This window comes from Poeciliopsis prolifica, unplaced genomic scaffold (genome assembly GCF_027474105.1).
Source record: "Poeciliopsis prolifica strain line A6 unplaced genomic scaffold, Auburn_PproV2 SCAFFOLD027, whole genome shotgun sequence".
Taxonomy (NCBI): Eukaryota; Metazoa; Chordata; class Actinopteri; order Cyprinodontiformes; family Poeciliidae; genus Poeciliopsis; species Poeciliopsis prolifica.
The window spans coordinates 461,042-749,054 of record NW_026562402.1 but is presented as its reverse complement, the minus strand read 5'-3'; the positions used below and the strand labels follow the sequence as shown (position 1 = coordinate 749,054).

Sequence of the window (288,013 nt, the reverse complement as noted above, 5' to 3'; positions counted from 1 at the left end):
TTCTTTCATGTGTGATATTTAACGTTTTCGTGTGGGATGAACAGTACTTAATGATTTTATGATATTACATGTTTAATGTGTTTCAGGCCTGAAAGAGCCTAACATATGACTTAGATTACCACAGTTTGCCTAATTTGGAGAAATTACACATGGTTACAATTTTCTTCCATTAACTCCAACACTTGTGGGACCCAATAAAAAGGCTCATTCTGGTGCACTTAGCAAATCCACTTCACTTTGGCATCAGATGGTGCCGGTCTATCTGTACCAAGTAATGTAGATACTGTATGTCCATAACATTCTGGACATACAGTATCTACATTTCAAGGTATGTTAATCAAACAGCAGAGCAAAATACAATTCATATGTAGACCAAAATGATCAACTTAACATTTATCTTGATGGGATTTGTGGCTCTTTGAAGGGATCTGAGCCTTCAGGTTCATGTCAAAGAGCCGTTCAAATGATCCATTTCTAAAAATACATTTTTGGAACATTCTGGAACAATCTATATTGTTCCAAATATAAATTATTTTAATTGCTTTTGTGATTGAGATTCACTAAAAAGTTGAATCCTCAGTATTAAAGGGGCACTATTAAAAGTTTTCAGGCACATGGTGCCATTTTGTAGCATAATTAAGTCACTATGTAATTTTTAGTTGTTATGAAAATGCTACATACATGATATATGACTGAAACAAATGTGACTTTCTAATTTAACGCCTTGAAATTTCTTCATTTCTATCTCTTTAAGAAGCTTTTTCTCTTTCTGAAACTCAGCCTTTGTGGTGAAATACTAACTCCATACCTTGCCCTGAACACAACACTTCCACCACAAAGCATGGTAATGGAGACATCATGCTGTGGGAGTGTTTTTCAGTTGGAAGATGGATGGAGCTAAATACAGGGTAATCCTGGAAGAAAACACATCAGAGACTGGGAAAAGATTTCAAAGCTAGGAGGAAGTTCATCTTTCAGCAGGACAGCAACCTGAAACCAGAGTTTACAATCATGTGGTTTATATCAAAAAAACATGCATGTGTTAAAATGCCAGTCACCTGCACATCGGAGTCTTTCTCTTTTTCTCTCATACACACACACACACACACACACACACACACCCACACACACACACACCCCACACACACACACCCACGCGCACTCACCTACACACAACCAGGGGGCTGTTAATGTAAATGTTGGTAATTTTACTTGCTCATTAAAGAGTCACCTTAAAGTAATGAAGCAGTTGGATAGAATCATCAGTGGAGGTGGGGTTTATTGGAACTGTCCCTGGGAGTCAGGGGCTCTCTGGCAGGTTCCTGTGCTGCTCCCATTCATACTTAGCTTTTGGGGAACATTTTCTGGGGGAAATATAAAACTAATATCTCGAACATGATCATTTATATCTCTGATCACAGGACATGTTTCACTGCAGAGTTGTGTTTTTGTAAAAGAAAAGTTTAGCCTGCAGGATCTGGTAATAAAATACCAGATCCTGGGCCAGCAGACTGGGCCAGTCTGTTGTCCTTCAGACTGGCCCAGTCTGAAGGACAACAGACTGGGCCAGCCCAATTACAGTTTTAATGTTGATTCAGTGTGTTAGAGAAGCTCACTATGTTGTTGTTTTTTTTTTTTTTTTTTTTTTTTTTTTTCTGCATTCACTGAATTGGAATGTTCTTGGGCTCTTTAAAACAAAAAAAAACAATGTAATATTTCTGATTGGCTGCTTTGGCTTACTTATCTTTTTCCAGTTCCTAGTCCTAACTCATAAAACATTGAAGAAAGACAATCCAGCAGGATTTTACCACAAAATATCAAAAAGATCTGCTGTACCATAAAACGTCATGCTGTAACTAGGCTGAGAGTTGCTTTTCAATCATATTAAATGGACCAACATATTTAATGTATTCTGATGAATTTGATGATGACACTTGACAAAACGAAATGTCTGTTATTGGCTTTCATAACTGTTGACTCTATGACGTATTTCCGATGTTTCCCTTTGTTTTCATGATATAAAGCACTACAAACTGCCATGTTGCTGAAATGTGCTACACAAATCAACTTGATTGATTGATTGCAATAACATTTTTATGAGATAGATAATTTGTTTTTCTAATTTAATCTAGTAGTTTTATATTAAAGGTTTTCCTTGTGGCTGCCATAGCAGACGTACCAGCAAAAGGCTAGTCACTGATTGGCCTGATCTGTTTTCTCAAAACAGAGCAAGTTCCATTGAGAATATTATTGATTTGTTGGAGATGAAGGTATTCTCATCTGGTTTATCTGAAATGGAAGCACAGGTGAAAGATGAGGCCAGCAGGAAGAAAGTAGGAGAGGAAAAGTTGGGGTCCGAGCTCACAGCCCTGAGGAACGCTGTGGGATGGAGTTGGCAAGAAGGAGGTGCAGCTGTTGAACTGCCATCTGTCTGGAATGTGGGATCAGAACACACATGGCACAGAGTCAGTGATGTGAAGGAAGACTCCAGGAGGGTGAGTTGAGTAGGCTGGTTGATAGTGATGAAGGTGAGAAGAGGTGGGGGTTAAGCTAACTTGGTAAGGAAGAATACGTTCTTCAGATTGAGTTGTCAATACACTAACATTTAAAGAGACAAGTCGATTATATAGCATTATGTGGTAGCATAGCAGTGAAGAAACAGGAGTTATTAGAGAAAATAAGAGGGTGGTGAAGGTTCACTGCAGCTGAGGATGTCAGGCCAGCTTTGGCTTGCTTTCGTCTGCCGCTGTCTCCTTTTTGGAAGTCAGTCGGGGTTACCCTCAGCAGAGCCTTGAAGGTGCGAAGCAGGGATTCTTGATGACTTGATCAGACATGACAGAGCAGCAGTGAAGGAGCCATCCGTGCCAAGTAAGGAAGAATACAGAGGAGAAGAAGAGGACAGAGGAGAAAGTCAGTCACAGCCCATGGGCTGACGAACAAGAGAATATATCTATTGTATGTATATTGTTTATATATCTGGTTTACTGGAGATTATTGTGACATAAAAGAAAATTTTGCAAGATTCCCTGGATGCGCTTAGCAATGGGGAAGACATCTGGAAGACATAATTAGTAAGAGAGAACAGGTTCAAAATAAGATCAAGGGAGATTATATGTCCAAGGTGTGAAGAGAGCAGATGTTGAAGGGTGCTAATCTGAAGCCAAGTGCACTACTTAGATGATCCCCTGTTACCAGGCTGGTTGAAGTCAGGTTGCTGGGTCCAGTCAAAGCATATGATATGATAAACACAGACAGAGCCTTGCATGAAGCTCCCTGGCCCAAAGCACCAATCTGGAGCATATGACACGTACCAAGGGACTCAGATCAACAACAGTGTTGGCTCATAGACGCTTTGCTTTTATTTTTATCTTTTTGTGATGACATGAAAAGATGCAGATGTAGGTTATAATAATGTAAAAAAAATAAATTAGAGAAAAGCATTTGTGAACTCTGCAAAAAGGTTAGATAGTAAAAAGAAGCAGCTAAAATTGTTTGTTTTTATTTTTGATCTTGATATAATTAATTTTTTTTTTCTTACAATATAAGAAGGATTTTTTTTTTACTTTTCATGTTAATATGCTTAAACCATTATTCTTGTTTGAAAATAGATAATTTTTTAAAAGTATTTACAATAACCTTAAGGAAAAAAACCCTCACTTTTCTATTCAATGCCAATATGTCTTTATAAGCTTCACTAAATCTCCCATTTTTAAAAGAAAAACAATTTCAAAAACAAACTTTGCTTTGTTGGCAAACTCCAAGGTCTTTGTCATCATCACTGATTGGCTGCATTTTTCTTTTGTCTATATATAGGAACAAAATCTCAGCTAGGTTTGAAACAATTAATCGAATTAATTGATTATTAAGATAATCAACTAGTTTAGTAATTGATTAATCATTAACTGGACAAACTCAGAAATTGCTATTTGCTAAATAAACAACACCTTGCAATTATGTCAAAACTGTAGAAAAAATATGTTACATTTAAAATATATTTAAAATAAATGTATTTAAAATAATAAAAACCTTCTTTGTCACTTTTGTTACTTCGCCTTACTCAATTTCTATAATTAATTAATTGTTCATTTTTAATCAGTAATGCAAAAATGAGTCAATCAATCTATTAATAATTAAGCACATTTAGCAAAGAAATGCTGCTATTGAATTTTAGTCAGTAAAATGTTTATTTTCTTATAATAAGAATAAAATTTAATCATTTATTTGCATTTTTTAATTTATTTCTAATATTGTATGAAGTAAACTGAAGTGGTTAAATTAAACATCTGCTGAAAGGCCAATTTTCTTATCCAATTAATCAGTTAAGCATCAGAATAATTGATGAGCAAAATAATTGCAGCCCGTCTCAAATATTACAGATAGCAAATATAAGTTAACAATAACTAATGGACACGGGAAACATAGTTTCCTATGTGTGACACTACAGCTGCGTTTCCTCTTTCCTGCATCACCTGCACTACCAGCAGCACTGCCGGCACACAACAACCATCAAACATCCTCAATCTCAATGTGAGTCATCTTCCCAGGAATGGGACTGTGTGCATCCAAACTGTCTGAAATAAAAACATCAGGAAATCTCATGAAGCACACCTGGACGCTGACATGGGGGTGCAATGAAGAGGTAATCTCTCCAAGCTGTAATGTAACTTCATATGGGGCAGATTTTTTTTAATGCGTGGAGCACACCTCGCTAAGCTCAGCTTTGCCTCTTTCCTTATTTTTCTCTGTGACTTATTTAAAAACTTCTTCTGTAACCTGATAGGTCCAGGTTCTCCTAAGGTCAGTCCAAATGCCGTCCCAGTGAGACAGTACTGCAAAAACAGACTCTGCGAGCTGCCATTTTTAACTTTACCGACTATTACGTATCAGTGAACACTTCTATTTAAGAATTGGTCAAATTATCCAGTTTCAATAAAGCTAGAAGCTGAAAAATAATTATTTCAAGGTCGACGAAAACAATTCAAAGGCTTTTCGGTGTGTCCAGTGTCTGATTTCACCACCAAAATAAAGCGTTCGGCCTATAACAAACACTATCAGGTGGGAACGGCGGACCTGTCCCCTGTAATTCTCATTCCACTGAAACCAAACCCAACCTACCGCATTTAGACAGCTCAAGCCTCGCAAGGACTGTGATGGAAATCTTGTGACATGTTTAGCTTTTGCAGGAGGCGGACTCAGGAGACTCCAATCAACTGTGCAAAACATGCTGCAACAGTGCAAGGGTGTTCTAGTTCCTGAAGTCTTTTTTTTCACTTTAGGTTGCCTTTCTGTTTAGGCAAGCCAAATGAACACATGACATCACTAAAGGGTGGAAATATAAAAAGGAAGAAAAAGTATGTAAACTATGCCAAATCTGTCATGCTAAATTCAAGGGAACTCATTGGTCCTCTTAGACTCCACAAATAAGATGAAATAGATTACAAGTATTTATTTAATCCTATACTGTTAATGAAACCTACTTCATTACACTGCTAAGGACTGACTTGATGTCATTAAAGGGAGTGTTATGTAAAATCTACTTTTTTGAGTTTAACATAATAAGATTATTCCCTCATGAAAAAAACATACCTGGAGTGTCGCCTTGACTTTTTGCATGCATGTTTGAGGAATTCTTTAATTTTTTGTGGCAACCATTTGGATTATGTAAGGGCTTGCTCTGACCTCCTCAGAGCTGCAATCTCAAGCCAAGCTTCTTCAGTACAGAGCACCTCTCTCCCGCAAATCCCCCACTCAGCTCCTCCAGACTAGAGGTAGCAGCAGTTAGCAAACACCTGCTGCTACTGTGCATCTGCTGACCTCAGCAGAGGAACTACTTCTCAGTGCAACACTCCTGAGAATGGATGTTAAAGAGTTAATGGAGAAACACTGCTGCAATGACTTCCTCAAGGCGGAGTTTCAGAAATACCAGGAGCTTCTTAAAGAGACTGAGGCCCAATTTCAAAATGTTGAATTGCAAAGTCAAATTTCTTTTAAGTCACATTTGATATATATAGCATTTATATACCAAATGAAAGTAGCAGAGTTTCTTGATTGTGCTATTAAAATGTCACTAAGTAGCTGGAAAATATATAGTATAGATCTGCCCCTTTTGGATAAGTCAAGGCCAAATTTTGGTACAGAAGCAATCATTTAGATGAAAATTCAAGACTAGAGTCATGTAATTAAAATATCAGGACAGTTTAGGGTTTTAAATAGTCAGGATTTTACTTATACTAAAACCGCATAGCGTATCAAACACCACATATTTTTATTCTGCTCTTTAAATTCCATTTTATCAATTTTCTTTACCAGCTCAATCCTGCTGGGTCAGGATTGAGCTGTGCCACAAGAGTTAGTGCCACATGGGGTAAAAGCTCAGCAGATTGTCAGTCAGTCATGCGGCAACTCAAGTGACACACAACATGAAAGACTATCTATACACACACATCAAATGACAACATAAGTCAACCAATTAACCCACTAATACATATTTTTGGCTTTAGGGAGCAAGCAAAAAAGTGATTTTTTATTTTATTAATTTTTTTTACTAAATTCATCTTTTGGAAGGTTGGTAAGAAAAGATTGTGGGGTCCTGTGGTAGTGCAGAGGTAAAGTACAACCCATGCCTCAACTGGGATGTCATAGGTTCTAGTCCCAGTCTGATGACCTTTGCCTGCATGTCTTACCTCATTCTTCTCATTACCCACTTCCCTGTCTAACCACGCTCAAACAAAGCCTGCTAGAGACAATAAAACCTCTAACAAGAGGTGTGTTTTCTTTTCATTATTTTACCATTATTTTAAGAAGGTGACAATATTTAATACACAGCATGAAAGCACACATGGGAAATGATCACCAAAACATCAGATGTTCAGTGAACATTGGCAGGGAGAGCAGCCTTTTAAACCCATATACCAAGCCTGGTTTGAGAAAGTTCTCATTCCAGGCTACTGTTTTAAATCTGATATAAATATAATACTCTACTCAACCAAGTAGAGTTAGGGTTTTCTTTCCTTTGAATTATTGACTCATTTGATAGCGATTAAACTTTTTAGTCTATGATGAAGGCAGAGAAAATAAATTTGTCATCTGAGATGTCATTTCAGAATTTCTTCTTTTGAAAACTCAGGACCATCTGCACAGTGTTTTCTCAGCTGCTCAGCATGAACATGCTCTACACGGCTCCTTCACGTCTCCATGAGTCTTTCTGCTCTTCTTGATTATGAGTTAAACCTTCATGAAGCCCAAACCCTCCTGATAGTGATAATCAATGACCTTTCCAAGATCCTGCCTTGTTTTCTTTTGGAAACAAATCATTTGCCTACAAAGTCAACGTCTCTGAAAGTGAAAATGCTTCTTGGAGCTTTACATTGCTAAAGGGGAAAACAAACAAATTCTCCCTGAGAAAGGCTCTAGTTGAGCTGACTCAGAGTCATTGGCCTGGAAGCTAGGTAATAACCTTCAAACTAGGAAGCCTTGTTCCTGTTTTCACTGGCAGAATTACATTCATAATGACTTAAATCACCTCGAACTTAGAAAGCTGAACAAAAGAACGGTTAATAACCTCTTTTTTTTAAGCGCTCAGTAATGACTCACTTAATGCATTTAACAAACCTCTTAAATGTTTGGTCTTCACCTTCTCCTTTGAATACTGCTGTGAAGGACAGCTGAAGTCAAGTAGACCCATTATCCTAACTTTCCCTCCTACAGTCTTACATTTTCTTTTGAAATTTTCTTTCTTTGAATTACTTGATCAGTCTATGCACAAGATTTATACAAGTTTGAATCTTTTTTATACATACTTCATATAGTTTTTACGTTATGACTCTCAACATGTATACAGTTGAAACCAGATGTTCACAAATGCTTTATAAAAACTCCAATAACTAATTATTTCTTATTTTGTATCACTGAACAAGAATAATTGTAACCTGTTTTACATCTGTGAACCAAAACCATTTGTAGCTGTTAAATGTTGATGAATGTTGACACCTTCAGATGTAAAGAGATTGAACCAGACTTTCTTTTGATGCGCAGATCTGACTGCAAGGTATAGTGTTAACCAGTTTGTAGATCAGAAGTAGGTACGACATGGAGTCATGATTGGGTGAATAATTAATACAATTGATGCCAAAAAAGGTTTGTTAATACTGCTATTTATTGCAGTGGCAATAATAATAATAGTAATAATAATAATAATAATAATAATAATAATAATAATAATAATAATAATGATAATACCAAAACAAAAAAATAAATAAATAAAGTTCTCAAAAAACAGGAAAAGAGAAAACAAACAAAGCACTTGTCAGTGACACTTCAAAACCTAATAGAGTCCACAAGAGGTCCAAAAATGAAGGGAGAATAGTTATTTTCCCTTTTTTTGATACTCCTTAGAGTCTGTTCAGTTCCTATATGGAAAGTGTAGTTCTGTTTCCTACCACCAGATGGTGGGTGGGTAGCTCGCCATTTTCCGTCATCCAATGTATCCATGCAGGAGTCCGGAAGAAAAAAAAACCTGACCTAAAAGGCCAGCAAACACACATTAAGTTCATATATAAATTTTACATTTATACAAGTAAAAAAACAAATACATACGTGCTATGTTTTGATAATTTCATTATAAGGGAAAAATCCTTTTAAAAAGTGCACTTCATAATTCAAGTTCAAAGTTTCTTAATTGACATAATTAGCAGTCATTGCAAACAACTAATATTGAATCAAAATCAATCAATTTAAAAATGTGATTGATCAAAGTAGCTACAACAAATCATGTTGGATACCAGACTTCATTGCTGCACCAGCATAGAAAACAACACCAACAAAGAAATCATGAAAAATAATCAAATCTAAAGTTAAAAGGGAAACCTTTAAGTATTAAAGGGGTAGTCTTTAATTCGGCTGAAACAGTGTGACTTGTCATTAAGTAAATAATTCATAAATAGACTAAATGATGTGGCCCCTGATTGTCGAGTTGGTAGCTAATGCTAACTGGCGGAGCGTAGCAAAAGTAACGGCCTACTGTAAATGACTGTTATTTACTCACCGTCGAGTAACGGATTGTCTGAGGAGGTGGATGCAATGGTAACTTGTTCAATTCAGGAAGGTTCCAGCTGTTAATGGGCGAATATTGCAATGGGAGGGAATGTTAGCGGCGCTATTATTGCAGATACAATACGTCAAGTCAGATCGTATTTAACAACTCACCAGTAATATTCAAAGTTGAGTTTAGATTAAATGAGTGATGAGTCGATTTATAACTTCAAGTTGTTTTATCAACAACGGACGCGACAACCAACAGTGAGCAGCAGCCAACCCGGAACACACATGACAATGAACTTAAAGGGATGGGCTTAAAGGGAAGGTGATTGGGTCATGTCGGTCACATGGGTTACATTTTCCTGGTTTCTCTAAATTCTCTTCGTAATATGACAAAAGCAGTAACGCTTGTGGTTCAGACGATATGGGCTGCTTCCCAGGGCGACTTCTCCTCTAGGGTGGCATGAGCTGCTACACCATTAAACAGTGTGCAGTTCCATTTGTAGTCTTTATTGCTTGAAAATTAGTTCTTTAACCAAAATATCAGTTTTTTACACCAGTTTTGCAATTTAATTTGTATTTCTTGAAGTGTAATAGTGTAAACTGTCTAATACAGTTAGAAGTTAATTGACAGTTGTGCAGTGACATTTGTCTTGATACAAAATGTAACTACCGTATTTTCCGGACTTTAATTCACTCCGGAGTACAAGTCACACCAGCCATAGAATACATAATAAAGCATATATAAGTCACACTGAAGGATAAGTGGCATTTTTGGGGGAATTTTTTTTGATAAAATCCAACACCAAGAACAGACATGTCATGTTGAAAGGCAATTTAAAATAAAAATGGAATAGAGGCAACAACAGGCTGAGTAGTATGGTATACTAACATTACATGACGCATGACAAACTGAGAACGTCTTACGCTAACATAACATATTAAGAGTTATTCAGATAACTATAGCATAAATAACATGCTAACAAGTTTACCAAACTTGTTAGTGTCACTTGTTTGTGTCACTCCAAATCACTAAAACTTCATCTTCGGTGTCGCTTGTAAACAACTCCTGTAACTCCAGAGGTAGCTTCTACCACACACATTATCAACACAGGCCTAGAGCGCCCTCTTGCTGTTTAGTGTGAAAATGACATGTGATATGATATAATAATGTGTTAATAACTTCACACATAAATGGCTTCAAAGTATAAGTCGCACCCCCGGCTAAACTATGAAAAAAACTGCGACTTATAGTCAGGAAAATTCGATAGTAAGACATAATTTTATATATTTTGACCATTGGTGCAATTTATTTTAATTGTTTTTTTTAATTTAATTTTATTTTATTTTGCATTTGCATTGTCTACTTTATGAGAGTTTGTAGTATTATTCTAGTTACTTTCACATTTTTTCAAATAAAAGTAATTTTGAGTGTGTTCATGATGATACATGAGGACCTAAAATGATGAAAGAATCTCTCCAACTACTTTAAGCAAAATTAAATATTTTGGGTAATTCTGACTGAACAGGAAAGGTTTAATGTAATTTAAAGTCAGGTAGTGAAGAAGAAAATTAATTTCCTTTTCCACAAAGTGTGAAAAAATCTAACTTCATCATTTGGGTAACTCCAGCTTTGACATGATGCATGATGATTCTTCTTCTCAAAGTCCAGCACATTATTGATTTCCCTCTGTGCTGATTAAACATGACTACATGCGTGTTCTCACAAACTCTCACCGTCTTCTTAATTATATGTGCATGTGCATGCACTGTTTGCTGGCCCAAGGGGGCGTCAGGTCATGTGGGAGGGGTCTTCTCACGTGTCAGGGATTGTGATGACACAGACGAGAGTGTGGGCGCTTTAAGCTGTTAGTACAGGCTAAGCTGTGGGACATTAGGTTAATGTGTCCTTGCAGCTCCTCTGAGTTAAACAATAGCTGAATGGAGCCGTAGAGCCAGGCCTGTCTGCAGCTACAGTCTGGGATTATTCACCGGAGCATGAAGAGTCACACTTCTTGGAGTGCACTGCAGAAAAGAAAGTAGATATTTAGCTTTAATTTATTAATATGTGCTGCAGTATGAACACTAACTATACAAAAATACCTAAAAGGAAGCACCTCATAACTTAAAAGCATAAGTGAGTATTTTCACATCAAATAATAATCAGGTTCTAAAATTATTCAAATTTTAGAAAACACACTCAATGTATTTTACACTGTCCATTATTCATTACTCAACAATTAAGGTAAAAATGGCCTATTTCCATGTGGAAACAACAAAGTGCATCCTTGCAGCTTTCACAGGATTTAAGAGGGAAATTAAAGCAGGAAGGAACTGCTAACTAAAGCGCACCTGTGTGCATGAATCTAATTAAGTCAATTAAGTCCATTATCCTATGGAGTCTGTCCTAAAACAGACTCCTGACAAAGGGAAAATATAATAGAGTTCTCAATCTACCAAGGAGTTTGTCCAAACAAACACACCCAAAATGGTTGCATGAGTTAGATTTGCAAAGCAGCATTAAAGGTTTATCAGAACATCCAGAGTTGACCGTAAACTTCTCTATGTATCAAAGAGTTCGAATGTGAAGCGATCTGAAATTTGACTTCTACAGAATGGAAGAATGCATTGTGATAAAAATGGAATACGCAGGAAACTACAACCTTTAATGAAACAAAGAGATGTTGGTAGTGCAGTGAGTCAAAAATCTGCATTAGAATTTAAGAGACTGATTAAGTTATAGAGAGCATAACTTCTGAGAGGTACTGCTGCTGAAGATGGTTCTACAAGGCTTTTAATTAAACTGTGTAAAAAAACTCTTGATTTCTGACCTATCTTTGTTTCATGAATAATGACAATAATGTGACAATGTTTTTCTCTGTTTGTAGCCCTCAAAAATGAGAATAAAACTATTAGAGGATTTTGAGGAACAGATTATTGCCATCACTTCCTGCTACCTTTATAGAAAAACTTTTATTTTCAGTATATTACTGTAGCTTTGGTAAATATATTCTTGACATGTTTTCATGATATTTTCCACAACAGTTTTATACAATATTCAAACACACTTAAAAGTTCATCAACACCAAAAGTACCCGTGATACTCCACTTCATACTGTAAGGGCCTCAAATCACACAGCCATTCTGAGCGTCAAAATTTTACATCTTTAATTTAATGCACACTAATATAAAAGCATCTGCTGCCCCCTGGAGGTAAATAGTGTAACTGCATTAACACGAGCAAGTCCTTCGCAACTTCCACAAAATGGTGACAACCGATACACTGAGCTAAGTCGCTGTATGCAGAACATTGCTGAAGGTATATTTTAAGTAGCCAAATGGACCTTTGTTTCCCTTTATGATTAACCTACAATGCGCTTTTGGTGTTCGACTGAAGCTAGGGACACCACTGCCACCGGAGTCAAATGCTGAAATAAAAAACAATTAAAAACGTCGATCATTCATACTTTTTCTACTGGTGCTTCGAAAAAGTGTTAGAGGTTTAAGAGCAGGTATCTTAAGCAATTTGTCTCTAAATTCTGAGTACACGAAGCAGATAGAGAAGTATCGCTGTAGAAATCGTAGCATTACTTACTGTTAGCTGAGCTGCTTTAAGGATACGTGGCATTATGTGACGTGTACCGTCAAAATACCAGTCATGCGGTGTGATGTCTTCGTAAATTGATTTACTATTTCAATATATCAGACATATAGTCTTTTAACACATATATGTTTGGGTGTATATGGTGTTAAAAGTCGAGGAAGTATAATCATCTGGTCCCATGGTGTAATGGTTAGCACTCTGGACTTTGAATCCAGCGATCCGAGTTCAAATCTCGGTGGGACCTCAACCTTTTGCTCTGCCTTGAAGTTGCGTTTTAATTTGAAATTAATACAAAACTTTCAGTAGACACAAAATCGTCCTTAATCTGTGTCCTCTTCATTTCCCATATCTAAACTCTATAGGAAATTTTATTTTAAATTTAGAACTTTATTTCCACACATTAATGACAGTTTTAAAATATAAACATCAAGCAACATGATATTGACCTTTTGGATATTATATTTTATTTTGGAATGTTTCTCAAATCTGTTTCTCGGCTGACCAGCATTTTTTGCATCATCTGGCTTACAATGACAGAAAACGTGTTAAAACTTCTGTAGTTTTACAATAAAATTTTGTAAAGAGTAGTAGTATTGCAAGTGTATATACAACATGAAACATGAAAAATGTATGAAAATAAAACTCCACGGGTGTCACAAAATTGTATATTTTTTGAATTTGTAGAAAAATATTTTGCAGCAAACATAGTAGTATCAACATTTAAAGGCATCTGAAATATAAAACATATACACAAACCTTGCAGTGCTGATGTAAAAATTGAAAAAGAAAAAACTATACTGACAAAAAGTCTGTGAGGTTTATTATTAGAATAAAAGTCTTGCATCAAATTCAGATTTTTTACAGCAATACAAAAACACTTATGACATAATATAAACTGTAGGTGTTGGCAAATCAAGCAAGTATTATGGGTTTGCACTTAAACCCAAGCTATGGTGTTACTGGATATGTTATGAATAAGACTTATTGTGTTGACAACAGAGCCTACTTGTAAACACATTCAGTTAAAAGTTCAACTTGACTCGCATACCAAATCAAGACTGAACTGCCTTAGTTTATGGTGAAAATTGGCTTGTGTTACTCAGTTTGCTGTCCAAGTTAATGGCTTCAGGTAAAAAATATCTATTTTACAACAAAGCAGATATGAGAAAAGCTGTGCTAAGCTTTTGGGAAAAAATGACCTAAAGTCCAGGAAGCTGGTTAGAGTTAGTATCCAGTTAAAAACAACTTTCACTCAACTGTTTCAATAAGACATAAAGAGGAGAGCTGAAACATCTCATTCCAGGTTTAGAGTTTTCAACCGATAACCTAAGACTAAACCTACACAGTGCCTTATTGGGTACTTTACAGTGACAATTTGGGATTAGAAGGGCAGAGAGAAATTTTCTGATGACCAGAATTGTCTAAATTCCTGCTTTTTTTTTTTGTTTTCAATCAGTGAACACACCAGGCTTACCATCACCAGGCTTGTGCTAATAACACTGTGATGTGGACACTGAAGCTAAGCGATTAGCTATTTTCATTATCAGAGGGGTGTTTACCATGAAGCCAAAGGAAACAGAGAGATCTATATAAGTTATTTGAAATAAAACTCTATTTTCAAAAACCAGTCTAGAAAGATTTGAAGTTAGGTCAGGTTGTGGAGGGCAAGATTTAAAGCTGATAACAGGAAGGCTGAACTGAGTACAGCATTGGCATTTTATCTTTTTGAGCTTTCAAAATGTGAGCAACAAGCTGATTTAAGACTTAGATCTTTATTTCCACACATTAATGACAGTTTTAAAATATAAACATCAAGCAACATGATATTGACTTTTCTTTGGATATTATTTTTTATTTTGGAATGTTTCTCAAATCTTACCAGCATTTTTTTGCTGGTCAGCCGAGAATTTAAGAAATCTTAAGGCGAAGTTAAGGCAAGAATCCAAATTCTCTAAAGACTGTGATTTTAGCAATGCTCACTGTGCTAATCACCAACATTCGCATGCAGTAGCCTCACTAATATAAGTAGCTGATGGGGCATGCTGTGGTGGCGCACCCACTAGCACCACAAAAACTTTTTGGAGAAAAAAATGCTAAAAAAAAATAGATAAATAAAAAATAAGTAGCTGATAATTGCTTCTGGCAGCAAGATGAAGCTATTACCATATATTAATGTATTACCCATTTTTAAAAGGAAATTGTGAAAAGCTAAATTGATGTAGACAATTTCACAAAATGAAATTCGAACCAGCCACCAATTTCTGATCTGTGCAACTCTTGTCTCTTTGAAAGACATATGAATTTGTGTGTGTGTGTGTGTGTGTGTGTGTGTGTGTGTGTGTGTGTGTGTGTGTGTGTGTGTGTGTGTGTGTGTGTGTGTGTGTGTTGTGGCAGTTAGTGAGGTCTCTAACATTTTTGTGGGTTGCGGGTCGGAGCTGGACATTTCCAAGTTGCAATCCATGTTTTTTTTTTTTTTTTTAAATAACGGAAAGTAAAGCAGAACATTGTTTGAAGTGAAAATACCTGCAGATAAAAATGTGACTTTTGAATTCCCTTGAACCTTTTCACATTTTCTCATGCTGCAACTGCACAGTTTGATGTGTTTTATACACAAGTGAGGACTACTTTGTGCTGATCCGTCACATAAAATTCACTGAGGATTTGGGTTGTAAAATAGAAAAATGTGAATAGTTCAAAATACTTACACCAGACAATGTAAAAGCTCCGAAAGGCTACAGAACGCACAATCTGCATAATGCACAATTTTGTAGTAGCATTTTCAAGTGTAGTATAAAGAAACTTTAGTTAAAAACAAGAAGAAAAATAATGCACTGCCTATTAAAATGCACAGTAACAATACAATGGCACAATGATAAATGTCTTCCTACAAGTTCTTGACTGGTGTAAAAATATCAGGTTGTTCATATAATATCATTTATGTACATACAAAGCAATCACTTTCCATTTACTTTGTAAATAAGTTTTAGTTTCTTTTTTTCAGATGTTGAGTGCTTTAGTTGTTGGACACCACAGCAACTGACCTGTGACCTGCTTCGGAGGTCACAGCTCAGGTCTTGGTTTGTACATCCTTATCCTGTCTTTTGCTGCCCCACAGGCACGAGGTGACAGGGGTCCGTCTGTTGGTGAGACTGCGCCGCGGCAGGCACCTCGGCAGGCACCTCGGCGGGCACCTCGGTGCTGCCAGTGGCACGGCTGGTCTCCATGATGGAGGAGGTAGTGTGACAGTTGAAGTGATGGCTGACAAACGGAGTTTCTCCCAAACCCGTTTTCCCCCAGGCGATCTTCCACTGAACCCACTTCCTGCGCATCGCTGTTTGTGCCTGCACATGAAATTCAAGCACATGTTTCTGGATTGCAGTTTTAGACAGCCATGATGTAAAACTTAAAAAATGTAGTTTGGGAAACCCTCTGAATTTGATGACATCCAGCTTTGTGGAAGTGTGCTTGGGAACTCTTGAGTGGTAAAAGATGTGTAAACTAAGTGAGAGTATGTAAAACATGAACTCAAATTAATTCAATTCCAGTAAGAAAGCAACAAGGGTTGCCATGGCAAAATGCATTAAATATGATTTTTGTCTTGAAAACCATTTTTTAAAATCTTGAGCAACGTGCAGATATACAGAAATACACATAAAGAATAAAAGTAAATTAAGTAAAACGATTATAGGTAATTTGATTCTTATTTTCTATTCGATAAAGTTGAATAATTTTTTCATAGAATTGAATAAGGTTGAAATAGAAAGATCAACATACCTCTGCATTGCAGAAACAGAGAATAATTGACACAAGGAGTCCCTACAAAATAAGAGACAGTTTATTAAACAATTCATAATAGATACGAATAAGATCATATTAATGCAAAAACACATGAAAAAGCTAATTAATTACTAAAAAATTAAGTACTTAGTACTCATTACATAAACCACATTAAACATGTTTGGTGTAATTTTCTGCAAATTAACAAGTTCAGGGAAATATATTTGTTTGCTCCTTTTCAATTATTTCAGAGGTCTGTGCTTGAAGAAAGTTAATGATACATTTATTTTGTTTAACAAAGTTAAATGATTACATGTGCAATACAAATAAATGGAGGATTTTAGCATAGACGTTTTGAAAGTCTTATGCATATTTTGACTACAATGGCTTGTATTATTGCCTCAAATTTTAACATATTTTCTTTGGATTTATGGATATTTGTATTTAGCCTCCTTTTAGGAATGTCTCCACCAGACAGATCTGGTTTCTGATAAAAGTCCAATTCTGTTCTCATTTGTCTGTTTATTCCTGCAGTTATGTTTCAAAATCCTTTTTGCTGCAAGGCAATGAGCGATGGCACAAAAAGTGAATATGCATGATGTGCCATAGGGGGGCTGCGTAAGAGGGGGTGCAAAAACAATGGTATAAAAACATCACTAAATACAGAAATAGTGGGTATTTCTGTATTTCACAGCTGTTTGCTAATGCCTAAATGATGCAATCCCCACTAGAGTCAAGTCCATGATGTGTCTGCATATAACTGATCTCAGAAAGGTCAGACTTGTCACTGCGTATCCCTATTTTGAAAATCATTTATCGTTTTCCATCCATTTTATAAAGATGCATTGCTTTTCTTGGTTTATCATATACAGCCTCCTTTGTGTTTTATTAAATTTACAAAAAAAACATTATTTTATTGTTTTTATAAATTTTTGGTCAAAATTTGCTATTTTGACCAAAAAATTACATAAAGCCCCTTTGTACAAACTAATGACAATTAAATAAAAACCATTTGACATAAAATAAGTGATTGGGGAATAAATATTCACCTTCTTCAAATCAGTGTTTAGTTGATGTACCTTTGGTACGGAGTCTGTGTGGATCTGTCTTGATCAGCCCTGCAAATCTGGAATTGTTTTTTTTTTTGTTTTTTTCCCCCCAGAAATTAGTTTTCACTTTGACATTAAAAGCTTTTTGTTTCTTGTTTTTTTTTTGTTTTGTTTTTTTGTAATTTGTTTGTCAAACCCCAAATTTTATTGACCTTAATTGATTTATTGACATCCAGAGGGGCGAATCCTGCAAAATTCCTCATGAGACACTAAAGTTTGCAAATATACAGCAATAAAATATGAAAAGCTTGATGTTAATACTTGTGCAAGAGATTGTAACTCTGAAAAGTAGCTTAAAAAATATCACGTATGTACCTGGAAGTTGGAAAGGACAGTCACAAAGACGTAAATGACTTGGTGTTCATTTATGTCTGGCATCCAGGCCATGAGGATGTGCTGAATTCCCAGCAGAGGGATCAGGATGAGCGTGGCTCTCACCGCCTTCATGTAGGCGGTAGACTCAGTGCAGTGAGTCTTTCTCAGCTTGGTAATGAGAACTCGGATGACGTTCAGGAGAAAGAAAAGGTTTACCTGATTGGGTGGATGGAAGACAATTCAAGTGAATTGACAAAAAGATACAAGAGGAACTGCAGGCATTCATTGTAGAGGAACAGCCTCTGTTGGATTACTTCCAACAGAGGTTGGACATAATTTGAAGAAATTTCTCCCAAATCAACATCTGTTGATTGAAAAAATAGTGGAGCAGAAGGTTGACACACCAGCCAATGGATAAGAACACTTTGTACAGCTCTGGTGTCAGAAATAGTACAGAAGCCCTTGTTGTTTTCAACTCCTTCAGCAGTCAACCTTTCCAGAGGTTAATACAAGGCCCTAGGCTTACATAGTGAATATTAATCCATCAAAACACAATATTGCTTCAGTAAAAGTCAAGATGCATTGAGACCACTGGTCCAGATGATGTCTGGCCTTTGTTTCATTGGATTGTTTTGATTTGAAAAAATAGAACGACTACTGAAATGCCCAAATCATTTCCCATCAATTTCAAACAAAGGTCATGTAGCTCCAATACTTCTAATCAGTGTTTATATGATAAAACAATGCTTGATAATATGTAGAAAAAACACTGATAACTACTTACAAAGAGTGCAGCATGAATGGGCCCATGAATTATGTAGAGGAGCTGGGAGTGTGAACTGATCCAACACCTGGAGAAAACATAGCTGGCATTTTAGGTAAAGCTCTGCAGCTTTGATACGTTAACAGAAAAGACCGTTCCGTCAGCTCAGATGACAGCTGTAGAACTCAATTAATACAAATACAAAAGTACTTAGTTGCTCTCAAAAGGAGATTAATGTTGTTGTAACTCTTATTACACTAAACGAAAATATAAATGCCCCATGTCAAATATAAACATCTGGGTTACGCAATATATTGAAAAAACTTAAACTATTAGTGATCTTCATATCAGTATTGATAACATGGTGGTTCGGTCATTTGTTGTGGATTGACAGTCCTTTGAACATGATAAATTCCTCAGGTTGAAGAATTTGCCAAACATGCAGGTTGGCTTCTTGTTACGGACAGTCTGAGGAGTGATGCGTCTGTTGTGCAGATCAGTAGAATCATCATCTGTGTGTGTCGCTGGTCTTAGCCGATCCGGCAGATGGACGAGCCGGATGTGGCGATCTTTTGCTGGAGTGGTCGCATGTGGCCGACGACGAGGAGGTCGATTTGCAGTAGTGCCAGTCTGTTGGAAAAGAACTCTTCAGCGGCCAATGGTCCAATAATGGACATAGAGACGTGCAGCTACTGCTCTGGTCCCTGCAATGTCAATGGCACGCTCCCGCATAACTTGTGACATCTGAGGCATTATGACTTGTGATAAAATATGACATTTTGGGGTGGCTTTGATCATAATTCAGTTAATAAAATGAAACAGGGCACAGGAAGAAAAAGACACTCACCAGTCATTATAGTAGAATACACGAGCAACAGCATATGTCATGGCAGGAATGATGGGAAAAACTATGAACACAGAAAAAATCCCACAAACATTAGAAATACATCATCCCACCAATTCCTGTTGAAGCTGGTGGAAGTTATAATAACTCAGGTTAGTTGCTCAGTAGCTTAATGTAGATTAAAAAGTGAAGAGGAAACACTGAATCTTTCAAAACATTCACTTTACTGTTCTATAAATTAGTGTCTCAGTTTCTATTTTGGCAATTGTTGATTTAAACAATTGTTTAGACTGAGTTATATCAATCTTCCATTTAAATAAATTTGATAGATGAAGCTGATTTCCATGTGTATTGATTCCAAAAGCTGGTTAAAAGGAGAAACACACAGTGCTTTTTATTCAGCTCAGTAACATCGCCCCAACAGTCATGTGAAGGAAAAACTGGAACCAGAGAGCCTCATCTGAAGAGACACTTATACAAGGAGAAGCATACTCGACCACCAAGGTCACATCTTTGTGCTGAATGATGCTGAATGTATGCTCTTGATGCACTAAAGGTAGTCCAGGTCTTTATGTGTAATAACTGCTAATGTAAATGTAGAGCTGGTGTGAAGTATCAGGTTTGGGAGGTATCAAACATTTATATAGTCCATGTTTACTTGTATCCATCTTCATAGCTCCCGCGATGAGAAGTCTGTTCCTGCCACTGCTTTAACCTTTCACTACTGTCAGTCAAGCAGGTTGAAAAAACTGAACCTCCTTACAAATGTGATGTTAAATAAATGTTTCAATGAAATTTTCTTTTGAGATTCTCTTCTATGATTCTTCATCATATCCTGCCGAGATCTGAGGGTAAATGCTAAACTTTCCCTTAAGTTTAACTAAACGATGTTACTAAATCTTTACAGGCTGACATTAAGATGGTTCTCTGAACTGTTTCAGGAGAGTTTAACTTATTTAACTTATTTAAGTCTTCAATCAAGTGTGAACTTCAGTGTTTAGTTTTTTTCATCACAGTTGTGAATTGAGGTCTGAAAAGTCTTGAGGAGGATTTGAACAGTAATTCTGTATGCTGGAACTCTGTATGCTGGATGCTACCTCCTCCAGGGTGTTCTGCTTTTGTTTTGTTGGTTTTTTGATAGAATATTTCTGCTCTTGGCATCATGGATGATCCCAAACAACTTTTATTTTTCCTGATTCTCCTGAATTAGGTGTGCTAAGGCACAAACAAATGTACTGTAAGACTTACCAAGTGTTCTGGAGTATGTGACAGAAGCGCAAGATGGCAGCTTCTTCTGCTTTATCATTCTTATTATAAACATGAGATGGAAAACTTACAATGACTGCTGGTAAACTTAAAAACCCAAGAGGATTTGATTGCCAAGCAGTGATGTTCAAACACCTCGCAACATTTCAATGGACTTCATGTGTATTAAAGCTTGTTTTGCTTTAACCAGAAGACAAAACAAGAAGGTAAAGTTGTCCGCTTTTTATCATTTGAGATATGAAGGCTGGTGTAAAAATGGGAACCTCAGACAGTTATTCATGCTGTTATTTCCTCTCGACAAGTCTAATACAACACACTTTTCACATGAATAAACAAAAAGAAGCTCTTGATCACCTTTGTTTGGCCCAAAACTCTGCAGCACTGTTTTAACTGGATCAAACAGAAAAGCTCACATCACTATTTACAGTGATGTGAGTGATTCATTTTTATGTCCCTGCATGGTCAAGATACGTCCTTTAAAACAGAATGATAACAGCCACATGAGCGTTTATCATGAGCAATCTGGTTGTCAAATTCAAAATGTACACATAGTTCCTCGAAGCTGATGTAAAACTTTTCGAATATGGAAAAGCTGAACTATTTAACTTCGACTATGGAAATAGCTTTATTTTTATGTAGGTTGTCTTTAGAGTCTGAAGTAACTTAAAAAGCAGCTAAATGCATTCCTATTCAAAGACATTTTGCCTTAAAATTCTTTGGAATGGAAACTGCAGTGTAAAAACTACCACAGTCAAGTCCGATGCACAAATTAGAAACATGCAATTCTTCTGTCCTTCTTAAAGCCTTGATCAATCAATTATTTAAGGTAGTTTTCTGTGAAAATCTTACATTTAATGCAAAGAAGTGGATCTGAAACAGCTTTAGATAACCAGAAGGTCCAGACTTACCCCATCCCAGGACATAGTACCAAAACAGCTGCTGTTCCCCCACAAAGACGGCCACTATGATGAGCGTGTGGAGATAGATGCCCTCACACAGCATCCAGAAGAAGTTGCAGGTATACGTATACTGAACCAAAATAGCCAGAATCTTGCAGCTGACCTGATGATAGGAAATTCAAACATTTTTCACTGATAGAAAACACAAACCCACTAAAATCAGTCCAAGTACAACAGAAATCTACGAATTAGCACCTCTTCTATAAACACCAATAAGTCCAGCTTACATAATGTATGCAACTATGTTTTTTTCAAATCAATTTAAGTCAAATTTGTAGGTGTAATGAAATAAAGCAATTCATCAACTCACAGGGTAGGCACGTATGATTTGACTACTACCGGAGTGAATTGAAAGCCACCACATGGTAAACACAGAGTTGAAGATGAAAGAGATGAACATGTTTTTGTGGAGAGAGATCCTCTGACAGCTAAGACTTTTAAAAAAGAAAAACAATACAGAGAAGATGAAAGCAATCAGATTAATTATATTTTTAAAAACATAGAATCTGATTTTTTCTCTGTGACATTTATTTAGTCATTAAAACAAATACACACAACAAATAGATGTTGAATTGGATCAGACAATTTAGACTCACTTTAAATAGGAGAAGATTATCAAACTGACGATTAAAGAAACGATGGATATGCCATGACCAACCATTGTCAGGTAATAGAGACTGAATGCAAACTGCAAGACAAAATAAAGGTTTGCTCAAAGTTAATCTACACAGCTGCACAACATAACTTTTAGCCGAGCAACAAGACAAAAAAAACATGGATTTAGCTGGGAGAGTTTTGCAGTCTCTATTATGACATGTTAGGAAAAGGAGGGCCATCAAAATTACACAGTGTCTCATCTGGAGTCATGAATGTAGATAGATTAATATAGTTTCAACTGCCCAGGGCACAAAGGGCATTACCTTGACTTTGTCTTTCTTTACTGAACACAGTGTGTAGTTGGTCCAGACTCTTTTGCTTTCTGGATGCTGGAACCACTGGCCATCAGGACTACAAATTTTGGTAGCTGTTTCTGTTGTAAAAAATGAGGAAAAACTCACACAGTCAACAGCAATGTGTACTCAAAGTGTAGTTATTGCTTTTCCAGGAAGCATGATACCCATATAACTAAGATAAATGCAAAGCAAAACAAGCTTTAATACACATGTATGCAAAGTTTATGAAGGCCTTACCTCCGGGGTCAAAGTCTATAAAGTATGAAGGACACATCTGCCTAGAAGTCCCCGGCACCGAGTCATCCCAACACAACCAACCGTCCCACGTACGGTTACAGAAAGGACCTGCAGAGAACAAGACATCGAGAACTGAAACGACAGCAGTGTAGACGTGAGTCAGAACAGTGGCTTTTTTAATAAAAATAACAACATTGTATGTATTTATGTTATTGAAAACAACATAAATACATGGAAAACACAACATAAAGTGAAGAGAACAGTAACTGACAGACAGATCATAGACTCAAAACCATTGCAGAAATGCATCACTGTAGATACTGTAGTACAGTGAAGACAGTCAATGTTTATTTGTCCAGGCATTTTTAAGGTAATTTATTATTTTCTACATATTTGGAATAAGAACTAGAGTTGAGAGACCAGTCTTGGTTAATATTTTCCAAACTTTCCCTTTTGAGGCATAATTTCAAATGGGATGTATGGCACAAGAACCAAACAAAACAAACAAACAAGAAAATGATGCTGATGGCAGCGTTACTTTCCATCACGTGAAGCTAGAATTTATTATTTTTTTTTATGAGTGAAGGTTGAATTAAATAAGAAAAAAATCCAAATAACATTTTCACCCAAAACCTTTATATATTCAGAACAAAATTCATATTAAATGTGAAATGGATTAGCTGGTGTGTAGAGTCTCAAGGCACACTTAATGTAAAAGACAGAAAGGGGTTGATGTCATGTTTGAAAATGTTTTGTCCTGGTTTTGGTTGAAGGTGGCCAAATTCAAATCTTAACTGTAGAGTATTGAAGTGACATGTTCTCCTTTCAGAGCCAGGGTGATTCAAACAAACTGAGCACTGAAAAACTTGAAGCTAATATTGGACTAACCTGGAAATGACAAGAATGGTTAGATTTACAACTATGCCAAAAGGGCAGGCACATCAAAAATGAACAGGAAAAGTAATATAAATGCTCTCTTTAACAATGGTGTGGTAAAGATCCTCGCTCACTTAAAGCTTGTCAACAATGGACGGAAACCTGCCAGTGCAAAGTTGCACAGAGGCATGTTGGGAAACACTGCACAACATAACATTTGAAAGGCAATGAACAGGAGAAGAGGGCAACGAGAAAGAGACAAAAGGCAAGTTTCCTTTTGGTCAGAGCAGATTTCCCAGCAGCCTCTATTTCTTTGTCTTCTCTGCTTGACTTTACATGGTAAAAGGTTGACAGGATGACAAGTAATGGATGGAAATCTGCATGTAAAGAAACAGTCTGATACACATTAAAATGTGTAAATGCATTAAATGCTGCAGGATTTCTCAGATGGTTATGAAATGTTTCATTCTTGGCCATTCTTATTTGTCAAAATAAAAAATAAAAATCTAATCATTTTAAAAAGATTCTACTCATCCCCTTTTGACACTAAAAATGTAAAACACTTTGTATTTAAATTTTATTGTTTGTATTTTAAAACAAAAATAACTTTAATACCTTTTTCTAATAGAAAACCAAATGACCAAGATAGACCATTACTCATCCTGTCCTGTTAACTGACTGAATGAGAAAGGACACCATGGTTGTCTAATAAGTAGGAAATCATACATCCAAGGCTGGGTTTTGAAGGATGTAGGCCTCTGGGCTGGAAATAGTTATGGGGCGCATTTCACCAAGGAGAAAATTATTTAATGCAAATTACAGTATAGTAGATGGCCCTTCACATAAGAACTGAAGCATATTAGCTACACGTCTAACAAGACCTGTAACTGATAACTCCATGTTGTTTCTAAAGAAATTGACTACATCTTTATAATTTTCAGATACTTTAGTATTTTTCAAATGAATAAAAATCATAAAATAATACAAATGACAAGATTGAGGGTCATGAGTTTTATATAAAAACACACATTCATTAAAAAAATTGAAAGAAAAAAGTATTTGAGCCCCTTCACCCTTCCAAAATAGTTGTGGCCCTGGGCTACAGCTCCGGTCAGCCCTTTCTAGGGCATGGGGAAGTGAAAGTGAGAGTCTTTCTCGTAATTATTTGGTTTTAATATTGTCCTGTAAACACAGGACACAGGACATTTTGGTATTTTGTCTTACACCCAGGTTTCTGTTTTTATTTTATTTTTTTCCTTTCTCTTGAGTCGAGTTTTTATTTGTTGGTTTCACTTTCTGCTCCCTGGTTTCCTTATCAGTAATCATTACACCCTCAGTTTATGGTCTTGCAAATTTTCAAAAAGATCTTTAACATTAAGCACTTAGATGTGGGTCTGTATGACTCTCATCTAGATTTTGTTACAGTTCCTCTTGTTTTAGCATCATCTCATGCTTTAACCAAATTAAAGTTGATGTAATCAAAATTTTATTTAAAAAAATATATATTATGCATCTGTTTCTGGAGTTTGTGGTGCATCTGTGTGTGTTCAGGTTCTTTACCAACCTACATCTGTCTTTAGATTAAACAAGCCAAAAAATTTTCAACTATTCAAAGATCAGATTGATATTTTTCCAAACTAAATAACTTTGTCAGAAGCCTTATAAAATCATGCACAACAAATTATTTTAGGAAAGTAAAAGAATAGGTATGAAACACAAATGACCTTGACAGATGGCATTTTCTACAACTTAAATCTTATCTTCAACATCTGTAGCTTTTTTACTACATGTGACCATCTTTCGCTTTATTTCATCCAAACAATATTGTACATTTTACTCCATCAAAATAAAAGAGAGTCCAGAACTTTGCAAGTGGAGTTTTGTTAGAAAGACTGAAACCAATTATATTAAATAAAGACACCAAGAAGATAACTCTCTTGGTGCCTTTATTTGGCACCCAAACCTGAGCCATTATTGAAGAAATGAAATACTCCCAACCAAAAACAACCAATCAGAACAAGGAGGAGGGGATTAGCGCTATCAATCAACATCATATCCTTGCTGCTAAATGTGCGAATGCTAGAGAAACAATTTATTGTTACAAGAAAACCGTTTAGCCGCCGTCCTCGGTGGCTAAGATGACTAGCCTAGCATTCACAACAAGATCTGTTGATAGTGAAAAGCTGTATCGGCATCAGAGAGTGGAGGGTAGGGAGGTGAGCAGAATCACACAAGATTGTTATTGACAGCACTAAGACCCGTCTCCTGGCTCTGACTGGTTGTTTCCAGTTAGCATTGGGAGCACTGCACTGGGAGAAGGCAGAGGAGCTAAACTTTTTCACAGATTGCCTGTCTCATTGTATATGGTCATGGCATGAAAAAAGTAACTCCCAAATTTTTTAAAAAGTAACATACTGAAGCTTTAAAGCACAGATAAAAATTTATATATTAAAACCTATCACTTATTTCATAAAATTAATATGTTTCTTTTATTTTTCTCTGCCTTTAAGCAGATTTTTCTGTTTGATATGGCCCAGATTTGCAAGGACAAATTGGCCAAATGACAACCTCACCTTCATCTGTGCGAAGTGGCTCGTGAATTATCTTCAGGTAACATTCATACTGAGCCAACAAGATCTGAGGTCTGGAAGGTCCATATGGGGAAGATAAATCATCATAGCTGGAATTTGCCTTCTCTGCTGGATTTTCAGATGGATCCAGTGAGCCCACATCCTGAGGGACGGAGACCTGGATATAGTGTAACCAAAAACATTATATTTACCATTAAACACAGCTGTGAAGTCCCATGTTCAGTCATAAAAGCATTTTCGTGAGCTGTACTCACCTCTGTGCACAGCGCCAAGGCAGCCATGAGTGAGAGAGTGAGGCTCATCCACATGTCTCTAAAGGAGGGAGAAGCAACACTTCACGTTGAGAACCTAGTCGGAAAATTGAGCAATAATTGTTTCAACTACAAGATAAACTTGATTTTCTTTTCTAATAAAGGAAAAATGTATATAATTTGAGTGGACTTATTAACTGTAAAGTAATCCCTGGACATATTGTGGTGCTTTTAGTTTAAAGATAACACTGCACTTTTATTTACATGACATGCATTTTCTCATCTATGAGGACAGGAAGTTCATGCTCTTGCAGTCATTCATCTCTGCTGTCCCCTCAGGGTCACAGAAACAGATGTGTGTTTATTATTATTACTGGGCAGAAGGGCAGCAAATTCCCGTAAACGGTTTCAGCATTAATGAACTCCCCCCTCCGCCTCTCCGCCAGAGTCTACAAACCGATGTGCAACTTCAGACGGGTAAACAGAATTTCCCAGCCACTGCGAATTTTGATATAGGAGTGATTAGAGAACAATTTTGCATCAATTATGACAACATGAAAATCAGAGCTGTTCTCACTCAACTCCTTCACACTAGCCACCAGAAATTAGCAAATAGCAAGTGGAACTGCTGAGCTCATTATTGGAGCTGCTGCTCAGAGCAGCACTGGTAAAAACATTGTTAAAGGTTAATAGAGGAGCCATGTTATGATGATTTTCTGGAGGTGGAGCAACAGAAAGAACAGGAGTTTTCAAAGAGAAAGAAGCCCAGTTTCAAGGCATTAAAATACAAAGTAAAATTTTGTTTCAGTCATGTTTGAAATGTAAAGTATTTTTTTTAACCACTGAAATTAACATGGTTAGTTGACTGTGCTGTAAAATGGCACTGTGTGGATGGAAAACTTTAATAAATCTTTGTTGTGGTTTGGACAAAATGTCTAATAAATCAATATGCATCCAACTTTGAGAGACGTTTTTGTTAATCTTCCAATTAATAAGAGACTTAAGTTAAAAGGAAGAATATTTAAGCGATACAAACAATAAAACAGAAGATTAAAACTAAATGAAGTGAGGCAGCTGAGCAGAAGCAGTAACGGCTGCCAAGCCATTCAACACAAGACTCAATGCTTTTGGGAGGAGGCATTGCATCAACAACTGTACAATAATGTGTTTTCCCCATGAACTAAGTTCAACTCTCCTTCACTCTGATTGTGACACACACAGTAATACAAACATTATGATTTGCAAGTCCATTCATCAAGAAGCAAACAATGAGCGCCCTTCATGCTCCGATTGTTAAGACATCACAAACCAAAGCACCAACGCTGTAACGATTGTTTCAATTTGGCAGCTGCCACTCTGACTGAATGTCACCAATAAACGCTGCGTGCAATCAATCTGTAAACCAGGTAGTTATTTGGGTTTTCGCGTTAGTTTGAAAAGCTTTTGTTTTATGCTAGGTTAAAAGCAAAAATATCCACTATTAACTCTGTTATCAAATAAAACCCTCTAAAGGCAGCTTGCAATACACCTGTTGCAATAAGCAATAAATCAATTAATCACATGATAAATTAAAACCAAGACATTAATAAATAGACAGAAAAAAAATTATGTATTAAAATTTGAATGTGTTTGGACCAAGATAGGTTTTTCAAAAATACAATTTTATTCACGTGTTGAGCTGAATAGTGAAAACCCGTAACTCTACATTATTAAAAATTTAATGAATAAATTATAATGCATGAGTTGTTATTTTCTATAAAATAACTACTCGAAAAGTGTGAGAAAATACTTGAACCGACCGGTATCTGCCATATCTCCCTCTGCTTCCAGCATTGGTGCTGATTTTAGCTCAGGGATGTGTCACAAATTCATGTTGCATAGACCAGCATGTTGTGTGTATATCTGTGTAACCAATCAGACCTGTGATCCTCAGAACAACGTGAAGAAGGAAGGGTCAAAGGTGAGTTAACAAGGAGAGGCATTAGCAGGAAACAACAATCAGCTCAATCTGCCCTTTGTTGTACCTGAAATATTCTCTTCCAGTATTTCTGAATAAAATCCTTTCAGTTTTCTGGTTGTAAATTTTCATTTCAAACTGGTGTGCTAACTGTCCAGTGTCAGAGTCATATTCTCAGGCCAAAAATGCACAAAAAATCAAATACAGGTGCTTAAATCCACAATCAAACCCAGAAAGTTATCCAGAACTTGAGGCAACACAGCAACTGGAGACCATCACATTACCAGCATTGTGTTAAACTGTTATGATATTCTATTTGTGAATAAATGTGTTGGGTGAGTACCTTTAAAACTGTCTTTATCTTAATAGTTCAAAGGATATTTTTCCAGATATCTTGGGTATCAAGATATTTTTTGGCTGATTAGTTTAGTTTTAGTTTTTATTAGCTTGGCCATAGCCTTAAAGTGCAATTTAGCTCGATTTTCATCTCCCTTCACTCACTCTGGGCTTCCTCCTGTTGTCTTGAATTCCTTCTGTAGATCTTCTACTGGGCCAATCAGTGAACAGGAGAAGTTGCAAACACTGACGTTGATCTGCTGCTCTGTTTCAGAGTTGTAGTCTGTCTGTAGTTTTAGCAATGGCAGCAGAGGAAGTAAAGGAAGCTGTTCAGTCCTTGATGGGCAAGCTCCCAAAAATGAAATCAACAGCCATCTTGTTCGGATCAGTACTTCTCTCTTGGTTACTTACAGCACAAGCAATTTCCAGCAAGCTTCACAATGTCGATTGGGTAAAATTTAAAAGTTCAACAGTTTCCACACCCTTACCAAGCAATTGCTTCTCAGTAGCAGAAGATCCAGACCCTCTGGACAGTAAGCAGCCTCAGACGTCTCCTATGATGCACTTTTTGTTTCTTTCTTACTTCTAAAGCTTCAGAGTTGAGCATGTAGCCTTTCACAGAGTGTTAGAGTTCAAACACTTCAGGATAGATCACAGATCAGAACACAACGTGCTCGTTTATGAGCTTTTTTGCCAAATTGTGCTGAATTTTAGTGATTTCCCAAGTCCACGACCTTTAAGAAACCAGTGACAGCGCAGCTACTTTTTAACAGCAATGTTTAAGAAAATTATTTTAATAGAAGCTTCTGTAAGCAATGTGCCAATAGGCGCTACAGCAACTAAAACTGAATAAGACGCAGTTGATGTATTTGTCACTACGTCGTCATGCTGCTTTGGTTATGAATAAATTGCTTTGTGAAAATTTGCTTTAAGCAGATACTGCTCCTTCATGTTTGTTGGTATCTCAGTTTATTAAAAAATATGATTTTGCTGCCACTTCCTCTATAAAGACCATTCTTTTAAACTGAGTTCAGCAACGACAACACCACGACTGCTACGGATTAAACAAGATATATCTTTACCCTCCCAACATTTACTGGCTGGGTCAACACAAGCAAACAAAATGTCTGCCTATTTCTAAGTAGTACCAAAGCAAATGATTTATAAATGCTATTGTTGGTATCCATGTTGATGATTCCTGCGAAGTGGAACATTTTCCTTTAAAGGAGTACTGACTTCTTTCTGTGAAGTGATGTTTAGATGAGCTGGAGGCAGTTACTGTCAAACTGGAATGCAAATCTGGAACTGAAAACAAAAATCCTGCATCAATTTGCCACATGGAATCACACATAGAGAATAAAACACCATAGCAGAAAAGCATCAGCAATGTGCAGACTGCTGAATTAAGACTGAAAAATTCAGTCTTGTGTTAATTCCTAAGTGAAGCTAAGTTTTTCAATGTTTTTTGTTTTAGTCAGATCCTGAATCACAGTGGATTCTTTCACTGGATTCATTTCTAATCCAGTGAAAGAAATTAAAAGCCAAATTCTGAAAAATGTGCCTGAATAGCTTTCCTAATATTGTTAAACTTCACTTCCTTTGAAGTGAAAAAAATCTTTCTACCAACATTTGCAAAAATGAGGCAATGCAGAAAATGAAACAACTTCAATCTTTCAAGTTTGTGAAAAACAATGTTATTAAATAATCCAGAGCATTTAAATAACTTTTTGATACTTTGATTTCTCAAATAAATGACTGGGTAGAGTTTTCTAACTAATAAAACTGCTTTACTAAATCTGTACATACAAGGCTGTAATAATGGTGAAGTGTGGATAGGAACTGTTCAGAATGAACAATGACTTTCTCTGGATCTTGACCTTTCCAGAATATTCTAAGTAAGTTACTCAGCTTGTGTTTTTTGCTATTTTTACCTGCTAAATAGGAAGCCGTGTTAAAAAGGACGCACTGCTGTTTGGAACTGACTGAATATTAACCAGAACAACAGCTGAAAAGATTCAGTGAAAGTGAAAATTCAGAGAAACATTTTATGAAACATTTAAGTTATTTGACTACAAGGACAAAAATTATGTTTGAAAGAATAAAGGCTTTTAAATCTGAGAACAATGTCGTAATAAACATAGATCAAGAAATGAAATAGAAGAACATATTCCACAGGTTCATAATCCCAAATATGAATCAGAAATGGCTTCAGACTGCAAAAAACAGGATAATATCCTGGAATAATCTATGCATATACCAAGCACTCTTCTTTACTAAATCTAATAAAGATGGTTTTTGGTTTCTGAAACTAAGAAACCATGACAGAACCTGTAATCGAACAAAATAGTTTGCAATAAACAGTAAGTCAATTAATCGCAAGATAAACTAAAATGAGTTAAATAATTTCCATTTGCATGATTTATGCAAATGGAAATTTTTCTTTTCTACTAAAAGCTGGATGTCAGTCTGCTGCTTTGGTCACAATTAGCCCTTTTCTGAAAGACAATTTTGCTTACAGAGATTTCATAAGGGGTTTTATTTGTTGTTTCTGTTGTTTTATTTATTTTAGATATTTAAAATATCAGACTTTAAAGTTTATTGATCTTTGAGAATGTGTTGCTTGCATTACTATGCCATTACCATTATATTACTTGAAAATGGTCTGAAAATAACAATAATATTGTTTATTCCAATAACTTCTGGGACAATTTATTGTTGTGACAGGCCTGTGTCTGATGCAATATTGTGGTTATATTCAAATTTATTGAAATGATCCGTACATACACACTGTATATGCATATGCCATTTTTCCTAAAAGCTTAGCTGAAGATTTGTTTTGGAGCACTGAGCAAGCTCTGCAAAACTTTGTTTGGTTTCCTATTAAAGCCAATGAACCAGACCAGAAACCACTGAAAACCTTCCAGACACACACACACACACACACACACACACACACACACACACACACACATAAGACAAAGGAGAACCATGACATGACTCATATTCTTCATGACAAAAACAGCTTCCTCCCTTCAGGATACACATATGAGTTTCTGGAATTCAAAATAAGCCGGGTCAAATTTATTCTCAGCCTCCCTCTGCATTCTGAACCCCTGAACTGAATCTGGTGAGGAAATAAGTCAGTCTGCTACCTCGACCCCTGCAACTGGAGGAACTCATTAAATGTATTGATTTTAAATGAATTAAGCTTTTAAATCTAACTGGGCTCATTATTAATTCAAGTTACATTTGTATCTTTGGTTTTGTTGAAAATGATTCAGAAAGCCAGAAAAAAACTTCTTTTTTAAATCAAAATCAAGTTAGTCATTTTTGCCCACTTATTTTCAAGCTGCCTCTCCTTCCAAATTAAATATGATCCTCAATAGTTCCCAGAATGCATCGTAAATGTCTGTCAAATAATGATCATTTCATGTACACAGTGTAGGTGTGGGTGGGGGCAAATTTAATCAGCAGAACATATGACAGGACTGCTAGATGGGGGAGGAGACAGCCGAGCATTGACTCACTGCATTCCTGTATTTTGAGGTAACGCTTGTAAGGAAACTGGCTGTAGCGTATTCATATTTTATGAGTCGACTGGATTTTCATTTCTAATCCAGAGTAATTTTCCTTTTCGCTGCATTAGTATCAGCTAAAACAGAACAAAGATAACGCTGTACAGTTATGCTCAATGAGAAGACAGAAACAGTGAGGCAAAAGTTGATAAGGAGGTAATTAATAATAAGATACGAAACATAATCCTCCAATGAACAGTTTATGGATCGTCAGTAACAACATAAATTAACAATCAAACTTTAACATTGTTGATGTACTTCAGAGTAATAAACTCCCCCAGCCTGAGGAGACGGGACACAGCCTACAGAACCTCGGTCAATCAGATGATAATCACCACTTAGGGAGTTTCACATGGTGGTCCCGTAGACTCGGTTTGACTTGGGAGCAAAATCTGCTACATTTTCAGCTGGCTCAGTTCTGGCCAGCTGAATCTCTTAGGAAGAGATTAGTACTGGTGTTTAAATAGTTTTTCAAACACAAAATAAAGGCTAAGCAGTCAGCAGCAATGGGTATATACTGTTAAATACTTCAGCAACCATATCTGACAGATCACTTCAGGTGCATCAGCTCTGAATGGCACCAAAATTACACTAGAAGTAGTACAGCAGGTTTCCTTTTTCGTTTTTCTAGTACAGAGGGGACCCATTATGCTAACCAGGAAAAATATCACATGACCTCTTGGGTCCTGCAGACATGTGCATAATTTGACCAGAACCTGAATACGAATCCCATCTGATAAAAGTAATACCTGGCCTGGGGCCTTTCTGCATGGAATATTCATGTTCTCCATTCATGTTCCTCCCACAGCTCAAACACATAACTAGTGGGTCAAATGATTACACTGAATTACCCTGCGTGTGTGTGCGCATGATAGTGTATGTGCATGTGTGCGGACATGTGGGTGCGTGTGTGTAGTGGTTCATCTACCCTATTGAGTAGCATGTCTTTCTTCTATTTTTTTATCATATTTACTAGCCTTCTGAAGACCGATGGGTCTTCAGACCAAAGCCTGGTCCTGATACAGTGGAGCCCCTTGTTCAAGGTCAAAGATGAGGTTTACAAGTACAGAGTGAATTAGGTTTTGGCTGAGGTTAGGAAGAAATTAGTACTGGTTAGGATTAGAGAAAATGTATGGGTACGTATATGTCATAATGTGTGGTTGACCCAAAAGCACCAGGCAAAAGCATAGAATGGCCTTGAATGTTTAATGGAACAATATCAGAATCTAACTGCAAAGGAACATCCAAAGGAGCACAACAAAATCCAAAGCAAAATCCAAAACAGCAAACATGTGGAGGACCAGAGGAACACAAGGGGAGAGATGACCAAAGTGACCAACATAGTAACCAGACAGACTGGCGAGTTGTGACTGATTTATTTAGGATTACTAAAGGAAGATGGGTATGGATGCAGACACATAACCTAAAGTAGCCAGATAAGAAAAGCTGGAAACACTACAGGGGGAAGCTAGTTTATAACTTAACTAGAACTACTAAAGAAAGGTATACCTAAACTCAGACATGCAAGAATAACTGAACCTAGGATGATGAAATAAACATTACTAGAAACACTACAGGGAACCTGAAATAAGGAATAACTAGAAGGATTAAATTAATCTAACGATAATCTCTAAAGAAAGCTAGACATATAAGAATAACAGAACCTAAAGAATGATGATAAATAAGATACAAAAAAAAAAATCAGAGTCCTGACAGTATAAATACAACTACTAAAATGAATGGAAGTCAACACAAAGTCCTAATATGGGCAGAAATATAATCTTGTGTATGTGTAGGTGTGTGGGTGCGTGTGTGTGTGTGCGTTTGAACTGTGTGTCTCCTCCAATAACCATTGGAGGGAAGAAGGTAAGTAGATGGATGAAAGTATAACAGTTCTTCGCTGGATACCCTGAATATGACCCACTAGCTTGACAATTCATGAAAAACTTACTAAACATATTGACAGTGTATTATCTGATTTATAGAGACATATTTCCACATGTCTATATCTAAAACTAAAGGGTTACTGTTTGGGGTGACGAGAAACCCAAACATTGTTATGTTGCTATTCCAGAATTAGCTTTGCTGTCCCTGGTGCCCTGCAGTAAAATTGACTGCAGATGCTTGCCTCTGAGACTTGAGGTCCTGGGAAAGAGAGAGCTCAATCTCTTCCAAGTCTATTATTTTATACATCATAGCAAAATAAAAAAAATGACTTGATCAAAACACGCAACTGATTTCTGACAGTCATCTTTTAACATTAGTCTCCAATTTTAATTAAAATGGACTAAATATTTTTGTATTGTCACCACCATTTGAAATGGGGAAATGAGGGATCACAGTGATTGCAAGGAGGCTTTCCAACCTCCAACATTTGTGGATCATCATGAAAGATAAGTCAATGTAAACATGCAAAGAGCTTTTTGGCAAGCAAATATTGTACTATCATTATCATCAAAGGTGTAAATAATTTTAGATACATAATTAAGTATGAATTAAAACTAAATAAAATAATTATTTCAACATTAAAACTGTTTTCATGTTACTTTTGTCATCTTTAGATATATGCCTGTCTTCATTTCCTGTCAAACAAATGTCTTGGTTGATTGAAATTAGTTTAAAACTAAATGCAAATCTGTACAAAGTTTTGGACTTAACTTTATCTACACATCACATATTTACATGCATCCAGTTTCCAGATCATTTTTATTACCTTGCTATTGGAGAGAGTGTGGCAGATACACTTATTATTAATAAATCAGTTAAGTAATACTGTGCAGTCGAGGTTTTGTCTCACTTTCCTCCTTTATAAAGTAAGCTGATGTCACATTGCAAGGCCCCTGCACAGGAAACACACATCTGCGCACAACTGTTTGTCCATAAGTTGTTGCCAAGAGTTATTAATAAAATTAGTTTTTCCAGATGATCAGAGAATCAATCTGGCACAATTTAATTTTGATGGAGTTTGAAAATGTTTTTTTTTATTTTTTTTATGGCTAATAAGCATGCGTTTGAAACTGGGCTCACCGTCCCTTATATAAACATGTAAAATAAGTGATTTCCTCTCATTTCCCATATAAGTGAAACTATAAACCTACAAATTTTCTGACATGAATTGATTTTGCTGATTTCTGCCAAGATCTCCTTGACCTTTTATGCATGTGTTTTAGCATTTCTCACCCAGTAAGACTAATTTTTATTAAAAAAACATTGTGAGGACCCATCACTCCCCATGGGGCCCACAGTCTGGGCCCTATTAAAAGAAGAGCTGTTTTGGGATTAGCAGTTAGGACTAAGGTGTGAATCAAATTTATGTTAGATTTATGGTCAGACATATCTCAGTAATGGTTAGGTTAAGTTTAAGATTCAGAGTTAGCTGATAGAAATGAATGAAATATTAAAGGAAGTCAAAGCAAAGTTATTGTGAAGATAGAAAGATGCAATATGTTTGTGCTTTAGTTTTTGGCTGTATGGATCCTGTAGAGCACTACTATTACATATTTTATTTCCATTTTATCATTTTCAGAATATCAATTCACACAATCTCCTTATGTGAGGAAAGGCAGGGGAAGGATGAAGGTTGAGAAAACCACTTCCTGCCACTTCTCAGCTCTCCACTTCTAAAGAATCCAGTCAGTTAAAAATAAGCCATTGTTACATACACACAAAGGAACAATGAAAAAGTTGTGAAATAGGGAAGGTGAAGCCAACGTGGAGATCTGAGATAAAAAATAAAATAAAACATATACGCACACATTGGGTTCATTTGACAATGGTTTTTCAATCAAGTTATTAAATGATAAAAGCAGTGACTGTTGGGAATAATTCTCCTGAATTAATAAATGGAAATGAGAAGATGTTACACCAGATTTTTAATCAGATATTTTGCACATGTAACACAGTCCAATATATTCCAAATATATTTCAATTGGTTGTCCTTTTTATCTTGCTGGCTCCACATTGTGTTTTTATCTAATTTTAGCTTTTAATGCAGCCAGCAAAGCATTATTGTGTCAGTTTTGATTTTTTTTGGTTAACTTAAGGAAGTTTAATTTAACTTCCTTAATTTAACCTTAATGAAGTTTAATTTAACTTTAAGTAAGTTAACTTAAACTTCATACAAATTTTCCCTTTTTACAAATCACAACAATTACATCCCGACTACAAAAACACATATTGTAGACTCACATCAAATGACTTCAACCTTACGAATGTCACAACAATGAGTAACAGCAGCGGAGAGGAGCCGCCATCCAATATCACTGAACCACATGTAGCAACTGCTGCATTTCTCTGTCCAATTTACACAATCAGTGCAGCCTCACTGCCTCATTCACAAATAATGATAATGGCGCAAACATGGTCACCCCATTTTCCTTCAGATGCAGTTGTTCTAGTTTCATGACTGAAATTGACAGTCAGTTATAAAAACTGCAGTATTACAAGCCAAAGAGATTGTTGTTGCGATTTTAGAAATAAAAAAACGCCTATTAAACTATTGTATCAATTAGTGGACACTTTAAAATCAGTAATATTAGTTATACGTTTCACTTTTAATACACAATCCTAAACGAAGGTTATTTAGTAGTTTTCCCTAAAATAATTGTCAAAGTTCAAATGCATTAGACTGCATATTTATTATATTAATATTCACTGTATTAATTTCCCATACACTGTTTGTTATTCATATATTTTAGTCACAAAAATGTTTATTGCATTCTGTTATTTTAAATAAATAAATTATAAAAAATTATTCAGCTTTTAGGGCAATTTTTTAACCGGGATGTACTAGTATTTACTGTATAACCATAATCTGTTGGAAAGATGGAATCTTTTTTCCATAAGTAATGTATTTTTTAAAGAAGAATAGTTCCAGTCTTTAATGGTGTCAGAATCAATGTCTTTGAGATTAGCAACATATTTTGGGTACATTAAAGAATGTTTCATTATATTCCTGCGCTTTTGGTTACTTTTCCGTAAGCACTTTCTGGTTTTAACAACCATTTCCCTTCATTTACCCACTGGTGCAACATTAAATAATCAAAGGTCCAGATACTCCATGTCAGATTCCCCTGCTGTTTCTGGATAGCTCTGTGAGTCACTATGCGCAACATCAACCATGGCACATCCATACATAATGCGTAACTAAAATGCAGGGAAATTTGTTTGCCAGCAAAAAGTGAAGAGTAGCTGTTTCTTTGAGGGGTTTTGTGACTTAGATACAAACTCCGGTTGTCCCACATGGGCAGTTCTTTCAGATTCAAGCTGTGAAACCCAACAGAAATTATTTCATTCATCTATTTAAAAAGACACAATCATTGCAAACATGTTGGAGGTCAGTGTAAGCTTTGACACAAAGCAATGTGAAATATTACATTCCCTATCTCTATTGGCTGTCAATCCAAGCATCTAGCAGCATAATTGAAGAGTTTTCTTTGCTCTTGCTGAGCTGCAGCTCAGATGTAATTATGTAGGAAAAAGAGAAAAGCTTTTGAACAGCAGACTTTTGGCATGTTAACTCTTTTTTTTAATAGAACGTAAACTTAACAGTAATTGGAAATAGTTCAGTTTTCACCCTAAAATCTTTCAACGAGCTCACAAAGGGAAAGTGACTCTGGCAGGAGTTATCAATAACATATCTACAGGTTCTGTTGAGTCAACCCATATCTGAAATGGCCAATAATTCAGACATGAGTCATCAATATTAATAGCTATGACAATTTTTTTTTCTTCATAACAACAACAATCAGTTTTTTAATATCTATTGTATTATTCTGCAATAATTCCTAACATAACCTTTGGTGTTGTCTTCAGCTCAGTTTCAGATGTTTCATTTACAGCTCCTTTAATCTGTAAATGAAGAATTGACAGAAGTGACTGGCACCCCCCGTCACATAACTGGTGGGGAGTGCCAGTTATGTGAGTAAGGTAAGTAGATTAGCCAGTGGTATTTTTCCTGAACAAGGCTACCTGCTGCTGAGCCAATCATGGGCTTAGAATGAAAACATCAAGATGATCTAAATACTAACCGAGCTTGGGGTTAGTTTTCAGTGTGCCACAATAACTGATTCTGTGTATTTTACAGATATTTGTACTTATTTCACGTTTTGTATTGGGGTTGGAGGTGAGGCGACTTGAATGTGTTATTCCTTCAACATCAAACTAGGGCTGCAGGTATTGATCATTTGATAAATCGATCAATCTGTTCTGAATGGAGCATATTTACAGAAAAAGAATGCTTTTTTTATTTTAAATGCAAATAACATCCTTTCAGCAAATGGCTTGTTTTTAGTCTTTTTACACATAAACAATTAATTGATTACCAAATTTTTTGACTATTATTTCAATAATCGATTCTCACAGTCATAATTAACATGACTAATCGTTTCAGCCCTGCATTAAACGGTCCCACAAAAATTGGATGCACATTGATGTTAGTGGAAATAGCTAACATCAAAGTTACTTTATCTTCTTTGAAGAAGATAAATCAACATAAGTTGGTTGTTAGTGGCTGGATGTGAAATTTGCAACATAAGCAAACTGAAAGGTTCAGCACGAAAAATATTCAAGTGGACTAAAGAGACATCAGAGTTAGGACAATAGTCACAGAAACATGCTTTGAATATAGAAAATGCACAAAACATTAAAGACAAAGAGGTAAAACAGGAGACAGTCTTTGTGGTCATACTGTAAGAAATCAACTCAGATTTACATTGAGTAAATCTCAGTCATGTTAATGACTAGAACAGGTTGTTGCTTGTGTTATGAAAACTGGACAGCAAGTTTGGAAGCGGGGGGATAGTTGGAACCAAAGTGGCCAAAACACCTATTAATACACTGATAGCTTCCTGGCAAGAGCAGGCTGTTCCAGTCAAAGGGACACTCGACGGGTGAGGGGGTGGAAGTTTCCCACGAGCGTGTGCGGAGTCAGCCTGTATCATCCAGGGAAGAGGGGGAGGTGTTTAAAAGTCAAGCTGCTCTCAGATCAATGTCTTGAATTTGAGTATTAAACAGGAAACAACTCCTGCTGGTGGTAGGGACAAAAAAACTGCTTTAAAGATGACCAACTGTAGCTCCTCGATAGGTCAGGATAGGTCTATGGGCTACCCAGACATGTTCATTACATTTTTACAAAAATCATTCTAAGATAATAAGATTTCAGTTTTTTTGAGCTCCTCTGAGGATGAACTGTCTTAGGACCTCTGTCACTTTAAATCCAAATAAGATGCTCCTGTCAACACCCAACAACTCAACATTTATAGCCACGCATGCAGAATTATTATAACAACAATCATGCAAAATTGCATAATTGTTGGTATAATTAATGGCACTGAAACAAATAATAAAAATGTGCCAACAATAAATTAGTCAAACATTGCCTTATGTCCTTTACGGTACCACACACCTTTCTGTAAGATCGGTTTTGCATACATTTTTCTACCCTTTGAACCTTTCCACATTGTATCATATACACATGCAGCACAAACAAGAAAGTATTTTCTTGTGGTTTTCTCTGAAAATCCAACCTATCCATGATTGTGAAGACTAAGAAAAATGACATAGTTTTGATTTTGATTTTTTTCTTTTTATTTTCATGTTTTCAATCAAATTCCTTCTTTAACAGTGAAGTTTTTTGCCCACATAAATGTTTTTCTGTGGGGAACACATGGATTTCAGGGAAGCCTGGAAGCAGAACACATGGAAGTTGTTTGTGAAGAAGACCGAAGTTTGGATGGAAAGGGTCAGATTAACTAAAAAGATCCTCTGTGATAATTTCAAGACCAGCTATTGAAAGAAAATCACACTGTCTGATAGATGTGTTTATTATCATTTATCAACCAAACATCCCTCTGTAGTGGAGCCTGTACCATCAGCTTCGCCATCAGTCATGACTTGGGTGCCATTAAAGTCAAACTCTGGCTTAAATGAATAAAGTTAACTCCCTTTGCTCAAATTGCTTCAGGTTCCGTGTTGAAATCTATCAGCATACCTAGAAATGTTGCTTTCAGGTTTGGCTTGTGCCAATGGTGACATCCATACTATTTTCTTTTTAGGTCTGACCGACTTAGATTATGACCGACTCATGCTTTTTTTTTTTTATTTGAGAAAAAAACCCCTAATGGTTAAGGTTCTTTGGTACAGGAAGTAATTTTGAGTCCAACAAAACATGAAAGAATTACCCTATTTTTGAATCATAAAACATGCCATATATGCCCCTAATTGTTTTTTATAAATAAACATAAAAAATGCAACCAAAGCATCTCTGTTTGAATGGTGTGTTTACAGACCAAAAATGAAGGGAGTTTATAGTTTTGATGCACTTAATATACATAAAAAACAGTCCGATTTTTAGTATTTGATCTGGAGACCATCGATTTGGCCAGTTTCTGATGAGCTAATTGGTGCGTCTCTACACTATTCTCATGCTAGCAGAGCGGTTCAATTGCTAGAACTCTCGTGATGTCATCAATCTAAAGCAGATGACCTTCTCTTTCCCCTCCTGTGAACTTTTGACAAACTTCATATTTTGTGAATAACCACAGGGAAAATTCATACTTCATAACGAATCTTTTTTGTGTTGGTGTATATTTTAGAGTGACAAGAAAATGCACTACTGGGAATTACCTTTAAAGCAAAACCAGCCAGTCTGCATGTGGTGCTGTAGTGATTGCTGACATCCATGAAAATAACCCAGGAGAAATGCAAATTATTTGAGGGAAAAACAACAAAAGCTTTTGCAAGCTCTTCTAGGCTGCTGGGAGCAATTGAAATTATTCTGGTTTGCATCTGGCTGTTCTCCTTTTACACTGTTAGTAGATTTAATGTGAAAAAATGCAACTTTCTTTAACTACAATGTTATGGGGGAATTTTTTTGCCATAATCCAAGAGCACACATGAAGTCCTGCTTTCAAAATAAAAATGTAAGCAAAAGTATTAAAAATTTTGAGAACAAAAGAGACAAAATCCTGTTTTCAGACTGAAAATGTGTGCTGTTAGATTATGACAGAAAAAATCCCCCAGATAATGTCTTAAATCTATCTTTAAAAAAACCAAAGCCTATGTACAGTGGCAAGGATAAAATTTTCACATACAGATTTATTTTTTATTTATTTCCTTTTTTCCATGAACATTAAATCCAAAATGAAATTTCAAATGATCAAGAACCAGTGAAAAGTCTTTAAAACCAGAGGGGTTTGAGCTCTTCTGTTTCCAGTTAAGAGACTTGAGAATAATATCCAAACCATCCTTATGAAAAACATAATATAATCCCAGCAAGAACCAGGATGTTAGGGAATAATAAATTCTGCTCTCTATCTGAAAATTGTAATGGAAAAAGTTCCTGCACCATTCATGAATCTCACTCAGATAATCTTCTCCTGGTGAAAGAAGATTCTCTTTCATGACTAACCAGGCAGCGCATGCTTGAACATCCTTCAATAGACATGAATTAACTCTGCATAAACAAAGAGATGTAACAAACCCATATTCGGTTCTTGCTGATGTGTCACAACCAGTTTTAAGGTACAATTACTTTTTTCACATCATGCCAACCTGGTGCGGATGGCTGTTTTAGTTTAAAAAACAAACAAACTATTCATCTCTGTCTGTTTCTAAACAGATATTCCTCGGTAATAAAACAAAGCCAAAACAGAATAAATATGTTAGGATGCACAGATGCATCTTATCTTCAGGTGTTTGCTCATTACTGATATTATTTAAACATAAACCCTTCTGAGCCCAAATGAACAAGATTACAAATAATCCTACTAAATGTCGGTAAAGGGCATTTTGAGATCAGCTGTAACACAGACTGCTATTATATGTGGAATCCTTCATACACAATGACTATCTTGGATGATAATGAGTCACCTCAGCATTTTCCTTTGAGGTTAGTAAAGTATTTTTGATGTCCATTAATGTGAAGCAGTGTAGATGAAGGGCGAGTCCTCGGTCAGCACTAGCAAGCTCAGAGTAATCCTGACATGACATTTGATAACAAGGATGGCAGTGATTTAATAGAGCTTCAGTGTTTCCTCTCCTTACTTAGATAAAGCAATCTACCGCTGCAACAACAGCTGTTTAAGCAACAGTAAAAGCAGACAAAAACACTTGCATCAACCTTCGGATCCTTTATGACAAGAGAAGCAGTTACAATAACTGACTTAATGTGATTGCGTCTTAAACACACTGCTATTAGGTTTCAAATAGGAACTTAGAATGTGCATCGTATTATTTGTTTGATTGATATTAAATGCTTAGTTGCTGCATAATGCTGCATTTGCCACAATATATTTTGATTTTAAATGCGTTGCCAGCTTTTTCTGTTTAATATAAAAAAAGACAAGTATTCCTCCTTGAGCTGTGTAAGAGTATTACTTTTTAATAGCACTACTGCACTTTCACTTGATGCCTCATTCAGTCATAAAACAGAAGTAATTCCGTAAAACCTACCTAAAGTTAAAATTTTGTGACTTACCCTTTTTTGATTGAGATGTCAAACTTTACTTTCCTCCAGTGCTCGCATGACCCGAGGTGGAAAGCGTCTCATTCCCTCTCTCACAACTCTGACCAAGCCCACAGGATGAGCTGCAGCTGTCAAGTCAGCCGACATCACGTGCCCCCCGTCCTGTCGGTACTTTCAAAATAAAACAAATTGTGATTTAAATTTTTGTTTAAAACTTTGGCAGTCTTAACATCTGATTCTAATTTATTTTAGGAGATAAATATGGACTTCACTATAAAACAAACAATTTTAACTATAGCACACGTACCGGAGAGGCATTCATAAAGAGAACTATTATGGAGTCTTGTTGCTTCATGACCAGCAAAACAGCGTCATCTGCTGGTTAAAGTTGGATGGTCAGATGTCATATTGCTGGACTTGTTCCTTAACAGCTCACCGGCGTATGACCCGGTCAGAAGCGGAACGAGTTTTTCCTCTTAAATCAGCATAATTGCCGGTCAGAAATTACCTGCAAGTGTGTGTGTGTGTGTGTGTGTGTGTGTGTGTGTGTGTGTGTGTGTGTGTGTGTGTGTGTGTGTGTGTGTGTGTGTGTGTGTGTGTGTGTGTGTGTGTGTGTGTGTGCGCGTGCATTTACAAAGTTATATTAATACAAACGATATTATTAAATTAAATAATGTATATGTATGTATTGTTTTGTTGAAGGAACTCATTATCTTTATTCTGATTCTAATCTAAGTAATTGTTTAGCTTGTGTATAATTATATTACGATTTTTTTTTAATTTTATTACCGTTACTAATATGAGCTGTAATGTTAACTGGCTATTATTTTTTCTTATATTGTGAATTTACCCTTATATTACAGTCTCTGGTTCTTATTTTTCTCTTTCTGTATTTCTTACCTTAATTTGAACATGTATGGTACACTTGTATTTGCCCATTGTAGGTCAAGAAAATATATTCTTCTATTTTATTCTGGTAGTATTTTTGGAAACTGATGGCATATTCTCTTTGGGCAGATGATAGCACCAGGCAGACCCTTCTTGGACGAGTTGAGTGGATCATCATATTCATGCGCTCTTTGAAAGGTGTGCAAACTCCGCTTGGCCGGGACGTCGCTCTGCTTTCTTGGTGACAAAATGGTGCGTACTCAAGGAATTCTAGAATAATTTAGAGAACAAAAACTTGATTCAATGTAATTAAATGAAGTGTTAACGTGTTCACTTTTTTTTAGGTGAAAATAATTAGATTAAAAACTGCATTAAACAGGTCGTGATTAACGTTGTTTAGTGTGAACTTTTTACCAGTTGTATAATTAAGAATTTGGGCTCCACAAAAAATATTTGACCAATTTGTATGCAAAACAACGAGGGTCTTCCGACATTTCACCCCTTCACCATTTCATACCGTTGAACGAAACGATTGTAAATGTTTACTCCGTCTTAGAGATTCACCTATGTTAACTATTTGAAATTATTTGCCTTGGCCATAGCTGACTACAAGCCAATTCGTACCGTCATCTAATAGCACCCGCAATTTCTATACCTAAACATTTTATATGTTTGTTTTTTTTTTTTTTTTTTTTTTGTAATTCAGAATTACAAATAAGACATAAATATTTCTGAATAGAAATTCTCATAACAATATTTTTTGAAAGCTTGTTCTTACAGTACATTGTAGGCTATGTCAACTTATTTTTGTTATGATTCCCATTTGCACCAATAAATCCATGAAATATGACTGCTGACTAAATCAAAATAACTCTTAATTTTAACACAATCTGTATGAATGAAACATATTTTCTTTAAAAACAATAGACGAATTCAATCTTATTTGGGACTTATGCTTTTATGACAGCTTAATTCTGCAAACAAATAAAATAGGCCTACTTGACAAATAAAACTACTTATACGCCGCACATTAAATTGTTTAACAGGTGCGAAATGGAGCCGTAAATGCGTCAGCATGTTTACTGATCGCTCATTGGTCCAAATAGTCTATTATCTGATCCAATCATAGAGCGAAGAGGGTGGTGGGGGGGGGGTTGACTAACATGCGCCCCACCTTGTTTCGATCACGTGACGAGAGCTCACGAAGATGGTGGAAGTTTCTTCTTCCTCTGAGTGAGACACCCCGAAGAAACCCAAACATCCAGTCGGACCAGGGCTGGGGGGACGTTTCAGCGCCGCTAAAAACATCCTTCAAACCTCCATTTGGTTCTCGGTAAGACTAAAGCCTGTTTGTCTCGGTAAGGTGGTTTGGTTTTAGAGACTCCGTAGTTTGGGCTTTTCATTCTGCCATAATGATACAGGCCAGCAGGCTCTCAGGCTGATACGGCATCAGGTTGTCAAACCTGATGACTTGCTGACGTTCAACACGTACACAGCAACTACACCGGCCCAGAAAATACAACTGCTCGCAGTGACAGCTCCCTGTTTCACTCTCTGAGCGGGGCTTACTGTTCCCGGTGCTCGGCTACATTTGTTAGCACATTCCCAGTTCGAGCAAGTTATGTAATGTTTGTCATGTTTATATGCTAGGGTGCCAGAAAAGGCTAGTGGAGGCTCGAGCAAGTAGAGAAAAGTGTTCTCTTCATGATTTAAAACCTTTGTGTAGTTGGATATTCTTTAACTTTTACAAGTTATAATAATAAAGTATAGTAATAAAGTACGCCCATTAACTTCGTAAAACGCAGCTGTCAGAAATGTTTTTCATTTACAAGGAAAGTGTTGACCACACCCGCTACTGCGTCACTTAATGAGTTGTACAACCATTATACAGCTGGATAATTACATTCACCAGTGCAGTAGTATTAATGCCATTGAACTATTTTGTCACACTTTTTTGACAATGGCTTTCTAATGGCCACGCTTACAAAATTGAATGAATCATTATTAATATCTTATTACTTTTCAAAAGTTGAGAGAAACTAAAGACAAATTTCTCTTAGGCACTGTGGGGCATTGTGAATTAGTGGTGAAATTCAACTTTATCGACCCACAATGTGTTGAAACCAGGGGTGTTTCTAGGATTTGATCTTTAGTGGTGCTTTGCCCCCAGTAGGACTAAAACCTATGAGAAGATATTCGTTGTTGCATTTTCTAAATCTTAACTGCTTATTTACATACATTTACAAACAAAATTAAGAGACATGTCAGTGATTCATAGAATAAAAGAACAATGTTCATTTTACTCAAACATAAACTTAAAAAGGGTAAAATCAGAGAACCTTAACTTTTTCCAGAGGTGTATAAACTCAGTTTGAAACAGAATGGGCACCCCTAAAATAGAGCTATATATGCCACTGGTTGAAACCCATTTAGGTGTTCAAATTTGTTCCAGTAGAAGCAGAATTTTTTTTTCCATCTTGGAAAAAAAAAAGGTGGCCTTATGTACTGACCAATAGATCACTTCCTCCATATTTATTTCAAAATCCAGCCTTTATCATTGATATTGTCATTTTCCATTCTTCCATTAAATATTAATATGCTTTTATTGCCCGTTATAATCAAGAGCCCTTTGTTTGCGGTGTTTCTGATTAATGCTGTCCTTAGGTGGACAGTTCTACTGTACTCTATTTGCTACCAAATTCCATGTCATTATTGAGGGGGACCATAAATATGAAAATTTCTTGAGCAATTTCGGGGGGGGTCGATGAGGTTCCATTGAAATGTAAAGTAAAATGTGGTTTAAAATGTTTTTAAATCACATTCAAGCTGCAGGATCAAAAATGACTAGTAATGCACATCAAACATGTTTTATTCTCAGTAAGCAGCCTATGGAGAAGTAAAACTAAAATTCAAATGTTGCAGCCATTCGAGTTTTGTTCAGTCTGACTTATCTAATCTCTGTTACACCTTTACAGAAATTTAAGGTTCTAAATACAAAAGCTTTAATGAGTAACTCCTCTTTATAAAATTCCTCATAAACATTGATTTAATGAAATGGCTCCCAATATAAGTTATGGCCTATTTAAATTATAACTTAAGTTGCTTTTTTAAGCGTTTTTTTTAGTTTTGGCATGTCCTTGGTAACTGAGATCAAATAAGTAGATGGAAATGAATATCTGGAGAGTATCAAATTTAAAGGTAACACTTAAAGCACAAGAGTTGATATAGAAAAATATTCAGATTTTATTTTGTGGTTTTAAAGGCTCTATGCTGAAGACAGTGAGAAATTAAGGCATAACTTTTTTGTCAGTTTCTAGCTGTTCTCTTCTGTTCTTAGCTCCCACACACAGAGCTGGGTTGACTTGCTCAGCCCCTCCTTCCTGTTTCAAACTCTTCTAATTTAACTAAAAGTTAGAGTTGAATATGAATGAGATGTTTGCTACCTTTAACAAAAAAGCTTAAGTCGATGAAAGCAGTGTAGCAGTTTTGCTCATAAGGCAGCTTATCATGATTCAGTCAAAGTAATGAAATGACTAACTGCAGACTGATTTTTATTGTCAATGTGTTTCTTCCCGCTAAGCAGTGAAGTAAATAAAATGTTTGCATGTATTTTGCTGAAAGTGAAAATTGTGGAATTTCATTTTATATATATATATATATATATATATATATATATATATATATATATATATATATATATATATGTATGTGTGTGTGTGTGTATATATACACACACACATATACAGTCCCATTGTTTGTCTTTTTTATCCTTTTGAATCTTTTCCCAGAGTGAGTTACTGTCAGCTGGCAGAAGTGTAGTTGAATGGAGTCTTTCTGTTACTTGTGTGCTCTGTCTGAATGTAGCTGTGAGCACACAAGTCCTGTAGAGCCAGCAGCCAGGTACCAGAGATTCTCTCAGCGGTACCTGCTCACCATGCTGTTCGATGCCATTTGTCCTCTGCCCTGCTGTTTAAAACCAGACAGAGAGGCGGTGAGGTAGCTCTTGGGGGTCACTGTGAAAAACGTTGCGACGATCTGAATCGGAAGGTCTGCTTTCCATTAGCTGCAGATCAAGTAAAGAAGCTCTCTTTGGCTTTCAGATTACATCTCTGGTACAGATGCACTGATCCACTTTTTTCACTTCCAATATCAATGCCAATATCTGAGGCATAGTATGGACCAGTACTGATCTGATATGATTCAAATAACACATAATGGAGTTCTGTGTTACTCTAAATACAGGGTGATTGTCACTAAATAAATGAAAAGTGCTCAAAGCCATTGAGAAATTGACAGAAGAAATGACATCGGTTTATAATTATCAAGACAATAATTCCCTCCATCAATAAAGTTGGAATATTTTTCCTCAATGTAAGAGTTTTTTTTGTCTGCACTTGGACTGTGAAATTTAGCTCAAGTGTGAACTGCTGCCTCTTCTCTATTTCTAATCTAAGCAATTATATCATGTTTAATACATGTCCTAATGTATTTATCCTATGTATTTATTTTAAAAAATTGTGATATTTTTACTCATGGCTGTCATTGTAAAGTGAAAGTCTCACTCTGGCCCAATTGAAGGTTAGGTAGTTTTTTTTTTCAGGGTCTGTTTACCCTGTCTCTGTCAGCTGGCCTAATGACATGGTTGCTGCAGTGTAAATAACAATAGACATGGCTAACACTCGACTTCAGGAGCTCCAGAGGCAGGACAGTGAGAAATGCCAAGCTAAAGGCAATTAGGAACATTGTGACATAATTTTTATTTTTAACATGAGTCGGTGGAACGTGGTGCAGTACAAACACGTTTGGATGTAGTCACTGATCTGTGATTTGAGTTGGTTTGTGGAGTCTTCTGTCATGTTTGAGAGTTTCAAACATGTGAACACTTCAGTGTTGCCTACATAAACATCCTGAAGTTTAAAGTTCAGCAAACATCCAGGCAGAGCAAAGCTAGCCTTCTTCTAGAGCTTCAATGTCAGCTGTTGCAATGAATTATTGACCAAGATCAAAGCCATGGTCGGAGTGAAAGTTTAGCTAGGAGCTGCTCGGTTTCTCTGGCGTGCATTCCTGATGAGCTGGAGCGGGGACCATGTATTATTCAGAGTCACTCTAAGGTAATAAACCAGATTCAAGGACAGATTTCAGGATCTGCTTCCTGTGCACATATGTCCTGATTCTTTGGGATTTGTTGTGTTTTTTTGTTGCTATGATATGAAATTCACATCATTCATGAATGCCCTACATTATAATTTGCTTCCTGGTTTTGGAGGTGACTCCTGCCCACTTAGCATCACATATGGATCTGAACCACACCAGAGTTCACCCCAATTAGATCTAGACATAGGTTTGTAGATGGACCAGAGTTTGCTTTTTTGGTCTACATCAGAGTTTGATTCTTAATTTTCATCTCCCCAAATGAACAAGACTTTCTAGGCAAACAAACCAGAGTTTGAATAAAGCTGTCTAAACAGTACTAGTCTATATCTGCATCAACCACCTGCATGAACTTTGATTAACTTCTTTTATTTTATTTTAGTAAAACGCAGAATGTTTCAGACTTGTGCTTTAAAGCTAGAAGCTCTAGGCCAGACCTCAAAGTCTCACTCAAGGATAAGAATAAATTAGTATCTGTCTGGGTATTGCTAACTCCACCTCAGTGTTAGACATCTATAAATAATATTCTTTGACAGTTCAGACTAGTTCACTCTTAGACTCAGATTTGTTTGAGTTTAACACTTAAAGCATAAAGATGGTTTATGTTGACTTTTGCCCTCTTGTTTTCATTTGCGTCGGTGAAACTTCCATTCTTTTCACCTGAAGGCCTGACTGATAACTCTTCTACTTATTAAATATGCCTCTGTGTTTTGGATTTCTACTGTCTGTTAATGCTGTTAGAGATTCTGGGGGGAGGGGAATACAATAACCAAATGTGTGTGTCTGATCATACAGTCTGTGAATTTTAACATCAGGAAGAGGAATGAAAATGTATTTTTAATGTTTTCATTTCCCGGATCTGAGATGAGGCCTGTCATGACACCACAATTTACTGGATGATAAATTCTCCTGATGATATATGGGTGAATGATAATACTGGTGTTTTTGAGAATGTTTCAAGTAATATAAAAGTAAAAGAACATATTCTCAGACTTATAGTCTGAGAATATGTCGTTTGTTTATTTTTGTTCCAAAATAAATAAACAACAAATATATTGTCCTTCAAACAAAAAAGATCCAGTTGAGACCAAAGCAGCAGACTGAAGACTATTATCATCCAGTTTTTGGTACGAAGAGAGAGAGAGAAACAAGAAGAAAAATAATTAATGCAAATGGAAATTATAGGGATCATTTTAAGTTATTATGCAGGTAATGCATTATTGCTTATTGCAACAGGAGAGCTTCTTTTTTCAAATCTCATAAGAGGCGACTGGACCAAAAAGGGGATCACAGTTGCATACATAGAAATTCAGCAATCTGAAGTTTTTGATCAGTAACATCTGATGAATTCTAATTAATGTACAATTTGAATAAAAAAAATGACAAAAATAATCTGATATACAGTAAATAACTACATAAGCATGAAATGGAGTGTATACATATAATAAATTGTAGCTAGTTGTGAAATCTGAATTGTCAAAGGCATGAATTGACCCAAAGCCAGAGGAAACTGCTTGGTTTCCATCTTTAATGATTTATTGTCTTCCCTTCAGGCCCTATTCCCAGCCCTATGTCATGGCCAGTGGAGTCACCAAGTCAAGCACCTCCAATGGGTACCCACCAAAGGCACAACTACAGATCACTGGTAAGTTTTAAACACTTAATTTTAGGTGGAATTAGGTACAGGAAAGGAAACAGAATGGTGGTTGAACCATGAGCTCTTTACAGTTTTCAGATTTTTATCTGAAGATGCACAAATTAATGAAACTGCAGCATGACTGTTCCTCACAGATAACAAGTCTGAAACACCAACTAACTTTGGACCAAAGTAATGTTAATGGACTTTGGAATCCACTGTAGATACAATAATGTCAGCACTAATTGTTGTTATTTTGAGTAATGTCCAAGTACTTCTACATGTCTGTTTTGTAGTTGTGGAGTACAGCAACCTCCACATTGTGCTAGTTAATTTTTGGTCATCATTTTATTAGTTGTTTTTTTTTTTTGCTCTTACTGTAGATATGTAGTTAAAATGAGCCATTTTGTGATTTCTGAAGACTAACGTATGTCTGGTTTACTTAAATAGTATACTCACTTGTGTTGTGTTTCCTGTTTTGAACTGTAAAAACAAAAAATCTTACCAAAACTAATTTGCATAACTTTAGCAAGTTATATAGGAGGTTGTCAATAATTCCTTAATACTGATGAAAAAGTTCTAGTTTCACTGGCAGATTATTTCACTTATAACATGAGAAAAATGCCTTGAAAACAAGTACTTTTTTTATCAATAATAAAATTTAAAACTTAAAGCAAGATCTTACATTTTGCTGAAAAGTTACTTGTAAGTTTGCTTTGTCACATTACAAGTGCACCAAGTCATTTACACTAAACTCTAGACAAAAATAGATTTGTTTTCTGTGTAATTAAAATGTCCTCTACACTTGGATGAGTTTAGAAAAATGAATATTTGATATTTAGTGGTAACAACTAATAATTGCAATGCCGGTATTAAAAGAGATTCTGTTTGAAATTGAGTTTTTTTTTCTCTGTATCAGTGAATGTTTTCATTGTGAGGTTATATTGCATTAGAGTTTCCACAAGTCTTTATTCCTGGAACCAGTAAGCATGTAGAGCAGTGTAGTTAAATTAGACTTTACTCTGGCTTTAAAGCCAACAGCCTGTTTTGTTTACTTAAGCTTACTGTAAAACCTGCCTCATATTTGCATTCCAGCACATTCCCGCAGATAATGCAAACACACAACAATATTGGGGAAAGCATTGATTAAGATAAAAATTTATACCGCAATATATAACTCCATGTTTCAGTTTTTCACTCTTGGATTGGTCGTGTTTGCTTTTTCGTTTTAGTTCCTTATCCTTTTTATTTCTATTTCCTGCTAATGACTGTTCTATGACGCCTCCTCTATTTGTTTCAGTGCTATCAGCAAAACTGAAAGAAAACAAGAAGAACTGGTTTGCTCCCAGTCCTTATGTCGAAGTGACAGTCGACGGGCAATCCAAGAAAACAGAGAAATGCAACAACACTCACAGTCCCAAATGGAAACAGCCGCTCACTGTGTAAGTCAGCATAACTGAAGACTCATGTGACATTGTTTCACAGATATTACCAGGACTTCACTTCAGTGACTAGTCGGGGAAAAATTAGCGCATTATGTTTTGGTTCACTCAGCTTTAGGAGGCAGTGCATCATGCCTTGCGCATTACTCGCCTTGAAGGCTTAAATATTACCAATGAGGTGTTTCTGAAAACAGGTCTGCAATTCTTGAAAACTGTTATTAAGCTATTTCCATGTTTGACTGAATAACAGCAATTTTCTTTGGATTAGTATTTTTTTTTCTGAAACAAAACTATGAGCTCTGTGAGTTTTATGAAAATTTTAGTGCCAATTTCTCCTACTGCTGGAGCAAAGTCCTCAAATGTTTCTTTTCAGGAGAGTAATGACAGCTTTGTTATGAAAAACAAAGCATAGTTTTAACTGTAGCAAACAACTTCTTGGGAACAAAAATCTTTATGGGAATAAAACTTTTCGCTTCTCTACTAGCAAACTACAAAAAATGGCTGAGAGGGGTGGAGTAAAACGTCTTGTGACCTGGAGGTGGGCGGGGCTGGAAATGCACCTTTTGCATTTAAAGGGACGACACAAAAACGAGTTTCTCTCAGAAAAACCTCAGAACAGGAATAAAAAAGACTGGAGTGACGACAATGAGGAATTCAGACAAAAGCTTTGCAGTTCTACTTTATTACAGAGTGATTTTAAGTGGGAAAAGGATTTAAAATCATGAGATGTCCAATCCATTCTAGACATACTTGACACAAATTCCTATTAAACTTTATTTTTTATGTTTTAAAAGGATTTTGAAAACCTTGGGCTCTTTATATTAGAAATAGACAAACTCTGTGTCAAAATGTTTTTTTTTTTTTTTTTTTTTTTTTTTGTCTAGCCTTAAGTTTTAAACAATACAAAGTGCCAAATATGCCTCAGTTTTTCTTTTACACTTTCTTTTAGAGCCTTGACAACAGAAGCATGTATATACTTAGGGAGGTAATTGGAGCCATGTATTCACAATGTCTTTGCAGCTGTCATGGTGTTAATTATAGACACTGTATGTCCTTGAATACTTTGACTATTAGCCAGAGGAATATGTATGGAGATGCTTTAGATGATCCAGCTAAATAATCACCCGCAATATGTTTTACCTGAGGCTATTTGTGCAGACAAGTATCCTGGATGCCATAAAAATGCATTTTTATAATAAAGAAAATAATACAAGGACCCAGAGGGAAGCTTTTTCTGTATTTCTCTGGATTTATTAAAACATTTTGCCTCAACAGGATTGTGACTCCATTCAGCAAACTGGTGTTTCGTGTGTGGAGCCACCAGACCTTGAAGGCAGATGTGTTTTTAGGTATGGCCATGCTGGACATTAGCGAGACTCTCAAGTCCAACGACATGAAAAGTGAGTAGTTGGAATGCAAACAGCTGTCAAAACATTTAGTGCCCTGCACTCATCTGATTATGAAACCCTCATAAGTTACTTTAAGCCACGTATGACTGCGAGTTGCTGTTAAGATGAATACCAACAGTTTCGGAAGAGGTTGAGTATGCCGACTTATGGTTCCCCTCACCTTAAATGGACCAGCAGAGCTCTACACACTTGAGGAAGCAACTTGTCTGTTATGGAGCAGAGATGCGTCTGAAACATGCAGAACACCCGCTCTTGACAATTAAGCATACGTTTTGTTAGAATACACACCTAAATATCAATAAAATCCGATAGTGAAACTGGAAATCTTTGAATAGTAATGTTAACACTCGGCCTGCTGGGTGATAAATTGACCCATAGAAGTTACTGTGATAAAAGATAATATTGTTTTGAGATTATTTTTAAGTAACATGATAGTAATAGCATAATAATGCACATTCTCAAAGATCAATAAACTTTAAAGTCTAATAAATATTAACACTGGAAATGCAAGACATTTTAAATATCTAAAATAAATATACAGAAACAACAAATAAAATGAGTTATGAAGTCTACAAACAAAACTCCTTCAAAACAGATCTCGTTGGGTCAAAGCACCTGACTGGACGACTTTTATCATCCAGTTTTTGGTTGAAAGACACAAGAAAACAATCAAGCAAATGGAAATTATTTAGCTTGTTTTAATTTATTATGTGGTTTATTGATTTATTGCTTATTGCAACAGGCCTAGTTCAGACATTCTTTGTATCCAACCTGACTGAGCTGAATATGTTTTGCTAAGAAGAATGGTCAAAACTGTCTGCTGTAAAATTTCAAAGCTGCTGGAGATGCATCTCAAAAGATTTGAAACTGTTCGGTAGGGTCGAAATACAAAAGCATATATTATTTTTCAGATTCAGTTTATAAAAACTATTTTAACATCAACTAACCTACGTAATCAAAATGAGGTACTATTTTGCAGGTCTATTTTTGAAAAACTTATTTGATAGAAAATGCAAAAGCTGAAGGTCTCTGAATACTTTTTCAGTGTTGATGTGTTTTGCTTTCTCAGGCTTGCAAAGCTTTTTGGAGCATTTGAGATCATCCAAGTGTACAAACAGAAAGTGTTTTTTATCAGTTTGTAGCGAAATCCTTGGCCTTTCCTCACTACTCTAGTATGTGGAACTAAACTGCATAGTTCATAAGGAATGTGAAAGATTCACACCAGTTTTTCTGAAATAGTTCTTCTTTCCCTGTTCTCATAGCTGAAACTGGGTCTTATGTCTATGTTTGTTGTATGTTGCAGCTGGATCTCTTGGTGACAAGTTGAGTAGTTTTGGAAACTAATCCAGCAGTAGAAAAACATGCAATAGAAAGCAGCTTGAATTTCAGGCTCTAGTCAGAATCATTTCTGGTATGTTAGTCATTGAGAAGTCTGCCTTGTTTTTTGCATAGCTACACTGATTCCAGTAGTGCTGATGGTTAACTTGTGGTGCAAATTGCATACTGATTGATGTTCCGTGAGTATTTCAAAGCAGAAAAACGCACGTTTGTCAGAATAGCCAGATGATGCATCTTCTTTGTGTACTTTAGAAACGATCTCCAGATTGAACTTGCAAAAATAACAATCCTCCTTGGCAGAGGCAGCCCTTAATTTGTTTTTTTTTGTCTTGTTCCTCTCATTTATTTGACATACTTCATGTGTATCTGTTGTCCAGATGTGATGGTGATTTATGACTTTCTTCTGCATTTTATCTCACCATTTTGCATAGGTAAGGCTTTACAGTGTATTTCAAATGCAGATATGTTGTCTCTGTAGTTTCCGATGTGGTGCAATCACTCCAGCTGCACACTGACAGAGAGCACTCAGACATGGTGGGGGACCTGTCTGTCTGTCTGGACGGAATGACAGTGGACCCAGAAATGTTCGCCTCAGCAGATGCCAACCACTATAGTGAGCAACCTGGATTTAAATTAAATCATTTCAGTTCATATTAATAGTGCAGATTATATGGTTGCAGCCGATTTTAGATTTGTCTTTTTGTTTGTTTTGTTTTTTAGGTACATCTAATGGAGAATCATCACAGCACAATGGGGATCCTGCCATAAGGTAAATGATAAAGGCCCATTAGTGGAACATTTTCTTCAGTCAAAAATCTTAAAAGTAAAATATTTATTTGTTTAAAGTTGGAAAGAGATTATGCCTATTAATTTACTAATTTAATTTATTTCTATTTCTTAAGCACATGTATCAGAAATAACTGAAGGAAATAAGAATTCTAAAGTAAAATTGTGCATACTACTTTAAAGCAAAGTGCATTATAAATATGCACTTTTATAAAAATGCTCTACTATAAATATTTCAGAACACTTTATTGGAAAAAAATGACACACTTTTGAGTAAATGAGGAGAACGATAAACTATTTGAACTATTTGCAACTTAGTTTAATGCATGGGACCATAAAAATGTATTTTGTAATTATTGAGAAAGGGGCAGGTTTACACAACATTTCTCTCCTTCCAGCTCCTTTTTTAATCATGTATATGAAGTGTTGTAGGAGAATCTGTAAATTTGTGTTATACGAAGTGAATGAACCAAGGGTATCTCTAGATTGATGGGCATCTCTAGATTTATTTGGTCTTACTTTGGTTATGTTCTTTTTTTTTTTTCTGGATAGGTCAAGTCGAGACAGCTCTCCAGCTGTGGACACTGATCACAGATCCTCTCCCAGCACTCGAAGGACAGTGAGCAGCAAAGGGTCTCCATCAGTGGGAGGACGGCCCGCCCGACCACCCAGACCCTCCAGGCCTCCTCCCCCTACACCCCGCAGACCAACTTCTTCACCAGGTTGGACATGAAACCGTTTCGGACTGTACTTACACAATGTAACAGGTTACCGATATTATCTACCCGCTCCATTAAACATGGCCATAACGCTGACAAATGTCAACAGTCCAACATACTTTGGGGCTTTAAACCTTTCACACAGAAGTCTGATTGTTCTTGCATTTAATTAGTAGTATGAATGACCAGGGAAAAAAATATCAGCAAAACTTCTGACTTGAGCTTCAAGACCTGCTGTGTAAACATAGCCTTAAATGTCACTTGTGATTTGACATATTGTGGGGCTCTGTTGTGGGTTGTTTCATTAAGGTATATTTAATTGGTTGATGAGAATTTGACATGAGCTTAAATATATTAATGGAATAGTTTAGATTTGGATTGTAATCTAAATCTAGAATGTGGTAATTTAGCAGTATTTGTGTTTAGATAAATATTTTATTTAAAGCAATTTAAATAAAATATCTTGTAATCTACAAGTGGCATGTTAAATAGATGGCTGCCAAAAAATGTATTTTATTCCATCAAGCAAAATGGTAAATCTAGGCAATGTTAATTCTATATTTTCTAAAAGTAAAAATGTGAAAATTCTAAATGTGATATTATTATAATGAGCACAAAAAATGCTATATTATTTTGGCAGTAGTTGCAATAATTGTTGCAAATCTGTTATGCTTCATTACAGCATCCCTCGTTATAATCCTCTGATCTTGTCGTTGCTTCCAGAACCAGCCGGGTTGCTGCATGTCAAGCTTAACTTATCTGCATCAGATTCTACTGATCAACATAGTTTTCAGATTGGACAAACACAGGAGGATTAGAATATACCTATGCCAGTACCTCTGGCTCAGGCGCTGCAGCAGTTTTTTTTTTTAATGTTTGATGTTACACTCGCGGCTTTTATAGCTCTGTGGTGATCCCCCAAGGGTAAATCGGAACAGGAAATCGTGGTGGGAGAACTTTGATCTTTCCCCGTCAGCTGATCGCATTCACAACCCGTTTACATAATGCAGAGGAAGTTTGATCTAAAATGGGCTTTTACAAAGGTATATATGTGGGAACCTGTTTGAGGCACTGTTAAAGGACCAAAGTTCAAATGTTTGCCATTCAACACAGTATGATATTGCCATTCAATGTCAAACGATTACCATGAGGGTGACCTGGGAGTTAGGACAAAACTCAGCAGTGTTTTTGACAACTGCTTTATCAGTTTAAACCATTCCTATCCACTGAGACAGGAAAAATACAGGCAGAAAATGTTGACTAGTATGGACAACCTAGCATGTCTGGAACTGGACAACCTCATCACAACATTACTGTCTTCAAACAGTAACGCTGATGAACTACAGCACTTCATCTGTCAGATAAGATGTGCGTTTGTTACAACCAAATCAAACACACGAGTCTTGCACTAATGGGAGAAATGGCTCCTGGTCTTTCTACAAAGACAAAAGAGAAATCCTACAACTGCTAAACTCTTGAGGCCACTTCAATTTTGTATGCATTTAATGAAGAAGAGAGTTGCACTCATAATGTTTTCATGCTCCCCCTCTACCACAGGTGAGAGGGGGAGCAGCTTGTTCAAGGGGTCATTTGGCTAAGGGCTGTGTGAAAGCAAACCACACCAGATGAAAATGAAACAAATATTAGAGTCTTCTGGACTATCAGGTGTGAAAATGACTTTAGTTATGCTTGGGTGTGGCTCCAGTTCCACACGTTGATATCTGATACCACAACAGCTGCCATTTTGGAGGTGCTTTGCCCCACTTGCTTGTCACTTTATGATAACATTTTATGAGGTTCTTTCCACCTCAGCATCTTCTACCAATGGGATGGCTCCCACAGAGGCTAGCCAGGGCCAGGCAGCCTCTGATACACCAGTGCGGACCCCAGGACCCGCATCTGCTCCGGATTCAAGCCCATCGACGTCCTCAAATAGGAGCTCCATGCCCGCCTCCACAACCGGAAGCGCAGCGACTAGACAGCCGACCACGCCTTCCCTTCCACCCAGAGCACCATACGCCAATGTTGGACCATTGCCTCCTGGGTTGGTTCTTATGCTGCAGTCTGCACCGCACAAAAAAGCTGCATTAGCAGAAAATACAGGAAGAGAAGTTAATGAGTCATTGGGAGAGACGGCGTTAAGAAATGGTGTCGTCTTTTTTTAGCCAAACAAAACCAGTAATCTAGTTCAATTTAAGGCATAAATATTAATTTCTGAAACCATTTAATGTTTTCTTCAGGCTGTTGTGATGTAGTTGGAAGAGCAAAATAAAAGCTTAAACTTTTAGCATAAGTTTGCCACACATGAATTATGAGAAATTTTTGCCTTTTTAAATGCTGTCTTTACCGCTACTACAACGGCTGCCAGTTCTATTCCAAGATTAGAACTGGCAGCCGCTGTAGTAGCGGTACTTCTAGATTCTGTTTGATTTATTTTTTTTCACCTGTTTGTACTATAGATGGGAGCAGAGGGTGGATCAGAATGGCAGGTTGTATTACGTGGATCACATTGAAAAGAGAACAACATGGGAACGTCCCGAGCCGCTCCCCCCAGGGTATGACTTCTTTTCTCAAGACTGATGGCTTCAAATATGGATATACCAGTATTGCAGTAATTACAGTATTATTTTTAATATCTGTACAAAGTCAGCTTGCATAGGGTCACAGTTGAAAAGTTTCTTCTTCATGCTGATCTGGTGATTTCCATGAACTTGCGATATTAGCTGCTGTCAATAACAATTATTTTGATGCACAAGACAAATTATTGGGAGTGAAATTATTAGTGTGATTAAGATTAAAATACATATGTAACAAGTTTCAAAGAAACAGAAAGATTTGTAAAATAAACCTTTAAAAAAAATCATTAAGATATATTTTAATGCAGGAGTGTGCATTAAAAGATGCAAGCTGCTTCTGAGATTTTTTCTGAGTACATTCATTTAATGGTAAGAAAAAAAAATCTCAAAGAAGTCATTCTTAGTTAATGGTGGTAGAACAGTTTGAGTAATAGTACTCAAATGAAAGATTGTAAATTTTTAAATGTGGGAGATGGCAATGCTGCTGGAATAAAAGATGATTTTATGATTTCCATATCAACATGTGGAAATCACAAATCAGTACAATTCATGAATAAAATCAAGGGTCAGATCTGTAAAGTTCAGATTAAGAATGTGTTTCAGATTTCATTTAGGTATAAAATGGATTGAAATGGATACAGCTTTTAGGTTTTTTTCTTCCTATTTCTTCATATAACATTTTTTTTATTTTTTCCAAGTATTGCAGAAATTAACGTTTCCCTTTCGCGTGTTTGAAGGTGGGAGCGTCGTTTTGACCAGATGGGTCGTGTCTACTTTGTTGATCATATCACGCGAACCACCACATGGCAGCGGCCCACAGTAGAATCGGTGCGTAATTACGAACAGTGGCAACACCAGCAGAGCCAGCTGCAGGGCGCCATGCAGCAGTTCAACCAGAGGTTCATATATGGGGTAAGACTTCCTCCTTAACATGTGATGGGAGAGTGGGAGGATGTGGAGGTTCGTTTTTTAAAAAACAAAAACTCAGCAGGAGAAAAGCATTTTTTTTCCCGCCATACTTTGTTTTTTTTAAATAACGTTAAAGGGTTAATAAAGGAACTATGTCATGAGGAGTTTCAGAAAAAAAAAAGCATCTAAAAGACATCAAACTTTTGATGTCTAGTGTGAACCTAGCGAAATCTGTTATGGATAAATTTTCTAAGTATATGCATATCTAAAATATTTCTAAATACAAAAACTGTGAATTCAGACAACTTGTGACTTAAAAAAACGAAGAAAAAAATCTGCAGCAAAGATATTCAGCATCCGTGATTCTTTGGGCAGCATTTCATTTAATAAAGATTTGATCTGGAAATCTCTACACAACCTCAAAACGACTTCTACTTCACCTGTACAATGAAGCAACTTCAATTGCATAAATATATTTCCACATCTTGTTATGCTTTTCTATTCTTTGTTTATCTCAAGCAGATTTCTGGACAAGATTTTGATCCAGTCCTTAGTAATTGTACATAAATTTGTGTCACATAATCAAATGGAACCCTGGAAACTTTTGTACTTGATTACAATTTTATCTAGTTTTAGTGAAATTCCGTTTTTTTTGTTGTTGTTGTTGTTGTTGTTTTGTTTTTTTTTACATATGTCAAAATTTGTCTTTGAAGGTTCAAGACCAGGCAGCAGCTTCACAGAATAAAGAGTTTGATCCTCTTGGCCCTCTGCCTGCTGGATGGGGTAAGATCATTAAAGGCGCAGCAGACCTTCAGTGGATCATGAACATTGACCCATCATAACAGGTTGTAAAGTTAAAATCAATATACAGCCCAGATCCTTTTAGGAAAGTCAAGATAGGTTTATTTGAAAAGCATTGTTCATGCTCTTAGTGATTCAGAGTGCTTTGATGGAAAACGAAAGAACAGATATTAAGAATGGCTTGTCAGAAATATTTAGAGATCTGAAACTGAGCCCAGAAAGTTTAATTTATGTTTCTATTGTACATATAAAAAAGCTAACTTATGCATAATTATACAGTAATATAGTAATCATGGTAAAAATGGTAAATGGACTGAACTTATATAGCGCTTTTCCAGTCATTTTGACCACTCAAAGCGCTTTACACTAGAGTCACATTCACCCATTCACACACATTCATACACCGATACGCAGACCGGTAGGCAATTTTAGGTTTAAGTGCCTTGCCCAGAGGCACATCGACATATGGCAGGAGGAAGCTGGAATCGAACCTACAACCTTCCGATTGCAAGACGATAACTCTGCCACACAGCCACAGCCGACCACGCTGTGGTATTTATTTAAATAATTAAATATTTTTGTTTTATGTATAATCTGAGTCTGTAGTATTTTTTATTTTGAAAATCCTTTAACCAGATTCTCTTGGTTACATCTTGCATGCTAACATTGAGCCCACAAGCAGCAAAATGAGTAAGAAACACAGGTCTTTGGAAAGTTTCTTTGCAAAGGGAAAAGGCTCAGAAAAGAGACATGAGAATGGATTTATCCCAGTAGGTAATTTCCACATTAAAAGCCCGCTCTGCATGATATGGTGACTGGTGTTCAGTCAGATCAGCATACGCCGTTTGATCGTCATACTCTTAGCACAAAGTGACATATATGTCTATCAGATAAGTACACACTGTCATTACCATATGGTTTTATTTAATTAGCAACATAGAATCATGACATAAATCGTCATGCACTTTGTTATAAAAGCTGTGACATCCTGACTCAGCAGCTAACTTTTCAGACAGTCATCAAGCAACAGGGAAGTGAGTTTTACAAAGGAGTGTGTTGTAGTTGACTGCAGCTTTAGCTAGTTTCTGCTTTAAATAGACTTTTAAACCACGACGATGCATAATCTACCGAGTTATCATTGAAAACAGTTTGACTTAGCTGAACTGACAAGTCATCTGAAGGTCGGACCTCTTAATGCACAAGCAGGTGTACTCGCTGCATGTATGCTATTCTGACAGCATATGATGATCTGATAGAACATCGGCTTGCTAATGAAGAAATGTGGACTTCAAACTGCTCTTCTGCTTGCCTACCAAACACCCTATGCATAAGCAACACACTTCGGGTGTTGTCTTTCATCATTCCCAGATGGGACTGTCTTGTTGAAGAGAAGCAATCTCAGGCCTCCCAGTGATTTGTCCTTATCTGAGTTAAAATTTTCATAAAAATAAAATGTCTGTTTTTGTGGTGTATCTGTATCTTATTTTGAAGGGATGTGTAAATGTTACCATAGCAACCAGAGTCAGCTTTAGGGTAGAGGTCAAGAGGAGCAGAGCTTGTGAGTTTTAGGTCTGGTTCAATTTAATCCAATCAGCTGAAATCCCACCTGCAGGTTCACACGGGCCAGAAGCTGTACTCCTGTCCGCAGTGCGACCACGGCTTCTCCGATTCACGGCAGCTCAAGAAGCACAGCTGCGACGGCCCAACTCATATGATTAAACTTGATTGATTTGCTGTCTTTTTACAAAAAAATGCTTTCAATTTGTAGTTTTGTTGAGTTAAAGGGATGTTAGGGATCTTAGGATCGACCAGCTGATGATCCTAAGATCATCACAGAGGTTTTCCAAACCTCTGTGACCACACATGAGCCGATAAAAGTCCAACAGGTTCGATCGGTTCATGTATTCAGCCACATGGCAGGAGCAACACAAACCGATACCACTCATGAAAATCTCAATTCCAGAAGAAAATCCTTTAAAACCCCCAATATACCATACGTAAATTTAGAATAATAAAACATGTCAGATGATGCAGAATCAATAGTGATAGTTTGTGGACTCGTTTTAAGAGATAAAAGATGTAACAAAAACAAAAAACATTGGATAAAAGTCTGTGGAGCAGCCGCTCCATTTGTTGCACTATGTGTTAAACTGGGCTCTCAGTTCAGCCAGGTCAGCTGTTTGGGATTCCCCTCCATGCTTTTACATCACTAAGTGTCTGATTGTCTACCTGTCACATCTTGCTCCCAGTTAGGAAAAACCCCACATGCTGCGAAAAGGGCCAAGACAATGTTGAAAATGTCCAATTCTAGATTGGAGCGATCCTGTTTTACGTAACACACCAAACGCAGCATGATGATCGATTACGATTATTACAGCGACAAGCTCAGAACCCGATGCGTTCTAAGGTTTCCGTAAGGGGAAAATCGGGGCAGAAAATTTTAAATTGTTTCATTTGACACCCCTCATTTGCCAGTTCCAGCCTGGCAATTTTATTGACTGGTCCGTAGTGACAAAAAGATTGGGAACCACTGCATTAGACTACATTTAAATTAGTTTATATAAATGCTAAAATTAATGATTCTTAATAAATATTACTTTTTAAAAACCTGTTTGCATTTAGTTTAAGTAGTTTAAGATGACAACTTGCAGCAGGAGCAAATGAATTCATGCAGATATGTTTCCTATCCCTTCAGAAAAGAGGACGGATGGCAATGGAAGAGTTTACTTTGTCCATCACCAGACCCGCTCAACTCAGTGGGAAGACCCTCGAACGCAGGGGTAAGAGAGGGAGTTCAGCTCTGTCTTTTGTTTTTGTTTTCCTGAAACCCTCTTTAAACAATTCTCCTTTTCAGATTACTAAATGAGAAGCCGCTTCCTGAAGGCTGGGAGATGAGATTCACTGTGGATGGCATTCCTTATTTTGTAGACCACAACAGAAGAACGACCACATACATTGACCCTCGTACGGGGAAATCCTCTCTGTATGTTTCCTTCCTCATTACCTTCCATTTTTCCCCTAAAAAAAATTAAGCCTTCATATTCATGAAGAGCACAACCAGGCTAGCTAAAGGAAAATACCCCAAAATTTAAGAGAAAACGTTTCATATTGCTCTGTGGAAAATGTCAGACCGGTTCATTGCATGTAGATACACACTTTAGACACGTTGCATATTATTTTGTGACATCTGGAAATTTTGAGCATGCTGGAAGGCAAAAAGAATTCTTTAATATGCTAGCTGCGCTGCTGCTGTGGAACAATACTGCTACCTACATCTCCAGGTTTTATTTAATTATTATTAATGTAGTGCATTGAAAAAAAATAGTGCCAAAAAACAGTTGACATTTAAGATTTGGCACATTGTGTTGACAACTTGACAGCTAAAACCAATAGTAATTGTCATTCAGATCCACACTAATTTGCTCTGATAAAAACAAACTAAAGAATTGACAAGGAATTTATAGGTTATTGAATTTTTCAGGTCACCAGAAACATTGAGTTGTCACTGCACAGCACATAATGAACCACAATTACTTCTATTTTCTGTTTATTTAAAGTGATAACTAAAAATGGTATAATTGCCCATCTCTACTCCTGTCTTTCTTTTTTTTTCTGGCTTTTTCCTCTTACATTGACGCTCATGAGCTGGAAGCAGCCTATTTATGACTGTTGTGTGTTTCACATTTTGGCCAAACAAGTTTGGTAAAACCACAGAATGATTAAATAAGCTGATATAAACTGCTAACATCCTGACCTTGGAACCTGAGAAGGTCGCCCCCTTCCTAATGACTCCTGCTCTAAAATGTCTTAAATAAAAATTTCTTTATCATTCTGCGGCGTCAACAGCAAGCACTTACACACCACTCAGTTATGTTTATAACTATTTTTATGTTTAATACACACTGACATGTGATATAATATTATTGTCCATAGTGAAAATGGACCACGGATCACTTATGTTCGAGACTTCAAAGCCAAAGTTCAGTATTTCAAATTCTGGTGCCAGGTAAGAGTCAGATTGTCACTATTTTTGTCTATTCCACTCAGAAGTTCTTCTGTACCAAGTGATAAGGATTTATAAGTTGTAGTTTGTCATTAAATTACTGCAGTGTTGAGATGGGGATGAGTAGATTTCATCCCACTAATATGGAAGAATAATCTGTAAATTATATGCAGCCTGAAGTTATTAATCAATGAGTGCAGTTAATGGTATACTTTCTTTTCAGAATTAGAAAAATCTTCTTTTGTTTTTTACAGCAACTGTCTTTGCCTCAGCATGTTAAAATCACAGTAACGAGGAAAAACCTCTTTGAGGATTCTTTCCAGCAGGTATGTTTGCAATGAATTCAATCTGACAAGGTGTTATTAACCAGAGCTGCTGTTTTGCTGAAATTACCTTTAATTAACTAAAATGCTAGACTCTTAAACATTTTTATTAAAAACATGATCATTGAACAAGTCATTGTGAGTTGTATTTATTTATATTTTGTCTATTTTAGATAATGAGCATTAACCCTCAGGATTTGAGAAGGAGGCTTTGGATCATCTTTCCAGGAGAGGAAGGCCTTGACTACGGAGGTGTTGCCAGGTAAGATAAGGCGATTGAGAACTTAATTCTTGCCAGACCTTTCTTTACATTTTTCATCATTTGCTTATGAGCTACGCTAACTCTGTTGTTATTGTCTCAGAAGCTTTAAGGAGGACATAAGTTTATTTATTTATTATTTATTTATTTTCTCTCTGATTTCCACCATTGATTGGAATATGTCTTAACAAAAGCCGTTGTTGGACTTGTCTCTCTCTGTCCTTTCCTGTAGGGAGTGGTTCTTCTTGTTGTCTCATGAGGTTTTGAACCCCATGTACTGCCTGTTTGAATACGCTGGTAAAGATAACTACGGTCTCCAAATCAACCCTGCTTCAGACATCAACCCCGACCACCTCAAGTATTTCAGGTTCATTGGACGATTCATTGCAATGGTTGGTCTCTTTTCATCATGGCAAAAAAAAAACAAAAAAAAACTTTCAGAACAGTTGAAGAGGTCTGCCGTAAAAAATAAAAATTAATATTCCATTGTTTTTATCCCTCAGGCTCTTTTCCACGGCAAGTTCATCGACACTGGTTTCTCTCTGCCATTTTACAAACGGATGCTCAACAAACCTTTGACACTCAACGATCTGGAGTCAATAGATCCTGAGTTTTATAACTCCCTCATGTGGATTAAGTGAGTGTGATCTTATTGTTTTAGCTCTTAAGATTAATAAGACAAATTAAGTACAAGTCAGTATTTTAAGATGCCTAAATGACAGTTTTTTTTCAACTTAGTCAGATATAATTGTGGTTGTATTGGAAAAGCAGCTTAGATATTAAATAATTTTTGTTAATTTGAACTCAGAAATGGTTTTGGTTGAATTATTCAATAACATGAGACTCTCAAAAGAAGTCGGAAGTCTGATTTTTTTTTAAGCTTGGAAATTTTCACTTTTCTCTAGAAATTTTCTATGATTGATGTCAAACTTTGAGTCTATTTTTTCTAGCACATTTTTTATTTTTAAAACTCAGAAATGCCTAAGATCTCAAAAAGTCTTTTGTGGCAGAAATTTATGTCGATTTTTTTTTTCTGTATGTACAATGGCCTTAATGCACCATCTTCGTCCTCACAACCAGATTCGAAATTTCCTTGTTCTGACAATTTGCCTTAGAAACTTATCTGGTTTGTCACATTGTAAAGCATCTGATAGCAGTGGAGTGTAAAAGTGAGCAGTGATACCGCTATGACAAACGTGTTTTATCTCATTTCAGGGACAATAACATCGAGGAGTGTGGGTTGGAAATGTTCTTCTCAGTTGACAAGGAAATGCTCGGAGAAATATCCACCCATGAGCTTAAAGAAGGGGGCGGAGACATCCAAGTTACTGAGGAAAACAAGGAGGAGTACATCAAGTGGGTTTTTCTCTTCCTCTCTTAGGTTGTGTGTTTAGTTGTGTTGTGTTTACCTCTTTGCTGCCCCCTACAGGTTGGTAGCAGAATGGCGGCTATCCAGAGGAGTGGAAGAACAGACGCAGGCGTTCTTTGAAGGCTTCAATGAGATCCTCCCTCAACAGTACCTGCAGTATTTTGATGCTAAAGAGCTTGAGGTGAAGCTGAAACACAAACTTGTTTACATAATGAGCGATTCAGAAAACACAACAAGGCACAGGCTTTAGGATGATTTCTTGTCCTTGTACAGGTCATGCTGTGTGGCATGCAGGAACTGGATCTGGGGGACTGGCAGAATAACACCATCTACAGACATTACACTCGGACCAGCAAACAGATCGTCTGGTTCTGGCAGGTCGGTGGGAAACGGTTGGATATTAGTTTCACTAAATGGTTTTGCTCATTTAAAACGGAGATAGTTATAACAAAATTGATGCAAGTGTGGTTTGCGCTCCTGGAGTTTTGTGACAAACTGTTGGAAAAATGCACTTCTCCTTAAAATTGTTTTGTCCAGCTATGAAGGAAAATCAGAATTACTTGCAGGAAAATGATGGTGGATGTTTTATGATGGATAAAGGTTGAAATGTGAGAAAAAAGGTGATACTTAACATACATATTTATGTACATGTTTCTGCCTCCTCGAGCTTTCATCTCATCAACCCTGAAAATGGCAAATATTGAAGGATTTTTGTTTTTAACCGAAGACTGTCATGGTGACCTGGTAGCACTAACGTACGATACATTTACTCATCTGACTTAATCATTAAGACAAAGTTTTACTTTTTGCTCGTCTTTGAAGCAGCACGAGTTAATTTTACAGTGAAGATTTTCTGTAAAATGTTTTTCATTTTACTCACATATTTGAGTAAGTTAGTCAGTAAACTCTTGCTTAGGTAATCTGTTTTAATCTGCCATTGCTGTAGATATTTTCTTGAACTTCTAATATCAATATTTCTGTCTGCAGTTGATGAAGGAGATGGACAACGAGAAGCGGATGAGGCTGCTGCAGTTTGTAACGGGCACTTGTCGTTTGCCGGTGGGAGGCTTTGCCAACCTTATGGGTAATTAATCCTGTCATTAAAATATTTCGCTTGATACTTTGATGGGTTTTTTTCACATATCTCATATTTGCATTCTATCTGACTAAGATAACAGTCGGTCAGCTTTAACACATCTAAAACCCTGGCTCTGGAATAACTTTAGCTCACCATCTCTTTGTTTCCTGAAATGTTGACATAATGACTCTGCACAGAGCAAGTTCTCTGATTATGGAAAGCCAAACTAGTTCTTTCATAGAACCAGTTAAAACTGGCTCTACTTGTGGTAGAGCTTATTCCAATGTCCTTCATTGGAATAAGCTCTTTCTTTATATTTTTCTTCTAAACCTTTATTGGTTCACAGAAACTGTGAGCTGTAACAGTTAAATACCTGCTTGGATATTTTATGTTCTTCTTCACTGCACTGTAAAATAATTCAGTTTTAAGAATATTAAAGTGCATAGTTTATTTCTAGTATAATTATAATTTTTTCCCCTCTTTTTCATTTCATACAGTTTTCTATTTCCTCTACTTGTTTACAATATCCTACAATTTTATTTCTGAAGGAATCAAACAAATTTTTGGATTTACTTTATTGTTATTTTGTGGGGAGAAAAAAAATTATTCTGATGGTAAAGAGTATCTCTTTCATTGTTCCAAAATTAACAGATTTTAAAAATATGGAACATTTACATATCTGGATTTGTCTGAAGCTGCTAAAGGTTTAATAAAGTGAAAATGGGGAAAAAAAACACTTTATCTTAGTATTATTATAAGGTGTACCATTTTGGGTCAACGATTAGAACCCTGATCATTAACGCTCTCATCATGCAAGCTTAATGCAATTCAGCTGTGCGAGATTTTAGCCATTTTGAATTAAATTAAATATTGGGGGATTTGTTTCTGACCAAAGTTAGTATTTCTTTTACATTGTACAGACATTTTAAAAGGGTATTTACTTCAGTTTTTTTTTTTTGTTTATTTATATTGTTTGAGTTTCTCAGGATTATTCAAATGAATATTAAATATTTGTAGGCCCAAATGTATGTCTTAAAATATAGCTTCACTTCTTTAGGAAGCCAGGTGCACAAACTGCTCACAGTAAAATCATTTAATTGTGTTTTCTATTGATGTGTCTTTCAACAGTGGAAAAAACAGTAAAACTAACGATACAACAATAAGGATAGTTTTTTTGCAAACATCGTTGAGATTTATCATTACATTAATCACGATAAATGATAATGTTATGATGAATACTCATCCCTCATCCCTCAAAAAATGGTTAAACCCATATGCCATTAAATAAAAAAAAATAGACATGGGGACAAAAGAAGATTCAAACTGATGTGTCCCTCCTTTCAGGGAGCAACGGGCCACAGAAGTTCTGCATTGAGAAGGTGGGAAAGGAAAACTGGCTGCCCAGAAGTCATACATGGTGAGACTAAAAAAAAAAACCCAAGATCAGACACATAACTGTTTTCCTTCTGAGATGCTTCAAGTGATTATGATGTTGAGAAAACATTTGCTCTTCAACTCTCTAATGTGTTTATTTTTGTGCTGCAGCTTCAACAGATTGGACTTGCCGCCCTATAAGAGCTACGAACAACTCAAGGAGAAGCTGATGTTCGCTATCGAGGAGACGGAAGGATTTGGACAGGAATGAAAGAGGGAGACAAAGTGGGAAAACCCCGTCAATGTTTAAATCAGGGAGCGCCAGCCTGCAGAAGCAGTAGGTGTTTCGGAGAGGCGACGCTTGTCTGTATGCACCAGCTGGTGAGATGGCTGCCATCATGTGGAGTAGTCAGGAACGGGGAAATCCTCTCACAGCCAACCTCTCGTGGCTTCGTGAGCGGTAGCAGAATTTCATATTCCTTGAAAACCAAAATCCGACATGACAAACGCAGTTGTCATGTCAACAAGAAAAACTCCCGAGCGCGGGGCATGATCTGAGACGTAGAGGGCGTGGCTTTAAGTTTTCAACTTGGCTAAGTTCCCCCAAAACGAGTCGCTTTCTAATCTGAGTCTGAACTAATAATTTAACTGAATCTTCCTCTCTTAAGTTAACATTAATGACTTTCAGAAGCTTCAATAACAGACAGTCTTGGTGCTTCAGTGATTTGGGATTTCTTGCTTTTGTTTTGCGCTCTGGATTATGTCGTATTTTGAGTCTGTGAATCGATGAATGATTGTGAACAGTGTTGTAACCTCCATTATTTTTTTTAATGGTGGTGGCAAATGTTATAAAAACCATTTAACTGGCCCTAGTTTTATAGGGCCAGAGTCTGCACACTGTGATCTGTAATAACAGGACAAAATGGATTAGAGTATTCTGGAAGAATCTTAACGTTCTTAACAGCTTTAATTACCTTTTTTGGTCTTTTAATGTACAGAAATAGTCTTAATTAAACCAATTACTTAAAAATCCCCTGAAGACCAGAAGATTGCCAATACTGCGATTACAAATAAAATGTAATCCCATGAGGCATTTTCATTGCAACCTGGTCGTCTCTGTTAATCATGTACCATTTGAAACATGATCAAGTGTTTTCTTGCCTTATTTTGACATCTTTCACAACAGACCTCAAAAGGAAGGGATGCAAATGTTATCAAAAGTCAGCAATAGCAGGAAATTTAAATCTTGCCTCTCTCTTTACGCCTGTCATTTATAGCTTGTTCTGTCTGAACTTGTGAAAAATAATATATTTTGTCAAAACCCTGCATTAATGAGCACTTCTGGCGAAGATGTGTGAAGCAGCTTTTAAAATAAACCTTTTTCAATAACAATTAGAAAACTTAGAAATCTGTTGATGTCATTTGAAAGCAAAGTGTAAATTTAAAAATAATTGTTACAGCATTTTAAAACAAATGCTAAAGGAAACCAATTGTGGTAATTTTATAAACAAAAGTGAAAAGTAATTGAATATTGGATATAAACTGAATCCATGTACAAAGATTAAAGGTACATTTTTCATATTTTTATGAAGAATAATTTACTGCTATCAAAGCTGAATTTATTTTGAGGCTTTTTACATATTATAGTCTTTGGGGCCAATAAATCTGGAGTGCTAAAACTCCAGCGCTCCAGAAAGTAATGGCTTGTTTTTGTTTTTATTTTTTCACCAAAAACCTTTTTCCTCACCAAGTGTTGAAGCTGAAGAAGATTATGTAATGAAATGAAACCTTGTGTTGTGAAGACTGTTTGTTTAAACTGTATAGTCACACACTGAACCAGCAGAGGAAACTAACTGATGAACTTTGGATTCAAGAAGAATTGTCCGTTTTTAGCCTTTCCCCCCTCGGCCTCCCAGCCAGCAGAAACAGTTGGTCATGTGGTAAAATAATTCTCTCTGATCAGACTGATTCATTCTCCTATTTAAATAAATACATTGATCAGAAATGTCCAGGTGAACCACTGTCTCTCCTGTACAGGACGAGAAGCTGTAAATGGTGTTCATAACAAAGTTTCTAAAGATTTTAAATAAGAAGTTTAAGGCAATGCTCTATTTTCTTTTCTCTCTAGCTGCTTATGTACATGAAAGATGTGTAACATAGGAATTGTCACATTAATAAATGAACTCAAAGCATCCTGTTTTGGTGTTCTGGTGAAGGTAAATGTTTGCGTTTACCCTGTGCAGATTTAAAAAAAAACCTGAAGGTTGAAATACTGGCATGAGTTAATTTTAATTATATTTTATACCAGTGGTTCTAAGCCTTTTTTGAGGTGCTGAACCCACCAGTTTCACATGTGAATTCACTGAACCCTTCTTTAGTGATAAATAAAATATTTTTTTCCACAAAATGAGCCATGCATGAACATCACCTTGCTCAAAGAACAAAACAAACACAGTGCATGAACTCACAACAAATTACAGTATTACTTTATACTGGCTACAAAAAAAATATTTCTGCCCCATAAAAGAATTTCAGCCCCCCAAAATTTTTTTTGCTTTTTCCTAATTAAAAATAAATTTGGATTTTTTTTTTTTTTTAAGAATGTAAAATTTTTTGATAACTGAAATGTTTTAATTTGAAATTTAATTAGTTTTTTGTTATTCTGAATCTACAAAATACTTTTTTACTTTTCCCCATCTCCATGCAGCTTCAGAAGTGTTCCCTTAGTTTTGCCAGTGTGAGACTAGAATTGCTCAACTTGCCGTTGCATGTCATGCAGATGGGACGCTGACTCCCATCCCGTTCCTTGATACACGTGAATCCATGTTGTACATTTTCGTCCAACCACTTTCTTGTTTTGCTCGACATGTTAAGTATGGGTTAAAAAATTGAGAAAAAAACCACACAATGTGCAACTATGACAGCTGTTGAATATTGTTTCCACTAAATTTTCCGCAGCACTGATTGGCCAAGCAATGTCATGTGATCCTTTGAAGCAAGTGATGGCCAAGCGAGGCGTGTCATCACAACTCTACACAACTGTGTCTTTACCTCCACAGCAGAGGCTCTGCCGAACCCCTGAGACCGACTCATTGAACCCCTGGGGTTCCATCAAACCCAGTTTAAGAACCACTGTTCCATACAAATTTCCAGGGGAAATAATTATAAAACATCTGAACAATGTAACTGTTTTAATATAAAACAAATGTTCTCATTTCCCAGTACAGGAAAAAGTTTAAACAAAGAGGCAGGTTTGGACTACAAACATGGCTGCCTCTGTGAACTGTTGTGGGCGTTGGTCCCAGTCTGTGTCAGCAACTCTCCACTGGTTTCCATGCCACCATGCCCTCTCTCAGCCTGTCCCTCGGTGGTATCCATAGCAGCATGGCAGCCTCCATCAGTCCCTTCTTCATCCCCCGGCTGAGTTTCTGCTGTCTCTTGGTCTCCATCGGAGCCGTCCTCTTCCTCTGCCTCCTCTCCATCAGTCTGCAAGCCTTTGGAAATCCTTGTGAACCTGCTTCTCCTCCCCTTCTGCTCTCCTTCCTGCTCCTCAACCGCCGATGCTCCTGCAGCGTCATTGGCCTCCTCGTTCTCCTCTGTCCTCTCCTCTGCTCCTGTCCTGTCTTCCACTGTGGGACATTTGTGGTCTCTGTAGTAGCTCTGCCTAGTGAATCCCTTGTTGCATGTGGAGCACCTAAACCTGTAGTTGTCTGTGTGGGACTGCTGATGCTCCAGCATGTGAGCCCTGCGGCTGAACGCCTTCTGACAGAACATACACTTGTAGGGTTTGATACCTGGCAGAGAGGAGAGCTGATTACAAAAAGAGCAAATGCCAAAAAAATAAAATGAAAAAATCCTAGCATATGTTCAGATGGAAAAAATTTACACAATCTCAACTTTTTGAAGAATAAAGAGCGCACGGGTCTGAATGTAATATAGATTTTCTCAGAGTGTCTGCACATCTACATAGAATCTTAAGTCTTAAATTCATCTATCTAAAATTAAGCCCTTAAAATGTTTTAAATTCATTTTAAAAAAGTAAGTTGGGCTTTAATATGGTCATTATGTGATATTAATTTAATTTTAGAAAGTGCAAATTTCCTCACCAAACTTTATCCAGCCAAGTAAATTCCATTCATAATGATCTTAAAGCATCTAAAATTTGAAATAGTAAAACCCGTAATATTGTTATGTTAAACAATATTAATATGAGGTCAAAGAAGTATTTACAGCTGCACTAATATTTGGTTTTATGTCATGCAGTGATGGATACACTGCATAATTACTACTGCAGAACAAAATTTTCCATTTAACATTTTGCTAACTTTGAAAAAGCTTAGCACACTTAGCTTCCTCTAAATACCATGCAGATGTAGAGCTTCGGTGCTTGAGGGTTACTGTACCTAATTTTCCAATAACTGGCTTCCACCATTGATGTCACGTATCAAGTTCCACCACAACCACACAGTCAACAAGCTTCATGTTTGATCAATACAAAATGTATGAACTCAACACTTTGAGATTGACTGCATTTTGAACCCCAGATGAGGCAAAGATAAGCTGTTTGACCACAAAGACTAAAGCAATGTCTGGAAAGCAATCAGTTCCCCATAAATGGACTCAACCCAATGTGGTAAGAAGAGTGGTCAGATATCCTGGCAGAATTGTGCCAGAAGCTTGTGTGTGTAAACTAAGGAGATCTTCAGATGACAGATGGGTCGTTGTTTTCTCACCAGAATGTGACAGGATGTGGGCTTTCAGTTTGTCTGGTCTGTTGAATTCTTTGGTGCAGCCCACATGTGTCCTGAGAAAGAAAATAAGGGAGAGTAGATGCAAAAATGTGTAAAAAGAAAAAAAAAAAGTATTTGCGCTATAATTACATAGTTCGGGTCAGGGGAAGGAGTTAGGAACTTTTTCACTCGTCCTCTTTCAGGAACCTCACCTGAAGGGACATTTGTATTTCTTAAAAGGCTCGTGGATCAGCATGTGTCTCTTCACTTTGTCCTTTCTGTTGAATGTCGCCTCACAGAGGGAACACTTGTACGGTTTCTCACCTGGAAACATAATGAAACTCATCTTTTGTTGGATTCAGAGTTCACACAAGTTCCCCGACTTAACACTACAAACTGAAACTGTACATTTTAGATCTGACTTGGAAAAAAAAAAACGTTAAATTTCAGACCTGAGTGAATGCGAGTGTGCAGCTTGAGGTAGTGCTCAGTTTTGAAGATCTTCTTGCAGATCTGACACTTAAATCTTCCTCCAACGCCATGAGTGGGCAGGTGGCGCCGGAAGTATCTCTCACATGGGAAGACCTGATGATGGACAGAGAGACGGCAAGCAGGTCAGAGCTTATCCAGACATTTCCAGCTAAAAGTGAGACTTTGGTGATAAAAGATCAAGAGTAGTTTTAATTACTATACGTGCAGCATGATGGTGAGAGGCGTACCTTCTGACAGTGAGGGCAAGGGAAGTTGTGGGAGGCGGTCAGCAGGTGTTGCTCCAGAGCTTCCTGGGTTGAATATCTGCTCTGACATTTCACACACCTGCAGTGACACACAGAGAATTTTTAAATATAGTAGAAAACTAGATGTATATATATATATATATAGATATATGTATCTATCTATATCTATCGATCAATCGATCGATCGATAGACATTTCTTCTACATGTTTACTGAAGCTGATATGTCAGAAGGAACATCCTGCAGGAGTGGCAGTCCTGACCTGAACACGCTCGTCTCCTTGCGTGTGTTCTGCTGTGGGCAGAAGCAGTGGGAGTACTGGTGGACTCCCAGCTCAAACAGGGAGGGGAAGACCTTGCTGCAGAGGTGGCAGCGGTACGTCAGTTGCTCCTGGTGCGTCCGGATGTGCTCCAGGAAGTGGTCCAGCTTCTGGAAGGTCTGAGAGCAGCTCTTCAACACACACTTATACACCTGCAGGGAAACACACAGCAAGCAGTCAGAGTGGCTGCATAGCTGATGCAACTTTAGTCCCAATCTGCTAAATCCCCATTACTTATGTGCACTGGAACTTGTACAAAAAATTAAAAAGCAAACTAAATTTCTTCACTTTTAAATCAATTTCTAGACTTTTTAATGTGATCTTGAATGAAATTTCTTCAGCTGCTTAGAGCAGAAAAACAAAACATTTCTCTCTGCTTGTTAAGCCCTAAACCTCTGAACAAGAGACGATTTTTAACTTTGTTCCCTCATTACTGCACCTCCCTCAGCATAGATATAGATATATTTGGTAACCATGGAAATGTCAGACTGTTGGCTAGAAGCTATAGGTCAGACCATAGTGACCAGGAACAATCAATCCAAAAGGCATTGTAAGGAACCGTGATGGTGCCAAAAATGTACAGATTTTGGTAGTTTTAAATTTTACAATAAAATGTGCCTAGATTGGTTGTAATTCTTTTGTTGTTTTACACTGGATTTTCAAAATATAGACTTAAATTGGAGTCAAATATAAAAATTTATTATTGTTTTAATTCAATAAAAAAATATAAATAAAAAAACAAGCCATTTTACACATATAAAATTAATTGACCTACGTCATTTTCTTGTTTTTTTTAATAATGAAGGTCCATATGAAAATACTGTGTGAGTTTATGGAGCAGGAGTTCATAAGTTTCTTACTTCTTCCTACTCCTTTTTGAGCATGTTAAGATTATTGTACACAAATATGTGTCTTTGCATTCCTTGTTCATGTTTGCAATTTTGTACTTTTATCAAAACACATAAATAACCAGTCTTGTAGAAGGTGCCAACCTGTGCCGTAAGTAAACACCGAGGGTTTTAATTTCCCAAAACCTCTGTACATTTGCTGTAATTATCTCCAAATGCAACAGACTCTACATAGGTAATATGGATCTGCAGTTTACAAAGGTTTGTAGCCTTATTCATGATATTTCCGACAGGTTTATATAATTTGGTGAGGGACAAAAATAAAAAAATATTTTCTCCTGCCTCACCTGCTCGCCTTTGTGCTGGGTCAGGTGAGACTTGAGCTGGAAGTAGGTCTTGAACTTGCAGGTGCAGAACTGGCACTGGTAGGAGCTGTCTATCACAACAATCTGCTTTGTTTGAGCGCCGCCCTGCTGGTTCTGGTCGGACATGGCGCGAGTGTGACTGTCCTGGGCGTCTTCCCCTCGGCTGGCTGTCAGACCGGTTCCAGCCTCCGTCGCTGCCTCCGCCCCTGGTTCCTCTGCAAACAGGAAGTGCGCTCACTGTACAGGCTGTGAATCTGGAGTTAGTTCTGATGTCCTGAAAATGAAGCTCACCCGTTTGGACCGGCTCTGATTCTGCTTGAGTCTGGTCTCGGTACGCGTCGCCTTGTTTCTGCCGCTCCGCCATCCGTTCTTCCTCAAAGAATGAAACGGGAACCACCTTCACCGTGATGGGCAGCCGGGACACGGTGTTCGCCACGCTTGTCGGCCACACCTGGACAGTCAGGACAGCAGGGGGCGCTCGTTCACACAGATGTGAATCTGTGTTTTGTGATTTTGAGTTGATTCTAATTTTTAGGACTCAAATACAATATTTAATTCAGAAACCAGTTTTTCTTTTCAAACGGTCAAGTGTTCAGATTATGTGAATGACAGGAGGAAACAAATACATTTATTTAAAACAATTCTATCATGATCTTAACTGCATGGTTTAAAATACCAAAATATAAAAAAGATATATAAAAAATATAAAAGAATAAAAAACTATTTTACAAAACATTAAGGAGACTCAAATCGATTTGAGCATTTTGAACCAAATTCCAGGCTGAAGAACTGTGACTCCCTGTAGAACAGGGGTCTCAAACTCAATTTACCTGGGGGCCGCTGGAGGCAGAGTCTGGGTGAGGGTGGGCCGCATAAGGGATTCCACAAAAAACAAGTTAAAAAAAGTCCTCAAATGTCATTAACAGTTTTAATGATTTCTTCTGAACATGAAGTGTCCTGAACGTGAATGGAACATTGAGTGAAAATCATGAACGGTTCTTCTGAACATGGCTTCTGTTGCCTACTCCTTGCTGCCAGAGACTTGACAGCGCTTCTTCTCACAAATCTGAACCACATTTGGCTTGAGAGAGGAAGCAGTTGAGACCCTCAGTATGGCTTGAAGATGATCATCACTAAGTCTGGACCTGTACTTGGACTTATTGAAGTTCAAGGTGGAGAAGAACTTTTCACACAAATATGTGCTGCCAAAAAGGCACATAGTCCGCTTGAACATTCGGGAAAGCTCAGGGAAGTTGGGGGGCAATTCCCTCAAAAATTGCCCATGCTTGTCTGCTTTTCCACTCATCTCCCTGAACTTGGTATTGAGGTCAGAGTTGCATTGCAGGACAATGAGCTCCATTTGAAGCATAGGTGGGGCATCTTGCACATCAAAGGTAAAGGGGTCCGCAAAAATTTGAAAAGTGGCTCTGTGCGTCTTGAAGTCTGCAAATCTGTGATCAAATTCCTTCTGTAGCTTCAAAATAGCATCAACATATTTCTCACCACTGAATGGTGTGCCTGCATCCACAAGTGCCTTGCATGCTGGGAAATGGCAAAGGTTTGTATGAGAGAGCTGGGCTTTCCATAACACAAGTTTTGTGGAGAATGCTCTCATAGGCAGCGCTGACGAGCTGCCCCTGGCCTTGTAACTTCTTGTTCAGTACATTCAGCTCATGTGTGATGTCAACAAGAAAAGCTAAGTCCACGAGCCATTTGTGATCTCTCAACTCAGGAACAGCCTTCCCATCCTTCTCCATGAAGGCTTTTACTTCTTCTCTCAACTCAAAAAATCTTTTCAAGACATTTCCCCTACTGAGCCAACGTACCTCGGTGAAATAGAGCACATCTTCATATTCTGACTCCATTTCCTCTAAAAAAGCACGGAACCTCCTGTGCTTTAAGCCCCTGGATCTGATTTGGTTGACGCAATTCACAACAACAGACATCACATTGTCACACCTCAGGCATTTGCTGCAAAGGGCCTGCTGATGGATAATGCAGTGCAGAGCAATGGCCTCCTCTACACCCTCCTCTTCCAGTTTTCTTTGAACAAGTGCCACCAGTCCATTTTTCCTCCCTGTCATTGATGGCGCGCCGTCAGTTGTTATTCCAACAAACGTCTTCCATGACAAACCGGCATTCTCAATGGCATCACACAGCTGACGAAATATCTCAATAGCGGTGGTCTGGCCATGCATTGGAATTACTGTGAGCAGCTCCTCTGTCACTTCAAAATTGCTATCAACACCACGGACATAAATTGTGAGCTGAGCAGTGTCTGTTATGTCTGTGCTCTCGTCAAGAGCGACTGAGTATGCATCAAAACATTTTGCTTTCTCACACAGTTGATGATAAATGTCACTTGACAGGTCAGAAATGCGCTCTGCCACAGTGTTGGCAGAAAGGCTCATGTTGCTAAACTGACTTTTCTTTCCGGACAGACAATACTTGCAGCCTGTAATATGCACTTTTAATAAACTCGCCTTCTGTGAATGGTTTCCCTGCCTTAGCAATCATCTCACTAACCATGTAGCTAGCTTCGACTGCTGCAATATTCTCTTTGGTTGCTTTCTTGAAGAAATCTTGTTGCCTCAGTAGACATGCTTTAAGACTGGCAACCCGCTTGGCTCTCTCATCCCCCTGGTATTTTGCACATTCCTCAGCATGTTTAGTTGAATAATGGCGTTTAACGTTGTATTCTTTGTGCACTGCAACTTTCTCTGTGCAAATAAGACATGTGGGGATGCCCCTGTGCTCAACAAAGAAATACTGCATCTCCCACTTTTCTTGAAATTGTCTGTGCTCGTCACCAACCTTTCTCTTCACTGCAGGCTTTGATAAAGACATGACTGGGGTATGACAAAATCTAATTGATTCCGCTCAGTGGCGCTCTTGTTTCACGTTTCAAACAAGTATTTAGCTAGCTAATTGCGCCCAGAGAACGTCTTAACGCAAACACGTAATTTCCGCTTTGTGACAGAGCGCGCCTTCACTGGGAGCGCGCTCTGCCGCGCTCTCGAGCCAGAGCGAGAGGCGCCGGTCGGGACCTCACTGAGCTCCGGTAGCTGAATGTCATGGCAGCTACAGGTGCTCCGTCACACGCTTCTATCTGTAACAGCAGCATAGACGATAAACAGCCCGCTAACAGTCGCCGTTCTTTTTGCGCTCGATCATGACATTTGTGGTAGAAAGTACGATAGATGGCAAGCGCAAAGGCGACTGCTGTCTGGCTGTTCATCACACGCCGTGCTGTTGTTGCAAGCGTGAAGTGCACGAAGCTGGTGTAGCTTAGCCTAGCCCCGACAAGGTACGGCGCGCGGGAGCTGGCTGATTGGCCCCTCGGAAGTCCACTTTCTCCGCGGGCCACACTAATATTATACTTTCATATTAAGGTGCGGGCCACAAAATATTGTCCTGCGGGCCGCACTTGGCCCCCGGGCCGCGAGTCTGAGACCCCTGCTGTAGAATCTTTTTTTTTCTGCACATTTACCTATTTACTTCGTCCATCTTAAAATTCACCTGTAGAAAAACAAAGACAGACACTCCACCTTGTGAGTCTGCATGTGTTTCTTCACATTGGACTTCTGGGCGAAGGCCCGCCCACAGACGATGCACTGGAACGGTTTCTCTCCTGTGTGGCTGCAGGCAGAAAAACAGACCAAGTGGTGATTCTCCTCCATCTGCACTGGAGTCAGTCGGTGGGTAAAGTCCACGTTATGCTGCTCACCTTCTGATGTGCTGCTGGAGGTCAAAATTTTTGGAGAAAAACTTATCGCAGAAATTACACTTCAGCTTCGGACCTTTTCCCTTCAGGTGATCTGCTGAGGAGAGAAACTTAGAACTAGAATTATAGACTTTACTCTCATTTAAAATCTACATTTTGAGCTAAATTTTGTTGCAAGGCTCCAATAATGATCAAATAAATAATTAATAAAGAATGCATAAATCTAATATAAACAATGTATATATGTATATATCATAATCAGCATCAAAGTCCAGACATTTTCAACCTGATTGGCACTTCTGCTTTGCATTAGTACATTGAATGGTTGATTGTTTATTCGAGTAATATTAGAGGCAGATGGTGATTTATCTGTAACTTGTACACATATTGGAATATTTACTATTCAGTTCCTTTATACAAAATGTTCATGTGATTGTTTTTTTTATCTGTGGAAAAAGGGAAAAGTTAGGGGAACTTAACTTTTGCCTTTTCCAAACCTGTCACAATAATTTAGCTCAATAAGCAATAAATCAATAAATTGCTAAAGAAATTTAGAGCTTGATCATTTCCATTCTGATTCATATTCAGAATTTTGTTAACAGAGACTTCATAATCTATTTTCTTAATGGTTTCAATTGTTTTCAGGTTTTTTTGGTAGATGTGATTTAATTGGATAATTAAAATGTATTCCAGTTCATTAGTCTTTGAGAGGGCAAACTTACAGTATTATGCCATTATCAATATATTACTTAAAAATATCACAATAATTTTTGGGACAATTTCTAATTAGATAAGTATAAATTTGTTAATCTCGTCTTACGCTTTTGGCTGAATATCTTCTTGTAGCTGTCCATGTTTCCTTTCATTGGTCTGATATCAATATTTTTATAGTAAAATCACAGTAATATATATTCACAGTCAATCGACGTCTTTGATTGATGCCTGGAAAAACAAACAGTGCTCCATATTGTAGCAACTAGTTACATTTACTTGAGTAACTTTTTTAAATGTTTGGAAACAATTTATGTCTTGTATTTTTACTCTACTGTACTTTATACTCTTGACTAATTTTCTTATAAAGTATCTGTGTTCTTAATTGGGTGAAATGTCTGGATTCTCTACCCACTGTAAGGAATCTCACAAAAATGAAGAACACACTACTTTTAAATAAACATTCACCACCACACACACCTGCAGTTTTACTTAAAGTTCCATCAGTTTTATATTCACATAAACTGATTTTCACTTTGATTCTTAAAATAGCAAAATTTCTACATAACTTTATATTTTGGTCCATTTTCTGATGTAGTTCTTTACTATGAAGGAATTGATGTTCTGATCAGTTACTCTGTACTTGAATAAACATTTCAAAAAAACAAAAAGTGAAAACATTTCTTGGATTGTTACTTTTTACTTTTAATTGAGTAAAAATATGTTGAAGTAGTGATACTCTTACTTGAGTCCACATTTTGGCTACTCTGCCTATCTTTGCATACATAAAGTAGTTGTTAAGAGACAAAATGTGACTCTAGTAAAGCCATCACCTGCTGCTCCGTCCGTTGTCTTCTTGCTGCTCCGGGGCTGTTTGGGTATGATAACCTTTTCGAAGTCGCTCAGCTCCGCCATGCTGCCCATGTGGCTGCAGCTCTTTGCTTTGCTGCCCTGCTTCCCGGGGCTGTAGACGGGACTGCTGCTGAACGACTGACCCTCCACGCACTGGCCGGGCACCCAGCGAGAAGGAAACAAGTAAATAAACACGGGAACTGGAATTGAATGGTGTGTGAGATATTGGGAACCGCAGCAGGAATCAGAGAGGTGGAGGAACTCACCTGAACAGGATGAAAAGCTGGCAGTCCTAAAGTATGGATCTCTGCTGCACCGCCAGCACCAGCAGCCACTGCGGCAGCAGCAGGGCCTGCCATGTGGGGCATCATGCTGTACACCTGCACCACTGAGTTGCTGTGGCTCACTGGCACCTGGGAGGAGAGAGGCTGCTGGGTGGGCTGCCCAGCTGGCAGGGCAGGGGCCGGTGCCTGGCTGGAGGGCAAAGGATGGGAAGCCTGCTGCTGATGCTGCTGCTGATGATGGTGTTGGTGGTGGTGCTGAAGATACGATACCCCCGCTGTGTGCATGCTCAGGTTGCTCTGCAATAACAGCAAAACATCTGAAGAATGTGTTCAGTCGGAGCAAAGCAGCGGCCGCTCCTGGATGTACCTGTATGGGCGTCTGCATGGCAGCCATGGGCTGGTCGATGGAGGTGAAGGCAGAGATGGCCGACATGAGGACGTCGTCGCTGACCAGCACGTTGCCTTGTACCAGAGTGTGAGTCAGAGGAGACGGAGGGACTGTTATATAGGTGGATACCTGATGGCAGAGCAGGATAGAAGGAATTTGAACAACTACAGAAAGCCTTTAGTAGGTTTTTAGCATTTTGTTGCAGATTTGATAATTAGCTTATCCAAATAATTAGTTTCTCGGATTAGCTAAGAACCATTTTCTTTTTGTGCCATTAAATATGCAGAGAAACACCAACTTTAAAACTTCTAGGTTTTCTTCTCATTTTTATTCTTTGTTCAATAATTATTACCTTCATTTAGCATAAATGACTGGCAGCCGATGAAAAAGATGAACATGGCAAATAACAATACAATAAATTATTTTAACATGTATTTTGCAGTTATGATTGAAAAACAGATTCATTTTTAATATTAAAAGAATATTAACATATTAAAATATTAACATTTTCTGATTAAAAAGACAATCGATCTCAAGTCTATTAATAAATCAGTCTGAAAGAATCCAAATTTGAATGCATGCCTCTATATATATATATATATATATAGAGGCATGCATATTAAGATATTAAGACTCAAAAACTACTAACCATGCATGCCTCTCTCTCTCTCTATATATATATATATAGAGAGAGAGAGAGAGAGAGAGAGAGAGAGGAGAGAGAGAGAGAGAGAGAGAGAGGCATGCATGGTTAGTAGCTTTCTAGTCTTAATATCTGTGGCTTTTATCTCCTCCTTTGGCCAGCTAATTATTCCAGCAGGGTATCTGATTACTGGCAAGGCATAGCTGTTTATTGCATGGATTTTGTTCTTGCCATTGAGCTGGCTTCTCAGGACTTGCCTTATTCGTTGGAGGTATTTAGCTGTGGCTCCTTTCCTTGTGACCTCATCAAGGTTGCCATTTGCTTGTGGTATACCTAGGTACTTGTAACTGTCCTCTATGTCTGCTATTGTTCCTTGTGGGAGTGAGACTCCTTCTGTGCGGATCACCTTCCCCCTCTTTGTGATCAGCCGACCACACTTCTCTAGTCCGAATGACATCCCAATGTCAGTGCTGTAGATCCTGGTGGTGTGGATCAGTGAGTCGATGTCTCGCTCACTGTTGGCGTACAGCTTGATGTCATCCATGTATAGAAGGTGACTGATGCTGGCTATCCCATGGATAGCCAGTCTTGATGATAATTTGACTGAGGGGGTTCAGGCCTATGCAGAACAGTAGCGGGGACAGAGCATCTCCTTGGTATATGCCACATTTGATGGACACTTGTGCAAGTGGTTTGCAGTTGGCTTCAAGGGTGGTTTTCCACAGCCTCATCGAGTTTGCAATGAAGGCTCTCAGAATCCTGTTGATGTTATTCATCTCTAGGCATTCAATGATCCAAGTATGCGGCATTGAGTCATAGGCTTTCTTGTAATCGATCCAAGCCATGCACAGGTTGGTGTGTCGGGTTTTGCAGTCTCAGGCAACTGTGCGGTCTACGAGGAGTTGGTGTTTGGCTCCTCTGGTATTTACACCGATACCCTTCTGTGCCGTGCTCATGTGTTTATCCATGTGTTTGCTTATCTTGGCCGCTATGATGCCTGACATGAGCTTCCAGGTTGTGGAGAGGCAGGTTATTGTTTGGTGTATAAATATACATATATGTGCGTGTGTGTGTGTCTATATGTGTGCGTTGTTTATTTTTAAAACAACAAGAGAATTGTTCCCCCTTCACTGTCAGTACATACTTGCTCAGGAGAAGGGATTACTGCAAGCAAAGTGAATAGAAAATCAGATTTGGGACATTTGTATGTTCTGCAATATCTTAGTTTCCACTGATATTCCTTAACCAAAAGGAAACAGGCCTACAACATCACAGATCCTTTTCCCACATACTTATTCTTTATGTTAAGTCGAACTCGGCTGGAAAGTCTGTTGCCACAAAGCTCAGTATTGATCACAACTGACCAAAACACATCGCTCCAGTTACAGTACACCCCACATGAGCCATCAGCAACTCTACACATCAATCAGCTTCCACTGCTCTGTCCTCACCTGTCTGTTGGCGGCAGTTTGGGGTACGGAGCCAACTGACGGGACTGGTGCGTAGGCGTTGGTCGAGGCCAGGGACACAGTGGATAGGGAGGGGGTGCCAGACTGGCACTGCTCCCTCTTGTGCATCATAAAGGCAGGCAGAGAGTTGAACTGTTTCTTACACTTCCCACACAGGAAAACGTCTTCGTCATCTGCAGGATTATTAAAACAACCAGTTCGGTTATTATTAGTGGCAAAAAAAATTCTGCTTGATGGATGACTGCAGATGAAAACGAGAGCAAACAGAATAATTTATACAAGCCGGTTCATCACTCTAAGCAGTGAATTCCTGCATATGTTCTCCTGATCGAATGGGACATTTGTAGTAACTCCTTCTTGAGCTCCATGCAGCAAGCAGTTTATTAATTAATCACCCAATGATATCAATTCTGATGATTTATAGTGTCTGTAAATTAGTTTGTTTACAGACACTTCACAATTCACTTTATTTCTGGTTTCTGTTATGTTATTTTTATCTATATTTTATTTATTGATTTTATTTGTTGTGCTTTATTTTGGATATTTAAAATATCTTCCTTAAATGTTATTTACTACATTTAAGTTTATTAGTCTTAAAATGGCAAAATTGCATTGCTAGGCCATTATCAATATATTTCACCCCAAACTGTCCTTTTTAAAAGAAAAGAACATAATCTGCAGAGTTAGGGGAAAACAATCATTTAGAAAGGTATTTTCCAGAATTTTTTTTTTCAACATTTTGATACAGATCATCCATCTGTTTAAGTTTGATTATCTTTTTTACACATAGTGTCCCAACTCCCTTCCAATTTCACTCCTCTTTTTATTTTTTTGCATCTGTATAACCTTCAATTACTTAGAATTTAGAAAACATGGTAAATGTGAACAGGACTTTGCAGAATCGATTATATTAATGTTTGTATAAGTATCCAAATTAAACCCCGTCCAGCTTTGAATTCAATTCAAAACATACAAATGAAAAGATGTAGAGGCCGCAAAGCTGTGAAATTGTCTTTTTCTGTTTACATTTTAACATTTCCTGACCAAAACTTGAGTTTTCTGTGGTGAGTGATCTCACATACCCATGGGCTGGATGGCCGGTGTCGCTGAGACATTTTGGCTGTTTGGGTCAGGAACTCCACCTTGACCATCCAGCAGTGACTGAACTGCCAGCACAGTCTGGTTGTCCATGCCTGAGGAACATAGAGAGATGAGGTCACTGTGACAAAAGTAGTTGTTTTCATTAGATGATGTGCGTTCTGAAATATATAGCAGCAGTTTTGATCCTTTACTTATTAATCAGGCAATTCTGAAAGCAGTTGGTTGCACCACATTTTATTTAGGGGTATCAGAGTAAGGCGGTCAGAATACAAATGTACGCCATATTTTCCAGAGGGTTTTATTTTTATTATTGTGATTATTATGATTATTATTATTAAGAAATGTTAAAAAAAAACTGTGTATTATTTTCCATTACAGTCCAGTTACATTTAGGCACTACTTTGTCCATCACACAAAAATCACAACAGAATATATCAAAGTTTTTGGTTATGTGATGTGGAAAATCGTGAACAGGTTCCAGAGTTTAAAAAAGATTTAGTTGTGCAAATGAAAAATCATTTCTGCAAAATGTTCAGCTTTCTTTGTGTTTACGTCTCCAATCACTGAGGTTTTGTACCCTGATTGCAAGTTGTACATGGGTTCAATGTTAATATGAAATCCTAAACACATCAGGCCTAAAATCGAAGCTTGAAACAACTGAGTAGACTTGTGACAGCGAGGGAAACGAATATCGCGTCAAACTCCGTCTGACAGAAAATGGCTGGATTGAAAATGGGAAAATATTTAATATCTGCTTGGTTGTTTACATATACACTTTCAGAGTTTTGCTGTTCTCTGCAATAATAAACGTCCAACTGAGATTCAGACATGTTTTTCTGATTTCCATAAAGACTACAAAATATATTTCTCAAAAATATCCTCAAATGCGCGACTGTCTTTAGGGTTATACAACAATAAAAGGAATATTACTACCTTCGAGCACCTCAAATATTGCCTGCGCCATCTTGAAGTTCTCCTTTTGTGTAATAGGCGCTCTACTAGCAATGCCTTCTGCTTGGTGTAAATACACAGTAGGCAAGAAAACGTGAGAAAAGCTTTTTAAACATGAAGGCTTCACGGAAAATTCAAGTATTGCTAAGTTATTGGGGGTGTGTTTCAATTAAGTTACAAAGTGCCATAGCTAATTATAAATATGTATAAAGTACCTGTATGAAAAATAAACTGAAAATAATGAGAGGTACTGGATTTTTAAGCTCAGTCTCAGCCATAATAGCAAATTTTGGTATTTGAAGGTTGATGTAAGTTACAGAAGTAGAAAATGAACAGGAATTTTGTGTATTTAGCAATTTTATTGAATAAATGTTGAATAAAAATGATTTTCTTCGCTGAAAATGAACGCAAATTCCAATCGAAGAATCTGTGCTCGCGCACATGACAGGCAGCTGTTCGCACCAATCAGAGCCAACCAGGCTCGCGTCGACCAATGGGGTTCGGACTTTCTCTCCACGTGCAGGTTTCGCGGCAAAAAAGATTTCGCGCGAAAACCGACCAACAGCTTGTTTGGATGTCGATCAGCTGGGACAATAACAACAAAACGGCCGAAAACTGGGTCGCGAGGACACTTTTACAGATCGGCCGCGCCCAGTGTGAGCGACCCGAGGACCTCAGCCTGTCGGTTTGATGAATGAACGTAGATTTTGGCTTTTTCATTTCGCGTTATTTTTTGTATGTTTTGTCGGACTGCTTCCTGCGTGCCCCAACAAAACGAGGGGAACGAAGACTATGCGGCTAAAGCTAACATGCTAATTCACCCTATACATCTATACGCAAATTAAATCTTGTACTTTCATCGATACTTACGCCTGGTTTCACAAATATACCGACAGAGATGATTTCGGCGCGTGGCGATGAGTTTTGGTCTGTAGATATTTTATGCTGATAAGCTAACTTCTGTAGGCTGCACTAAAGTTTCTTTAGCTAAATATCTGAGCTCTGGTTTCACTATAAAATTAAATAATGCCGTTGTAAGGTGGTTAATAGCTCGCTTAGCTGCTGCCCGGCTCATTTAGTGAACTTGTGTGAGTCTTTGTTGTCGAGCTATAAGTTAGCTTGTTAGCAGGACATCACAGTGGCCAGGCCGCGGCCGAACTCTGCTGACAGGAGGCTCGAAAACAAAAGATCCGCTCGCTCCTGAGCCAGCTCATTCATAACCAGCGGTCATCACCTCCACCATAACATTTTAAAAATCTTTTTAATAACATTCCTGCCTTTGAGTCTGTAGGCGTGGTGCGGATTATGCGATTAGGCAACGATTCTCAGTTGCCAATTTTTCTGTTTGGCAGAACATCCTGTTTTTCAGTTTCACCTCTAATCTACATTTGATTGATCAAATCAGTATTTCTAATTTAGATTTAAGTGACTAGGTCAACAACTTAAAGAAAAAAGGAGCTTTGCTTTTGAGAAAATGCTCTAACTCTTCTTGGAGCACACACACCTGAAAAGATTGCCTATTTTGCACCATAACATTTAGGGGCCACTACAAATGCCAGTAGGTGTTGGTCCTCTTTCACAGCACGGCATCGCAGCGCACCCAGAGTCCAGTCCACCATGTCAGAAACTCTGATAACAGGGCAAACGTCGGAGGATCTGCTGGCAGATTTTGAGACGCTGCTGAACTCTGGGACCATAGACCTGGGTGAGGAGCATCAGATAGTGATCATCACCAGCCCCAGCAACGAGGGGCTCCACCCGGCCGTCGCCCCGACCAGCACAGGGGAGATCCTGCTCTTCGCCACGCCACAAGGCCCCGCCGACGGAGGGGTCCAGGACAAGAGGCGGCCGGTTCTCGGGAGACCTCCGGTGAGAAGAATGAGGGATGGGAAGTTGAGGGGAGGGCGGGGTGAGACAGAGCGAAAGAGCAACAAGGGAAGTGGTTAAACGAGGGCTTTCAGATGTTCTGCAGTGCAGCAGAGCTCGTCCTAAACCTCAGCATCTGTTGCTTGAATGCATTTTGTTTTGCACATGTGCATTCTCCCATGATGCAACACCTCTAAATAATCTAATACAGTGTAATAAACCTCCATTGTAACATGTTCTCTCCTCCACCTGCCTGTGGTCAGGTAAAGAGGAAGTTGGACCTGGACAGCGACCATCAGTATGTCAGCACCACGCGACCAGCCACAGGCCAAGTGCCGCCCTCCACACCTGCTCCTCCTAGAGGTAGACGCATTTAAAAAAAATGGTTCAGTAGTTAAAGGTACCAATGGTGGCTTTTCTCTGCATTCAGATCACATTCAGTGACATGCAAGTTTTCACACCATTCACCTTCAAACTTCTACTCACAGTGCAACCATAAACTATGACACATTGTATCAAGGTTTTATATGATTAACATAAAAATATGATATGGGGAATAAAAATGTGTTGACCTCCCTTTACTCAAAAACAGAACACAAGCATTTGCTTTCTAATTAGTAAGTTATGCCTAATTGTGTGCAATTTATTTGATCTTTGTTCATTGAGATGCAAGATCTCATTTACAAGAAATAAATGCTTTTATGAAATAAACAAAATTACAAACACAATGCAAGTAGTTAACAACTATGTCTCAGTTAAAAAAACTAGCACAAATTTAAAAAAAAGTTTTCTCTTTTTGTATTAGAACAGAACAGAGTTAGAAAATGCTTTAGTACAACTTCAGACTGCACTAACGAAATGCTGAAAGTATAAATTTGTCTGTTTTGTGAAGGCCTCAGAGGTTTGTTTAGAAAACAAATAGCATCACCAACACAAGAAATAGGCTTTAAGTGATGACAGACTTTTGCTGGGGAGAGATCAATAAATTTCACAGAGATTAATAAACTTTAAATTCTAACAAACATCCTGGAACTGGAAGAAATTTTAAATATCTAAAATAAATAAAACAGAAACAATAAATAAAATGGACTTTAAAGTTTCTGTAAACAAAATTGTCCTTCAAAAAAGGAATAATTGAGACCAAAGTACCAGACTGAAGACTTTTAGTAGAAAAGACTTTTTGGTAGAAAGAGAGAAAAGAGAAAAACAATAAATCATGTAAATGGAAATTACTGAACTCAGATTACTTTATTCTGTGATTCATTGATTTATTGTGACAGGCCTAATAAAAACACTAAACCACTGTTCAGTGTGTCATCCTAACATGGAAATATGCAGTAAGGCAACCCTGTCAGGACATGACTGCTGTCCGGATGTGAGAGTCTGCCGACAGGAATGCAGTTTAGTGAAGCTATCCACAAATCTGACTGTTAAAAACGGGCAGGAAAGAAAGTCCTAAGAAATCCTTTTTGTAAATTGCCACAAGACAGGTAGGGAAGATGACAAACATATAATAGGAACTTTTTTAATGTTATGCATGGTAATGAAAGAACACTGCACACATGGTGAATCACTGTGGTGGCTGCATCATGTACTTTTCTACCATGGAAACAGGAAGCTGGTCAGAGTGGATGAAGGAACGTCAATTCCGTTGAAATAATGTTATTTCTCCCCTAGGGCCAATTTTAAGTTCTGAGTCGTACAGTTAGACTGAAAAGTCATAACAGGCAACAAAATTCCTAAAATTCACACATGCTAATATATATAAGCAGACAGGAAAAAGTGTATTGTGATTTGTGACTGTGTACAGTGTGAAGTAATTCTGTAGCCAGTCAGATTAAAGCTTATTTATATGATAGAATGGTCTAGTCAAAGCCCAGATCGACATGACTGAAAACAAAAGAGGCAAAATTAAGTTAATTTGGAAATGGGATTTAAAGAAATGGTTTAAACATTTTCAGTACTTTGATCATTGTTGGGTTGGGTTATAACAAATAATAAACTTGATGTTATATGAAATTTGACACTCATGAAAGGGAAAAAAAACATAAATGGACTTAATGAGTAACACAGAATTAAATAAAGAAATCAATCTCAGAAATCAATCTCAGCCCAGTATGATCAGAACATCACTTAGTGAAAGATCACTCAAATATAACCTAAACCGAGACAGCCTGGATCAAGAGTGAAGCCTTACCTGCAAATAAAACAGTAGTTATCGTTTTTCCACTTTGTTGATGTTTTCTTGATTGTAGTGCATGCAGATGACCGATACACAGCAAATCACCTGGAACAAGCTGTAAATTGTCTTTATAAATTGAAGTACTTTTTTTTGTTTTTTAGAAAATCTAAGCTTTTACAAAAGCTTAGATTTTGTAAAAGCTTAGATTTTGTAAAAGCTTAGATTTAGATCTAAAGTCGTAATCGTATGATTACGACTTTAGATCTAAGTCATGATCATATCGTCCACTTAACCATAAAATACACTAGTTGATGTTGGAGGATGATGATGAAGCATGTTTTTTAATGACTTACCACATGAACAAACTTATATATGTGATTTTTTTCTTATTTAAAGGAAACGGCGTAATTGGAAAATTACTCTCTTTTTTACATTAGCAGAATACTAACATAAAAAAAAACATTAGTAAAATAGCTGTGTTTACTAGCAGAATACACAGATATTGTCAATGGCTCTTTGGGTGTCTTTCAACAACGGCTCTCGTGGTTCCATTTGGAACAACAGCTACCTGAACCCTGGCTTAGACATGGACATAGTAAACAAAAACTTATTTAAGCACAAATGTACAAGCGTGGACCTAAGAGGAGAAGCGAGCAGCACAGACGCTGGTGTGGCAGTTGCTACAGCACAGGGAATGAGAGAAGGAGTCGCAGAATGTACAAGACAAGACAAAAAACATTTTCTTTTTTTAGACCTTTCAGTAGACCCTCTACAGAAAGGTCTACTGACTTTTCAGTAAACCTTTTTTAGTTAAACTATTTGCAGTTTTAAGGTAATTTGTTTATTTCTAATTGACCATTTCCTTCATGCCAAACAGGATGAGTCTACAATCCCTTAGTCAGAAGTAATGAGGCGCTCTTCCTCTGTTTCCTCAGTTTTGCAATGTTGGCCTATAAGGCTAGATCTCAGTACTATCCTGACCTTTACTCTTGCACCATGTCAGGAGTGGAAAACAGTTGTGCTGATCAGATTGTCTGGTTTTGTGTTAAAGCTACAGTGAAGCAACATTGTTCCTCCACAACGCAGCCAAAGAGAAACCTAAAGGCTGACATAGAAAGAAGTTCCTGTTGTTTTATCTTGTTTCACTTTCTCCCAGCTGCCTGCATTTCACTTCCTGTCTCTGCTGGAGAAGAATATCCAAACATCGTCAAGCTACTTCTTCCATTTGTCTTGTCCCCTGAAGAGATTCATTCATTCATTCATTCATTCATTCATTCATTCATTCATTCATTCATTCATTCATTCATTCATTCATTCATTCATCTTTGTTTTTGCAGTTGTGCGATACTGTTTCCATTCTTGGATGATGGCCTGAGCAGTGCTCCTTCAGATATCTGCTTTAAGTCCTCCGCTCTTTCTTAGGCTGCTCCAAAAACAGAAAGTTGAGTATAGTACAGGGAATTCTGGGTAAATACAATCAAAACAAACACATCAGTCTTTAGCCAAAGACAAAAAAGAAATCCGACAACAGATAAAATTTGACGTCACTCCATTCTTTTTTCTTTTTGTAATAAATGAAGTTGTTTTCAGTTTCTTCTTTGGAGGTTTTTATGTCGTTTCCATCAGTGATTCTGGTACAGCGCTCCCACAGGGCAGAGGAGGAACAGGTTTTCAAACACTTTGGCTTATTTACAATGTAATAATTTTAGTTCCAAATCAAACCGATTTTTCTGGTCTATCAGCTGTCTTAGTCTTTGTCTCGCTGTTTAATCACTAATGTTTGCTCCGAGGCCTTCACAGAACAACTAGATTTAAACTGAGATGAAATGACTCATGGATAGGATGTTATCGGTAATTACATGACTTCTGTTGGCATTTTATTAGCGGTGTCAGGACAATGGAGGCAAATTTTTCTTCCTTCCACAAAGGAAATAATAACAGGCGAATGTTTGAACCGATGAAATGGGGTGGAATACTTTGGAAGAGGATTTTGCAAAAAGTTGAACTTGAGAGCGGGAGCCCTAAAATGGAGGTTCTATTATCTGTTAATCCTGAACATCCTCTTCATGAGACTTCCCTCTTCTAAGAAACGTCAGAGGCTTCTTTAAATTCGCTATAACACAGACTGCTATAGGACATCCTTCCTGCCCACATCACTATCAGAATCTTAAATTAATATCAGTTCCTGCAAAGTTTAATTTCCCTTTGGGAGTTTTTTTGGATGAATTTGAATTCTACAGAAAATGTAAACCCAGACGTTCTTTTTTTTCTTTTTCTGCAAAGTTCCTCGAAGCTCAACAGAGAAGTCCCGATACGACACGTCCTTAAACCTGACCACCAAGCGCTTCCTGAACCTGCTGTCGCAGTCGGCCGACGGCGTTGTGGACCTGAACTGGGCCTCCCAGGTTTTGGATGTCCAGAAGAGACGCATTTATGACATCACTAATGTCCTGGAGGGAATTCAGCTCATCTCCAAGAAATCCAAGAACAACATCCAGTGGCTGTGAGTGTGAGAGCAAATCAGACTGCTGGGGTAACTTCTGAATTTTAACCCAACTGTTGCTCTGCAGCGGCAACCGCATCGATGCCAGCCTTGTGTGCCGGCACAAGGAGCTGCAGAGGGAGGTGTGTGACCTGACTGAGGCCGAGGAGCAGCTGGACGAACTCATCTCTAAATGCACCCTGCAGCTGCGGCTGCTCACCGAGGAACCACAGAACAAGAAATATCCTTTTACTGCTTCTTGTGAATCCTGTCAGAGTGACCAAGTTTGATTCATCAGTTGGTTGGACGGTTGTACACCTGCAGAAATATTCATACTTAGGCCTGTCACAACAACACATTTAGCTGGACAATAGATAGTTCCAGAAATTATTGAGATGAATAATAATGTTGTTTTGAGACGATTTTCAACTAACTACGATAAAGCTGTCTTTAGATGCATGCATAATGATAAACAGTAATGTATTTCTTTTTTCTTTTGAAATAATCTGTATGGTTTGCTTATACAGTTCATGTTAACTTGAAAAATTTCTTTTTTTTTTGCACGACCATGTGGTGCTAAATATAAAGCTTTAGTCATTTTAGACTGCAACAATCAGAAAACAAGATTGTCAAGTATCTCAACCTGCAAACTGAAGGGTTAGCTCTTTAACTGATGCGTCCAGCAGGCTGGGCTACGTTCGTTGTCAGGACCTGCGGCAGTCATTCGACTCCCCAGACCAGCTGGTCATGGTGGTCAGAGCTCCTCCAGAGACCCAGATGCAAGTCACAGAGCCCACCGAGGTGAGGGCAGAGGAAACCCGCCTCAGGAGCTGCGATTCCATTTACCCTATAATTCAACAGTTTCACATTTTGAACATAAATGTGCTTAATGGAAAAACACCAATTAAAAAAAATTTACTGTTTGTCGATCAAAGTTAACAAGTGGTGTGAACAAACTTCATGTGTGAATTGTAATTTTGTTTCTTATTTAGTAGAAACATAGCAATTGCAAAATTTTCTTTTTTTCAACATTAGTGGAATATTGACCAAATCTGGACTTGTTTGTAATGGAGCTGAAGTGCATCAGTTCCTCCTGACTGAGCGGCAGTCCTTCATGTCGTCCGTCTCTCCTAGGGCTACCATGTGTCGCTCAGGAGCACGCAGGGTCCCATAGACGTCTTCCTCTGTCCAGAGGACAGCTCAGGCGTGTGCAGCCCCGTGACGGGAGGCAGCCCGTCTCAAAGCACCTCCGATCCCTCCCACAAACAACCCCCCACAGGATCCGTCGAGCCGGCACCACCGCCGGCCCCAACTGGAGCAGCGGCGCTGGACGTGGGCATGTCTTCTCCAGCGTCCACCTCATCCACGGTCACGGCGGCCTCCCAGCAGGAGGCTACGCCGCTGGTGCTCGGTGGGGACGCAGGTGAGAGTTCACACTAAGGTGTTTCTCACACACAATAAGATAAAGACCGACAGCAAACTCAACATGGCTGAACTCAGCCATGTTGAGTGACATAAGAGTGATGAGAACCAAAACCACAAGTACCTTATCTTCTATAAGGAAGATATGGCACTTCCATGAGGAAGTACCATATAGTAATTGTAAATAACATTAATAAAGTCACTGTTTGTTTTGCTGTTTTTCTTTTTTGTCACATTTTTTGACTTGTGAGATTTATACTGTTGAGACACTTATTGTCAGGAAAATACAGTAGTAAAGAGAAGGATGGAAAAATTCAACTGAGCTTTATAATAATCCAGAAAATATTTGAAACTGACATAAAGCCAAACCAAAAGTGGAATAAAGCAAAACTACAGAATCTATCTGGACAGACTGAAAAGTACCCAATTGGATTTATTCATTTTCTTCACTTTGGATACCAATTCTAGAAATATGTTTTATTAGACAACAATGAGATGCAACAATGTTACTGAATGTGCTTACATCGCAGGTTTGACAGGAATTTTTTTTTTCTTTTGACATGGTTAGTTATCTCAGAAATTGATCAATCACTCAGCAGGAAATACCAGTTTCACCACAGTGCTTTAACATAACTCTAACGTCTTTAGTGGTTGGCTGCGTTCATTGTCTTTTTTTTTTTTTACCTCTCGCTTTCGTCAACAGAGTCTCTCCTGGGGGGAGACCTGTTCTCCAGCCTGGGGGACATCGGCCACTTCGACCTGTTGCCTCTCTCGTCGTCGGACCTCCTGAACGGAGAAGGCCTTCCTCTCCCGTTGGACAGTTTTATCAACCTGTCCCCTCCCTACAGACACGACTATCACTTTGGACTGGAGGACCATGAAGGAATCAGCGAACTGTTTGACTGTGACTTTGACGACTTGTCGCACGTTTTGGGCGACGGGTAGATGGAGAAAAACGCGACTTAAATTGTTCCCAATTTAGGACTTTACCTTTCTGCTGAAGGAGAGCTGTGAACTAACATTTCACAGTCCAATCTTAGTTTTCCTTCCCTTTGGGCTCTGGGAAATTGCCTAGTTATGAAATCTCAAATTTGCCCTTAATTGTATATACCAATGTGAGCAAATCTCTCTGGCTATTTTTTTAAATTTTGACCAGGATTTCAGCTTTAGTATGGCTATTTAAATTATTTATATAAGTTTATTTTGATATTTTGTACCACATTGTTGGTTTAGGGTGTATTATCCAAGTAGACATTGGGCAGAGGGAGATTGGCGTTTCAATTTGCAGCAACATGACGTCTAGGATTTTGTTCTCTTAACACTGATTCCAGATGTTTGATATTGCCTCAAAGGTCTTCAGGTTGAGGAGTTTTGACTGTCAAGGGAAGATTGATGGCCTGCTATTAAAAAGCATCCCAGAGGTTTTCAGAATGAGAATCAGCAGGAAAGCACAAGGTAATCACAAGATTCTCCAAACACTGGAATCCTGCTAAACCAGATCATGTCATATCTATGATGAGATGTTTTCAAAGAAATTTTCATTCATTCTTCCTGAAGTTTTCTTCTCTGATTACATTGCAAGAATAATCTTTCTTAGAATTTATCAGTTTTGAAAACGTCTCTAGAGGAGAAACGGTGTCGAGGTGTGGGGAAACCAAGGGGTGACCGATGAGGAGGAATTTCTTAGCATCCTGGTAAAAAGAGGTTCAAAAAGACCCAATATAAATTCATCCTTTATTCTTGTGGCATAATCTCAAAACTGAAAAGTTTAGGAAAACAAGATCTTTATTTTGTTAAGAAATAATTGCATTCTAGTCAAGAAGTCTGAATTTCAACATGGTGACATCCATCCACTGCATTAGCTCTGACAAACATTTTAAGCTTTATTTTCCTTGAGTACCACTTTAAATTTCTTCATTGCATCATTCCAGGCTCTATATGTGTCATTGATTAAGATGCATTCTTCCACCTGTGTTCTGTAAACATGCTTCCATCACATCTCACTACTGTAGATGTTAGGAGTGGCCATATTGAAATGCAAAGTCCACCTTACAAGCTGTAACTCGGGGCAGTCGGAGTTACTAAGTTTCCTCAGTGGGAAATCCAGTTTCAGAGGGTAATCAGTTGGTTTTTCTGACTGGGAAGACATCATTTTCCATTTTTGAGTGCATCTATCATGCAACATTAGTCCACGGGTTTTCTAACAGATTGAGGTCTGGCCATTGAATATGCTTATATTGTGTCTGGTGAACCATTCCCATGTTGATTGGACCTGATGTTTGGAGTTATTATTATATTCTGACTGATTTTCAGTTCACTGTGAGTCCATCAGATCTTTTTTTTTATTCTTAACACTTGTTTTATACTCCACGTCCATATTGTCAGGGCCACAGCATCTCAGACTCTACTAGACTTCTCTTTCTTATGGAAAGGCTTCATCTCTTGCACCTTTGAGATGATATGCTGGTGTAGGTTCCCGGTCATCATTGACATGGCAGAAGGCTACTGGTCTTCTTCTGCTGTTTCACCTCTCCTCCATAAAGCTTCATTCAAAAAGCTTCTGAACATTGTTGGAAGTAGCTGTCGCCTCCCTCAACAATATTGTTGTTAAGGTCGTAAATATGGCAATTAGGACACGAATCACTAGCTACGTTTCCATTTAACATATTGTACAATTTGACATCTAGAAAATAAATGTGCAATTTCCAATCTTGAAAAAGCTTGTTTTTTGATCAAATGTTTTGGTGCTAGGATGGTGCAAAGGGTTTTGACCGTATAAAATTGGTTTAATTTGCAGAACTGCAACAGAAACACTATTTTGGCCTCATATGATCCACGAGCGGATGCTGCCACTGGTGCAAACTATGAAGAAGAAGGAAGCAGTTGGAGGATAATGGCACATGAATTATTCACGAGTGATTTTGAATTCCATTTCTTATTTAATAAAAACACTACAATTGCAAAATTGTGGGTTTTTTTAGACATCAGCACAATACCAACAAAGTTTTACTCACTTTAAAATGGATATGCAACTACTGGTGCTTCCCCTCTAAATGTTTGGATTGTTGTTGCTTTTTAGATGATGATCTCATTTTATGATTTCTAAATGGTTGTTATGCCTTGTGATCAACTGTTTACCAACCCACTGATATTATTCTTGTGTTGCAACAAACCACAATGAACTGTAAGCAGTAGAATGCTATCCTGGTGTCAGTGTTGATGTTTTGTGTCAGGTCAAAAATGAAGACGGCTGAATGATGAAGATCGTTGATCATCAGATAATGATATGCTGAGGATGGTGTTCAGCACCTTTTCTTGCATTTAAAGCACTGTGTGCATTAAAACTGTATGTTTGAAGCAAGAGAGGAGAAACCCCCGTAGAGATGTGACGCATACCGATCAGGTGAACCCTGAAAAGTAACACTGCCTCTTTGGTTCTGTAATCCCAGCGGCATGCTGTTAAACCACAACACAGGATTGTTTGTGATCTCTTCAGGTCGACTGAATGAAATGATAACGGGTTGCTCAGGGTCGCTCGTTTATTGAACTATGATCTGAAATGGTTTTCAGTCTCATCAGACCAATCCAAACATTTTCAGATTAAATTCAAGAAGAATTTTAGCAAACTTCATATATCTTGTCACGGAAGGACATTTTCCCCAAACATAAATGGCATATAATTGTTGTTATGGCGACTTGGTGACTCCGAGGTGACACATTTTGCAACTGTTGTCTGAACAGTGAGCTTTGGAGATATTTCTGCCCTTTTGGACCGTCCTTCTCACTATTGGACATACTAGTGTCAAAACATAATGGGAATGTGTGAATTGAAAACAATAGATTATGTTGAAACAACTACTTTTCTCTCTACATAATAAATTCTCTAAACGGCAGGGATTTTAATTTTAGATGAGATTATGCCGCTGCAATAAAAGATTTAAGTAAGGTTTTTTTTGTTTGTTTGTTTTTACCAGCGATGCCAAGAAGTTTGTTTCCATGGTGTGCTTCAAGAAGGGTTTTGTGTGTTTTATTTTCATTTACATGTCTAGCAGAAGATCTTAGACGTTCACCTGCTGGAAGACATGGAGCTTTAGTGTAAATCTCAAAGTTTACACAGTGGGCTGTGTATCACTCTGCGTTGCTGCTGGCGTTAGGAAAGATTAGGTGGAAGTTTCAGATTTGGGGAAAAAGGAAAGCAGAAACGAGGACGTCTTGTTGTTTTTCAGTAAATGCACTTCAGATCGGCTCAGTATTGATCATGCCTTAAATCAGTTAACTATCAGGTAGAAGGGAGTCAGTCGTCTTCATCTTGACTGAAACTCTTCATTCATGTTTCCCGCTTCAATTGCATCAAATTGCATCTTCATATTTGATTACAAAGCTTGGAGAAACTGTCCGCTTTCAGTTTAGATCAGCAATAAGGCATTTTCTCGATATATCAGTTGTTTCTCATGCAAAGTTGTACATGTAAAATCTTTGTCTTAAGTTATGTAAGCTAACCATTTTATTTTAATTGTTTTGCTTTGTAAGCATTGGTCTTTGATGTGTGTGAGTGTTTGTGTTCATATTTATTTTTTGTTCTGGAAAAGGGTTTAGGAGGCATAAAGGTACAGGTAAATTTCATTCTGTCTAGAGAGTAGAGACTTTATTTCAAATATCCCCCCAATTGTGATATTTTTGTAAATCTCTACCTTATTTTGTGCATATTTATAACTGAATGTTTTTCCCCGTCCTATTTAAATGACATACTGCATTTTCTCCACATTTTCCCATCGCCTCTGAGTGTCATGGGATTGGTTAATGACTCCTAAACAAGGTACAAATAACTTCAGAAAGATGGAAAGTTTTGTTTATTGATAAACATTTATTACTTTAAGCTTGAATTGTAAAATTGGTTTGAAACAAAAATATTTGTCACAAGTAGAATTTCTAATCTGAAATTAGCCATTTTTTTCAGTTTCATGCTTCAAACTTCTTTTAAAGTGTAAAATCTTTATAACTAATATTGTATTTTATCTTAAAATACAGTCTATAACATGTAACTATTGGGAATTTGTTTGTTCGGCCTTAAACTCTGAGCGGCAGATGACCTGTAGAGTTGGCAACGCCGTCCCTCCGTGTGATTTGTGTGTTTTTCTCTGCAGGACGAAGGCAGTGCCTTGTTGAGGTAAAGTGGTGATTGTTGAGCGTTTGTGTTGTGGTGAAAGAATGTGTGGTGTGCAGGTGGTGTTCGATAAAGTTTGCACCTTTTAAACTTTTTAAAATTTCAATTGTGTTGCAGTTGTAGAAATCAGAGGCTTGCATTATGTGAGAACGATTATAAATGGCTTTTTAAAAAAATACTGGGACAGGGATGTGACAGGTTATTCGGGAAAAGGACATTCAATCCAATTTTTATAACACTATGCTAAAATTAGATTTTTTATTTTCTGACAAAGTCAATTTGGGATACAAATGAGGACAAAAGAACTAGTATTATTTCAGTCTATGCTAATAAATATTGCTGTTTGCTATGTTATGGGAACCATACTCATGCAACGGCGTACTCATTGCTGCGTTTGTGTGTGTGTGTGTGTGTGTGTGTTTCCAGAGTTACAGATTTGTTTCAGTGCCCTTTTGTATCAAATTCTCCATGTCAATGTTTTTGACACAAATAAAAGTTGACTATTTTGATCTGATCTGTTTGCATCATCTCTTATGTGCTTTACACAGTTCTGCTCGGTTTGCATTCATTAGCAGATGGAAATATTGTAATAAAACAAACTTTATTTTCAAAATGGAAATTCCTTAGAAGTTATAAATCATTGTAAATTCAGGAGCAATTTTGTTATACTGAGAAAATGAGAAACGCAAAACTTGTTAACTTTCTGGTTATTACAAAGTAAATTTTTCATCTTGTTATAATGAAATCTAAAATATGTTAAAAGGCATAAAGTTACTCACTATGACTCCTTTTTTCTCCCAGTTTCTTCTAGACGACTTCTCAAAATCCCAAGCAGTGTTACTGTTTTTCTGTTACTTTCTTATATAAAACAATATAATACGTTTTAATGTGATATAAATTTTGTTCTATCAAGAATTTTAAAAAATCCGTCAAAACCAGTTTTTTTTTTTTTGTTTCATAAACTAGATCACATTCAGTAAGATTTTTCAGTGATTTGTGCTTCTCTGTCATTTTTCTTAGTTTTTATTTGTATTAATTTATGTTTTATACTGGAAAATGTTGTAAGCCATTTGTAACATGAAATTTGTTTCCAGCTCTAAATGATTATAAACCGCCAAAAGTATTAAAAGGCAGTGATTAAAACTTGAAATTTTACGATTAAAGATATTTCATGATTAAAGGACCCCAAATTCACAGGTTTGGGGTCCAGCTGTGAATTTTGATTGATCTGACAATTAACTTTTTGTGTAATCAATAATTGGGATTTTATGACAGAGGATTAGCATTATACTGAGAAAAATAACATGATCAAATTACATAAATAAACTTATATGAGCATATAGTTGAAATAATGAGAATAGTGAATAATGTGACAGTCAATGTGACAGTCAATATTTGCAGAATAAAGTAGTAGTATTATAAATATTCTCATAATACTACAACTTTATTCTCTTATTTTGTACTTTATTTTAGTATAATTTTCCTTGACTTTATTCTAACATGACATTTTCTTGTAATATAACATTTTTGTTTTATAATACTATGATTTTATTCCAGTAATTTAATATATTTTATTTTCTTAGCGTGGGTAATGCAGTAAATGAAGGTTAAATCTTTAGCATTAATGTTTTTAGGAAACAAAAACAAAAATAAGCCAATAGTCTGCATGAAAGATTAATATAGATCATAAATGTACATTGACTGTCACACACCATGTAGAAGCCACATTATGTCACTGCCTCTGTCATGTAGGTGACTAACATGAATCTGTATATAAGATCAGATCATCAACATGATTATTTAACACATTATTGTATTGATACCAAGAAAAAATAATTGCAGTCTTTTCAAATTCTATTACATCATGTACAGATCCATCCATTGTCTGTCGCTTATCTGGGGTTAGGTCACGGGGGCAGCAGCTTAAGAAGGGAGGCCCAGACTTCCCTCTCCACAGCCACTACTTTCAGCTCCTCCAGGGGAATCCCGAGGCATCCCCAGGCCAGCCGAGAGACATAGTCTTCCCCGGGGCCTCCTCCCAGTGGGACGTGCCTGAAACACCTTACCAGGGAGGTGTCCTGGAGGCATCCTGACCAGATGCCGAGCCACCTCAACTGGCTCCTCTCGATGTGGAGGAGCAGCAGCTCTACTCTGAGTCCCTCCCGGATGACTAAGCTTCTCACCCTATCTCTAAGGGAGAGCCCAGCCACCCTGCGGAGAAAACCCATTTCGGCCGCTTGTATCCAAGATCTCGTTCTTTCTTTGACCCAAAGCTCATGACCATAGATGGGGGTAAGAACAGATCGAACGGTAAATCGAGAGCTTTGCTTTTTGACTTAACTCTCTCTTCACCACGACGGACCGGTACAGCACCCACTTCATGGCGGATGCTGCGCCAATCCTGTTGATCTTCTGCTCCCTTCTTCCCTCATTCGTGAACAAGATCCCGAGATACTTGAACTCCTCCACTTAGGGCAGGACATCCCACTCGACCTGTAGAAGGCACTCTACCCTTTTCCTCAGACTTAGAGGCACTGATCCTCATCCCGGCCTCTTCACACTCAGCTGTGAACCGTTCCAGCGAGAGCTGCAGATCATGACCTGATGAAGCCAACAGGACTACATCATCCGCAAAAAGCAAAGATGCAATCCTAAGGCCACCAAAATGGATCCCCTCAACACCTTGGCTGCACCTAGAAATTCTGTCCATAAAAGTAATGAACAGAATCGGTGACAAAGGGCAGCCGTCACCGGAAACGAGCCCGACTTATTGCTCATATCAAAGAGCCCAGTACTCCATACTCCCGGAGAAACCCTCACAGGGCACCCTGAGGGTCAAGGTCGAACGCCTTCTCCAAGTCCACAAAACATATGTAGACCAGTTGGGTGAACTCCCATGCACCCTTCAGGACCCTGCTGAGGGTGTAAGAGCTGGTCCAGTGTTCCACGACCAAGACGAAAACCACACTGCTCTTCCAGAATCTGAGGTTCGACTAGCCGTCAAATAGTTGAAACTCGACGGATAAATAATGAGATAGTATCTCATTATTTTGAGATAGTATCTCATTATTTCGAGACAGTATTTCATTATTTCGATATAGTATCTCATTATTTCGAGATAACATCTCATTATTTCGAGATAGTACTTTATTATTTCAAGTTAGTAGTGAGATGTTTCTCATGGTATCTCATGAGCAGATGGTATCTCATTTTAATGATGGTATCTCATTATAATAAGACGGTATCATATTATAATGATGGTATCTCATTATAATGAGACGGTATCATATTATAATGATGGTATCTCATTATAATGAGATGGTATCATATTATAATGAGATGTTTTGAAACAGAACAATAACAGTGTGCAGTCAAAGGAGAAGAGGTAATAATAATTATTATTATATGATACCATCATATAATGAGATGCCATCTCATAATATGATTCCATCATCTTTATAATGAGATGGTATTATCTCATTATCATGAGATGATATCTTATTAAGGTCATTACTTACATAACCAAAAGCAAAGCAAACTAGAAGAATGTCTTAGAAGGCATCTATCATAATTTGGCCCAAACTGGGTTTAGGAATATATCTGTGTGTTCTTTTTCAATTATGTTTTACTTTCACGTCCAGAAGATGATGAAAAAAAGCCGAACACAGCAAAGATGACAAAAAAGTGACCATGTCTTTTAATGCTACACATTAATGTAACAAGATAACAACAGACATCTGTGTTGTGTGTCACATGCTACACCTTTCAAGCACTGCAGGTCTGTCTGTTCTTTTTCCAAAAAAGAACATATTGCTTGTCCATGAAAAGTCACTCCAAGCTAATACAACACAAGGTGGCTTGTATATGTGGATTGAAGTTAAAACATGATGTTCTGAAAAATTAGTTCTCTCTTTCTGTAGGTGTATAAACAGACTTCAAGGATGCTGTCTTATATTCTCGCTATCTTTCTCTCTTCTCTGCTTGTATCTCCTTCTTTTCCTTTAAAACTTACATATAATCACAGTGGTTGATTATAATTCATGGTTTATGCTTTTGATATTTCTTAGAGCTCCAAAATATGATGATATAAATGCTTTATATCTTTATATAGGGAATGGCATAATGTCTTTTATACCAGATATTGTGATAGTTTTTGTATTTAGCTGTTGAACAAGTGTGATTTTACATCGTTACTATATGATTATTTTGCACATAGTAGAATACCAAACATGTCTATTTTGAGAGATGTTTGGTATTCTGCCTGCTTTTGAAGAAAACTATTGTATCTCTGGAGCATTTCAGGGCTTTGGAGATGAACGCTCTCTCTGTTTGAGCTGAAATTGGAAGATTAAGTTTATCTTTTCTGTCCTCCAGGGTGGGTCTCCTTCAGCCAGGCGAGAAGATAGAGAAGAAAGTGTCCATCAAGGCCACTTCACATGGAACTAAGCTGGTCGTAGCTACTTTGTCACACAGCAACAACAGCAACCACAAAGTTTCTATCAGGGCCACATGATTATGAATGTATTTTGCCAAACTCAGCTCAAGCCAAAATGTGAACGTCTAAATTCACTTAATTAAAACATTTTAAATATTTGTATAAAAATTGCAATTCACTAATAAAACAAGACATTTAAATAATAAATTGACCACTGATGCTCAGCTGTTACCATAGAAATACAAGGCATTGCCTAGTTCAAATGAGTAATTTTTAAAATTTTATCCCTAAACAATTTTGAAACAGAACAATAATAGTGTGCAGTCAAAGGGGAATGTTGCAAGTGACTATAAATACCCCAGACATCAAGAAGTATCAAATCACCTGTAAAGGTTAACAGGCCTGGAGAAGAGCAAACAAACGCTTAAAGAAACAGTTCAGATTTTACTCTGAAATTCGGTTCTATTCATTGGATTTGAGCAGTAAATAGTAAATTATATTAGCATTTTTACTTCAAAGGTTTTATTTTGAGTTTAAGCTGTTTTAGATGGGTTAAGGTTTACAGCACAGCAGCCTTTCTTGCTTGTTTATCCTCGTGTTTCCACGTCAGTCACCAGGACAAAAAAGAAATGGCCAGTTCAAGAATGAAGCCAAAAAAAGTCCCTGGACAGGTGGCGGCACTCTTTTCATTTGCCAAGGTTTTTTTTTTTTTTTTTTTTTTTTTTTGAGGTGGGAGTGTGTTGAGCATGTTTGTTTTTATTATTATTTTAATGTAGTCACACTCCTATAAAATAGTGAAATAAATTAATGGAATATTTAATAAATTAAAATTAAATGTTTTAATTTTGTTATTTTCCATTCTCAGTTTTCTATTTCCACATATTTCAGACTGTTTCACATGGAGGGTAATTCCACATTTTTTCAAACAGATGTATATTTTGGAGTCCCAACTCCAACCAGAGAGAAACTGTGGAGACAGTGGCAGATTAGGGTGATGGCAAAGAGGCTTTCCAACCTCTACGACTTGGAGATAAATCCTGAGATTCAGAAAAAAGGTGCTTAGCATTTGTTAAAAAATGTGGTTGCTGTAATACTAATAAAGATTTTTCACTTGATTAAGAAAAACAATATAAACAATTTTTTAGATGCTATTTTTGTGCAAATGCAAATGAAAACAAAGTATTTTCCAGGCATTAACAAACTTTATAAAAATAACTAAATCAAAATCTTTCAGAAGCAAACTAATATTTTGGTTGATGTACCAAATTTTATTTACAATTTTAATTTTTTACAGCTAGATGTCAGTATTCCCTAAAATTTAAAATACAGTGGCCTTCAATCTACTTGTCTTTTATTTAAATATGTTACTTTAGAGCCAGTCTATATCTCAAGACAGCAACAAAAACCAGAATGACATGCAGCCCAGGTCCAGTCAGCCAAGAGAGAAACCATTTTGATCAACATAATAGGCAGCCTTTGGCCACTTATCAATTTCAACCTCCTTGATACCAATATATCAATGCGTAGCTTAAGCATCAGATTGAGACTTGATTAAAATCAATAAATTCTACATTTCTTGTAATCCAACCTATAATGCGACAGGCCTCTCCGCCTAATGAATAAGTGGTTCCTCTGTGAAGCTTTGAATTAAATTATTCAAGTCCTCGGTGCCACTTTGTGTGATTCCTCAACTTACTTCCTTATGTATAATTAATGGTTTCTCTTTGACGTTCTTGATTACACTGAGAAGCAGGGCTACAAAACAAATGAATAAAAACCACTAAAGAGTAGTGGTCCTGCTGCGCCCCCTACCAAAAGATGGAGTTTGATATGAAGAATGCAGCTAAGGAAATGTTTGTCTGCTTTTTTAAGTTTTGTTGCTCCACTTTTTAATCATTCACAGATATGATGAAATTTTACGTTATTACAGGGACTTCTTAGTTTTAGCTCAGAAAAAGGCGCATCACATTTTTTTACTTTAGTTTATTAGTTTATTTGAAACAGGGACAGAGTGAAAATAAAAGATGCTTTGCATTAGATTTAGATTAAGTGGATAGTATTATGTAAGATCATTTCTATTTTTAACTTTACATCATGTTATAATGTTATTCCTACATCAAAAACAAACCTGAAGTGTTGACATGATTCTGTGATGCATGTTTGAGAAATCCTTTAACCTCCATAGCAACTATTCAGCTGTGCAAAAATTGCTGACTCCTCCTCAGAGCTGCAGTTTCCAAACTTCCACCTCACAGAGCAGCATTTCCCCACTCAGCTCCTTCAGACTAGACAGCCACAATTAGCAAACACCTGGTGGAACTGTGCACATGCTGGCTCATTACAGGAGCTACTGGTCAGTGAAACGCTGTTAAAATGGTTTGTAAAGGGTTAATAGAAGGGCCATGTTGAGAGAGCAGGAGTTTTTAAAGAGACAGAGGTCAAATTTCAAGACGTTAAATTACAAAGAAAAAAAACATTTTAAGTCATATTTGACATATGTAGCATTTCTATCATACCTGAAGGTAACAAAGCAAACATAATTCTGCCTCTTTAAGTTAGTTTCCACCTCTGATTAGGTGAATTAATAAAACAGTCTGAAATCCTAAGATCCCCACATACTTTATATACAATCACTGTACAATGTAAAAAAACAAACAAAAAAACAATATAAATAGTATTAAATCAAACTTCTGCTCTGTCATCACTAATGCCAAGATTACAGTTTTATTTTTCCATGTGGATAGTGCTGGTTTTCTATTAACTCTCTCCTGACATTACAAGGACAGTCCTTCAGGTCAGTGGAAAACTTATAGTACTCTCAAGCAAAGCATGGATTCATTTCTGGCCACATCTTGGCTCACAATGGGAGAATAAAACAGATCAGTCTGTAATTGCAAATCCAGGCAACCTGAGAAGTTTATTAAGGTTGTTTGCTTTTGGGAGCTATTGTCCCATTTAGACTTTCAAACAAGGATCACTTTGACTCCAAGGTTTCCAGGTTTGACGTGTGTGCGTGTGGATGTGTGTGTGTTCATCCAACAGCTTGCGATCTCGTCTCGGTGGCGGAGAGATTGAGGCCGAGGCATCAGCAGACGGGAGACAATAATCAGGCTCCACACTCACTGATTTTCAGACAAATTAAACGTCAGGGGAACGCAGGGAGCGGGACCGCTGCGTTACTTTGAAAAGCTGAGGCTATCATAAATTATTAATGGCTCCCCGTCACGGCCTCTTTCTCCTCATCCGTTGCTCCATCCCTCTTCTTTGCCCAGCCCTCCCTCCAGAGCTCCTCTCTTCCTCTCTTCAAACAAACCTCACCCCCTCAAATTTTTCTAATTCCTCTCTTTCTTCCCCACTTTTACCCGTCAGTTCAAGTTTTCCTCACTTCTTCCTATCAGCTTTGTTTACAATCCATGTTCATCTTTCCATTCTCATTTAACTCCCCTCCTCTACCTCCTTTGTATCTGCTAATTTTCACACCTCCCATCTATCTGCTCTTCATTACGGTTCCCATGTTAAACTTGATCACTTTTTCCTCTTCTCAACACCTTCCTGTCATCTCTCCTTCCTTCATACCATCTCTTAACACTCTTGAGTCTCAGTGGTGTTTAAACTCTGTTCTCTTCACCTGACTTGTTTTGTCTTTCGAGTTACCTTCGATGCATTTGAAGGTTCACATAAATTATGAGTCCATCACCATATAATCACTATTTGGAGTGAGTTAAAAGCTTTGAGGATTCCCGCTTCTAATGTATAAGAGATCTGGCTATAAAAGTCCTTCACTCAACTAACAATCTCTGTTAGGCGTCTCATTGACATAATTTGTCTTGAGGAAAACTCACTTTCATTCAATAATGCCTCATTAACCCCAAATTGACACTACAGTGCAGAAATTCCCATTACACAGGCTTCTTAAAGGGGCAGTATTTTGTATTTTCCAGGCAAAGTGTGCCATTTTTCAGCACAGTCACCTAATTATGCTACCTTCAGTTATTAGGTTATAATTGGACACCTCGAAATTAGGCTGCTGTCTCTTTAAGAAGCTCCTACTCTTTCCGACACTCCACCTTCATCACAGAGCTCGTCATCACAGCAATGCTTCTCATTATGCCATTTACTGTTCTTAGGAGCATTGGACTGAGAAACAACTTACATGATAAAATCAGCAGGCTCATAATTTCACCAGATGTTTGTGTTTGTATGAGTGAGGGAGTCTTGGCGGAAGCTTGGTCATAAACTGAAGCTCCAGGAAGGCTCTCTGTGGAGATTCAAGGATTCTCCCACATTCCTTGAAGAATCAAGGCAACACTTCAGGCATAATAACATTATAATGTGATGTAAAGCTCAAAAAAGTAGATTTTACTTAATACCATCAAACCTCATTCACACAACTTTACCTGTGGACTAATTTGTGCTGAATTTGGGTTATTCCTGGCATCTGGTGTGAATTTGTCAATTTATTTCAATTGAAACAACGTTGAGGTGTTTGTGGTTATTTTTCTTACTGTGAGTGGGAGGTCTGACAGATAAAGTTGTTCACGATGGGAAGGCACAACTTTCCTGCTGTTCCGGAAGTTATAGAGAAGAAAGAAGATCATTTCCATTCTGTCTCAGATTTGTAATTTAAAATGTTATTTTGCTGGAACTGGGCGTATAATGGACACAAAGTGCTCAACCAGCTCTGCATGTTTGTTTTATCAATTTCTCAACATAAGCAGCTGAAAGACAAGCATGTCTGCTGACTATTATTTGCTGGACACCAAATGTAGGTCTACACTGCCCTCTCTTTGCCCATTAGCTAGCTTTCATTCACTTGCTTCTCTAGATTACCTCTCATCATTTTTTAATGAACATTTTGAAATGTTCGGTAAGTGCTCTCAGATTGCTCCTGTGTTTGTCTTGCAACCCGAGCAGCAAAAGTTTCTAAATTTCTTGCCGAAGCTAATGCAAAACAGAGAGAATAGAGAGAAGGAAGGAGCTTGATCAATGGGTATTTGATTGATTAGTCTGAACAGATGGGATGACTGTGGACCGTCCATTCTCAAACTGATGTGGGCTGCAGGTAAAGAGCCTCTCTCCCAGAGCCAGATTCTGTGAGGCTAAATGAACTTTCCCAAACGTTTTGGGCTTTTAAAACACATCAAAATTCTAACTGAAGATGTTTGAAGCAACTAATAACTCTTTACAGGACTGTAATGGTCTCAATATTTCCAGTGCTACATCTGGTGCTTTCAATCATACACCAAACACACACAGACATCAGGACCCCCAGTGGGCTGCAATAAAGGTGCTGCTGATAAATATGATAATGAACCTAGCTTCTGTCTGGCGTCCATTGTCACCTGGTAATGAGTTTGTCCCCAAGGTCACTGCTATAATAGCTCATTAGCAGTACTGGCTAATACCGCGTTGTGATGTTTCTCACAGCTGCCGGAGGTGCAGCGGTCAGGCCGCCTATTTGTTTGTCGTTTGGCTGAGTTGCTACTTGACCGCTCTGTCTTTCAGTATTGATCAGTGTGGGTTTTGGTGTGAGTCTGTGGGATCGGAGCCGAGGGACAGGGCGACTACCTGTGTGTGTTGAATGCATGGCTGCTTCCATGTCTGTGTGTCTGGCAGAGTGTCCCACAGGCAAAACGCTACTATAAAACAAACGGGTGAAATAATAATTACGAAACACCAGAGGTCATTTTTGTTTTGAAGCAACACATGCTTCAGAACACACTGATGCTGCCACACTATACTACTACTAAAAATTCCAAGAATAAAAAATAACAGCCACCAAGAAACAAACAACAACAATAAACAACAGTAGTAAACAAAAACATTAAACAAACAACAATAACACAATAAACAATGACAATAAACAAACAAGAGTTGATTTCTGTACCCCTGAACGTTTTTACAGAACATTTGTACAAAATTCTGTCATGACATCTCACCAAAATGTCTGCTTCCATAAAATCTTTTTGAAATGTCTCTAGGGCTGACGGTTTTCTGTCATCATTCTTCAGAGTCACAGGGCAAACTCAGGCTCCCAGCCATTCATTTTTATCCTTTTGTGAAAAATTTCAAACATCAGTGCACACCATCTCTCGCTCTATTTATATTATGGCAAACAATTAAGAGAATCATGTACCTGAAGATTGTCAATATATAGTATTGTTTTTTTATTTATCATTCTATCCATTTTCTTACATCGTTGTCCCCAGAGGGGTTGGAGGTGGTGATGCCTAACGTTCTGGGCGAGAGGCTGGGTCACCCTGAACAGGTCGCCAATCTATCGCAGCGCAACACAGACAGGTCAAACAACCATGTACACACACACTCACACCTAGGGAGAATTTAGAGACCAATTAACCTGACAGTAATGCTTTTGGACTGTGGGAGGAAGTCAGAGTACCTAGAGAGAACCTACACATGGTATTAATAATTTTGATATTGCCTGATATTAAAAAAGTAAAACACAACTTGGAGGTAGATCTATTGAACCTTCTTCTGTATGGTAGGGGACCTGAACAGGAAAGACTGCTAAAGGTTTGATCAGGTCTTTGACTCTTGAAATGATTAATGGTTTAACTCAACTGGACTTCTACTCTTTGAATCTGATCAATATTGATATATGGACATTTTTTGGAACATCTGATCATAAATCTCTTGAAGTCTGTATTGAAATATTGAACCAGTTCATTAATTAATAACAGATCTTTTTTGTTTATATTGTAAATAACTTCTCAAACTTCAATACAAATTAGTTTTTGCATCATTTCACTGTTTCATACATTTAAATGCAACCATAATCCTTCCTGGGCTGAAGATCGTCTGACAATAGCTTATTACTCCGAGGTGCTAATCGCCATACTTGAATTTAATATTAGCATCTGCATGATATATACTACACTTTGAATGTATCCTTTTTTTATTTCAAATTTTGCACTACTTTATGGAGATGTATCAACTTTGTTGTTGTAAAGTGACAAAATATGGGAAAAAAAGCATCCACTCCCTTTCCAAATGCCTGAACACACCTGCTCCTTATTACCATAACATTAAACCACAAGAACAGAGAAAAGAACCGTTATGGTCAGTAAAATTGGTTCGCAATCAGCCATTTGCTCCCAGAATATATATGTCATGGTTTAATGAGTCGGTCAGTCATTTTGGCTCTAGGAGACATGACTTAATCAGTCAATTAGAGCTGCAGTTGATTAGTATGCCTGGACTGGGAGCAGCCTCAGCCAGGAGAGAAATGGACCGATGAATGAATAATCACCCCGTGATGCTAGAGGGCTGCTCTGTGAGCTGCACTCATTGAAGATTTAAGGGAAAACAATCTCAGAGTTTTAGACATGATTTTCTCTCCAGCTTTTTAAGATCACCCATTGGCAGCTTGTCTGAATAAGATGAGACTAAAGAGGTTTCAGTGACAGCCATTTGTCTGTGGAACAGTAAGCAACCCCAAAAGACTGCAGGGGACAGAGTCATGAATAAACCTGGCTGCTGACCGTCCCTTATATTCCCTTGTATTGTATTTAAAAGGCTACCATTCACAAAAAAATATATATATATATATATCCGACTTCACTGAGAGCATTGTTTTTTTTTATTTTTTTATCTGTCTTTGATTTTCAAAAAAACAGTCAGTTTTTAAGACAACAAAAGTAGTCTTACCCTCCTATGGGTTAAATGGTCAGTTGCACTTTTAGTCCAGTCTAAAGCCATTTCGTTTCAGCAGGACATGGTTACATTAACTCAGTCATTATTTCCAAATTTAAAAGGACAAAAAACTTGTAAAGATCTGCCAATATGACCAACCTTGTTAAGGCACAAAAGTTTGATTTCATTCTTTTTTTTTCCAAGTTAAGCTCACCACTTGTGTCCTTCTTGTTGCTTAGTGATGAATTTTTAAACCGTGGATGGGAGCCATCTTGAATATTTTTTATTTGGACGTATTCCTTATCTGAATGACAATGTAATCAACAAATTATGATTACATTGTCTCTAAAACAAAAATACTTTGGTAGCCAGTTAATTTCTGTTGGTTCTTTGAAATAATATATTCTACTTTCTACTTAACTGTATTTTATGTTTTGGAGGGGTTGTTTTCCACATTTTTTCAATTGATTGTTCTGATCCCTGTTGGTTTCAGGTGATTCTATCAAATATAAGAGCTTGTGACCTGAGTGACCTTCTGATCTAGATATTTATTGAAATCTCATGACCACCTACAGCACAACCTCTGATGATAGATTTATAGATTTCTATAGATTTGAAGTGAATTAAATGAAAGACATACTTTGACAATGATTACTATGTCATTAATGCTATCCTTCACTCACAAGTAGGTATTCGAAGAGCATTTCAACTCTGTTGGGGTCATTGGATTGTAAAACTGCTGCGAACAGCCAGCTCCAGTTCTTAAGCTGGATAACAAAGTAGATATACAAATTATTTACAGATTGTGAGAGTGGATTCTAAGCTTCCTAATGACGTAAACCACAGAAATAAAAATAATGAACATATGGTCCCTGAACGTTAACCTAATTAGGCTGAATCAATTTTTTAAAAAAATGTGACAATCTAATGAAGCGTGGTATGTTAATCAGCTGTGAGTTCATTTACTCTGCGATCAATCTGAATTAAAACTCAAAGTTGACCATTTTAAAGCCACCAAAGGTGCCACTTAGTCCGTTGGAACCAACGTTTTCTGTCACTACTTTATCAAATAATTAAGTAATTAGCAGCACTCTGGGCAACATAGCATGCTGAAGAGGCAAATGACTCAGGTGTTTGGAGGAAGGACACAGCTAAAATTTGCTTGACTCTTACTTTGTTTCCTTTGACATTATAATTGGGATAATTGGATTTACAAAAATAAATTTGATTAATGGAAACATTAATTTTGAAAAAACATAAATGTTTTGATAAAAATTTCTTGATGTCTTTCGGAAAACTGCAATGTGAAATGTTTTTTGCATCACACGAGTCATGTGATCAACCAAATATTACCACTGATGGAAATGATGAAGTGGGAGGACGATGTAGACAAGGAATGATTTACAATGATTTATTGTGTAAACAAACTTATTCATGTGTCATTTTAATTCTGTTTCTTATTTACTAAAAATACCACTTATTCAATATTAAGAATCCATTAAGAAAAGATAAAAGGCACCAATTTCTGAATCAAAAAACAAAAGTCACTGCTGGTGACTTTTGTTTTTTGACAAATATACTAATTAGATTCATAAAGTAGTCACTTCATGCTTCAAGTAGCACTTTTGGTGGAGTTAAAATGGTAAACTTTGAGTTTGAATTAAGCTTGATTATGGAGTAAATGAAATCACAGCTGATTAACACACAATTAGGTTAACATTCAGTGACCATATGTTTATTATTTTTATTTCTATTTGTTTTACATCATTAGAAAACCTAAAATCCACTCTCATCATCTATGAATAATTTGTATACTTTGTTATCTAGCTTATGAAGCAGAATATTGGCAAAGTTTTCCATATATTTGTAATGGAAATGCAGCCACTGGCTCTCACTGGCATTTGAAATCCCTAGATCAGATGATTCTTACTAGTAAATACAGCATACTGTGTTTTTAACTTACCCTCTTGGTCTTGATTTTTTCTTTCAGAATTATTAAAAGGCCTTTAAACTGTAAGCTTAAAGATCCATGTTACAGGGATCCTTCAAGACACAAGTAGAGAAACATTTAATGAACTTCTGAAAGAGCTCAGCAAACTGTTTCAGACATTGCATACATGCCTAGAAGAAAGACTCATGTATTCCAAGTAATAATAAGCAGTGATAATTCTACCATGAAGGAAAATAAGTGTAAAGAGTGTTACATTGCAAAGCTTTGGAGCAACTCCAACCTCATCAGAAGGGTACATTTATTTCAGAGTCAGAAATGCATTGACTTTAATTTCACGCTGCACGCATTTCGATACACGCAAGAGAAGAGGGGGAGCATGGCTGGGGTGTAGAGAGCGAATTAGTCTAAATAAAGAGAGAGAATATTTTGTTTAATTTTCTGCCAAGAGTCACCACAAGAAAAAATAATTTAGACTTACAAAGAAGGAAAAACTAAAATAGCCCAGGAATTGGTTGACTTTTACACTCAACAAACTCCTGGGAGGTAATTGGAATTTTTTAAATTAATAAATTCATTCAGGATTTAAAAAGTGTTTTTCTTTTTTAGCAGTGTTCATCAGTGGACAGCTCCTCTGTTTTAAAATGTCTGTGGGACTCATTTTAATGGAGGATATTTTAGTAAAATGTCCACCTGTTTGTAATTTATTTTAAGTATAAAAATAACAAATCAACACTGCAAGCATGAAGGTGCCCTAGTCAGATGAGATCAAATGTGTTTACTACGTAAAATGCAATGTGGTAAAAAATCCCAACAGTGAAACATGGTGGTGGCAGCATCAATCTGTGAGGATTTTTTTTGCATCACACGAGTCATGTGATCATGACTCATGTGATCATGACTCATGTGATCATGACTCGTGTGTGGCAGGAACAGGAAAACCCTTGTTGAATAGAATCTACAACAGACAGAGACTGACCTAATCAAAGTCCAGGCTCAATTCACTTCAGAGCTTGAGGCATGAATTCAAAAATATCCATCCAATCAGATGGAGCTTGATGCGAAGAAAGAAGAACGGATGAACCTTTCAAGGTTTACATCAACAGGTGGTTAAACAAAGAATTGACTGAGGTTGTTTCTGCTGTTGCAGCAGCACAGTCTTCTGGAAGACTATAAAAATCAAACTGGATTTCTGGAGTTGTAACTGACTTACATTTCACTGGGTTTCTTGTCTGGCAAACTTTTTTCTTCTCCATCAGGTCATTTATCATATTCGCTGAGCTGTTGATACATGATGTCAGAATTTACCACCTCAGTTCACCCACTGTTGTCACTGAGCCTCAGGTTTATAACTTGTCTGAAGAATATTATGATGAATGAGTAAGAACATGTCAGACGATTCTGTTTTGAAATCTCATGAACTGAATAGAAAATGTGTCAAAAAAGCTGTTTGGGTGAAACTGTTTCTACACCACAGTGAGAATGGCAGCTCTCGACCAAATTTACCAGGAGCGGGAGGCGTTGTTTTATAGAGGGCACTTGACTAAAAACATTTAAAACTGTGTTGTTTTAATTTATTAAGAAAACCAAAAAGCCATTTGCAGTTTCAGACCATTTATCTGTCAGATGAAATCTAATTCTATGTCAACATGGCTGAAGCTAAAAGTAAAACACTCTCATGATGAAGTGTTGAACTTGAACCTAATAGCAGCAGGCAGGAGATGTGGTAGTGTGATGATGATGAATTTAATCAGCACCACAAAAAATACAAAAACTCCAGCAAACAAAGTTCAAACAAACGAAACTGGGATTCAAGAGGTGCAAAGGAACCACAAAGAAGAAAGCAGGGTGATGAGGCTCAGAAGTAAGAGAATAAAGTGATGAGACAAACTCGTGTTTGCCTCCTACTAGGAGTTGGTGGAGAGAACAATAGAACAGGGCTGATGAGCTGATTGATTACAGGTGTGAGAAGCAGAGCAGACGAGCATGAAACAATTCTAACACCAAGAACAACCAAGAAGAAGCAAACATGATGAACAGGAACACAAAAAGAAAATGCAGAACAGACAGAACAAATTCAACAAGAACTGAGGAACAAAAACCAAGAGGACCAGATAAATAAACCTAATTAGAATCACAAATTCTAATTGCTAATTAGAATTAGTGTCAGAATTCATAAAACTATGAATTCTGACACTAAATAATATCTAGACCTAGAGTAATGAAATAAATCATACTAGAAACACTGAGAGAATGAAATAAGAAAAACAAGAATATGACAAGTTAAATAACGAAGCTAACATGACCAAGAAGAGCTAAACAAAAGTGAACTACAACATAACTGATTAAATAGAAAAGCAGAAAAACTAAATACCAAACTAAAAATTAGAGTCTTGACAAACACCTTGAGTTTTAATTATGAAAGTAAAACTATTATTAATTATTATTATTATTATTATCATCATTGAAACAAGAACAGTCACACTGAGGCAGGTTCTTGCTTTAGATGTTCTGGCTTCTGTTTTGACTTCCTGATTGCGTCCTCAATAAACTCATGGAGTATTTTGTCAGGCTGGCCGGTCCTAGGAAGGTTCTTCATGGTTTCTCCATAAAGATTCACAATTCAGGCTGATCAATTTTAGTTTTTTTTCTCTGTGGGTCATGACATGATGAGTTATTTTTTATATCCTTAATGTCTAATTTATGCTGACAGACAGGTTCTAGCTAAATGATAACGTAATTCTACAATTGTAGCAGTAACATCAGGGTGAGTTTTGGAACAGTATTAGCCACATTAGCCAAGGTAACAGACGTTATTTCACTTGTTCATCTGATTTCCCAGGTATCTGTAGAAATATGCCAAACATGTTACATCACAATATTCCTTATCTGATGGTACAAGCAGAGAGATATCACAGCAAGATTGTTGTTGCTCTAAATAACCTATTGCAATATTTGCTGAAGAAGAGACATACGTCTGTTGTACTTCATGTTCAGAAACATCAGAGAGAATGTTCTGCAGAAATTGACGGTCAAAAAGAAAGTAGTGATAATGTTCAAATAAAAAGCTTAAGAAGTTGCTGATGTTATCTTAATTTGCTGCCATTCTGAGGTAAAGTGTAACTGTTGTAACACAAGTTGTCTTTAAAATGTATTTTGTGGTTTAAACTTTGCAATGACATGTTAAGAATGATGGATTACTTTACAAATGGAGTAAATCATGAAGGAACATGGCTGTAGTGAAAAAGCAATTACAATATAGATGATTTTGTTTTATACAGAAACGTCAGACGACTCATCTCTGTTCATTTTATCCAACATCCTGTTTCTGAATCACCCATTTCACTGTAATTTATTGAATAATTTACCCTTGCTCTAAAAATATGTGAGCATGTTTTCTTTAATCATACAAAACCAGCTACACCAGAACTGCTACAAAACCTCAAGACGACTCACACAACAACAGTTTGAGAAATATTAAGTATTTCAAAAGTTGTAACAATCTTGTCATTGAGTCTTCTCAATGACAAGATCAACACAAACTCTTGCGTCCATGTTCTATGGCAAGCACCAGACAGGAAGTTAGACATTTTTTGGTCTCCAGTACTGAGACTTTTGGCAAAATCAGATGTCTAACCTTATGTCTGGGTCTAATTTACAAATATTTGATCTGCAGTAAATTGAATATGATATTAATCCAGTCCCAACAAATATATCCAGACTTGCACACAGTGTCGCAGAGTGATGAAATGCCGAATTGAGCAGAGCACCACTTGTAAATAAATTGGTTTTTCATTTACAAGTATTGCTCCATTATATTATAAGCTGATTTATGGTCTTCTAAAAACAAAGTGAATAATACATGTTGTACATGTTGTAGCACAGGCTACTTGTGCTTAGCATACAGGGTTGCTTTTAGTCGAACTTACAGGTTACTCAGTGGAACACAAGAAAATAACTTCGAAGTTACATAAAAACAACCCACAGGTTCTTGGTAAGTTTTTAACAGTAGTACCAAAAGTGCTCCTAATCTGGTCAGCTATTTGCACCTCAGTCACAGGTTTGGTCCTAATGTGGAGCATTAAGTTCCCCCAGAGTTAGAACATACAGAAATCTTCTTTGCCTGGATGTGGTTGCTCATGTTTCGTCCCTCAGACGAACTGAGATTGAATTCCTTGCATTGAATACACACTGAAAGCACAGAAAACATGAATTTTGCACATTTTCCCACAGCTCACTATCAAAGCACTGCGCTGACCCTGTGCTTTTGGTGCATAGCCACAAAGTCTGTATGAATGCAGACAGAGAGGTAATGCCCTGTGATCGATGGGTTTCAGTCAGTTCAGCTCAGAGTTCCATTCTAACAAAACGTAATCATTTATCCTCTGTGAATTCACTGAAACGACTGAAAGACTGACACACAAACGTGCAGCAGTCAGTTCTATCTCCCACAATGACACCATCAAAAATGGAGTGATGAAATGATTTTCTCCTCTAGTGATTTTCAATTCACATCAGGAGGAATATTGTCCTCTCCTCTTTTTTTCAAACGGCTGCAGGTACATCAAGCCATATTGGGCTGACTGAAAGTGAGCCCTTTGCCTCTGTATCGGTGTGATCTAGAGTGCGCCAAATGTGCCATTGCATATCTCGCCTTTTTAAAGTGGAGAGGGTTTCTTTTTATAATAGTGCAGGTGCAATGGCAGTCATTTTCCAGGAACCTTCTGCTATTGAGTTTAAAGTGGTCATGCTACCTTTGCCAAATGTAAGCCGCAGCACAACTGTAGTACAAAGTTTTAATGAATGATGGATGTGAGGAAAGAAATCAAGTTTTCTTCCTTTCTTTCAAAGTTAGCCAAGACACAGAATCAGTACAACTTTGTTAGCAACAACATATACCTTGAACAAACATAGACACACATACACCAACTGTGAGAAAGCAGCAGAGAAAATCCACTCACAATGCCAGCATAATGACATTGGGGAATTAAATCGGTTTAGAGAGCTCCAGTCAGGTAGCTTGAAACACACACACGCATGCACACGTCCACACACGCACACAAACAAATCTGTAATTCCAATCAATGGCACAAACCCAAAACATTCGTTCTCCGCTTTTTCTTTTTTTTTTCCTCTTCCTATTTGGCACAGCATTGATGTCCTGACAGGTGTTTTAAGTATTAAAAGTAGCAAGCAATTTGTCCCAGCTGGCTCAGTTTAAGCCTGGTAATTGGCCCTGAATTTTTAGAAACGTAGCTCACCATTCACATCTCAATGAAGGCGTTGTCTGGTTGACTCTTAATGCTGGTGAGCAGCTATTCATGTGATTAGAGTGGTGCAAATGTGCCAGAAAATGTTTCAAAAAATGCTTAAAATTTTGATAGATTTACACTTAAATATTGTCTTTTTACTAAAATACTTAGACTCAAAGTATAAATATATGCAATATAAAACGGGAACATTTGTGTTAATGTCAGACAGTGTGAGAAAACATAAATATCTGGCCTCAGTTGTATGTGAAATAGATGTAGGCTACTCAAGCTGGGAATCAGAATGGAAAGAAAAACTCTCTTACAGAAATTAGAGCTAAGGCGAGCTAAGAAACAGAGATTGTCAGCTTTAATTCTCTGCTGAGGGATAAAGAGATTGCTGCCCTCTATTTCAAACCCCTCCCTGATGAGCTAGTTTGGTCGGTTCTGCTTAGTAATGTCACAGCCACAATTACTGGCAATCCACTTAACTGGTGACAGCTTCCCTAAACGTGATAAATTACATTGGGGGAGCAGAAATAACATTCTAAACTTTTGTTTGATGAATTTAGTTTCTGTTTGGCTTTACAGCAAAGTTAAAGTAATGACAAAAGTCCCAATGCATTCAGAGGCTTTATTGGTCTGATATTTATTTAAAGTTAAATAAATATCAAGGGTGAGTTAAAAACTGAAAGATTTTAAACTGTGTTTCCACTGATCTATAATTTTCTTCGGTAAGGAGCTGCAGAGTTCTAAGTAGAAATTTAAATGTCAAACACTATGAATGCTTATACACTCATAACTAATGCTGTGAACAAACTTGCAAAAATGTGAGTTTTCATGATATGAGTTTCTAAAAACTTTAAACTTTGTGTTTCACCTGAGCAGAGCTTTCACTGCAGACATTAAACAACACTAACTGGACTGAGCCAACAGTCAAATTCAATAAACCAGAATATTATTGAAAAGTTGATTTCAGTAAATCAATTTACCATTATATTGACTAATTACACACAGATGGTTTTAAAGTCTTTGTTTCTGTTAATTATGATATTTCCAATGAAAACTTGGCTTTTAAGATTGTAATATTAAATTAGATTAAGAAAAATATTTCATGACAGGAATGTGGACTGAAAAAAAAAATTGTATTTAATGAATATGTATATTATCAATGTGGATGCTGCATCATGGGTTCACAAAGCCACCTTATCCCAGATCCTTCCTCCCAGCAGCTGTATGTCTTTATAACTGTCACTGCACTCAATAAAATTTGACATATTTGCTTGTCTTTGAAGTTTTTTTTTCTTTCTTGTAACTATTCTTTTGTTGTTTTTAAGCACAAATATAAATGCACATATTGTTCATTTTTGAGCGACCCTACTCAATTTGCAGATTTCATTCAAACAATTTTTCAATCTATTGAGACTCAGACAGAGAGAGGAGAAGACAATTAGAAGAGTTTATTGACATGCAAAATTGAAGTCTTGGCGCTCAGGCCCTGGCTGAGGACATCGATTATCGCAAAACATTTTGCGATAAGCTCGGATGAGCGTTCCCGGTGCTGGTAGAAACGTCATCCCCAGGGACCCGGCACTGGTGGTGGAAGTTTGGCAAAGAATGCGGCCGAGTGGAAGTGAAGGGATGGTGGTGGGTTGATCTCTGCTGGAAAGCGGAAGACGCCATGGATGGAGGTCCTTATCAGCTGGGACTTAGACGGTGATTGGACGTGACGTGTCTTGGACCAGAGTTGATTGGTCGATGGTGATGAGCAGGATGCACCAGTTGGATGATGCAAGTGGGGCTGAAAAGAGTCTTCCAGTTTGAATTTGCGCCTAGGCTTCATGTTATTTTAATCACTGTACAGCATTTTTCTTTTACTTATATCAGCCTTTACTGGAAACATAGTTTGAATATGGTTGCTGCTGTTTATCTTCAACTTTCTGCTGGAACACCTACATTTTCACACTGGTGGACAATAATGGATTATTCTATTCTATTCTATTCTATTCTATTCTATTCTATTCTATTCTATTCTATTCTGTTATTCAGTGTGTCTTGCCAGCCAGTTTTGCTTGTATTTGGTGTTGACTGAAGTATCTCTTACATAGCGTGAGATAAAATAGTGTGATTTGGTTTTTGCTGTTTACGTCACACCTACATTATGTGCAGTATTATTGTCAAAGCTGCAGGAGGATGATGCAGGAGCATTATTTCACATAATAATTTCTTCCTGTTTTATTGAAACTGAAGACAGATGCACAAACATGTGAAGTGAGTAAAGGGATGAACTTGTATAATACTACATTAGAAAAAAACTGCATGATGTCACGTGAGAGGATCTGTGTGCAAAAGATTGAAACATTTTTAAAACTGTTTTGATCTGTGGTTTATGCGGTGAAATCTACAATTTAGCTGTGCTACACTGTCTTAGAAAACTTAATGTTTATTGATAAGTATATTTATTATTAAAATAATATTACAGCCATCTGGAAAAATCTGTTTGATTATTGCAAGCACTATCATGGGAATTTGGGGCCTTGGAGTCTGCTGCTCTCCTGGATAGATTTTTGAACTTAGTAACTTTCCCCACTACAATAAAGAATATTGCTTTTCATTTTGACAGAAAGGAAGATACTAATGAAAATGTTGTTGGCAGGAATGTTATTAAGGAGAACAAAAATAAGACAAAACAAAACAAAAATATAAACAATGTAAATTGCAGGTGCTACTTCTTATTGATCCTGACAAATCTTGTTCTTTGTAACATGCTTACATTTGCTCATAAACGCTAGCTCCTTCTGTCACCTTTTTGGCTCAACTTGTTTCTCACATTCGCATTCATTCTTCAGCTGTTCTCTCTCTCTCTCCTCCTTTGTGACACTCTCAAACGCTGATGTCTTCCCTCATCTCTCTGCAGCTCTCCTCCTGCACCTTTACCTCACTGCTCTCTGCTAAGCTCGCCGTATGCCCCCCCCCATCTCATTCTAATGCAGGGCTGTATATTTGGCCTTTGTCGAGACAGCCTCGGTCCTGGAGGATTCTCCTGGAATCAATATACCCTGCATTTGCCAAGCCACTGATCAACAATTTACAGGCCATCAACTGCCGGGCTGCTGGGAGGCTGTTTAACTGGTATATTATGTCTCTGACAAGATGAAGCATTTAAAGCTGGTATTTTGCAAGCTTTCAACACAAAAAGGGAAAGTATCAGAAACACTTTTCAGTATTTGCATTGTTCCATGTTATGCTTTTGCCACAGCATATGATCCGCACTGTGCCGTTCAACTTGCTGCTTGTTTGATATGATCCTCCTTTGGGAGCTGGGAGGATTTGATTTATAGTGCAGGAGTTTGAAAAGCAGCATTGCTGGAGCAAAATCTGAGCCTGGATATTTTGACAGAAACATTATGTGCAGATTAGAATTTTTTTCATAACTCTGGAAACTATTCATTTAGAAAACATTTTCAGGCACATAGTTACTTAATTATGCTATAAATTTGCACTGTTATGTTCAGTTGTTATAAAAATTTGTCTACATCAAAAATTACTTAAAATGTATTTGACGACACATTGAAATTAGGCCTCTGTCTCTTTAACAAGCTCTTGCTCTTTCACAAAGATCTTTCCAATTACATTTTCCATGGATATATTTGCATCTGTCTGCAAGATTAATTCAAACATGTAACACACAGTTCAGTTTACTGAGCAACGCTTCTCCAAAGAGCTGCAGCTGTTAGGACCGACCCAGTTCAGTAGAGCAGTCCTGCTTTCTATGTCTGTGAAAATAAATTATATACAGAACATGAGTGCAAAGAATAAAGTACTGGAGAAAACTGCATAGGTCAACTGATGGACAGATGGGAAAGGACGTTGCTATGGTTGCCATGCAACAGCACTGGTAATACTATCTTACATTGTGTTGTGTTTTAATCACCTCCGCCGGTCAGCTGTAAATCATCATCAGGTTGAGATACAAATCTTTGAGGAGCGATTCATTGAAACAATAAATTTGAATAAAACAGCAAGTAAATATACTTGTTGATGTTACTTTTTGTCAGTTTAATTTTATTTCAATCACTTCAGTGATCAAGTGAATCAAATGTTTTTAAAATGTTCTTAAAATTGTTGACAAATTGCTAGTCACTTAGTTAGTATTTTAGATAGATATTTTTCCATTATATCAGCCATACAAGTGATGGTTGATTTTAGATCAGCCAGTAAGAAATAGAGTCACTGTATTATTTAAAACATGTATGTTTTGGCAACATGAAACACTGTTGTGTTCATTAACACTTATCTACTCAAGATTTTAACACAATCTACTATTTTGTCATAAAACCAAATAAGTCACTTAATATTCCATATGATATGCATTGAATTAACAAAGACTTATTTGACAACAAAATGGAAAACAGTAATTAAATCACTTTCTTTTCTGGAGATAAATCAAAGATTGGACATATATGTGAACTTTTACTTTGAAAATTCTGATCATTTAGACGGGCAATATTATGGAAAATCAACTTTTTTGAGCTTTACTTCATGTTGTAATATATCATAAACACACCTGGAGTGTTGCTTTGATTCTTTCATGGCAACAATTCAGCTTGCCCCGCATTCGCTATGCAGCTCTTCCTCAGGGCGGCAGTTTCCAAGCTCCCCCCTTACAGAGCAGCCAACTCCTTCAGACTAGCCAGCAGAAATGACCAATCACTTGGTGGAACTGCAAATTAAGATCTTCATTAGAAGACCTACTTCACAGAGCAACACTGGTAAAAGAAAAAATTAAAGGGTTAACAAAGAGTCGTATTGTGATGACTTTATGAAGGCAAAGTTTCAGAATGAGCAAGAGTTTTTAAAGAAACAGAGGCCCAATTTCAAGGCTTTAGATTATAAAGTCAAATTTCTCTTGAATCATATTTAATATATTGTATATTTATAATAGCTGAATTTGACATAGTTACTTGGTTCTGCTGTAAAGTGGCACTGGAAAACACATAAACTGCCCCTTTAAAGAGTGTTTGCCCCACCATATCCATGATACACACATTTTAAGGGGATATTAACAAAACAAAGAATTTCTAGATGATAAACTGGATTGTAACTGCTGGAATTTTTCTCGTTTTTATTATTTGCTTCCTGTGTTTATCTTTGCGCTATTTGATTGGATAGTATTCCCATCCCAGTCCCCTGTCCTTTAAGTTGTCCCGGATGTCTCCTGCGCCAACACCACCTCTTTGAAGTGGGCTGACAGCACCATGCAGGTATAGACTTAAACATACACCTTATCAGGTCGCTCCAGCTGCACTGCCAGACGCTAGCCTCAACTCTCCTTATGTCTGCCAGAGTCAAACCAGGGGTGTTTAAAATTAGATTTAACATCGATCATTTTCCTGCCCTGAATGGGGCCTGGTGTCAGAGGCTGGCAAGGGCAATCCCTCACCCAGCATTCGTCTGCTTGGCCTAAACACACCATCAGTCAGGCGTCAGAGAGACGGAGAAGCAGATAAATGGAGAAGGAAAAACAAGCAAGGGACGAAAGTAATAAAGGGGAGTGTCAAGATGCAAGACGAGGAAGGATGGAAATGAAAGAGGGGACAGAGTAGAGGCTAGAAGGTGAGTGGGATGGTAGATAATTTTAGAACCACAACAAAAGTCTTCCAGAAACACAAAGTTTGTGAACATAAAATTTAATTTGTTGCAGAATAGCTCATGTTGATAACTGGTTTCATTCCAGTTACTCCTAAACAGATAACTGACATTAAGCTGTGATGGCAAACCACTTCAAACAGGGCATCATTTACATTACTAACTGGCTTTGGTAGCTGTTTTTTCATCCTGTCATAAAATCAGTTGTAAAGTAATTCGATAAACCTGAATTTTGAAAGATTACAAGATGGGTAACACCGGTCAATGACAAATTGTGTGTTTGAAAGTAATTAAATGTACAATGAACCTAAACATTTGTTCTCACTCCCCCACCGCCACTCAAGCTAAGTTTGGTAACTTAGATTTAGTTTGATTATGCATATTCTCAACTTAAATGAGTTGAAGATATGGATAAACTTTCAGGTGCCGCTCTTTTTTTAATGCAAAATGAGTCAAAGTTTGCTATTTGAGACTACAACATTTATAAATGAATAAATAGCCTGTTGAAAATATGACTTTGAAAAATGAACCCCCGTTTTTTTGTCTTATGACAATAACTCACATTATTGCTGTTAATTTTCAACTGTGTAACTTTACAGGTAATTATACCTGTATGTTAATGGCAACATAGATTTAGAATGAAATGGTTGAAGGTCAAAAGCAAGTGCCAGTCCCCCAATCCTTTCTCTGTCAGGCTGCACATCCTTCAGCTGAAAATGGCTTCTAAAACCTTTCCAAGCATGATGTTCTGTGCTGCAATCCATCTACCACACCGTGATCATGGCCTCGCAGCTATAATGCCAACTCACTGGACTGTGCTAATACCATCAGCATTCTAGTTATGTTTGTGAGGCATGGCCTTGCCGAATGCAAGGAACATTGATTTTTATATCCCTGCTCCTATGAAGGTTTGTAGCATCGTTAGGCTCAGGATCTGGCCATTCATTTCAGCAAAGAGCAATATTTTTGTGTGATCAGAGTAATTAAGCAGTTACGATTCATTCTGATGGAGTCATCGACATTTCGACAAACTGTTTCTCCATCACTGGATGAATATCAGACACAGTTTCTGTTCACTTAATATGAAACGGTTTTCTTATTACTGTCTTAATGGCTGTTCAATTACAGTTTCTATCGGTTTGAACTGAATGTGAATTAGCCCAACACTATTGGCTATGGACTGCAGTCCACTATTTGTACAAACGGCCCATCTGTGGCATGAAGACTGGTTTAGCTTCAGGCATGAATACAAAGGGATTTAACAATAAGGAGAAAGCAGACAGTTTCATCTTCAAGGCTGCAGAGATTAATAATGAGGCTTACCAGCAATATGCTTAAACACACCGATCCATTTTACTTTTTCACTTCCGATCCCTATATAGGAAGTTTAGCACTAGTCGATACCAACCTGATACATAAAAACAAACATTTGTTTGAAATAAATGCATCTTTATGCCATCATTTACTTTATATGCTGTGTTTTTTATGTTTTTAAAATGACTTACAGTACAGACCAAAAGTTTGGCCACACCTTTTCATTCAATGAGTTTCTTTTATTTTCATGACTATTGACATTGTAGATTCACACTGAAGGCATCAAACTATGAATTAACACGTGTGGAAATATGTACTAAACATAAAAGTGTAATACAACTGAAAATACACCTTATTTCTTCTAAGTAGCAACCTTTTGCTGTGATTACTGCTTTGCACACTCTGCATTCTCTTGATGAGCTTCAAGAGGTCGTCACCTGAAATGGTTTTCACTTCACCGGTGTGCCCTGTCAGGTTAATAAGTGGGATTTCTTGCCTTATAAATAGTCATGAAAATAAAGGAAACCTACTGAATGAGAAGGTTGTGTCCAAACTTTTGGTCTGTATTGACCAAAAGTCAATACAGACTTTTATGTTTGCAAATATTTGTCAAAGTCCAGTATATTGACCAGGACGTCAATTCGAAAGCAAAACAAGTGCAGTAATACATTTGCAGACATTATTTCACTCTAAATAGGTTTATAGAAATACACTTACTGTCAAGCCCAGGCTTCACTGTACACTGTGTCCTGATGCGAGTGAGACTGAAACAAACTTCCAGAATGACCTGATTGTATAAAACATACTGTACTCCTCCTGATGGAGATGTTTTCAAAAGTCTTAAAATAACTTGTTATGAAGACTTGGTGACACCAAGATACCACTCTGCTGCAGTTCTCCAACAGAGAGCTTCTCACACATGCACACACACCTTCTCCCTCATGAAATTGGGTCATAAACTTGCTTTAAACTTTATTATTACTTCGACTGCATATGTATGCTTTGATGCCATTTTCTGACTTGGAAAAATGAACATACATCTCCCTTACTTGAAGAGCCTGTTATTTGATTTTTCTTGTGTTCTGATTCTGGTTCTAGATCACCAGAACCAAAGATGGAGAAGCAACTTTCAGCTGCTATGCACCATGAATCAGGAACAAACTTCTAGAAAATTGTAACCCTACCAAAACACTGAATTCATTTTAATCAAAGCTAAATCCCAACTGTTGGTGCTGCTGATTAATAATAGGAACATTAATCAAAATATTTGGTGTATATTTGCTTGATTTTGATGACATTTGATAAAGTTTTTTTATAGTGTAATGCACTTTGAACTGCCTTGTTGCTGAAGGGTGCTATTTAAATAAACTTGACTTGTTTTCCCATTTTGAAGAGAGGCAGAGAAAAATGGTCCTTTGTGCCACCTCATATTTATATCTTAGGGAAACACACTTAATAATGAAGCCCTTTTAGACACTTTAGTAAGATGGAAATGGCTAAAATAATGTATTTACCTATTTGTTTTATGGGTTTTTGTTAGGAGCTCTATGGGGAAATTAGCATTTATTCCCTTGTGATTTCTGAGTTTCCTTCCTTCTTGGCAAAAGAACAATCTCTGTAATTTATGGCAGTTTATGTCAAGGTTGAAGAGATGGAATAAGACTTTTATTTTATTTTTGTTAATATTTTTCATGTGCTGTTGCAGCATTTTATGCACAACATAAAGAAGCTGGTTGCCTTCATGTACCAGGGCAGATTTGCTTTACAGAAGAAACCTCAATTCTGAATCCTAATTGACTTAAATCACAATTACATCCAGCATCAAAGTAGACAGGCCACATTCATCTGATAGTTACCAACGTTTGGATGATCTTCAACCATATTGAATATTTGTGTGTGTGTGTATGGGTGTGTGTGCGCAGGTGTGCAGGTGTGCTTGTGTGCGTGTATGTGTGTGTTTTAGCGTTTCTCAGCTTGCAAGGCCAATTTTTCCAACAAATACTACTGCGTCTTATGGGACGCTATAACAAGTTCTGTTTTTAGGTGAAGGGTTAGGTTTAGGGCATAGATTGGTCGTGGTTAGCTTTAGGATTAATGTGCGAATTTAATTTAGGGTCAGGGTGATGGTCGGAGTTATGCTACAGAAATTAATGAGAAATGAATGGAAGTCAATGTAAAGTCCCCGTGAAGATATGAATACATATTGTGGCTGGTTGAATGAGCGTATGTGTGTTTTTATGATGTAAAGCACTTTGAAATGCCTTGTTGCTGAAATGTGCTATACAAATAAAATTTGATTGTTGATTGATTGAGTTTGTCAGAGTGGTTTTCAACCTGGTCGTGGAACATTGGACCAGCTCTAAACCCTCAGCAGGATCGTGTAGGATGTGTAGGAGTTCGACCAACCGGTCTACATGTGTTTTGTGGACTTGGAGAAGGCGTTTGACCATGTCCCTCGGGGAGCCTTGTATGGACAGAATTTCTAGGTGCAGCCAAGGTGCAGCACAAACTTGACCACAATGAAAATAGAGATGTATTAACAGTGATGACCTATACCCTCTAGGCAGGACTATATAAATGCAATCTTTCAGCATTTTTATTCTACGCAAACTATGCTATATTTTGTTTTATAAAAACCTCTGCCTCATTCCTTCTTGACCTACTGTGATACCCATCAATCGCTACCCGTTGTGGGACACACTCATTTCACAGGTCAATTAATTTTAATCAGCATGTGTCAATTTAATCTGACTTCAAACCACTAGACGGACACTTTGTGAAAATCTCATTAACCTTCCCGTTTCCAATCTGCTCACTGCGTCCATGGGGCACAGCAGTATCTCAGTTGTTTCAAAACCCTGCTCTTTCGTTTTTTTATCAGTAAACAAACTTTCATATTTAGACAATGTTACAAGAAGTAAGCCATGAGGGGGAAGCAACATGCAACAATCTCTCATAGCTAAACTTCAGTAGGTTTTTTGAAAGAAGAAAACCCTCACAACCTTTCACATGTCATGGTTAAGTATTTTTGCCATGCAGATTTCTTCTTTTTTACAAACTAAGACCCAGACGCCTTTCAGAACCAGCGAAGTCATACAAAACGAGCCGCAATACTCAGAACTGGCCTTTAATCCCCAAACTACTGTTTCTCTGTCATGAATCTTCCAAACAAATTAATAATTGAGATGTTCATCATCTCTGGTCTAACTCCTGCTATTCAATGCAGGAGTTAGATGTTAAACCCTGTTAAACACAGAGTTTAACATTGTCAAACCCTGCGTTGTAATATTATGGCATTTATAGTGCTAATATTCTTCTTAGTTTTTACCCAGTTAGAGACTGAACTCTGTTGTTCAGTCTTGTAATGATATTGGGTAGGAAATTTCTATTGAATTATTAATACACTGTCTAGAATATTGGACATATGTCATTTTTTGTGCAACAGTTGTTCAAGGTGTAAATTATTTTTAATTTTTATATTTATGTTTAGTCTCCATGGCCAACATTGATCTGAGCAAAGTGGCTGGGTTCACCTCAGCCTTGACTTTGACCTAGTGGCTTGACCGCCTTGAAGGCGCTCAAGCTGCCTTGAAGGCGCTCAAGCTGCCTTGAAGGCGCTCAGGCTGCCTTGAAGGCGCTCAGGCTGCCTTGAAGGCGCTCAGGCTGCCTTGAAGGCGCTCAGGCTGCCTTGAAGGCGCTCAGGCTGCCTTGAAGGCGCTCAGGCTGCCTTGAAGGCGCTCAGGCTGCCTTGAAGGCGCTCAAGCTGCCTTGAAGGCGCTCAAGCTGCCTTGAAGGCGCTCAAGCTGCTTCAAGTGTTTTTAAAACACTTGAAGGTAACATAGTTACTTGATTATGCTGCAAAATGACAGTATGTGCCTGGAAAACACGTAATATTGCCCCTTCAACAGGAGACCATGGGAGACAGTAAGAGTGATAATTCTCTACAAAGCAAACATCCCTGGCAGGTTCTGGATTTTTATGATGTGAAACTGTGCATGCGTTTAAAAATACATAAACATTTTATGTTGTGGTGCACAGGCCCTCTTCATTCCTTTCTGTTCTATCAAGCATTCATTGGCCTTTTTAGCATTCTGATGTGGTTCATGATTCTCCGTCTACATCTGACTTCACAGTTTTCTGGGATCAGACCTGTACAGAGAGAGGCTGGTTGCCTCAAGCTCACTGCGTGCCAAGGACCGCAGGAAGAGATTACACTGAGAGGTCGACTGACAGAGTGATACACAGACAAACTCCCATTACACACCAGGAGCTGGTTGCCTTTAACCTTATTTGATTTGGGTGATCGGCTACAAACTGCAGGTGAAGCAGCTGCATAAGATATGCAGCTGACCTGCTGTTGCCTGTGGCGACAGTGGTCTTACAAACAAGTTGATATAGTCACAGAACTGTTTATTGAGCTTGTTAATTACAGGATGAGTCTTTGTCACAGCCCTGAAGATGTAACCCAGCCACTTTGTGTTGTGAAGGGGATAATAATTGCTTCTGGAGGCTCCTTAGCATTCATTTCACATCCAGTTGGCTTCTTCATGTGATTCAGCAGCAGTACATTTAGAGCTGACATTAAAATGTGACGGCAGTATAAGCAATGAAATTGGATTTCTCTTCCCCTCACCTTAAGTGCAGATTCTGTCCTTTGCGTCCTACAGGAACCTACAGTAAACATTTCATTTTATTGGCTCATCTAGATACATCCTTACATTCTTATATGGTTGTTATAGTTTGGACAGTCTAATGTTAATCAGAGATGGATGTTGCTTCTCAAACAATAGGATGTTGTCCATCTAAAACATGCTAACAAACAGGACAGAAGTTCTTACATCTTTTAACTTCCAATACTTTCTGCTGCTTCGTCTGAACTCTTTCCTTATTGGTGGGCTTTTCCAAAATGCTTACAAGAAATTTACAGATTTGAGGTTGTACTGCACTGATCTTAAATTAGAAAAAAAAACATTCGGCAGAACTAATCCCTCTATCGGATGCGATTATGTGTGTGGAAACGTATGTTGTGGAGAGATAAAGAGAATCTCCCTGGGAGAGAGTGAATGCTGTTTTCTTCCATGCCATCTCTGAGAGAAAAACTTCAAGGAGTGTAGTAGGAATGGAGGATGGATTCATGAAGCGAATAATTGATTGAAATGTTTGATATGTTGTAATTCAATGTAGTTCAATGTTTGACTAAAAGCAATAAATTAAAAATAAACTGTTAATAAAGCTTGTTTATTAGTATTTAAGGATTTATATAACAATCCTGACCAGGAGCTACAAATTTGAAATGTTAAATCACTCTGATTATGAATCAGAAAAATGCAAAGATGGTGTTTGCTCACAGCATTTGGTTTGTCTCACTTACCTAATGCTATTCTTCTCAATTTCTGCTGTAACGCTGATATAATCCCTACTTTCCTCAGAAGGCCTCGCTGAAACCCAGGTTTTTTCTCATGCTGACTGAAACAGAGCTGCTAATCTGTTCATTATCTTATGGTAGAAACCACCTGCTGTCATGGTGAAAACCCCTACTATTTTTGTATCAGTTTCATGTTTTTTACTCATACATTTTCAGTGCTTGCATTAAGCTGCAGTGTGTTGTGGAGATGTGTTTGAATTCAACAACATGCACATATTCTGTTGAGAATTAACCTAATCTCAATAAAAGCTTTAACACAGAAAATCAGAAAACCAGGCCAAGGGATGAAAATTCAACATTTCCTCATCATTGGATAAGTTAAATGCTGGGTTTCTTGCTCTTCGGAGGACAAATACAGTGAAACATATTTGCCCCCTTATCTTTGTGTTTGCCATTCCAAAACAATGCTTTAAAACTTTGACAGTAATTGTTCTTCCTGTCTAAGTGAGCTTTCAGCCAATGCCGGTTCATTCTGACCATCTTTAGCCAGCGTCTTCAAAGGTTTTTCACTTTTGTTATCCAAACATTATCCAAGAACCAGAAAATAATTTGGTTGGGCCTCTTGTTTTAAAGAGGAAGAAAATGACAGTTGTTCCACATCATCTCCCACCAAGTCTGTCATTTTTCATAAAAAATAAAATACAAAACAACAACACTGCCACCCTGACTTTTAGGGGAAAGAAATGTGGTTTGTTCTCTATTGATTGATCACAACCACACTTACCTTATAATGTAATGTAATCTGCACTCTCAGCTTCTGTGAATTTGAGTTATTTCAAAGCAAATGGTTTGCCATTCACTATGCCTGTTAGAATGTGTCCCTTTGAAACACAAATGATACATTCTGATGGACTGCAAAGAAACATGATAGACTACTGGACTTCGGTCTTGGATGGTTTTATTGGAACAGAAAAAAGCCAAAGTCTGTCTGAATATGTTGAAATAGATTGCAGTAACAGGACCACACCAACAAAACACTGACTAAAGCAAAAAGACCAACTATGCTTCATACACGACATTATAAGCACTTGATGGAGTTTGGTTTTGGACATACATGAAGACTGGTGGTTTTAATTAACTTGCAACAAAATTATTTAAATTTACTGGTGAATATTAAATTTAGAGTGACACTGACTTGGTGAACTTGTAAAAAAAAGGTGAGACATCTTTGAATATGTTCTTCCATTGAAATGGCTGACTAAAGTTGAAATTTTGTTATTACATAGTTTACCTTCAAGTCATTATCTATTTCTTATAAAGACATGTGAACACAGGAAAAAATACTTAAAATGTTGATGATGCAAAAAAAAAGGTATGAAAATAAAGTGAAAGCTTTAAAGCACAGTGGGACATCTCCCTCTTTCAAATGGGCAACTATTGCAGGCACAACAAATAGTTTTTAAAACACAAAAGTATGGAGACAAATCCAGTATCAGTAAATTATTACTTCAAATTTTGTTTGAAGAAACAGGAAAGTGTCACAGTAGACAAAATATTTTGAAAATAAATAAATAACCAAAAGTTGACAGGTGAATATCATCACTACTTCTCTTCACAAGTGGAGAGATAAGACTAAAAATATCACATTATCACTTTCCAGTGGCTTACTGGAGGGGAAGCTGAGTAAATCTACATTGGATTTAATCGAAATGACAGAGGGGAGTTTGAAGTACCCAAACAGGAGAGCAAAGCAATCATGATAACATGCTGTAGTATCCCAGAAAATATATGGCTATTTTCAAAGGATAATATTGCAGTGCATTTTAAACCCAGCAACACTCTCAGGCAGAGAATGGTTCATCCAAAGGACATATGGCAGCACTTAATATGGGAAATATGGATGGATTTAACATGGGATAAAACACCCAAACGGAGTTCAGCGATGTGGCAATGTTTATCTCTACATTTGAGAAGCTGACCAGCATCTACACAAACTGTTGGTCCAACACAGAAGCGCAAACTAAAATCGAGTCAAGAATCACTGGTTCATTTACATCTAAAGGACAAGTAACCTTCATTTGAAGACAACAGTGTGCACATTTTGGAAAGTGAAGTTAAATGCGATGTGAGAGAAGTAGAAGAAGGCATTTACATTAATCATAAAAAACAGCAATAAGGCAATGACATGGTCTCATGATTTCATCTTTCTAACACCTACTCACTGTTTTTCACCTTTTATGTTACAGCCAGTAATAATAAATTACTCTTTCCCCTCAAATTTTCACACGAATACCCCATTATGATAACATGAGAAAAAAAAAACTTTGTCTGTTTTGCCATTTTAAGAAGATTAGGTTACCCAAAAGAAAAACTTAAATTTGCACTTTGTTAATGAAGCTCATCTTTGGGTGACATCTTCTGAGAAACAAGCTGATAGTTCAGTCACTTATTCTGGGTGACATTAAATTGGAATGCTGTTTAAAAAAAGCAGAGAATCTTGGAACTTTATTTGTCCAGATATGTAATTCATTAAGCAAATTTCTAGGGGTTTCATCTGTTATTCCCAAAACATCATTAGGTGTAGTTGTATCTGGTCCCATAGTGAAGTAGAAAAACTATTGCAAGCATCTGTTGCATTCCAAAGTCTGTCATACTTTACTATCAGGAAGTCCAAAACTGGTATAAATTTTCCTGAAAAATATTATTCAGTGGGTTGAAAAATTTTGAGAAGTACTTGATTTTCAATTTACAAACAAGTTCAACTCAACTGTATCATGTGCTCTTGTGCAACTTGAATTTAGCAAAAACCTAAAATATTCCCCAAAAAATTGCTGTCAGTTTTAGGTGCAACCATAGTTCTGCTGCTTTCTGGATACTTATTCCACACTCTTTCTTTTTTTCATTGCTCATCTTTTGCGTTTGTCTGCTTTCACATTCTGTTCCCCATAATGGAGTTCTTTTCCTTTTTATGTGGTTAGACGTCAAGCTTCGCTGCTTGCCAACGGCCTTCCTTTTGAATGTTGTTTCCATTGCTATCCTGTCACAGATCACTGGCCAGAGACTAGAATGGCACCAAAGGAGTCTCCTCTCATACATTTCCTGATGATGCTCATTGAAAGGGTGATTTATTATACTTGTCTGGAATAGTAAGATATCCGCATACATAAATTTTTACCATCATGAATAGAGCAAAATTGAACCCACTGGACCAAGATTTAATGCTAGATGTATGTCAAGTTTCTGTGGATAAGTGACAGATTTTGTGATGACATTGAAAAAAATGTTTAATGTTAATTTTAATTAACATTAAAAATGCATTGCAAACTTCATACCTGAAACTTTGTAGGTTTAACTTTGCACTCCATGTTATCAGGCTTGAGTCAAGGCTCTTTAGAATAACATGACAAAGCAGTTTCCCACACTTAGATGGTAGCTTTAAAGCTCTTTTTATCTGAGGTCAAAAAACCCTGGATTGTCCAAAGAAGATGCAGGTTTCAACAGCCTGCAATGCCTCATGCTTCTTAGAAGAAATATTATCATTACTGTTGTTAATATTGTGTGAATTTTAAAATCAATTTGTTTTATATGTATTATGACATTTAGAAAAATGATCTTTTCAGCATATACCGGGTGCTGTGGCTTAGTTGGTCAAAGTGTGTGTAACCAGGAGATCCTTGGTTCAAATCCCAGCAGTGCCTTTGCTCCTTAACAAGTATGGGCAAAATCTTTAGAAAAGGGGCAGATCAGTATAGGACATTAATCCTGGTCACTGTGCTGTTGGTTTTGTATTTCTAACTATCTGAAATTTCACAACACAATTGCCAGAAACCTTTTTAGTTTGACTTTGCAATACATCTTATTATGTTTAGCCAGTGCTGTATGGTTTTATCAAAATCACATCACATATAGGCAATTTATAACAGAAAGCCGGCAGCTAGACAAGGCTCTATCTCTGAGAGGGTGAAAACGTCTGGCTAGTAGCGTACCTAGAAGATCCTGGATTCTGCAACCTCCAGTGTTTTCGAAGAAATTTTCCCATTGCTGCTTATATTCAATGATTGTTTTGCATTTAGAGATATGATCATTTCATCATTTACCAGGCACTGTGGCTTAGTTATAGCACCTTTCTAGTACACAGGAGATCCTGTGTTCAAATCCCAGTAGTGCCTTTGTCTTAATAAATCTGTTTAAATGCTGGACATATGCCATATTTCTTTTGGATGTGTGACATATGAGGAGATTTAAAACAAATTGTTTACCAGTAAGTGTACTTTAATGAAGCACACAGTTATTTGTGGCTATAAAATTCCGCAGGCCGATAAAACAACCAAAAATTGGAGACCCCTCTCCCACAAAGTCCAAATGAGCTCCAAAAGGGAATCAAGCTAGTTTCACTGGTAACTAACCCAAAATATACATTTCCAAACTGTTCCGAAATAAAAATGTTATGATTGTGCCTGTTGTATACTCAAATAAATAACTTTAGTCTCATAAATAAAGAATGGAACTCAATTTTGTAACATGTGAATCTGACAGAGGATTCATTCATGTTACTTTTTTTTATAACACAATTGATTGCTATTTATACAGTACAAACATACAAGGTCAACATTAAATACAATAACATTTCCCTGCCTATGTCACCCTTGATTTTAACTATGATTAAATTTCTGTTCGAGTTGTGATGCTTTTGCTTTGAAGGAACAATTTCCTGTTTAACTGTTAATGTAAATGCAGCTCAATAACAATCTAAAGACAGGCCACAAGCAGTAAAACAGATTATTAAGTCAAAGGCCCTGCTGAGATTGAACTCAGGATCTCCTGTTTACTACACAGACACTTTGACCAACCAAGTCACAGTTCCTTACACCATCCTTTCCATACTACATCCACAAACTTATGTATTTTATTTGGAAATAAATGAAAAGTAGTGCATCATTAGGAAGTGAAGAAATCTGTGGACTTGCATTCCAAGTGCACAGATTGCAATCAGACAGGCTGAATTACTCAAGCCTGGCTTGACATATAGTCACACCAGTGGCGGAGCTAGACTTTTTTTCAAGGGGTGGCCAAAGGGTGAGCAAGGCTTTATCAGAGGGGTCCATATACAAATGATGAACGAAAGGAAACAAATATTTTCTCAAACACTCAAATTAAAATGGTTTATTTAACAAAAATTTGCCATGACCAAACAAGACATTAAACGGCACTATGGAACAGTGAACATGTAAATGCAAACTCAGAGCCCAGAATATGACCAAAAACAAATTCTCAAAAATAAACAAATAAATAAACTGGTGCTTCTGGTGTGCAATAGGTTGTGCTGGGTGGGGGCAGTTCAGTGCCATTTCCTTCTGCTTCACTGTCTTCCTACCCAGAGTCTGACTCTGAATCTGTATCACCCTCATCTCTCTCTGGAATTTAATTGGAAATGCATAAACAGACACAATAAAAAAGCATCATGCTAACCTTTAGAATCAGGCTTATTGGATTTTAATACTTAATAACTCTCTGTCAGCCTCTAACTGCTGGTGATCCACTTGGGCCTGGAGTCTCCTGGCTGGATTCTCCAGGTTGGTCACTGCTGCAGGGTTCTGTCTGGTCCTGGTCACTGCTGCAGGGTTCTGTCTGGTCCTGGTCACTGCTGCAGGGTTCTGTATGGTCCTGGTCACTGCTGCAGGGTTCTGTCCGGTCCTGGTCACTGCTGCAGGGTTCTGTCTGGTCCTGGTCACTGCTGCAGGGTTCTGTCTGGTCCTGGTCACTACTGCAGGGTTCTGTCTGGTCCAGGTCACTGCTGCAGGGTTCTGTATGGTCCTGGTCACTGCTACAGGGTTCTGTCTGGTCCTGGTCACTGCTGCAGGGTTCTGTCCGGTCCTGGTCACTGCTGCAGGGTTCTGTATGGTCCTGGTCACTGCTGCAGGTTCTGTATGGTCCTGGTCACTGCTGCAGGGTTCTGTCCGGTCCTGGTCACTGCTGCAGGGTTCTGTCCGGTCCTGGTCACTACTGCAGGGTTCTGTCTGGTCCAGGTCACTGCTGCAGGGTTCTGTATGGTCCTGGTCACTGCTACAGGGTTCTGTCTGGTCCAGGTCACTGCTGCAGGGTTCTGTATGGTCCTGGTCACTGCTACAGGGTTCTGTCTGGTCCTGGTCACTGCTGCAGGGTTCTGTCCGGTCCTGGTCACTGCTGCAGAGTTCTGTCTGGTCCTGGTCACTGCTGCAGGGTTCTGTCTGGTCCTGGTCACTGCTGCAGGGTTCTGTCTGGTCCTGGTCACTGCTGCAGGTTCTGTCTGGTCCTGGTCACTGCTGCAGGGTTCTGTCTGGTCCTGGTCACTACTGCAGGGTTCTGTCTGGTCCAGGTCACTGCTGCAGGGTTCTGTATGGTCCTGGTCACTGCTACAGGGTTCTGTCTGGTCCTGGTCACTGCTGCAGGGTTCTGTCCGGTCCTGGTCACTGCTGCAGAGTTCTGTCTGGTCCTGGTCACTGCTGCAGGGTTCTGTCTGGTCCTGGTCACTGCTGCAGGGTTCTGTCTGGTCCTGGTCACTGCTGCAGGGTTCTGTCTGGTCCTGGTCACTACTGCAGGGTTCTGTCTGGTCCAGGTCACTGCTGCAGGGTTCTGTCTGGTCCTGGTCACTGCTGCAGGGTTCTGTATGGTCCTGGTCACTGCTGCAGGGTTCTGTCTGGTCCAGGTCACTACTGCAGGGTTCTGTCCGGTCCTGGTCACTGCTGCAGGGTTCTGCCTGGTCCTGGTCACTGCTGCAGAGTTCTGTCTGGTCCTGGTCACTGCTGCAGGGTTCTGTCTAGTCCTGGTCTGGTTCTGGTTTTTGCCTCTTTAAGAAGAACTGGGAGATCTTCCCTTTTCTCTTCATTTGGGCTCTACACAAAATAAGACAGCCTGGTATTTAGACTCCATGACTGTTTGGCAGAGCCAACACTATTTTAACTATTATTTAAACTATAGTTTTTAGTTTTCTGTAGCTAGCTAAAATACTAAATTAAAAATAGATTAATTAAAATTAATTAATATAACTAGTTATGTTATAATTCAAAGCTTTCATATAACATAGCCTACTTACATTTCAGTCATTATAAAACTTAATGGTTTTTCACATATTCTTACCAAACACATTTCAAGAAGAGCTGGGAGATATAAAACATTACAGGGCAGCATGTCACTAAAACATATGTTAAAAGAATCTGTCTAAAACACGATCTACCAGCACTAGCATGGCTAATATAATAAACGAGGCACTACGCAGCGGTGCACAACCATTTTTTTTTTCTTTTTAGAAATGTATGACAAGTGCCGCCTCTCATTAGGAAGGTAACAGCGGTTACCGCTGAGCGGCAAAATGTTGTAAATACCTGCAAAACTCCTGGATGGTGTAACTCGAGAGCCGCCGATATGTTTTGGATCAAGCAGGACCCGTTCATTGGTTAAGCATGTCAGTTTAACCAATGAACAGCGTCGGGCATCGAGCTGCCTTCAGGGACAGTCGGAAATTACAGTTTTCCTTGCAAATCTTTGCCGATCTCATAAGTATTATATTTTAAAATTACCATTTTCAGTGGGGTGGCACTAGGGGTGGCCAGGGGTCTGATGGGGGTGGCAAGTGCCACCCCGGCCACCCCTCTGGCTCCGCCACTGAGTCACACCTCCTTTTTCTTCTTCTTTTTTGGAGATTATTGACAGCTTACAGTCTTGGTGTTTTACTGCCATCAACCAGACTGAGTGTAACTCATTCTATTAACTCATTCTATTTCATCAATACCAATATATGATACTAAAAAAAAATTAAATTATTTCAGCTAATTTGTGTCCTTTAAATACTTCATGAGCGTTTTAATTACACAATGTGACAGAGACTTCCCTAATATATTATAGTTACTGAAATTCCCTTTACCCACTCCATTACATTGTATAAAAGCATGTTCAGCTCCTTATATTTCTCCACAATGTGGACAAGCCTGATAGATTTTTCACTATAACATTTAAACCATTATTTAGACTTGTGTGCCCATTTCTCAGCCTAGTTATCTTTACTTCCTCTTGCCTGTTCATAATATCATTACTTTGTACAATTGCCTCTTTTTGTATTTATGCCTTCGTCTCCCCTCTGTAGTCCAGCTTTAATAATTATTTTTATTCTGTTCTCCTTGATGGGACCATAGGTTTAATTTCTCTGCTCATCCAGTCAAGACAAATGACTGGAGAAGACATGATCCTTTCTGCTTTTTCATTGCACTTGATTCCTATGCCAGTTGAACTTAATGTTCTTTGTTGGTTTTTAATGCTATAAATAAAATAACTTAATCTAAAACATCTTGACGACTTGCTGATTTTCCACTTTGAAAACTAACTAAGCAAGACATTGACTTTGAGCAAATAATTAGTTTACTGGGTTTCGATCTTTGCCTACCCAGGAACAACACAAATGAAGCTTATTCGCACCCCTTTACGACATAGAGAGCAGTTTACGGCAAAATGTGAAGAAACAGTGGCGCTTTACAGCAGGCATGTTTCAGATGGTAGCTTGTTGTTAGCTGGAGGGCTAGTAGTGTAGAATTTCACATATAAACGCGGTTATATTACGGTGCAGGGACACAACCAGGGAACAATGGATGTTGGAGAGCTCCTAAACTATCAGGTATTCACTCTTGTCTTTATCGTGGATGAATTTTTATTTAGTGACCGTATCCACTTGAACTGTTTGCAGGTAACAGCTTTGCAGTAACAAACCAGAGAGCAGACTACTATTTAGAATCGTTATTTACGTCCTTTTCATTACATATAATCTGTAAATGTCTAATATTAAAAGCCAAATCGTTATTTTTCTGTAATGTTGACAAATATACATAATTGTATAAAGTGTTGACATACTCCTAATATTTTATACTCTTTCTTCCAACTTTTTGGAGTAGTCTATATAGACTTCTCTGTCTGAGTGAGTTTCAAAGCAAACCCAGGCTGTTTCACGGTGTTTTTCCCTTCGCTTTGAGACTTTATATGTGACTGATAAATAGATCAGAACACGAAGCTGAAATTCGCTAAAGGGCGGTTCCACCTAATTTTCGCTACCTTTAACATCTTTAATCTTCTCGAGTTAAAAAAAAAAAACTACAACTCATAGACTCTTCAAATCTGGACTGGATTATTCTGCTCTAATAGCAGACTATTTAAAACCATGTTTGGGATTTGTGGAACCTTTTTCTTCAATAAAGGGACATATTTTTAAAATCTTGGTTACTCTAGAATTGCTCTAATTTCATAACTACAAGTAGTAGAATATCCCTGCAAATTCATATCTCATTTGACAGCAGATTATTTGTCATTTTCTATAGTGTATTTGCAGTGTAAACAAGATGGAAAAAGAGTATTGTTTTTCAATATAGGCCCAGACTTAGTTCCGGTGTCGATATGTAGAATGACTAACATTGGCTGGTAACATGTTACTTGATATTATCGATCCCTATTGAAAATACTTTGATAGCAAGAGAAACCGTGTTGCAAAATATTTGACTTACAGGTACAAGATGGAAGTAAACTGAGAGAAAAAGTCCTTGTGTTGTAAAAATAAAACAGTACAAAACATAGTACTGTTTTGTGACAAGCTGCTATTTCCTGCTAATTGCTTGATGAATTAAAACAAACTCAATAATTTCCTTTAGCCTGATTTATTGTTTTTCTCTTTTCCTTTTTAACCAAAAGTTGGATGACAGAAAGTCTTCAGTCTGGTGCTTTGGTCTTAACTACCCCTTTTTTTGAAGGCAGATTTTGTTTATAGAGACTTTATATTATTGTTTAAATAATAACAATTATCATCTTACTTGTTGTTTACTTATTTTGGATATTTAAAATGTCTTCCAGTTCCATTGTTAAACGTTCATTAGAATTTTAAGTTTATGGATCTTTCAGAATCCATGCCACTATATTACTAGAAAATGATCTCAGAACGACATTATTGTTTGTCGCAATAATTTCAGGGAAGATTTATTGTCCAGCAAGGAGTGCTATCGCGTCAGGCCTACTTGAAGCTCATCGTAAAAGTTAAATGGACAAAAATCCCAGTGGAAACACGCGACAGACTTGTCTGCAATAAGAAGTGTTTGGTTGCCAATAATGGGATTTCAATCAGAAAGAAATGTCTTAGTAGTAGCATAAAATAATACATGTAACTTTAAATGTCCTCCTTCAGCCTGATAGAGGAGCCAAGCGCCCGAGGGGAGAGGATGGAGGAGCTGCAGGAGGAGACAACTCCAGAGGAGGGAAGCAGCAGAAAGGTGTGGGACCGAGGGAGGCAGCCAGGTTCAGGGAGGTGGGAGGAGGAGAGGGAGGAGCTGAAATGAAAGAAACTGAAGAGTCGACTGGAGACAGGAAGATGATCTTAGAGAAATTGATGGACCAGGATGGAGAAGAACCTGAGGTGAGCAAAATTACTATTTCAGTATTACAAATTTTACTATTATTTGACAAACTTCATATGTAAAGCAAAGTGAAACAACACATTTGTTGCAGTATACATTTAATGCATTAGACATAAAAATACTATTCTGTGATGTTGCAGATAATTAGAAGGAGAATAACTTCAGGTTCAAATACATTCTGCTGGGGTTTTCACTTGTAAGTTTAAAGATTAAAGGTTTACTGGGAAATTTTAAATCTAAAAGTCTGTTCCTCTGTTCTTTAATCTTTCTGGATCAGCAGAAACTCATACCGATTCCATACCCTTCTCCGCATGAGTAAAGTAAACACAACATTTAAATGTCTCCTATTAAATGAATCAATAGCAGACATTTAATAATCATTTGATGTGGCTTACTTGATAATAAATAATTGTTCTTACTGTCTTAGCTAAAAGTACATTAGAAAATCAACTGTTGGCTTAATTCAGTTCACCAGACAATAAAGACAATAAAGATTTTTCTGTCATTTGATTGAATTTGTGCACAATTTTTTTTTCTTCTTTTAAACAATTCATGATGTAGTTTAAAAATAACTTATTTAGACTAGAACTGTGATTATTAAGCAGCATTATTCAAACAATGTCTATTTGTATATTTTTAGCTATACATATCAAAATACAGGAGATTTGTGGTTCCAGTACTTTGGATAAAGTGTGTTTTTGGATAATGTGTGTGTGTTGTTCATGCTTATAAGTAATTGGATTCAACCAGCTCCAAAACACAACAGGGAAATAAATATTTGATGCTGGTTTTTCAAGTTTCCCTACTTAGAAAGAATAAAAAGTTCTTTAACTTTCTTCATAGGAACACCTCCACTTAAGACAATATGTAACAATAATTCAGGAAATCACTTTGCATGATTTTAAAACAGTTGACTAGTATTTTATGTTGTGAAATAAGTATTTGATTGCCTAGCAACCAGCAAGAAGTCTGGCTCTCACAGTCCTGTAAGTTCAGCTTTAAGAAGCCTTTTCTATTCTCCACTCATTACCTGGAACTGCACCTATTTGAAATTGTTACCTGACTTATTCCATGCAATAAAATGTGTACATTTTTTATTATTATTCAGTGTACCTGCGGTGAGAATTGCAGGCCTCTTCATTCTTTGTAAGTGGGGAAACTCAGCAGTGTATCAAATACTCCCCACTGTATCTACTTATTATTGGTTTCCTACAGAGTCTGGAATAAAATATTGAATTTAGAGTATTTTCCTCAATCTCGAATAAATAATAAGAAGAAAATTTATTTTTAAACTTCTTTGCCGTATTTTGCTAGTTGGTGTGTCAGTCTGTCAGCCCACTTCTTTATCAACCTATTGTCAGTACATCCTTCTTTACTCTCTGTTTATGTAATAACTGTCCTCTTTACAAGAATCTGCTGTAAACTCTTAGTTAACTTTAGTATTTCTAACTTTCAAAATAGGACAAAAATAGGCTGAGAGCTCTGGAAAAAACTGCAGTTTACTCATAAAAAATGCATAGAAAGCCTGAGGTTTGGAGATATACCTGTTGTTTAATTTATCTATTTTATATTAAAAAAAATTGTCTGTCTGAAACCCTGAAAAGTACCAACATTTTATTTGGAATACACTCCAACTTTCATAACCTTTTCCATGTATTAGTTTGGCTTGTTTTTCAGGTGAGACATAAAAAGTTACTGAAACAACCAGATGAAAAAGGAAACGGTTCAGCCAGGAGGGTTTCTGGTGTCACTGATGCCATCATCATGTGTAGGAGATTTGAAAACTGCCACCTCTATAATTAGGTTCCTATAATCCCACTCTGCAGCCTTTTCAAAGATTCCCATTGTCAAGAGGTACTCACAGCCAAGAGCTGCATTGTTCCATAATGTGAGCCAGTTGAAATGTCCTAACTGGTCATTATCTGCCCAGCAATTTCTGGCTTTTAAGCCATCAGGAGGTTAAATGGATTCCCTTTTCAGTGAAATATCCCCCAGATTGAGGAAAAAAAACCTGTGCTCCTCTCACATAATTAAGGTCACCCTGATGGCTCCTTTGCTATTGCAACAGCTGCTTCAATAAAAGCCTTTTTTTTCCCCTTCATGGTCTTTTTTCTCCCATCTTTTCTTTCTCACTCCTGCACTAATCAAACAGGCAGAGCCGGTTGACGAGAGCTCAGTGAAGAAAATGATTCTGACCTTTGAGAAAAGGTCATACAAAAACCAGGAGCTGAGGATAAAGTTTCCAGACAATCCAGAGAAGTAAGATCATCACCAATGACGCATTTTGGTTCACTTCATTGTCACACACTTCGTTTCTTTGCAAGTTAATGTGTAATATGATCCATTTGGGCAGAATCAAAAGCATCTGGTAGCACATTTTCCTTTTGTTTTTGATCAGGTTTATGGAGTCAGAGCTGGACCTGAACGACATCATCCAGGAAATGCATGTAATCGCGACAATGCCGGATCTCTACCACCTGCTGGTGGAGCTTAACGCTGTCCACTCGCTGCTGGGCCTCCTGAGCCATGAAAACACTGATATCCTTCTGAATAACTATTGAAGAACACCTCGGTGTTTATTGTCTTCCTTTCGAGTTTTTAAGCTCCATTGATTTCTGAAGAAAATTTGTCTGTTACAGTTACAGTCCTGGAAATAATTCAGATTGCACATTGGCATGCACTATTACGGAAAACTGACATCAATAATACAATTTTGTTTCATATATATATAATTTTTAGAGGATTTTCCTCTCCATATCTGAGTGTGGCATGGCTTTTTAACACTTCCAAAGCATTTCATCGAGGCAAGCAGGGATATATACCTGATCAATCGCTACCTTTATTGATTAACCATTTGGATCCTTTTGAAGTTTCCCAGATATATTGGTTCTCTTATTTGAAGGACAGCTTTAAATGTTAATTTCACTGTAATCATTTTTATGTTCTCCATAAATGTAATGATGAAAACGTGTTGTAATAGTCTTTATTTTTCTAAACGACAACCACATGTTGCCATAGCAGTGGTGGATCTGCTGCAGGAGCTGACGGATATCGACACGCTCCATGAGAGTGAGGAGGGAGCCGAAGTCCTCATTGATGCCCTGGTGAGTTCAAAATTGACATCAGTCTTTGTTATTGATCACTCTACTCTCAGTGGATCAATACTTAAGTTTCTGTAATTTTGGATCCAAACTAGGCAGAGAAAGATGGATTACTTGGTCATCTTTAGTGAATACAAAATAGAACAAAATAGCTCTCATTGACATTACAATGCTTTTTTTAGTTTAAAATTTGTGGTTGAAGTCTTAAGCTAGATTTTATTTATAACTTTATGATGCTTTAATATGGCTCTAGTCTTTTTTTTTTTTACTATAAAACTTCTTTTGCTTATTTGTCTTGAGTCTGTCTGTGAACCAAGCAGATACCCTCTCAATAAGAACATCAATATTGTTGATATCCCATTATGTTTTCACACAAAGATCAAACTGCAGTAATGTTCGGTTCTACCTTTTAATGGAGGAAGAAAGTGATGGGTGCTTTTCATCTAATATTCTCTGTCTTGTTTGTTACTGTGGGGACTGACCCCTTAACTCTACTTGCTCACAGGTCTGAACTGTGAGGTCGAACACTTTTCTTCTGCAGGTATTCTGTTAGCTCTGAGTTACTGGAGTTTGCACATGCAGATGTTGGTTATTTTCTGACTTCAGTGTCTTCTCTTTTGCAAAGCTTCCTGTAGCATCAGCTCACGTTCTCTCTGTTTTTAAAATCAATACATATCTGTGGGTGTGTAACTTTAAAAGAGCCTGTGCTAAACTCAATGATCCAGAAAGGATCTACATTGAAGAGTTTTTTGACATTCTCTTTGAAAGCATCTTTTATATTCTTTCAAAAAATAAATGCCATCGCCTTTCTTAGTGGATGTGGAAATTATATTTTGATTAAGATTTTGCTGTATGCAGGTGTGAATTCTAAAGCCATTATCACACAGTTTGGTATTTGCCTTGTCTTTGTCTTTTAGTTACTAACTTTTTAGTATCATTTGTCATTGCATCTGATTTGCATTTGGAATATGATTTCCTTCCTGGGTAATGCTGCCAAAGATTTTATACTTTGCTTTTGTTTTTTATTCCCTTCTCACCCACCGCGGGTGGTTCTTATCCTTCTGAGCTCGGGTCGGGAACCCTCAAGGCCTGGGAGCTTGAGGGTTCTGCGCAGTATCTTGGCTGTGCCAAGGACTGCACATTTTTGGACTGAGATGTCTGATGTTGTTCCTGGGATCTGTTGTAGCCACTGCTCCAGTTTGGGGGTTACTGCCCCGAGGGCCCCGATGACCACAGGCACCACTGTGGTCTTCACCTTCCAGGCCCTCTCCAGTTCTTCCCTGAGGCCCTGGTATTTCTCCAGTTTCTCGTGCTCCTTTTTCCTGATGTTGCAATCACTTGGTATTGCTACATCTACCACAACGTTGTTTATCCACTACGACAATGTCTGGTTGGTTTGCCTTTTTTTTTTTAATTTTTTTTTGCTACAAGTCCAAACATTTAACTTGAGCATTGCAACCAAGGGGTGGGAATTGGCACCCACCACTGACAAAATGTGGATAAAAGTATGAAGTGCCGTGTACATTGGAGCAACGCACCTGCCTCTGTAGCAGGTTGACGATTTGAACAAAAAAAAAAAAGCTTCATTCAGTTTGAACTTCTGTCCAGGATGCGATATGCATATTGTGTACAGTTAAATTTAAACATTAATAATTTTGGAAAAGAAATATCCTTTACTGTCATTCTGTAAGAAAATTCAAGAGCAGCAACATCAAGTTAAAGGTAAATAACTTGATGCTATTTACCTTTAATAACATTAAGTTATTAAAGTAACTTAAAGTAACTTAAGTTATTAACTTACTTACTTATTAAAGGTAACTTACCTTTAAGTTATTAAAGGTAAATAAGTTTAATAATAGATGTTACTAAACTTGATGTTTAGTTATTAAAGGTAAATACAGTACAGTATTTACCTTTAATAAGGTAACTACTTATCAATGGTACACTATTAATAGTACAGAAGGTACAGTAATGCACTGAAATTTTTTTTGAAGATCATAAAATTATTATTGTAATTGCTCAAAATCCTGGTTGTTGTACTGACATGTGACTGCTGCCTAAATAAGGGCACTTGGTCTATCGGTCATGTCATGTTTTTTGCTGACTTTCTGGTTGCCTATCAGAACCAGGGTTCTAATATATTTGGATTTTCCAATATAGTTTAGTTTTATTTTGCTGGGATTTTTAGTCTATTTCATCAGTTTTAATTAGTGTTTATTGTGTTTTTGCTAGTTTTTATTGGTCATTAGTTTCATATTGTTTAGGTTGAGGTTCTTTTATTTTCAGTAGTAGTTTTAGTTTTTTTCATTCCTTGCTTAACCTTTAGGCGCATAATTCAAAAATGGTCAAAGTATTCTATTGTTATGTGTATATAAATTGGGTAATGGATACTTTACAGAAGATAACATTGAGTAAAAAATGTATCCAGTTATTTTTTAACATCCGGCTGACTGGTGTTTTCTCCCAACTTGTGTTGTTGTCATTTTACAGGCTAGCGTTAGCGCTACCAGGAGGATTGTGGATTCCATAATTTCTGACAGCTGACTAATCTCTGTGTGTGTGGAGGGGCAAAATCAGTTTCACATCAGTTTGAAAGGCTACGAAATAGATTCATTAACACAAAAAGAAAGGAAGCTATTTTTCTAATTTCTGTATTTTTTAGTTTGTTTTATAAACACACAATATAGTTTTAGTTGGTCGTAGTTTTTCCCTAATAACTAAAGTTTCTATTTATTTCAGTTAACAAAACTGAATTTCAGTTTTTCTTCTGTTTTCTCTGTGCTGAATGTTTTGTTCAGTTAACTAACCTTGATCAAACATAATAACTAATAATTAGACAGTAGATCGACATTTCTAGCTGAAAAGATTGTTTGTGACTAAATTGGTTTGTTTTCTACTGTTGGGTGAGACAGGAGCTCAGGTTGTTTTGCCAGCCTCTCCAGGTGGAGGTGTAATATAAATGCAACGCCCAATGGAGCACCCATAAACCTCGCAGTTATTTACAGCTTCTTCGAAGGGATGCCATTTGAGGGCAGTGAGGTTGGTTGGTTGATTCCATTTGTCTCCTCTGTGCTGCTGTAGTGCCTGCAGCTGCGGTGTCCTTGCTGCCAGAAGGCCAGGTGTTACCTTTGATAAGATAAATCAAAATGATTCAGGGTGGTCTCTGTGGCGTATAAATCTGCTTTGGCTGTCCATCTTCTTTCATCTGTAATAGTACTTTTATCCCACCCGCTGGCAATCCACAATCTTTGTTTGGTTATAAGTGTCCAATCTCAACTTAACTGATAACACTCGCTTCCTGTCACAGCTGCCCTGAGAATGTCCTCCTGCCTCCCCCTCAACCTTAAAATGTAAAATCTCTGTTATTTGGCGATGCACTGAGATGCAGCGGCTCTGCACTTTTCCTGTGTTTCTGGTGGTATTACCTTAGATAGTTTCACTTTATGATGGACGAACCACCTCTTGCCTAAACATGAACCACCGCTACAGTAAGTAAGCGGAGTCTGTGTGTGTCTTCCAGCTTAATCTTGTCGCTTTTTGTAATCTAAAATCTAAACTCTATGCTGAACCTCCATTAAAGTCTGATGTGTCACTTTCACACCATTCCCTCAAATACAAACGACTTCCACCTTTGTATTCACATGCAGTTGGAGCTGGGTTATTTTTAGATTCATAAAACTCTCAGAAGAGTCACCGTAACCTCTTAAACTAGAGATATTCTCAAAATAACACTTCTGTTTAAGACGTAAGTTATGAACTTGATGAGATCCATGATCCATTGAGCATGCGGGAATGGTCTTTCCATCTGAGCAGAATATTTTGTCTAGCTATCGCAATAGCAGCATTCATGAAACTTTTCTAAATCATACCTGGTTACTTCTACACAGAAATAAGATTATGTTTTATGACCTATAAAAATTACATTTGCAAAATCGGTATTTTGATTTTTGTATTTTTTTTTCTGTTCTATTGCTGTTTTGCTGTAAAAAAGTCTTAACTTTTTGTGTGCAGCTAGAGGGTCAGGTGGTGGCCTTGCTGGTGCAGAACATGGAGCGGCTTGATGAACAAGTGAAAGAAGAGGCTGATGGCATCTACAACACACTTGGTAAGAAAAATTCCTCTACAGTAAACAAACAACTTTTGTCAGTTTATAATGTAGCAACAAATGCAGAAATTGCTGCAATTCTCAACTCATTGTCTCTGGAGAGCAAATATTTCAGCAGTACGACATCAGAAATGATCAGAAAAGCTACAAACATTTTTATGTGTTCTGTAAAGTGTTCAGAACATTACAGAGTTTTGCACTACATTGTCAAGGTAAAAATACAAAAATAGAAAAAACAAAACCAAAATATCCTTAATTAAAAAGAGTTAAGTCAATGAGTTAAAAACAAGGATTTAATAAGTTGTTTAAATATTTAGGTAGTTATATATAGTTTAACAATACCATATTCCACCAGACTTCCCCTTTATGTTTCTACCAATGTTTATATCCAGGTGGTGTGATGGTAGAGTGGTTGTCTTGCAATTGAAAGGTTGTAGGTTTGATTCCAGCTTCCTCCTGCCACATGTTAATCAGTCCTTGGGCAAATTTCTGGCAATTACTATGGAATTTCAAACAAGCTTCAACCATCTGATCAATTTGGCCTTCTTGCCGTAGCTGTCCACCACCTCCGGTGTGTGTGTGTATGTATATGTGTGTGTGTGTGTGTGTTATATATATTATATATATATATATATATATATATATATATATATATAGTATATAAAAATATAAATATTTATTTAAAAAAAATAAAAAGGTGGTTCTTATCCTCTGAGCTCGGGTCCTCTACCAGAGGCCTGGGAGCTTGAGGGTCCTTGGCTGTGCCTAGGACTGCACATTTCTGGACTGAGATGTCTGATGTTGTCCCTGGGTTGTATCTTTTTTTTTTACCAGGGACATTTCATTTTATTCATATTTACAGTTCTGAAAAGAATGCACCTCTTTCTTTCACCTATGGGTTCCTATTGAGATCCATCATATTTTTCAGATTGGCCCTTATGTATCAGATGTGAATATGCCAATCTGAATATGAGTGTGGGATATGATGAAGTCCTGCACTCCCCATGTATCCACGTTTATGTCAGTGTGGAACTCTAGCTTTACCTGAGATTTATCATCTCATACTCGTGTAAAATACTGTTTAGCAGCTCAAGAACATGTTTATTGAGCTTCATGTTGGATTACTGATTTTTCTTTTCTTTTTTTAGTTTACTTTAAAAATTACACAAACACAGCCTGTTTGTGCACAAACAGGCTGCACAAACATTGATAAAGTTTTGAGCAGAATTGCAGAGATGAGAAATGTAATTCATTTTAACAGAGCCTGTCCAGTTGCTGCAGTGATTCTGTTTTATTCATCATAACATATTTTATTTACATTCTAGATGTTTTTCTCGTGTTCAGCCTACGCTGTTCGGCTCCGTATCTGAGCTCAGAATGTATTTTGCACAACACTGCAGTGGTGTACTCTCTCTCTCTTCCTGCACTACAGTTTTTGCACATTAGCTGGGCTTTTTGTTTCCATGGAGATTTTGTGTTGTCTTTTTTGGGTTTTACCTTGGTACTCCACCTTGCACTTGTTTGCTATTTTCCTGTAAAATAAGAAATCTCCACACAGTAATAGTTAACTCTTAAAAATACTTGACACCTCCTTGGACATTGTTATACTCCTGGATTGTTCCTTATAGTTAGCTATAGTCTTTCCTCAATCATCATCTTTTTAACCTTTTCTGCTGAAATCAATTACATTTTGAAGTTTTAAATAAATGTAATTGATCTAATATGTGACGTTCATATGAGAAGGATAAAAGCTGTTTAGATAGTATGTGGTGATTTTAGATTTCAAACCTGAAAGGCATTTCTGTGAGAAATCTGGGGCATTCACTGCACCCTGCAAGTTCTGCAGTGACTCCAGTTTCTTTACTGCATAATGGATACAAATAGCGTAGTTGAATATTCTGAACAATTGATAGGTCTGACCTTGTAGAAATGCTAGAAAGAGTTGTGTCTTTAAGCAGCTGTCGTTTGAGGCTTGGGGAGAGGGCTGACAAGAAGCCCTCGTGGATTTCCTTTTTACTGTCACAGAGCAGCGTTACACAAACCTGATTGGTATTCTTGAGGTTTAGTAGCACGTCCCCCTGCTGATAACTGGTCTAAACATGACGTTAGGGTTGAAAAAGAGAATATTGTGAAAATATGATTGACAAAATGAACATTTGGAATTAGGACTTCACAGTTTCTCATCATTGAAATCTCTCTCCACAATCCAGTTGTGTGAGTTCCTGTCGGTCCTAAAAGGCGACAATCTTATTAAAACAAAGTCTAAGCCATAAAACTGATAGAACTGCCCACAGTTTACAGGAATGTGTGGATATTTTTGACCTAATTCTGATTCTTTCACCTGTTGATACCAATTTCACCTAATTGATATCAATTAGGTGAGATTAGGTGAATTGGGAGCCGTAACTAACAATAACCAAAATAGGTATTTGTTGGGGTGATATTTATATGTTCTCAACTCTGGAATCTTTGCTGCATGTCTTCCCTCCTTCTCTCTCTACACATTTACTGTCTAATCTGCTGCAAGTAAAGGACTCCTGTGAAAGATAAAAATTTTAACAGCCCAAGACTTCCTGCGGTTAGTTGTCCTTTATGTCAGAGGTGATGTCACAAAACTAATTTTTCTACTAATTTCAAACAACAAAAAGGTACATAGAGGGTTCTTAGGGCTGGGCGATATAGTTAAAAAAAAAAAAAAAAAAAAAAACAAAAAAAAAATATATATATATATATATATATATATATATATATATATATATATATATATATATATATATATATATATTTATTTCAAACCGCACTCGATTTCTGACTTGAACCATCTTTTTTTAGGTTTCCTCTATAAAAAAGACAATTACAAATGACCGAAAATATTTTCTGAAGTCGCTTTTATGTTAGTCGTCCCTTTTGTGAGTTGGAGTATTTGGACCAGAATGCATGAATATTTGTAGTATGAGCAAGTAGGAATAGATAGTTGTAATATTGAAATAATAAAGATACAATTTTACCAGATGAATGTCTTCAAGTTATAAGACAAATGTTGTTTTAATGAGGATAAAAAACTTAAAAATGTAAAACTTACTACTTCATTCCTGTATTTTGTCATATGGCTTTATTCTCATATTACTTCGACTATTTTCTTGTAACATTATGACTTTATTCTTATGAAGCCTATATTTTGTATTAAACTATATTTATTAGTGTTGACCTGAATCCAAAGTGCAAATTCATAAAAGCTGTAAAACATGTTTGTCAAACAAGATGGCAGACCTGGGCATGCTGACATCACTCTGAACTATGGAAATCCAAGGAGTTTATTGGAGAAAAAAGAAATCCAGATTTTCCAATAATTACATCTTCCCAAAAATTTGATTAAACAATAAAGTTGGTGAAATCGGTTCCACAGGTTATGTGTTTTGTAGCAAACTATCACAACAAAGATGACAGTTTTAACAAATATGTAAAAAAAAAAACAAATAAAAGTTATTTATTGCAGCTTTAAGGAGGGCTTACTGGTGAGCTTTTGGTGACTGTTGAATATGGACCAATCTAAGGTCTGTCGTTCTGCGTCCCGAGGTTCAGGTTTGGGAAAACCTGTGCAGTTCCTTTAACAACAACTAAATGCAGATGACCAGTAGGGACAGTGTAGGACCTTGTGGTCAAATTAGCTGCTCTTTTCTATATACTTCTGCAGTCTGTATTTTCTATAATTTCCTAAAATTTCATTCAATAGCATTAAAAGCGAAAGGAGGCGGACAGTAGGAGACTGTAAAAGTCCTGGCCTCTGTGTTTAGCCTCACATGGATCCGACTTTTCTGCCCCTCAGCTGTTTTTGTGTTGAATGAGTCCGTCCAGAGGATTTCTCTTTGTTGCCAGATTGAGGCTGTGTGTCAGAAGGGCTGGTTAAGTGTGTGTGTGTGTGTGTGTGTGTGTGTGTGTGTGTGTGTGTGTGTGTGTGTGTGTGTGTGTGTGTGTGTGTGTGTGTGTGTGTGTGTGTGTGTGTGTGTGTGTGTGTGTGTGTGTGTGTGCGTGCGTGTGTTTGTGGCATTCATTGTGAGAGCAACACTTGCACATCCTCTGAAGTTGTGTGTATGCATGTGTGTGTATAAAAGAGAGAGAGAGAGAGAGTTATCAAGGGAGCTCTCCAAGCTTGAATAAGCCTTTTGTCTGCCTTGGCTGCTTTCTGTTCTGGGCCTGCTTTCCTCCAGGATGCTGTCTGCTCTGTTTGAATCCTTGATAAAGAGCCTTGGTCTTCCTCCCTCTGCACCCCTGTGCTCTATCTCCTCCTCCGTTGTTGTTTCTCCATCATTTCTCTATCATCTGCAGCCCATCTCTCCAGATGTTGCTGTTTTTTTCCCCCGTATTGCTATGCTGCTCCTCACTCAGTTCTAGCATCCCTCTGTTTCTCATCCCTCATCTTTGACTTGTCCACCACTCTGTTCTCCTCCACTTTGCTCTTCTGCTCATTTCTTTCTTCATTCTCTCTAAACTTCCAACAACCCCGCTTTCTCTCTCTCTGTCTCTCTCTCTCTTTTGCTCCTAGATTCCATTTGCTCTGATGAAGGGATGAATTGCAGAGTTAGGCCTTTGGAAGGAAAGAATTATAAGATAAGTTGGGGAAAAAGCACAGAGAGAAAAATCAGATTTGATGTAGATTAGTCACACCCAACTGATACTCGATCCGCTTAATAAGATCAGGTTTGATCTGGAATGTCAGATTGCAGTTTCCATCCATCTTTTCTCTGGAAGCCCTTTTTAACAGGCTGTAGCCTGTACTGTGAACATTAGGTACAAATGTCTCACAGCGCACACAAAATTATTTACACTTCCATTTCCAAACCAATCTCACATGTACTGTTTTTATTATTATTATTATCATTTGTACCGTGGTAGTCAACTTCAACACATGCCATTAATCTGAAAATCCTAAAGCATTAATATTGCAAAATACAGATTAATTGAACTACCTATTCCTGTGGAGGTTTCCCTCATTCACAGTAGCTTGTTTTGGACTCGACACACAAGAATTGATGAACAACTGCAGAAGATTGAAGTTTTCCGCCACAGCAGACGACAACAAAAGTTGAACATTTAAAACTTTCTTGTGTTGTGTTGCTAGCCCCGTGTATACATCTGCGTGGATGAGCTCAAAGTTTCACATGCAGGAATTATACTGGCTAGATGAGGACAGCGAACTTTTGCCTCATTGCTCAAGTTCATAAGAAATGAATGGAGAGGGACATTTTTACATTAATTAATGTTTAAAACAAAATGGCTTTCTGAATATACATACCTAGAAAACTGGGAATCTTCAGACATGTTTGATTTAAGAGAATAAAACATTTTCTTAAACATTTTTGAAAACATGGCGTTTTTTTAATATGGGCAGTTAACCAGGGCGGCATCAGAAAGAGTGGGGCACCCAAGACCTCGAAAATAAAGTACTGTATATCTTATTTGTCAGTGGTCCTCTGAACAAATTTGCTTCCAGCTATATGAATGTGTTGTGGTATAAGTTTCCCTTACTTGCTGTTGAGTACTGGGAGAAATGGATTGCATGTCAAATTTAAGTTCAAATCCCACTGTTTTACAGCATTAACAGTACAATTAAAACCTAGGTGTGCATTATAATGCCAAATGTATTCCCTCATTCATCCAGATTATTGAATTCATCCACAGCCACGTGTGCAGAAAATCCAGCACCCTAACTGTTTCTATAGACATTTCTGACAGACGTCTCTGGAGTTCAGAGTAGAGCTCAAGCAATTAATCGTGATAAATCTGTTATTGAGATAATCATCTACTGATTTAGTAATAGATTATTAAACTTGAGCATACAAACTCAAAAAGAGATAATTTGGTGAAAGAACAATACACTCTGAGCAGTAATTAAGTAAAAACTGTGCATAAATGTATACATTTTGTTTTTTATGATAAAAAGAAAGTTTTATATTTTCCCCAAAACTCCTACAGTGGGAGTTTTAGCTTCACTTGGCTCAAATTATGTAAAAGAATTAAGCTATTAAGCATTCTTTGCTTTCCAGTTATTTAGTAGGGCTGATTGTGACAGACACGATGGAAAGGAGAAAACTATCCTTTGGGTAAACACTTAGGATCAAAACCTTCTGGTTGTTAGATGCACTCACTGCTTCATTCCATCCAGATTTATCCAGAAAAACTGTAAAGCCATTTTTTGGCAGAAGTAATGTTCTATGACTGATTTTTATTTATTTATTTTTCAATCTCTGCAGCTATTACTGAAAACATGGCAGAGTTCAGACCTGGCCTGTGCACTGAAGCTGCTCAGCAGGGACTCATGCAGTGGCTGCTGAAGAGAATCAAGGTAAGAACTTGACGCTCTGACACCAGTCAACAGTTTGGACAGCCGACGTAGAAAAAACGTTCCCATCCAGTCTGTACTTTATTAAAATGTAGTAATGTGCCTTGTTTCATCTTAGACATAGAGCTATACTATAACTATGCAATACTAGTGTGCAGCATATCACAATGGGAATGTACTGCTTGACACAAGACTTGCTCTATGCGTATTAACAATGTATGATTCTAGCTGTCAGCAATGCCCACATCTCATCTTTAGTTTTAGAAAAATGGAGGTTAATCAGTATTTTCAGCAATAGCATCATAATTTCATATTTTCCTGATATGATACGCAACTGTGCTTAAAAACCTACCCAACAAATATAGATGTTCATTTTAAATTCAAGACAAAAAAATTCATTTTTTTTTATCTTTCAATTTTTTTATTATAAATTTCTACTTATCTGCTGCTTTTTAACTTTTTTGTGCTTTTAATCTGTATTTAGTTTTATATGATTGTTTGGCAGTCACTAGATGTAGGTGAAGACATCACCAGTGGAATCACTATGGTAACCAGGATAAGTGAAGATCCCTTATTTGAAGTAATTGATGTATTTGCATGAATAATGAAAATGGCACCAGTAAAAAGAAAAGGAATAATTAAAACACAGTAACATTGTTCAGCTTATTTACATTATTATTTCAAGTGTACTGAGATATTTGCACGAGGAACTAAGCCAGAATTACTTAGCAACATTTTGTACTTTTACAGTGAAATGCAAAACTAAAGTCATGTGAATCTTCAGTACAGAGTTTTCATTTTTATGCAGTCTTTATGTTAGACTTTAATTAAAAATCAAATTCAAATCATGGAGTTGGATTAAGGCTTAGTGGTGTTCTGTCTTCCTGCAACAAAAGGTTTCATTAGATAAATCTGATGAAAGATTATTTAATCAGTCAGATGAGGTTTTAGCTGTTAAACACATCTCTGCTGGTGTGAACATTGCATTGCGTAAACTTAGAAATGATAATTTGATTACTTCATAAAGCAAGTTTTATGACTATATTAAGATGTAATTGCATTTCTTTGTTAGTTGTAGCTGTATATTTATCTCAAACTGCTTCTAATTCAGATATTGTGTTGATTTGGAGGTCATTAGTTTATTCTGTTTTCACTTTGTACAAAAAGTGAAAACAGATTGATTGAAATAAATGAGTCTGTAGATTTATTTGGAACTCTATGGCTCTGCTTCATGTGTCAACATGTGAGGCAGCATTGCTGCTTCAGTCTGCAAAACGCAGAGCTTCATGTGGAAAACGTGGACAGTTTGGAGACCTGAGCCTCTCAGCTGAACCGCTAAATACATGTCCTGTTTTCTCCTTTTCCCTTGTTTTCTTTTTTTTTTTTTCTCTTTTTTTCCTTATTGTTGTTTTTTTTCTCCCTTTTTCAAATTTTATTTTTTCTTTCTTTTTATTTTTTTCTATTTTTCCTTCAAACTTTGGATCTTTTTTCAATGCCTTTTTTCTTTCCCACTTTCTATTTCTCTTTTTCTCATTTTTTCTATCTTTCTCTCCTACTTTTTTATTCTCCCTCTTTTTCTTTTATGATTTACTCTGTTTGTCTCCCTCAATCATTTTTTCTCTCTTTTTTTTCTTTGTTCTCCCACCTCTCTTCATCCTCCCAACCCCAGGCTAAGATGCCGTTTGATGCTAACAAGCTGTACTGCAGTGAGATTCTGGCCATCTTGCTGCAGAATAATGACAGTAAGTTTTTCTCTGTAAAAGCTCTGCTCTGTTTTTGAACCTCTCAGAATTATTATTCCCTCTTATTATTTTCCTTATGCTGATGCATTCTCTGTTAGCATCCCTTTATCGTGTAATTTCCCTCCTTCCTTTTTCCCCTCATTACATGTTCCCATTATCACTCCTCCTATTTATATTCCTTTGAATTTTTTCCTCCCTTTCTTATAAATGTCATTTCCCTCCAATTTTTTATTTTTATTTCACATTACCTTTTATGTTTTCCACCATCTTTCTGGGTGACCACAGACAGCCACAGGATGATCGGCTTCCTAATCCATATCGATCTGCATTTGGAGTTGCGTCTCTTTTCACACCAGCTTCCCTTTACTTTACTCCTGCTGTCTCAGTTCTTAGCTGCCTTCTCTGCATGTCAGCATCCACACAAAAAAAAGCAACATCTAATAAAAAAACTTGAATAAAGACCTGCTGTCACAGGTAACGTCCCATGATTGATTTGTGTCTTTCTGAGGTAAGACCAAAGCAATTCATCCCATTTTACATAAAAATGACACGTTGGCTTCCTGAAATCCTAATTTGCATGTAATTATCATCTGTTGCTGTTACTTAAAGGACAGTTGTCAAAGTGGAAATGGGAAATTAAAAATATAGATGTTTCAACTTACATTTTAGAATCAAGTCCATTGTTTTCACCTCCTGTTCACTTTTTTGTTTTGTAAGAAATAAAACTTTTAAAACTTATTTCTAACGTATTTTTAATCTTTACCTGCATTTTGATGATAATCTTTTACTTATTTTACTTTTCCCTCAGCTACCAGAGAACTCCTGGGGGAAATGGATGGCATTGATGTATTACTGCAGCAGCTCTCTGTAAGACTTTTAGCAATTTTTTCTTTGACCTTTGACCTTCAGTGTTGTTTTTCCTGGTAAGGCTAACTGTTGCTAATCTTGTTTAACTGTGTAGATAATTCTAATCAACACATCAAACATATTGGTGTGTTTATGGAACATAATGATGACTGATCAGTGTAATACAGTGCTTTGCAATAGGATTCATACACTTTTTTTGGAAAAGGAACGTTTACAAAAAAAAAAAAAAATAAATTAAATGACCTGAAAAGTGTGGCATGCATTTCCCTACCTGAGATTTTATGAAGAGGGACTGAATTAAAAGGGGCTCAATGCAAATTAGGCATGGGTGATAAACCAGCTCTGATTTCCTGAATTTTGGATTATTGTCCAATTCTTAATTTGACAATGGTTTTATCGACCAAACCCTTGTGTCAAACAATAGTCACTCCATTTCTGTCACTATATTTGGCAACTTTTCAGACAAAAAAATCTGTATTGTTTCACAATTATGTCATTTATAAAATTACAGTGATTTCTTCTTCTTTTAAGTTAGTTTTATTATTACTTTTACTACTGTCAGTATTTTTATTAAGACTTTTGAATTTATTCTCAGCTTTTCTTTTTAAATATGCCCAAATATCCTTCAATTATTATCAGAAATATGTTAAGCATTTTAACTTTTTTCCAAAATCAGGCCTGTGAACCCCTTAAAGGGCTTTTTTTTTTTGGTTCGTCTCCCAGGTATTTAAACGTCACAACCCAAATACAGCCGAGGAGCAGGAGATGATGGAAAACCTCTTTGATGCTCTCTGCTCCTGCCTCATGCTGTCGTCCAATAGGGACCGCTTCCTCAAAGGAGAAGGACTCCAGCTAATGAACCTCATGCTCAGGTAAGACTGTGGTGTATGTAGGAACACACCACTAGAACCTCGGAACCTTAAACACTCATGTAGACATGAAACAAACATTTTTATGTTTGTACTTTGTGGCCACATGTCCACAAAACTCTGATTTCTAATACTGCTCCTTTTCTGGCTTAATCTGGTAAAACGGTAGATTGGATGAAATGCTAAATGCATCACACACTTATTCATTCTCCATTTTTTCTCTAGTAGAAGTAAAGCAGCAGATAGGATGTTAATTTATTTTACCCTTCCGGCAGGAGCCGTTCAGTCTCCCCATTATACATGTAGAAATTGATGCTTTAAACCATTTTTCAGATTTGTTATTGCTCCAAACACCATCTGGAAATCTTCCGGTTTTCTATATTTTGTATATTAAATGAATACGTTTAAGGACTATAGAGCATTCCACTTTATCTTTGGGTTTAAAGATAAATAAGGTGCAAAAGAGGAACAAAATTCCTTTGACTCAAACAATAGATAAATCATACTCTTAGAATCACATTCTCAACAATTTGTAGAGCAAAACACTTAGCAAGCTATAGGTAAATATTATCATTTGTTTGGTTGAGAATAAATATTGCACTGTCAATAAATGACTTCTAATAGATTTCTCTTAGTTGCCAGAGGAACCCACTAACACCTTCATGAGGTCAGAAGTTCAAACTGACAAAAACCGAGGATTGATGCTCTCTGCTAAAATATTTCTTGCTGACTTTCATGTTCTTTCAGCAAACAGTTGTGACAGAGTTGTTTTTGGTTTCACCACTATTGACCTGGTGTTATGCTTGCCATAGAAAGTATTCTTAAAAGATTGTTAATCTGCAGCTCATTTGACCAAACCAGCCGAGGAGGTTTATGTTAAATTAAAACATTTAACATTTAAATGTTAAATTTAATGTTTAAAATTAACATGTAATTGCTCATTTAAATGTTGTTTTAACTTAAGCTCAAGTTAGAATGTTGAGTTTTAACATTTTAACTCAATACTACCTCAAGTTGTGTAACCCCATGAACACTAGATCTTCATAAAAGACAGAGTCTCTGAGAACAATTCTTGAAGATACAATGTTTTCAGCAAAGTTGAGCTGACTGTCCAGGAACAACAAAAGGAATTTAAAATTTTCCACATTTTCAAATGCCTGGCCATCAAATAAAATTGGAATCACTTTCAGGTCTTTATCTCATTTAATTAGCTGTACTTCTTTAAGAAAATGAAAAGGTATATTCTTTTGTGAGGGAATTTATATTTTATGGTTCCAGTAATGCCAAAATTAATAGTAAGTAGTAAAGACTATGTGGTATTCTGATTTAGTAATGTAATTACCGTAGATTAGTTGTGTTATATGTTAAGAGTGAAACTCCTTCATATATATATATATATATATATATATATATATATATATATATATATATATATATATATATATATATATATATACATATATATATATATATATATATATATATATATATATATATATATATATATATATATATATAGAGTGAGTGTGGCACTAGTGAGTGTGAGAACCACTGTTCAGGACGAAACAACTAAGATCCATAAATACATCAGGGACAAAGCCTCAACAGACAATGTGCTCAGTGAATGTCTCAGACAACAGGGAACGGAGGTTGAGGTGCCAGAGATACCATCATGGGAGGACAAGCCCCTACATGGGATGTACCACCAGCAAATAACCCAAGTGGCTGATATCAGTAAATCCTACCAATGGCTGGAAAAAGCTGGACTCAAGGACAGCACAGAGGCCCTCATCCTGGCGGCCCAGGAACAGGCCCTAAACACCAGAGCAATAGAGGCCCAGATCTACCACACCAGACAAGACCCAAGGTGTAGGTTGTGCAAGGAGGCCCCTGAGACAGTCCAGCACATCACAGCAGGGTGCAAGATACTGGCAGGGAAAGCGTACATGGAGCGACATAACCAAGTGGCAGGCATAGTGTACAGAAACATCTGTGCAGAATATGGACTGGAAACCCCGAGATCAAAGTGGGAAACACCCCCAAAGGTGGTGGAGAACGCCAGAGCTAAGATCCTGTGGGACTTCCAGGTCCAGACAGACAAAATGGTAATGGCGAACCAACCAGACATTGTCGTAGTGGATAAACATCAGAGGAAAGCCGTTGTGGTAGATGTAGCAATACCAAGCGACTGCAACATCAGGAAAAAGGAGCACGAGAAACTGGAGAAATACCAGGGCCTCAGGGAAGAACTGGAGAGGGCCTGGAAGGTGAAGACCACAGTGGTGCCTGTGGTCATCGGGGCCCTCGGGGCAGTAACCCCCAAACTGGAGCAGTGGCTACAACAGATCCCAGGAACAACATCAGACATCTCAGTCCAGAAATGTGCAGTCCTAGGTACAGCCAAGATACTGCAGGACCCTCAAGCTCCCAGGCCTCTGGTAGAGGACCCGAGCTCAGAGGATAAGAACCACCCGCGGTGGTGAGAAGGGAATTTTTATATATATATATATATATATATATATATATATATATATATATATATATATATAGCTGACCTTAAACACTCATGTACACTCATCACATGCATTTATGAAACCTTCACAGCCTCTGCACCTGAGCTCTGACGATCACTAGACACACACATTTAAGACGGGGATCAATAACTTGTTATGGCAGAATCTTTTGAAACCAGAACATAATCATTTTTGTTGGCTCGATAGAATTTAGCCAACAAAAATGGTCCAGCATTTACGGTTAATGTTGGATCTATCCTGTAATCAGGAACATGGGACGTGAGCTTCTCTGAATAATAACTTTAAAATTGTCAGTGTTATGGCATCATATCAACAAAAAATTTTAAAACAAAAATGACAACCAAAGTCATTCCCTTTAGTTCAAGCAATATCACCTATTAAAATGTAAATATTTCTCATCAATATATTTGCTCTTATTTGAAGTATTAACAATTATTTTCCATGAAATGTAAAACAATTGCGAGAAAAATAGTAGTTGGCTATAGAAATTTGTAGGGAAAAATACCACCTAAAATTTTAATAAATATAAATTTTTCATCAAAAGAAAACAAAAGACAGCAAATCAATCAAATGTAACAAAAATGTGATTTTTGATGACCTAACTGCTTGTATAGTTCAGATGAAAAAGAAGCTTTTTTTTATTTATATTAGGACAATTAAAACTTAGCAAGTATTTGTTTAAATCTCAAGTGACGTGAGAAACACTATAATGTTCAACGTTGGACTATGATTTAATGGTTGTTTTGAAGAGATGTTTTAAGTTTTAAGGTAGGGTGTTGGATTTGTTGGAGTTAGATTTGGTTTGGTTCAGCCATCTGGTCCAAACAAGCCAACTTTAACTATTAGCACATTAAAAACAGCACAACTTCTTAAGGCCTGTTTTGGTCATATGACAAGTTTCCCAGAACTTATTTTCTCAGAGCGTTTATTTATCAAGGCTGCTTGATTTGTTTCTGCGGTCAAGTCCAAAACAGTCAAAGATATTTACTACACATTTTGTGGAAATCTTGAACTGCAACAGATATTAAAGCGATTTTTGCTTTTATGTATGTTGTGAAACTGTATAGTAATCCTATTACAGTTGCAGGATTTCTTTTTTAAGCATTCACTATTTAAAAAAAAATTAGATGTAAAATCTATTATTGAAATACTTGTGGGTGTGTTTGATTAGTGCTTTGCAACTTAATTCTTTAAATCAAGTTAATAGCAAGGTATTTAATTAATAAATCACAATTATTAGTATTTTAATTGGTAGATCAATATTTAAGACAAAGTTCACTACTTTACACGTCAGATAATTCCTAAGTTACTGTTATTATTTTGTCTCTATAATCTGCAACAGTATAAAAACATATTTGCCTCCTATCATACTCACATGACCAATAACTTTCATCAAATTGTTGCCTCCAAATAGTTATGTTACTTTATATTTTTATCTGGAGTCTGAGTTGCCTTAGCTTCCATGTGGAAACATCACTCCCCTTGCCCACCCCAGCCGTCCATCATATGCAACGTGTCTGTCTGCAAAACCAGACACAACTGCCTGAAATATGTGTCCCTCCTCTGAGATAAACTCTGTCATCTGTCATTGGTGGAAATGGGGGAAATGACACTCAGACAGACAGCTACATTTCCTTAGAGGATGTGTAGGCTAGAGTGAGAGATGTAAACAGACTAAAGAAAGGTTGTTTCCTCTTTTCACCGCACAGCATTGATGCTGGAAATGGTTGAGTGTTTGTTCTGCAGGATATTTGTTTGCCTGATGTTGGTGTTGTGATGGGTTCATAAAAAGCACTGAACATAACATTTAAAACTAAAAAAACTTAATGTATAATATGAAGGCAAGGTTAATGGGACACTTTGTAAAGCCTGAAAATGATCAACAGGCGGTATTTGCAAGGATTCTCTTAGTACTAAGAAATTTGCATGTGTGTAATTTTATTTAGTCTTAAGTTTGGAAAACAGAAGAGTTTCTAGGAAAAATGTTTGGAATGGTTGAATCAGCACAATAAAGGCAATATCTTATGGAGCTTGTTGAGTGTTTATATTTCAAAACGGAGCTGCACAAAGTGCATTTTGTATTCCACACCAGACTTTGTTTCGACTGTTTCTCTTCGCCTTTTTATTATGGCCTGCCATCTTTATTCCTGTATCAACTGGCTCTGCTCAATGATGACCAGTGACGCTCTATGCCGACTGGCGACCAAACTACAACATTGAAAGAAGTTCTAAGTTACATTATTAATCGAAATTTACAATAAATGTAAAATGTATTCTAATAAAGAATTAATCAACAATATATTGTAAGCCGATTATTTGCTTGCATGCCTGAAATGAATTGAATTGTTTTCTTTTGAGATATGCCTGTCACCTTGGTTGAATGAACGTGGTTTCTAAATCTTAATCTGCTGGGGGTATGAATAGTTTTGAGATTACCCGTAGCTACTGTAGTGCAGTTTTACACAGCAGTACACTTTTTCATGGTTTTTACTAGATTATATTCAAGATCAACATCTCTGTTATTGGTTCCATTATATCAAAATCTATTGTCATTATGATTGAACCAAGAACACATGACTACAGCTGGTTGTTAAACTGAACATTTTCTACCAATTTAGACTTACTTTAGAACTTTTACTAAAATATCTTTTTTTATGTCATCTTCTCCGCAGAGAGAAGAAAATGTCTCGAACCAGTGCTCTGAAGGTTCTGGACCATGCTATGATTGGGCCCGAGGGAGCGGATAACTGCCATAAATTTGTGGATGTCCTGGGCTTGCGGACCATCTTTCCACTTTTTATGAAAACCCCAAAAAAGATGAAGAAAACCGGTACTTCAGAGAAAGAGCATGAAGGTCAGTCAGTAATTACAGAACATGTCAGTACTAACAAGATTTCTTCACAAGGGCCGCAGCCAGCTGCAAAGTTGCAGCCCAGCTGTGACCTCTTCAAACAGCATGACCTGCTGGGTAAAATGGCAAAGGCTGCCATCTTTTCTCTGGGTCATCTAGAGTTCTGTGTGTGACTGAGTCCGTATTTCTTCTCTTATGCAACACTCTGTTTTCTGAAACATCACTAAAATAAGAGGAAAAAAACCTTAAAAAGTGAGTCTCAAAAAGAGCAATGTGCCACTGAATAGGGTTTGTGAAGGTGCTTAAAATCCTTGAAAATGCTTGAATTTCCATTGGATGTTTTCAAGGTATTTTGTTACTGTTTAAAGTCCTTAAAAATTATTGATATTTAAGTGCACCATTTTGTAATAAAGAGTAATCTAATACTTGAGTGAAAACCTAAATTTGGAGAACATTGTTTCCAGTTGAAATCAGATATTTTCATACATATAGTAAAAAGAGACATAATTGTTTTCCCTCACTGTTTGAAGTTGAATTAGAATAAACTTATTGTTTTAGGTCTGTTAAAATAACCAAAATTCTTTCTACTTGTTAAATGACAGAAAACATAGCGAGAACATTACTTCAAGATTTTTTTTGTAACCTTGCTTGTATATTGTGTTTTAGCATTTATCTCAACCCTTTTTGTTTGGATTGTTTCAGTGCAATGGATATTTTTTTTATTTCTAAAGGCTTATTGAGCTATGTAATGTAAATAAATGTTAGCTTATAAATAGTCTTTTGTTCTCCGATCTGTCCATATTGGGGGTGTGGGAGAGACATTTCAAAACATTAAATTTTGTTTAATTGTAGTTGATATTATCCTTACTGTAGGGTGTATAAGACATAAGGCATTATCTCTTTTAGTTCTTTGCTATTGTTTCATCTTCAGAGTATGGTGCTGGATTAGTTTGAAAACTTAAAAATGCTTCAAAAGTGCTTGAATGTTTTTGTGGGAAAAGTGAACAAACCCTGATGAAAATTAGTGGATTTTCAGTAGCTGCTCTGAAATCCTGCAACAGGTCATAATTAGGTGCTCTAACCAGGCAATTGTGAAACATTTCATACAACCACTGCACTTCTTATTGTATCTCTTTCTGATATTAAAGTGCAGTAACAGCGAAAACTCAGATAAACTCTGTCCTGTGCAATCTAAGGAAGCTTGAATGCCTTTTATTTCCATTTAAATATGAAAGACTCTGCGCTTTATCTAAATCTACACGACCGCATCCCTTCATCCATTCTGTCTTATGTTCTATCGCTTAGTATTTCACATAAAATTTTTATGTGTGTTCAAAATTAATTATGCATACATTTTTAATGAGCTCAGACCTTGATCTCTGGTATTGAATCGCATATTTCATCAGTAGGAGACCCTAAAGCCGAATACTTTAATCTTTTCGATTTAATACATTTCACTATTTTAATGATAGCATATTCTCTGTTAGTTTTTTAATAAATGTTTAACCTGAAATGACAGTTAAAGTTTCCATTCAACATAACTATAAAGTTTTGCAACCTCTACAGGGTAAAGTTTGAGTGTGTGTTTTTTGGTTTAGCACTGCCTCAGTGTGGATTGCATGTTGACATAGTGAAGATGAATTGTGAAGTTTTAAATTGAGGCTCAGATTGGGGTAGAAAAGGGATTTAAACATCTAACCAATAACATAGTTATTGGTTAGATGAGCCTGAGTGAGTTGAGACAGATCTACTGGGGTTTTCACACACAACCATTTCTTAACCTTACAAAATTATAAGAAAAGGGAAAATGCAGTTGTGTGGCAGAAAATGTGTTGTTGATATGAAAGCGTAATGGAACAAGTTGGAAGGAAGTGATTGTAAGTAAGTTAAAATAAATATCATTTCAGATTTTTGTATAACTTCTCTTCAGGTTAACTTAGAAAGTGAGTTATTGTTACTAATGCTTAAAAATGAAAAACTGGATTGATGTTGTTGATATCTGATAGTAACACTGGTGTTATGCCAAATTCATCAATATTTTATTTGATATTTTTTTTATCCGATTACTTGATTAATCGTAAGAATAATTGATAGATTACTCAATTACTAAATTATTTACTTCTCTGCTGCAGAGGGTTACCTTGTTCACAGCATGGTAACCACAGTCTTGTACTGCGGTCAGCAATGTAGTCACAAACATGAGTGAAAAGATGAACAAGGAAAGTCAGACTGATGAGCTTAGAGACAAATTTTGCTTTAAAAGATGCAGCGGTTCGAGGGACTCCCTGTATGCACAGGCTATTGACCTCCATGTGGCAATCCCAAGGTTTAGTCTTGTCTTTGGTTTCTGTGGTTCTATTCTCCATCAAACACAACATTTAAAGTTTGGATAAAACCAGGATAGTGTGTAGATAATTATCCTAATAAAAGATTTGCTTAGGCATTTTTAGAAATTTGCATTTTACGTTCTAAGCTTACAAAGTTATGCTTAGTGATTAATGTTGATTTATCAGACACATTCTTTTTAATCAATTGAAATCAATAAATATAATCTGAAAAGTGAAGTGCTTAAACAAGATAAAGCTATGCATTAATTTATCTGCATCTTCACTTATCTTTATCTTCACTGCAATATGATGTCTGGCCCTTTCTCTGCAGTCACTCGCTCCATCACGCTTCGGTTGGCTCCCTCTTCCACCTGTCGGTTTGATGTCAGTCCAGTCTTGACTGTCTTTCCCGCCTGTGCTCCTCCGATCTCTCATTTTGGAGTGAGAGATTGGAGGTGCAAACTAGAAGAAAATAAAAATAGGTGGAATCTTCATCTTAGGATTTTTGTTTTCTTGTTTGAGTACATTCAAAACATGAAAGGCTTTCCCTTTTTTCTTGTCCATGTTAATTAAGTTTCATCTGTCTGGCAAGGTTTCTCAGCTCTGCCAAGAAAAACAAATTGTCTGCCTTTGTGTCACTTATCACCCAGAGACTCAATGAATTAACCTTTGAACCTGTTAAGCAGCATGAGGAACAGTATGGAAGATAACCCTGCCTGGCAGTGAAAACCTTTTGCCTGTTGTATGTGCTGAAGGCTCTGCCAAGACAGCTGTTGGCAGGCAGGAGATTTGGAAATCCACCCACAGTGAAGTGCACACATCCTCTGGAAGGCAAGCCCAAATACATTCTTAAGAACTGGTCAAAAATTACTTTAATTCCAGTGTGTTAGTTGGCACCATTTGTGAAGAAGGACTACATTTGTAGTACCAGTGGTCTAGACCATGAAGGCACTGCAACAAAACAGTCACATTATTAACATCTCAGCACTCAAGCAGTGCAGAGTAACAAATACAGACCGGATTCAAAACTAGTAATATCTCTGTGCTCAGATTAAATGTTTGTTAAATTAAACAATGACTTCCAACTCAAATCTGCCATTACAATAAATGCTTTTATCTGTAAATACTAAAGTACATGAGGCAAATTTATTCCACCCCAGTTGCTCCTACTTATTTCAGTTTGTCTGTGGAAGCAAAAAAAAATTCTTTAGTTGTAATCTCAGCATCTCGATCAGTGTAGCGTAATTATTTAGTAAGGTTCTATCACTGCTCTAATAATTATGAGCACTTCAAGTATTTGTATTACTGGCTATTATTTTATGTTCTCTGCAATTAGCAATTTAACCAGTATAGGATTTAAAATCACGTCTCTGTTGGTTTGTCAAAGTGCCAAAGGTGTAATGAGATGACTGTCAAAATGCAAATCATACTGAGTTAACCATCCCTCTCTATAAGCCTACTAATTGAAAATGTCATTAATCAAGGGGTTCTTCTGAATAACACAATAACACTGTAGATTAATTAACTATCGTAAGCTTTTAACAAAAGTAATTAGTAGGCAGGGACCTCTAAGTCCTTCCCCCTTTAGTCTCGTCTTTCTTTCGTATCCATTTAATTGCTCTGTATCATAAACCTCAGTGCAAAGATTGATCCCTGCAAAGTCCTCTCTGAAACGGTCTTGTTCCAAATGACCTGAGATGACTAAGCCAGATTAGCATTAAATGGAGCATAATTAATACAGAGAATGTATGTGGAAAGAAGAAGAAAAAAAAAACCAAAATTGACAAATTACATTCAGTGGCTTGTGAGTATTCCTGTCACAATTCTGCTGCTTGTTTCTGGCGTCTCTGTTTATTGGTGTATGTACTTTGTCATTACCACTGAAATGAGATTGTGTGATGGAAATTGGTGCCAGCCGGTTGTAATATTTAGGTGGCTAATGATGCGAGCGAGTGTTCGCGGGAACAGAAGTAAACAACTAATTTACATGGCGAGGCACAATAGTCATAGTTCCATCTTCAACTCTGACTCAGAAATGGGCTTATTTGTTTAGCAGCTTGCGTATTTGCTGCTGCTGTTGGTGGGGAGTGAAGCCACAGAGGCCTTTGTGCTTTATGTGATTTAAATTCCACACAAACAAGCTGCCGTTGCCTGTTTTGTGATCTTTCTTTTTCTAATGAACGCTATAAAATAAGTAATGAGTAAGGCATGCAGGCTGACAGAGACCTGTGTTACAGTGTCATATTTCAAAACTGTTTCAGTTCCTTTGAGTATTTACATTGAAAGGAAAAGGAAAGGCCCTTCTAATGAAAACAGAATGTCTCTATTAAATTGGCTTGTCGTGCTGCTCCTGCAAATAAAAGCAAAGGTTGCAGGTTCATCATGAAGTTATAAGAGAAATTAAAGAAGAGGTTTTGTTGTTTTATTTCTTCTCCTTTTAAAGGAGCACTATTATGTAAAAATCCACTTTGTTGAGCTTTACAATATGTTATAATAACTTGGATTGAATATTTTTATTCGCTAGAAGAAATGAAAACCATGTTTCAGTTTCTTTCCACTTCAGTCGTCAAATAAATCCCAAAGTATTCTATTTTCCGGACTATAGAGCTCACCTCACTATATTACCCACAAAGTAAAAAAAAAACTGGAAACATACATAAGCTTCACTGGCTTATATATTTATATTGTACTTACCTCCGAGAGGGGTGGAGTTAAACTCTTGGTTTTTCACAAGGAAGCAGCAGAGGGCTGCGTCCTTCATGAATCTGCTGTTAAGGATGCAGCCCTGCCTCTCCAACGCAGAACCATGGATTCGTTCACGCCAAGCTTACATGCAGTGGCTATCAATCTGTACTGTCAGATCGATAGCCTTCAACTTAAAAGCTGCATCACTTGAACTTCTTCATGTTGTTCAAACAACAATGAATTGCTAAACAATGAGTTTGAAGAAATGTGTCCATTGTGCATGCATGTGCTTGTTCTAAATGAAAATCAGCACTTTCTTCTTTGATTTCCAATTTTGACTGCCAATGATTCACTTCCTGCTAAAGAGCCCCCTGGTGATTGAAGAAAAATCCACAGTAAAGCCGCATGGTTCAAAGGATGGGAAAAAATACATACAATAAAGTTGTTGGTTGTAATGTGACGAAATACAAAAAGGTTGATGGGTATGAATATTTTTGGTCCTCTCCTTCCATTGTTGGGTATTTTACATCAGAAGGGAAACATGGTGATCTGAATTTAATGATAAAAAATAATCACGCAGTTCAATCAAAAACTAATCAAACGCATCCCTCACTTAAATTGTTGCCTTCCAAGACTGATTGCCTTTTACCACAGATTCAGATAAGTAACATTCTACATGGTGCAAATTTGATTGTAATCTTTGTTGACAGAGTTGTATCATGTAATCCTATTATAAGTTTGTTTAGAAGGAAGGCTTTGTTGTTTGATGCTTGTGTAAAGATGCATCTTATTATCATCTTGTTCAAGCTTAAAGCTACCCTGCTGTGATAATTCATCATGTTTCATCTCCATGAATGTGAATGAAATATGCTGGGGCATTTCAAAATTTATGTGTTCAATTTTGAAATGCTTAATATTCTGTCCAGAATAGTTAGAAGAAATGTATCCCTCAGTTGGAAACATGCGTTTATTAGCTCATACTGTTTTTATTATGAGCTATATATAAAGTATGGTTGGTTTTTGAAGTAGCACATTACTCTGGCTGGAATACATTTGCAATCCACTTTTTATTTCCTAAGAATATTTAAACTTCTAACACGAAGGGAATATAAATTTTGTTAAGACTGAGGCATTTTCATTTTTCTTAAACAATGTTTAAAGCCAATTGTGTTTGCAACTGTAGACCAGACTACAATATTTTCTTCTTTGAGAAATAAAATATTTATTTTCACTAGAGCTGTTCTATTGCCAGACCAAGTTTGGTTCAGATGTTACATTTTATTTATATCTATTAAGATATAAGTAAGATGTAAAAAAACTGGGGCAGCAAAAAACGGGTTTATCTCCTACAGCCGGAGTCAGCTCAGTGCCTGGATGTAAAGCCTTAAAATATCTGTTTTTCATCTTCCTCTAATGCATTGCTGGATTGCAGTGCAGAATGAGAGTGTGTGCATACAAAGTATAAGACTAAACTTGTTACAAATGTTGTTTTATGAGGATTGATAGTTCTGATTACTTGTTGGTGTTTGAAACTAACCTATGAATGTGTTCATAACCATACGTCTAGTTTAGAAAATTTTATAAAGTCCCACTGCAGTTTTCTGGTCAATCATAGATCTTTAAAAAGACTGCCATAAAAATTCTGATTTTGGCTAAAAAGTCATTAAATATACCAACAAAGTTTGTAAGTTGGTATATTTCAAGTTTGTATTTTCTGGTTCCTAAATAGTGTTTTATTATATGAGAGTCCTCCAACAGACTATCAACATCTTTTAGACTCTTTTAGCTAATTGTTGCTCCCCTGTACCGCTCCAGAGTTTCATCCTTGTTGTCATTAGAGTAACGGTCCAACACCACTTTCACTGCTCAAAATGTTTGCACACAACTAAGATCTGTCTTGTATTTTCACCTTTTCAATACTTAAACGTCTCTAAAGCACAGCGTGCTCATTGCACCAGCTTCAGTTCTATCACAAGCTCCAAGTTTATTAAAACTTTAAGCATCCTACCAAATCACAACACAACCGGGAGTAATGGTAGATTTTATCATTTAGTTTCCACCTTGTGAAACGCGTTTAACAGCTAAACCAAAGGTAATGATCTGAGTTTGAGTTAGTTCAAACTCAGATTAGAAAAGTCCAATAGGAATCTCTCTTGTGGTTTTATACTCTTGTGCATATTTTAATTTTGTGCATGAAAAAGTTTTGATTGAATATTTAGGGGGGGGGGAATGAACTATTTGGTGATCTGTTTTTACAGCAGTCTTTTTCATTTCTGCTGTTTTCAAACTGATAATTTCATTTAAAAAAAATCTTAATTTTAGGCCAAGAATATATAAATATATATATATATATATATATATATATATATATATATATATATATATATATATATATATATATTGTGCACTGAAGAAAAATGCATTTTTCTTGCGTTATTACATTATAATTAAAACACAAGTCCCTCACAGTCTTATTGGTGACATATTTTGTTATTAGTTTGACAAATTTATCATGCCACAAAAAGCGTTTCCCCAGCAGTTCTGTAAGATCTATTTATTAATCAGATGGATAAGAATGAACAGTGAACAGTAAGCTGCGACTGAGTAATGTAATGTAGTTGACCACTGAATTTAAATCAATTTCAATTAATTTATTTTGGTTAATTTTGCCATTTTTCTGGAAATCTTGAATTTGTTCTGCTTTGAAACCAGAACTCTACTCTTAAAGTATTGCAATAGTTTGTGGTTTTCCTATTATAATTTATCGTGAAGCAGTATTGACCTGCTGTCTTGCTTTGGAAAGGTGAAGAAGCCGTTTTATTCAGCTTAGGTTTCCTCTTTGGTGCCCACAACCCACTCATGCTTCCACTGCTTCACAAACCTCAGAGGAGCAGTTTCTGTGGAGTTTCCAGGTCTTTGGAGAGAACGTTCTGCAGCCAGCGATCGATAGCCCTCCTGAGCGGGGCATGGAGGTGCTGACATCAATTACCAGTTAGATCAAGTTGATAAAGTAGTGTCCTTTTGGAAATGGCAGCCTGCCTTCTTGTCTCTTTGTACAAGAAAGATCATGTTCTACAGTAAAATAAGGGGCCCTTTCACCAGGCTGACCTGTTCATAACCAAATCACCTTTTTTGGCATCTTGCTGCCAAAAAGATTCCTAAACAGTATCTGAGATGACCTTGAGATTGAGACTTTTTACAAGAGAGTTACCAGGGGCCAAAATATAAACATCCATAGACTGTGCAATATATAATAACACCGCAATGTGTAATAGTTTTATAAAATCTGGCTTCAGAATGAAATAAAACATCAATACAACTTTATACTGGCGCGAAACCTTTGAGCTCATTCTGCAACACATTTCGCCGCATATGTAATAACATTACATTTATTATAAAATGCTGAGGAAATGCTTTTTTTTTTAGAAAGGATAATGTAGTAATGTGGCACATTATCACATAATACTTGTAGTAATGTGGCACATTATAATAATACTTCTAACGATCATGTCATAGGTCCAATGTGCATTTAATGTGTAATCTGCAGCTGGTTGAATAACTTAAATAATAGAACATAAACAATAAAAAATCTTTGATGTTGAGCCCACGTGTCTATTTAATAAAATAGAATAAATGCCATTTGAATTGAAAATATTGCTTTCTTGTCCATATATTTGTCAATATAATAAAAAAATACATGATTAAAATGCAATTAATTGCATGTAATTAATTATACCCCCTGCAATTAATTCAGTTATATTTTAGTTTTCACTAGAGATGCCTGATTCATTATGTATTGGTCCTGATATTGAAAAATTTCCAGATTAGGCTTTGTGACAATAAGTGCAGAACTCTTCCGTTTTACTCTGTGCTTTGTGCTCTGAGCAACATCATATCTTATTTATTTATTTTACATTATGTTTAGGTTTTCTTATTGCTCTTCTGACCCTTTTGAAAAAATGTTTGTTTCAGTTTTTACATTTTTGAGTGAGGTAGTAAATCTATTGATTTGATCAATTTCTTTATTATTTATTTTCCATTGGCTGTTATTCTGCAAAATGCACTGACTGATCAAATTAAAGTTGTTTTTCTATATTGGCTTGTGAAGCTGTTGGTGTGTTTCAGAGAGCTTCACTGGTGCAGAGTTGTCAAATAAATTAGTAATTTGGTATATTTTCTTTCTTTGAAAGTCAGTTCAGCTAATTTTCTGTATCAAATCGACATCAGTCAATACTAAACCTCAGATATCGGTATTGGTGCTGTAAAAGTGGATCTGTGGATTCCTAGTTTTCCTATCAAATATGAAACCTGCATTCTTTGGAGCTTACACAGCATCATTAGATTTTGGATGACTCATTTCATAAAACCGTTGGCTTTTGTCTGATGAATTCATTGCATATGTTCAAGTATGTGAATTTTTCTGATGCTTATTTCATGTTTTTACCTCAGGTCTGTGCTTTTAAATCCTCTTGACTGCTGTGTTGTATATTGTTCCAGTGCACTTTCTCCTCTGTTTCTACTCACACTCTTACTCTTGATGGATCTTTGTGTCTTCTGAACCTACTGATGGCGGCAGGTGTTACAGTCTTTAGTTTTCTCGGCTCTCATGTCCTTTGAGTAAAGACACTGCGGGTCACAGGGGGGATTGCACAAAGGAAGCTGACAACAAACAAGACCCCCTTTTAAACCACAGAAATTGATTGATTCATGCACTCCTGTTGCTTAGCAACTGCAAAGCCTCATTGAGAGAGAATATTGACCTCTTGTTGATAAAGTCCAATTACATTTTTCTAGCTTCGCTTTGTATATATCCAGAGATTTTTACAACGACATCCTCTGACTGCCTTCCTAGTGCACTGCATTTCCATTCAATATCTTGGAGAAATATTGTGCTATGATTGCCACAGGTGTGCTCCGGGAGCCGCTGACTAAAATGAGATGTGAATATGATCCTTTTTGAACAGGGGGTTTCATAATGTTTGTGTTGCTAATTTAGTCAATTAACATGTCTGCAGATCTTCTGTGTCTTAAATGGCCCGAAAGCTGCCCCAGGCATATTTCTATCACCGCAAGAAACGTCATTCAGCCTCTGCCAAAACTGCTACACATGTTCCAGCAGGCTCCAAAATGAAAATTGATTTCCAAAATTTCATTTACATTTTCTTCTACTCTTGCTCCAAGCTAGCTCTGTGCTGTAATTTCAAATTATCAGATTCTAATCAGGTTGCTTTGTCTCAGGGCTTTAGCTTGTAATGTGCTTTACATTTTTTTATTTGGTCAGAATTGAAACATATATTGATTTAAATTTCAAGCACTTCTGTGTTGTGTGCTCATTTATCTGTAATCTACTGTGTTTTTAGTTGGAATTAGCCTCCATACTCTGTTGGTTAGACTTGAGACGCTTGTTGTTCACAGAATTACTTTTAACTCTTCCTCAGAACACGTCTGCTCCGTCATCGCTTCCATGCTGAGAAACCTCAAGTCCCAGCAGAGAACCAGACTCCTCAACAAGTTCACAGAAAATGACTGTGAAAAGGTTGGCTGTTCTCCCCTTTCTTTTGGCTTTTTTTTTTTTAAGTAATTTTCATCCTTACTCCTTATATATTTTTTGGACTTATTTCTATTCATTGAAATTCAAACAAAGTTTTTATTTACTTTTGTTGCACTGAAAACTTTAATGAAATTTGTTTCTCTGCTCCATTCAACAATTTTATTGAGTTCAACCATTTTATTACAGATAGACCAGAGGTTGCACTAGACTTTTTGGTTTTCCGTCAATTGACTGACATTAAAAAAAATTGGTCATGTACTATATTTGGCCACATTTTTGTGTGGTTTGGTTAATATTCACCTAGACTAACTGTGAACCTGTCCTCATCACACATAAAGCAGATGATCGCATCTACGGTAACTTTTTCTCCGTGACAAAAACCACTGACTTCGGCCCGAATAACTTAAATAAATAAATTAATTAAATTAAATGACTCCACTTAAATTAGCTTGTAATGTACTAATTTAAGTGTGATGGATCTGCAGAGAAATCTGCGGTAGTTCATCGGCCAGTTGGATCTGTCTTATCCAAACCGATCAATCAATCAAACTTTTTTTTTCTCTTCTTATCTTGTGCACAGTCCACGCATATTCTTTCATGAGAATTTTCTTCTTCTTTTTTTTTTTTGCCGTCGTTTCGCTTCCCCGAAATGGACAGATGTTCCGTCTGCTGTGGTTTTGAGCCAGCTCAACTTCTGGGTGTAGGAGGGTAATGTCTTCCAGCCCCATTTGTTAAAACTGCAGGATGAGTTGGGTTTAATTCTTTGCAGTGGCGGAGCAGCGTCCGCATTGGTTGTGCAGTGTACTGCACATGTTACGGTCTAATTAATTTCTGCACCTTTATTTCCTCAAGATAAACTCTTGGCTCCTCTGTTTAGACTATAAATGGATTAACACAACATTAGGTTCTCTTTAGTTGTCTCTGTTCTGTATGTAATGGAGACTGGAATTAAACGCACCAGTGTCTGGTCCATAACTCTTCAACATGCTGTCAGCTCCCAGTCTGACAATGTCAGACAGTGTCAGAAAGATGAATTTAGTTCAGCGTTCATGAGATGGTATTCAGATAGGATTTTTATTGATTTATTTTAGTTTCCTCTGCAATGAAATATTTGCTTAAATTCTATAATGTAAGACCATGTGCACCAATCAGGGGTGTTAATTATAACCTGTCAAATGACCAACAGGCATGAAATTTTCTGGTCATTTAAAAAAATAACTGGTCAAATACGGAAAGTATGCCGTTAATGTGACCTCTGAGATAGACAGACATGTCCAGGCTCTTTTTCTATAAAAATTTGATTCAGTTGAAAATGTATACAAGTATGTGGTTAAGTAATCAAATTCAACTTAGTCAGGCAATGATTTTTGCATCATTTATAAAAATTACACTATTCACATTAAGTTAAGGTAAATTTCTGAAAAAAGTTAAAAACTTCATGCCACAAAGATGTTTTGTCATGAAATCAGGATGTTTAAGCTGAAGCATGCAATCACCGGTTCATGTATTCTTGCATTAAGAATACATTATATTACTAGAAAATGGTCTCAAAACAACAATATTATCGTTTATCACAATAACTTCTTGGATAATTTATTAAGACAGGCCGGGGTACAGAAATATTGTTTGTCTATTTGAAAGTTTAGAGAAGGTTGCTTTAAGTTTATTATTAAAGGTTTTAGTGCATTTTAGGTTCAACATGGCTGCTTTTGTGAGTAACCATGTTGAAATGGTCTAAACATTTGTTTGTATCTCTAAAGTGACTAGTATGTCTCCTTGTATTATTGTCCAGTTTTGAGCAAGCAGTTTAACTAATGTGAATTGTGCCTGTTATCAGCTGTTTGTTGTGTTTAAAAGAACTTGATGGTTTCAGGTTGTACGCCCACATGAAAGCTCAAAAACAAGCTTATTCTTGTTAAAGGTAATGACAGGCAGCTTAAAATTTATTTTTATTACATGGAGCCACATTGACTCTCATTTAGAGTGATCCTAAAAAGATGCTAAATTGAAACATTCAGATGGAAAAACTCATTTATTTTGGAATTTCTTTGCTGTATTGATCAAGAACATTGAGTCTGTTTAGAGCACAATGAAGTGTTAAGAGTACGAAGCCACTGTGGAGTAAAATACACAGCTCATTGTCAGGAAGCTCAGTTACAAGTCTTAGGTCATTTTAGCCAGCCGCCTTTTTACACAATCTAAGCACTGTTTTGATTATATGATGAGTCTATTTTGTTTCATCTTGTTTTCCTTCCGTTCTTTGCTTTCTAATCTCACGCCACCATTCTTCCTTCCGCTCCCTCATTGTATCTCCAGGTTGATCGACTGATGGAGTTGTATTTTAAATACCTGGAGGCTGTTCAACAGGCTGATAAGAGGATCGAAGGGGAGAAACATGTAAGAGCCATCTTTTTATCCTCCCTCCTTACTGATCTAGTCTTTCTGTTGACTTTTGATGTTTTCATATTGAATCTGTTGAAGTGACAGATTCTTTACTTAGAAGATTAAAGGAGAAGAATAAAGTTCTCATTAGTTCCATGAAAACAAGTTCAGGGACTTTGTTGTAGCTGTTATTTATAGTGTTTTTTTTCAATTGTTTCCTTTATCACATTTTGAGGCATTACAGCCTCAAACTTAATGTATTGTATTAGGATGTTTTTGCAAAAGAGACACACAGAGTTCTGCAAACTGAGAGTTTGGAGAAAAATGATGGCCTTAAAAAAGGGGCAGCATCATAAAATTGACTTTTTTAGCTTTACATTATGTCCCTCATGTGGAGTGTTGCTCCACTTCTTCCACATGTTTGGGTTTAACATGCTGTAAATGAGACTTCCCTTGGCTTCTGGAGTAGTTTACATAAATGAGAACTAACCTGAGTTATTTTCCATGTTTCATCATCATTCAGTCATTATTGATTCAACTGAAGCTTCAGAAGTACATTATAGATGCAAACAATTCTATAAATTTATTTAAAGTAAATGTCATCTCTTTTCTAGCATTGTGGGGGAAAAGACCAAAAAACATCTGAACATAATTTATATGACAATTTACAGAAGAATAAAATGTTTCATAAGTGTCTTTGCGGACAGCGGACAGTTTGATGGAGGAAAAGTGTCCAGACAGAGAATAGGAGTGCACAAAGTGATAAAAGAGCTTTTTCTCTCCAGTAATATAGAGAGACCAAAAGAAAGTCACAGAAACACTGTAAATACTGGAGGAGGTGGGTGAAATGTGGAAAAAAATGAATTAAAAGAAAATAAGTGATACATTTAGAGTGAAAGGGGAATGGCGAAGTGGAAGGAGGCGTGGGTGAAGACAGATAAGTGAGAGATTCCTATCTAAAGATGACAGAAGATTAATTTCTCAGACAGACAGGGTGGTAAGATTGCCAAGAAAAGGCCAGACAGTTTGACATTCTCCTCTCCTCCTCCTCTGTTTTTTTCTTTCTCTTTTCTCTCTCCCTGTTTCCCTCTCTCGCCTACGCCTGTGGGATGGAGACAGAGGGGTTGTTCACGATAACCTGGCGATAAGGAGCAGCGTCCGCATGTGCTGCTATCTTTAAAACGACATTGCTATAAACCACCGCATTTCACAGCCAGAAACACACAAAGCAAAAAGAAACAAACACATTTTTATCATTTCTGGTCCTTACGTCATTCCAAAAAATGACTTTGGATGTAATAGTCCTAATATTTTATTCATCTGATTCAGTTTAACACCAGCGTGAAAGGCTAGTAAACTACTAGAATCAGATGAATATGAAAATAGTAAAGAAAGTAGAGCAGGGGTGCTCGATACGTCGATCGCGATCTACCGGTAAATCGCGGGCAGGTTTTGAGTCGATCTCGGCAGAAGGTGACAAACTGAAGGCCTCCAGGACGTTGAGAGCAGCACTTCCTCTTCTGACAGGCTTATCAAAAATATTCACTAAGATCCAAAACGTTTGTGGGTTCATTAAATAATAATAAAGGCTGGAGACCTGATATCGTAACGAACTGAACGTTTTTAACGTAATCTTTGCTCGGCTTGCGGGGCACAGGCGGTTGCCACGGCAACGGGTGTGCTTAATGATAAAGAGAGAGTGAGTAAAAAAGTGCGAGTGGTTCTGAGTTGTTTGGGTTATTTTACCTTTGTTTACCTTCGCTGTGGCTGGAATTTCTGAACGTTCAATAAACGACAGACTTGGACTAATTACCTCATTCGTTTGCAGTAAACGTCACAACAAACATTAAATAGGACAAATATATTTGATTAAATTTTAACAAACAAATGGCTTCTACCACAATAATTGTGTCAAATTACATTAATTATATCCCAAATTCAGAAGATTTGCCTTTACCTTTGCAGAACTCTTTGGTTCCTCCTATCAATATGTAGTTTCTCATAGTGACGTCATCAAACCAAATTTCGGATCTACCATAACTCACTGACACCTGCTGGTCTCAGGTTTGCAACCAGCTTCTGACTGAGAAACCAGTAACCTGCTCCCAGTGTCTGAATCTCACTGAGGAAGAAACTGCATTGAGTTTTCTTTCACTTTATCATTTCCGATATTACTGATGTATAGTATATTTGCATAGAAAATTAGTCAATAGGGTTTAATTTATGATTTGTATGTCTTCATGCCATGAGGTAGATCTCAGCCGGCTGGTGAGAGAAAAAGTAGATCTTGGTCTCAAAAAGTTTGAGCACCCCTGGAGTAGAGTGTTAGTGGAGAAGCTGGAGAAGAGATGAAGAGGGGATGCTGACCTTCCTGTGGAGACGCCAAACATTTCCAGTTTGCATAGGCAAATGCAAACAGCAACAGATATTCAGCTACAGCCAGAATATCTGCATTTTCTGGATTTTTTTTCCCCCTTCTCACCATGCTCCATGTCTTTATAGACAACATGCACAGATGTATAAATATCTATTTTTCTTTTATAAAGAAACCATTTTTGGAGATTATTTATTCCCTCATTCTGGGAAAGTTGTTTAGGTTGCTGTCCCTTGAAGACAATCTGACTTGCTTATGGAAACATGAAGTAAGAGATGATCCAAATTTACTTCCTCTGTTAATTCTAAAAACAGCTGGTAGGCATTATAGAATAGAAAAAACTTTATTAATCTCAGAGGGAAATTGAAGTTGTTGGTTGCTCACACATAAGCTGCAATTCCATTAACCATATAATTGAGCAATTTAACATTTTGAACATAAATTCACTAAATGGAAACATGGCAGTTTCGAAAGAAAACTCAGGGTTTTTTCATTAATATCTGGTGGGGTTTTTTTCAGCCGTATTAAAATTCATTTATTTCACTAAACTGCAATGGAAACACTTTTTTGCTTCACTTGAGTCGCACTATCAACAATCATTTGTTACCACTGGTGCAAACCACAAAGAAGACGACAGGAAGTAGTTGGAGAATGATCGCGCGTAATTTTCAATGACTTATCAAATGAACAAGGACTTTTTTGTGTTTTCAGTAATGTTTCTTATTCAAATTATTTTTTTGACAGTTTTGCTATAAGCACAGCTATAGAAGCACAGCTATAGATTGATTCTGAAGTGTGTGGAACAAACCCTTAAAATAACCGATTATTATCAGACTATGTCTGAGCGCAAGGAGAAGTATTAAGTACAAGCTTCGGAGATGCCGCCAGGAATGTTGGGCCCCATGACAAAAGTTAGATTGTAAGTTATTCATCTCAAAGTGTGTCCACCAGTTTAAGTTTTTGTATTGTCCCACTTTATCAGTTAGCTTTATAAAGCATTAAATAGTCAGTATTGTATTGTGGTAAATTATTTATTGTGTTACAGAGAGATACCTGTTTTGTGCTGTCCGCTGGCCTCAGCAGAGCGCCACCATTTCTCTCCCGTCTCCGCAGGCTGCAACATATGCGTGATGATATTTTAAGTTGGTGTGAACCAAAGCCCCCACTAAATGCCACATTCCTTTAAATAAGCTGATAAAGATGCTAACCCAGTTCTGTTCCGCGCCTCGGCCCGAATCGGCTGCCGTCAGCATCAGCGCTTTATCTCTCTGTGCCCTGCCTTTTTGGTTTTCCCCTAGTTAAGCCTGTTTTTAAGGAGCGGTAAGCAAAATATTTTTTTTCCTCTGCAACATATTATTCCCAGATTTCTCAGGAGGATAGCAGAGGAAAAGCTGCTGCTGCTCTTTCCGTGCACCTTTAATAAGCTGCTTATTTTAGTCCCACCTTGGTATCTCTCTTCCTCTTCCCTCCTTTTCTCCTTCTCATCCCCTTTACCTTCAAGTTACTTTCCCCTCTCGGAATAATATCCCAGTCTTCTTCCTCCTTAATATTTCTTTTTTATAACTTCTTCTAATATGCCCCTCTTCCACTTTGTTTCTTCTGTGACTTGTTCCTGTCATTTTTCATGCCAACTTTAATGTGTTTGATCTCCTCATGTATAAATCTTTCAGTTTTCTCTTTGTTGTCTTTATGATATTGGCCCCGCTTTCCGCTGTCGTCACATTTCCCCCTCCTAACCTTTTCCTTTTTCTCTGTTTATTGCTAACAACTCCTTTGAGATTGAGGAAACTCAGCAAAACATGTCTCAGGCTGACCTCAATACTGCAATAATGCGTCAGTGTGCTATCACACTAGTTATTCACTCAGATTGTTGTTTAATATTAATCAGAATGGCCTAGATAAGGTTTGCTGATAGTTAGAAACGGAACAATTGTGTTTTTTGCACCTAGCTATTTATAGTTATTCTAAGAATAAATGAGCTCTGTTTATGCCATAAAATCTTCTTTCAGTATGATCTCTATCTTTCCTTCTGTTTCACAGCTTTGTTGTGGTTGTTCTTTCATTCATTAAAATTTTCAGTCTTTCCTGGTTTTAAAATCTTCTGCTCTTAAACCAGTCCATTCATTGTTTTAGGGTTTAATTTAATTTGCAGTGTTTACTCTCAGGCTCAGTGTTTTGTCTTGTGCAAAAAAGAAACTTTGTATTTTTATAGCCTGTCAATAAATAATTCATCTTGTTTACAACATTTTTGAGAATTTTTAAAATAAAAATTATCACATTACATTATCAAAAGAAAACAGAAAAAACGTTTTAAATATAATGCATAAGACAAGTTAAGCAAACCTGGAATATCCACATTTTAATAACAATGAAGTAAATATTTTAAAGCTACTTCACTATGGATTATGTAGTTTGCGAACAGTACTTGAATGCAGCATAATGCTACATGTGCTGCAGCTAGAAACTAAGCAAAAGTACAAAATTAACAGCAAGTTATTTGTGATTAAATAATCTAACTAATCAAGCTACTGGAAGCTTAGAAACAAAGAATGTTTCCCTGCCTTAATGCTTAATTTCTTTTGATAAAGTGGAACGGAAGTCCGATTTATGTGCACAAACTTTGCAAATAAATCTGATTATTTATTTGTATTACTTCTTCACTGCTTTGTGGCGTATTGATCCCTAAATCAGGACTCAGCACTGTCCTTGGGCTCAAAGTTGCTAAATTTAGAGAATTACTCCTGTGGTTTGTGTTATTTCTTATAAGAATATGATTTTTATTTACTACAAATAGATGAGTAGATAGTTTAACCTGTTGAGGAAATGAAGTGATTTCTGAAGTTAATCAGACTGTAACGAGCAGAGAACACTGCGGTTACTACTAGCGACAAAACGGAAGACATTAAATAAAAGCTAAAAACAGGAGAAGTTACGCTCCTTACTTGGATGGTAGTCTGGAAATTAAAGTCAGCAGTAAATCATAATTGAAATAATAGTCGGGTTTTCTTTGGGCTTTGGGCCATAATTGCAGTTAATCAGTCAGGCCGGCTCATGACACAACGCCTATGGGCTTGGGCCAGGTCTGATTTATTTAGGCTCTATCGAAACTATTGATTAGTGAAATTGTTTCTACTGTAAAACATGTTAATATCTGGACAGATAATAAGAGATTGAGTGCATTTTTATTTGAGAGTTCCTCCCCTCCGAGATTCCTGTTGTTTTTTGCTTTGCCCCACTTTGTGGAACAAACCAAAATTTATGTTCTCCCTGGAGAGCGAGGCTGTTCATTTTTTCTCTGTTGCAACAAGAAATCAGCATGTTGCCTCTGAGTCTCTGAGTTTCACTTATTTTCTCTAAACTTGACTTCAGCTCCATTCTGCGTTCATAATAAGGACATCCAGCTTCACTTTCCTGTGTTAAGCCTTACAAAGACAATATATTTTACTCATGCTCACTCCCACAATGTGTGGGTTTAGCAAAAAATGTTTACAGAAATCCCTATTTATACATCGCAGCACAAGGAATCCACAGGAATATAAACCAATAAATGTTGGTTGCTTACATGCTATGCACACCTGCACATATACTAATAAATAGCTTAAAAAGTTGCACACAGCCTGCCATAAATCATAGACATTCCGTCCCTCAAGCACAGCGGCAGAGTGCAGCTGAGTTACAGTAAAGGAGCTGAGAGTGAAAATCACTGCTTATTACTTTGTCTGTACTGTAGCAGGGCTGGAGAGCTCCCCTGAGGTTGCAGTAATTTACTTGTCCGATACCTCTTTTCTACACGTTTTTCTTTCTCTGCTTCCTCTGTCCGGCATCAGCCCCTGGAGCCGTGCCGACACATAAAAGATACTTGGCCACAGTGTCAGAACTCACGAGTGGACAAAACTGTGGCTTTAACGAGCATGGCAACGTCAGCTCCCGTTGCAATATCCCACACATCCTTTTCTTCTTTGCTCATGATAATGAATATTTAATGCACTTGTCATCGTTCAAAAAATCTCATCCGCACGGAGATTTTAAGGTCTGGCTTGTGTTGTCTCGTTTTGGACGTCTTGTCTCTGTTCTATTAGAGTGAGGCTCCCTGGAGGACGTGGCAGTCGTTTTGTCATAACGTCTTGTTTGGAAATGTTTTTCCTACTTTTCCTTCTCCGAAAAGTCGGAAGGGCTTTTATCATCCAAAGAGCACCATTGGATGATTAAAGTCTCTGTTGAGCAGTTGCCCTTCTCGGGGGCAACAGAACAGCTGGTTTCTGCAGTAACCTAGCATGTTGGATTCAGAAACATCGGCTCCTGCCAGTCTCTCTTATGAGCATTTTGGGTCACTGTTTAACTTCTGGCTGCCTGTCCCTCCATGTTCCACCCTTCCATGAATTTTTGTGGTGTTTTATTTGATACACCAACACAAAGCAGATTCTAGCTGTAAAATGGAACTAAAATAGGTCATGGTTTTCACATTTTTACAGAAATGATAAGTGGGGCACACATTTGTATGCAGGTCCTTGACTTGTGGCAAACAGGACTTATGGGGGTTTTTTTGTCTTGGATTTTGTGCCACCATTCTTCCACAAAGGCTGGAATTTGTGTCTAATTGTATTTTTATTACCTGAATTTTGGCTTCTGGAGACATTTAGTTGCACTGGATTTTATTTTTTCTGAAAGTTAAATAGTAGATATACATTCCACAATGTGCTTCTTTCCGTTGGTCCATTTGATAAAATCCCAATGAAATATATTGCAAATGTGGTTTAAACAAAAAACATTGGATACCTTTGTCAGGTTAAGCTTGTATCTTCTGCACAAAAGGCACATACAGCTAAGCACTTGACAGAATCCCGTTGGGGGCGTTGGGGATCTTGAAGTTTTCCTTCATTCTGCAGCTCAGACTCCTTTTGTCCAAACATCTGCTCATACTAAAGCCTCAATAGGCCCAGTAATTGCCATCAGATCTGTCCTTTTCAATCCTTCACTATTTCATCTTATCGTTTCTGGCATATTATCCGTGCTCCACACACCTATCAGCTGAACAATTATTCACACTAATGATCAGCTATTTTAAGATGCGTCCCATTGGCTGGATCATTTACAGCATCGACTGCTGATGGTATTGTGAAGCCGGGGAACAAAGGCTCATTTGGAGGTTCAGTCAATGACTGCACTTCGCCAGGAACATTTTATAAAATTTTTTACTAAATACTCCGACTGCTGCAATAAGCAATAAATTAATTAATTGATTAATTAAAACAAGTTCAACAATTCCCATTTGTGGGATTTCTTGTTTGTTTTATCTCTTTTCTCTCTTTGGATAATAAACATTGTCTCTCGTTTTGAAGGACAATGTAGTTTAGAGAAACTTCATAATTCAGTTTATTTGTTGTTTCCGTTTTGATTATTTATTTTGGATATTCTAAATGTCTTCCTGTTCCGGTGATAAATATTCATTAATATTTAATGTTTGAGAATGTCGTCTTGCATTATTATGCCATTACCAATTTGTTACTTAAAATAGTCTAAAAAAAAACTGTATTATCATTTATCTCAATAATCGGAAATAGTTTATCATCTAGCAGTTTTCTAAATGTGATAGGCATACTTAATATATGTTTATTGCTTTCAGGGCAGACACTTTTTATGAACAAAAAAAACATGCATTCCAGTTGAATATAGAAGTTATCCCTGTGGTGTGTGTAAACTCTGACTGGACAAAAGAAGAGATTTTTAGGAGAATATCATAAAGTATGTAAAGAAAATATAAGTTTCTTAAAACTATTTTTAAGAAAGGTTAAATTATTTAAAGTGATTATTAGAAACATTTTCTTTATGAGAAATGTTGAAAGAAACTGACCAGAGCATGTGTTTTTGTCTGGTCTGTACATCTTCCTCTGTGATTACATGGATGCCTTATTCCTTAACTGCTTTTAAATCAGTGTTACAGTTTTTCAATTTCTCCACAAACTACTGAGTTGGAACTGACTGTTTCTAACGGATGGGAAAAGAAAGCAATTTTATGTTCACATGGCATTAATTCATTTTGTGTGCATCCTTATCAGGCAACCAGGCACAGATGTGAAATTATTTTACAAAACAAAATTGGTGCTCTTTGTCATAACACAGAACTTAAGGCCACTGCTGTACCCAGAGGAAGTAAAACAAGATAAATGTCTCTCATTTATTGGCCTTATTCACAGTTTTTTCTATAATTGTTTCCATTGTTTTGCTAATAATTTAAAGAAGCTGACACTAACTTTTTATTTTGCAGAGTTGTTGAAAGTGGTTTAGTTAGAATAAAATGATTCAAAAATGTAATATTTAAACACAAACCCCACAAATATGGATCTCTCAGCTGAACAAATGTGATCCACTCAGAGTTTTACCGTTTCTATCATCGTCTCCTGAAAGATCATAATGTGCTGGTTTATACAGTATCTCATAGAGATCCACAATCCACTTTTTTCTCTTCTGATCCCAATGTCTGAGGTTTAATATCAATTAATACCAATCCGATACAGAAAATCAGTGACATTGACTTCAAATGCTTATTTTTTTAAATTTATGTGATGACTCTGCACCAGTACAGCTCACTAAAATAAATCTATAACTTCAGAAGCTAACAGGTAAAAACATTGTCAGGACTGATATAGACATTGATATTGATATTGTTATCAGATCAGTGCTTCTTAGTAACCTAGGAGAAAAGAAGAACCACAAAGAAAGGAAGAAAGTTTTTTTTTTTTTTCTCCAGAATATCATTGCAGTTTTTGTACCAGAACATCTGAACTGTGAAAACATCAGATCTGTTTAAGAATGAATTTATTATTCATCAAGGAGTATGATTATGTTTAGTGGCATCATTGTAATTGTAATTCTAAACATCATCGGTTATAGATATGCTTCTTTGAGAACTGGCATTTTAATTGCATGATCTTTGCTTACTCTAAGAACACACTATTAAAAAGAGTAAAGAAAAAAAGATGATTATTTTGGTGTGATTCGTACACTGGCATGATTTACAACAGTGAAGAAGATCCAAAATAAAGTCCAATCTGTGGAATCACACTGATTTAAATCTATAATTGTTCAAATTATTGACACACAATAAAATTTATTATTTGTTTTGTCGGTTTATAGTCACAATAATCATTAATTAGTCACAATAATTGCATTTTTGTCAACTGCTTTATACCTCACAGTCTTCTAAGTCTTGGCTAGTATTCTCTTATAAAAGAGAATTTTGAACTCAATTGGACCTTCCTCGAGAAATACAGGTTAATAATACAAATCTTGCAACTTATGATTGGAAAATAAAAAGTGAAATATTTGTATGTTTTTTCTCGATAGCAGGTTCTGCCTTGTAGTTCCAAAGTGCTACACTTCTCTCTGTGTTACCGTATACTGGCAATGAAAACGACTGGAAATTACATTTTTAAATCTCCTGCATAATGTGTTTTTGTTCAGTGCTGCATCTAATATTTACTCATTTAAACACTCTTTCAGATGTGTTTTTGTTGTAATTACTCAAAATTAAATTCCTAATTTAAGAAATTTATATTTGAGGATTGAGAAATTTTATTTGTTCTGGTACGTTTTCTAAATAATGAACTTACCCGTATGTTGTTATACAGGGTTTTCCACAACCACCCCCAGCAGGCTAGGCACAGTTTGTTTATGTTAAATAAGCTTTTTAAACACCAGTGACAGTGATTTTTGATTTTTTAGGCCATCCAGAGTTCACCATCCCCGCATTTTGCTCCAAAACAAACCAAAGTGGGCTGGTTCGTTAATGTTCCGTTTGTGCCGTTAAAACAAACGCAGCAAAGTTGTTTTCAATTTGGATTTTGGCTATTCCAATATCCGGTGCGAGCGGCGCCTTACTCGAGGTTGATCCAATTCATGAACGCTAATTTCGGCCAGCCGTTCTCTAGGTCTCCCCTTTCCTCAAGGTGTTGGAGTTTCACTCAGGGAGAGTCAACAAATTTTACATCCAAACTCTCCTGAGAAACTAATGGAAATAGATTTCTTGCCTTGTGACCAACTGACACAAAATTTATGACACAAAATATTGAGTATGAAGTACTCATACTCAATATTTTCAGTAATTGTAATCTTAAAAAGTATATATTTTGGATGGCCTAAAAAATAAATTTTAATATCTCGGAAACCAAAGCTGCACAAACGGAGCACTAACCAATCAGACTATTTGCTGGATTATTTGAGTAGGTGGGTGTCAGCTTCACGGAGGTCTGTTTTGCTTCTCCCATTAAACACCAAGTTAACTAAAAGCTCTCCCTCTTCAGATGCCAAATAAGCTGCATTTCCCTCCCAATTCTTTTTTTCTTTTGCATAATGACCAGTTGTGTGCACCTGTAGTTTGTGAAGTAGAGGAATCCTAACGGCTTTTTTTCTTCATGTTGGCCACATTTTCTGTACTGACTATTTATTTTTCTAATTTTCAGCACTGACCTTACTGAAAGGGAAAACTTAAGGCTTACAAAAACTTTGTATTTTCTGTCCTGGAGGGTATACTAAGAAGCTGGTTCAGTTGTGAAGCAGGTTAAGTTAACCTTGTGATTTAAGTAAAGCACCTAATTTTCTTAACTAAATGATGCTGCAGGTATATCTATTAGCAGGTTTAATTTTGCCTGCACTTTGTTGTGTACATTATTTTACGTGTATTTAACAAGTTTACCAAAATATAAAAAATGTCATTCAAACTGCATTTGTTTTACTTTTTACTTGTACTTTTCATTACATTACTTGAGTACATCCATTTTTACAGTAATTTTCATACTTAAGTACAAGACATTTCAGATATTTTAATACTTTAACTCAAGTAACATTTCAATCAGTGACTTTTACCAAAGTCATATTTTGGAGAGGTACTTATACTTTTACTTGACTCCGAGATTTCAGTACTTTATACAACACTGCTCCTGCCAACTGGCTTCACTCGCTGTAATTTCCAAATTATGATGCTTCATCATGCACCTCCAAATTTTTGTAACTATTAACACAAAACCCTCATTACATGACGTACTTCTCAGTGAAATGCAGGTAAAATCATTTTTAAATGACTAATAGAGGAGTTTCAGAAAGAGCACGAGCTTCTTAAAGAGACAGAGACCCAATTTCAAGGCATACATTGATGAAGACATGTCTTAAGTCATATTTTATTACTTAAATTTTTTTCTCACTGAAGGTAACACAGTTGGTTGATCTGTGAAAGTTTTCAGTGTGCCTGGAAAACCCAAGCTACTGTCCCTTTAGCCGTTAGACAGCTGCTCTGCCATTCCAGCAGGTCTCAGCCTCTCCATTCTCAGATTTACCTTTTAGTCTCTAATGATGATTAATGTGAACTGCACGCTTATTATTGGCATATTGACACCACTGTTGAGATGAATAACTATGTAAGGATGCTGATGCACGTTAGTCAGGTCCTTTTTCTTTGTTGTTGTTGCTATTTTTCTGTGAAATTTATTGATTCTGCATCTGTTAAACTGTGAAAAATGGATTTGTGGAAAAGGCTTGTAAACCACATCTAAATTACTCCAGATTTGTCTTTTTGCTAAAACATCCCATCACCAAATGAACAGCAAATGGAGATTTATTAACAGCTTTTTGAAAGAAAAAACAACAAATCTCCACCCTGATGTGCGTTGTACTGGCTGCATTTGCAGGACATGGTCCGTCGGGGGGAGATCCTGGACGACAGCATGGAGGATGAGTTCTACCTTCGCCGTCTAGACGCTGGGCTGTTTGTTCTGCAGCTGCTGTGCTATATTATGGTGGAGATCAGCAGCTCAGGGGTCTCACAGGTACAAACACACACTCACTATCTGGCTTTTAAATGAGTTTTCTCACCAATCAATTATCATTAAGGCTTTCGATTACGGGGCCTGTGGAAGCGGACAGCCATCAGATTGTTTGTATGGTTGTTTTACTGAATTAGCTCACACATCCCACACCTAATCAGAGCTAACTGAACTCGTTGATTGCTACTTTTGTTTATGAAACTTTTTTTTTTACGTTGATTCTGTTCATTTTATGCTTTTTAAAGTAAAGTACAAGTCATTATGTTCTTTAATTCTTCTTTATTAGACCAACAGTTCTTCTGATATTAACCAAGCGTCTGTGTTCTATTGATTGGTTGGTGGTTGTCATTGAAGTGAAATTGAAGAAGCAGTTCTCACTTTGTGTGTCAGGAGATGCAAATCACACCGATCCAGCATATTTCACACATTCAAAAAGATGGCACACATTTCTTAAATATTTAGATTTTTATTTTAAAGGGGGCCGATTATGCAGAATTTATATCCTTCCATTTGAGTCTCAACTGCTTATAAAAATGGCTCAGCGCTTAAAAAAAGCTTTTCAGCTGTTTTTTAGCAATAAGTTGATGTTTATCGGTGTCTGAAAATTCTGAAAGTTTCAAAAGTTTCCATATTGTTGAGTCACAACCGGTGGGCACTACTCTGTTGCCTAGCAACCCCAGCTGAGCTTCAGCTGGTTTTACTGCACTTTACCACATCAAAGACAAATGTTTTGTGGTTGACTTATCCTCTAGAACCCACTTGCCGCATTCTCATTGGTTGTGCAGGAGATTCCACTTCTGCTTCTCAAATATGTACAGTTGTATAGTTGCACATCTGTTTGCATTAATTTCAGGTGCAAGTGTAAACAGTGAGTTGGGGGTGGGGTGGGGTGGCCAGCAGTAGCTTATTTGGATTTAAAGTGACAGGAGGCCCTAAAACGGCTCAATCTGAAAGGAGCTCAAAATAAGCAGAACCGAGCAAACGGAAATCTATTTATCTAAGAATAATTTTATGCCCCCCAAAAAAATCATTCTTCATATTGCGTATGAAATCTAAGAATAATTTCTTAGATATCTAAGAAATCTGATGTTCAACACAAAGATTGTATGGAACATGTATTGTATAGCACATAGACCAGGGGTGTCAACATCCAGTCCTCGAGGGCCGGTGTCCTGCAACTTTTAGATGTGCCTCTGCTGCACCACACCTGAATAGAATAATTAGGTCATTAGCAAGGCTCTGGAGAACAAGGAGGAGGTAATTAAGCCATTTCATTCCTGTGTTTTGTACCTGCAGGACAGTGGCCCTCGAGGACTGGAGTTTGACACCCCTAACATAGACATATTCTAATCTGTTCAAGGAACAAGATTCTGGTCCATCGGAACAATTTATAGATGAAATGAGAACATTAAATACAGAACAGACCAAAAGTTTGGACACAACCTTCTCATTCAATGGGTTTCCTTTATTTTCATGACTATTTATAAGGCAAGAAAGCCTACTTATTGACCTGACAGGGCACACTTGTGAAGTGAAAACCATTTCAGGTGACAACCTTTTGAAGCTCATCAAGAGAATGCAGATTGTGTGCAAAGCAGTAATCACAGCAAAAAGTTGCTACTTTGAAGAAACTACAATATAGGGCGTATTTTCAGTTCTTTTACACTTTTTTGTTCAGTACATATTTCCACATGGCTTCAGTGTGAATCTACAATGTCAATAGTCATGAAAATAAAGGAAACTCATTGAATAAAAAGGTGTGGCCAAACTTTTGGTCTGCACTGTATGTGTAACAAAAAATACTGACTGAATACTAAGTGTCAGCTGGATTAAGATTATATAATTAACACAAAAAAGTAAGGACATTTGTGGTTGGTCAGTTGTTTCCTTATTGTAACTGTGCTTTTTGGAAATAAATTAAATTTGTTACTTTAAATGATGCCACACTGGTTAGGACAATTAATTCTGGGTTCAGGATGTTGGTTGTGCCAATAAAACTCTTCCATAACATACTGGTGTAAATATACTGACATTTTCATATTAGTTTAAATTTTGTCATTTGTGATATGGAATTTTCTATATCCTATTAAGATTTTTATAGCCCTTTATATTTTTTACCAATATTTTTTACTTGTGCAATGCATGTCAGACAGGAAGTGAATAGAGAACTAAAGCCTGTAAACAAAATGCAGGAAGTCAGGGTCACTTTATTTGCATTTATAAAAACTAAACGACCAATATTTCTAACTTACTAGTATTGCATGTCAATATGGCTTCTGAACATTTCCAGTAGGGAGCTGCTCCACCTCACCAGATATTGAATTTGGGAGTGTTAGAACCAAATAATTGAAGGCACCAAATAACAGACAGACCTGGAAGCTACTGTTCATTTTTTCTGTACCAAGCGAGCTGCAGAGGCTAAAGCAGCTTAACTCAGAAAACAGATAATTTTTTTATTCCTTAAAAACAATAATGTTTTTGTTTTTTCTTTTTGTAGCTGCAGCAGCGGGTTCATCAGATTCTCAACATAAGAGGAGGCTCGGTCAAAGTAGTCCGCCACATCATGAGAGGTGAGTTCAGCTCAGTGTCTGCTAGCCAGTTCTAAAAAGACTTTCAGTGTCTCTCTTTCACTAATTCAGTGTTTCAGTTCTGTTTTCACTGTTTTCTAAAGTCACTCAAACACATAGAGACGCTTCCAAAGCAGTGTTTTTCTCAGTGATGATCATGCTGCCTTTGAGGGCAATTCCTTACATCTTCACCCCTGCAAGAATTTCCTCCTTTAGCATTAATTTATGTTAAATTATGGTGTCATGGAAATTTCTGCATGTTTACTGAAAAGCCGCAGAACAATGTTAAACTATTTCCTTTCTTTGCACTGAATACCAATAATATCAACATCTATAATTACTTTAGTAATCAACTGTTCTGATGATTAATCAAATACAAATAAATGAAACACATAATTTAAGTCATTTATAAGAACATTTACTGCCTGAAATCCAATAAAAACATGCCTTTAATGAACATTTGATCATTTGTAGCAAAGGATGAATTTTTAACATGATGTGAAAAGCTCAGGAGCTTTTATGCCTGACTTAATTTCAATACTGTGCAGAGCTGATCAGTTGACTATCATTTTTGATTAACTGGCAATAATTATGCCATCAAAGGTGTCTAGTAGAACTTTTTTATAATTTGAACCAGCCAAAACACATCAAGTTATGGTTTGGACAGCTTTATGGACAAATAAGGGTCCAAAATATTTATGATGTTACAATTTTGACTTTTTTCAGCTCTGATTATGGTGTTCTTTGTGTGTATAGAGACCTCACAGATGGAGTGTATCTCTGAGGCAGAACTGAAATGCTTACAGTATATAAGACACAGATGGAAAAATAAAGATGTAATGCTAGTAAACACAGTAAAATACAGCCGGACAGTAGCGCTTATTGTTTTTTATTCACATTGCCGGCATTCAGATGACAAAATTCCATACTCAGACACTTCCTGACATGTATATTTGCACTGCAGTGTAATCACATCCTCTGTGTGATAGCGAAACAGACTGCTTTCTGCTTTAAGATTCCCCGTCCTGCCATATTCGGTTTGTGTTTGCGTTTCAAAAGTTGTAGGTGTGTAGTTTTTGTCCCTACACGACGTCCATCCTTCCTGTTTAATCGCCGGGTACAGCTTGAGGACGACACTCCGCTCACACACACCCTCCGGCCTTTGCGACGTGTAAACGCAGTAGATGGAGTCATCCGTCACACTCTCCAGCGAGCGTGGCGCCTCTCCAGTGCTCAGAGCGCCACCATGTTTGTGCTCACACACAGAAAATCTGTTGTTGTCGCTTCAGTGCTCATCGGCATATTTGCATACACTTGGGCCTGGCTTGTCCACACAATGTTTTCACTTGGGTGTATAAATGGGTTTTCATTGTATTAATTACATATTTATATTTTCACTCCCGACCTTTTTCAGTGTAGGTGACTCATTCAGTTGGCGTTTACTATTGAAATGAGGGATCGGGCCCAATATCAAGAAATTATGATGTCATTCTCATCTGTCGGATATCATAAAGAATATCACTGATGACATGTTCAGTTGTCTAGGTGTTTTATTTTAAATCAAGCTCTGCCACTTCTGCAGAGTTCAAGCGGTGTTGGAATAATTGGAGAAAACAAATTTCTGACGAGAAGTCATTTTGAAATTCTGTTATGTCAGAAAACAATTCAATAATCATTTTAATAATAGCTCAAAATATCTAGAGATGCATCCATCAGAAATCAATATCTGTATCTGTGCTGATATTGAAAAACGTTCTAGATCTGATATTGTTGACAATGTGCCCGATCCATAAGAACAGATCAATTAGTCTAATTCTATGCTTTATTTATTTTACATTGTATTTAGAATTCCTAATTGCTATTTTTGAACCATTTTACGAAGGTAGTCAACCTATTGTTTTTGTCAGATTCTTTATTATTAATTTTCCATTAGCTGTTCTACTCATAATCACACTAACTGATCAAATTAAAATGATTTTTACATGTTAGCTTGTGAAGCTACTGGTTTATTTCAGTGTACTGTACTGGAGCAGAGTATCAAGTAGATTTGTAATTCAGTACATATTGTGTGTATCTTGAAACACACTTAAAAAGAAACATTTTAAGTCAGTTCAGCTGTTTTTCTGTATCAGATATCGGTACTAAGCCTTGGATATCGGTATCGGAAGTGAAAAAGGTGAATCTGTCTGCTCATCTATACCAGCAGAGAACCAGAGCATCTAATCGTTTGAATATATTTCTGCTTTTCCAGCTCGCAGTGTGAGTTCTCAGCCTTTGCAGAAGGCCAACATGTGCAGACTTTTCCGATTTCAAGAGACCTACCTGGTCAAATTGAAATTGCAGAGAAAGGTTAAGCACATGCAGAGTGAGGCACCAACCGAGCCGTTTTGACCTTTAATGCCTTCAGCTTACCAAATTTAAAGCTGCACCGCAGGAAAAAGACGGCTCAGTACCAGGTGATGGCATAAAACCCCGGTGTTGCGTTTTAGATCATATGAGTCTCGATTTCACTGAGTTTCTTCTTCTGAGGATGAGAATAACATCCTGTGAGGTTAGGTTTTAATGGCACAGACTTAGCATATTGAAGGCTGACTGTTACGGAGACTCAATGTAACAGTTCATCTCACGCATCACTTGTGCTGAAGTTCAGAGTCTGAGTTGAGCTTTTGACAGGAAGGTGACAGAAACATGTTGCATATGATTCTTTTCACCCTGCAAAGCTTCACAGTTTCTTGCAAACAAGTTTCTTAAAATTCTTCCTTTCTATTTATCAGTCTTTTTTTAATCGTCATTGTTTAGATCAGAGTTTAAGGCTTTGACTCGAGTTACAAAAACTTCAGACTTAGTTTTCACTGTAAAGTGGTGATAAGTAGCAGAGTCTAGCTATTGCAACTTCACAAGCTTTTTTTTTTTTTTTTAAGCAATTTAGAAAATCTTTGAAAAAAAATTTAAATAGGAGGATTTTCTGGGAATAATATGGAGATATAATCCACAGAAAAATAACAGCGTCTTGGCCGGAGATCACTGTATAATGTTATTTGTGTAAAGTGTCTTCAAACTATGTGGATGTCCCACCAGTGTATCAAAATCTTCTATTTACAATTCATGAAATTGAAATTTCAGAAAATAATTATGAAGAATATTTAAGGTTATGGCAAAACATATTTAGTAATTTAAACATGTTTGCAGAGACTTCATAATCGTTTTTTATTTATGGTTGGTGAAGCCCGTTCACAATACATGATTTTAGGATTGTCAGCAAATTTTCAAAACCTGAGACCACACACTTTCTGACAAACAATTGTAGGTATAGCGGCTTTGATCATACCATGTGTGACGTCCAGCCACACAGCAAGAGAAACACACAACACAAACCAATTTCTCTCATTGACATTCAGATTCCAGACATAAAACCTTGTAAAAGCCCACTATCTCACACGTAAATTTAGAGTAAATAAACACAACTGGCGACGTGGAAGCAATAGCGATAGTTTGACAGCTTATTTTAAGCAATAAAAGAAAAGCCATTGGATAAAAGAGTGGACAGTTCATTATCATTATAACATCAATAGGTTATAATGATAATGAACTTTATGTCATGTTAATGATAAACAGCTGAAAAGTTACCGGGTTTATCAACTGTGGTACCAGTTTCGCTCCAACTCCTCTCCTTATCATTTATGTGGATATTCTTTCCACGAAATGTTGAATAAACATTAATGTTGTTTCCACATATCATCTCAAACTCTTGGTTTGTGCTATGTCAGCTGTTTAGGATTATTCTACGTGATTAAATCACCGTTTTTTTTTTTTTTGTTGTTGTTTTTGATTGGATACCCATCAACAGGCTGCATTCTTGCTCCCAGTCAGGAAAAATCTCACAAACTGTAGTGATAAACTGGCCAAGACAATCCAACATGTTGAATATGACCACTCCTGATATTAGATCGGAGTGGTCTGACGTTCTAGAGTCGGGACCTGATCAGTTATAACAGTCCACACATAGCAGGATGATCGATTATCACAAGCTTAGAACATTGGATGTTCTAAGATTGTCACAAGGGGGTAACCGGGGCAAAAAAATTGTTTATGTTTTATTGTTTTTGGTTGTTGTTTTCTAATTTGGGATATTTAAAATGTCTTCCAGTTCTAGTGTTCAAGTTCTGTACAAAATGAAAGTTTTATTGGTCTTTTGAGAGAGCACAAAATTGCATGAGGTTGCCATTGTCAATATACCACTTAAAAATGGACTCAAAACAACAATATCATTTATCGCAATAATTTCTGGGACAATTTATCCAGTGAAATTTGTTATGGTGACAGGCCTAATAATGTTTCAACTCACTGGACTAAAACAAGGACTAAATCTTTTAAAGCCATACCCTTTATAGCTTTAAAAGATTTAGAAACCTGCAGAGTCACAAGGGCTCTGTAGGTTTTCCTACAGAGTACCACTGAAAGCAGTTCTGATTTCAAACGGAAAAGTGGATCTTGAGCAACCAATTGAGAAAAAAAGACAAGTTGTTGTGATTTGCCTTCATAAGCTGTGTGGAATAACTTTTGAAGGCATGATGGTAGAAATATCATGCTATGGACTGTTTTGGGTCATTTGGCCTCAAATTGATGCTTTCTGAATTAATATCTCCAAGGAAACTGAGGAAATGTGAAACAGCCTCGTATCAAAATTTTTCCGTTTTAGACCAGTTAATGAAATGTAAATCTGATTTTACCTTTGACAAAACTGTTTCTGGTAATTCAGAAACAGTTTTGATAATACAGTTAAATACATTTGTATTTAACTACAATGTCTAATGGTTGTACTTTAAAGATCTTATTCTGTTATTTTTCAGAGAATCTGTTTCTTAAAAGCACGAACAGAATTTATGACTTCATAGCTCATAGTTCTGAACACTCTGCCGCCCCGTCATCTCTAGGACTGTCCTTGCTGTAGGTGTGTTGGTGCAGCTTCATTCTTGCATGTCTGTGTTTTGAATGGCTTGTGTTGGTCCACCTGCAGCCGCAGTCAAAGCCCCCACACCGCGTCCCCTTCCTGGAAGTGATCCCGCTCATATTCATGGCGGATCGGTCCTAGTCACTGACTTGAGTAATGGCAACGCTCAGCGCTGCATTGTCCTCAACCGTGTTGCCGTGGTGACAGCAGGGAGAGGGCAGTGGCGCGTTGAAGTAAAGCCTTGGCGGAAAGTTGAAGAGTCGTAGAGTCTCTGACCTTCCTGTGCGTATGGCTGACTGTAGAGCCTTTCAATAGACACAGAAATGGGTTCACAGTGACAGGCGGGCGCCTGCAAGATGCTGTGGATCCTCAAGATTTTATCAACTCTCTCTCTTTCTGTCCCTTTTGCTGCATTTAGGGATCAGTCAGACTTAAAGTTCAGCCATTTTTAGGCTGGTGTTGCATGCTCATGGGATCAAATCCATACGAAAGAGGATTAGGACAACTGAAGAAAAAAAACTGAAAAGCAAATTCTGACTTTGAATTCTAAGTCTATCAAATCTATGTCAAAATTCAAATCAATAACAAATTTCAAATCAATAACAAATTTCTCAATTACGTACAGTAATCAACAGACGAAATTAATTGGTGACAAATATGGTCACCAGTTTGTTTTTAAATTGGTGACCATGAGTTTTTGGAAACCTCTTGTATTTTGTGGCACTTTGAATTGCATTGTTGCAGGAATGTACTATGAAAATAAAACTGATTGATATATAAAATGAGCACCTATTTAAACATGATTCATTACTTGTTGATGTAAAAAAAAAAAGCATTCTACAATTTTCATGGTTTTAAAGTAAATACAACGTTAAAAAAATATTTTCCGATAGTTGAAAATTAAAAATGCTCGGACACAAGTCTACTCATTTCTAATACGAATGTATAATTATGAATATTTATAACCCTTACCTCAATGATGAAGCTAATGTGAACAAGACCAGCATTACACTAAGCCAGCCTACACGGGAAGACATTTAATAGAAGAATCATTAACAAAACATGTTAATATTAATCAAAATGTGATTGATATTAAAAAGTAAACCTGATTTTTTTTTTTTTTTCCAGTGACCCTTTAATCCAACCCTTCAGGACTGTTCATTTAAGTACTGCTGCCTCCACTTTCATAACTTAGTTTTGATGATGGTGGCAGGTCATAATTTAATTCTCCTCTGAGCAGTCAATGATACAGCGACCTCCATCTTCTGGCGTTGGTGGCTGTCACTGTTTGCCTTCTGACCTGAGAACCTCTCAGGAAGCCCATCACGTTCCCAGCAGCTCTGCTTCCTGGTTTTTTTCTTTGCTGCTGTTTTAAAGGTTATGCTTGAAATTAAAACCTCCAACAACTCTAATTGGAGCTTAACTCTTTAAATGTCATTTCACTGCGTATGTGGGGGAGAAATGTATGCATGACAAAAAAAAAAGTATATATTTTATTTTAGACATAATAGTAATATTCTGCCAGGAGAGCTGCTTTCTTCTTGTCGACAGTAATGATGAGCAGTCACCACTGATTTGGATTTGAGTTCTACAGGTTAAGATAAAGATTCTACAGTTTAGCCCAGTTTGAATGAAAATTTAATTTTTTCTGAAACGATTCCACTGAAAAGAAGTTAGCCGGTCATTTATTTCACGGCCAAAAGTACAGTCAAAATTGTTTCTTGTTGGTCGATCTGATTGGTAAAGAGATTGATCAGAAGATCTACGTCCTCAACCTGATGTATGGTCACCAACTCTGGGTAGTTACCAAGCAAACGAGATCACAGGCAGAAAAGTGAGTTTCCTCCACCATTGAAATAGTCTGAAATACAGTTACTGCAGTGAATATTTCATAAAGCTTTCCATAACATTATAAAAAAAGCCAAGTATTATTTGTTCCCAATATCTGTAAAGTCTTTTCTTAGTCTCATTTCATCTGCTATTATCTTTTATTTACAGCCTTGCAACCTTAAAAAGAATCTCTGCATGGAGGGCAAAAAAAAAACTGAAAATGACACCCGTTCCTCATTCTCCTAAACCCTGCTGGCTTTAGTCAGGAAAGCTCCCTTTATTCTATTGTCTCTGCAGTGTCTCCCAGAGTAAAACAGTTTTTTTTTCTTCTTCCATCTCTCTGTCTCTGGGTTTAATGTGTAATCCCTCCTTCAGAGGCAGAGCGGATGTGCGGATTCCACCGGGGCTGCAGCAGCTGCAACTTCCTCTTTCTGCACATTAGACTCACAAATCGACCGTCGAGCGGTCTCAAAGGCCTTGTGTGGGAGGCAGAAACACAAAATGAAGAAAACAGTGGAAATGTTCAGCAGCACTGCAGAATGTAGCAGGACCTGTTTCTGGGTTTTAGAATGACAGTCAGGATGTGATTATGCTGAGGTAAGGTATGCTAACAGGGAAGAAGGTTCAGATGCAGAACAATAAACAGTCAAAATATTCACAGAAAACTGCTATGTATTAGTTTTGCTCCTTTTCTTAATGGCCAAAAATATGAAAGTATTTAAATTACCCAAATTGAAGCTACAGGAACAGATCTACCTCTTAAAAATACAAATTTGTCATCATTTGAAGATCTTTAATAACTTTTGTATTGATCAAATAGAGGAATTGCCTTAGAGACCCTCCTGTGGTTAGTTCAAGTTTGCTTGCAAGCATATTCCAGAATGAACGTGTTCAAAGTTAAAATGGCAGAGGCACAAAACAAACACAAGAACACAAATTGAAAAACACTTTTTTTGTATCTCCATCTAAATTTTTAATCTGATTTTTATTTGCCTGCAGGTAATTCATTCTGATTTCTGGCATACTGCACGCTGCTGTTTTATTAAAGGAAGCAGCAGTAAGATATCACTTTGGTGTCTGAAAAAGACAAAACGACTAATCAGCTATTTGACAAACTGAAAGATTAATAGTGCATGACCTTGATTCTTCTTTGTATTCCCTCTGTGAAGTAAAACATTACTTCACAGTAATTTGTTGTCATATTGATAAGTTATATATTTTAATCACCTAATTGTTTTAATTGGTTAATCAAAACAACTGATTATGGAGGTCATATGACCACAACATTTATTCTTTAAGAATGTATTTTTTAATTAATTAAAGTGGTGTTTATAATATACAAAGTTTGCAAGAAATTAAATAGTGGTTTTTATTATCTTTATTCCATTTTAATTCTACAATCTGAGTTGTACTTTCTGAAGTTACTGAGCAAAATATTGAATATTTACATGATATTAATCATTTTTGGAATGTACTTTGTAAATGACTTTGTCATCACATTTAGAGATGGAATAAAATTAGACATAATGTGACATCACAGAAAGAGTTATAGTTACAGAATATGATGCTGAATTGCACACCGTTAGACCCACTATTCAGAATGGAAACACATCCAAAGCAACACTTATACTATGAAGTAGTATTCCTCAACCTTCATCCCATTACACACACTATTCATAACAAAATTACATTAAAGTGACACACACTTCAGAATCATTACAGGAATTGATGTTCCACAAAATCTCCTTCAGTTCTTTGTCTTTTGATAATCTGGTATTGGACATGGGAAGAGAGGAAACTGGGCTTTGTGTCTTCATTATGTTGGAGTTGATTATATCGGTATAACTCAGTTACAAGAATGAAAAGTCTAAACATGGTTTGATTTTCACTTGGTTATAGAAGAACTGTGAAGAATTTTTTTTGTTTTTGTTTTTTCATATATATACACCTTATTATCAAATCACAACTTGATTTATCCGCTGTTCAACTGTCTGATTTCTTAGAACGTTAACAGAATAAAAGCTTTCTTCTCTGCCAAGTCACAACAGATCTGTCTGCAGAAGTCAAACCTCAAAGTCTAGGATCTTCCCATTTTTTAATCCTGGCCGTTCTTCAGCTCAGGGCACAGAGTGGGTCCGTCAGTTTTTCTGGTCTTGGAGATGTTCTGATTGAAAGTCCACCTAGTTGGTTTGCAGAGCCTGTGCTGTCAAACCAACTAATCCCCGGTTTTTCTTTGGTCTTTTGCAGAGTACGCAGAGAGCATTGGAGATGGAAAGAGTGACGAGTTCAAAGAGGCAGAGAAGAAGAGGATCAAGGACCTAGCAGACAACTTTTAGTCTTTTATTCCTCATAAAGACACAGAAACCCTTCACCACAACCAAAACACAGTTTTATTCCTGTTGAAACTTTACTGAAACCAAAATACAAACTTCAAACAATAATAATAAATGCTGGTTTGTTTTGATAATGTACAGAAATGAAGTACCTTAAGACTCCCCCTGTATTCTTAGCTGAATCATTTACTTCCACTGTCCAGGTAAGGCAAACCCAGTCCATCCACTGTCGTAAATAATAATTTAAAGTTTTATTTGGTTAAATTGGTTTGCTGGAACAGAAATCCAACAGGAGATTGCAACAGATAAATTAAATCCTATTTAACCCGCTCTGCTCTGTTTGTTTTGGAATTTAGCTGTAAACTATTTTCTAATAAAACATTTGGTATTAAACCCCTTGCCTCGTTTTGTGGAGCTTGTTTCGTTAATGTCACGGTTTACAGACTGAGACGTGTGCGGCGTCCTGATGGCGGTCTGCTGCGCACACCAATCTCATTACACCCTCACCCGTCCCCCGTTGATTACTGTTGCACAGGAAGTGGCGGCATGAGAATCCTTTCTGAAATCCAACCTGCTTGTGCTGATTTTCTTTTTTTATGTCCTCAGGAACCCACAGACAGTTCAAAGCTGTGGAGGTGTGTTACAGTACAGCTGCATACAAACGATCCAGTTATTCTCCATTTTATGTATCAGATTCTATTAGATCATTCCTATTTTTATGCTTTGAAACTAAAGAAACCGCATTTTAATTAGTTTTTCATTAGAAATCAATGAAATCAGAATATTTATATAGATGTGACCCACTTACTTGTTTTACCATCTATTTTTAGTGCCAGAAAGATTGTAGAAGACATTTTACTAAATGTATAGAGATGAGATTTGTATTGATCAGAGTGCAGAGGGCTGCTGCTGACACAAATAAGCAGGCAGTGCTACAGCTCCTCATCTCATGCTTGACTTTCTGACCCGGCGCAGCGGAGAAAGGCTCATTACCACAACCGGAAAGGAGGATCTGGATGGAATAGTTCACCTCTGTAGACACTAAGCTCTTCACATTACACTGTAATAAGAGGAGATTTTAAAGGCATTGGGGTTTTTTGTTGTTTTTCTCATAAAAGTAAAATAACACCAAAGTAATATAGTAAAATATCTTCACTGACAGTGGACAAATTCAAGTTTCTGCTCACTTAATGTATTGTTTCCTTTTCTCAGAAAATTGTGCATTAAAAATTTTTTGAGTTTTCTAAAGTTATTGACTGTCCTGTTTGCAAATTAAAAATGTATGTTAAAGTTTTGTTTTTTTTTCATTAATTTCCACATTATTTGTTGTCTGTAAACAGCTTAACTCAGATTTTTAAAGTGGACCTGAGGAGCAGAGTTATGTAAATTTAACTTTTGGCTTTACATTGTGTTATAGTGTTTACGTTGCTGAACGGTTAATAGAGGAGCCATGTTATGATGAAACAGAGGCCCAATTTAAAGGCATTAAATTGCAAAGTCAAATTTCTTTTCAGTCATATCAGTATATATACTGAAGGAGACAAAATTGCTTGATTTTACTGTAAAATGATACAATGTGGCTGGAAAACACAAGGTACAATCCCTTTAACATAATTTCTCAGGTTTTCTGTTGCCTCTTACCAAAACTAACTCAGTTTGTGCCTCCCACAGTGACACCATTCACACTGAATTGTGTTATTGCACATCAGTGGGTCTTGATTAAAGTGCATTGACTGATTTGAAAACATTGCTGTCACATGGTCAAACTGATTTGTTTGATTTTCTTAAGAAATCCAATTCTTAAAAAAAAAAAAATTAAATCGCTTGTTTTTAGTGGGCATATTTTTGCTGGAATCATTTCACCCCCTCAGTTTGGAGTGTATCATTTTCTCACTCATCGAAGAGTTCAGCTCCCCTTCAAGTTCCCTGAATGGCAGTGGACTGGACGAGGTCACTGAAATGTCTCCTCACAGAACGTAGGCGATCAGTCCAGGCAAATTTTGAGCGACCCGTCGTTTCAGAGGACAAGCTGGTGTGAAACCAGACAGACTGACCCCAGCAGCATAACGGACCAGATGCCCTCACCATGGGAGGTAATGGTTTAGGAAGCTGCCCTAAGTTTTCCATTCAAAGCTTTCTTTTTGTGGCTCTTTACACTAAATTCCTTAAAACTGAAGTGAAACCAACCCTTTATTTATGCTTCATCTGTATTAAGCTCTCATTCAGCATGATGTCCTCTGAAGACCATGATTCCTGGCAGCAATCAGTGGAGCTGGGAAGAACAGGGCAACACGTCAACAGATGTCACATCTGCTTCCTCTCCTAAGTGTCTTCAGCAACTCTAATATCGCTCAGTAACAAGATGTGAGGGTGACGGGGGGGCAGCTGCGTACCATATCGGCGGTGGAGGCGCAGCCCTGCACATCTCTTATCAGTGATTATGACTGCAGCGTGTTTAACAGCGGTCGTACAGCAATTTCACAGCCGAGGGGAAGGGGAATAATTGTATTTTCCAAATGACTGAGTGCAAACAGTGTACCACAGTGCTGCTGGGCTCGCCTCTCTGGTCGGGACGAGGAGATGGCGTGTTAGAGCTGCTGGTGAGGACAGGGAGAGCAGCAATAGAGGGTGTACAAATCAGACGTTTGGGTTTTACAAAATCTGAAGTACAGCTTTTTCAAGTTTTCTTCTGTCTTTCACACATCTATAGATCCACAAAAGTTGTTAGAAGTTGTTTGAAAAACCTTCAAATAATTATCTTTTATGGCACAACCTAGGACTGAAAAAAAATGTTATCTTGAATACATTTGTTCAAGCTATAGTATGGAACATGTTTGTTAAAACTGTCACCATGTCATGTCAGTAAGAGACAGATAATTTGTGAAAACATTGAAGTCTTTGAACTCCTCCCTGGTGTTACTGCCTTCTGAAGAAATGCCAGGAGAAATACCAATCAGAGCCAGGAGGTGGGTGTTAGTGCTGTCAATCATACTTGTGGATGCACAGTTCAATATATGCAAATGGTGAAGAAACAATTCACTGTTACAGGAAAACCATTGAGCCACCCTCATAATTGGACATGCTAATTTGTTTTAGCATTCATTCCTATATTTATATATGTCATATATTCTCACCACATTGAGTTTTAATATGTAAAAAAAAAGGGAAAAAAATACTTTTTATCAAGGTTATATGGTGTATCTTTTAAGTGGACTTCTGCAGGCTTCTGCACTTGACAGTTGGAGAAGATATCAACATGGTGACGCCAATAAAAACATAGAACGCAATACTTTTTTTCTGAATATAGTTTTAGTTTTACATCCAATAAACTTAAACTACTTTAATTTCTTCAGTTTAGAGTTTCAGGTGCTATGTGACATTAATTTTAGACACACTCTTACTTCAGTGTTTTGTAAAATAAACATAAACAGCCTGCTACTGTTGATAAATGGCGGCCATTTTGAAACGTGACGTCGCAGAGTAAAAAAAAAACTGATGGGGTTCAATGTCCTCATATTGAACCGACTCTACTCTCATCATGTGAGCTGATGAATGTCAAAACAGAACATTCTGGCTTAATCACAGGGGGCTTGAACTGTCACAGAGAATCTAATAAAAAAAAAACAATGTTTTTTCTCCTTATTTCATTGCAGTTCTGTTGTATTGTACTTATTTACAGCTAAATCTAACTGAGACAGAATAAGGTCTAGTTTCTGAGAGTAATCCTGTTTTAATAGACATATAAAGCAAATATACTATAATTAAATGTTGCGTTTTGCAAAGTGAGGTTGTTCTTAACCTGCAAAAATGGAATTGTTTTTTCCAACATAGTACACATCTGAATAATTAACACCTCTGATTTTGATTCAGGTATTTTTACACGTTTTTCTTAATAAAATGTATTAATAAACATTGAAGGATGAAGGTAAAGATGCTGAATATTGCTTCCTTATATGTAAATGAACAGCTTTAGCATTAGACTAATTTGTGTTTATTGCTGATTAGCTACTTAAGTGTTAATATGATCAAATTATCAAACAGCTTTTAAGAAAACATCTGTCCTGTAAACATCTGTATAAACATGTTTTATGTGAAGTTAGAGTGGCATTGCTCCATACCCCAATAATGGATTATTAGATTTTTTTATTTTTAGCTCCAAGGTCCCTTCCAGGAGAGTTTCCTCTTCCTTGAAACCAAAACAGCAGTTCCAGCTCTGACAAACTTAATTTCTTCCTGCAATCATTGTATCCTAACATTAATTTAAACACACAGACTTAGTAAATGATGATCAATCTGGAGCAGCTGTTGGTAGCTGCTGCGCAGCAGTCCAGCTGCAGAGCTCAGCTGCTGCAGACTCGCTCTGGCTCTGCTGGAGAGACGCATCCGTCTCCACTGATTGTCCTGGAGAACGTGGCTCTAATGACCACTGCAGGGGCAAATGAACCATCATTTGTTAATCATCGTGAAATAGAAGGATAACGATCATGTGCAGGTCATTTGTTCTTACTGTTCTGAATTCTTTCACTTTGTTTCCCACAGAAGAGAAGTCGTTTCTGATGATGGAAAACAACAGGATTTTGAGCGGTGACGGTTTAACATTCTGATTTTAGTTCTCTCTGTACTTCCTGTATTAAGCTGGAGGATATCTTGGGAATGTCAGACTGCAGCAAACTTCTGAAATTTTATGTTGTTTTTTTGTTTTGTTTTGTCTTACAGAGCTCCTGGAACTGTAAGGACTGGGTTGAGAAACAGGAGGAGTCATAGTAGGCAATATTAGAAAAATATGTTTCTTTATTTTAACTCAAAGATTTATAAATGACCAAAGATCATCTGAGCTCATAAAAGAGGTCAAAAAAACTAAACTGAACTCAAGCAAAAATGCAAACAAACTGGCCACACAAACAAACATTACTGACCTAACAAAGAAATGATACACACGGGTAAATATCAAACCAATTAAGACATAATAGGGGAAATAAAATAGAATACAATTACAAACAACAGTACAGCTAGTTTGACTAAACTAAATACCCAAAAATGAAAATCAAAAATATTATGTGGGTTTGGCCATCACAGGACCCAAACGCTCCACACACAGAAGGAAGAGCCTGAATTGTTTGGCGCCAGCGCAGACAGAGTCATTTTAACTCAGCTAAACATGCAGAGAGCGACAGCTTGCAGTTGGATCCAGCAACATTTGGACGACGCTTCGCTTGGAGATTGACTGTTTACTGCAACATGCTTTCAACATGGAGGAAATGTTTACCTGTTTGTTGAAACCTCCTGGTAGACAGAAAGCTCTGAACTGCTTCTGATAATTCACCAGGCATGGACGGAGAGGCGAGTCTGCCTGGAGATTTCAGTATTGATCCAGTCCCTCTTTGCTTTTTTTTTCTTTTCAACTTCATCATCAATAAAGTGGTGAATCAGTGATTGGATGATGTCAGGCTGCCTCCATTTCTCATCGTTCACCCACAGAGGAAAGATCAATCTTTCCTCTGTCTGCACAAAGGCCCTCTGCAACCAGAGTCTTTACTGATTGTTTTAATTAGACAACAGCTCAAGAAGAGTTTGTTTATTGTTGTTATCTCAATGCTTTAGCTTTCTTTAATCTACACTTGGCTCTTAGCTGTGTGAAGGTTTTCCTTAACATTGATCCTGTTCATTTGCACCATGAAACAATTACAGAAAGCTTTATCTGTTATCTTTTACACCCGTCATGAGAATAGGGAATGGATCTCATACTGCTGGAAAGTTTGTTTATTCTCTCCTTAAATCGTCCACATTTGGTTTGGTGCCAAACATCTGCAACCGCTGGTGATCCAGACTAGCTAGCTGTTTTGCTGATGTGTGTGTGTGTGTGTGTGGGGTGTGTGTGTGTGTGCGTGCGTATGTAAACAGGATGTGCCAGACAATGGTTGTTGCACCACTGAGACCTAAATGCTAAATTAAACTGTGAATATGTCTTGCCTCTTCAAGCTTGTATTGTCTGTCAGTAAAGACACAAATCAATATTCAACAACAGAATATGCAAACCTTATGCTCTGCTGCTCAACACATAGATGTGTCTTATCACAAATATGGCATTTAAAGGGAAATAATCTGGAACAGTATAAGGCTTATTGCCAAACAAATGGAATAATTTCCTTTTACACCAAAAAAAGTTTCCTTCTTATTTGACCAAGAAAGAAAATATATAATAGAAGTTGTTTTCTCAAAGTCACCTGGTCTGATTTTCAGCACCATGGACAGAGAAACATCCTGCTGAGTTTACAAGGAAATTCAGCTCATGTGTTTCACTCAGAAAGCTACATAAACAACATAAAGAAACTCACATTTTATTTCCAATAATGTCGAACCCTAGCTTGATACAGCTTAGCTGAATGTAATAGTAATATTCTTATTGAGTAATACTCAGTTTAATTGTATTAAGTTATATTACTACACATACAAACTCAATAGAATTAGCCAAATATACATATTCGGCTAATTTAAATGTCTTGACAGTAAAGTATGTGACAGATAATCTGAGAAGAAAACAGCCTCCTTGTGTGTGGAGAGTCTTAGCGCTGTCAATAATGCCTGTGTAGGCTGCTTACAACCTCCCCTTGTTCTGCACCAGGCTACAGCTTCTTTCCAATGTCAGAGAGCAGAGTTAGCACAACCACCGATGATGACAGATAAACAATTTATCTTTAAGGGTAAGTTGTTTCTCCGAAGCAGCCATTAGCACAATGAGTATCAGCTGAACATGAGATTGATTGACAGCGCTAAGACCCTCCTCCTTGCTCTTCCTGCCAGGAGGAGGGCTGTTTCTGACTGCCATTGGTGGACTGCATTTCTATAAATTGAAATATTAGCACATTACATCATAAAGTAATGTTTTGATTACTGTATTATGTAATCACACACAGATTGCATAATAATCTACTTAGATTACTTTTCTGTCTTATAAAAGCACATTCCCAAAATAAAAGATCAAGTTTCAAGCTAAAGAAAGACAGCAGATTTTAATATCTCATCCATCCATCCATCCATTTTCAGATCATCCTTCTCCCTAACAGGATCGGGAGGTGCTGGTGCCGATCTCCAGTTGCGTTCCGGGCGAGAGGCGGGGTTCACCCTGGACAGGTTTTAATATCCCTCCTCTCATAATTGATATTCCCCGCTGCAAGCCGCGCCACTTCCCGTAGAGGGAGCGGTCTCCCTCCGCCGCATGTAGAGCCGACAGGACAGAGGTAGTGAGTCAGTTCAGGCGGGCAGCTGGCAGAGAACATCACGCAGACTTTTTTCTTTTCTCTTAATTCCCCCAGCACTGCTCAGAAGGAACAGCTCACTTGGAATTAAACAGATAAATAAACTAAGCATAAAAGAAAAAGAAAATTTTCGTCAAGCACTTTTACCCAATGTGAAGCGAAAAGAGGCTGAAAAGAAGAGAAAACAGCGGAGAAATGGGAGCGTTCAGGCTGCTGCTGGGGAGTTTGCATTACCTGGGACTGTATCTGCAACTTAGTGTCTCCACAAGGCAGGCTGGACACCGAGACCTGGAGAACCGCATCTCTGGAAACGGTATGTGTTACATCTCTCTTTTCCTGTGAGAGCAGAGAGGAGAGGCTGGCACAGGTACTGCCTGCCATCTGCTCACCGGCGGAGGAGGCAGACAAAGAGCACAGGCTTCAAAGGTTGCTGCTGATTACATGCGACTGATGCAAATGAGTGTTTTCCTGTTTCTGTTACTGACACAAAAATTGTTTTTAATGTAATTCATACAGGAAGTAAGTTTTATTAATGTTTTATTTTTTTATGGAGGGACTGCAGCAACCTGTAAGTCCCAGAGGATTTCACCCTCCTGAGGTTTGTTCTTGTTGCCAATCCTGATACAGTTGGCATGGAGATGATTTTGTTTTCTCCTTCCTGTCCTATCAGCAGCTGATGAACTGATGTTATAATATTCTGTGCCAGTGCTTCCACAGAAATCTGTATCCTGTTCCAATCTGCCTCCTTCTCCCCAGCCAGGAGCTTTTCCTAAATGGCCTCTGGTGTTTGTTCTTGGACACAGCGAAGAGGCAGGCAGAGTAAATGTACAAACCCTCTGGCTTCTCTTTGCTTCCTTTGCTTCAGGGTGGCAATTAGTGCAACTTTCAAACTGACAAAAATGTAAAAAAGGAGATAAGTTTTAGTGCGTAAGTAAGTAACAAGAGGGGGAGTGGATTTGTGGAATAGGACGAGGATGATGGGAAAAAAACTGTCTTAAAAAAATTATATGATTATATGATTAACTGTAAAAATGTTATTTAAAATAATAAGAATCATACCAACCAGATGTTATTTTTTCATGTCATTAAAAGAACTTAAAACTGCAGAAGAAGAGATCAGCTGGAACAGCAGGAAGTTGATTTTATCTATTTTTAGGAATGATTGAAAGTGGAATAAGAGCTCAATAAACTCAAACATTTCAAATCTCCAGTAGGAATAGTAATGTTTCTGCAGAACAATCTCAAGTTTCCTAAAGATGTTTGACTCTGCACACACAGTAAACTGTCGTCATGCTGTTGCTGACCTTTGCTAACGCTAGCCCGCTTTCTTTCTGATGAGATCATTTGATAATTCCAGTTTTGTAAATTGTTTCAGTTCTCTGTAGAGATAAAGTTAACAGAAAAAATAAACATACTGCTTTGCTTTGTCGTCATACAATCTGATGACTGGTGTTTCAGCTGCTTTCTGCAGCCCCAGAATTCCAAATATGTCTCACTACAAGATCCATCTAATAAAACACTAAACTAATGGAGGCCAGCCTAATCGGCCACAATGTGTCATTTGTTATTGAATTTTAAAACCTATCTTTGTTATTAATTGTTGCTTGTTGTTCCACAATAAAATACTGTAATTACTTTATTGCCCAGCATTAACAGAGCCCACCATTTGTTGTATTAATTCATTCTTTTGACACTGTACAGCATTCTGCTCAGGTTTATAGTGGCTTTTAGTGCTTCATAAATACAGTGACATGGTATCAGGGATGAAGAAGGCTGGTTCTGTTCTTTATTGATGCAAATAAGGATTTTTATAAATCCTCTACATGAGACTGTTTTGGAAAAACAGTGTTTTCAGTCAGAGGCTTCTTTAGATTTGATGTAATACAGACTGCTAGAGGACATCTTTCCTGCCAACAGCCAACACCATCTACAATAACTCTGAAGAAACTGAATTAAGGAGTTAGAACAAAATTTAAATCCCCTTTGGGATCAATAATGTATTTTTTTACTTGAACTAAATTAAATTTATAATTAATACATTCAGACTATTTTCCCACATCGTTTCTCTTCCTAAAACCAGCAGGGCTGCTAAAATGAACAAGTTAACTAGTATGTTTCCCAGTTTGCTCAACTGGAGAGGAAATTATCCAGTTGGTTTAAACTGGGAGCTGAAGTGTTCTTACAATTGTCTTTTTTTGGACGTCCTGCCTTCATTCTGATGTTTCCTGCCTGTTAGGCTTTTCAGCTTATTGCAGCAGACATTAAAAGACTTTGAACATCATCTTTATCTCCATAAATCTGACAGTCACTGTGTACAAATCAGCGTCAGTCTCACAGCACAAAGTGTGGCCGAAACCTTGCTGATCCCAGCATTCTTTACATCTTTCCTTCTTCCCAGTGATTAATCGTGTCTTGATTTCTCTTTTTCCCACTTTTGAAAAAATGGAGTATTCATGATACTGCTTCCACATGGATCCATATGAATAATATCTCGGAGCATGTCGTTGCATCTGTGACATAAAGGATTTGCATCTGTGGTGTTTCTTTTTTTTCCCTCCAAGCTGAATGATGTGTTTGTCTGTGTGAGTAGATATTTTAGAGCTGTGTGGGGGATTTTTATGGAAATGAGCTGATGCGTCTACACTTGTTTTTGTATTGTCCTCGGGGCAGAAAGCACAAAAAGAGAAGGGCAACAAGAGATTTTAAACTCAAGTAATTCCCAGTTCTTAATTGAAACACTAAATGGCCTTGTGCTGCATTAATTAACAAAGAATGGAGCATATTAGTGTTGTGTTAAGGCAAATCGGATTTTCTGATGGATTCTGCTTAAATAACTCGCAGAGCGGAAATGGTAAGACAGACGCTCAAGAAATCATATAACACCTTTATTATTTGCAGAAGAATTGCTCTATTTTTCTTTGTGTTATGAGAAGAATCTTACCTGTGGGTGATCTCACTCTGACTCACATCGCCCTCATGAATTTAAGGGCTTTGCTGAGAAATGGGGAAGCTCTTGTCTGCTTTCCTAAAGCTGTATTACAATTCTGGCCCACCTTGCTTGTTTCCAAGTACCTGAGGGTCATAATTAATCTTCCTCTTTCTTCACTGTCACTCCACCAGCTGGAGCAGAAATCAGCAAAGAACAAACAAAAAGAAAAGAAATAAGATAAAAAGAATATCAATTAGAAATTCTTGGTGTGAGTTTACAATCTACATCTGCTCTGGTGCCTTCACTCATTGATACTTTTCAATTAACTCCTAATTAGGAGCAAGAGAGGCAATTCCAGCCAATCAATTGCTTTAAGTTTTCAGTGAAGGGTAAATAAGCCATTTTACCAGCAGAAGGCCCAAAGTTTGTAAGAAAAAAAAACTAAAAACTAGAACCAAGTCCACTATTATTGACATTTGTGGTAAAGGACTGAAAAAAAACACAGAAAAAAGTTGAAAAAAATTCAATCTTAAATTTACTTAGTTATTCCATAAAAACTTTAAGAAATCAATGGTTTAAGCAGAAACACCTGTGCCAAAAATAAGGGGCAAAACTGGTGCATATTTAGCATTGGTTTCAAAATTTTTATCTGTCCACGATTTTCTGGTTTTCCTGAAGCATAAATATGTAAAACAAGGCCTGTTTTTATTCTTCAAAAACAGATTGACTGGGGGCATGATATAGAAAATATGCTTGTTCTCCATAGCTCAGAAAATAGCTACAATAAAGTATTTCCCCTTAAAGTATTTATCGCAGATTATTTTAAGGTATGTTGAAAAAAGACATTACCGGCAAATAAACCAAAGCCTGAGTTTTATTTTTTCGGCCTCTTTTGACCCCCATCACCAGAAAAACCAGCAGTGCCCCATCTCCTGGATTGGATTGGATTTGAACCATTTTTCTAATTTACTCATTCAGCGAATCCTTACTGGCTGCCTCAGCCGCTTTAAAGGCTTCAAGCATGGCTGCTTCTTCACACTGTAGTGCTATTTGAGAGGGATTGAGTAGATGGATGTCTGAGTTTAAATCTGGCACAGATACAGCTACAGTCTGCTGTGGTTAAGCTCATTCTAACCCCATCTCTATCCACTTAAAAACTGGTGTGGAATCTGGAGAAGGCAGGAGGTGACAATTAAACGGGAACCATGAGGCAGTGGGATCATCCTTCTATTACACTATTAAATATTTAACAATGGCCAATGCAACATTGCTGTCAGACTGGCAGACAAAGCAGCTTGTGAAGTTTACTCTTGTGTTCTGCTGAATTAAACACCAAATGTGGCCAGCTGCAGCTCTTTTCCTCCCACTCGCTTACATTTCATCGTGTGTGATGGTGGGCGATGTGCTGACATGACAGTGGGCTTCTGTACATTATCACATCATTGCTTCCACCAGGAACAACAGCCATGAAAAACTCAAAAACTAATACCGTCCAAAACATATTTGATGATGAACAATGACCCAAACAGCATAAGGAAATTTTGTACGATCAAATCAATCAGATTTATTTTTGAAGCAGCATAAAAACAGCAGCATTGTACATAGAAAGCAATGGATACAATGAAATGAACAGAAACAACAAAGTTAGAAACAAACAAAGATTAAAGGGGGGGCTGGATACCAATAAAATGACTCAGTTTAGGAAGAAAGTCAAAGTAGAAATGTGACTTTAAACAAGATTTAAACACAGTAATTACTGAAGGCTGCCTGATTTGCAGAGGCAAACTATTCCAGTGTTGGAGCTGGAACTAAAACTCTTTCCCCTCTTGAGTTACAACAAACCTTAGCTACTGTAAAACGTCCCATTGGTTTGGTGACCTCAGTGAAAAATAAATTTGGGCCGCACGATACCATCTCTCTTTATCACTGTACATGTAAATACTCATGCTCATACAAGTGACAGCCTTGTTCTTTGGTCAGCCAAAGAAAACAAACAGCAAAAAACTACATTAAAATTAACATATCACAGTTCCAGAATTACAGCAGCTACAGTCTTCTTTCACATTAACACTTTTTTTTTTATCATCACTTCCACCACTGATAGATTGTGAAGTACACATATTTTCATCCACCCTAGGCTAAGCTAATCAGTGGCTGCTGGTATCTTTTATTGTGTTTAGTATACCACTGCAAAAAAATACACAAATCATATTACATATGTTTTTGGCTATTTTCTTAAATTAGATTGATTTGTTCAGAAGCTTGAAGAGTCTTTGAAGTAGCAGAATTGAAGTAGCTTGTTAGCAGATCAGTATATTGATTTATGATAAGATTTCTAAGAAACCACCAGTTCTACTGAATATGAAATATGTCTGTGAGGGTTTTTATGTAGTAAATCTAAAAGAGCAAATGCCTGAAGCTATGAGGCTGACGTGTTCATTGTTAACCCACATTAGTATGTTGTCATTTAAGCTAGAATCAAACTCATTCTACCTTAACGAATGCCTTGTGACACTACAGTTCAGGGTGAAAAGGTGATTCAGTTCTATTAAAAAATACTTTATCTTATCCCAAAAGGAAATTTCTTCCTATCATCCAAGTATCTGAAGATGTGGATTCATTTATTTTATCCTAAGATGATTTTAGACATTTAAGGATGAATGTCTAAACAGTAGCATCTGTTGTTTTACTCATAACCGAGGAAGGATTGTTACTTATAGTTTTGATTAACAGTTTTCAAATTTTAGCATATTTTAGCAGCTCCATTTTGCCTTTAAAAAGTGATTTTACTCCATTGAACATTCATTAGTGATTTATTAGGGCAATAACCGTTAGTTGAGTTTGAATAAATGAAGTGAAACAAAATGTGTGTTTTGCTTGATTATTGGCCAGCTGCTTATTTTCCACTGGCAAAGAAGTAGCTGCAAAAAAAAAAAGGTTTCCCCTAATGTCATTGTTCACTTTTTAATCCCATTCCTCATAAGAAAATTATCACCATGTTTTGATCACTTGTGGGAAAACTCATTTGCCTAAAGAAGAATATAGTGAGATGTTTGTGATAAAAATCTTGTTGCTTCTACAATTATAAGCCGATAGCAATTCCACAGCTACACATTACAAAGTCAATAAAACCGCATTTTCCAAATTGTGTTTCCAATTTGAGCTCCAGCCTAAATGTCTTTCTGTGATTTACTCCATCTGTTCCACTCTGACTGACTCTTGGCGTCCGTAAATAGAGGAAGAAGGTGACTGTCAGAGCAGACAGGAAGGATGTGTTGGGAGAGAGGGACAGAATGACAGGTTTAGAGCTTGTTGGCGCTCAGCAGTAGGTAGAGCCGATGTATTTAGGTCCTGACCTCAGTATATACTCCTCACTGAGAGACAAGTGCTGGAAGGCAGCCTATGATAAACGGCGTGAGGGAAGGAAATTATTAAAGTAGCTGCTTCTTTTCTTCTCCACAGCCTGGTTGTCTCTGGACTTAAGAGTCAAGCTTTTCCACACCTGCTGCTAGTTTGCACATGCTTCTTTCGATAAGAGTGCACTTAAACCTGGAAGCCTCTGCATCTCAGATTTGAGAGAAATCAAGCAACATTTTTGTTAGAATTCTTACAAATTGCAAGAATACTAAGTATTTCAATATAGTGTTTTCATTCATGCATATTTTAATAGGATTGTTTCTAATAGCAATGCACCAATCCATTTTTTTCACTTCCAATAACGATACCGATATCTGAACTTAAATACTGGCCCATACAGAATATCAGCTGAACTCACTTGTAATGTTTTTTAGCTCAGTCAAAACACACCACAAGTTTAATTTGTTCAGTCAATGCAATTAGGAACAGAACAGCCAATGTAAAGTAAAAAGTAAATAAGCTGAAACTAAGAAATCAATAGGTTGACTATGTGTGGTTAAAAAAAATATGATGAATTTTTTTTTATATAAAGTAAAATAAATAATAAAGAGCACAAAGCATAAAATTAAATTGAATAGATCTGGCCTTATGGATTGAGAACACTGTCACTGATATCCGATCCAGAAATTTTTTTCAAGATTATCAGATATTAATATCAGATCTGTACATCTCTATTATCTCAGTGAAGAAAGCAGAAAATCATATCCTGTTAATTGAACATTATAAAAGTGTTATTTAATTAAAACTGCTATTATTCTACATCTTATAAATAGTTTGATAGTTTTAATGAACCAATATATATGAGGCAGTTTATATTTATATGAAGCAGTAAATTTTTTAATTATCTGGCTCAGATGAACATATTCTATTTTTATATTACAGAAGTACAATATTCTACATTGTCTTGTAAATTTGTCCTTACTGTATAATTTCATTTCTTCTTATTTTTAATTAGATTTTACATTATGTGAATCTGCATGCTTTATTTCTGTCATTTGGCCGCTGGAACCTAAATTATTGTACTAAAGGATATTTCTGCAAAATAAAAATTATGTTGGTCAAATGGAGAACAGTATATTGGTTATTACCATTATGACTGATTTGTAGTGAATGCTTGGATCTACTCAATCATTAATCAAAGTCAGAAGTCTTTCACTGTTAATTTAAGGCTTGGAAGCAAAAAATTTGCAATCAGCTAAGCTGAAGGCACCTAAACATCTGAAGTCCAATAAACTGGTTTCTATAAATGGCTGTTCCTCTAACTTCACTTATAAGATTGAAAAGAAAAAAACTTTTCTTGAAAGAGAAATACAAACATCCTACAAATATAATTATACAATCTAAGATATCCAATGTATTTAATTCCCCTGGGATTCACATAAATAGATAAAATGATCCTGACTCACTAAACACTGCACTGTCATTTTAATGTTGCACTAACACTAAAATGACACAGATTCACTTTCTGCTCTCTAAAACTCAACACTCATCATGGACAATGGTATCATCATCATCATCATTATTATTATTATTATTATTATTATTATTATTAAAATGTAGAAATGCAACAGCAGTCCTTCACCACTCTGACACTAATAGTGAGTAGCATTAAATCAATCTGGCTGATTTGCTTGTAAATCACTTGGATTTTCTTGGAAATATGAATAATTTTGTCTCTTGGAAAACTTTCTTGGTGCAACATACACTTCTAAGTAATTATGTAAGTTGTTTGTGACAGACAAGTCAAAATAGTTCATCATTGTGAAGTAGAGAGGAATTTGACATATGGTTTTTATTTTTTTTTATCAATAAATATCTGAAAAAAATCTTTCTCTATTTGCATAATACTATATGGTATAAAATGACTATATGGAGTTTGTGGAGAATTATCTTCTCTCCGTTAGGTTCTTGATGTATGAGGTTGAAGAAGAGTCAGTGAGTTGAATTCATGAATTCCATTTATTAACACTAAAATACAGCTGGTCCATTTGTTCATGCTATCCTTATGGGCTAACAGAGCAAAATGGCATCAAACAACAGCTTAGTTAGCCTCTATGTGAACTATGCTCTAAAAATGGGATTCCCTAGTGTGTCATTTCCTTTAGCATTTGCTTTGCGCGCATGTTCTATGATTGTGCATGTATACATGAGCATGCAAATAACAAAAAGAGATAGAGGAAAACACATAATTATTTATTCTCAACAAGTAAAGAAAGGATTGTACCAGCAGGTGCACAGAAGCTAGTCAGCAGTACGATACTGAAATTATCCAATTTTGTTTTGGACTCTTGAGTAAACTTTATAGACCTAAAGTAGCTTTCTTGAAATGAAAGCTACATTGACATGAAAGTTACAACTTATATCATTATTGAATGTGTTACATTTTACATGGAAAAACAAGGATCACATTATCATTTTCCTAAAATTTTACCCATTCTCTAATATTTGGCCGTGACACAGGACATGCACCAGTTCGACACTAAGAAGCTCACCGCAGTTTTCCCAGCCTAGCCAAACAACATTAACGATGTTAATGTTAACACTGAATTAATGTTAATTCAGTTTTTGGAGGCATGGTCAACACAAACTGAACTCTGTTCACTTCCTGTGCTGCCATTGCTAAAACAGCAGGCAGACTACAATTCTAAAACAGCTCAGCTATTCATCGCCATTGGTCGGAATTTCTGAACTTATTTTCTCAGTTTGCTGATTGGCTTGGTTAAAAATTTAACCAGAGGAATCCACAGGAGCAGGGTAGTGAGATTAGAACTGAGCAGAACTGCATAGGAAGGCAATGGCCAGGCTAAATATCCATATAAAGAATGCATTTCCTTCACCTCTGTTTTTGCAGCCTGTTGGGACATTTTATGAGAAGACAATTCACTCTGACTATATCTGAAACAATACCAACAAATTATCAGTCTGGACCTGTACAGAAATATGGCAGCAGGTCGCGTGTTGTACTCATTGCTTGACAATGTGGACTCAGACCTTTTGTATCCTCCATCATTCTTAGCTCTTCCGCCATCACTCGCCTGTCACCTAATAAAACTGAACCCGTCAGAAAGCCTTCTTCAGAACCGGCACAAACAAGCTGCGGGGTCAGCTGGCAGTCAAGGACTCTTCCTCTGTCTTTCTGCACAAGTGCCGTCTGTTGCTTTCGTCGTTCACTTTTTTTTGTTTCAAAGCACTCCATTGTCGTGCCTGTGTGTTTCTGTGGGGGAGTTGTACACACTTTAAAGGGGGAAAAAATGATTGCTGGTAGCTTTCAGCATATTGGTGCAAAGCTGCACTTTCTCTTAAGTGTCCTTCAAGAGCTGAAACCCATCTCTGGGATTCATTATCAGACTTGGGGATGAGTGTGTGTGCATGTGTGCGTATGTGTGTGTGTGCATATGCGTGTGCATGCGTGCATGTGTGTGTTGAGGGTTTCGGGGGGTGATGCAGGCAGCTTTGAGGCAGAGGATCCAAACTCTTTGTATTCTGTTAGTAACGTCTATCCTTGCATAGGTGCACGTTGAGAGTGGTGTGTGTGAATGCTGTAAGGAGATAGAAAACAGAATACAATGTTCCCTCTGTAACACTCAGCCTGATGATGTTGGGGGAAGTGTTTAGATGTGAACACTTATATTGCTTATCTTCTATTAGACTCTTACTACAAATGTTGCCATCGAAGTGGAAGGGTACTCTCGCAAACAGTCACAGACTCAGAAAGAGAGGCACCACACACTTCTCCCGGGGAGACTCTTGGCAAGAATCATCTGTTGGCACCCTCACTGAGGGTGAAAAGAGGAGGAGGTGGAAGGAGATGGGTAAAGAGGGGAACGTGATGCATTCGTGGTCCACGATCAGTCACTTCCAGCCTCAAGAGCTCTTTAGCTTCCAGCAGGCTGCTGTGTTATTTTTGTGGAGTTCCATTGTTCCCCTGAAAGTAGGCAGGGGTAATGAAAAATAAGATACAGTTTAATGTGGTACATCCTGGACCAATCGCCATGTTGTAACCAAAAGACCAACCACCATTCACTCACCAACTCACTCTTAACAGGGATTAGTTAACCAATTAAGACCAATTAACACATCATGCATGTTTAGGAGACTGGGAGGAAGTATCTAGAGAAACACCAGGCTTGTTTCAGGAGAACATTTAAACTCCATGCAGAAAGTTGTCAGGTTGAGATTCAGACCCAAGATGTTCCTGAATACCAGTCCATTTGTCACTTCCATAATGGTTGTATTTTAATGTTTATTATCTGATTTTTAGAGAGAAGTCTGAGAGAGAAGATTGAGAGAGAAGTCTGAAACATTGTGCTAAAATTCAATCAATGTCTGATAAAACACAACACAGGAAGTTGTCTTTAAAGTCAGTTCCCTTCCAAAACAGTTGGTGACAACAGTGAAATATGCTTAGACAGAGTATATTTATAAATATAGTTGTAGATTTATTCACTTCAAGAAAACATTTTTGTTTGTTGAAATGTAAGGGTGTCTACATTTCAAATAAATGACTCTGGCACCAATCAGTTGTTGTTCTCCCCTAAGTTAGAAACAGTCCCAGTTTGGCCGGCCCAATGGAAATTCTCTGGCTCTGCCACTTTACGTTGTCTGAACGAAAACATAAAGTGAACACCAAAAAATGTAGTTATCGTTATTAAAAAAGGTTCTGGGCCAATAAGTATTCACATATTGGCCAATAACCATAACCATTCTGTGGGGGAGTCCACAGAAACACACTAGTCTGTAGACTGTGGTCTAACAACAGAGCTGGATAAATTCTGATTGGATGAAAATTGGATAACTGCACAGTGGCGCAGTTGATAGCACTGTTGCCTTGCAGCAAGAAGGTCCTGAGTTCGATACCCAGCCCGGGGTCTTTCTGCACGGAGTTTGCATGTTCTCCCTGTGCATGCGTGGGTTCTCTCTGGGTTCTCCGGCTTCCTCCCACAGTCCAAAAACATGACTGTCAGGTTAACTGGTCTTTCCAAATTCTTCTTAGGTGTGAGTGTGTGTGTGCATGGTTGTTTGTCTCTGTGTTGCCCTGCGACAGACTGGTGACCTGTCCAAAGTGTACCCGCCTCTCGCCCGGAACGCAGCTGGAGATAGGCACCAGCACCTCCCAACCCAGATAGGGAGAAGGGTGATCAGAAAATGGATGGATGAAAATTCTCCTCTACCCAGCATTTCATTTTAGTGGCTGTATTTATTTTGAAAATAATCAAATAAAAATGTAAGACAAGCATATAAAGTTTTTGTGTTCATTATTATTAATCCATTTCAAATAATCTGACCATTTGCTTTGCTTTACAAACCTGCTACATGAAGTACATGTTAGGTCATTCTAACACAATGACACGCCTCAATGACCTCATGCTATCAAAGATGTAAAACCCCTTGTTCTAGAAGAAGTGGCCTCTATGTCAGTCCTTTGAAATCAAAACTTCACGCAATCAGCAGGCATCACAACTTCAGGCATAAGAGAAAAAATGACTTTACAGATTGCTTTGATGTGTTTATTTCCCGTGAAGCCTTTCATACAGCACATATCAGAAAAGCATTTACATTTTGATGATTTTCCTAAGAGCTGTTTTAAGTGAATCTCAGAAAGGTTATATTGTGTATTCAGTTCCTAGTTTGTCAGGCTTTTGGTATGTATGCTGTTTTCTCCCAACCTTCCCTTCAATTTTATTGATCTCATTGGCCTAGTCAAAGTCAAGACCCCAGCATGATTGAAATGCTCTGATGGGACCTGGAGGAAAATGTATTACTCAACATTAAAACTCAACAAGTTGAAGCAATGCTGCAAAGAAGACTTTGGTCTTTCAGGATTCCATTTGTTTAAGAACAGGAGTGTTTTATTTTGATGCTTTATGCTAAACCACATTGTTGAATTGTCTTCGATTTTTGTTGTGTAAATGTCTTTAAACCTTCACAAAACAGAACTGACCATCCCCTTTATGTTACGGTGACTCAAACTTGAAGACTCGAAGAGCCAGAAAATCCCAACAAGCATGTCTACAAAACTGCTCACTCCAAAACCGTTATCGTCTATGAGGAAGACTTCGTCCCGTACAGCAGGAGGATCTACAATTTCATCATGTCGTTAAGTGGAGGATCAGGCGACAAGTAGCTGCTGGACGTGATTTAAAAGACAGACTTGCTACCATGTTTGCATATTTGAAGTGGATGTAAACACTCCTGTTTGTCTAAGAACAGGAGTGTTTTATTTTAATACTTTATGCTAAACCACATTGATGAAAAGTCTTCAATTTATGTTGTGGAAATGTCTTTAAACCTTCACAAAACAGAACTGACCATTCCCTCTATGTGACTCAAACACAACAAAGCGGCTAAGATTTTCCGGTAACGCTTTATTTGAAGAGGTATGCATAAAGCTGACATGGCATTGTCATAAACATGACATGACAGCTGTTATGAACATGAATGAGTCTTTATGAATGTTTATGACCGTTATCATAAAGTGTTGTTTGGCAAATAATGCATCTTTAGAAGTACTTTTAATGCAAAATTGTCTTAAAAGTCCACTAAAATTGCCAACTTTGAATTACTTGGTAAATAATTACACTTTCAATGCAAAGTCTGAACTTTTAATGGACTTTCGAAGCAACTTTGAATTATAAATTTTCCAAATGATAATTCATAAAAAATGTCATACACATTCATAAAGACTCCATCATGTTCATGACAGGTGCTATGTCATATTTATGACTGTGTCATGTCAGTCTTACTCAACACAAATGAACACATATAAGACATATGAAGTTGGTCATATGTCTTCACTATGTCAAAATTACCAGTCAATAAGTATTATAGATGAAAATATCGTAATTGTCATAACCAATAGCTGTGTTTCTATGACAAATGTGACTAAAACGTTTTTATATTCTGCTGATGTTGATAAAGCACAATTTTGCAATAGCAGTGTTTCCATTAAAAGAGAAATACAATTCAAATCACACACAAATCAGTTTGTTCAGACAGTAAGGCAGTGGTGCCCAAAGTGGGTCCTCGAGGGCCGGCATCCTTCGCGTTTTAGTTCTCTCCCTTGTAGTACCAACAACCTTTTCAGCATGTCAGTGTTTTTGTTAGGCCTTCTAATGAGCCATCATGTGATCCAGGTGCGTTAAACCAGGGAGAGAACTAAAACATGCAGGATGCCGACCCTCGAGGACCCACTTTGTGCACCCCTGCAATAAGGCATTAAAATCGTGCCACCGTTCTCCGACCTCTTCCTCTACTTCCTCTTTTCCTCCAGTAGAAATATCCAGCTGTTCATCAGGTGACTCTTGTGATGCAAAGAAAATGTTTCCATTGCAGTTTTTATAAAATGCACTATTATCTATTTGGCTGAAAAAACATCTCATGCTGGCGCAGAACATTTTTATTGATAAAAGTGAGTGTTTTTTCAAAATTCCAGCGTTTGCATTAAAGCTTTTCATTATATTATGATGTTATTCCCTCAACAAAAAAACATATTTGAAGTGTTGCTTTGACTTTTCAATGCATGTTTGAGAAATCCTTTATTCTCCATAGCAACCATTCAGCTGTGAAAAATGCCTGGGTGGACCTAGCTCCGCTTTCAAAGATGAAGCTCCTCTGAGATGCAGTTTCTAAGCTTCAGAGCTTCTCTCTCTTAGAGAAGCTCCTCCCCCACTCAACTCCTTCAGACTAGCCAGCAGTAATTAGCAAACACCTGGTGGAACTGTTGAGCTCATTGTAGGAACTGTTGCTCAGAGTAACTCTGGGAAAAATGTTGAAGGGTTAATAAAGGAGCCATGTTGTGATGACTTCCTGAAGGTGGAGCTTCAGAAAGAGCAGTAGTTTTCAAAGAGACAGAGGACCAATTTCAAGCCATTAAATTAGAAAGTCGAGAAAAAAAAATCATATTTAATAACATTTTGATGACTGAAAGTGATTTTATTACTTCATTATGCTATGAAATAGCACTATCTACCAGTCTACATAATAATGGCATCTAAGCAAACATATTTTTGTAATTGTAATTTGTTCTATTGTATGTTCAAAGAAAATGCAGTTGTCATTATTTTATTAATTTTTAGTAATTAGAACTTGTAACATGTTTTTGTGTAAATATGATGAAACTGTGATATTTTTACTTAAATAATCCATCCATCTTCTTCTGCTTATCCGGGGTCGGGTCGCAGGAGTAGCAGCTTCAGAAGTATTAAGTAATATATAAATATTAAATAATATGCTCTTAAAATTTTAGAAACTTATGGATGTGTATTGAGTTTTATTGAACACTAGTGGTTTTAACTGCGTTAAATTGCATTTATATTTCTATCCTCATAAAAAAATAAAGTCACATCTGGTCGTGTGGAAAGGCGCATGGTTTGAAGCTCTGCATTTAATAATGCACACATAATCCAAAGAGTCAACATGAAACAAAACAAAGAGTGGAGAGAGAAAAATGCCCTTTCTCTGCCTCTGCACACACACGTGCGTGTGTGCAGACACACATACACACACACACACACACACACACATCTGTACATAGCAACAGCATGCTCAATAATGTGTGCTGTCCCTTGCCGTTTCCAGACAGGGTTATCCATTACAGCGTTTCTGCAGTGACCAGGCCTAATTACAGCGTGGAGGAGAGCCTCTCTCCTGCACATGTGTCTGACTCGAGCTCATGAATGACTTTACAACTGGTGGTTGGTTTAATAATTACCAAAATATGAGCCAGCATACAGAGGTTTACACACACACACACACACACACACACACACACCCCACACACACACACACACACACAAAACACACACACACACACACACACACACACACATATTAGTGCAGACAGAGACTCTTGAGTCCAATCATTCTCCTTCCCTCCTTTAGTCGGCTGCCAGAGATTCGTATATTCTGTCTTTTATGTCCAACTAATAAGCTCTTGGCCGTCTTTGAGGCCCTGCATGATATTTACAAAAGGCCACTGCGTTGGACAGCTTGATACCTGTGGGGAGAGTAAAATGGAGCGAACAAAGGCACACACTGATGGCACTAGGCTGGAAAAGCAGCATGGAGGTAAAGCTGGTTCCTCAGTGGGATTTTTAGATGGTTGCTTAGATGTCAAATGATGTTTGCCACCTTGACAGATTTCAAGTGTCCTCTAGTTTTATTTTTCACTTTTTGCAAACACTGACCCTGCTGAAAACTGACATTGGTTCACTACATTTGCTTTGAGTCAATAGCTTGCTAGCCAATTAGCATTAATTATAATGCATTCCCTATTGTTGGAGTGGGGAATGTTTTGTACAACCCACATTAATTTAACATGTACTGCACGTTATGAACTAGAAGAGAATGATGAGTTATTATATGATTTATAACATTAAATTATGGCCATTGTAGATAGAAAAAATAAACAAGAAAAAATTTTCTCCAAAACCGTGGAAATTTTTATATTAATCTTAGACATTTTCTGGAAAAAACTTTTCATCTCAAAAAGTGTCAAAAGTAAAAAATGTTTAGTTTAGATTGATGATGATTTTTTATCAAAAATTTGCTTTTGAAGCTCAAAAATTGTGTATTTGGCAGAAATTTCCCACTTCTTTAATACAATGGCTCTAATACACTGTCATATTTAAACTTTACTATGGATACAATTAGGATTGGTTTAAATGCTTATCATGATTCAACAACTGGTATTGTTGTATAGCTTTAAAATACTATTAAAAGTATATTCAGTCACCAGCTTAAATGAAAATTTTCCAGAGAAAAACTACCATTAGCAGAAGTTAGATTATAGCTTGATATATTCAGCCTTCAGAATGTCCTGAAAACTGTGATTAAACACTTCATTCATGATTAAACAAATGGTGCAAAATTTCTGGCTCTTTTTTACATAGAGGTAGCTTAGTTTTGATATGTTTGTCATTTATGAATAATAGAATTTATCAAATAAATATTCTTTGATCATTTGAAACATCTACGTTTGATGAAAAAAAATCAAACCTAGAAAAATGTCTTAGTTCATAGCACCATTCTGATATTTTCATACAGTGGATTTACAAAAACATAAAAGAAAAACAGGATTCTAAAGCTGAGAAGTATTGGGATATTTTGTAGCTCCAAGTCGTGCTCAGCTGTCCCTCAGGTGAACTTCTACCTGCGTCTGGCCATGTAGCGCTGAGGGGCGATGCCCGGCCAGAGAGGACTCGGTGTTGGAGCTCAATTGCCCTGAACATGACACACTATCACTGATGAGCGCATGGTGCATATCCAGTCCAATTGACACCAGAGGGAAGCTTTAGCCATGAAACTGCTCAGTACTGCAGCTATAACCTTCAACAGGGGATTACTGATGAGAATATGTTGCATATCCGCTTTTGACTGGAGGGATGGCTGTGGCCGCAGCCGATGAGTGTCAGCATTCCATTTAGAGTCTGACTTTCCTCATCTTCTCTGCCAGGACTTTCCCTTCACCTGCTGTGGAGGTCATTAGCTTTACATCCACTATATCCTCATTAAACATCTTCACGATCTCAAAATGCTTTATGACAGTTATGACAGTTTCTTTTGCAAACTGTTTTTATAATAAATGGTGTTTATATGATATGAAAATAAAATCTTTCCTCCAAGAGAATCAAATTTGCTTTGATTTGCTGTGAAATATATCTTCAAACTAATATCATTGTATTGTGATTGCTGACTGTGATATTTAATTATGTAGTCTGTCTATTAACAGTCGAGCATCACCTTTCCACACATTGTATACAGTCGCATACACGATTTCATCACCAGCTAGAAGAATTCAGAAATTGTGTAGATAAATTTGACTGCATCCTCATTATTCTTATATCACACATATGTATCACTGCTGCACAATTTACCTTATTATCTAAATGACCAACAACACTAATTAAGCTCCTGTTATACAATGCCAACTCTTTGTCTGTGCTCAGAAAGATTTATCACCCTCTGCTTAGTGAATGCTGGAAGTGGGGCCAGACCAACTTCTGATTATTTGAACACACCCAAAGCATTGAATTTTTCTTCCCAGTTAGTCAAATATCACCTTTCTATATTAATAATTATTAATAATTTTTTTATAAATGCACACTTCTACATGGCTAAATGGGAAACAGTAGACAAAAAGTGCACAATTAATAACATGTTGCATGTCGTTGGCAATTACTGACATGCCAAATGTAAAAACTTTGACAGGTCCTGTGCTCGTCCAGATTTCCAGGTGATCCGGAATCCTGAGTCCTCTCTTGTTCTGTCCTTTCCTCAGACGCCCATGTTTACTATGAGGTTTAGATCTGGGGAATGAGGAAACTTGGCGTTTTTTTTGATGAACCATTCCTATTCAAGGTCTAGTTTAAAGACACTCATTTCAAGAGTACAGCTAGAGTCCATCTGGACTCTAGCAGAATGTCCTGCTACTTTAAAGAGTTAATGATGCTCTATAACGTTGGAAGAGCAACAGATCCAGAGCCTCACACATCCTCCACCATACCTAACAGTATGATGTTCTGCAGCCAACCTTGGTGAAATTAGTGTTATTTTGTTACAGATTTATTTCTTGACATGTTTTCTTAATCCTCTAACAATGTTTTTACCAATGCTACACTAAGTAGTGGCTCCTATAATGAGTTCAGGAGTTCCACCGGGTGTTTGCTAATTGCTGCTGGCTAGTCTGAAGGAGCTGAGTGGGTGAGGGCTGATCTGTGAGGCAGACGTTTGGAGGCTTATAACTGCAGCTCAAAGAGTAGATTGTATATACTGTAATACTGCCCCTTTAAGGGTTACAGTAATTATGGAGGACTATGTATTAATTTCTGAGGTGGAAGCCATCACAACTGTCCAATTCCATGTCACTGTGTCAGAATAATCAGTCTCATTAGTTTAAAAAGAGATGTTTAAAGGGCTCATTTGAAAATGTCACTCTTCCCGGGTTAAATGTTATCACGCTTGTAACACAAAGCTCAGCCTCCAATAAGCCGGCGCGTTTCTCCGTTGTCCTGAGCCGCGTTGTTCTTGGAGCTCATTAGCCAGACCCAAACTATAGTCTCAGGAAGACAAACACCACAAATGAAATCTGCTCCAAAATGCCGCCGCCGCAAATAGATTACAACAGAGAAGTTGTATTCCCACCGTCAGCTGTGATTAGCGCCGCTGAGACGCCATTCAGTCAGGTTGCTCCGCGACAACGCTCGTCTCCGAGGAGGCTTGATATGTCGTGTTCCTATTAGATGTGACACTTTTCCGCGGCTGTTATTCTTTTTTTAATCTGCTGTGTGAAAGTCACGCTCTCGCTTTGTTTATTTTATTTGTCTTCTCCTCTCTTTTTGGGGTTGGGTGTCACACTTCTCACACCCTCCTCTTTTCTCTCTATTGTTCTTTCTGTACATGTTAATGTGCTGGAAGTGTCATTGATGTGCCAAGACATTTTGGAAGATAAAGCACTGATGCAGCAGAGCAGACAGCTGCCTTTCAGGAAAATTCTTTTTTTTTTTTTTTTAACTATCTGATTTATGATATTTAATTTAAAATGTTGGACAGGTGCTGGAAAGTAGGCCATAGTAATATTTTACTTATGTACCTTTTGAGAATGTGGGGAAAGTTACATTTGTATTATTTATGGAAAAGCTGGTAGAGAATTGAAACTGCCCTCCTCCTTATGGTTTGTGCAAACTTGGCAAATTATAAATTTTAAAATCAATGCTCTGAAATACTAACATTTCACTATGTATTATTTATGCGTAGCTTTGCTATCATGGCCCAGTAATAAACTGTGAAGCTGAAAGATGCGGTGACCCTCAGTGTTTGCAGCCATCGGCCACAAATCTTCTGTCTGTCCGCCTACTTCCACACATCACATTGACTTTTCTATAGCACACAAAACACTGGGAATGTTTTTTTTTTTTTTTTTTTCACCAGAACTACTTGACAATCAAATCTCCGACAAGATGTTAGTGTGATTTAGATGTAGGTCAGTTTCTCCACCTTCCAGTTCACACAGACAAAACCAGTTGGTCAGAACAAACATCATGTAGTTGGACCGGGTCCAGGGCAGTGAACAGCACTGACCGGAGTCCAGTCCTGCTGCTCGAGGCATTTTCACACTCATGATATGAGAGCTCCAACTGTGCATGTTGTGTTGGACTCTTTAAAAACCAGGCCAGCTAAACTGAGGAAAGCTACCAAACAAGAAGTACGACTTAGAGGTTGACCGCTGTGGTTCTTCAGTGTCGGATGAAAGGACTCAGCATTTTGTTCTCTTTTTGGGTTTGACACAAACAGCTGTGAAGTATGGACTGCAGATGTCTCTTCCTCCTTCAGTGCATTTCAGCGTGGTTGATCAAGTGATCCCAAAAAGTATTTCCATTGCAGTTTTGAGAAATACATGTACCTGAATATGATTGAAGAACCGACTTATCCCAACACTGAAACTTTTTATCAATGAACCCGGGGCAGAGCTTCAGGGGGAGCTGGCAGGGCAGAGGGCGGTGGCTCCCGGCCCAGGCCTAGAGGGGCCCAGATGGGAGACAGAAAAGTATTCTGCAGCATGATAGAGGGAACTAAGCCTCATGATAGAGGAACTAAGCCTCTATCATGCTGCAGAAGGGAGGCCCTCTCCTGATGAACACGGTGTATATGAGGGTTATGTAGGTCGCCAGTCAGGGTTGACTCATGGCTCCTAAAAACTTTACAATACCAACTGATTTTAGTGATGTAATTGTAGGTTGATATATTTCATTGTGTTGATGTAATAATCAGGGCATTTAGCCTGACAACAGATTCTGTTTGTTCAGAGATTTTTTTTGTCCTGAACGGTTAATACCTTATAAGCTCAACACCTTATAAGCTCAACAAGCTGTTTTTGTTCTTAGCATCTATAAATATTATAACAAAATATGTAACTGTTTAACTATAGTTTATTCTTGGACTGTTTTCAAAATCATACAGACTTACAGGGCAATTTAAAAAAAGGTGCCAGGCTATTTACAGGCTATAACAATACAAGAAAATTAAATGTAGATTAATAGGATTTTATTCGGTGAGGGGCTGATATCCACCAAAATGATTCCATAATAATCATAATATTTGACAGCTGTAATGAGCGTAATGTGAAAAATCCACTCTCTGGTCTTACATTGTATTGGAGCTTTTTTGTAAAGGATACAAAAAACTGGCCTAATCAAAACTTAAGAGTTTGATGTGAGATTTATCTGTGCATTTGTTCACATGAATGTTACACCAAATAAATTTCACATACATAAATAGAGTTAAGGATGAGCTGCAGGTACATCGCCCTGGTATTATATATTACATGTTTTATCTTGGCCTGTTTTGTTTTATATTGTTTGGATATTGAAAATCAATAGAAGATTATTTTTCATTAAAGTAGATGAATAAGTCATCCCAGTGAATGTAAGAGCAGTTTCAGATTCACAGTGAAAGAATAACTGAACCTCCCAACAGGTCACATTGAAATCACAAAAGTTTATGTATTTTATTGGAATTATAGTAATTTAACACAGACCAGTGTGTTATGGAGTAGAGTAAAAATTTAAATTGAATACAATTTTATTTCGAGAGTCTCAGCTAGGCCTCAGTCAGATTGGATGCTAGTTCCACTAGCAGATTATTAATTATAAAATGTTTTATAAGTGACATAATCAGCAAGTGGAACTGTAACTTCTTCATCATTTATTAAGTCATTAAGAAGTTCTTGACTTCTTAAAACGGATCATTCATTCTTAAAAAGTTATAGTTAGTTATGTCTTATTTCTAAGATATTTATTTTGTAATCTGAACTAAAAATGCTTGATAAGATTTTGTGTTTATGCATTGCGGACCTTTTCAATATTCGGACAATTGAACATCTCATAGAGAACTTTTTAAAGATGGATTTATAACAACTCTGCTTTAAACTTTCACAGAACTTTTCCCCCCATTGTCAGTTTTCTGTAAACACATTTATATCTTTACAATTGATTTGAGAGACAGAAATCCATCTGCTGAATCTACCAAGCAATGAATTTTTCTTTTAATTGTTAAACCACTTTTATTTTCTTGAAATCTTTTAGATTTTTGGTTCATCTTCTGGAGACCTTGTTTCCCTGAGAAAACCCAATATTACCACTGGGAGCTACATCCACACTTATTTTATCACCTGTCATATCATAAAATATGTAACTTTCACAAACAAGTTGTCTGAGTTAGTTTGCATTGTTTTATAATAATCTTCCTAATCCACTGTTTGTCACAGAGAAGAGGGGTAAATCATTTTTATCGTATTCAAGGCAACATTGGAGCAATCAGGCATGATTAATTACTAGCAAAGCTGCTGATTATTGCAGGTCCATATAATCACCACAGTGAAGAAGGTATTGTTGCTAAACAGTGAAGTTAATGAAGGACTTAGTTCCTGCAGACAGTTCATCTGTATTATATGCTTCAGCAGCAAGGCAGGCCAAACCACACCATAAAAACATAACCAGCAATCAATTATGAAACAACCAATAAACATTTTGTCAAATGTCATCATCAAAATCATCAAACAAATGCACATCAATATAAACCAATATGTTCATCAATATTCCACTTATATTGATGAAGAGGAATATTGTAAAGTTGACTCCTGGAAAGACAACTCTATCCAGGTGAGGTTTTGATTTTAAGGATCTCAGAGTTTCAGCATCTTTGCCGTTTTCCGAAAGTTTGTTCCAGATTTGTGGTTCATTTCAAACAGTAATTTGCATATTTAAAGCTTAAAGGAGCAGTGTCAGGTGTTTTCCAGGTATATAAATCATGTAGCTATGTTACCTATAAGTGTTATAACAATATTATATCAAAATGACTTAAAAGAAATTTGACTTTGTGATTTAAAACCTTGAAATTGGGCCTCTGCCTCTTTAAGAAACTCTTGGTCTTTCTGAAACTCTTTAGTTCAGGAAGTCATCCCAGCATGGCTTCTCTATTAACCTCTTCAACAACAATTTTACCAGCATTTCACTCATTAACTAATTCATCATGGCTAGTCTGAAGGAGCTGAGTGGAGGCATGGCAGAGGGAGAAGACAGAAACCTGGAAACTGCAGCTCAGAGGAGGAACTGCATCTCAAAGGCAGGGCTAGGTCCACCCAAACGTTTTCCACAGCTCAATGGTTGCCATGGAGATTGAGGGATTTATCAAACACAATGAAATGATCAAAGCAAAACGTAAGGTGTGTTTTTGATGAGGGAATAACATTTTAATATGAAGTAAAGCTCCAAAAGTTATTACATAACACTGCCCCTTTAAAAGCCACGGAGCAAAACAACATAAACATATCTATGATACCTGCTTCTCCTGAGTGGAGCTGCCAGATCTCATGCCTCCATCTTGTCCCTTGAATGCTGCTCATGTCTCTGTGTTTGATTACATTCATTCTGTGATGAGGCTAAGCGGCAGTCTGTCCCGTAATCTCTGTCATTCATCAACGTCAGCCTTAATAGAAGCAGAGAAGAAACGGGGCGCGAGGAGCTCCATGGAAAAACCTCCTGTGGGTTTATAGCTCAGGGTGTGTGTGTGTGTGTGCATAAAAGCTCCTCAGACTGTAGGCTTCCGTTAAACAAGCTGATTCTGAATTAGGATAAGTGTGTACAGGTATATATATATTTGGTTTTGGGTTAAGATTGTGCAGACAGGTGTGTGTGTGTGTTGTGGTGGTGGTGGTGGGGGGGGGGGGGGGGTGGTGTGTGTGTCTGAGTGCATATGCGTGGGAGTGGGTGTGTTTGTGCTTCCAATAAGCTGGTTCGCTTATTTATCCGTGCTGTCAGTGGGCCCCATGAGAGCCTCGCTCGCACAACAGCAACCTGCAGGGAAGAGAGGGATGAGGAGGAGGAGAGGAACAGGAGGAAGTGTGATGTGAGCGGAAGAGAATCTCTGCTCTCTGCCAGACTCTGAGGCTCGGTTCCAGCTGTCCAGCTGTCTACCTCCAACCTCCACCTCCACCCCCTCCTCTCCCTGTTGCTGCCTTTATGCCTTCAACGTCGAACACAAAGACTCTCCCAAGCTCTGGATTCTAACAGTGCAGCCATAATTGGGGGCATTTGGCTGCAGATTTGCGTAAGGTGGGAAAAAAGTGCCTTTGGTCACACTGAGCAGAGCATTTGTCATTTTGTGTGGCAAAAGAAGTTTCTCTTTTCCTCCAGATCAATTCTAAATGTTTACATGAATAGACGTCAGGAGTCCATGCTGCTCTAAAGAGCTTCCGTACAGTCGATCTCTGAGGCGACTGAACAACTAAAAGCAGTGCTTAAGTGAGGAGCTATGTCAAATGTATTTGGGTTCAAACGATTAATCACAATTAACTGATTATTGAAATAATGACCAGCTAGATATATAGTAAAAAAGTAAATTTGCTGAAGAACATATATATATCAATACATTTTTCATTTAAGATATAGAAAACCCCTGTGTCTGTAAACATTTTCTTCCCAGAAACCCTAACGTGGCAAAATGTTTAACTTCACCTGGTTAAAGATTCTTTTCAAGAACCTGACTTAACATTTTAGTTAAAACAAGAAATAAACAGATTAACTCTCCTCTGTATTTCTATTATCTTTTGCTACAGACAATCAAGCATGTTTTTTAAAAAGATATTTTAAAAAGGAATTGAATCTTTTGTTTACCTGTATCTTTTATTGTATTTCTAATATTGTACAAAAGGTTTAAGTAACATGAAGAATCTGCAGAATATGCCAATATCTCTCTCTGGTTAATCAAATAATTATTAGAATGATCGAAAGAATAATTGAATCCTAAAATAATGAACTGGAGCTCTAAAAGCAATTGCTTTTATGTTTTCTCACAACTAAAGTGTGTAGAGCAATTGTGTCTCTCAAGTGGTCAACATGGAGCTCTGGGAGGAGAAAGGCTGCATCTGTCCAAGCGTTGCTCCAGCCAATTTAACAATGCTTATTAGATGATCAAATAACAATAAAGACCCAGAAAATGTGATGTTATGCTGCCAAAACATAGCAACAATGCACAGGTGGAAGTGAAAGCGCTGCCATCACAAATAATGATAAGGCTGGAACTCTGTGCACTAAATAATAAAACCTAATTTAACAAAGCTAAATTAGGTTTTTAAATTAGGGGCAGATAAATTTTTCTTAAAGTATTTGATTTGAATGGTCGGCTCAGTGCAATGTGAATGGTTTTTGAATGGTGTAGTCAAAGTCTAGACCTACATCCACTGAGGAATCTGTGAAAACACTTGAAAATCACTATTCACCCAATCTGATGGAGTTTGATCCTTTTTGAAAAGATGTTTTGATAAAATTTCAATCTTAGATGTATCAAACAAAATTACACCAATCCTAAAAAAGCTCCAGCTCTAATTATGTTTATTCAGGTTTTGTCTCTTTTCTACCTGTTAACTTTAATGCACCATTTTCTGTTGGTGCATAATTTTAATGGGAGTAAATCTCAATAAAATAGAGCAATGTTTGTGGCTGTAGTGTAAAAAAAGAACAAATGTGGTACTTTTGTAAAGTCTTTTACTAATAATACATAAAAATTAAAACGAGAAGTAGGACTCTTCTCATTTTTTTTTGGTTGTATCTGTGCTGGAATATATTTTATTTTATTCATATGCAATAATACACATTTATGTTTTGCCTCAAATGGTCACCAGTGCGACGAAGAAGCGCTACAGGTGGTTTCCTCTCCCTCAGTCCAGTAGGTTGGAGCTACTGTTCGATCCTGCATGCAGAAACGCGCCGGCATTCTCCCAGCCTGGCACTGCTCAGCTGTCTGGTGCTTTTCTAGTTTTTCCTAACCAGACTTTGATGGATGTGCGGGCAGCGGTCTCGACGAAGGCTCTGTAGAACCGGATAAGCAGCTCTGCAGGCTCCTGACATTCTCTGCTGTAACTTTAAGAGGATTGGGTTCGTCAGCCCATGTCTGGATGGGAAGGGATGCAGGTTCTGAACTCCCAGCATCTATGCTTCTTAAGAAGTACTGACAGTTACTGCGACCGCTGCTAGACTTTTTCTCCAGTGCAAATGTGTGAGCAAATAAAACTGAAAATGTACATTTTCAGTACATTAATCAGATTAATATCTGATTAATCAGATTAATATCTGATTAATTCTGATTAATTGTTTACTGAAATAATCGTCAATAGTAAAAAATAAAAAATTGAAGAAAGAACATTAACTCATTAAACCAAATATATACATATTTACATTTCAGATAAAGAAAGACTTATTTGTAAATATGTTTTATATGTTTGCTACGCCTCAGGTGGCAAAGATTTATCCTCACCTGGTTCAAATTCTACCTGAAGAATTAAGCAGGAGGTTCTGCCTAAGATGGTGACTCATGAGTCCAGTTGTTAATTTCTTTATCTAAAAAGAATAGACCATACTCTGCATCAGTGTGAAGTATGACAGAAAGAGCTGAACGTTCCACAGTTTGATTTTAGATGTTTGTGTTTTTTAGTTGCATCCTTTCCTGCATATGATCAAGTGCTCACTTAAAGAAAGTTTCATTTTAAGCAGTAAAATGTTTATTTTCTTATTTAAAATAAACTTGAATTATTTCGGTGCATTATTTACTTTATTTCTAACATTGCATGAAAAAGGCTTAAGTGGTGTAAAACCGATTATTTCATCCAATGAATTGATTAATTGCCAGAATAATTAATAACTCAGTTGCTGCACTGCACTCTGTTAGAAAACTAAACTGCAGCAACATTAATGTTGCAGAAACATCAAAGCAGTTCAGAAAAGCTCGGCGCTGAAGCATGGCTGGAGAAGCTGTTCTTCAGGGAACAAAAAAGGAGAAAACTTTAATTTGTCTTTGTAGATGCATTCTATCTTCTCTTTCATTTTCTCCTGGCAGCTTCTCGCTGTGTAATTTGCCCAATTTAAACTCCTGAATTTACTCTTCCTTTGTTCATTATTTAATCTTGTCATATGTTTGCTTGTGTGTGTCTGCTTGTTTAAGATTAGCACATGTTTGCTGAACCAGCTGTCTGGAGGCCAACAGGCAGGAAGTGATTTCCTGTTGTAACTTACAGCGTGGAAAAGAGGCCGTAACGGCCAGGCACCCATACAAACCGAATACAATCTGTAGTTTAGTACAAGTTTTTCACTTTTTGGTAATTAAAATGTCGTATTCTGGTCATGCTGTGGTGATACAGGGGTTAAGCACAACCCAGATAAGGAGGCCTTAGTCCTTGATGTGGTCGTCGCAGGTTTGATTCCCAGCCTGGTGACCTTTGCCTGATGTCTTCCCCCTTCTCTCTTTACCCACTTTCCTGTCAATTCACTGTCGAATAAAGACCACGAGAGCCAATAAAACCTTTAAAACAATGTTGTATTCCAATTAAAACATGGAAGTGTTTCTCTGTCTCGTGGGGCCCACCAGGGGACTCATACCTTCACTTTGAACCTGGGGCTAGTTTATCTGGTGCAGCTGTCAGCTCCTATCGGCCTGCCGTGTCTGTGCTGCAGCGGATACTCCTGGGTCCTTTAGAGAGGCTGGCAAGATTAGATACAGGGAGCTGATATCTGCAGTCTCTTTCCCAGCGTGTTCCCGCTGTCTGACCCAGGAGGATCGGCTGTTGGAGGCGGCAGCTTTTTGAAGAGGCAGAAGAAGAGCGATGCCCCATGTTGTGCTTCCTGCAGGCCCAGCTTTTCATTTTGCCTCCACTTTCTTTGCTGTTTTCCTTTTATTCTTTGAAGTAGCACTGCATAGCACGCTAAAAACCAAAAGAGGACTCTGCTTTGCTTCGCAGTATGAACACGTTTTCTTTTCTGACACACAAAAAGAAGAAGGGCTGCGCTGCTGCTTAGCATTCTGCGCTGGCTCCTGAAACACGCTGTTCCTCGGTACAGTGGCTTTCTCCTTGGAGACGACTTTATTGATCATTTTTGTATCTCGGGTGAGCCGCGTCTCATCACGGTTACTGATCGCTCCACAACCGGTTTTAATTGTTGTGTTTTTGTCCACTGTAAAGGTAGAAGCAGGAAAATGAAGGCTTCAGGGAGAAGCTGGTGGAGTACAGAGCAGCTGAGACAAAGGAGGCGAGAAACAAGTCAACATGCAGCAGGGATGAGAGCAGTGAGCCTGTTCAATCAGAACAGGCCAGGCAGCAATGTGTTTGTGTATTTTAATGACGTTTTAATCAAATATTTTAACATTCGTCACCAGGGAAAGAGCAACCTGGTTGACATCTTTGTTAATTTCCCGAAAGCCAATAATGAAATGCACTGAGCCGACAAAAAACCCATTGCACCAAAAGGATGAATTCTGTCAGTGTGTGTGAACTTGTGGATTGTTTTGATAAGCTGCACTGAGGATCGACTTCAGCTTCCATCTGCTGGATCACCAGAGCATATTGTGGTGAGTGGCCCCGAATTATAGTGAAGACAGAAAGGGCCACAGTTACAATAAATAATTACCTACATATTCATTGAAATATGTCAAAAAATAGGAAACATATTACGTAAATGTTTTTTTTTTAATTGGTATATGAGTTTTTGATTGATCTGCATTTTTTTATGAATATAAAACAGTCATAATAAAGTAAACTGTCTACAAAATAAACTGTGGTTTTGTACAGTTAGGTCGACCTCAATTGATCAATTAATCGTATGATAAATTAAAACAAGGTAAATGATTTCCATTTGTATTATTTATTGTTTTCTCTTTTTCTCTCTACCAAAATCCAGATGATAAAAGCTTCCATTCTGCTGATTTGGTCTCAACTATGTTTTTTTTGGAGACCAATTTTGTTTACAGAGTCCTCATAGTTAATTTTATTTGATGTTTCTGTTGTTTCGTTTATTTATTTTGGATTTTTAAAATGTCTTCCAGTTATAGTGTTAAATATTAATTATAATTTAAGGTATATTGTTTTATGAGGATATGTTCTTGCCATTTGTGAAAATGGTCTCAAAACAACAATATTTTCATTTGTCACAATAATTCCTGGGATGATTTATCATCCAGAAAAGTGTGGAAGATATTCACTGTGATAGGATAATAATCTGCTCTGGTCTGTGGGTTCGCTTACTGTATGCTAACCACAGCACAAAAAACATAAAACATTATGGGTGTTGAAATCAGGATTACTATAAGAATCAATATCCTGGATATTTTTATTGAAAACAAAAAAAAAAATTGATGTTTTTCTCCAACCAGTGTTTCTGCCTCAATGCTGCTGTTGGTTCAGAAATCTGTTGCAATGTCCTGACATGTCATATACATGTTTTTTAAGGATGGGCCAATTAATGTTTTTCATGTTATTGTAAAGATCTAAAATATATATATATATAATTTCATCACTTGTCTGAGAAGACATAAACACGGCCAGAGAGGCATAGAATAAATAGCATGAAGATGAGTGTCGGACTGCAGGGAGGGCTTCACTCGAACAGCAGTGATGGGTCTAAGGGCGGCGAGCCAGGCAGCGATCTGAGGTAAGATGTGCTCAAGTTTGTTAAAATATATGTATCTGACTGCACAAATGAAGCCACACCTTTCAACAAAATGACATCTTGCTTCTCCTTGCAATGTTTCCATGTATTTTGTCAAGGTGCTAGGCTAACATTAGCCTGTGTACTTATGGATTTGCCATGACTTGATCATTTGATAATTTCAGTGTGTCCTGTGTGGAGCTTGCAGATTGAACTTGTTCTGCTTTGTAAACTGGCTGGTTTCCCCCCAGAGGACCAGTCACAAACCAGCAAATAATAATACTGCACCACTTTTTTTTTTACTACAGCTAGTGTCTGTCAATATTATCTTCCAATAACACATAATTATTCATATTTAAAATTTTCTGTCAACTTTTAACATTTTCAACCCATTTTGGGCAGTTGGTGGACAGCTGTAGCTCCTCCCACCAGAAAAATCCCAGCAAACTTATATTTTGTTTCTTTGAACATTATAAAAATGTCAGTTTCACTCTGCTCAACTTTAAATAGACAGCTGGGAAAATCTGAGCACAGCGCAGGTCGCATGACAACAACACCAACGCTATGATTTTAATTTAAATGACTTGATTGTTAAGAATAAATCAGATTCATTAGATCCTCAAAATAATATCAAATCATGGCTTCATAGCTCAGGTAGGTCAACTTCAAATCAGAGACAAAATAACAACAGTTGTTGGAAGTTAATCATAGATACCAATCATTTAAAGAACCGATCCCGATGATTGATTGGGTCAGAACATCCCTCGGCATTGTGTACTAGCTGCATAATAATTATTATTATTATCATAATATAATTTGACTTTTTGCACGGGAGTTGCAATAGAAATTTTGTTGAATCCTGTTCAATGACAGTAAATGCTATTCTATAATACTTATTATAATACTTATTATAATACTTTTCCCATTTGTTTGCCTTTATGTTTTTATAATCATCCAAAATTATCCAATCTTATTTCTTTGTTATTTGGGATCCACACAGCAGTTACTTTTAATGTTATTGATATTTGGCAAAAAAAAAAAAAAAGGAACAAATGTAAGTTAAAAAAGAGACCTACAAAGTTTTGCGCTCCTTTTTTTATTTTGTTTCGGGATCATGGATGCTTTTACCTGACGACCAGCATTTGTTGCTATGGGAGATGAACACATTGTTCTTTATCCCTCTGATGAAAGACACAAATCTCCTTCTAAGCCAACAGATGAACTTCTGTTGAGGCTCCTCGCTTTACAAAACGCTCTGCTCCGCGTCAGAAACTGTAGTTTCACATTCCTGCTGGTTGGTTAGAAACTCTGCTGAATCAGTGAGCAGTTCAGGATGTGACAGGAACTGCAGCAGGCGGCTCATAAACACGGAGTCATTCACACACGGCGGTTTAAACCTGCATGTCATCCATCTCTGTTTTCTGCCTAGTTAACTCGGCTCCTGCTACACTGACCACACACACCCTACGGGGCGATTTTATCGTAAACATCACACAATGATGCGTCCTCTTCAGATGGCTGCTCCATGCCGGGGCGCTGCATGTTCTACATGAATGTTGGAGGTAAAAGGAGAATTTGGCACTCTAGGCATTTTTCTTATATTACATTCTCAGTGTATTATGCCCCAAAGGGAAAGACCACAGTTGTATGCTGTGACAATGTCATAGAACAATTCAGACTTAACATAAAAAGATGGAAAATATCACCCAACTGACTTATTTAAAAACAGAGAAGATGCAGTTATTTGTACTGCAGCTCTATCAGGGTAGATTAACTTAGTGTTTTTCATTCCGGTTCTGATTTCTAATTTTTTCCTCTCCCACTTTCTTTGAAAAATAAAAAAGTAAAAAAATTACAAGTGACAAAATATATTCAAAAAGCAGCTTTAATTTAAATCATCCCTCCAGTAAGATGTACGACAGATGATTCCTACTACCAGACAATAAGAATTTCGGTTTAATTACAAGGTTATTGTCATAATATGGGCAGTAAAGATGCAGTTTTGCCAGAACATCTTAAAGTCACCAAAAAAGTGGTTTTAATTAGAAAAAAGATCTGATAGTAACATCTGACATGAGGTTCTTTTTTCAAACTCCACATATTCATTTGCTTTATCGTTTCATAGTCAATATGACTGAAAATAATTTGATATATGGAAAAGTTTTTCTTTATCTATGAACTTTATACTAAAGAATAACTTCATAAGATGTTCAACATTCCTCATTCATTTCTCATAATCCAAATATTCCAAAAATTAAATCCTCCAAAGCAAATGTGATTAATTGATAAAATCAATTTCTTCATATTTTAATTCATGAAGTGAAAACACTGATCACCTGCATGGATAACTGTCTTTCTCTGCCAGCTCAGGTTGAGCTTAGCAGAAGGTAGGGGAGGGGCAGAACTTCATAATACTGCTGAATGGGAAAACAATGTTTTCACAGCATTATGAAAAGAATCCCACCTGCTGACTAACTTGTTTTTCTTATTCCAAGTAGCAGACATTATGAATTCCAGCTGCTTCTTTCTACTCTGCATTCATTTCTGATTTCTCATTAGCAAAACTTAAAAATTTTTTCCATGGAAACCAAAAAGTCCTGTAGATTGTGCTGGCTCAGGCCGGTTTTATCTTTTGCTCGGCTCAAAGCTTCAGGCAGGTTGTGTGTGGCTGACGGCAGCTGTTTACAGCTGATCTGTTCAAGCTCGTTATCAAAGCATAAAGCTTGTTATGAAGCCATGTGAGAGACTTGTTAGTCGCTAATTATTCTTCTGGAGATGATCTGCATATTTGGACAGAAATGAAAGGTGTGACACCGGCAGGAACAGGAAGCTGATCGGGGCAGAGACCGGACCAGATGGACCGACGCTGTGGGAACCTGCAGGGGTCACACTTCAGACCACGTCTTAAGATTTAAGATTTCTCTAATGACAGTTCTAAGGTTTTAGATTCATTTAAGAAAAAACTTTCTCAAGACTGGCGATCTGTCCAGGGTGACCCTGCCTCTCGCCCTGAACGTTAGCTCAAGATAGGCACCAGAACTAGGGACAAGGATGTAAAAAAAAATGGATGGACGATAAATTGTCCAGAAAAGTTATAGTGATAAATGATCATAACGCTGTTTTGAGAACATTTTAAACTTATACAGTGGTCATGGCATAATAATGCACGATCGCATTCTGTGAATGGGAGACCTTTTAAAAAAATTAACAAAAGAACAAACAAAATGAATTGTAAAGTCTCTGTGAACCAAAATGTGCTGGTTGAGTCCAAAACACCAAACTGAATACTTTTATCATCCAGTTTATGGTAGAAAAACAGAAAAGAAAAAACAATGAATCATGCAAATGGAAATTATTGAGCTCTTTTTAATTAATTGTGTTAATTGATTTATTGATTATTGTAACAGGCCTCCTCCTCATTATCATCTACTACGTCTGTGTTTGTGTAAACTGTGGTGAAATTGTTTTATCTCTCAGTATCATATCAAAATGCAGACATGCCATAAAACAAAATAAGCCTGTGATAAAATGACCTTTCTTAAAAGAGTGAAACTTTGGAGGATGTCAAAATAATCTGGCCCAGATTAGATTTCCAGTAAGTCAAACTGAGGTCAAATCAGGCAAAGCTGAGACAAATGTCAAAGTTCATGATATTTGCCATGACCTACCAAAAGCTAAATAAATAACACCTACAACTTAGTTTGAAGAGTTGGAGGATAAAATTTCATGTGAAGTGCTGAACTCAGTGCATGTTTTTTCTTGATGCCTTTTCCGCTGCTATTTGTAAAAAAGAAATGGATTAAAACCTTTTGAATCAGATTTTAGTTGAGAAGGGATTTTTTGCCCCCAGAGCATAAAAGGAGATCATGTGGATTCATTTGTTAACAGAGTAAATATTCAGATTTATACTCTAAATATAAATTGTTAATAATTCATAATCCTTAGATTAAATCCCCAGCTGCTCTACTAATTTCTAATTTAAGAAATGCCTCAAGTGGTTTAATCCCAAACTACAGTTTTTCTGTAAAGCCATTGTTATTCCTCTGATTGCTACTCTTACCTTTTTTTCTTTTCTTTTTTTTTTGTTTTTTTTGTGATGTAGCAGTAGTTGCTAGGTGATGATGTAGAAATAATTTCTTATGTGGAGCTGGTGACTCTGACATGTGGAAACAGAAAAAGAGGACTTGTCCTTGGTGTTCTGCTTGAACCCGGCGGCTCTGGAAGCCACGTTCTCATTTAACCTTTTCTATCTGATTAGAAGGAAAAACACAGTTTGACCTGTGCTGTGGGAAGGCCAGCCAGCAGCTGGGATCTGGGTCAAAATAACAGCAGCTTCAGTTTAAATAGAAAGGTAAACATACACCTGTTCACCTGCAAGCATATCTCAATGTCAGCTTTATTATAGATACCTAAAACAAAACTATTAAACATGTAAACATTAAAATCTACAGCATTAGAAGTGAAGTTTTCATGTAATCTAGCTGCAGAATCTTTGAAAATTATTGGAGGAAAGTGATGGGAATATTTTACATCATGAAAAAAAAACACTCAAGAAAAGACACAAAACTGGAATAATTACACTGTAACCACAGCAACCAAAGGCAGCTTCATTTTCTAAGCTGGATGAATCTGAGGCTCCACTCCATATCAGCAAACACAAAGTCACTTTTTCACAGTAAAAGCTGAAGCATTCATTATTAGACTTTAACTGGAATCAAAAATCCGCTGATTTTTAAAATATTTTTTTAGTTCTAACAGAAAGCCAATAAATGTTTAATTAATGCTGTCTGGAGTGTGGAGGTTGTTACTGAGAGAAGCAAACTTGAAGCTGTTTTCATCTTCAATAAAGTGAAATGAAGTTAGGGGAAGCCCAGAGATGAAAGAAAAGATAATTTTCTACAACATATTGTCAAATCAAATTATTTTCTATTCTATCTAAAAAAAGATACTCTTTTCTGGTTGTTGACACTGCCATCTTTAAATGCCCGCTAAGTGACAGAAAAACAACACAGGCTTCAGTTATATTTGTTCTCTGTACATCTCCACCCATAACAGAAAGTCAACAAAAAGTCAACAATAAGATTCAACACTTTGTGTGATGTCATCTCTGCTCCAAATGTAAATATTTAATGATTATGCTGCAATCAATTATTTCCAGTGCAGAAAAACTTCTTACCATCATTATCAAAATAGAACTAAGAATCAGCTGACATTGATGTTTTCAGGCTTTACTCATAACACATGTTGGAAATGAGGCATAAATTCATATCTCTAGGAAAACAAAACAATAAGAAGACATTCATAATTAGGTCTGTGGAAATACTCAATGAATCAAATAATTAATTAATAGCATGATAAATTAAAATGAGCTCAATAATTTTCATTTGCATTTACGTATTGTTTTTCCTCTATTCTCTCTTCATTCCAAAAACTGGATGATAAAAATCTCAATCTGGTGCTTTAATTTAAACTAAATCCTTTTTTGAAGGACAATTTGGATTACAAAGTCTTCATAATTATAACTTCTTATTTTTCTGATCCCTAAGGGGAGACGTTTTTATTTCATCTACGTTTCCAGGAAGTTGTACATTGTTGACTGTTTCAGGCTCAGAGAGATTTTTCGTTTATAACTTCTTACTTCTAGATTTTTCGGATTGTAATTCTTCCCCTTCCTGGTTAGGTTTCTGTTTGGTTGTAATCCTGTTATGCTTCACTAAACTTCACAGTTTTGTCCTTTCGATCATTCAGCATTTCAGAAGAAGCTTCAAAGAAACTTTGACTGTTGGAGACCTCAGGTAAATTATCCCCCTGGATGATGTCTGGTTCAAGCAAACTGTTTTCTCCTGCTCCTTTAATGGCTGTTTCTTCAGTAGTGGATCCACTGCCTTCGGTGTTTCAGGGACTGACAAGTGACCTTCAGTGACCAGCTGTGGTTATGAGGTCACAGTGTCCTTGGAAAAGCTCTCCTTTTCTAAGGGAGCTACCTGATCACCTTCTTTTGATATGATTAAAGCATCTTTCATTTGAATATCTTCAACAACAAAAAAAATTGGATCTAATCTAGGTTCTGACTCGGGAAATGTTTTCCAAAGTCTTCTTTGTGTACTTACACCAAGCTGCCTGATCATCTAGTTTTTCTGGCAGAGAACGTCCATTGTTTTTCAAATTGTCCTTAAAAAATGAGATCAGATCCATCGAAGCGCCTGGCTCAGGGAAGGTTTTCCATAATATCTCTACATACTTACTCTTAAATGGTTATTTGTTCCCTTGTTGACCCACCGACTCCTGTGTTTTGGAGATGGATTCATTCTCAGTGACCAGCTGTGGAGCAGAAATGTTTTCTGGAGAAATATTTTGACCTATTGGGTCTAGCTCATACACCCAATTTCCAAATGATGATTTCCTTCTGATTGCTGTTATTCTCCCGTATTGCTGGTGTTTTCTTGACACGCTTACGCTTAAATGGCTGTTTCTTCCCTGTCACGGCTTCCCAAGGTTTAGAGGTAGATTCTTTTTTGGTCACCAGTGAAGCATCTCACTTGTCAGTATTATTGTTAGAAATCTTTAGATGAAGGGTGGTGTGTAGCTCTAACCAGGCCTCATCTTCTTCTTCCTCTTAAGCTAAGGTGGCTGTTTCTCCCCCAGTGGATCTTCTGTGTTTTACAAATGAATTCTTTCTCTTACTGAACATAATTTCACACTGATGTAATTTGGTAGAATACATGCAAGTTTAAAAACTATGGGAAAGATTGTGCCCACTGAAAAAAAAGTAAGTCTGTCATTAATTTTCTGAGATTAAAAGTCAAAATTCTGAGAAAAATAGTCACAATTCTGACTTTTCTCAGAATTTTTTTTTTACTTTTGATCAAAATAACTTACATCCATCTCCTATTGCAGCAAATGGAGCTACCACTCTTCTCTTTTATTCAGAGCCTTTTCTTTTAGTTACATCTTTTATCACTTGAAATAAGTGTGGTACTTATTTCAAGTACCTTACTCTCAGAAGGGAGAGTAAGGTAGAGATGGATTCACTTGAAAGTAAACTACCTTCAAAACTATGCTAAAACAGATACCATGGGTACTCATCTATCATTCTAACTTATTCACATCACAGAAAAGGCTGTCCCAAATTATGGCAATTAAATCCAAACATAGGTTTTCTTGTTCGAAAAGGATACCTTCCCATCCTGTGGGGTGATGTTTCAGTCTCTTCTTGGTCACTGGCAACTGACTGGTGAGACTCATCTCCACTGTTCATGTTCTCTGGATGAAAGTCATCTAGTGTTGCATCCATGTCCTCACCAAGAGTTGGTTGCTGCACTGGTCCAGATATGGCCCACTTTAGAGCCAAGAACTCCAGCTTTCCTGAATTAAGGTGATAGTTTTTTTCTGGGGGTGTTAGTGTTCTGGCTCCATATGCTATGACTGCAGAGTTCTCTGTTGTCTCTGGTAAAGTACAGCACCAAGCCCTTCTTGTGAAGCATCACAATGTAGAATGAATGGCTGTTCAAAGTCTGGATAACGTGGTTTCACTAGAAAATCTAATAACTGGCCAAGCACCCCTTGATGTTTTGCTGACCATATAATTTTCTGTGACGATAGTAATTGTCCACTGTTCTGACTTCACTTCCCTACACCTTGCTTTTTATATTTTCCTTGTTGCTCTTGTGCTGGAGAAAGGTGGCTGATGGGAATTGATGGATTCTAACAATCTTCACTTTTTGATTCTCCTTTCTTTTCCCTTTGCTCTTGGATCCTGTTTCCTTTTCACAATTGAAATTTGGTGTCTCTATTTAATTTGTTTTTGTTGATTCTGTTGGTGCCACATACATCGCTGTTACTGCTTAGATTTGACCTACTTTACTTTTGGAGGGTAAAACAATGTCATGAGCAGTATCATTGTTCACTGGGATTCTGAAGCAGGACCAGGAACTCTGTTGTAGGCACACTATTCCTTCTTTAACTTAGTCCTTCTGGAAGCTGTGACTGTGACAGAGGTTCAACTAGGACTCCTTGCTGACCTGCAACTGGACCAGCTCGTGTACTGCATTTCACCATCTTCATCTGGCCAGCTGGGATGATGAGGTTTTCTCTTAATGCTTTAACAGTACTTATGGCCTGTTCCTCATTTGTATTTCTCATAACTTTAAGAAATACCTGTCTTCTTACTTTCAATAGAAAATGTTGTACTAACAGCTTCTGTAACGATGGGGGAAGGATCTAGACTTTTTTTTAATAGGTACTCAATCACATTGTAACCAATGATGGGTTCCACCGCATCCTCTTCAGCAACTACAATTGGCACCCAGAGCTCTAGCTGCGTTTGACTCACAGATGGTAATTTAAATTTGACCTCAACCCAGCCAATAAAAGGGATTGGTGTCTTATTCCCTGCTCTTCCATCCGATATTCCAGGCCCAATAATTCCAGCAAGACTTCTGATAGTAACATGGGGGAGATTCTGCTTTCTCCATTTTTCACTCATGAGGCAGACCTGTGATCCACTATCCCATAGAGCTCTGGTTCCCCCTCCAACCAGCAGGCAGATAATGGTACACTTCTTTCCAATCAAGTTGAGCAGTTTGTCTTTTTATGATGGAGAGCGGAGGTTGATACTAACACTCTCATTCAACTCAGGTGCTGCGTGTTTCACTCCTTAGTGTGTGATGTCAATGGTAAGTCATTTCCTGTTGCTGATACAGATGTCACACTGCTCACAGACGATCCGTTTCTCTGGGCCTGACATATTTTGAACAAATCTACAGCCACGTGATAGATGCCCACCTTGTCCACATTTGAAGTAATGGTCACAAAACTCTCCTCTAAAAACTCTCCAAATCCGACTTGGTCTTGATTTGGAAACAGGTAAACGAGAGTTATTAACCAGTTTTCTGATGTCTTGCATCTCACTTTTAAGTTATCTGACGGCGTCAAGGAGCTCAGTTTCTGTGTGAGAGGCAGATGATTGCTTTATCTCAGCAGAAGATGGCTGTTCCTGCTCCAACTGTTTTTTTGGGAGGTGCCTGTGCTTATGCTCTAATCTCCCTCACTTTCAGATCTTTATTATTCCTTCTAAATTTCTGTTGCCTTTCCCATTCAGTGCTGGCTGCCTCATTAGTCTTTGCTATCAGTACATCATCCGTAACTGTCAGATCATCCAGGAAGTTCTTGAACTGGTATTTAACATTATCATTAATAAGTCCTGTTCCTACTGCTCTCAGAAACTTCCTTTGAATCAGTTCTGGGTCAGAACCCTCTTCTGAACCAGGTTCTCTAGATGCAGCAAGCAATCATTCTTTTAACTCTTGCTCTGAACAAGAAATTTTGTGGAGACTCATTACTATCCTGTGTAATGTTATTTAGACGGTGGTACAGATCAGTGGAGCTGTCTTCCTTGTAATGTCCCTTTAATATTGTATGCAGATGTGCAATAGTAAGGTAAGTTTTGATCTGTAGCATATTACAGATATGCTACAGCCCACGTAAACCTGGGCTAATAGCTCTGACCACAGCCTCTATGATCTCCTCTTCACTGTGATTTCTTTTTAGGCCCATTTCAATCTGATGGATCAGGTTTGAATAGGACAGTTTATCTCTCTGACCTCTTTCTCCAATTTGGCCATTAATTTTAAACTCTCTTCTTATTGTAACTTCTGTTGGATGTGCTGCAAAGGGGTTGGCAGGTTGTGTTGGGAGTGGTGATGTTTCCTGTTTTTTCATTTTGTTTTCCAATTTTGTCATTTCTCCCTCTAATTTCTTAGTTGCAGCCTAGAAACTTAACTATAACTGCTTTTGCAAATAAGAGAAGCATTATCCTGAATATAGTGTGATTTCCTCCCCCACACACAGCACACTGCGGAGGCCAGTTGGATGAATTTTCTGTAATGAATGGTTAATAAACAGCACAGTGAGCCTCCCTACTGGTCCACTAGTTCAGTGTACACAGTAGAGCGCTGAACAGACTGTCTTTTACAAATAATCATTACAATCGGGTCCAACAACATATTTTTCTAACAGGTGATCGTATAGTGATTTTTGATTGATAGTGCATCTTTAAAATGAATTTCATATAATTTGGTCTTTCTTTTATAAATGAAACAAGTCAGAAAAATAAACATAGACAGCAGTCAAATTTAACTATTATACTATTTAACAGCAACCTCTAGTGTTTCACAAAAAACAAAGCTGGCCACGTTATGTCGTCATAGAAACAGGGAATAAACAAACTGGTAGACCGGGAAATACAGCAAACTGACAAACATAACTGAAAAATAACTGACAAACATAACTGACAACATAAATTTCTGACATTTAATGTAACATAATTACCTGTAATGAATGGTTAATAACCTCCCTACTGGTTCTCTAGTTCTGTGTACTGCAATAAAACTCCACGTTAGTCCTTGAGCACAACTGCCATTACTGTTCAGAAAAGAACTGGATTTGATGACTTACCACAGTAGAGTGCTGAACAGACTGAAATTTACAGTTTCTCCTCCTTTTATAGGAAACCAGTAGGGGGCGCCAAAAACCACTCATTACAGGACAACTATGAAACACATTTTAGCAGGATTTAACCTGAACCATTTTAACAATGTTACAATAGCGTTATCAGCCACCTGTGACATCTCACATGCGCTCACTTTAACTTTTGATACTAATCTGCTGAGGAATTCACAAGCCACATCCTCTTCCAATCCTCACTCTCTATAGCTGTATCTACAGCTGCATTTATTAGTCTTGTGCTTTCTGGTTTGATTTTCTGCTGAGACTTTTCCATATAGCCTAAACTTACCTCTTGTAGCTGGTCCACTTTCAACTGCACCAAAGCCTCACTTTACTGGTCCTGCAGCTGATCCAACTCCATCGCTGGTGTGCCACAGTCTCTTTCTCTTTACTGAAGCACCGTTGATCCCCGTACGGGCCACCGATTTCTGTTGCAACACTTAATGATTAGTCAGTGTGATTTTCGCAGGTTCTTTTATTCGATGAACACTGTTGACAAACAAGAGCGACAGTGAGCGCCTCCGCTGACCAGCCGTTACTGCACTAAATTGCCGTTGGCTCGCTGAGTCAGTAAATATTTACAACATAGACTAAAACAAATACCAATTCAAAACGTAAACACAAATACCTCGTTACTTTCCTCTAGCTCTCTTCCCATATAAAAGATAATTTATATAAATAGCAGCGCTAATTGATATTTACCTGTTGATAAACGAGAGCGACAGTGAGCGCCTCCACTGACCAGCCATCACTTACTGCACTAAATTGCCGCTGGTTCGCGGAGTCAGGAGTGCTCACCGTGCTCAATGTGCCAACTGGTGGCGAACTGCTGTAACTGCAGGTTAATGCATCTCAGTTGAGTACGAGAAGTGCATCTCAAGAGTCTACAGTCCTTAAATAAAGTAAAAAAAAAGGTGAGGGGTGTAATTATTTCTCTTGTTCATTCTGTCACATAAGTCCAAAACTATCACTATATCTTCTACGTCGTCAGACATGTTTGTTTACTCTAAATTCATGCATGGTATGGCAGGGTTTTAAGGGATTTGATGTAAATTTAGCTGGAATTTGAAATCGGTTGGTGTGGTGTGTATGTTGCTGCTGCCGTGTGGCTGGACACCACACAGAAACCGATCTGTGTGGGTTTCTGTGATACTTCCATTATACTTAGGATTATTTATCGGCTCGTGTGTGGTCCCCCAGGTTTTGAAAATTGACCAGCAATTCTACAATTGTGCTGTGTGAACCACATTTAATATCACAAAATTTAAAATATCTCTAAACCTTGAATTTCTTGAATTTATGACACCACCTTAAAAGGAGGTGTCATGAATGTAGCTCTGTAGAAAAGAGACAGAGGAAATTTAAACCATTCGTTTCATTATTCTGAATGGGTAGAATGAGATTTTTGGCAAACAAATTGAATTAACTTCAAGCGCTAATATTAGCCTTTCAAAGAAGGGAAATAGTCAGAAAAATGACCACAGGAGATAAAATTATTGTTCTTCCACTCACTTGCTTGTATTGAGAGCATTTTAGAAAACCGTATCAGAATATTAGAATTATAGAGTTATAAGAGTTCATGGCTTCATTGATAGCCTATGTTGAGTTGTTTTATCTTTTTCTGATACTCTAAATGAATTCAGCAGAAAGCATGCAGTTATTCTCATCACCTGTCATATAATCAAATTATATGTTGTCAGGATTTTATTGTATTAATCCACTGACCTTGTAGTGGGAGACCAGAGTCTGACAAGAGACTGAAGGACTTGTTCTGATTGAAGTGGAAAAGTCATGAAAACCACGAAAATATATGTCTACAAACTCTTCGGATTCTGTATTATTATTCATTTTATCATGTAAAAAACATTGACAGAATATGATACGTTCTACACCTGGCCATTGGCCTCCATACCATGTACCACTGTACTAATTTCAATGCCTCTGAAAACAAAATACCCACAGCTGAAGTCTGGTTATCTGTTTTAATTTAGCAAACTTCAGCTGAACACATTTTGTATGTTTTGATTGTATGAACTATCACTCCTCGCACTATTCTGTGTTTTTGTTGTCGTTGTTACAAATAGCTAGAAATATTGTAGCATATTCTACTTGGTTTCCCATTGCCAAGAAGTTTATCTCCAGTCCTTCATCATAGCCGACTCATCAGACCATCTCTGCTGTGAGTTTAAGTTGGTGGTTTCAGGCTCTCTTTCAATAGAAAGACAGTTTTCTCCCGTAAAAACAGACCAACAGATTACTGTCCTCTCTTTCAGGTATGACTGATTTATTTTTCTTTGACCTGTTCAGTCCCTTTTACTCTAAAAACTAGAACGTTAATCCTGTAACTTGGTGTCAGTTCATTACTGGACTGAAATCTGTTGGATCATTCTGCTATTTGATGTCTATCATCTTTTATTGTGCTTCTTGGATCTTCTGTTTCAAACAATTTGCTGCCATTTTGTTTGAAGTAACTAAGTAATTAGTTACTTTGTCTAATTGCTAAAATTTTTTCTTTAATTTCAAGGTTTTATGACTAATTGAAACCAACTTTATTTCTACTGTATTCTATAAAATCCACAAAACCTTCAGGTTGGTCCAGTAGTAGAAAATAATTTCAGAGTTTTCACTATTCCCTGTAGTCGTATAAACTTCCCAGTTTGACCTTTTTACGCTGCATATAAAACTTCCTCTCTCCTTTTTTGAGATGATAGTATTCTTTAAAGTTAGATCTCTATGTGTGTAGATAATTAGGGACAGAGAGTACAATAAAAGTTCAAGTATGCTGAAGGAAGACGCAGCCACTTGTCATAGCTGTAATTACCATATTGAGTTTATAATAGAAATAAAGGATCAGCGTTGCTCCTTCAGCTATCTGCTGCCTCACACATTGTCTTCCGCCTCCCCTCCTCCACACACACCCACACATGCACACTCGCACCCACACACACACACGCACACACCCACACACGTCCACATACACATACACACAATGAGCCTAATTTAATCTTTTTTTTATTGTGCCAGTATATTAGTATCTCACATAACACACAAAGCCTTGCTCTCTTTAATGCATGGTCATTACTTCAGTTTTTTTCTCTTTTTCTGTCCTCTCTGAGGTTGTAACTGAGTGGAACACCTAACTGGTTTTAGAGCCTTCCACTGTTACTTTGGGAGGTGATAATGCTTCAGAGAGACCAATGACTGCAGCTGTTTCAAAGCTTCAGCTTCGGCTCTGTGACTGCTGGATTTGGGCATTAATAGGAGCACTGAGGGCAGATAGAGCAGAGTGAAAAAGGAACGCATGGATTTGTAGAAAAGCCATGGATGATTCAATTAAACAGACTGTAATAATGTGTTGTACTGCACATTCCTCAAACAGAGCTCGTCTATTCGGTGTCAGTCTACCGAGTGTACCGAGTGCAAAACTGAGTTATTCTTTCAACAAATGGCCAATTTTGGTGTCTGTGTATTTCAGCCAGTGATTAATTTATCACAAAATTAGTTGATGATTATTTCAATAATCAATTAATCATGATTAATTTCAGCATCCCTGGTCTGGATTTATGATTTTTACAAAGTCCTGGATGACAAACATCTTATAAAGCTTTGCAGAAATATTCACACCCTTGGAACATTCTTTAAGTTTTTCATGTTTTATCTTATTTATAGCCGTTATTGGTTGAAAGGGGTTAATGTTAGAGCGACAGGCTAATCCTTGTTTTAGAATGGCCCAGTCAAAGTCTAGACGTAAATCCAACTGAGAATCTGTGGTAAAACCTCATAATTGCTATCCATCATTATATTTAGTATCACTTACAGCTGTAAATAAGTCAATTTGTCATCATTTGACATTCTTTTTCTTCCATTTCACAATTATACACAACTTTTTGTTTATTTGTCCCCAAATACCAATTAAATACATTTAATGTTAATACTACAATGTGGAAAAAGTCCAAGTGGTTTTCACATTTTGGCAAAACACGGTAAGTCATGATAAATAGACTCATGATGACCAACAAAATGTTACCTGTTGATTGTGTTGCGTTCCTTGCAGCTCTGTGGAGAAAAATAATATCATTGTTTGGTATAATTTCAGAGGTTCTCTGTCTCACCCAGCAGTTTCTATGTCTCAGCTTTGAATATTCTCCACCAAAGAGGCTGGAGGCATTGTTTCTGGCTCTGTAATGTCAAATCAATAGCTGGTGTGTTTCAGGTGTCATAAATGAAAAATACACGCAGATTTGATCAATGTACAGGGGGGCGGGGGAGATGACTGTAGGCTTGTACTGTTCTTGTAATACAAGACAGATCCATAATGCAGGTTCACAGGGTGACATTGGTCCATGAATCAAGAGGAAAATCAGCACTCTGTTGGCAGAGGATTGACACATTACAATGACTGAGAATCAAGGGTCAAAGGTTAAGAAACTGTCAAAACTGCCAAGAATGTCATGTCAGAGTAGTTTAATAATTAAAAACACGGTTAGTGTGTCCGAACGGATCAAGACACAACAGGATAGAAACATGATGTCATAAAGAGGATAACCATCTGATAAGAATGAAATATTTTGACAGCTAACTGGACGATAAACAAGGCAAAGTTTTCCATCAAGTACAGGCCGAGTTTAATGTGCTCAGTGTAAATGTTAGGCAGGGATGTGTGTGCCTGAATAGAAAGGTATTTTATATTGGACATATTTAAATGGAAGCTTTTTAAAGTACCTTTTTGTACCAGTGCAGGGCTTTGAATAAGATTGACTATAAAATGCACTGGGTTAGATGAGATTTTGCACTTATTACAGTTTTTTGGCTGATCACCAATATTTAAAAAACAGATTCTGTTTGTAATGCAGATACCATTTTTTTTCTGAAATATTTATAAGTATAGCAACAAAGTTGCTAAGTTGGTAACAGTGGTTTGATTATTATTGCTGACACAAGTAAAAGGGATCAGTACCTGATTTTCAGACCTTTGTAGATCTGGATTTGATTTGGTAGGTGAGATTTGTTTCTCATCTGTCAGTTGATTTCAGGTCAGCCAAACCTGAGAAAATCAGATCCGGTTTATCGACTATTTAGTGTGCCCCATTAGATATATTTAATATACTTTTTTATCATAAAAATATCTCTACTTGGTACATGTCACACAACATGATGAATAAATTACCTGAGGATGGTAACCATGGCTGTTACTATCTAACAAGCTTGGTTACAAGACAGGTAAATCACAACCTCCAACGACCTTCAGAAATTTATTTTTAGTTTAACTATTTGATCGGGTCCATCACTAAATATGAGCTTTTATTGTTGCGGATTTTCAGTCCAGTTGATCTATAAATGCAAATTTAAGAACACATAAACAGGACCAAAGCACTGAGATGCAAGGTGAGTTAATCAATAGATAAAATTCACTGGACAAAATAAAAACCACTAAAAATTCATCAAAGAAATTGAAATTCCAATTCCATAAAAGAAAATTCAAACTAATTAGTTTTTCAACACAACTAAAATCAAATACCAGTGAAATATGTATAGTCTTTAGTGACTTTTATTTTTCTCTTCTTTAACTCCACTAAAAACAGACACACTTCCACCAAACTAATGTGATCTCTTCTTTTATTTATCAAAGATTACAATATTTTTATTGATTTGATATCATCTCAAGAGTTTAATAGACACTTTAACAATTTAAGCTCAGTTTAAAAATTTAAAGGGAGAAACGAACAGCACCCAGGATGGCTCCTTGAGGAACTCCACATGTGCGGCTGAAGAATGTCAATTACCTGAAATTAAAATCCTTTATCTGTCTGATGTGACCCAAATAGAACTTTTTTCCATGTTTTCTTAAAGATGTGAAAGGAAATGTTTTGATCTGGTCTCAGTTATGAAAGTTTATTTCACCTCAGCAGTTTAAAAAAAGCACATTAGAAACTTTTACAGCTCTGGAATACTCTAGAATCACAGAGAAAAAAATGTTACATGTACTTTGAAGTTGGCTTTTCTCATATAAGATGGTAAGACAGGGGATAACCTTTGGTTTTAAAACTTGCTTAACGAGAATCCCTACAACTCAGGGACAATTAACATTTCCATGAGCTGGTTGCATTCCTGCCAATCAGACGTGGAGTGTGGCCCAGATCCTCTGAGTGATTTGACATTTGATGCTGGACTCAGTGCCCTTTCTTCACTACTGAGGGTGAGGAACCTCTAGAGTCTGAAAGGGTAGCCTGAAAACCTTCACTCAAGTCATTTTCCATTTTATTTCTAAAATTTTTGTGACATTTCATCTAAGATCAGGATATCTCGCATAGAAACCTTCTTTGTGATCATATTTCGCTTCACATACTAAACTCTTTTGGTTGTAAAATAAATGTAAATATTTTTAAAGCTTCTTTGTAGTTTACTTGGCTGCACTCCAGTTTCCACTTTGCAAAAGAAAAATCCAAATATCAATTTTGACAATAATGCATGAATTAACTAAATCATTAGTCTCAGGAGTATAGTGCTGTTTAACAGCTGCACACTCTCCAAGTGTCATATAATTGTTTTTTTAATAATTTCTAGTAATCTTTTTATTTAATAATCATACATGCATCAGTGAAACATATAAGCGTCTCATTTGGATAAAGTCTGGTATATCATGGTAAATGTGTTTTTTCATTATGTTCTGTACAGTTGGGCCTCCTACACTCAGAAACTGTTCAGTAAATAATGCTTTTGATCTAATGGCTGGAGGGAAAAAACAGTTTTCATATTTCAGTGTTAAGTCACTGAAGATGCACTTACACACTACTTTTACACTTAGCAAATTTATTAAAAGACTGTTTCTTTATGTCTGTAAATATTTTATTAATCTTTGCTGTTTCTAATCAAAGATTCCTTTTGAATTAAAACTGATCAAATTTGAACATTTCAGCTGATGTTTTTATATGTTATCATGAATTTTAAAAGGGTAAAAGTGCTACAATACTTTATGAGATATATTTGCATAATTTTTTTACACAGTTGGACTTTATCATAAATTTATTTCTCCTTTAATCTGTACCTTTGTATTTATGAGATTATGTTCTGGAATATTTAAGGGCTGTAATACTTTTAACAAAGATTAGTGAAACTATTGCTATATTAATAGTTAAAGGCTTGCTTTGTATTAGCACATACGTAGGCCATTGCACCAAAATGTGTAAGGATAGTAAGATTTTTTAAAATTGGTTTAACAAGTAAAAACTTTTAGTTGAAAAATCATTTTAGAGCTTTACATCATAAAAACGTCATATAGTGAAGCAATAAACATTACATTTTGTCAAATGCCATCATCAAAATCATGAATACATATCAGATATATATACTGTATATTGATTAATATTCCAGTTATTATGAACTAAAGGCGACTCAGTGTTTCAGCTGTTGTGCAGTTTTTGGGAGTTTGTTCCAGATTTGTGGTGCATAGAAGCTGGATATTTGATTGGCCTGAAGGTTGATATGGCAACAAGAGGTCTGGTTGTTCACTTACCGCTGGTTGTTCAGGTTGTTCTTTGATATGAGAAGTTGGTTTTATTATAGAGTTCAATTTAGATAAAATCAATAACAAAGATATGCATTTTTATTTTATTTACCTTGGCCTGACCTTGACTCACTTCCTCTCCTTCCTCTCTGGACTGAATCCATTCATAGACACCTTCCATGTCTGGTCTCTGTGTCCCCAGCTATGTTTACTGAGGTTCCCCATGACATGACTGCCCAGAGAGGCCAGGATGTGGAGATGGCCTGTTCCTTCAGAGGAGCAGGAATGCCATCCTACTCACTGGAGATCCAGTGGTGGTACATCAGGAACCACCTGGAGTGGATGGACCAGCAGCCCTGGACAACTAATGAGGTACAAGAACTCTGACCGATCTGTGCACTTAACTGCAAAAACATGACACCGAGTAAATTTGGTCTAGATTCTAGTTCAAATGGCTAAGCATGCTAAAAGTAATTCAAATCTAATTAATAAATAACTTTGCAGCAAGATATAGAAATTTGTTTAATTCCTGAATATTGAAAAAGCATGAAGTAAGTATACAACAGGCTGATTATCCACTGGCTGATTATTTCACTGATAAGACAAGAAAAATGTCATAGTAAATGCCAGCAGCTAAAAGTCTCAGTTTGCAACACATTATGGATCCATGTTTCACTCTTTAGGTTTTAAATGTATTATAGTGAAGTACCAGTCAAAACCATATTCCACAATGAGCTTTGTTTTGTTTGGGGTTTTTTTGGTACCTTTCAGTTACAGAGTCAAACTTGTATGGCTTGCTTATATGAAAAGAAAGTGCGTATTACATTTTAAAAACCCGCTGAGTTTCAAACCAGACCAATAAAAATAATCTTTAATAAATATAATCACAGGAAACTGAATAAACAGCTCAGTACAGCAGCTTCACAAACATAAGCACAGCATATTCTGAAAGTGCTCAGGCACACAATCTGTTGACTAGATTATTTCAGCTCAGGTTATGATGAAGGCCTTCTCAGTGGAGTCTCCATATGTTTGGAAAAATGATAGATTTATCAAATTAACCACATACCACACCAACTAAACAGGAGGTTCACTCCTTCAGTTGCTAATATTGACATCAAATGTCTGTAATCAGTTGAAATTTAAACTTGTTGATTTTCTGACATTCTGCTGTTTTTCCAAGGTGTCTCCTGAGGAGGAAACACCAAAAGATGCTACAAAGATCAGTGTGAGTCAGAACGCTTCCTGAGCATGTCATGGTGTCTGTCTTTGTGTTACACAGTGTGTGTTATCACAGTTTTTCAGTTCCATGTGGCTCACAGTGCAGCCGATGCTCCAGATCACACACTGACACTCAATCCTGTGTGTGTAGAGTTACTGTATCACCAGAGTGTCAGCATCGATGCTGCTCAACGGCGGCCAGAGTCCTTCTGAGTACTTCTGAGGTGTCCAGATTCTAAGAACCCTCCTCCTTACCTTAATGGGCACAGTAACGCATCCCAATGACAAACACTGACAGGGAGACGCCACAAAGGAGGGAATAGTCCAGAGAGCCTCATTATGTCAAAAATGAGGAACGCAGAACCTGGAACCTGGAAATTACTTCAACAGATTGATTTAATGTACAGCAAATTATATTTAGATAATATTAATTTACTTTATGATGACAAAACTCAGGCTAAAGATGCAAACATTTACTAATTTGACATAAATTGTCAATGAATGGTTTATTAGATTGAAATTAGTTTGAATCAATTAACTAATGACGTCCACTTAGCCCTTTTTTAGTTCTGCATTTTGGCTGCTGCTGGTCATCCTCAGTTGATACAGAAATGAAGATGGCGGGCCATACCAGAACAGGAAAGAGAAGCGGTTTAAACAGAGTGTGTTTTGGAATGCAACGTGGTCCTTAAGTTTCAATGAAACTATCCTTTTTTATCTCTTCAGCAACCAGAAAGGTTCATGTATTTTATAAATATGTCCAAGCTTATTAATACGAGTTAACAACAATTGAATGACAAATTTCCCTTTTCATGTGAATGAACCCTCAAGTTCTTAAGAAAATGACTGCTTATCAATTAATCATTAGTTTATCAATAATATTGATTAACATTACATTAACTCATTAATCAATAACTTGCATCCCCAAATTTTGATTGGATTTAAAATCAGAGCTTCTTAAGTGAGAAAAAAATATTCAAATTTTCAGAAGAATTCACAAACATAACCATGAATCCTCTCTCTTTTCCCAGACAGACAAGCTGCTGCGGCTCTGTAATGGAAGCACAGCCTCTGTATGCGTGTGTGTGTGTTGTATAGATGGAGTCAAACACTGCATGCCACGTTGATGTGAAAGTTCCTTTTAACTCCATGTATAAGTTCTCATGTCTTATACATGAGAACTATGTAAAAGACACATCCGTATAAGTAAAGACACAAACATGTTTGCGCATACAAGGACCGCCGCTAAACACACATACACACACACGCACATACACCCCTACAAGCTGCGTAAGGAGAACAGAGGTATGTGATAAATGGGAGTCATATTTATTTCCTAATGATGTCCCACAGACTCATCCTCTCTGAGTGAGCAGCAGCTCCACTCTGTCTCTCTGGGAGCGATGAGCTCAGGGAAAAAGATGCTGTGGAGTGTTTTCACTATATGTGGAGAATTTAAACCCCAAAGCCATCCTGAAGCTTTTATGTTTTATTTTCCAATCTTACATAAATGTATTCTATAAAGAATGAAGAGAAAAAATGTGAAACACAGGCTAATGAGAAAGATTTGGTTAGTAATTACTATCCATCCATCCATTTTCCTAAAACCCTTATCCCTAGTGAGGTTGGGAGGGGGGCTGGTGCCTATCTCTAACTAACATTCCTGGACAGGTCGACAGTCTGCGCAGAGTAATCACTATCCAACATAAATGATCAGAGGAAGGAAAGTTTGTCTTTCTGTTTGTTTGGGGGGTAAAGCTTTGGAGCAGTCTGAATGTCTAAATATGAAATAGTTCAAACCACGACAAAAAAAAAAAATCTATCTATGAACAATCGTTAATAGATATTAGAATAAAATTATTATTATCAAATTATTGCATGTAAAAAAATGTGTCTGTCTTCTCCCAGTGCTAACATAATAAAATAGCAATTTATTATGAAGAAAAACTGAAAATAGTGAAGTAATAATATTTGCAATAATAAATTGAACAGCATCATGATAAACTCTTCTTCGTCGTTGCCAGGTTGTGAAGGTCGTGGGCAGCAACATCTCCCACAAGCTCCGTCTCTCCCGGGTCAAAACATCTGACGAAGGCACCTATGAATGCCGCGTGATCGACTTCAGCGACGAGGCTGGCGCCCGCCGCCACCGCGTCAGAGCCTACCTACAGGTGGTGCCAGACAGCGCCGCTGCCGCTGGCCCCGAGCGCGACGCCAACTTCGAGACCCGGGACGACACCAAGACAGGGGTAGCGTTCGCTGAAGCAGAGCCGCACGGCAGTGGTCAATACCAGAACCACGGGCCCCACATGGAGCAAAGCAAGCGGCCCCAGGCGGCCCCCCACCATGGCCACAGCCACGGCGGCGGTGGGCCGCAGCACAACGCCGCCAGGGAGGTGAAGAGGAGCGGTGCGGACAATAACCACAGTGACTGCTCCAACGAGCCGAGCTGCGCTCTGTAAAGCCAGAGGTCACAGAACCAGATGTTTGGTCACAGAAAGCAGCTTCCCTCTCACACAGAGCAGGCCTGAAGAAACCCGGAATCCGTAGAAACATCTAATATGGCTTGTAAAGAGCGCAGAGGTTTAACTGTGAGGGGGGAGTGGTTCTTATTTATGTTGATGCTGTGCAGAAGTCTAGTTGAACTGGTTCCTGTAGGTAAACTGCCTGTAAAGAAGGGGGTGGGCTTAGACTTAGGCAGCTTTACTGTTTCTGATATCAGTATGTCTATTAACCAGTAAATAATATGTTGCTTGACTCCAGATCCTGTAAATGACATGATCACGCCTTCCACTGCCTTACTGTCGCTCCATTCGCCCAGACAAAAAGGAAGTGGAATATTTTCTCACTGGTTCAATTCCAAGTGCTTTTATTCACTTTAAAATCCAACATAAAAACCTGCTGATTTGTGTTCATGGATGTTGATGATGTAGCGCTGCACACATTAACAAACTTTCTGTCTGATTCAGGACAGCTCCTGAATAGTTCAAAGAGAATGGGGGGATTTCAATAAATAATATTAATAAAAAAAACGTTACAGATGGTATTTTCCCAACAATTGCTTTACAGTTCAGAAAGTAGAAATTTTCCTCCCCACCTTCTGCTGCAGAAGTCTAGATGTAACTGGTTCCTGTAGGAAGAAATTAAAGTGTTTGTTTTTTCACCAGTCTGGAGAGGATTAAACCTTAGAAACTAAATTAATCAATTTAAATATGCCTCTCATTATTGACTGTAAATATAAGTGATATCACTTTTATGTATAACCCTGTAAAAGGTATCTCTTGAAATTATCATATTTTAACCAAAAATTTCAATGCATTTTATTTTATTTTGTATTTAATATCAAACACAAAGTGCAAAACAAATGCTACGTAGTTTGTTCTTTTTGTTTTTTTGAAAATCTGAAAAACTTTCATTTTAAAGGAAATGCACTGCACAAAGACAAAATCTTATCAAGTATTTTTAATCTAGTTTATATTATTTATTTCATCTTATCTGCAGTTTTGTACTATTTTGTGTTGGTTTATCACATAAAATCCCTGTAAAACATGAAGTTTGTGGCTAAAACCAGAAAAAATGTGAGAAACTGTCAAGCTTTTGCATGGCAGCACAGTTTTATGGGGTAAATAATTTCTCTCCCAGCTTGATTCTCTCACCCAGTGCTCATTAATAATAATAATAAAAAATAAAAAGCCTCAATCCTCTACAAGCCTCTAATCCACTCTGTACATAAAACTGTATATTACAAAAAACAAAGTAAGTGCATGTTTAGTAAATTTCTTAAAAAAAACTTTTTCAATCAACATGCACAAAGGCATTTTTGTCACATATGAGTTTTATGTATTTATTTATTTATGTATTTTTTGTAAAGGACTCCGTCTGTTTTTATTCCTTTATTTATTGAAGTCTTGTCAGTTTGACATTTTTAAAAGCCATCCTTGTTGTGTTCCTGCTCTCCTAAAGTGCTGTACAGACAGAAGAATAAGGTTTTCTTCATAGCTGCTCAGAAAGGGGTTTTCCTCCCTGATATATTCTTTCACCGTTTCTCAAGCTTCTGGATGTGGAAGCGTTGGCAAAGCACAGACCACTGAAACTCTGGTGTAGTCTCAGAAAACAATGCTCATTTGGAAATATTTCATTCTGATGGATCTACTAAAGCTGCAGTACGGACCTTATATATATATATATATATATATATATATATATAATATATATATATATATATATATATATATATATTTATTTTTTTTTACATATTTGTTTTAACTGTTACTATGTCATTACATATAATTTGTGTTTCACTTTCCCTGCAGAAATACAGTTAGTATGGTAGATAAATAGGTTTTTGAGACGGTAAGTTATTTCTCTGCCATTTGCACAGTAGGCAGCGTGTACACAAGCCTGATTGACGGCGTCAGTTAAATCCTGACTGATTGGAGATATGCATTTCTGGAGACAGTAACAGTAGCTCAGGGAAGAGGTGGATTATCTGTCTCATGTTACACTGTCCAGGACATAGTAGCTGCATTTCCATTACAAATGTAAACAAAACTTCGTCAATATTCAACTAAATTCAAAGGAACACAATTGCAAAATTATGTTGTTTCATTAAATAAGAAGCGCAATTAAAAACACTCAATAAATCATTAACAACTTACCGTGCCATCATCTTCCAACCACTTCTTGTTTTCTTCGTCATTTCCACCTGTAGTAAAACCCGGTTGTTGATCATCTGACTCATGTGAAGCGGAAAACAAAGTTTTTCCATTGCAGATTTACAGAATATACTGATTTTGATCTAGTCATAAAACCACCTCATGCTAGCTCAAAATCTTACCAAAAGAATATGTTTATATTAAGTTAATTTGTTTTCGTAATTCCAATTTGCACAATTCTATGGTCAATTAATATGTTTTTTAACAAATACGTCAAAAACATATTTGTGTAAGTCACCTACTGCAGCTTTGAGGTGCAGAGTTTTAGAAAACCCTTTGGGCAATGAAAGAGAAATATACTAAAGCTGTTTCTAATTTTAAAATCTTCTTTTTCTGTCCCAGGCTACAAGCAGTCTTACCTCTACTGTATTGACTAAAAGAAACAGCAGAAGTTCTGCTCCTGAGTTGATCTGTCTGTTTTCAGACAGAACAACAAATTTGACGAACCACCATTTGGTTTTCAAACTTTAGTTTGATGTTTCATCAAAAAACAAAAAATGGATCTCTGTTGAGGACGGGAGGTAAACATGTACATTTCTTCTCGAATGTTTGGTCTCACGCTAAGTGTATGCCTTTATCAAATGAAATAAATTCTATACGAAACCAGACTAAATTGGCTCTGGTTATTTATGTGAAAAAGGACTGACCCTCGTCAACTGTAGCTAAGCGGTTCTAATCAAGACTTTTTTCCCTCTCTCTTCTTCATCACCTCTGGTTTTGCTTTTAGCTCTCTGCATGTGTCTGTCTGCCCACATTAAGGAGAAACAGCGTTAAGCTGTTGACTGTGTTTAATGGGGACTGCAAAGCATGTCCCTCCCTCTGCAGCTGATGACTAATGGTGCTATTGTCAGCAGTGGCAGCAGGATAAATAGCAACAGCACAGGAGGAGATAAAGAGACGCTGTGCCACGCTCGCTAGCATTAAAGCCAGGGCCAGCTAAATACAAAACATGTGACCATCTTGTACCCGACGCACATGCACACATCAGACACTGCACATGCACACTGATTACAGAGCAGGGAGGAAGGCAGCTTTCACCGCTCACCTCACTGAGGGGATGTGATAACAGAGGTGACTTCCTGTTTTCTTCCTTTACACATGACCCTTTGACCCCTGCTAGATTCCATTGTCAGGATGTTCACGTTTCACAACGTTGTCCTGAAAAGGACAGAGCTCAGCTGTTCACTGTGTACTCAGGTGAAGAAAAAAAGGCCTTTTGTACCAAAACCCAGCAGCTGGAAATAATTTCAGTACAGCACTGAGAACAGCCGACATCTTCAACAATCATCTTTATCTGCTGTAAAACAGTTTAGTCCTGTGTTTGATTGTGTTAGCCATAAGTTAATATTTCTGTATTAAAAAATTTTGTTTTTAAAAACATGTCTTATGAAACAGATTTTTGGGGAAAGAGATTTTAGGGTTGCTTTCATTAATCAAAATTAAGGTGTTTTTTCTTTTTATTTAATTCCAGATATGAATTAACTTTTTCATGATATTCTGACTTACTGAAAACCTCCTAAAACACAAACACAGATTTATTGAATTTAAGAGAAATCAGACTCAGTATCAGCAAATGTATTTTCCTTATTGACTTGGATATGTGGAAAATTCAAAATAATCCTGATAGATTTGACACGTTAAAAAGAGGTAAATATAGAACTTTAAAAAGGATTTATAATAAGATGCACACCAGAAAGATAAATCTTTAAACCAAGAAAAAGACCCAAAGTTTAAATTTTATATGGATGAATTGTTGATTTATTCAAAACAAGCAGGACAATTCAGTCAGTTCTTTGAACAATAAAGAAATGACGTGAAAATTAACATTTTATTTTTATGTTCAATATCCACCCGTCTGTCAGACAGAAGAAAAGTCAGACCTCTCAGGGAGTGGAAAGAGAGGCCAGCTTTGTTCCTGGCTTGGAAGTTAGCGTAGAAGTTATGGTGTTTTTGTTTAACACCATAACATATCAGTTGACCGTTTGTGGTCAGAGCTGGTTACCTGTCTGAGTTGGAGGCAAACTCCTCCCTCAGCAGCTTCAGCACGTTGTCTGTGTACTCGTCTCTAGTCCGGCCCGTCCCACCCACCTGCATGGGTTGGAGGTCAGGGTGGGGGGGTGACATGTAGGATGAAGGGCAGTGGATCTGATTCAGCATAAACCAGAAGCTGTCTGGATCCAGCTGGATTAAGTGACGGAAAACGCTGTGAAGGAGAGACAGAGCAATGTTGATTGTGCAGCTCACATGTTGAACAGCACTGAGACACTGTAAGTCTTATGATTATATCTTCTCAGTTTTTTATAGAGCTGTAGAAAACAGACGGTGACAACTAAAAATGATTCCTTTTTTGCTTCATGTTCATAAAATAAAAGTTAAAAGAAAAGAAATATAATATGTGCTGCATCTCTGTGAACATGATAGAGTTTCAAAACAAAAATAAATGCACAAATTGGAAAAACATCAATAAAATCTGATGGAGATCTAACAGAGACAAAACAAAGGTTTTAATTTCATCAAGACACTTGATGGAGGCAGGTCACAAGACAGGGTGAAGTGTCGTTAGCATTTTATGTCAAAAATTTACATGGTTAGTGCAGCTAGCATTTTTAAAACATTAGTTTCTAAGACAATGTATGACCTTTATTATAAAGACCATTAAGTCATCAGATTTTAACCTTGACAGTATTGTTTTATTTGGTGCTTTATTTTGCCATATTTTCTTCAGGAATGACAAGCTACAGTACATACGTTCCAGCAGAATCAAATTCCCTCCTCCATGCAGGTCTCACCTCAGACAGGCCTCCTGCAGCCTGATTGGCTGTCTGCAGCTCAGGTAGGGCAGACAGGCTTCAGAAACAACATCAAGGTCTGCCTCGCCTGCAAAACCAAACAGACACCAACATGTGAACACCAAACAGAACATCCCCATCACGACACCTGCAAGGCTTTTCCAAAGCGCTGACCAAACCGCTCTGTTCCCAGATTGTTGGTGAAACATCGCAGGAGGATAAAAACGTAGTTCCAGCCTGGACTTCACCTTTGCTCTCTCCTAACGAGCTCAGGAAAAATCATTGAGGTGGGGGAGGGAAAATCTCCCTCAGGCTGGATTTCGCACATACACCCTTCCACATTTAAGGAAGTGTCTGTTTCTCCTCTTTCCTTCCCCACATATTTGTTTCTTCTTTTGCACTTTGATGTAGTCAGATGCACCTGCCTCCATTCCCTTATCTGTCATTTCGCAGTATTTGTCATAACGTTGATAGCTTCTCCTCTCTCTCTCTCCACTTGACTTTCTCACCACTCTTTCATCGCCTTTCCCCCTCCATTTGTCCCTCTCTCTCTCTTTCGTTTTCCATCCTTCCCAGCAGACATTTACCAAATCCCTAAGCTGCAAACTGGGCTGCCTTTCAAGCCTCATTTCAAAACATGTCTGTCTCCTTCTCTGCTTACTCTGTTTACCAATTCAGCCCACACTTGGCTGGCACATGCCTACTTGATGTGAGTCAAGAATAAAAGCAGCAGCGTACATTTCAGAGTTAAATAGGATTATTTAGCAACTGCTTTTATTCCCTTTCTTCTTTTCTTTTGCACTCAGCCTGTAGACTTTCATTGAATCAAGGCTGTATAGGGTGAGCAGCACTAAAAAAGGCTGGCTGCTGTTAGGTGGTGAGGAAATGCAGCTGAAAGTTGAGCCGGGTTGGAATGTATCATTGGCTTCAGTCAATCAGTGGTTCTGTCTTTCCCTCGCTGTGACTAAGGCTTGGTAATTGGCTTGCTGCGAGTGTCCCAGAGGTAAGCGGCAGCCAAATCGGTATTCACACAAGTAAGGCTGCAGTCGTTGACTGTTTCTCTTCTGCTCTTTCACATTCTCTTCATCTCTGACACTAAATCTCTTTCCTTCTGACAGAACAGGGGAACAGAATTAAGTTCTAGGCAGGAAAGCCAACAGGAGAAGCATGGCCTTTTCTTTCCTCAGGCTGATAAGACGATGTTTACATGGTTCCAGTTAAATGAGGTTTCCAACGCTCTCCAATGGGTGTGTAAGAGGCTGAGTTTCCATCGTAAGGCTCTGGAGCATAACACTGCTTTTTATTTAACTTGATGAAATGAACCGAGGTTCTGGGAACCCCACTACATTTACTAATTGATGTTCTCAGAGATCAGTCACTAGCTACAACTGAAACTAGAGATCAGGCCCAAATCAGGGAGTAGCGATCACACCTGACCCTTCTGCGACACATAGACTGTTACAAAGTCGGTCTTCTACCACATGAACAGCTTTCCAGGCTTAAAGGACGAATGTCAGAGCAAGATCAAGAAAAACTGAATCACTGAACGGCTTAAAAACACAATACATTAAAGATCTGCTGCTGTTGTATCAGCCTTTCAGACCAATCAGGACTTTTGGATCTGGTTCTGATTAAGAGCAGAACCAAACATTGAGAAGCAGCAATCAGCTTCTATGCACCACAAATCTGGAACAAACTTCCGGAAAACTGAAAAACGGTTGAAACACTGAGTTCTACAAACCCAGCTGGTTAGAGAGGTCTTTGATTAATAGTAAGTGAAATATATTGATCAATATATTTGATCAGTGTATTTGCTTGATGGTTTTGATGATGGTATTTGACAAAATATAATGTTTATTGCTTGTTTCATAATTAGTTACTGTATGTTTTTTGGTGTAAAACACTTTGAGCTGCCTTGTTGCTGAAATGTGTTAAAGTATAAGTCAAGTCAAGTACAAATCAATTTGACTTGACCTTTAACCCTACAATAACGGTAAAGGTAAGTAGTTTCTGCAATACAGTAGCAATGTCCATCAACTATTAATGGCATTTAAGACTGTGTATGACTATGTATTAGTTGTCTAACAAGTAGCACTACATTTTATACCTGAGGCAGCCATATTAAATTTCTGGGTCAGAATTTGGGGCAACTGGAAGACCCAGTTAATGGATTAATATTGACGAAGCCAATATATCAATAAATATGAGAGCTCATCCATTCATCCGTCCATTTAACAATTTCAGTCAGTTTAATGGTTTACATCCATATAATGTTTTCTTTCCAGTGAGCATTTTCCATCCGTTTATTTTTCTCCCCTTTTTTCTCTATTTTCTCCATATTGCTGTTTTTGATTGCTTTCATGCAGCTGCCAGCTCCACATTTTCAAAACAGTTAACATAGGCCTAAGCAGTGGCCCTCATGGTCAAAGTGACACATTTTGTTTGCAGAAATGCTAACCATATCAAAACAAGTAAAATATGAAATGAAAGCAAATATTGTCTTCAACTACCAGTTCTGTTTCACTGCTGTTGGGATGTTTCATCTCCAAACTGAATGAGTCCTGTTTCAAAGCTAAATAGGACCTGATAGCTAGCATGGGCTTCAAACAGCAGCCTATCAGAACAAAGACAGGGCAGGTGGTGCATGTTTTCCATGTTGATTTACCATCTTATTGATTCAAGAATAACTTTCTGATTAAAAGAAGCTTAATGGCGAGGATGTTTTGGGATCAGTGAAATACAGTTCAGAAAAGGCTCATAAGACAATGTTATGAGGCAAAAGGGAAAACGTTAGGTTATATTAGAAAAAACTTCATTTGTTCAGAACAAAAGTCAGAGAGGAAAATCTACAATTTAAATAAAACAAATATGATTTCCGCTGCAGACATCATTACTGTTAAATCTAAAACCAGCTGACGAGACAGCTGGTATTAGATACTCTATGACACGCAGGCTGCTTACTCCTCATCTGTCAGTGTTGGGTTTCAGACGGAGGGTGCAACACTCCTAATCTCACCATCACCCATTTCACTTCTCCACAGAGAAGCGGAGCAGGCCAGAAAATCCACTCAGCTTCAAACCTCCATTCTCTCTAAAAAAACTTCAAATCAGTCAAAAATCTGCAGAGCCTTTAAAAAGCCTTTGTGCATTTCCACATTGCACAAAGTCACAACCACAAAATGTTTATGGATTTATATGAAGACGTTCTGGATGTGGTGACTGAAAATGTTTAATGCAGCTCATTTCTTTGACTGTTGATGATTGTGGTTTATAGCTTATAGAAATCTAAAATGTAGTCTTTCAGAAAATGTGTGATATTTCAGAAACTCAAACTTAATCAGCTGAGACTGGAGACGACTGTCCACACTGCAAAAGGTACCACCAGCTGGTCCAATGACCATGGCGTTCCTGTTCTTGATTGGCCAGCAAACTACCAAACTCTCCTGACCTTGACCCACTTGAAAATCTGGGCTGCTGTCAACATGAAGACAAGAAGCATCAGGCCCAACAAGGCAGCTGATCTGCAGGCAGCTACCAAAGCAATCTGGGTTTCCACCACACCTCAGCTGAACCACAGGGTGACTGCATCTGGACCTTGGCGCACCGATGCACTAGTTCATGTAAGTACATTGTCCATGGAAATGAACATACTTTTCAGCAGCCTGAAATGTCTTTTTAAAATCTTTTCTTAATTGATCTTATCTTATAACCAAGTTTTCTGAGACACTGAATTTTGAGTTTCCATTATCATCAAATAATCATCAAAATGATAAGAAATAAATGCTTGAAATATCTCAAGCATTTATTTGAGATATTTCTCAGATAAATGAGAAATATGGAATGAATCTAATTAATCTAACTTTCTGAAATGAGGGACATAACATGCTTAATTTTTTCATAATATTCTAACTTTTTAAAGACATGCTAGTATGCACAACTTTGAAAAAATACCTGACAAAAAATGTGTGGTTGTAATATGACAACATGTAGAAAATTTCAAGACTTATGAATACTGTTGCAACATACTGTAACGTTAATGTATATTTCAAAAGCTGATAATTATACATAGATGAAAATTCAGCAGCTATTTACAAAATTGGCAACTTCTACTGCATATTTTGAGTTTATATGCTCAAAGTTGGGCTTATATTGAGTAAAAAGGATAAACACATTACCAGACATAGAAATCAAATAGTCATGCTGATTGCACATTTAGCAGTGTTTCTTGCTGTACTGCTGTGTAATGGAGCTTGCGAGCAGGCGTTACTGTGTGAGCAGCTGAGGACTCACTGGCTTCCTGTTGGCTCAGCTGGCTGGGCTTTGAATCTTCAAAGTCATCTTTAAAATATGCTGAACCCTAACGCTTCCACTGCCTCCAGGCTTTTTCACTGCTGATTTTCCATTATGGTTTATGCATGAGAGCAAATTGAATTTATAATTACATTTTTTTAAATAAAACAACATACTAATCTAGAAATCAGAGGGGATGCTGACTCTCATCGAAAGCACCAACCTTCTTCTCAACACTAGCGGTCTTGATTGTATGAACCCATGTGGATATTTCTACCCATGAAAAAACTAAATCACAGATTAATGTAGTAAATATTAGCACAGAAACAGAAAGAAGCACAAGTTAGGCTGTAATTGTCAGTGATATACAACACTGCCACATGGTGGTACAAGAATACAACTACACAGTGTAAAATAATGTGCTAAATCTAATGAAATGAATAAACAAATAAGAAGAATAGCCTCATAAAACATGCAATGAAATTTATACTTATTCAAGCTGAATAAAACACCCAGATAGGAAGAGATCTCCATCAGTCTTCATAAATATCTCACAATTTTTAATTTCAGAAATCAGGCAATTTTTTGAAGGTCTTAGACAAACAAAATAAAACCATCCAGGTCTAAAGAGCTCAAATGTCAGACATGTGCTACCTTTGTAGGTGTGTCTGGTTTCTCTTACCCAGATCCAGTCTCTGACATAGCGAGCCCAGGCCCTGCAGCACAGCCAGCTGCAGCTTGTAGGCCAGAGTGTGTGTGTAGACTGGGCCGGCCTTGGCGCTGACCGGAGCCTGCCGTGCCAGTGAGACACTCAGCTTCGGTAGCACTTCCTTAGAAACCCTCCTTCGCAGGAAGTCACCGCAGGTTTCACCCAGCGTACACAGCACCTAATTGTGGAGAAATTGTTAAGTTCAAATCAATTAAAAACGAATAAAAACATAACAAGAAAAGGCTACATGAAAACAGGTGTTACCTCTAAAAACATTCTAGTTATTAAGGGTAACCACAAAGCTTAAGGGTTTCTGCAGGTTCAACCAATTTAAATGTAAGACTTTGTAATAACCTGATGGATGAACTTTAAGAAAATTACATATTTTATATAATAGTGCCAAGCTTTTTGCGCTGAACGCAGGTAGCACTGTACAGACTGCAATAGAAGTGAGCCAGTGGCAAAGACAAACGCTGACCGGCCAGCTGGTGATAAATTCACACTTACCAATGTTGAATACAAAAAAGCTAGCCAGTTACACTAGCAAGTGTTTACTATCAGTTAGTTAGCGTAATGAAGACGTTTGTCTTATGCAAACCTTTTACTTTTTAGAAAAGTGAACTCCATAGAATATTGAATATAAAATAGTTCTTCCACAACAGCCTGTTATTAACATTTAAGGCCAAATTAAATTTTCTAAATGAATTTAGACATTTTAAGGCCTTAATTTTAGATGCTGAATTTAAGACTTTTTAAGGATGTGCACCCACCCCAACTTTAGAGAATTTAATAATGTATTAACAATTTTACCCAAAAGATCCACACTTTGTCTACAGTCCTTGTTATGTGTAAAATTTACGTTGAGATTTCTCTTCTGATATGCTTTTGACTGCATTTTGTTCCAATGTTTAAAAAAGCTTGTCAAACAACCATAACTCCGAGTAAAGCTAAGTTGTAAACCAACCTTGAAGGCTCTGAGGACTGCTATTGGGTCATCAGCTGTGAGTCTCTGAAGCAGAGCTGGCCAGCAGTGATGAGCCATGGGCAGCAACTCGTCTTCCCTCTCACTCAGCACGTACACACACAGCTCCAGCACATCTAGAACCTTTTGAAGGAGGAGTAAATAACAGTCAGAAATATTGTGACCACGCATAGGTGTGGTTTATCCATGAATGCTAGATTTAAGTGACCAAGAACTTTTGACCCTATCTGACTTCTTATTTTGATTTCATCCTATAAGGTAGGAGAGTGTTCATCAAAGTTTAATGACTTTGATGTTAGAGTTGGGCAATAACATGTATCTGCAGATTTCAGGAAGAAAAATTTAAAACTAAGACTTTAAAATTTCTTACATTTTTAAAATTTAAGGAAATAAATGTAATAAAATTTAAGACCGGAAAACTACAAATATAAAAAATGATTGGAAGGATTTTGCTGTCTGACAATCATGCATAGCAAAAACTGTGAAATATCTGGGGTATATTGGTGGCCCTTGGTAGCAGCTTTTGTGCTTTTCATTCTGCATGTGACTCTCTGCTGCCTGACCTGCTTAGTACCAAACATTGTGTATGTAGCAGAGTGCGCCTCGCTTCGTATGGATTTGCAGTGACAAAAATGAACATTGTCCAGCCAACTGGTGATAACACCTACTTTTTCTAAATCAAGAGAAATCTAAATCTACAGGGCCTTGCTGGAGATTGTATATGATATGACAAAAAGCAGTACATAAATGTTAAGTCAAAGGAAAGTGATAAATGGTAAACGTTGCAGGATGGTAGCTCTGAATGATTTGACTTTTCTTCCACAGATAACCCGTCACCTTGAGCCGGAGTCTGAGGCTGGGGTCAGACAACAGGTGGACGCAGCGCTTCATGACATCTATCGCAATATTAAGGTGTGGTGGGAGTTGTGCCTTCACGTCGGGTCCATCATCAGCTTCCTCACACTCTGCAGGAGGTGGCACCTCTGGAAGGACAGTTAGCTTTAGCTGTAATAAGCTTCCTGGTTGAGTCCTGCCTCTTTAACCTAAATTCATTTATATGAACCATGTGTCTGTATGTTATGGCAGGCTCTGGCTTGCCATAACATTTTATGAATAAAATCTTAATAATGTCAGTTTGTTCTTGGTAATGCCTAAATATTACCAAGGTCGTCCATCTCTTCCGCTTCAGTCGTAATGCCTTCAGCCAATTCCTTCTGCTTTTGGTAATCCAACAGGAACTGACAGATATCAAAATCTTCTAGCTCAGCAGAAGACCTAGAACTGGGAGGCTTATTGGTCCTACAGCATGACGGAGGGAACCAGCTGGCTAAAAGGGAAAAAAATGACATTACTATTAATTCAACAACAGATTATTTATTCACAAAATGACAACTAGAAATGGTCTGCACGTCACAGAACAGTAGAGGTGGATAAAATAAGGACTGTCCTAATCAGTGGGTTTGCGTCAAATAAATAAGTTATACTTAAATAAATTGGATTAATTCTGATGAATCGATTATTGAAATAAGTCTTCAACTAATTTAATAATAGAATAATTGGTAACTATAGAGCCTCTAAAAAAGGTAATTTTTTAAATGAACAACACAGTCAAAGCAATAATTAAGCCAAAACTGTACATAAAATATGAGAATTTTGATTTAATATAAAAACTAAAACTCTTTTTGTAAATATGTTCTACCCACAACTCGTCAAGCTGCAGTTCTAGCTTCACCTGGCTCAAAACAATCTCCTATTAAGCACATTTTGCAATATATTTATTAAATGGTTAAACCAAAAAACAGTCATCAGATCAACCATACACTAAGTGGAGGTTTGAACCTGGAAGTACTGTTAAAAGTATGTTTTAGCTGCATCCTTTACCACAAATGATCAAGTTTTCACTAAATGAATATGTTATTTTATTTCAGGCACCATTTAAAATAGAAATTTAATTATTTGATTATTTGCACTTTTTAATGTATTTCCAATATTGAACAAAAAGGCTTAAACGAAAACTCTGAATACTACTTATTACTGAACTCCTACGGAAGTATTTAAAGCAATGTTGAAGCAAATTGTGAATTGAAAGTGAATTGAATTATGAAAACCTAGCAATACAGATGAGTGTGATGTAATCAGCTGGTATCTCCTTACCCAGTGCCTTCATGAGTGCGTGCAGCACAGAGGCAAACAGAGTGGCTGACTGGTCATAGCTGAGATCTAGAGCCATCAGAACATCCTGTACGATGTCCCCAACTAGAGGCAGCAGGCTGCAGTCAGAGTGAGCCAGCATCACTGTTAATACTTGCGGAGCCTGGTCGGTCGAATGGGAAAATGGCGTCACAGGGTTAGGAACAGCTGAACCGATGCTTGATAATTGAACTCCTCTGAATCTGTACCTGTGGGTGTTGACCAAGCCTCTGCAGGTTCACTGAGACATCGTTGAGCAGGTAGTCCGAGTTGTCTCTGATCATCTCCTTCAGGGAGGCGTAACCACAGGCCGTGCCGACCTCCTTCATGGTACCCAGCGCCACCTGGCTAACCAGCAGCGACTCATCACCGGCCTTCTCCAGAAGTGGGTAGAGCGCTGTTATCAGCAGCGGCCGGAAGTCACGCTTCAGCGCCTGGGCAAAGCGGGCCATGCCCTCTAGTTGGACGCACAGCTGCCAGATGTTGCTGTTCAGCTGATGAATGGCAGATGTAGGCAGTGGGGTCAAAGGGCAGGCGAATGAAGAAGGAGTTTGATGAAGTGGATTTGAGGTGTTTCTGATGATGTCACCGCAGGAGATGGACTGGAGATTAAAAGGACTCAGCATCTGAAAACAATGACAAGTTGACCTGTGATGATGAATGATGCTGGACAATACATCATTTTTCTCCAGTACCATCAGTGTTCAAATTTAGCTTGAAGTTCTTCTGGTCAGTAATTATTGTAAGTGAAGTCCTGGAAAAAACTCTGAAAACCTTGATTCACTCCATCTTTATTTCTCTCCTTTCTTATAACTAAATAAGAAACTAACTGCGTAAGTAACAGAATTTAAAAACAGCTGATCTTGTCATCAGCTTTCTTTGCTGGAAGCCTCACCTGCTTATCCTGACGGTCTATGTCCGTCTCCTCGCTCACAGTCTTCAGGTGCCAGTTGTTCAGGCTGGTGTACTCCTCCATGATAGATTCCACCACTGCTTTCAGGTCTTCCTTGGAGGCAGGGGGAGCTGGGCAGTCCCCAGCGTCCAAACAGCCGGCCGCTGCTGCCACCGAGACGCCGGCGGCACCGCCCACCAGCTCATTTAGGACCATGGCGGCCTGCTTCCTGTACGCACAGGACTGCCGATACAAGTCCAACATGTGGTCGGAGAGAAGGTAGATGTTGCCGTAGTAACCTGGAAAATGAAAAAGTCGCTAAAAAAATGTCAGAACTGTGGTAAATTGTTGTAAAGTTCATATTTGTGGCTTTTGTTCAGGGTTTTTTATTTGTTATTGATGTTTTATCTTCATCAGACAGAAACAAGAATTATGCAACGGAACCTGAAGTTTCTGTGGCGTTTATCTAATTTTTATGGGTCTAAAATACACATACAGGCTAAAATAAGTTTTATTTAAGTTTCATTTGTTTTTGCTGAAAGTGCTGCATAAATAAAGCAGGACTTAGCTGAACTTAATCTTTTAATCTGGTCCTAAAACGTCAAGGACTCTTGGCTTCATATTAGTGATGAAAACTGATTACATTTGGCTGTTGTTTGACAGCCACGATTAAATTGATCAACAATTAAATCGTAGTAGAATTACTAATAATAGTGATACAAGAATAAAATCGTAATATAATATTATGACTTTATTCTCGTATTATTTCAACATTATTCTTGTACAACTTTACTGTTGTAGTATTATGACTTTATTCTTGTAATTTGAATACTTTATTCTCATATTATATATTTTTTTATATTACTCCGCCGTATAATAGTACCTAATGTTCGGCAGATTTCCATGAGCACGCAGTAGATCTTGATGTCAGTGAAGAACAGGAAGTGTTTTCTCTGAGTGTGAGTGCTGTTGGAGTGGTGTGAGCCAGAGCTGCTCTCTATAGGATTAGTGGAGCTCCGCTCCTCCACAATACGAACATCTGTCACATCCAGCTCCAGCACCTGAAAACACATTTTAATAATCATTTAGGATAAACTGAGACTTCTCCAGGAAAAGACCAGAAAGTCCATTAGAGCTCATGTAATGACCAATTTTATCTCCAGACTTTGGGCTACTCCAGGGGTCGGCAACCCGCGGCTCTTTGGAGCTTCATCAAAAATGTTTGAAAATGGGAAAAGATGGGGCTGGGAAATATAATTTTTGTTTTATTATGGCTTCTGTAGGAGGACAAACACGACACAATCATTCTTAATGTTTTCCAATGCTATAAAAATGTATAGAAGAAACATTCAATTCTGCAATTCTTGGACCGAATCCTCTGCATTTGTTGCCAGTGTGGAAGAATTGACTGAATGTTCGCTCTGCAGTGACAAGTTGTCAAATAACTAAGAGTACCGTACTTTCTGGAGGGCACCTCAATGAAAGCCGAAACTACAAATTTTTTGGAAAAAAGTAAAAAACTGAAAACATACATAAATTAGCGATACAGTAATTTTCATCAGTATACATTTAGAATGACACTTAGCGATATTATTTTGTGTTGTTGCTCAGGTCGGGTTGCTCATGGCTGCTTTGTGTTACTGTTGCACTGACTTGCTTGGCATTTGCACAGAAATTGAACTTAAACTCTTAATTTTATATACTTTACATTTTCAAAAGGCTGCCGTTTTATTACACTCCGTTTGTTGTTTTTTTGATCACACACTTAACGGTAATTATTCACAAAGAGCGATCGTCATTATACAAACTGCATTTCAAGGGGCAGATTTTCTGTGTTCCAAAAAGGGGAAAAAATGACACTTTCCCTGTCGCTCTTCATAATAAAAATGATATCAAGAATCTGATTTCTTTATTGCGTTTCTTTAATTTTGTAAATGTATTCATATTGTAACAGAAGGGTAACATAAAGCACCATCGTACAACAGAAGAGTCACGTGTTGCGTCATTCCTTCCAGGACGCACTGCAGGGAAAATAAACATTTAATCATAAATACTAATTATGTATACACTTAGTCATTTTGATAATACGCTAATATAAACACCTAGAGCCTGTTTTGGCTTATATAAAAGCCTTATATACGGCTTTTACTTTTTTGCGGCTCCAAACAGATTTGTTTTTCAGGTCCAATATGGCTCTTTCAACATGTTGGGTTGCCGATCTCTGGGCTACTCCAAAACCTTCACTTTAGTTTATTGAGATGGTGAGCTCAAAGCAGAACAACAATGCAGAAACCTTATTAAAAAAATCTAATTTTGTCTTGTGAATCCACAAAAAAACATTTTGTAGATCATCAGGTTGTTGATAAATGTAAGATGTGTTTGTTTTCGGCCAGCATTCGCTTTCACCTTGGAACTGAAGGCCATTTTGGTCCAGCGTGTTTCTTATTGAGCTTAATCATGTGCACTAACCTTCACTGAGGCAAGTGAGGCCAACAATTGTTCTGGGTTGTTTTTGACTTCCTGGATGAATTGTCAACTCAAGCTGATGTATGAAAAAACAAGGAAGGTTCTGTTTAATTAATTTCTCAAGTAGTGAGACTGAACCAAAACTGTGTGAGAAGGGCAAATCAATTTGCACCCAGCGCCTGGTTGGTTTGGATAGTTTTTCCTCGTAATAAATAAAATTGTCATTTGAAAATGGCTTTTTGTGTTTGTTTGATCCAACAAATCAATCAAACAGCTGCAACTGATCCAGAACGCTGCTGCTCGCGTTCTCACTAGAACCAGGAAAATAGAGCACATAACACCAGTTTTAAAGTCCCTCCACTGGCTCCCTGTAGCTCAAAGAATAGATTTTAAAATACTGTTGTTAGTTTACAAATCACTGAACGGTTTAGCACCACAATACATCAAAGATCTGCTGTTGTATCAACCTTCCAGACCTCTCAGGTCTTCTGGTTCTGGTCTGCTTTGCATCCCCAGAACCAGAACCAAAAGAGGAGAAGCAGCTTTCAGCATCTATGGACCAAAGATTTGGAACAAACTTCCAGAAAACTGTAAAACAGCGGAAACCCTGACTTCCTTCAAATCTCAAGTAAAAACGCACCTGTTTAGAGTTGCATTTGAAATGTAATGTATGGATTTGATTTTGTGGATATGTATGTAATTTTTTATTTTTTCCTGTTGTGGGCAACGGGGCCCGGCGAATACCCGTGGTTAAACGGACGGCGGAGTCCGGCGGTAACAGGCGCTTAAATTCCGTGTCAAAGGGAAGGGGGAAGAAAGGGAAAAAGGAGGGGAAAAAAAAAAAAAACCTTGGTATTTTATTCTATGTTGCATGCCTTTGTGTTTTGTGTTTATGATGTAAAGCACTTTGAAATGCCTTGTAGCTGAAATGTGCTATACAAATAAAATTTGATTGATTGATTGATTGATTGATTTAACATAAGCAATTTTTTGATGGTGTGAAGCATTTGAAATTGAGAGCAAATGGTGACGGTTTTAACACTTTGCTCATTTGCTTTTTCAACAAGTCTGCTTTTTTTTCCATCTGCATTCATTCAAAAATAAAAATAATGCATGGACTTCAAATGCATCTATAAAGAAAAATATAGAGATAAAGAAACAGGGATCATATGACTTTCACCTTCTCATTGTTCTTATGATGAGAGTTATACACAGAGTCTTTTAAATTGTCATCCACATATAAATTTGAATCATTCTGCCTTTAAATAGAGGGAATTTGATGTGTTGTGTTCTTTATTGAAGTTTGACATGAGAGCACCACCTTGTGGCAATTTCTCCCACACAAATGCATCTTCCTCCAATTCATCCTGTCCTACTTATAGATTTAATCATATGTAATAGAGCTATGGAAAAATCTTCAGTCTCAATTTCAGTTCAAATGATCACAGAAACAATCCATTCAACAACAGACACAATTAGTATTAAACTTAATTAAATGCTTTCCATTTTGGACATTTAGGTTATTCTTATTTTATTGTTCCAATGTAATAAATGCAACATGTTTCTAAAACTAAATGAATAATTGTTGAATAATCAAAATTCTTTCCATACTAATTTTCTTTCTGTAATTGGGTAAACTTGCAAAGTTGATTAAAAAGACCAAATCTGATGCAGCTGAGAGGCGATAAAAACAAAATGGAATGTTGTATAATGTAAAATAACATTTCAGAAAATGTGAGTCAAGAGCAAAGAAACAACATGAACAAAGAAAGACCCAAGTTACTGCTTGATATTTTCATTACAACCATACACAGAAAACAGATTTTAAGCTAGACATTTGAAACATTTAGCATAAATAAAATTCTTGAAAAGTTCAGTGAGGAAAAATAGTTAATAGTCCAACCACAACTAGTTTTAAGACCTATGATTAGCATATTTAAGGCTAATTTACATTTTGTCTTATTTATTTTAAGGCCTTAATCATAGGTACATGAATTTAAGACTTTTTAAGGATGCGGGGACACCCAGGATTGGAGTGGAAAGACTTGGGTCTTATTTGTGACTTGAAAAACAACAACTTGGTCTGATCAATTAGTTGTGCACCAAAGATTTTAACCAAATCAAAGACTTCCCCCTTGCATCATCTCCACATAGTTCAATTCTGAAGAGTATTAAAATATTAAACCAAATTGTTACCTGCATCAATGCTTTAGAGATCCTGTCCAGGTGTGCAGCAGAGTTTAGAACCACAGAGACAAGCGGTCCCAGGACTTTCAGGTAACCAAGCAACACGCTGAGGACAAACAGTTTCTTCTGGTCATCGGCAGTCCTCATCAGCCGGGGGAGGGAGGTGGCTAACGAATGGAGATTCTCAGACAGGACGTCAGTCAGATTCTTACTGCTAGGAGCACTCTGACTCCTTAGGGACACATCTCTCAGAGCGACCTCACACCTGAACAAGAAGACATCAAGTCGGGCCATTCTCATTCTTTTTCCACTCAGTAAAAAACACTACAACAAACCTCTGTCTGACTCTGGGGTCTTCGTCGTTGATCGCTCCCACCAGAGCTTCTAGCAGTGGACCCAGGCACTCTTTCAGCGACTGACCGCACGCTGCCAGCAGACGGTCGGCCAGCTCCACCGTCTCCAGCCTCACTCTCCAGTGCTGGTGGGCAGAGGAGCAGGAAATGATCCTCCTCAGCAGCACACACAGCTTCCTCGCCGATGCCTTCACCCAGTCTTTCGTTCGCTGCACCACCAGCTGGCCGATCCTCCCCATCTCTGGCAACACGGTGCTGCAGGACTCACTGCGCTGCAGCTGGGCGTCTTCCATGACCAGAACCACACACCCAGACCACACCTGAACCAGAGCAGGAATATTATTTTCCTTAAACTATTCACAGTTTGTTTTATTATTTTCTTTGCACATTATTGTGATTCGTGAGCAATGCAAAATACTACATGGAAATATCAGATTACTTGATTAATCGTCAGAATCACTGATTGGTAAAATAACTGTTAACTGCAGTGCTACTTTGTCTTAGTCTATGTCATGAATTCCAAGTAAAATGCATTAAAGTTTGCACTGTAACATAATATAATGTGAATAATATTACTAATCATTATTTTAGGAATGACTTATTCTATCAATTATTCTGACAATTAAAGAAATTTTAAAAATGAACGCATTCTCCAGTTTTTTATGCAATATTAGAAATACAAAAGAAAATGAACCAATAGTTGAGTTCCAATTTTGAAATAATGAATTAAATGTTGTATTGCCTAAAATCCAATGTCATTCTTTTAGCAAATGCTTAATTATTTGTAGCAAAGATGCATCTGCAGTGTTTTTACCTTTAAGGCCCTGACAGTAACCGCATGGCCTTGCCTCAGATCTCCAGTGATGATCCTTGCTGCAGCCGAAGTGACCCCAGGTAAGAAGGAAGCCATCGTGCTGCCTACAGAACATCGCTCATCCCACAATGGGGCAACATGCTCCTGGTTGCAGTCGCAATGCAGAATCAAAGCCTGGAGGCACTTCAAGGCCGCCGTCTGAATCTCTCTGGATTTGTCCTTCTCTCCTAAAGCCAACAGCAGCGACACGGCAGCACCCAATCCGGGCAGCATCGAGGGTTCGTACAGTCTGAACACTACGTCGCCATAAGCGGCGTGGAGCAGAGCATCCAGGCACTGCAGCACAGCAGATTTCAGCTCTTCTGACGTATCTGCAGGTTGGCCCGGGTCCGTGGGGGAGCAGAGGCAGAAGCAGAGCTCAGAGAAGACTTCACGTAGCATGTCCCAGCTCCGGACACAAGTTCTCTCCAGAACGTGGCTCATTGTCTCGGCCACACACTGCACCATCTTTTCCTTCTTCTGTCCCGGGACTTTGAGGACGAAGCGCAAGGGGAAGAGCACATACTCTTGCAGCTGCTGCAGCGAGGCATCATCGATGTCTTTCAGCTGCTCGCTCAACGACTCCACATTGGTCACAGTGGGCTCCTTGGTGAGCAGGACGCAGGCTGGGCGCAGATAAGCGAAGGCAATCTTCGGGTCATTAATCTGAGACATGGCTGGAGGCATCACAGCAAGAGCCACTTCTGTAAGAGAGCACAGGCAGCCGATGTAACACCTTCAGTACTGTTACATCGGCTGTACTTTAATGAATGTGTTCTTCAGGTTAAAGTCACACTGATACTATAAAATTACATATATAATTAAAAAAGATTAACTACTGTGCTTTCATAAAAGCTTTTAATAATAAATATTTCTCACAAACTACAATAAACTTCCTTGTGCTGTTTTAATCAAAACACACAGAATCAAACACATCTTGTGATGTAATGAGAGTAAGTCAAACCAAATTTTAAATACAAAGAAGTGGAGGAAGCGATTTATCTGCTGTTTTGGGAGAAGAAGCCAGTTGGAGTTATGAAGACAAGAAAACTAGTTCTACTGAAGGACTGCCACACATTTATTTGAGCCATATAGTTTATAAAAAAGAATGACTTCAACATTACTTGAGAGGAAGAGTCAGACAGTGAAGGGTTGGATCCAATGGTAATAAACAGATTTATGTGTATGGTAATTACTCATCTTTAATTCTGGTTTAATTCCAATAATACAAATATTTTAAGTAACTGGTTCAAGTTCTGTACATTGCATTCAGTAATCAGCGTTTCTATTGCTCCAATATACAAATTTGACTTTGAGTTTTCGACTTCTGATAACGGTATAGTATTAGAAGCAGATGTTATATTATTGCTATATTCTTGTACAGTATGGAGAAATTATCAGTCGAAGTCACGCTGCATGTTTACTGTGCTTGCTGTCTGCAGAAAGAAAGCCACAAATACAAAATTTGTTTCGAAAGTCAAACATTTTCGACTTCTTAAACTTAAACTCAAACGTCCATGTTTTTTCTAGAAAATTTCTAGAAAAAGCATTTTTTTAAATGTTCTATTTATAATGACCCCATCACGCCGTCGTACATCCATCCTCTTTACCTACTGACAAAATGGTGTTAGTAAAATGTGATGTCCAACCTCAGTGATAAAACTAGGCTAAACAGCTTCAATACTATAGAGACACAGTGGAAAATAACATCCTACCTTCATGCCAGCAACAGTTAGGACTTGCCGTTGAGACGTCACTGAGAAAATTAAACTACAGTACAAAACAAAAAACAAAACAAAGAAAGACAGAAAAACATATCGACCCAACAAAGTCACCGCTGTATTCGATGAAGTCTCCGACATCATTCTGCGTCAGTGACGCACATTTGTGACGGTAAGTAATAATTTCCGGTTCTTTTCAGAATTAGATCCTTTCAGTACAAACAGATATAACAAAGTATCTTTACTAACTCTTTATTACGTCTATGTTATAAACTACAACAACAGAATATAATAGAAAAATGTATGCAGTATATATTATTAGAATATAATTACATTTAAAAATGCATTTAAAAAACAGATTTCTGATTGTTGATTTACCTTATGGTTTCATTTAGATTTGAGCACAAAGGAACTCATTTCCAACCAGCCATCCATTGCCTTCCACTTACTGGTCCAGGAACAACTACAGTTTTCCTGGACGGACACTCCATCTACTCCCAATCACTGTTATGCAAATCACAGCCCAAATTATAGAAATTTTCCTAAATGTATTTCTTAGGCTTATTCGGATTTAGGCAGCTAATTTACTACTGCAGAGGAGGCCTTAATTTAGATACTCTTCTATTTAATTCTTGGACTGCACTGCTTGACTGACCTGTGACCCACTCAGTTTGGAGTTCTTTGCATGTTAGTTTATTGATAAAACACAAATTCACAATTAGATAATGATTAAACTGTACTCGCTTTACCTCCACGACAAATGTTAACAAGAAGCTAATTTAAAACAAATGTCATCTAAAGGCAATTCCCAAGATACACAAGTTCAGTTCAGACCCAATCAATATTATTATTCCGACTCAACGGTAATTGGTAATACTGTTGTTTTGCAGCAAATATTTGAGCTCTAATCCTGACCTGAACTCATTCTCTATCTGTTTGCATGTGTTCTCTCCAGGTACTCCAGCTTCTTCCAAAATGTCCAAAAACATGACTTGTCTTTATTGGTTTGAGGTGTGTGTATGCTTGACTGTTGGTCTTGTGTTTATCTGTTTTGTCTTAGTTCAGGGTGTACTGTGCCTCTTGCCTAATGACCGCTAGAGTTTTATTTAATTTTTAAATTAAAGAGCTTCAATAATAAAGTTCACATTTGAAATAGAACAGGCCCGTGTGCCAATTGTTTAAAAGCAATTAACTCAGTTTTTACCTTTCCAATGGCTGTAACTGTCTAGGGAACGCGACGGCTTTATTTTATTGTGAAAGAACAGCAGTTTGAACGGAAGTACAGCCTTTGCTCATTTTTCCTAAACTGACCCCGGTCTGTCCTGTCCAGAGCTTTTTTACCTGACTGTGTGTTTATTAAAATAATCATCATGTTACTGTTGCTTTTACCGGAGCCAGAGCTGATGACAGAGAAGCCGACTACTTACTGAGGTAATAAATGAATAAATGTGCTTCTATAGATAGTATTGGTCCAGTCTAACCCGAAACACGGCTAGCAGTTAAAACGACATCTCAATTGGTTTCAGTCTCTTGTCTGCAATAGTAAAAACGTTTGACTGTAGCTTACTTTATGGCACAGTAAGTGAGCTTAATTTATTCACAGTCAGAACTGTGAATAAATTAATAAATTTAGTCTCATCTAAAGCATGTCTCCTTAGATGAGACTAACCCGACCCCTTACTGGCAGTGAAAAGATGTAAAACTGGAGGACGTACACCTTTTGGATGTACATCTTTACACCAAAAAGATGTGAAGGGAATAATTGAGAAAACAGTAAAAATAATAACATTTCCAATAATGTCAGTTTTGTTTTTAACAACATTAATGTTAATGTCAAGACCAGGGGTCCCCAAAGTCAGTCCTTGAGGGCTGGCATTCTGCATGTTTTAGTTCTCCACCTGATTTAATGCACCTTTAATGGATCAAAATGATGGCTCGTTAGAGGCCTAAGAAGAACATTGACATTCTAACTACCTCCAAGGAGAGAACTAAAACATGCATCCTCGATGCCGGCCCTCGAGGACCGACTTTGGGGACCCCTGGTCAAGACAAATCAAAATTCTTATAAGGAATGTTCCAGATACATCATAAACAATATGATACATGTCTATCCTACATCCTGTTCGTGATCCTGTCTAAATCATCTCTAAACCTCCATCGTCTTCTGCAGTCGGCACAGTTTGATGCTGACCTCTCCTGCCCGTCCTGGTGCCAAGCTGTAGGCATGGATGAAGCGACCCTGGATGCCGCCATCGCCGCCTATGGTGCTCAGCTGCAACAGGTGGAGACAGCCTTGTCTGCAGGCCTGGACCCCAGCCAGCAGCCAGACCTGCTCAAACTGAAGGAGGACCTCTGTCAGCTGATAGAACTCACAGAGGCCAGTCTGGTGTCTGTCAAAAAGAGCCGGCTGCTGGCCAGCTTAGAGGACATTACTGAGCCGCATGGGAACACCTGCAAAGTGGCGGCTGACACCACCAGGTTAGATGAGAACTTGAGCGCAGAGTTCGCTGCTTTTTACTCGGATCTGGGAGAATGTTCAGGCAGCGGCTCCGACTCCAGAGAGAAGGACGAGGAAGGCAGAAAGGGAGATGGAGAAGAGGAAGACGAAGAGGGAGAGGATGCACTTAGCGGTACCAAGGTGAGAGCCCCCTACAGGACTTCCTGGGGGACGCTGGAGTACCACAACGCCATGGTGGTCGGGGCAGAGCCGCCAGAGGGAAACGAGGCGCAGGTCCGAGTGCTTTTCGTCTACCCCACCCAGAAATCCATGAAGCCATGTCCTTTCTACCTGGAGGACAAATGTCGCTTTCAGGACAACTGCAGGTAAAACCTTTAGCGACCTGTTTTAAAGTTAATTTTATGTGAACAAATTTTCTTAATTCAACCATTCTGAATAAAATTGGACTTCTGAAACTCAGAAATTTCCAAATTTTTTCTAGAAAATTTCCAAAATTAATCTCAAAATCACTGAGTCTTTTCTAGCAAATCCTCATCTTTTCAAACTTTTAAATGTCCATGTTTTATTTTTTAAAATTTATTTAGATGTATCTAAAAATTTCTGAGTTTACTCATTTACTCATTATTTTTCTTTCTAAAATAGCTGTAGTGCTGTATCAAACTATTCAACCCTATTAATTCACCAGATAGCCTCTGGGACAAGATTAGACCAAAAATATTTTATTTGCCTAAAATCCAGAACAAAATTATTTCATCTCTGGATGAATTGGATTTAAACTGATTTTCATCTGATGAGATGGGCATCTCTGAAAGGAAACTATAAAGAAAGAAATCTGCCTGTAGATAAATGGTGTCTGACTCTCTGTCCCCATTCCAACCTGTTCCCTAAATCTGAGTTTGATCAGGAGCCTCAGTGAATTAGTTTTTCTATGACCTCCATTTCTCTGGTGTTTTCTGATGAAGGTTTTCCCATGGGGAGGTGGTGTATGTGTCCGAGCTCCGTGAGTTCTTGGACTGCGACCTCAGTAACCTTGAAGAAGGTTCTGCCTGCTTGGCTCGACATGAGGATGGCATCTGGTACCCGGCCAGGATAAAAGGTAATTCTTTGCTGTTGATACATAATAAATGAAACACAAAAAAACAACAACAACAAAAAAAAACACTTGACTCATGGACTTCTAAATCCTGAAGCTGCACTGGTATTTATTTTTTATTTTTTAAATTATTTTGTTTTACACAGTGACACTTGATCAAACACTTGATTCAGTGTAACTAGTTCAGCAGATTCTAGACCGGGGGTGCCCAAAGTCGGTCCTTGAGAGCCGGCTTCCTGCATGTTCTCTTCCTAGTTTAGCACACCTGCATCAAATTATCATAAATGTTATTGTTATGCATTTGATGCATAACAATAACATTATGGGTCATTATGCCTAATGTTCTCTAAGGAGAACATTAGGCCTTCTAATGTTGTTAGAAGGCCTAAGGAGAACATTGACTTGCTGAGGAGGTTGTTACTACCACTAGGGAGAGAACTAAAACACGCAGGATGCCTGCTCTCGAGGACTGACTTTGGGCACACTTTTCTCAACATTTCAAAATAAATGGACTACTGAAATGAGTGTAATAACGTGGAATTTTATTACAGTACATAGGTTTTGTGCTTTTCTGCCACACAGCCACAAATATGTCGATAGAATTTTACTATGAACTTGCCAAATGTTCTGAGAAGCAGCCCAAATTTTAACAACCTGTCCCAGAGTTGTTTTTTCCAGCCGAACATATTCAACTGAAGCTCAATCTGGCAACACAGAGTGTGATTGACACTTCTAAGTCCTGCCTCCTGGCTCTGATTGGTTAATTCTGACCGGGACCATCTTTCTGCTGAAGGCAGTTTGACCACTAGGAGGAGCCAAAGAAGGATGATTATTCTCACAGATTCTCTGTCTCATATTGTACTGTGAGGACCGTAACAGTTACAACAAATATGTGAAAAATAAACGTTTTATGAAAGTTATGTATCACATAGATAATGTTATATTATTGATCTGTAATGTTTTCTCTCCTGTCAGAAATTGACAGTGGTTTCTTCACTGTAAAGTTCGACTCGCTGATGAAAGACGCTGTCGTCGAGGCCGACGGGGTCATCCCCCCCCTCAGGGAAGACGACCCGCTCTCCTCTGACTCTGTTTCAGATGACGCTGGAGATGAAGATGCAGTGGGATATGCTAAAGGTTCATAAAGCCAATTACGTATAGACCAAATATACTATTTAAATTGAACCTGTCAATGTTTGCTTCAACCTTTCCTTTTCTGTTATTTTTTGGCAGTTCTCGACTCTACCACAGAATCATCTAAAGCAGTGAGCAGTGCTAACTTCGGGGGCTGGGAGGCTCATACCAGAGGCATTGGATCCAAACTATTGCTCAAAATGGGCTACGAGTTTGGAAAAGGTGAGAAAAACTCGCTGATCAACTTCATATAGAAAAGTTGAAATATTAATGAAAATATTAACTAATTCTATAATTATTTCAAAACTGTGCTGGTGCTGATTCTTTTTAAACACAAATACACACACAGAAAAAATATTTCAGAGCTTTTTTTTGCCTCCCAGGCCTAGGGAAGCTGCAGGAGGGTCGGGTGGAGCCGGTGATGGCCGTGGTCCTGCCCAAGGAACGTCTCTGGATGAGTGTGCCAAGCTGACACAGAGGCGTACCCACAGCATGGCTGCTCAAGGTGGCGCCCAAACCAGCCGGCAAAAGCGCCGCAGAAAGCCGAAAGTCTCCACCGGAGGCCACCGTACCGTGTTTGATTTTTTAAACCACAAGCTGGGAGACAAGAGCTCAGATTCTGCTGCTACTGCTGGGGTGGCGGAAGTGACCGGGGTGGAGGCTTACAGGGCCAGGAAAAGCACCAAGAAGAGCCTGAATGTGAAGCTCTTCCAGGCCGCAGAAAGGGTGGCTCAGACCCAGAGGGAGATCCAGAAACTGAGCGAGTCCCTCGGCAGACAGATGGGCAGGTCAGTACTGAATATAGTCACTAACTGCTTCTGTAAAATCAGAAAACAATAAGAACCCTGCCCGATTCAAGTTACTGTCCCTGTATTCAGTCACAGTAACACACAAATGTGCTTCTGAATTTGATAGAAAAAACTCAGAAATTATTAGATTAAATTCTGAAATTTTCTAGAAAAAACTTTCAGGAGTTTCAAAACTCAAAAATTTCAAACTTCTGAAATCTTTATCTCTGGCAAATTTGTAACTTTTCAAGATGAACATTTCAAGGTATTTTTCTTGAAAACTTCTTAAATTAGTTTCACCATTTTTGAGTTTTTTGGCTGAAATTCACTCCTCTTTTTTCCCTATTTCCAATGGCCCTAATTTGCCATCTTATTATTTTCCAGTCCTTTGGGAAGGGAAAAAAATGCTCTATTATATTTCAGAAAACGTTTTGAAACAAGTCGAAGTAATAAATGCATATTCCCAAACAAGAACTGTGGGAACAATGTGAACTGTAACTAAGATGGGAACATCTTGTGAAGAAACAGTGCTGCTAAAACCAACCTGACTTGTCATCTCCCCCGTCCGCCTTCACATCTATTTGTTGTTTGTGTTTGTGCAAAGGGATTCATCAAGAGTGAAGCAGCTGGAAGAGAAGCTGTCAGCGGCCCGCCGCCTGCTGGCCCAGCAGAAAGCACATGAGCTATCCATCCAGAGGGACCACAAGAAGGCAGACACACACAAGAAGATGACAGAGTTCTAACTACACAGTCAGAGAGAGGCACTGCTGGCATCTAATTAACTCATATTCACTGCTTATTGTCACTTCTCTGCCTTGTTTTTTTATTTTTTCTTATTTTTTAATTTAAAGGATTCCTTCTGGATGATTTTCTACCAGCATCATGGCTTTTAGCCAGCAGCAGAATTCTTTTTTTAGTTGTTGTTTATTGTGGATGGTTTATGGAAATTTAACAATGTTGTTAAAAATACATTTTTATTTGTCATGTCATGACGTGTTTTTTTTTTTTTTTTTTTTTTTGGTTCTGACACCACAGCTAAACATTTGCCCCACATTTTGTGGCATCACAAAAATAAAGCTAATAAAATAGTGTTTAATTCTGGAAAGAAAATAATACTTGGGTTTAAAAACTTCAGTAATTGTATTCAGCATCCTCGCAGCATGATGCTGCCACTGCCGTGTTTTAACATAAAAATTGTGCATCTAGGTGCAGGGTCTGAAACCTTTACAACCCAAAGAGCAGTTTTTACCCTCAGTTTAGTTACAAAAACATATCGGAGACACATTTCGGAGACACATGCATTTTTAAACACATGCACATTAAAAAAAGAGCACATTTCTGATAAATGTCTATAATAGGAAACGTGTAGTCATATTTAAATAACCATCATTTCACTTTAACGTATACAAAAAGAATATAGAGGGAACTGATATAAAAACCTAGTTTTCAACATAATGACAAAAAAAATCTAAAGTATTATTAGCATTCTGTTGTGTAAATTCAATGTAATTATGTCATAAAAAAGATAACAGATCAAAAAAGTGAAGGAGCTTCTCAAAGAAACAGAGGCCCGATTTCAAGGCATCAAATTTCTCTTATATCCAATGTTTTCATTACTACATTGTGCTATAAAATGACACCAAGACCCTGGAAAATACATGTTACCATCCTTTTAAGGTTATGGCTGCTGTTTTTGTGCTATCAGAGTAAAAGGGGATGAAAACTTTAACAGATTTCTACTAGCATTCATTTCCTTTCACTTCACACTTTGTGTCTAATTAAACCCCTAAAAATATATTGGAATATCCAGTTAGAACAGGAAAAGTGTTGGGTTCTTTAAGGTGAATGTTTTTGCAGCGTACTAATAAACATTCATCTGTATTTTAGTGAGATAGATTCAGACTGGAGGCTGCTGTGGAGCTTTGTACCATTTACTGAGTATAACAGAGTTTTTACTATTCCATCGACAGGAGTATGCATCGTTTTAAAGCAATGCCCAGACATCATATATCACACATGGCATCTGTGAAGCTCCAATAACCTCCCTGTTTAATAATAAATCTGGGCAGCAGCTTGGCACTCAGTCTCCAGGCAGGTTGGCTGCTGAATGTCTCCAATGCCTCTGAAAAGGCTTAACACGGCTGCTGCAGATTAAATATTCATATTCTTATATGTTTATTTTTGCTCCATCTACATAATCTAAATGTAAGGTTTGTGCCAGAGGAAGATTTTTTAAGGAACTGTTTTCGGCGCTGGTGGGCTTTATTTAACAGTAATTCAGCATGAAGGAACCACAAATCTTATGGCACTACCCACGCGTTCTTCCATTCTAGCGTGCGCCGTCCACTGGTTAGCGCATGCTCATTGCATGCAGAGGTTACAGATCTCGACGTTGCCCTGCCGAAATCGAATCGAATCGAAAGAGATTTGCTGCATGTGTTTCCCACCTTCCTGTCAGATTACTGTTGAATAAAGCCCACTACTGCCAAAACATCAGGAGGACAAAGGGGAACAACTGCCATCAACAATAAAGCCTTGCTCCACCTCATTCCCCTCCAGTTGTTTGTCCTTAAAATCTTACTTATAAAATCTAAATTCATTTTTGTACGAAAGAACGTTAG

The 288,013-nt window shown here is 37.4% G+C and overlaps 8 protein-coding genes and 1 non-coding gene across 13 annotated transcripts; 6 read left to right on the top strand and 3 right to left on the bottom strand.

Moving 5' to 3' along the window:
• The first annotated feature begins 12,812 nt into the window (after nt 1-12,812).
• On the top strand, nt 12,813-12,884 carry trnaq-uug (transfer RNA glutamine (anticodon UUG)). The gene has a single exon. It is a non-coding gene; the product is annotated as a tRNA-Gln (tRNA).
• A 197-nt stretch (nt 12,885-13,081) lies between these two features.
• On the bottom strand, nt 13,082-43,003 carry LOC129371598 (calcitonin gene-related peptide type 1 receptor-like). 2 transcript variants are annotated; one of them, XM_055048277.1, is made up of 13 exons: nt 42,927-43,003; nt 26,585-26,642; nt 26,313-26,487; nt 22,864-22,971; nt 22,594-22,703; nt 22,270-22,361; nt 21,984-22,107; nt 21,623-21,776; nt 19,452-19,512; nt 18,626-18,692; nt 17,842-18,057; nt 16,415-16,456; nt 13,082-15,981 (listed from the first exon to the last, which is right to left on the bottom strand). In XM_055048277.1, exons 2-13 carry the CDS (start codon nt 26,636-26,638, stop codon nt 15,730-15,732), a joined length of 1,455 nt encoding a protein of 484 aa, XP_054904252.1. In that variant the 5' UTR covers nt 26,639-26,642; nt 42,927-43,003; the 3' UTR covers nt 13,082-15,729. The 2 variants fall into 2 exon arrangements, with proteins under 2 accessions (XP_054904252.1, XP_054904253.1); XM_055048278.1 differs by having other exon boundaries at nt 26,585-26,678; nt 42,927-43,002.
• Nucleotides 43,004-45,000: 1,997 nt separating this feature from the next.
• itchb (itchy E3 ubiquitin protein ligase b) lies at nt 45,001-71,172 on the top strand. The gene is made up of 24 exons (XM_055048275.1): nt 45,001-45,135; nt 50,507-50,598; nt 51,890-52,031; nt 53,307-53,431; nt 55,257-55,391; nt 55,499-55,547; nt 56,117-56,286; nt 58,096-58,327; nt 58,743-58,838; nt 59,597-59,771; nt 60,482-60,551; nt 63,265-63,349; nt 63,424-63,552; nt 64,503-64,575; nt 64,827-64,898; nt 65,069-65,157; nt 65,387-65,546; nt 65,658-65,791; nt 66,370-66,510; nt 66,584-66,704; nt 66,797-66,901; nt 67,511-67,607; nt 68,946-69,018; nt 69,147-71,172. Exons 2-24 carry the CDS (start codon nt 50,529-50,531, stop codon nt 69,244-69,246), a joined length of 2,643 nt encoding a protein of 880 aa, XP_054904250.1. The 5' UTR covers nt 45,001-45,135; nt 50,507-50,528; the 3' UTR covers nt 69,247-71,172.
• Nucleotides 71,173-72,151: 979 nt separating this feature from the next.
• On the bottom strand, nt 72,152-86,121 carry znf341 (zinc finger protein 341). 2 transcript variants are annotated; one of them, XM_055048273.1, is made up of 16 exons: nt 86,079-86,121; nt 85,127-85,237; nt 84,027-84,217; nt 81,912-82,061; nt 81,527-81,841; nt 81,242-81,413; nt 79,701-79,794; nt 79,522-79,612; nt 76,265-76,424; nt 75,956-76,188; nt 74,704-74,912; nt 74,425-74,521; nt 74,158-74,290; nt 73,918-74,029; nt 73,709-73,779; nt 72,152-72,769 (listed from the first exon to the last, which is right to left on the bottom strand). In XM_055048273.1, the coding sequence occupies exons 1-16, from the start codon at nt 86,107-86,109 to the stop codon at nt 72,234-72,236; spliced, it is 2,706 nt and encodes a 901-aa protein (XP_054904248.1). In that variant the 5' UTR covers nt 86,110-86,121; the 3' UTR covers nt 72,152-72,233. The 2 variants fall into 2 exon arrangements, with proteins under 2 accessions (XP_054904248.1, XP_054904249.1); XM_055048274.1 differs by having other exon boundaries at nt 79,701-79,791.
• A 568-nt stretch (nt 86,122-86,689) lies between these two features.
• Nucleotides 86,690-99,726, top strand: e2f1 (E2F transcription factor 1). Its single transcript, XM_055048624.1, has 7 exons — nt 86,690-87,965; nt 88,226-88,325; nt 92,428-92,647; nt 92,715-92,867; nt 93,313-93,427; nt 93,761-94,049; nt 94,752-99,726. The coding sequence occupies exons 1-7, from the start codon at nt 87,714-87,716 to the stop codon at nt 94,991-94,993; spliced, it is 1,371 nt and encodes a 456-aa protein (XP_054904599.1). The 5' UTR covers nt 86,690-87,713; the 3' UTR covers nt 94,994-99,726.
• A 39,576-nt stretch (nt 99,727-139,302) lies between these two features.
• ctnnbl1 (catenin, beta like 1) lies at nt 139,303-200,867 on the top strand. The gene is made up of 16 exons (XM_055048661.1): nt 139,303-139,469; nt 141,018-141,245; nt 143,399-143,505; nt 143,645-143,784; nt 144,253-144,350; nt 148,359-148,452; nt 154,704-154,795; nt 156,462-156,534; nt 157,343-157,401; nt 158,125-158,273; nt 163,477-163,658; nt 174,106-174,203; nt 176,535-176,615; nt 188,655-188,792; nt 191,287-191,359; nt 200,385-200,867. The coding sequence occupies exons 1-16, from the start codon at nt 139,440-139,442 to the stop codon at nt 200,471-200,473; spliced, it is 1,731 nt and encodes a 576-aa protein (XP_054904636.1). The 5' UTR covers nt 139,303-139,439; the 3' UTR covers nt 200,474-200,867.
• A 6,846-nt stretch (nt 200,868-207,713) lies between these two features.
• On the top strand, nt 207,714-259,937 carry LOC129371765 (V-set and transmembrane domain-containing protein 2-like protein). Its single transcript, XM_055048552.1, has 4 exons — nt 207,714-208,039; nt 254,754-254,923; nt 255,735-255,779; nt 257,797-259,937. The coding sequence occupies exons 1-4, from the start codon at nt 207,922-207,924 to the stop codon at nt 258,232-258,234; spliced, it is 771 nt and encodes a 256-aa protein (XP_054904527.1). The 5' UTR covers nt 207,714-207,921; the 3' UTR covers nt 258,235-259,937.
• A 2,279-nt stretch (nt 259,938-262,216) lies between these two features.
• Nucleotides 262,217-280,052, bottom strand: tti1 (TELO2 interacting protein 1). 3 transcript variants are annotated; one of them, XM_055048601.1, is made up of 14 exons: nt 279,914-280,052; nt 278,160-278,954; nt 277,328-277,665; nt 277,002-277,257; nt 273,223-273,400; nt 272,343-272,638; nt 271,657-272,073; nt 271,412-271,571; nt 270,420-270,584; nt 270,095-270,240; nt 269,240-269,380; nt 268,249-268,453; nt 263,277-263,364; nt 262,217-262,690 (listed from the first exon to the last, which is right to left on the bottom strand). In XM_055048601.1, the coding sequence occupies exons 2-14, from the start codon at nt 278,883-278,885 to the stop codon at nt 262,486-262,488; spliced, it is 3,321 nt and encodes a 1,106-aa protein (XP_054904576.1). In that variant the 5' UTR covers nt 278,886-278,954; nt 279,914-280,052; the 3' UTR covers nt 262,217-262,485. The 3 variants fall into 3 exon arrangements, with proteins under 3 accessions (XP_054904576.1, XP_054904574.1, XP_054904575.1); XM_055048599.1 differs by having other exon boundaries at nt 278,160-278,942; XM_055048600.1 differs by having other exon boundaries at nt 278,160-278,902.
• A 1,167-nt stretch (nt 280,053-281,219) lies between these two features.
• zgpat (zinc finger, CCCH-type with G patch domain) lies at nt 281,220-286,376 on the top strand. The gene is given in 8 exon segments (XM_055048699.1): nt 281,220-281,350; nt 282,090-282,742; nt 283,340-283,473; nt 284,446-284,607; nt 284,704-284,826; nt 284,988-285,041; nt 285,044-285,392; nt 285,997-286,376. Coding segments are annotated over 7 exon segments (1,560 nt in total). The 5' UTR covers nt 281,220-281,350; nt 282,090-282,143; the 3' UTR covers nt 286,136-286,376.
• The last annotated feature ends 1,637 nt before the right edge of the window (nt 286,377-288,013 follow it).

Coding starts and splice junctions, on each gene's coding strand:
- itchb (XM_055048275.1), top strand. CDS start 50,529: ATGGCCAGTGGAGTCACCAAGTCAAGCACCTCCAATGGGTACCCACCA. Junction 63,350..63,423: donor GAAGACCCTCGAACGCAGGG/GTAAGAGAGGGA, acceptor TCTCCTTTTCAG/ATTACTAAATGAGAAGCCGC. Junction 63,553..64,502: donor CGTACGGGGAAATCCTCTCT/GTATGTTTCCTT, acceptor TATTGTCCATAG/TGAAAATGGACCACGGATCA.
- znf341 (XM_055048273.1), bottom strand. CDS start 86,109: ATGGCGCAGGCAATATTTGAGGTGCTCGAAG. Junction 85,238..86,078: donor AATATTTGAGGTGCTCGAAG/GTAGTAATATTC, acceptor TATGTTCCTCAG/GCATGGACAACCAGACTGTG. Junction 74,291..74,424: donor CTTGCCCTCACTGTCAGAAG/GTACGCCTCTCA, acceptor GTCCATCATCAG/GTCTTCCCATGTGAGAGATA.
- ctnnbl1 (XM_055048661.1), top strand. CDS start 139,440: ATGGATGTTGGAGAGCTCCTAAACTATCAG. Junction 144,351..148,358: donor AAGTCCTCATTGATGCCCTG/GTGAGTTCAAAA, acceptor TTTTGTGTGCAG/CTAGAGGGTCAGGTGGTGGC. Junction 176,616..188,654: donor GGATCGAAGGGGAGAAACAT/GTAAGAGCCATC, acceptor CTGCATTTGCAG/GACATGGTCCGTCGGGGGGA.
- tti1 (XM_055048601.1), bottom strand. CDS start 278,885: ATGCCTCCAGCCATGTCTCAGATTAATGACCCGAAGATTGCCTTCGCT. Junction 271,572..271,656: donor GGCTTGGTCAACACCCACAG/GTACAGATTCAG, acceptor TCGACCGACCAG/GCTCCGCAAGTATTAACAGT. Junction 268,454..269,239: donor CAGTCCTCAGAGCCTTCAAG/GTTGGTTTACAA, acceptor CTCCACAATTAG/GTGCTGTGTACGCTGGGTGA.
- LOC129371598 (XM_055048277.1), bottom strand. CDS start 26,638: ATGTGGATGAGCCTCACTCTCTCACTCATGGCTGCCTTGGCGCTGTGC. Junction 26,488..26,584: donor CCTTGGCGCTGTGCACAGAG/GTGAGTACAGCT, acceptor CACTATATCCAG/GTCTCCGTCCCTCAGGATGT. Junction 22,704..22,863: donor TATAGACTTTGACCCCGGAG/GTAAGGCCTTCA, acceptor TTTTTACAACAG/AAACAGCTACCAAAATTTGT.
- LOC129371765 (XM_055048552.1), top strand. CDS start 207,922: ATGGGAGCGTTCAGGCTGCTGCTGGGGAGTTTGCATTACCTGGGACTG. Junction 254,924..255,734: donor AGCCCTGGACAACTAATGAG/GTACAAGAACTC, acceptor TGTTTTTCCAAG/GTGTCTCCTGAGGAGGAAAC. Junction 255,780..257,796: donor AAGATGCTACAAAGATCAGT/GTGAGTCAGAAC, acceptor CGTCGTTGCCAG/GTTGTGAAGGTCGTGGGCAG.
- e2f1 (XM_055048624.1), top strand. CDS start 87,714: ATGTCAGAAACTCTGATAACAGGGCAAACGTCGGAGGATCTGCTGGCA. Junction 92,648..92,714: donor AAGAACAACATCCAGTGGCT/GTGAGTGTGAGA, acceptor GTTGCTCTGCAG/CGGCAACCGCATCGATGCCA. Junction 92,868..93,312: donor GAGGAACCACAGAACAAGAA/ATATCCTTTTAC, acceptor TGCGTCCAGCAG/GCTGGGCTACGTTCGTTGTC.